Source organism: Petromyzon marinus, chromosome 24, assembly GCF_048934315.1.
Source record: "Petromyzon marinus isolate PM22_M1 ecotype Great Lakes invasive population chromosome 24, UKy_Petmar_22M1.pri1.0, whole genome shotgun sequence".
Taxonomy (NCBI): Eukaryota; Metazoa; Chordata; class Hyperoartia; order Petromyzontiformes; family Petromyzontidae; genus Petromyzon; species Petromyzon marinus.
The window spans coordinates 10,081,887-10,369,131 of record NC_133690.1 but is presented as its reverse complement, the minus strand read 5'-3'; the positions used below and the strand labels follow the sequence as shown (position 1 = coordinate 10,369,131).

At 47.1% G+C, this 287,245-nt stretch overlaps 5 protein-coding genes across 14 annotated transcripts; all 5 read right to left on the bottom strand.

Moving 5' to 3' along the window:
* Positions 1-4,703: 4,703 nt before the first annotated feature.
* Positions 4,704-46,434, bottom strand: LOC116945530 (importin-7-like). Its single transcript, XM_032959901.2, has 26 exons — positions 46,303-46,434; positions 37,118-37,199; positions 36,413-36,578; positions 35,309-35,467; positions 34,119-34,275; positions 32,006-32,095; positions 31,209-31,303; positions 29,085-29,169; positions 26,478-26,612; positions 25,527-25,626; positions 24,865-24,941; positions 24,375-24,491; positions 23,727-23,816; positions 22,613-22,778; positions 21,823-21,983; positions 21,003-21,131; positions 20,096-20,162; positions 18,141-18,266; positions 17,036-17,133; positions 16,348-16,443; positions 15,168-15,251; positions 14,000-14,136; positions 13,085-13,296; positions 11,290-11,520; positions 9,136-9,252; positions 4,704-7,812 (listed from the first exon to the last, which is right to left on the bottom strand). The coding sequence occupies exons 1-26, from the start codon at positions 46,384-46,386 to the stop codon at positions 7,715-7,717; spliced, it is 3,159 nt and encodes a 1,052-aa protein (XP_032815792.1). The 5' UTR covers positions 46,387-46,434; the 3' UTR covers positions 4,704-7,714.
* A 2,772-nt stretch (positions 46,435-49,206) lies between these two features.
* Positions 49,207-61,187, bottom strand: ASPDH (aspartate dehydrogenase domain containing). Of its 2 annotated transcripts, XM_076069400.1 has the most exons (8): positions 61,122-61,187; positions 59,460-59,538; positions 56,593-56,737; positions 54,906-54,990; positions 52,969-53,118; positions 51,484-51,725; positions 50,006-50,151; positions 49,207-49,381 (listed from the first exon to the last, which is right to left on the bottom strand). In XM_076069400.1, exons 2-8 carry the CDS (start codon positions 59,518-59,520, stop codon positions 49,344-49,346), a joined length of 867 nt encoding a protein of 288 aa, XP_075925515.1. In that variant the 5' UTR covers positions 59,521-59,538; positions 61,122-61,187; the 3' UTR covers positions 49,207-49,343. The 2 variants fall into 2 exon arrangements, with proteins under 2 accessions (XP_075925515.1, XP_075925513.1); XM_076069398.1 differs by lacking the exon at positions 61,122-61,187 and having other exon boundaries at positions 59,460-59,990.
* A 3,306-nt stretch (positions 61,188-64,493) lies between these two features.
* On the bottom strand, positions 64,494-133,632 carry LOC116945528 (USP6 N-terminal-like protein). 3 transcript variants are annotated; one of them, XM_032959898.2, is made up of 15 exons: positions 133,531-133,632; positions 123,364-123,464; positions 90,647-90,720; positions 87,771-87,856; positions 86,123-86,162; positions 85,167-85,247; positions 84,399-84,506; positions 83,357-83,466; positions 81,836-81,884; positions 79,343-79,463; positions 78,390-78,484; positions 77,514-77,579; positions 76,419-76,518; positions 76,077-76,229; positions 64,494-75,211 (listed from the first exon to the last, which is right to left on the bottom strand). In XM_032959898.2, the coding sequence occupies exons 2-15, from the start codon at positions 123,365-123,367 to the stop codon at positions 73,797-73,799; spliced, it is 2,502 nt and encodes an 833-aa protein (XP_032815789.2). In that variant the 5' UTR covers positions 123,368-123,464; positions 133,531-133,632; the 3' UTR covers positions 64,494-73,796. The 3 variants fall into 3 exon arrangements, with proteins under 3 accessions (XP_032815789.2, XP_032815790.2, XP_032815788.2); XM_032959899.2 differs by lacking the exon at positions 133,531-133,632 and adding an exon at positions 133,249-133,505; XM_032959897.2 differs by lacking the exons at positions 123,364-123,464; positions 133,531-133,632 and adding an exon at positions 96,084-96,704.
* A 6,314-nt stretch (positions 133,633-139,946) lies between these two features.
* LOC116945527 (choline kinase alpha-like) lies at positions 139,947-204,253 on the bottom strand. 2 transcript variants are annotated; one of them, XM_032959895.2, is made up of 12 exons: positions 203,360-204,253; positions 180,596-180,704; positions 172,729-172,782; positions 157,791-157,904; positions 156,971-157,104; positions 156,327-156,431; positions 155,645-155,703; positions 154,356-154,443; positions 149,459-149,567; positions 147,963-148,054; positions 147,469-147,550; positions 139,947-144,705 (listed from the first exon to the last, which is right to left on the bottom strand). In XM_032959895.2, the coding sequence occupies exons 1-12, from the start codon at positions 203,557-203,559 to the stop codon at positions 144,649-144,651; spliced, it is 1,203 nt and encodes a 400-aa protein (XP_032815786.1). In that variant the 5' UTR covers positions 203,560-204,253; the 3' UTR covers positions 139,947-144,648. The 2 variants fall into 2 exon arrangements, with proteins under 2 accessions (XP_032815786.1, XP_032815787.1); XM_032959896.2 differs by lacking the exon at positions 172,729-172,782.
* Positions 204,254-237,357: 33,104 nt separating this feature from the next.
* Positions 237,358-270,008, bottom strand: LOC116945526 (uncharacterized). Of its 6 annotated transcripts, none has more exons than XM_032959891.2 (10): positions 269,702-270,008; positions 261,525-261,687; positions 256,766-256,807; positions 255,457-255,607; positions 254,408-254,517; positions 252,868-253,034; positions 250,410-250,429; positions 249,975-250,111; positions 248,874-249,076; positions 237,358-247,351 (listed from the first exon to the last, which is right to left on the bottom strand). In XM_032959891.2, exons 1-10 carry the CDS (start codon positions 269,748-269,750, stop codon positions 245,406-245,408), a joined length of 2,988 nt encoding a protein of 995 aa, XP_032815782.2. In that variant the 5' UTR covers positions 269,751-270,008; the 3' UTR covers positions 237,358-245,405. The 6 variants fall into 6 exon arrangements, with proteins under 6 accessions (XP_032815782.2, XP_032815781.2, XP_032815783.2 ...); XM_032959890.2 differs by having other exon boundaries at positions 261,525-261,690; positions 269,702-270,007; XM_032959892.2 differs by having other exon boundaries at positions 261,525-261,690; positions 269,775-270,007.
* Between the last annotated feature and the right edge of the window lie 17,237 nt (positions 270,009-287,245).

The window sequence follows — 287,245 nt, the reverse complement described above, 5'->3', positions numbered from 1 at the left end:
GAAACACCGTGTTGTTCATGAGGTTTTTTGGGTTAGATCGTGTTGTTGTCGTTATGCAGGCCATGGAAAGGTGGAGTGACCGCTAGTGCTCGCAATTCACTCGCGTGTTTTGCAAACACAATCGCATTTGAAGGGGACACAGGATAACATTTGATTACTCCAATCCCCCATCAGTTCAAAAATAAATTTGCGTAGTATTGTTAATACTCTCTAAAGATCGCACGGTAGCAACGCAGACCTGAGTGAGGGTTATAAATGATCATGGTAAGCTGGAGATGAGTGGGGGAAGATCCCACCAACGTGGAATGGTGTGGTGCCCAGATCGCGAACGCAACAAATGAGACTTGCCCGTCAAATTAATGTATCAAGAACCACATTCCACTGCAGAAACATTCCCCTGTGTTACCAGTAAACAAACCGAAGCCCCCTTCTTGATCGTTTTTAAGTAGCTCTCTCCCCGATGATATCCAAATTCTGCGACAGGTGTCACGTCACGAGATGAAGAATCCATTCTGAACTCTCACAAAGCATTGCAAACCTCGTGTGTTGGAGAATGGCCTGCGGAAGCGGATTCACAGAACTATGTCCGAGATCACTTTAAGTGACATCTGAAGTACACACGAGTGGGTAGCATGCTTCCACCCACCCCTGCCAGAGTAATGCTCGTCACACGACAATAGTTATTATTCTCAGAGCTGGAAAAATTTGCCAAATTAAATGCAAACCCAAATTTTACGAGATGGATTTTTTGTGTGTACGGTCATTGGTGACTGGGCAGAAACCATCAATTCATTACACTTAAGGATTTACTTTAATTACGGGCAGCTGATTGGATTCGAACCCAGCTGTCAGGTGTCAGGTTCGGCACTCTGACCTTTGGGGCCTCCACAAAGCTCAAACTATGTTAGGGGCACGTGGCGAAATAACCAACCCTGTGGGTGGAGCCAGCAATTAATAAGCGATATCTTGAACAAAAATGGGTGCATGTTGAACACCCTACGTAGCCAACCGTGCTCATCAGAGATGCGGGGGAAGGACAACAAACTAAACACGCAAAGCAGTTCTAAAGAAATTACTTTTCAATATAGATTTAAAAGTGCAAAGTCCCAGTGGATTCCTAATATCGGAAGGAAGAGCGTTCCAGACGGCCGCAGAAGCGCGCGCATCTGAAAGCACTCGATGCAGTGACCGTCTTGTCCGTTCGATGGCCAGCCAAAAAATAAATTTCAGCAAGAAAAAACTGCTTCTCCCACTGGAGGACTTTTTAAACCGATGGCCAGCAGGTCAACAGAACAAACCGAAGTTCGGATCTCATTGATGTGTCCTTGTACCTGAACTGGGTTTTTTTTTTCAGTTCTTTAAATTCTGGTGGAGTGAGTCTGTGGAACTGGGATGTCGAATTGAGAAGAGTGAGAGCATGCCCATGGCCGTGGAGAGAAACCACAGTGGCACACGCGCCAATCCTAAATACCTGATTAACTGGTAGGCTCCTGAGTTAAAAAAAACTGTAAAACCTTTGACTGCAGGCCGAACCGACACTCAAGGGAAACATTGCGTAAACATAAAAAAAAACATTTACAAAGCGATATTATTCAATTTGAACAACAACAAAACTGAGAATGATAAAATTATTTTAAAAAATCGACAGCCTACCGGTCAATTTGGTGGAAATGACAAAGTAAAGTAGGCAGTTGTAGATGTTATAAGAAATAAAATGGATATGTTTGGGTACATTTTAAACCAAACACATTCAAATTCGGAAGTTTGTATCTGGATATCCTGTACACACAGGGCCAATATATCCAGGTCAAGAACGTTCACCACGTTTTCACCGACTAGGGCAAGTTCAGTTACACTGGTCGGTCAAGAATTTACTTGGCTCCATTCCCACCCCATGTAACGTTATGGGGTACGAAGTCCATGCTGTATGTAAAGATCCCCGCAGTCTGCTTCAAAGTGGACGTTAAAGATGCCCCAATGTCTATCACAAGAACGGACCGTTGTTTGCTGGCGTCAGGGTCCAAATTTGTCTAATTGGAAAGTTGAACCGCTAAATGACTCAGGTGCGACGATACATAGCAAGCATCGCCCCTTACTGGCAGACTAATGCCCCAGGTCACCCTTGGGTTTTTCATCTACACCAGTGTTTTGACAACCTTCCTGGTCCTGCGTGACCCACTTGTCACAATCTTGGCATTTTTTTCACAGACCGCCATGCGCCAATAATTTTTTTTTAAATTAACACGACTCTTAAATCGCAGTCGCGTCTGGAGCAATTCCACGGATCACTTCCCAAGGCGCGCAGATCAGAGGTTGGGAGCCACCGCTCAACGCAGTCCAAACATCGAACCACCGAACGGCAGTACAGGGTGACAGCAGAGAGCTTATTTAGAAGTGACAGTTTGATGGTGTGATCACAATGGCACACATTTCCTGACTCATGGACCCAGGGCACCTGTTCACGATGGTTTTGATCCGGGCAGCAGAGTGAAGAGTATTTAAGGCTCAAACATGCTACATACACGAGTCTCATCGTCCCCATCGTCAGCCGTGATCCATCTACCGCTCGATGAAGGCCTCCCCGAGTCATAACCATTCCCTCGGCGTCTCGTAAATGAAATAATTCCAATTCGCTCCTGCACAGGAGCCGATATCATCCCTCCCATCTCCACAGGGGGCAATCCTCTCGCGCGTGTGTTCACTTCCTTCGGCTGAGGCTCCATGGGCGAGCGTCGATCAACCACCCTCGTGTCTCGCTCGGCGGTGCGTCGCGTTTCCAAGGCCACGTTCTCGTCTTGGCAGCTATCGTTGTGATCCACGGGCTGCGTTCGCTCCTCGTTGGTTATTTCGGTAAAGTCACGTAGGTATAAAATTGTTTTTTTTTAAATAGATCACGACGTTTCGATCGCAAACAACAAGCGATCGTCTTCGGGTGAAAGAAACAGACTGCAGAGATTGTGAGACATTAGCATGTAGGGCACGTGAGAATGAGAGTGCATTCCGGACGGACGCGTTTCATCTTCCAAAAATGCTCGAAGACGTCGTGGTAAAAAAAATTGGAGGCTCGAAAGAGAGAGAGCGGGGGGGGGGGGGGAGGTTGATTGTAATCGATAAATGGTGGCTTTTGGGGATACAAACTGTGAAATGTGAAAATCAGGAGGGATTTTATGAAGATCTCGATATCCGAGGTATAAAACTATATTTTTCAGGTGAAGAGGAAATTCCAGATCACACTTAAAAGACGTGAACCTTAGCCTTCGTCATGTGATACGAGGGAAATCTCCTGAACCAGACAGAATAACTGCAGACATCATCATCATCATCAAAGAAGCGGGACCAGGTGTCGGAGCATGGCTCCTAGGGTTACCATGACCGTGACTTGTCTGCGGCGACTCCTCATCCAAGCAGTGAAACGAGAACTTGAAACCCCACGGCTCTTCCGAGCGGTCAAACAACCCCTTGACGTCACAATAGCAAGGCATGCGAACGCACGCATTACACTGCCCGACAGTGTTCCAGGAGCCGTGGGTAGAAACCTCGAACGCTGAATGTTACTTATATGATGCAGTGTGTTTCGCGTGTGGGACACCGTGCAGTTACGACCCCATGTCATTGCCGCACAGCTGCTGCTGCTGCTGCCACCAAGAAATAAAGATACACATATCTAACAATATAACGATATTCGTGATGGTACCTTTACAATCATTGCCGCTGCCCTTCTTGAACAGGGTGATATTTTCCACGTCGAAGGTCTACATCAAGAAAACCTTGTCGCCCACACCTGAAAGAACGCCCTGTGACGGGAGACGATACCAGAGCCACCCTGAGCAGACGGCTCTGCCGGGATGTTTCAGGTTCCTGGACTGTTTCCACGTTTCAGTGCATCCACCGCTGTCACGACTTACTCCATTGTCAGGGGGAGCATCTAAAGCATCCACTGTGGACCCTTGTTGGTAGTTTAATTTTGGACATGCCTGCTAATCCTGCTGCAGAAAGGAGCTCAGCGACGTGCTCTGCCCACGTTGCCTTTGAGTCATCAGGAGGCAAATTTATGTTGAACTTCTTACGCACCGTCCCTAGAAAAAGCGTGCTCATCGGAGGTGCGGGGGAAGGGCAACTAAACACAAAAAGCAGTTCTAAAGAAATGAATTTTAAACCCAGATTTAAAGTGCATAGCTCCAGTGGCTTCCTAATATTGGAAGGGCGTTCCAGACGGCCACAGGAGTGCACCCGAAAGCGCACAATGCGGTGACCGTCGAAGTTCGATGGTTAGCCAAAAAAGCCGCTGCGAGGATGACCTGAATGTGCGGTGGTTCGAGCTCCGTGAAGAGATCGGCAAAGTGTTGTAGTTAACTTGTGACAAGCACTTTTTGTACGAGTGCGACTTTACAATGCCCCGATAGGGAGGACCTCGAGTGCCATGCGGCGATGTATGTTGAACTCAATTTGCACCGTATGTAGCCAACCGTGCTCATCGGGGGTGCGGGGAATTGGAGGCGAGGGGATCGTGGTGATACGCTGCGGTATTTCCAAGGCAGACATCATTCCTAATGGCAACCCCCCCCAACCCCCCCCCCCCCGATGAAAGTTAATCCCTCCACGACCACTTGAACCACAGATCACAATCACTACAGGCCAACTCCTTTTGGAAGTGGGCGAATCATTTCCTTACACATTACAAATTAAAATGCCCACGAACTGCATTTGCACTGCATGTACTTTTATTCACTTTGCAAACGATTTGTAAAGGTGATTTGCATTGCATGTTCAAACGGACTGCAGCCGACGGGACATGAAAAATTCATTAACGGTGTTTTGCAATTGAGTAATTTAAAGAGTAAGAAATGTTAAAGACAACCTCGCTTCCATAACATGTTGAACACCTTCTGTGTGCCATAACATCTCTCCCAGCCAAAACAATCCAATATAAACTTTGATGGTAAGTGTACAGTATTACATTAATGTTCTTTTTTTGTTTACACTTCTTTAGCTTATAAAGTTATATTTCTAATATAACTTCGTGATCAATACATTCCGAACAAAAAAAAACCTCTGCTACAATGTTTACTGTTGCACCAGCACTTAAACCGTTGAGCAAAACATATATACCAGGAGGCAAAACGCACTGATAAATGACCAATTGACTGAATTGCACAGCATGTTACTCAGTAGCATTCAGATTCCTACTGCCAAATCCAGCCAGCCATGGTTACGTTGAAAAATGTTCCGTCTCCTACGGGATTTAAAAGTTAACATTTTAAGTGCTGGTAAATTTTCTCTGAAATATATATCGTTTTAAATACGCATGTGTGTGTGTGTACAACACCCCCAGTCATTCTGTTTACTTACAATTTACAAAACAATAAAATATTGCAATTTCTGAAGGAATTATTTGTCTTTTTAAATAACTGCGGCATCTGAACTCAACAAAATTTACGAAAAGGAAAAATCTTCAACTCGCCACGATCGGCGAATAGGAGAGAAAAAAAAACATTCACTAAGATTCATTTTTGCAAACCTAGTAAGTTTTCCAGAAATTGAGGTTGAAAAAAAACAGCTCATTGTCGACCTAGCTGTCAGTACAAATAAAAATAGTACAAAGCACTGTTAGTACAAAGGAAACAGTCCGGGAATAGTTATGCATATTTTTTACAGACCTAGATGCAAACCGGTTTAAGGGTCATTGAAGAACCGGGAACTCAATTCACAATTCCGCCACCACGACATGCCTGCCACCACCACGTGCCTGCCACCACCACGTGCCTGTCACCACCACGTGCCTGTCACCACCACGTGCCTGCCACCACCACGTGCCTGCCACCGCCACGTGCCTGCCACCACCACGTGCCTGCCACCACCACGTGCCTGCCACCACCACGTGCCTGCCACCGCCACGTGCCTGCCACCGCCACGTGCCTGTCACCGCCACGTGCCTGCCACCGCCACGTGCCTGCCACCGCCACGTGCCTGCCACCGCCACGCGCCTGCCACCGCCACGTGCCTGCCACCACGACGCACCTGCCACCACGACGTGCCTGACACTGGCGCGGGGAATTGCACCGTAAAGCTCCCTTCAACCTTCACCGAAGGCCACCTCGTGAATTTGGACTCGGTGGGAAAACCGATTGAGACTCGTCTCTGTGCGCAACACGCCTGTACCCATATTGCAGAGCGGTGCCCAGTTTCTCTCGACGGTGGCACGTCACACGACTATCGCCAGACGTATTTTCCCCAATGTGGGTTGAGGAACAGCGCGAGGTCAATGATAAGGCTTTGCTTTTATAGGGCGCCTGATTGAACACCGACAACTCAAAAAGCACCTTACACGATCATCTCATCTCTGATCATTCCAAAGCCCTGCTGGTAATTTATCCCAGGGAATTCGTCGGCAACGACGACAGAGCAGTCAACAGTTAATTGTTTTGAATTTGTACCACGACCTTGGCGGACATGGGCTGCTCAGTTTCGAATGTCACGGATATCTTCACCCTTTCCCGATCCTAGATGTCTGCAAGTTGCAGGGTGGGTCGCATTCACCGCTCAATCTCGGAACGCGCAAGCGATTCAGTCGATAATTTAATTTAGAAAGGCGTAGCGCCGCTGTTTTTAAAGACTTTGTACTCACCGATTGAAAACTGTTGCGACACAACCGCACTCTGAAAGTTGGCGCCAAACTGTGCCACATGCCCTCCCCCCCCGCATGGTCTTTTACTTCCGAATTCCGGTCCGATGACATTAATGTCATCAGACCAGAATGGGAAATAAAAATTTATGGCGTACACTTATGTCATCGCAATGGTAAAGGGTTAAACATCCACAGCGAAGGCGGGCCGTGTATAATTACGGTTGGTACACCCACAGGATTAAGCCGGGTGCGAAGGGGCAATCGCGCGACTCTCGGCGGATGCACTCCCCATCCGAGCAGCAATGGGCTCGACAAATTGTGTACGAGTACAGAGGACCGCCGCACAGGCCAGCCCTGAAAAATGAGTGAATGCTCGGGAGTGAAACGCAAGCAGCATGTAAATCGGGAACTCCATAGAGAACATTTCTCTGCATCATTCTAACAGTTCACCACAGCGGACAATCAACACTTTCAGATGTAACAGTCATTGTAACCTGGGCCTTTTGTTACAAATGGAGCAAACAAAAAATGGAGAGTTTAAGGTGAAATTCTGTTCATTTCATTTTGAACATTTTCTATTTTAATGCAACTGTTTTCCCATAACAAGCAACTAAAGCACACTATATCCCCCATTTGCAACGTGCGTGCCTCTGACATCTGTGTAAACTAAACAAACCATACCGTAAATATCGATATCCAGCTCTGATACAAGCCCTATCTCCGGAGCAGGGATGGGTTCGTGACAACTTTACACAATCAACAAGTCCTTGGCAACATGAACAATCACAGTCTTATTTCAAGAAAAATCCCTTTTCACATGTCCTGGCTTCCTCTAAGCACTCACAGCTGAATGAACGCCAAGTGAAGAGTTAAATATGAATTTACCTTTTTTTCCTGCCACAACTATTGTCCTTTAAATTCTTCCTTCATGCGGTATGCAATGTGAGTGTCGAAAATCCGGTTGTTGCGAATGGACCATAGGGCGAGTGTTGAGGCTTCTTTTCAACTTCCACGTTCAAAATTGTCAGTTTGTTGGGGGTCGGGGGGGGGGGTTGTTTGTATTATTTAAAGTTACGAATCCAAACAAATTCAGTTGGGAGCAGCGCCGGGCCCCCCAAAGTTAAAGGTAGTAGGCACGTTCAGATTATCAAACTTGTACCCACCAGCCTTTTCTATCTTCTTCGACTCTGCGTTCACACAAACGAAGGGGGTGAGAGGAGCCGGCACACATTGCCGATACGTCACAAGAGGGACCGAAACCGGAGCGGAGAAAGCCTAAATAGTAGATTCAACTTATAACGCGACACACAGTCTTCACTCGTTCTCGGAGAGAGACAACGACTCCGACGCACACGGAATCGCAAAGCAGGAAAGGCAGCCACGTGGTGAGCCGGCAGCAACAACTGTCCAAGCTCTGTAATCCTCTTGATATATTACGGTGTTATCAATCGATTAATAAGTGATGAAAAAATATGAATAGGCTTATACCCATTCTGGCAATAAAAAAAGGTGTTAAGACTTTCAAACACCGGATAGATACCCCTATTGCAAGGCATCAAATCTGCATTAACCACACATAGCTTGTGGCAAAATATGCCAACGTGCTTTGATAAAACATGCATTGGTTGGAGTCCCCTGTGTTTTTGCTGTACTTCTCCTGGCACCTCAATGACCGAGGGAAGGGAGTTTCGCAACATTTGTGTGCGCCACCAACAGTTGCCTCCACACCGATGGATTACAAGCCACGTGCAAACAAGGGTAGTAAGGCTGCTTCCTTTATCGCCCATGCCAGTGTTGTTCAATCATTTTAAGGCGGGGCGGGGGCACTTTCGCCAATAAGACGTCAGTGAGAGCCACTACACATTTGAAACCATTGGGGTTTGTTCAGCACGACTGTGGGGGGTCTTGTCACATTTTTGTACTGTCAGGGGCCGCACTGAAGGCCACCAGAAGGCCATTAGTGGTCCGTGGGCCTTGCAATGAAGAACACCGATCTATCCACTATGGCCCTACCTTAGCTGCCCTCCCTGTGCCTTCCAGAATGAACCCTGCCAGGACCTCGTGAGGAGGCAGATATTTCCGAAACTTTTCTTCTTTGGTTCTTTAACTCGGTTTTTTCCATATCCAGCCACCCCCCCTGCTCTTTCCGCGTTGCAGCACTCAGCGTGTAAACCGTCTGAATATGTTCGCCTATCCCACCTTCCATCTGATAAAGTATTTACGTCTCTGCTTAGCACAACTCTCCCAAACGTCATTGTTTTCCACTTTTGTGGAGCTTGATCAGATCTTCAAAATAATATTGTATTACATTTTTTAACAAAAATTGTTCTAAAAGTTTTTTGTAAAATCTTGGTAAAAGTGATATATCGCTCCTGCTATAAAGTGCAGGGATGAACCAACTGCTTCCACTTGGTAGGGTAAGGAGTGAGAGAGGAGGGATGGTGGAGTAAGGGGAGTGGGAGAGGAGGGAATGGTGATCCAAATGGTGGGGGAAACGACAGTGGGGATACCTGCAGCAGCCTGGCGCTGGTTGGCTGTCGTTAGCACGTCCAGGATGGCTTTTCGCTGCTCATCCGTGAGCCCAGTGGTCAGGGCCTGGTACCAGGCTGGGTCTTGGCTCTCGATGCCTGCGGGAGGGTAAAGCGGCCCATGGTGCACGGTTAGGAACGGAAAAGTGATGTAACAGAACTCATGAGGTTGCATCACCGATTTTCATCCACAACGTGTGGAGCAACTTCTCATTGGTCCGAATATAGAGGAGTTTGGCACGTGGCAATACATCTGGAAATACACCAAAATTATACGACTGCTTTTTTGCGTGAAATCATTCACAACCAGACTGAGAACAACAACTCGCTACACTTGAGAACATGGTTTTAATCACGGACGGCTGAATCCCAGGTTCAAACTCGCATGACATTTCAGTGGTGACTGCTCGGCGCTCCAACGCAGGATTCGCCTCCGGAGCCACCCGGCCTGTACATTTTTCTTGATTTTCTCGAGATTCTTTCCCACATGGGCACAAGTTTTGGCCAAACATCCCAAGTGTGATCCTCTACAAAGGGCACAAATTCACACCACGGCATGCTGAACAACAGACCCATTGAAATGATCTCGCAGTTGTGTCATCTTCCTGACACCACATAATGTCACTCTGAATCATTGTGAGCTCTCCAAACACATTCCTTTATCTCGTCATTAAGTCAACAACGCAGAAAAAGTCAAGCCAAAGAATAACTTTGCTCAATTGGACACTGGGGGCAGCACTGACCTCCGTCGGTAGCCCTCAGCAAAAGGTTAAAACTCCACATTCCCATGGCAAGAGCCTCTTTCCTCTGGCTTGGCTCAGACATGAGCACCACAGCACAAAACCTCATAATTTAGGCACCAAGATAAAAACTTAAATTTGACGTGACACACGTAGAGGATACGGAATAACATTTCAAAAGAACATAAAAAACCCCACTATATAGCGTATGTAGGTATGTGCAGAACTTTGTCAACCCACTTCAGGATGAAGGCCTTCCCAGACCTTGGCCAGTCATTGGGGGTTGATTGACCATACTTCACCGCGCTGGCGGGTTGGTGAAAGGGTGGGAAAGGCCACCAATGTCAGCCACAGGCGGGAATTTAAATCAGATCGCCGGCTTCAGACCGCAGAGCTCCAAACTGCGGCCACTATTCCACCCAACAATCATAATCACAATCACAATCTTTATTTAGACTGCAGAAATCCTATGAGCTATGGAAGCTCTTTTTCACATATGTCCAGTATGGGCGGGTCAGCAAGTTACAACAGCAAACAAAGGAATAAATGCAATCTCAAAACAAAGGTTTACCCCGTGTAGTCCGCACAGACTGATAGGGCAAGTGCTGCAAGCGCTGTTAACGAAAACATTTAGGTCAACGTGATGTAGAAGGTGGTATTAGGGGGGGCAAGGTACCCTTGCTTCTCCATGACTTGTGGTTTTTAAACACCAAATACTTGTTTAAGGCTGAGGCAACCTAGGGGAAAACCCCAGGAACGGTTGAGATATCATTGCGGTCCTGTGTGGAATCTATGAGAGGTGGTTGCTCCTGCTGCAGCCGAGTGTGTGGGTAGGTGGAGGCTGCTCGGGGTGGCTCAAGGGGCCCCGACCAGTACTATGCACCCGCTCTGCTCTGGGCCCCGTCGGGGGTCGGCGTGGACGCGGCGAGCGCCGGCAGGACGCCGGGAGCTCACCGCACCAGACGCGGACGGCACACCACACACACCAACCCCCCGGGGGCCGGCACGCAACAACTAAATATCGCACTTGCCGACTGGAAACCAGGACAGCAAAGGGTGTTCTGACCGGCACCATACCCAAAGCCTTGAAAATCATTTTACAGATACCCGTGAATAGAATTTTGGGGCAAGTGCCGTTGGAGGAGCACCTATGAAGTCCGACACGGCACACGAAGGGGCGGGTTTGGCCAGCAACACCACGCCCGGCCGCCTTCCTCTCCCCAGTGCCGACGTTTTTCAACCCCCCCCCCCCCCCCCCAAGTACATCACCACCGACGTTCTGATGTCAGTTTCCAGCCAGTCTACGTGCAACGCGCGATCCTATCGCGATCAAAGTCGAGTATTCCGCGGGAGCTACCGACGCGTGGGAACACGTCTGGAAAAGGTGGACGCTTACTCTGCAGGGTGACCTTGAACACCTGATACTCGTCCACCTCGCAGGTCTCCTCGTCCAGCGGCGTCGAGAAGCCCTCGAGCGCCGTCTCCTCCGTGCCGTCGTCGTCCCATTCGTCGTCGTCGTCGTCGTCGTCCTCGCAGGCCACGTCGTCACCGCTCGCCTTCTTGGTCAGCGTGTCCAGGAAGCGCTGGCCCGACTCGTCCACGTCATCCTCGTCGCTGCCCAGCTCCACTGCACAAAGACAAAGATCCGCCCACCGCCGGAGAGCCTTTAGCAGACCGTTTGGGGCAAGTGCCGTATGTGGAGCACCTACGAAGTCTGGCATGGCACGCGCAAAGGGGTCGAGCGGCCAGAAACACCACGCCAGGCCGCCTTTGTTTCCCCAAGTGCCGATGTTTTTGCACACCGCACCAAGGTACTAATTTTAAGGGCCGAGTCGACCTAGGGGAGGCCCAGGATCGGTTCAGATAATAGTCGATGGTGTTGCCCATAAACGGGAATCGAAGTCGGGTCGCTGGGTTCGTAGGGCAGCGTGCTGACTGCTACACTTCCGCACCAAGTACTCATCTAAGGCAGAGGGCAACCTCGGGGAAAACCCCAGGACTCGCTGAGATGTCACTGCTGTCCCGTGTGCAGTCAATGAGAGGTGGTTGCTGCTGCTGCTGCAGCTGAGTGTGTGGGTAGGTGGAGGCTGCTCGGGGTGGCTCAAGGGGCCCCGACCAGTACTATGCACCCGCTCTGCTCTGGGCCCCGTCGGGGGTCGGCGTGGACGCGGCGAGCGTCGGCAGGACGCCGGGAGCTCACCGCACCAGACACGGACGGCACACCGCACACACCAACCCCCAGGGGCCGGCACACAACGACAATGATCGCCCCCCCCCAACCCCCCCGCCCCCTGCAAAACATTACTGCCGTCAGTACGGCAAAATAAAGGCCAGCACCGTGCTCAGCTACCTTTGTCTCCTCAATGTTGATGTAAACGCCATTCTAAGGTAGGCACCAGAACCAGTTTGGATATCACTCGCCACTGATATTAGTCGGGAATCCAATTCACGTTACCGGGTTCACAGCACAGTACACCTCCACCACTCCATACAATGTAATCACGCGTCCACGTACACAATCATCGTTGGGAGCCTGTCTGAAGTGACACTGAAAATCAGTGACATCACTTGCTAATGAAGCGCCTGGCCAGGAATGAAGGCGTTGGTCACTCGGGTTTGGAGAGCAATAGTCGAACCACAACAGGGGGTTTCTCTGGCGACACGACGGCCACACTTGGAGCGGTCTAGCAAGACGCGGCCGTCTCGGCTCGCAGAGACGTAAAGAGATACAGCAGGTTGGCAGGTTTGGTGAGATCAAAGAAACAAGAGGGTGAGATGAGAGAGCTATGGACCAGAGATGTAGATTAGCGAGATGAAAGTGAGATAAACAAGAGAGAGATGACAAGAGTTGGAGACGGGAGGAACACAATAGTGGTCACATGTACAGACGTTGACAAAAATAAAAATTAAGTTGAATAACACTGCACTACACCACACCGATGTGTGTAGTCCAGTGTTACAAAAAGAACAACAATCCACCGTATAGGTTATTGGGGCAAGTGCTCTTCGTGAGTACCTATGAAGGTTATCCATGAATAAGCCGCCTTTGTCTCCCAAGCACTGTTGTTTACACACCTGTACCAGGTTGAGTGGAGCTAGGGGAGAGCCCAGGACTGGTTCTGACATCACTTTTCAATCATGCCGACAGTGCGATAACCACATGCAAACAGACGCACGCAAACTCTGCGCACCGTTGTCATCTTCCTCATCATTGTCGTCATCATCGTCGTCGTCGTCGCTGTCCTCATCCTCGGCACGCGAGGCGTACGCGCGCTTCAGACCCTGGAAGAGCATGAGCAGCGACGGCAGCAGCCGCGGGGCGGCCGCCATCACCATCTCTGGCCGCCGCTCCAGCTGCAGCAGCGAGCACAGCCCCAGCACGCTCAACTTGCGGTCGTGCAGCCTGGGGGAGGGAGGACGGGACGGTGGCGGAGCGCTGTCAGCATGCGTCTTCCTCGTGCTGCAAGGGAGTCAAAAGTGGGCCCCCTCCCTCCCTGTCCCCACCCCGACGTCCAATATCCTCCCCATCAGTTTAACACGTAGGCTTTCGCGACCAATGTTATTCATAATAAACGTTTTTGGGTTAGAACGCGTTATTTGTAAATGTGTCGTAGCCCTCCACCACCCGAAACGTCCAATCGGTAAAAAAGTGTCACGTTGACAAAAGACAAATAGTTCACTACTTTAGCCCACCGGTGTGTTGAAGAGTGAATCCACAACATTAAAAAAACGTATACGACGTTTCACTGGTAATTACATCCAGCATCATCGGGCAATTTTCCAGAATAGTACAAAGCCCTCACTTGCTCCCCCTGTTCGTAGTCCGGCGACTGGGACCCACCAGATCACGGGGCGCCACGGTGGCGAGATGTCAACTACCTTGGCTGGTTATACAGGAGGTCGTGGGGCTTGATCTCAACCCGTGAAGCGATGCATCAGGACACATCTCGCAGGCGAGCATTGTCGAGAGCGAGCTAGAGAGGCGGCACAGCGCGAACGTCTCAGCACGGGTTCCGAGTCGGACCCGGGTGGAAAAGCGACCACGTGGAAACGGGGAGCGCGTGGGGGGGGGGGGGGGGGGGGGGGGGGTTGCTGCAGTGCCGCACCCCAGGAAGCAGTCCGTGTCGTTGAGCCACTGGTTGAGGAAGTGCGCCGTGACGGGCAGGCTGCTGGCCGGGAAGTGCATGTTGTCTAGGGTGCTGAGCAGCAGCGTGGGGCTGCAGTAGAGGGCAGCAATCACCACCTACACACATACACAGATAAGCCACGGGGGGGGTGGGCACACGTCAGCATCGCCTATTGAACATTCCCCGCGTCTCCTCCGGGTTCAGCCTCGTCAATTAACACAAGAGAATTTGGAGCCGCATGAACACGTTTCGGGACGTTGTATCTGAACCCGTCAGATCTGGGCAGCTGGTTGTTATGGGCTGCAGGAGCTACGTGGCGGGTGGCAGAGAGAAATGCAGCAAAGAATATTTCGTTTTGTTTGGCTACATCAGGTGGTCGGCAACCTGCGGCCGCGGAGGTCGCATGCGGCTCTTTAATGACTGCTTAGTGACGTTACTTATTCAGGACCATCTCGTATTCACATGCATTGGCGGCTCTTGAAATGCAGAGTTTGTTTTGACCGAATTTGAAAAGAATGGCCCTTACATCATTAGACCTCCTTTGCCAGTACCAAAATATAATAATAGGGTTTTTCCCCTTTTTTATGGCAAAACTGAAACCTTTTTACAAGGATTCATGTCTGCATTAACCACAATACCTGCAGTAAAAATGCAAACAAAAAACATACTATGATAATATATGCATTGTCCTTGAAAATGATTGGTCCACACCAAGGGATGGCTTTCTTTTGAGCCTCGACCCAATTGGTGCTCGACCAGATGACGCCAAAAGGCGTCACACAGCTCAAAGACAACGCACTATCAAAGTAATGAGGGCTCGGGGTGAGCATCTACATCATTAGACCTCCTTTGCATATATTATCATAGTATGTTTTTTGTTTGAATTTTGACTGCAGGTATTGTGGTTAATGCAGTAACATGAATCCTTGTAAAAAGGTTTTAGTTTTGTTGCCAGAAAAAAAAGGGGAAAAACCCCTATTAAAATGGCCCTTGTTATTTTGTTTTTAGACTCCTGGGCGATACCATAATTTTACGTCGTGATCAACTTCATTTATAAGCAGGCGATAGCCCAATGAGAACACATCACAGCAAGCACTGTGCTGTAAACGCACTCGCGAATGAGTTTGCACCGTGGAGTACTTCTCACCTGGAGGCACATGGTGCGTAGCTCGCTCGTTTTCACTTCCCGCGTCAGCCTCTCGAGTGCCGCCTCCACAAACAGAGGCATGCACTGCACCCGCACATCCAGCGCACAAAGCACGCACACGCATAAGATCAACACCCCACCAACAGAAGACAATACACGTTTAAGGAGGGCATACAAACGAGACAATCTAATTTCTCTTGTAAATAAGCAAGTGCTTCACAGATGGAATGTGATCAAATCACCAGGAATGCGCCCCAGCTCATTAGCTCTCGGAAGGTAAGCAAGGGGCGAGCTCAAAAAGTGCCTGGATGGGTGACCACCACGCATAACAGGTTGTTACTCCCGCATCTATGCTCCCCGCATTCGCCTAACCGCAATGACCAGCATGGTGAGGTATGGTCAAATAACCCTCAACATCTACATGGTGCGGTGAAGCCCTCATCCAGCGGTGGATTGACAAAAGTTGCCATGCACGCACGTGTAAACAGTCAGGGACTGTTTTTGCTGTTGTTTTGCTGCCTCTGCCCAAGCTTCGGAAGTGGTGTACCTATGCAATCTGAACTTACATTCCTTACATTTGCACTCCTAATGTTTTTTTGTGTTGTTTGCTGTTGTACCTTTCTGACCGGCCCCTACTGGAAATCTGAGAAAAAGAGCTTCGTAGCTCATAGGATTTCTCCAGGATAAATAAAGATTCTGAAGCAACAGGCCCGAGAAGAGGCGTATATGAACAACACAACAATGGCGGGCAAGGGACCGGCAGTAGCGCAGGCAGAATGAGCGCAGACTGCACACGGCAAGCGCAGCGATGCGGTAGCGAGCGCAGGTGGGTGCCGCGGTGGCGAGATGTCAACTCCCTCGGTATGGGTTCGATTGCCGACACAGACGCCTGTTGTATATTTGGAGTCTGAATGTCTCCCTCCCCGTGGTCGCGTGGATTTTTCTCCGGGTCCTCCCGTTTTTCCCCTCCACATTTTAGAAACACGCGTGTATAGTACGTGGCCCCGGTAAATTTCCACGCGATAAGTCACTTTGTTGAGCCATCGTCTGTGATAGCCAGGTCACTTCTGAAAAAGACCTGTATAGATCAGTGGGTTATTACCCGGTAAAAAAAAAAGGAAAAACGTGCGTTTTTAATAGGTGGGTGACGAAACGGAGCGAGCGTCGGGGAGGCCCACACCTGCTCGATGCCACGGCCGTGGCACTGCAGGAGGATGACCTCGAGGAGCTTCGCGGCGTGGCATTCGGCGTCCTCCCCGGCGTCGCTCGTCAGGATCTGTCACAAGGCAAACGCGTAACGCAGAAACCGCGCGGGGTGGGGGGTCACATGGTACAAGCGCGATAACATGCGCTAAAGCACGGCGGCAAGCACTCATTAAGTACTCCTTTAAGGATGAGTCAAACTGGGGTGGGGGCGCTAAGGACCGTTGTAACTTTCTGACCCGCCTCTACTGAACATCTGTGAAAGAGCTGTGTACAGCTTATCGGATTCCTCCAGTATGAATAAGGATTCAGATTCTGATTGGTTCTGATGTCACTCAACACTGATGTTAGCCGTGGCTGGGGCTCACCCTTGAACAGAAAAGCAAAGAAAAAAGATCCCCCTCATAGACTTTAACACACTGTTGTTTTACACACCACACCAGGTGCTCATATGAGACCGAGTCGACCTCGGGGAGGACCAGGACCAGTTTAAATATTCAACCTTAGGTCACCGGGTTTGTATCGCAGTGCACTAAACCATACACTACCGCTCACCATCAATGTGATCATACACACGTAAACATGCACAAACGCACACAATCACAAATCAAATCTGCTGCACTCAACATTCAACTCATATGCTGGAACCCCCCCCCACTGCGCACCTTCTTGCACATGCTGTACATGACCTCCAAGTACTTGGGGTTGGCGAGCAGAGTGTCCGTGTCCACCGTCACATAGTTGTGCAGCACGGGCATCATCTCTGGAACACATCGCAGCCGCGAGGTTTGGTGCCGGCGAATACGAGACGGTTTAAATCAAACCTGGCTGTGGTGTTTCCATCCTACCTTCCGATGTTAGTAGTTATTTTCGACTCTCTGGTTTTACATTAACAGCTTAAATGTCTTTACATTAACAGGTTAAACGTCTCACTAACACAGCCACCGTTGCTCGTTTTCCTCGATGTGGCGGTGGCTCTGCGATCTTACATTGACATGCTACTCTCTCACAATACAATGGCCACCTCCGCAGCTTCGTCGTCGTGGAGGTAGCTCTCCGACCTTACATTGACATGCAAATCTCACTTTATCATCGCTCGCCCCGCCCACTTCGCTTAAAACCCTTGAACTAACCTCCCATTTCAAACCAGTCTGCCTCAGCAGCAGACCATGCTTTCCCACCTGATGATGGACGCTTGTGTTGCGCCCGAAATGTCGTGATTTATTTTATAACGTGACTTTACCGATAGAAGCAAAGAGTATGATTGTACAGATTATTATTTTTTCATTATCTATGTAGCAGCCTCTAGTGGTTGAACATATATTCCACAACCGTATTACAGACAACATATATACGAATTGGAAAACGTTATTACACAAGTGATTTGATGCATATAAAGTGAGCTTAAATAATTAATGTATATCGATGGGACCTTTGTATGGGACCAAAGATAATACATATATTATCAGACCACGTTTGTGTTTCATGTTTTGTGTGGTAAAACCTATTCTTATTTGTCATCACTTTTAAACTATTACGAACCATCAATAGACACTTTGGAAACGAAGTTTCACACAAGTGTCAGCCACAACCTCTGACGCACAGCCTCGGTTGAGTAAACATACGTTACACCTCTATCGCGCCATACGTAGCCAACCGTGCTAATTGGAGCCGCAAGTATAAAGGAGAACTCAGCTGGGATTGGGTTAAGCCTTCCCCACCCCTCCCCTTATGACGTGCTGGGAGGTTCCGAAGAGGAAACCCCAATACCTGTGAAGCAGTCATCCCCGTCTTGTTGAAAGACTTCGAACAGCATGGGCAGCAGCTGCCACATCTGGGGCGACACCACCTGGCACGTGAGGCTGTACGCCAGCGACAGCACCTCCTCGTAGAACTCTGCGCATCGCAATCACACGCGTAACACTGCGTCACCCGGCCGTTCGTCGCCGCTCAAACCGGCACGGCTCCCCCCTTCACCTCAACCGACATACGATGGTGTTCACGCATCTGTGGGTCTGCTCAGAACAATACCGGCTGAATGCATTACCTACTATAATCGCCCAGAAATGTCTGTCAGTCCCGCGTGTGACTTCACTCCACACGAGGCCCACACCCCCCCCCCCTCATTAATATTCCATTAGTGGGTGGATTTTTACACTAACGCGGAGGAAGGTCGAGCTGAATTAAATCGTTTATTAGGCAAAGTCGCTTCAAATATGACGTTTCTTTACAGAAAGTGACGGTAAAACATAAATCTACGCAGCACAGTGCTACATCCGTGCGTGACGTCACTGCAAAAGAGGCCCCCCGCCTCATTAGTATTCATGCCCGCGTGGAAATTTACACGAACGCACAAGAATGTCACACTCCACATGCCGCACCCCTCCCCTCATTAATAATCATGAGCGGGTGACGTCACTCCACATGCCGCACCCCTCCCCAATAACCATTTAGCGGGTGACGTCACTCCACATGGTGCAACCCCACCCCCCTCATTAATAATCATGAGCTGAACAACTTTTCTATTGAATATTTCAGATTTACTGCAATATACACTCGTCCTTGGACAGGCAAAAGGCTAGTTGCTGTATATTCACCCACCCGTAGCTCCTCTTCATCAACATCAGTCTCAATGCGTACTCGGGGGATATAGGAGAATGAATATTGGCAGATGAGCTCCGCGTGTTTTACGGTGGGCAGCAGAGGGCAGTCATTGCCGACCAGGTTGAGACCGCCACCGCGCTTGAGAAAGCATCTCATCGAAAGTGCTTGCCATTGTGCAAACCCAGTGTCTCAGTAGTGGTGCCAGCTCACTCCACAGACAAGGCATTAAAGCTCCCCGATCCACCTCACTATCAACATCATTCTGTCCAACTTAACGGAGTTGTTTCACAAGGCCTGCTGCTGCTGCAGCTGAGTGTGTGGGTAGGTGGAGGCTGCTCGGGGTGGGGTCAAGGGGCCCCGACCAGTACTATGCACCCGCTCTGCTCTGGGCCCCGTCGGGGGTCGGCGTGGACGCGGCGAGCGCCGGCAGGACGCCGGGAGCTCACCGCACCAGACACGGACGGCACACCGCACACACCAACCCCCAGGGGCCGTGGAGCATTAGACTTTCATGCTATCGAGGCCAGCACAGCACACAAGGGAGTGGCGTGACGAAGACCTTTGTTGTCTTCCCAGTGCTCGTCTTCACCAGTAAGTGGCGAATATGAATATGACGTGACCATGGGTCGAACACACTTGCCCATGTTGGATGTATGGGTGTGGTGGCGCCCAGCTGTGGCCCACAGTTTCAGAGGCGAGGGTTCGTGGATTCCTTCGAGACTTATGAAGTCACAAAGCCACTTTGCTATAAGGTTAGCAAGAGATGGCAGCGCAGCAAGTGGGTTCATGCCCCTGTCTGTGCATAACAGGGGTTTGGTAGCTTGGTGAGCCGAATGCAAATGGAAAGGGAATAGCACAAGAGATGACCTTAGAATGGGATGTCAGCCCCATTGGCCAAGATTTTGAGCAGCAGATGGCCATTACTGTACTTACATGCTCCCAGTCTATGCTTCCCACCTTCACCAATGTGCACTATCCAGAAGGGAGAAGTATGGTCAAATAACCCCCACCACCTGCACGGCATGGGAAGACACTCATCCAGCGGTGAACTGAGGTAAGTGCTGTACATGTGCAGCTCTTCCGTGCATGGGTCTGCTGTCTCTACGAATGCACAGCCTTACCACTGATGTGCTGCTGCATGACTGATCCAATCACGTGCAGGCAGATTCCCTCCAACTGCTGCGTGATCTGTGCGCAAAGGACCGGGGAAGAGTCGCAATACATGTATCAGCGACATGCCTGGGTGTAGGGCCAAATTATATCCGAACAGCATCAGGGACTGACTGACGGTGTGAAACGTGAAACGTGCTAATGATGCTCACTCTTTGGTTTTTTCGGTCAAGTCGTAAAAAATAAATAAAATAAATGAAAACTAAATTAAATCACGACGTTTCGGGTGCAACACAAGCGTCCTTCTTCAGGTGGGGACAACGTAGCACAAACGCTTAAGTGTGTCTTTTTAACCTACGTGACTTTACCGAAAAAACCAAAGAGTATGAATCCTTGCAGTTACGAAATCTTCAAATCTAGAATTAATGCTAATGATGGATGCATCCACAGTCTGGCTAGGCAGCTGTGGCAAAGCGCGCGGCTCGCAATCAAAAAGTTGCGAGTTCAACTCCAGGATTGGGAGCGACTCAGCCCATCATCCCCTCCAGGGATGACAAAAAAAAGCTTCCACTTTGAGTCACGGAAATTTAAGTTATTCAAGAGAGACACCACTGATCCCCACACCACAGACATGTTAACAAATGTTCACCAGCGGTACCACGAACACTAACAGCAATGAGCAGCTGTCGTTTAGCACGGAGATGTTGTCTCCTTAACAGTTAAATTATAGATTCGTCTTTTTTATTGCGACTGTCGCAATGCTTGCAGTGACATTATTTTTTATTGACGATCACTCATCCAAGTGTGAACCGGGCTCAACCAAGCTTGGCGTCGGCACTCGGCAGACACACGGCACAGCGGGAATGGCGGACGGTTAAACCGTCCGCTGCCGGCACCGCGTGCGCGCGCGTTCCGTACCTCCTTGTGGTCCTCCATCACGGTGAGGATGGTGTCGATGGTGTTGAGGATGCCCATGGCCGTGATGGCCTTCTCCTCATTGCCGTCGTCGTTGTTGTTGTTCGAGATGAGCTTGGTGAACGTCATCGCCTGGTGGGGAGCGAAGTGGAAGATAAAACGGTCAATCTCCAATCACGATTCACCACAAGGAGCACCATCATCACACAATGGCTCGCTGCAATGAAGCAGGTCCACTATCATATTTCATCACCATCAGAAAGCATCGCTAACACAGTTATCTACTATTGCCGGTATCAAAGTCCACTACTTCTTTAATCAAGGTACCCACTATCGAGTTCACCACCACCATTACCACAAGCGACTGCTGACAACTTTACTTCGATGAATCAAAAGGTTCGAGTCAAGAATTCATTATTATTTGGTCTCACGAGTGGACTCGTTTGCAGTCAGTTTTCAATGCATGGTCTCATTTGTTCCGTCTCAATATGCACCATCGATCTTGTTCGTAGTCGGCACTTTGTGTTTAGTTTATCTTGATTCTCATTTGCTTTATCTCATGTGTGCTTTGTTGTTTGTTCCGCCTTATTTTCCTGCATCTGTAATTCACAATTGTGTGTGCATTCCGACAATTAACCAAAGCAATGGCATCAAATTAGAATAACTATATATAGAAAAAATATATATTTTACTGGACGCACCACGAGTGCAAGAGTCATTACATGCCCACATCCAACGTTTTCCTCCTGTCAACGTGTCCCCCACCGCAGCAAGCCGCACCGTCAGCTCTACGAGCACCACGGTTCACTGGCTGCGTTCTCACCAGGTGTTGCGTCATCTCCACGGCGATGGGCGTCACCTCCTCGCTGTACTCGCAGATCATCTTTTGCACCACGTTGGTCAGGTCGTCGTTCTCTGTCTCGCGGATGATGTACAGCAGGGCCTGCATCACCGGCCCGATGAACGCCTTCAAGTAGTCCTTGGCTACACGGGGGATGCATAGACGACGGGCCAGACACGTGCGGGCGAGGTCACGGGACTAGGGTTAGAACACACGCAGACACAATAGGAGACCACAAGGTTCCCTGGTGTAGCCTATGCTCACAGCAGTTGGGCCAATGGCTGTTAGTTAATACTTATGAAGGCCAGCATGGCACACGAGGTGGGTGGCCAATACCATGCCTGTCCACCTTTGTCTCCCAGTGCTTATGTTTTTACACATCGCACCAGGTACCCATTTGAGGCCGAGTCGACCGTGGAGAGGTCCAGGTCTGGTTCAAATAATCGTCACCGGTGTTGGCCGCGAAAGTGAATCAAACTCGGGTCACCGGGTTCGTAGCGCAATGCGGTAACCACTACCCTACCGCTCCCCAAATATAAAGACAGGCATGTGCCTGTACACACTACAGACACAAGCACATGTGCAAACACAGGCATAGAATTACACATACATCTGTTAACATAATCACGTGCAGGTCTGGCCATTTTCGTAACACTAATCCCAAGGTTCGTGGGACAAGGATCTGTTTGGCATGATGCCAAGCAGAGTCTGGGCGCGTGCTGCACAGAAGGGGGAGGGGGGAGGGAGAAGAGGGGGCAGAACCAGATCTCACCTTTGTCCTGGCTGCAGACGAGCACCTGCAGGGCGATGGCGGCCTCCACCTTGACGGGCAGCTCGTTGTCCTCGATGAGGCACTTGCGCGTGAGCTCCAGGGCATTGCGCAGATTCAGCTCGCTGGTGAAGCGCACGTCGCTGAACGAGTGCAGCACCCAGCACGCCTGCGCCGCCAAACACGCGCACACACGCGCGTGTACATTCCTTGAACTTCTTTGGCGCCGTTTGCAGCCAACCGTGCTAATCGGAGGTGCGAGGGAAGGAGAATAAAACACAAAAAGCAGTGCCAACGCCGCACAGTTCCGCTTCGACGGCAGGGCACGCATTTTATTCACGTTGCACGGCAGCCTGTACCAACACCTGTAATGCATGGTGGCTGCCAAATTCTAATAATGCCCAGAGTTCAGCTCTCTTCTGCTCAGCTTCCGAGATCCGAGTTTGTACTTTTACGGATTTAAACAGAATGTTAAATACATTTGCAGCATAAAAGAGTGACCTCCGCACGGAGACTGATGGGGTAGACAAATAACCATTCCTCACCCGCCCATGATTCAATCACCACAACTCGGGATCTAAATTAGATTTATGAATCAATTCCCTTTTCTCTATTTTGTTTGTCCAGTTTGTCTCTCGTTCAATCTATCACAAATAGAAATAGCATTTCATTTCCATAATTTGTAAGTGGTTTATATTTATGCAACTACCTCGATGCATGTATCATCGTGAGCGCAGGATATTGTGCCTCATCAAAATATAAATTACCAACCGCCTACTGGTGGTGACATTGCAAGACGCCACTGCCGTTGGTGCAATAACACTAACAAGAGAACAAGCCCGATTCACAACACACAATAGCACTAACAAGAGAACAAGCCCGATTCACAACACGCAATAACACTAACAAGAGAACAAGCCCGATTCACAACACGCATAGAATTCATGCAGCGAGTTGCTAACCAAAGCCAGAGGTGAGGGACTGGTTGCTACCAGTCCCGGATGGAGGACTGGGAGAGCACTGAATACTTGCAGATGATGTCGCCGGGTCCTGGCCCGGGCAACCAAGCGTAGGCGGTGAAGCCATCGAATCGCTGTGGTCGGGTGCGAGAACTCACCCTAGCCCTCATGTATCCCAGCTCGCAGCTGAACAGCGGGAAGACAAAACTCTGCAGCATCATCTCCAGCTGCCCCTTGTACTGCTTCTTCTGTAGGCGGCACACACGTCCACACGCGTTTACACACACGTACACTCTCGCCAACGTCAGCACCACCACGCCCCCGACCGCCTTGGCCTCTCCAATGCTGATGTTAACACCACATCAGGCAAACAATTCAGGATTAAATGATCCACGCAAAGCGCAGGTCACACGTGCAGTTGCATGACGCAAGGACATTAGGAAGCCTCTGGAGCTATGCATTTTTAAGTTGTATAGATTTAAAAGTTAATTTCTTTAGACCTGATTTTCATGTTTAGTTTGTCGTCCTTCCCCCGCACGGTTGGCTACGTACAGTGCGAAAGAAGTTCAACATACATACCAGATCTCTCCACAAAGTGACCACGGCCGAATTTCCAGTCATCGTCGTCTAAATTAACCAATCACAACCAGTTGAGCGTATTAACTAACCATGTTAAAACAGGGCCTCACAGGAAAGAGCCACACAGTTCCGTTGATGACAGACGGCAACCAAACCCGACGCGGCCTTAGCCAGAGGCTCAGAAAGCCACATGGCGTTAGAGCGTCACATGGTACGCACACACCCACCTTGAGCAGGACCTCGGCGAGTGAGCCAATGATGTGCAGCGCACCGTCCTTCCTGCGCGGGTCACTCGCGGGGTTCGTCAGGAGCTGGTGGCAGAAGCCCATGGTCTTCTCGAGCACCTGGGAACGAGGGGACAGCAGCGGCCCAACGTTCAACCCGACGCCACCTCAGGACTTGGGCTGCTTAACTCTCTCCCATTACCATGAGGCACGTGGATGTCATTAGTTTTTTTTCTTCCGGTTCTGTTCCAATGACGTACACGTCAAATAAAATAACTTTATTGGTACTGAGGCTCCCACACAGCCATGAAGGGAGGGCGTGTGGCACAGAGAGTCCGGGGTCGTGTCGCTACAGTTCTCCGCGGTGAGTACTGTCTTTCAAAACATTGGCACTACGCCTAAATTAAATTAAACAAACGCCTGGGCAAGGCTACAGAGCAGGACGACTTCAACGAGACAAGAAACACGCTGTAGCTTTGTTTGCAATGCTCACCCCCTTCCGCTTGCTAGCGGCAGAGTACAGCAGAGTCTGGGCCGCGGTGGTCGGAGAAATGAAATCCTCAAAGACGTCTGGTGAGAACACAGCAGAGACGCCGCATGTCAATGTACATCGACAGATGTCCACATCGGCATCACGGGATGCACAGCAATCGGCATGACAGTGGTAGTATGTTAAGGAAGAACATGCAGGGACTACTATACACGGAGGCATAAAGGTTGAGATGCTAGGAATCCGTGGACTCCATCAACAATGCACACCGGTTTCATAGTTGAGAAATTTTCAACGGATAATGGCTTTTGAACAGAAACACCATGCCACCTGTAAACTCCAGATACAGAACCTACGTCTCATTATGGTGACTTAAAATTCGGACAGCACAAATTTCGCCGATTCCTAACAAGCTTGCACATGTGCTGAGAACACATTTAAGACAGTATTATCTCCATATAACAACCACTGCCGACTCCAAGAGAGTGCTGCTCAATACAGATCAACGCCACATGAACGATGAGACCATGTCAACCCCTTATGTGCATTTACGCCCGTGCCCTTTCAACCGAGTTAAGGCTGCCTAACGGTGTGGGTCAGCACCACCGTACCCCCACCTTGGGGTAATCAATAACAGCAGCGCACGGTCAAGAGTTGGGGCTCACCAAACTTCAAGCGGATGTACTCGTAAGGATCGTCATTCCAAAGCTCGTCGTCTTCGTCCGTGTAGCACATGAGCGGAAAGATCACCTCTTGCACCACCGTCTGCATGCACAGAGAAAACACAAGAATCCGTTCCATCAATCAGCTCAAAAGGAGACGAGCAAGTGGGGTTTGGCTGGGCGTAGTGGTGCACACTTGTTAACAAGCGCTGCGGAGTGTCACTTCACAGCTGGGCTGTGAAGTGACAACAGACCGAGACCTCATAGATCCATCTGCTGTGAGAACTACTGTGTGTTATCTCCTTATATTAGTGCATCTTCTCCAGTTTCCTCCCACACACAAAACGTTCCGTAATAGAGGAATTGTCCAAACATCCCAATGCTGAGACCCAACGAACCCCTTACCGGGAAAATCACGCATGCTACTGTCTTATGAAACACACATGGTCTTGCCCAGGGGTTGGAAACCTGCAGCTCCGGATCCACATGAGGCTTTTTTGCTTCCCCCTTGCGGCTCTTTGGCAGCCACATTGCGGGCAAGCCACTTTAAAAAAAAAACATAATTTAACGTGAAAATACTTGATTAAATATTGCAGGGAATGGGTCACTATGGAACGTCTTGGTGACAACAAAATGTAGTCAAACTGCATTGTTAAAAAATAACGAGGGGAGAAAACACTAAACAGACACAGTTTATTCCATCACTTATTTTGCATATTTAAGTCAGAATGTGTTTATTGTCTACTGTATATCTGCTGTGTCTGTGTACAAGTAGCTCTGCGTGTGATGCTGCTCTTGAACAATTTTGGTAAAGGACAAAAACTAAAAAAAATCCTTATTTGAAAGGTTGCCGACCCCTGCTCTAGCCCTATCGGCAGAGACGGTGTTGTGTAGAAGCGAAGGCGGTGGGAAAATGGAAGAATCAGAATCTTTCTTTAGACTGGACCAAGAGACCTGCATGTGGGCCTTGAGCGTTCTCCACGTGAGGGCGTGGGCCACGGCCTGCTTGAGGAAGTTGAGCGTCTGCTGCAGCACGCGCGGCGGCACGTACCGCTTCTGCACGTACTGCTCCAGTACCTTGAGCAGAACCTGCACGCGAACGCACACAAAGAGACGCAACAGATTCCCCGTATAACCACACTGTTCGGGGAAAGTGAGAGTCGCGAGCACCTCTTGAGGCAGGCATGAGGCACGAGTGGAGGGGACGGGTGGGGGGGTGTCACCAGCAGCACGCACAGCTGCCTCCGTCTCTTCAGTGCTAACGTTGACATACCACAACCAGGTACTCATTTAAAAAGATGTGTCCCTAAGTGTGGATAAAAAAGCCTATTGAAGTGACCACACCAGGTACTCGTATCAGGCCGAGTCAAACTAGGGGAAACCCCGGGACCAGTTGAGATATCACTGCTGTCCCCATGTGGAGTCTATGAGAGGTGGTTGCTCCTGCTGCAGCTGAGTGTGTGGGTAGGTGGAGGCTGCTCGGGGTGGCTCAAGGGGCCCCGACCAGTACTATGCACCCGCTCTGCTCTGGGCCCCGTCGGGGGTCGGCGTGGACGCGGCGAGCGTCGGCAGGACGCCGGGAGCTCACCGCACCAGACGCGGACGGCACACCGCACACACCAACCCCCAGGGGCCGGCACACAACGACAAAATATTACCCAAACTTGATTTGAAGCTTTCGTGACTGCAGGAATTACTCTTTGGTTCTTTCGGTAAAGTCACGTAGAAAGAAAAGAAAATAAATAATAGAGTACGACGTTTAGATTGCAACACTAGCAACCGTCATCAGGTAGAACTAAATTTGAGAGAGACAAAACACAGACACATGGAGACACACAGACAGACACACAAGCAGAGAGAGACACACATAGACACACATAAACACACAGAGAGAGACACACAGAGAGAGACACCCAACATAGACACACAGAGAGCCAATGCATGTGTCGAGGCCTTAACTTTTTTTTTCTCTCCCCCGGCCGCTTCGGGGTGGATTTCCACACCTCCCTGTGTGTCTCTGTTTGTCAAATATCACACTTAACTTATAATTTTAGCAATCTTTGGAGATCATAATCAACCAGGCTATGCGTTAACTGTGTGTTGCATTGCATCACATTTAAAAAAAAATTGCTAAATTTTGTTTTCTCAAACTGCCTATTTCTCTCTCTAAAATGTACCAGGCTCTCATTGGTCCAATCGCTCTTTCTCTCCATCGGTCGCTTCGGGGTGGATTTCCACACAACTCTCTAAAATGTACCAGTCTTTGTTGGGTCTTTCATTGACATGCTAATTTCTCTGCTCCAGCAGACCCACCTCTCTCTCTGCCACCCCCCCCTCTCTCTCTGAGGCCTCGACACAGAGTCATTGGATCTCTGTAGTGTCTATGTTGTGCGTCTCTCTCTGTGTCTCTGTGTTGTGTCTCTCTGCTTGTGTGTCTGTCTGTGTGTCTATGTTGTGTGTCTGTGTGTGTCTCCGTGTCTGTGTTTTGTCTCTCGCTCAAATTTAGTTCTACCTGATGACGGTTGCTTGTGTTGCAATCGAAACGTCGTCTTCTATTATTTAATTTATTTTCTTTCTACGTGACTTTACCAAAAAGAACAAAAGATTACCCCCCAACAACCATTACTCAGCACAGGTGCAAGTGCTGTTAAGCGAGCACTTGTCAAGGTAGGCACGACGCATGAGCAAATGCTGCAGCCAGCATTACGCCTGGTTGCATTTACTGCCCCAGTGATGATGTTCACGCTAGTCTAGACATTCATTTTTAGGCAGAGCCAGCCAATTTGGACGCAGACAACAGGTTCACATACCACTTGCCACCCATCTACATGGTGGAAAATCTAGCCAACGTCACTAAGATTGTAATGTTGTGCTCTCAGCACTTCACCGCTGCCGTTAATACACAGAGGCACGCACGATGCACAGACGCGCACACAAACAAATCATACACACATAAATAGACACGTTTTTTTGTCTGCTGAAGAAAGCTGAAGGCTTGGATGGCCAATCATGGGACAGAGCCATGTGTTCAGGGTTAACTTACTGATATGACTGGCAGCTGCACGATCTGCACTCCTGTGCCAACCTGCTGTATTTTAGCCACTCAGCTCATGGTTGAGAGCTTCACACATGTGCTCACACACAAAGGTTAAAGAAACATTTGGGGTCTCGCCTTAATATGTTATAGTTAATCGTTCCCCTTCCCCCTTTGCCCCTCCCCAAATAGATTTTCATGTCCCTACACGTGGTCCTCCACTTGGGTGGAGCAGTGTGTCCAATTTCCCCACAGCGCCGAATTTGGGTCGCTGTTCCCCTCCATTTGCGATCGGAGTATTGTACCGGGCTCACGTTGTGTTGCAATAAAAAACAGTCGTTCGGGGCATGTGCTATGAGCAGTAGCACACATACGGCTCATGACGGCAGGGCAAGTGCCACACTTCACCGCATACATAACCTTCTGACACTGCACCCCAAGCACGACGATTTATTGGTTCATGCCCCGCCTGAGTCAAGCACCCAGAAAACATGTGCATGCAGCTCCGCGGGCGCCCACACACAAACCTGCAGGATGCCGACAGCGTATGCCTTCAGGAAGAACTCTGCAAACTCTCCGTACTCCTTGGACACTGTGCCCGGACTGCCGTACCTGCAGGCGGAGAGGCACGGGGAGTGGTGACGGGAAGGAATCGCCACAAATGGAACTACACCATTCATTTCTTAAAACCACGGAACGTGTCACATTTAATGAAATAATTTAAGACGTAGTAGGCTTGCTGGGTTCATGTTAAGAGGAGGTGAGTACTGCCTCAAAGCTCGTGTGAGCAAGAAATGACTTTTGACTTGTGATGTAGTTGCAAAATTGTTTGTACAGCAGCATTAGGCATACGATACCAACAAAATGAACTAGTACTGCAAATCATGATGACACATTCTTTGAAATCTGCTTAACTGTACACGGTCCCATTTGCTAATTCCGTGCGGGAGTTCTACTATCCACTTTGCAGGAACTGGCTTCAATGGCGAGCACACGGACCTCTCTCAGTGACACATTCACGTGTATCAAAAACAAGAACTTCACAGCAGCAGCATTATGGCACTTATCACGTGTTTAGTCTATGAAGGTCGCAGCTGCTGCTGTGCACTGAGTGTGCACGGAGGCTGCTGGGGAGTAAACACACCCCAAGCAGGACTATGCACCCACTCCGCATCAGGCTCCACTGGTCAGTGTCAACACGGATGGTACACCGCGTACACTAACCTACAGAGGCCAGCACACAAGGATTGAGAACCCCTGTAGGTGCTAGTCCTGTTGGCAAACAAAGCTGTTACCGCCTATTAAGGCCGGTACGGCACAGCACACAAGGGCGTGGTGCAGTTGGGACCTTTGTCTTCCCAGTGTTCATGTTCACAAATAAGCAGATAAAATCTGTAATTATGTCTACATCTATATTTGACTGGAGGACCTTAGCCTCGTCAGCTCTAGCAATATCAATAAATTAAATACCATTTAAAAGCTTGTGATAGAAGCGTATATGATATACAGCTTTATATGCAGCCAACTAAGTATAGACGTTTCACGAGGGCTGCTACGACTGCTCCTGCTGCAGCTGAGTGTGTGGGTAGGTGGAGGCTGCTCGGGGTGGCTCAAGGGGCCCCGACCAGTACTATGCACCCGCTCTGCTCTGGGCCCCGTCGGGGGTCGGCGTGGACGCGGCGAGCGCCGGCAGGACGCCGGGAGCTCACCGCACCAGACACGGACGGCACACCGCACACACCAACCCCCAGGGGCCGGCACGCAACAATAGACCCCCCCCCCGCCCCCCGTAAAGCATTGGTCCTGTTACCGGACTCCTACTCAGGACGGTATGGCACAGCACACACAAGGCGTGGTGCTGCCAGGACCTTTCTCTTCCCAGTGGTCGTGTTCACCGAATAAGCGCCTAATCTGTATGATTATTTGCATCTCTTGTTTGTCTGGAGAATGGAGAACTTCTCCGAGACAACTCTGCTAAATGTAATGAGCGAGCATTCTTTTGAAAGCCTGAAATATGCAGTTTATCAGAGTTAAAGGTAACATTAACAAAATAAACCGCTAAATTAATGTGGCTTATTATCAGACCATATAAAAGCACCATTCACGATCTACTGAACCAACTGTCTCCCACACACGCGCACTACTGCTAAGTAAACCACTACAAAGCATGTGTTGTTTTGTTCTGATCACTTGAGGTTCGTGACCACACGACATTAAGAATAAAAGTCGGCAATGCTTTTGCGTACCCAGGACTGGGAAACACTGCAGTAGAAAGGATTTTTTGCTGTAACGCTGCATAGTACGCATGCGCCTGCATTGTTCACTTATTATTGGCAGGAACGCGACGTGAGCGTGGGCTGAACGTAAACTTTGATGTTGGCTGCATGGACGCAGTGGCGGCGGTGGCACTGTTTTGCCGCGGTGGCAAAAGGTCGGCGAATCGCTCAAAAAAAAGAGACTTATCAAAAACTCCCAAACCAAACCCCACTGTGTTGACAGGGCCAGGAGATGACGGTAAAACAAGTGGAGCTCATCGACCTGTCTGTGCGGACCGGTGGTAACTTAGCATAGCTGATGGCAAGCAGAGAAGCAGAAGCAGCAAAAGAGAGAGGCATTTCAGATGAGATGTCAGTACGAGGCTGCGCCCGTACCTTTCAAAGAGTCGGGCAAGGATGTGCATGGCCCACTTTTTACACTTCCAGCAGGCGAGCTCTGGCCGCTCATCCTCGTCGATGTTATGCGCCTCCTGGAGAGGCACGCACACGCTGACAATAACCCGACGACACTTTCTGCAGAGTATGAGCAACCGTCAAGAATAAGAATGCAATGTAATTGAAAGGTGTACCATTTGTACCAATAGAAATGAGGACACTGCCCTAATAATAACAAATAGGTTTTATGGCATCTGCCAAGTGTCCCACGATGGCACAAAAGGCACAAAATGTGAGGGTAAATATAATTGTGTCAAGGACAGTTCTGAATTCTTAATCAACAGATAACTTGCAGAGTGAACCACTCACAGATTAATAGCACAGGCCACCTGCTCTGCAAGACTGGCTGTTGAAGGATTGCAAGACTTTGGTAGTCATCTCTGACTCAATGAATAAAGGACAAATACAATATTTAAACATCGAGAGAGAAAGCTTAACATATGGATTAGAGGACATTCAAGCTTTTGAGAAAAGGAATTGGGCTTGGGCAGGACACGTTGCTTGAAGGGGTGATGATGACTGGTGGTCGAGAACAACGATAGTGTCAAAAAAGGGATGGAACACACACCGACCGAGAGAGATGGAGTGATGAAATAAACTCGTGTGCATGTGCTAGTTGCATTATTACATCATAGGATTGTGAGATGGCAATAGCTTGGGAAGGCCTTCATCCAGCAGCGGAACGAACAAGGCCGATGCTAAAATACAAACAAATCTAGCAACTTAGTCCAGCTCACCGGGGGAACATCACGGTCCACGACCGCTCGGAAGATCTCCATCCACTGCGTGAGCGTGTGTTGGTTGACCAGCTCCAGAGGAAGGGAGTACTGGTGGGGAAAATGCAACAATTGGATTTTAATAAAGCTCTGCATCTATCTGTTAATAGTAGGATACACACACACACATTGTAACACGTGCAACAGGGACAGTGATAATGTTGAGTTGTTAAAATAATTTCACTGGACTAATGACAGCTATTTATAAAAAAAAAACAATCTTCATGTGCTTATCGTATAGACGTACTCATAACTGATAGCTGGGTTGGACTTGCCATAGACTCTAGAGCATCACACTATACGGGCGGCGGAGTAAATTGGTTCGTATAGTTGTTTAGCACGAGACTTAAAGTGATTAACTACTCTAGACTGACCTTGCCCTATGAGTTAGACTGATTAAAAGTTCAGGGCCATACATTTTCGTGGAAGGTAAATAACAAGCAAAGTTATGCTTAAGTAACTTCTCATTTTCAGATTTATGCATTATATACGGTTCTAAAATGCGTGTACAGTTTACTTATTCAGGTTCCCTTGCCTAATAAAGTATCAAGTTTATTTTGAGTCACCAGGTAAGAACTCAGAGACAAAGATTGTCTCTCCTTCGCAAGAGTGACCTGGCGCACGAGACTGCCAGTAGGAGGCAATGCTTGCCATGCATAATCCCAAATGAGTATTTTCTGGGTAACTTTATAACCTGGAAAATTAGCATCCTGACACTCGCACCCAACGGCCTACTATTGCTTGCAAATAATGTTAAGAGGATCTTTACCGTCCACTATGAAGCAGACGGCACGTAGTAGTCGCATTGCGATTATTACACCCCACCGATTCGAACCGTGAACCTCTGCAACAAGCAGCAAATACACTACCGTTGGGCTATGATACAACGCCAAGCCAAAGGGGGAAGGCAATGGGGCTTGGGTGGGCATCCTATTCCTCTATTTTATTCTGCACAGGCAATGACCATCGCCGAGTTTAATTGCTTGGTAGTGCGCCAACATGTTGCATAACAGAAGCAACAAAGATCCAGTGTTTAAACATGGGATGTTGCGCAACACGTGAAGAATGCAATCGAAAAGTCGTTTCATTTCGGCCTGACGTATGGCCGGGTGACACTTTGACACATCAGTGTGGGAATTTCACTTACCGAACTAACCCACTCATGACGAGAAACACGTCCAGTTTAACAAAAATGGGCGTGCCTGTTCACCAACAAAGCACATGACTCTTAAAGCACGGCAGAAATTTATAGCAAGATATTATAACTGCAGTATTTCATAGTTGTTTTAAATCATCCTGGGTGTGACAAGTCCACTGTTGTAAGTCGCAAGTCACAAATCCCGAATCTTCATGGTTGCAGGATACTATGCCCAATTCCAATTAGTCGATCACCCTTCATACACTTACCAGGCATGCCTTCCAGTACCTTGCACGTGTTTGCCAAGTTGTATAAAAAAAATGTACTTGCAAGGAAATCATTGTCCTGCTTATAATAAAGCAAAGTGAACTGTAAACCAGTGATGTGAGAATCAAAACATAGTGTTTCCATGGGCAGAGATTAATGCCCTGGAACATGGAAAAAACCCAAGCGCACTGCACGCCAAGGTAGATAACCTAAACACATTTCTCATTCAAGCTCACTCATTGTATTTTCCCATTCATCTAAAAAAACCAGGGTTCTTCCAAGCATATTGTCTGGTGGGCCACAATAATATTAGGACTTTCGTGGGCCACGTGACAAACTGTCATACCATCCATACGTGCCCCCTAATCCGTGCTTCTTGCACCCCATTTCACGCAGCTGTCTCTTGTTTACCTCTTACATTTCATGAACCTTTATCTCTTGCCTGAACCTCCCATTTGTCTTTCATCTCACTCATGTATCTCCTGACACCGGGTCTCTGACAAGACTACTTATCTCCATTTGATCTCCTCCAATCTTAATTTCCTTGCGGCTCGGCAAAAAGTAACTGTCGGCGGGCCAACTCCAACAGCCTTCAACTGGCCAGAGACGTAGCTCACAGTGTCGCCAACTGCAGAAGCCCGTCCATCATACAATGCCGAGGACACGCACCTGCACGAGCGCATAGAAGATCTTCAGGATCTGCTTCTGGATGAGCAGGGACTGCTCTGACGAGTCGGCCAGCAGCTGCACAAAGCGCTGCTGTAGCACGGGCATGAAGAGCTGCATGGAAGCAAGCATTGGCATTCGCTCCTGCGTCTTCTTGTACCTGCCAGAGCAGCGGGAGAGCGCGAGGGGGACCCAATTAGAGAAGGCATCTTATGACCCCTCCACGCCATCGTCCTGGCGAGCAGCAGCAGCTCGAGGGAAGGGGTAAAAACCATTCCCTGCGTTTAAGCACTAAGGAGATAGTAGGTAGCCATATGACCAGGTACTGCAGGCAGTGCCGCGCGTGCAGCCGAGTGCGAGCTGAAGGAACTGCTTTCATTATAACTGCTTTGTAATAACAGGGTTTTTCCCTTTTTTTTCTGGCAACAAAACTGAAACCTTTTTACGAGGATTCATGTCTGCATTAACCACAATACCTGCAGTAAAAATGCAAACAAAAAACATACTATGATAATATATTCATTGTCCTGCATATATTATCATAGTATGTTTTTTGTTTGCATTTTGACTGCAGGTATTGTGGTTAATGCAGACATTAATCCTTGTAAAAAGATTTCAGTTTTCCTGCCAGAAAAAAGGGAAAAAACCCTATTATTACATTTTGGTACTGACAAAGGAGGTCTAATGATGTAAAGCTCACCCCGAGCAATCATTACTTTGATAGTGCATTGTTTTTGACCTGTACGCCTTTTGGCGTCATCTGGTCAAGCACCAATTGGGTCGAGGCTCAAAAGAAAGATGTCCCTTGGTGTGGACCAATCCGTTTCAAGGACAATGCATATATTATCATAGTATGTTTTTTGTTTGCATTTTGACTGCAGGTATTGTGGTTAATGCAGACGTGAATCCTAGTAAAATGGTTTCAGTTTTGTTGCCAGAAAAAAAAAGGGAAAAACCCTATTATTACATTGTGGTACTGGCAAAGGAGGTCTAATGATGTAACTGCTTTGTGTTTAATTTGTTGTCCTAACCCAGCACCTCCCATTAGCACGGTTGACTCCGTAAGGTACGAAAAGAAGCTCAACACACGTACATTTATTTCACAGCACGTGGAAATAACATCAGCGTGGGAAACGCACCGCTGCCTCGACCATCTGTGAGCGCTCGCGGCCTTCGGCAGTGTGCGTACTCACTCGTATAGCTTCACGAGCTGGTACAGACAGAGCAGGCTGCCCAGCCAGAAGCGGCTGTCATCGCCCTGCAGATAGAGGCTCATCTTGTCGATGACGCCGGGCCACCGGCTCGGGTAGTCGTTCTTGATCATGTGGTTGATGCACGTCGTGAGCTGCACCCTGCGAGACACCACGTGTACGTCACCGCGACGGTCAGCGGTGTAAAGCAGCATGGGAGAAGGCGGTGCGTGCAGCAAGCGTGAACATGAGTAGAGGCGGCACCGTATCAAAGGGGTTCATGTATCAATTGCGCACGACTGTAATGTGTTTATGTGAAACCTGAGCTCATTTCATAGCCACAATATTATACAAGTAATGCAAATAACGATGATTGGTGGCACAGTGGTGAGCGTGCTGCGCTATGAATCCGGCGACCCGCGTTTGAATCCTAGTCACAGCTAACATCAATGGTAAGCAATGTCAAAACTGGTCCTTGCCCATCTCCACTTCATCAACATGCTCTAACCAGCATGCAGTATGGTCGAAAACCCTCATGAGTGACATGGTATGGGGGGGGAGGCATTCATCCATTGGTGGACTGACAAAGGGCTGTAAAAGCAACCGCACTTCTGGGAAAGTCAACGCTCGTTGTGCAATGGATAGCCCGGCCTCTGCCACAGAAATGCAGAATTTACATCACAGGTTTCAAATATAGATGGGCACCATCCTAAAAAAATATGTGTTTAATAAAATTGCCGAAAGAAAACCTAACTTTGCAAAGTGTATCACAGCCAAGTAAAAGTGTCACTGCTCAAACAGGTACAAGGGTGGCACTCAATTGGTGACACCAAGCAAGAGGGCTGGTCCCCCCCACAGTACAACAACGACTCGTGTAATACATCACAGCGACAATCCGGCATACTCAAGACAGCACACGCCGTCGGTTCATTACCAGTGAAATGTACAGTGTACAGCTGCAAAGCAGACCGAATTATTTACCCATGGACTGACAGACTGTGACTTAGCATTATCCAATTACACCGTCAGGTTCAGAGCTCTAGTTTCAAGACCCCACATGGCTTGGTTGCATCAGCTCTGAGTGAAGTGCTCGTCGGAGGCGCTCACCGGATAATGTCGGGCGCGTGCAGGATGGCCTCCACGATGACCTCGCGGATCTTGGCGCGGTCGGCCTCGGGAAAGCAGAACGGTGCCACCTCGCCCGCCGCCACCGCCGCCGCCACATTGCGCTCCTCCCAGAACTGGCTGACGCTGTTCTTCAGGTAGATGGCGCCTGAGTGCGTCACAGACCGCAAAAAAAAAACGCCCGCCCGATTTAGTCACACTCAAGAGGACAGTTATGTTGGCGAACTCTTAATTAGGGCTGGGAAAAAAAAACAGATGACCCTAATTTTAAATTATATTTCCTTATTACCAAAGATTGGCCCAGGTTCATACCTACAATATAATAACCCTTTTCCAATGGCACATCCGAGCTGAGCCGGTGCAGGTCACTCACAGGACCGATGTTTTTCCACTGGCTGTTTTCCTCTGCTGAGCCAGAACAAACTGTCATGCGGTGTCCTAGCAAGACATCTGAATCTGGCTCAGGGCCAGCGGTGGAGCTAACAAAGCATTCACCGTGCGTGACTTCAGAAGCACGGCTCGGCTTTTGCAGTTGAAAAACAAGCTGGCACTGCACGGGGCTAGCTTAGCACGGCCCCAGCGTAGCTCGGACATACAGCAGACGAGAGGTAATAAAATATTCATTTTTGGGGGTTGCATATTTCTTAAAGAGTGCGGCTCACTGCGAGGGTTACTTGAGGCACTCACCTGCTTGCCGCACGGACAGATCAACGGCTTCCGACATGACGATCTGTAGCAGCATGGGAGCGAACTCGTTGATCTTACAGGCCTGTGGCGGGCACAAGAATGGCAAGGAATTAGGTTATGTTCGCAGCAGCCTTCATCCATTCCTACATTATTAATGAAGCAAAAAAGTTGTCATTTGTATTTAGTTTTTTTACTCTTGAGCAAATCTGGAAATGGGATTTCTTGTGAGAATGCGCAGTGCAATTGGTTTATTCAAGAAAGGCCCATTGAGCTAAGAAGCTCTTTTTTTACGGTAACCCAACTTTTAATGGCAACTTGATATTGGGACTTGTACAGAGCACATTGGCATGGTAAGACAAAGAATGGAAATTGAACAGGTTAAACCATTATTAACTTATCAAAGCATGCAGCCACCTCGGTACAGAATTTTCTACATGCCAACGTGTTCACAACTTTACGTGGCAAGTACCAAAATACTGAAATAGGAAACTGTTACGTTTGTAACACTAAAATTGAAAGAACACATCTGAGTAAGCATCAACTACAATGTGTCGCGAGACAAGGACCGTACGTCGATGTCCGTATGTCACATTTACTCGCATGACAAAGAGATGCACCAAAAAATGTAGACAGAAAATGCAGGCCTACACACACAACAAACGCCCTCCAATGAGTGCGGTGGAATTTGATGCAGCTGTTTGAACATAAAGAGTTTATCGCATGGCTCAGCTCAAAGAATGCTTGCGATGTCTCAGCGTTATGTGATAAATAATCGCAAACAAAAAAGCGCAATTATAAAATGGTGAATGCAATCAAGAAATGAGAAATTATGCATTATAAGTTAATTTACCCTAAATGAGAACGTATCCATTAGCTACCATGTCGGTTTTTTTAGTGGTTGTGCTGTACAAACCAATAACGCATTGGGAGAGCTTTACCCATTATCCGATTCCTGATCTATTCATGGGTTAGGCCTCGTAATGACAACCCTTATGTCATGAAGACCGGCCACCATTGACAGTCAAATTCAAACTATCAAGTAAACAAGTGGCTAACATGCCAATTATTGTTACAGGTCACTGGTAAGTTGAAAAATATTTAACCAAATGTAGCAAATTATCAGAATCTTTCATTTGACTGCAGGAGGAATCCGATGAGTTATGACATGATTTTTTTACACATGTCCAGTAGGGGAGGGGTAGCAAGTTTGAATAACAATCCAAAAAAAACAATTCAAACTTAGACTGTTGCATTTGAAACTACGTCAAACATCATTAGGACAAAATCCAGTCATTCATATTAGCTGTGCAACCTATATCGTTAAGGTTACCTATAATATATTACTATATTAAGAACATGCCATTAAAGCTCCACGTTGTCATGACAAGCAAACAAAACGACAGACCGTGAAAGGGCAGCAATTTAGTAATTACTTGTGAGCAGGAATCAATACAATTGACATTTATAAACCACTTAAATGTGATCACATCATGGAGAAAAAGGTATTTACTTTCAAGGAGAGGGGCTAACTTAGAGAAGATGCACCTCAAGCATCTCACGTCACGCATCTACTTAGAGAAGATGCACCTCAAGCATCTCACGTCACGCATCTACTTAGAGAAGATGCACCTCAAGCATCTCACGTCACGCATCTACTTAGAGAAGATGCACCTCAAGCATCTCACGTCACGCATCTACGAGCATGTTGTGATACTCGAAAATAAATTAAAAATACCCAGGATGTTGCAATTTCACAGATCGCGCGAGCAACAGCACAACCCGCAGATATTTACACGTGCCTTGTCGTTCACACTTAAGAGTCTGTACAATACGTTTACAGATTGTATTTCTAAGCCGTCATCAGCTGCCATGAGCTATCCCTTCCTGCACCAAGATCTCCCCAAATTGTGGCCATGCCTCGTAGCCTTTGCGATGCAGCAGTCCAGAGAACTGCATACGAGCTGCTTTCGTCGCTCCATCTCTGCAGGTAACGTCTTTCCCAAAGCCCACTGGTTAATACGCCAGCGGGATGTCTTAGTGCAAGTGTTCCCCTCTAGTAAAAAGTCTTTCCGTGATGCTGCTCCACTTTTCTGCAATACCCTTGCTGCTCATCTACAGCTCAGTTCCCCCCACTTTATATCCCTATTAGGACAAAACACAAGAGCAGACTTGCACGCAACTTTAGTCTGGCACCTCTTGCTCCCACATGTTTGCAGCGAGCTTTTTCGATTTGAGTGTTTATGTAACTGCAAGACGAAAATATAGACCTTACTTGCACCGGTACCTAAATTGTCTCTTGCGCCTCTTGCTGTAACACTTGCAGTTTTTTTTATATTTCATCGTTTCGTTTATGATTGTCAAACACCTCATTTGTTAGCTGTGCAATATTCCATGAGGACCCTGTCGAGTGCTCATTCTCTGCAATATTGGTGTTTGTTTTTTTGTTGCTGCTGTGCTCACGCACCACGACCAAGTAGGATCATCCGTGTAACAAATCAAATCAATTCGAATTCCAAATATAACTTCCCATGCAATTGGTCACTTTTAAGTTTTTCAGCTGGCAGCTAAATCACCACATTGTATGAACAGATATGCACACACAAAACCAACAGATGCAATAACACACAAAGACTGAGACACCTATAGGATTTTAAGGTTCAAGATGAATGTCTAAAATGTATAACTTGCAACAAGAGGCATGGCCAAACAAAAAGACCAACATGCTTCATGTTAATAAACAAAAAATACCAAAGCATACAATGGAGTCTCTGCAATAGACATATCCACATTGCAGCTCATCCATGAATTCTAAAAACAAAATGGGGACACAGGTTTGGGCCAAGTTGTTTAATGTATGTAGAACTATTTTTGCACCGTATATGTAGCCAACCATGCAAATCGACAACTTGGTCACCACAACGCGACTTGGGAATCAATGCAAGCCACCTACACACCTGCAAGGCAGCACTCGTGGAACCTACGCTGAACAAATTACCCAACTTCTGCACACACATCAGCCCGCCAGGGACACATGAATATTGGCTTTAGCTCACACTAATGAGGTAAACAAGACAAACAAAGACGCATTGTGGGATAAAAACGCTGAGTGGAGTGACCACAAATTTATTAGGTGCAGCGGAACATTCACACTACACCTCCCTCCCTCAATGAAGCGCCTCATTAAAATTCTGGTGCGAGTGGAGCTTAGAGCAGCGCAATGAATTGCATTGTGGTTAATACTTCATGTGCAAGATTGTCTCTCGTAGACAGAGCACTCGGCAAATAACTGTATTGACAATCACATATCACTAAGAACAAAGGAAGACGATGTGGGTGAAAATCAGCTGGTTAATGGTTTAAACAAGATAATTTATAGAACATATTTGAGCAGCTTAAATATTCAATAAATTAAAACGGTACCACCAGAAAGCCAATATGAATATATCATCATTTAACTTTACAACTGTCTTAATCCACCGATGCAGGTTTGTCAAGGCAGGTTGCAAACATATAGGAGCATAGAAGTACAGAATAACGGATTTTCCTGCACTGCCTTTTGCTGTCCCAAACGTAGTCTGCCAAGGGGCATCACCTGGTATATGAACATTATGGCGGTACCCCGGGGTACCATAGTACCCCAGCTCTCGCATAATGTCCGTGATGCAGTCATTTTTAGTCTGTTGATGGTCGGCGATGCGGCAATCGACTCATCTCGACGAGCTGTTCACGATGCACCGCTACGGTGCATACGAGCGTTCAGGGTTTCAGCGAAATCGTCCTAGCTGGGATTCGACATCGCGGAGTAGCACTGATTTCGGATTGATTGGTACTCCAGTCGTGGAGTTAAGTAACACCCCTGGAAAAAAGAGTGTCCCAGAAATAAAATATTTAATTTGCCTCGGCAATTTTGTATTATTTGGTACCCCGGGATAATTTCCAAGCAGCTTTAATAATTGACAAACCCGTGACTGCTTAAAGATCGCTCCATTTTATCAATATTTTTCAAGACTGTACACGCGTTACACATGGGGAACAGGGTGAACGCAATTATGTGCTTTTAAGAGGACATTACTCTCAAATAATTACAAGTAAAATATAAGCATAAGTACGTGAGTTGTAAATGTTGTGGGTTTACTCTCCAATACACCGTTTGCTGAACTAGTAACGAATTGGCATGTGTTGTTAACGTGACAAACCTTACTAATTAATTGGCTGTGTCAGTAGGTGGCGGGTTTAACGACACATTCATATTAAAGCGATCTAACCGAAAAACTCCATTAAGGATAAGTATAAGTAATTAATGCCAAAATGCTTTTTTCAGATAGTCAACATTTATAATGAAATACAGTACAGCAAAGAAGAGAACGTATTAATTCAGTCCGTAATTCCTGCTGTGACATGGATAGTAAACGTGGACAATGACAAAACTGGAACAAAGTACTCATGTTGACGAGCACAGAGAGACACGTTATTTATAAATGTGTCGCAACCCTCCACCACCCAACACAACAAATTAGTAAAAAATTGTGTCATGTTGACAAAAGACAAATAGTGCATTACTTTAGCCCACCGGTGTGTTAAAGAGTGGATCCACAACAATTACAATGAGTACGACGTTTCGCTGGAAATTACATCTAGCATCTTCGGGCGATTTGCCAGAATAGTGAAGCCATCCACCTGCTTCCGGTCTTAAATAGTGCAGGATGACGTCCTCATTGTTGCACCCCATCAGGATTCAAGATCAGAGGCGGAGGTGGGGGTGTATGCAATTATGTAATAGATCAGTAATCAGCCACTTAGAATGTGACACCTGTAAGGAATTGCAATGTGTTGTGTATTACTTCTAGGCTACTGCGCTGAGTCAATAGCTATCACAGCGATTGAAATTATTTGAATTCTTCTCAATTTGAATTGATTCGATAACTAATCTTGGTCAGTAATAATTAGTTCTGCATAACACTACGTTATCAAAATCAATTCGATGTCCTTTGTTGGCAAGCATGCTCTGCCACTGCTGACAGCTGTGTTTGGGAGAAGTTAATGTTCCTTTGGTGTTCTTTTAGTCTTACACTAATGTTACATCCCGTCTGTCCAATATAACACGTACCGCATAAGCAATTGATCCGATATACACCTTCTGTGGATAACTTCGGGAATTAATCTTTAGCACAAGACACTAGTTTTTGAATTTTCTGTACCGTAATGTTTTGCTTTTGCAAAACACGGGCTAATTTGTCAGTAACTCCCGAGCTATGCTATTTTGTTTTGATAATCTGATCACTTTCAGCAGTATTGTTGTTCGACCTTGATTTGGCATTCAATGCTCTGTTAATTTGAGCATTATTATAGCCATTCAGTTTCAGTGCTTCTTTAACATGTTTAACCTCTTTCCTTAAACTTTCACCGTCTGACACTGTCTTTGCCCGATGTACGAGCGTCTTGATGAGAAAGGATTTCTGTGCTGGGTGATGATGCGAATCTGCATTCAGATAGGCATCCATATGCATTCCCTTTTGGTAGACGCTGTGTGGTGTTATTTTGCCATTTTGACCACGTCCAAGCAAAATATCCAGGAAGGGGAGTGTGTCGTTCACCTCCATTTCCATGGTGAACTGAATGGCTAGGTTTTGCGCATTGAGAGCATTTATAAATTAATGAAGTATCTTTACCATGAGGCCAGACAACCAAAGTAGCATCGCCATATCTAAACCAAAAATATGGTTTTAATGTACTTGAGGCAAGTGCACTTGTTTCAAAGTTTTCCATGCACAGATTTTCTATAGCAGGAGACAAAGGAGAGCCCATTGCTGCTCCTTCCTTTTGTTTCAAGAAGTCACCTCTCCACAAGAAATAAGTGTTATTTAGACAATGGTCAGCTCGTTTTGGAATATCTTCTGGTAAACCCGTCTTTTTTACCAGTGTATCAAGTAATTTAAGTGACTCGTTAACTGGAACCTTAGTGAACAGAGAAATTATATCAAAACTTACCAGATTACCGTGAGGGTTAATTTTAATATCTTTAATCACATTGCCAAGATGTTCTGAATTTCTTGTAAATGAAGATGTCCTTCCGATGTAGGGTTGTATTTGTTAAGTAACATATTTGCTAATTTATATATGGCAGAGCCTATTGTACTTACTATGGGTCGTAATGGGATACCGATTTCATGAATTTTTGGTAGCTCAGACAATCTTGGTGGTTTTGAGGCCAGTGGCTTAATTTGGTATTGCTCAGTGTTGGGGATTAATGAATTTGCAATGATTGCAGAAGTCTTGCGTTCTAAAGTATTGGTTGGATCTCGTTTAATTTTAATATAGGTATCTTCCTCCAGTAAATCTTTAATTTTATTATCATAATCTGATCGGGACATCACTACAGCTAAGACATAAATTTAACCCGCTTAATGCGGAGTTTCTCCAATCTTCTGGTTTTGAGAAAAGTTTGTCACGTTGGCAAAAGACAAATAGTTCACTACTTCAGCCCACACAATTTTTTTACTGATTGGCACTATAGGGTGGTGGAGGGTTGCGACACATTTATAAATAACGCGATCTAACCCAAAAACTTTTATTACAAATAATATTGGTCGTGAAAGCCTACATATTAAACAGAGAGACACGTGTTGGGGGTTCCACTGACATACTGGCTTCATGAAAGTGGGTTTGGGCACGACATATCTGGACGCGATGGTGATCAATCAACGAGAATAGTGATGGAATGTAAGCAAAAGGTTGGACCTCAGAGCATGCCCAACGCAACGATGCAGCAATTAAATCGGTTGACGTGCATGCGCGAGATGGATTATAGCATCATACAACCTTGAGGGATGACGTAGAAATAAAAAACTTTATTTAGCAGTGGCTTAATCATAGCTGATGAAGATGAACTCTTACAGAGGTCAGGTAATGGGGGAGGGTGTAAAAGGGTAATCTGTGTACATTTTTAGAATACTGATGGTATTTAAAGACTCCTCCGGCTCTTAACACTGGTAATATCATACATTTTTCCCTTGCTGATCAGGTTATTTCAGCGAGATAAAACAAGACTGCTTAAACAAAAGGGTATGGCAGTTTAAAGTTTTCACAACTCTCAGTAGGTCGTGGGTTGTGTACAGCAATTCTACTCTTATTGTTTGTAAAACATTAACGTAGTGTAAAGGAAACGCTGGGGCATAATAATGCCCTGTGTATTGTATTAACACTGAAACATGATAGTTTAAAGAACATTTATGGGACATGCTAGACTGTTTTTAATTATGGAGTGCTTGGATTTTATGCCTTTTAGCTGTACAGCAACTACTCCATAAGCAGCCTTCAATTCCAGTTATTCCACTCAAACTGCGAGTCTTTCATTAGAAAGACAGCAGACTTAAAAATGTAAAATTAGGAAAAAATATATATATTCTGCAGCCTGCTACTATCACCATTACCAACGCATACAAAAGTTAGTTTTAACAATGCATATACTGTACAATTTTATAAGACAGTTTTGACAGGCTGATTTTCAGAACAGACTAACTGCCTATAGGCAGATGTTTCCAAGTTACAATGCGAGTGTTGATTCGTGATGAAAGCAAAGCACACGTTTTCTATACTGCTGCCAACTTTTTTCCCCAACTCATTTGTTCGACTAGACGGTACACACATTTAACAATGTAATAGAGCACCCTGGGCTTTTAAACCCTGGCACGAAGAGTCAGCACTGTGTTTTTTGCTTTTTTTTTGCAAGGGTGTCGAATTTTATTGAAGAGTTCAAGTATCTCCCTGCCCACCAAGGCAAGATGGTGGTGGTGCCAGCCTAATATCAGCGATGGACATTCGACGTTACTTTATTTTGTGGTGTGCAAATTACAAGTTGATAAAGCTCTCAATTACAGCAAAGTGGTCCCATCAATCAAGTCTCTTGATGGGACCACTTTCCCACTCTGCTCGGAGAAACGCGAGTCGAGTTGCCCTCTTTGTCTAAAACGTAAAACTCTTGAAAGTCTTCTTGGTTCTTTCGGTAAAGTCACGTAGAAGGGAAACAATAAAATAATAAAAATATAAAAAATAAAATTCTCACGACGTTTCGACTGCAACACAAGCAATTATCGTCAGGTGTGAAAACCACAAGAAAACTTGAAAAAAGTAGCAGGTTTTTTTCAAATTTTCTTGCTGTGGTTTTCACACCTGATGATGATTGCTTGTGTTGCAGTCGAAACGTCGTGAGAATTTTATTGTTTTATTATTTTATTGTTTCCCTTCTACGTGACTTTACCGAAAGGACCAAACATACGAATCCCTGCAGTCACGAAAGCTTTAAATCAAAACTCTTGAAAGTCTTCCGAAGATTGCCCGTTAAGTTGCTCTCTGCTCGCAGCACCACAGAGCCGACGGAAAGAAATGCAAACTATTAATAATGTATACGCGCGCAAATGGCAACTTTAACTAGTTTAAAAAAATACTTGATATTTGAATACGTATAAAATCTAAACCCCGAATTGTTCACTCAATATACAACGGGTTCTAAGACCCTGGGCCACTTGGTTAGAATGGTTGAGCATTAATTAGCGGGAAGTATGGGCGTCAGGAAGACACTTACATCGAGCAGCGCTTATATTAAGTATGGATAAATGCTATTGCGAATAACTAAAAAAGTATTATCATGGCCTCATAGCATTGTTATATAATCACGACCGATATACTCTTTAAAGCAATTGATTTAACACGAAATACCACGAATCCCTTCGTTGTAATGTACCCCGCGCGGCCACATGTTAAGCGGGCTCTCCTCCTTCCCAGCGAATGCACGGCGTCAATTACCCCACGCTACATGAAACCACTGCCCAGACAATAAGCCATCCCACGCCTCTCTCACTAATCGGACGCACATTACACGGCGAAATGTTTCACCGGGAGACGCAAAATAAACCACGAAACCCCGGGCAACATACACCACGTTTATAGGGCCTAACCGGCAGAGTAGACACGCTGCTCGCCTAGCGCCTCTGCCCAATCGAGGCGAGCCACCACGGGTAGCCTCGCCATGCGAGTAGGGGGGGGGGGTCGGTCGGTGTCCGGTGAAGCGGTTATCGGCGACTGCGGAATCCCGCGGTCGGTCGAGCGAAAAGCAACCTGCCGTGATGGTTTGTCAAGGTGTGGAATAGATAGGGGGGGGGAAACTTAAAGGCGAAAAAAACCCTTACATTGTCGAGCTCAGCCTCGGCCGCCGCGCGCTGGTTCGAGTCGATGGTGCCGCTCAAGGCCGCTACGATCTTCGCGGCCTCCATCACGGACGCGGCGGGGTCCCCGACTGCGCATGCGCGAAGATTCCGTTTCTTGGGTTTTTCCGCGCCCCCCACGTGTTTCGCCGGCCGGTCAGGCGGGCGTGCGGAGCACGTGGGTTGGGGCACTTCCGGTCGTCTCTTGCCGCACGTGGCCCGGGTGGTTATTCCACCCCCCCACCCACCACCATTGAGAACATTGAGAATTATCTTCTTTGGTTCTTTCGGTAAAGTCACGTAGAATGAGACTAAAATAATAAATTGATAAAATAAAATAACACAATAATATTCTCACGACGTTTCGGCCACAACACAAGCGGCCTTCATCAGATGAAGGGGACGAGACTGTCTGGAGGACAGCGCTGTCCTCCTAAAATAAAATAACACAATAATATTCTCACGACGTCTCGTCCCCTTCACCTGATGAAGGCCGCTTGTGTTGTGGCCGAAACGTCGTGAGAATATTATTGTGTTATTTTATTTTATCAATTTATTATTTTATTCTCATTCTACGTGACTTTACCGAAAGAACCAAAGAATATGAATCCTTGCTTTAAATCGAAATTGAGAATTATATTGAGGGGGGCTGGCCGACGTGGAGTGACGTCACGCGCGGGACGCACATTCATGGCTCATTATAGTAGTAAATGTAATTTTATTAACATATATATTTTAAAGTGATTTGTTTACATTTTCTAAACTTTGCACTCCTACCGTGTTTTTTTATATTGTTGTTTTGCTCTAACTGTATAAAAGTCAATCTTGATTTGAAGCTTCCATGACTGCAGGAATCCATAGTCTTTGGTTATTTCGGTAAAGTCACGTAGATAAAAAAAAATGAATGTATAAAAGTCACGTGTAAAAAGAGCATTGGCTAAATAAATTGTTATAACGTTCTGAACTGCCCCCACTAGACATCTGTTCAAAATAGGCTTCATAGCTTATCGGATTCCTCCAGTGTAAATGAGTATTCTGATACTGATTGCTTTTTGAAGGGTCATTGACCGAAAGGTCCACCGATTATGTATTTGATTTTCCTTTCAAGGCAGAGAAATTAGTTTAAGGTTTTTATTTGCTTGTGCACGCCTTGCTCAATGCACTCCCACTAAATATTGTAGTGCAATGAGAGAGTACTGTAGTGTATAGGCAAATTGCACAATGGTTTGTATTAAAAGTCTATTTTATTATTGGTGATCTTGTAGTTCATTGGTTTCCGAAATTGTGCCTCTGACCAAGTCGCATGGAGTGCGCCCGATATCGGAAGCCAAACATGGTAAAGCCTGGATAGTGATCAATAACCGCGACATGAACGCCCAGTTGGAAACCGAAGGAAGGGATTCCTTTACATTACTGTTGGAACGGAGTGGCTAGTGCTTTGGTTCTGGCGTCATTGCATTATGGCGTGTTACAGGATTATTCTTATGGGATTAAAAGCGTTTGAGTGCTCGATGATTTTTATCGGATTCGAAGTGCTTTCATTGCGAATGTCAAACGAATATAAAAACGTCCAACCAACTTTCATTTGACCATTAGGACGTGACTTTAATTGGTAACCCTGTAAAAAAAAAGAGCCTTACCCTAAATACTTAGGCATAGCATTAGCCAGAAGCATCACGTTGAAAAAGCAGATTGGAAAGGTGTGCAAAAAAACACAAAAAAGAGGATTCTGATTCGATAACTGACCGCAACAACATTGGCAGCCGCCGGCTGAACTGTACGTGTGGTCCAGTGTCGAGATGTTAATTACCTCGCCTGGTATGCAAGAGGTCGTGGGCTCGATCCCGACCCTGACACCTGTATATTTTAAGTTTGCGTGTTCTCCCCGTGGTCCCGTGGATTTTTTTACAGCTCCTCCGGTTTTTCACCCCACCTTTAGAAACATGCGTTAAGAGTATTTGGCTGCGATACATTTCCACATGACAAGCTACTTCGTTAAGCTATCATTTATGGTCATGTCACTTCCTAAAAAGAGCGATAGAACTCAGTGGGCCTTACCTGGTAAATAAATAAAAAGTCTCAGTCTGGGCATCAAGCACCGACACTGAAATCGCACCACCAGATCAACAGCATCCTTCGAACAATAACGGGCACACTGCCTTGCGTTCCCACCGAATGGCTACCCCGTTCTGGTCAACGTTATGCCAGTCAACTTCTCGCGGGATGCCGCGACATCAAACCAACTGGGAAAAATCCGAAGAAGTGTAGACCTTCCCGTTAAACCAGTGTTCTCTCATTTTCAGAGGGCCGCCACACCGCCCGCAAGGGGTCTTTTCACTCGTTGTGTATTGTCGTGGGCCACACGTCAGGGGCCGCACTAAAGGCCACCAGGGGCCACCAGGGGCCACCAGTGGCCTGCAGGCCTTGCAATGAAGACCGCTGCGTGAAACCAAGACCTGCCGGCACATTTAGAGCCACCCTCAAGGCCTTCTTCCCATGGGCTTCTCGTTGTTATGTAGCTCTCAAGTCAAGTTCGACTCCAGTCCGTGGTGTCAAACTCATTTCAATGAAAACACGCAGCAAACAAAAGGTCATGCTACCACAGCAACGAATGCATATTTATACTAAACTAATCTGTTCAATGGTATACCCACGACACAGTGACATGCGAGTAATGGGGGTTATTTGACCGTTATCACGCTGATCATTGCGGGTTGAAGGCGGAGAGTAAAGCCGTGGAAGCATAGAAGTACAATACAGCAGACCCTGCTGCATTACCCTCTACTGCCCACCACTTAGCCTCACAACAGCCTACAACATCGTCCAAGCATCTGGGCACAACCCTGCTTTGCTTCCGTAATGGGACAAGATTGGACACATTCCAGGTGATTTGATCATAGGCATTGCGTTTTATTACTATTCATAATTTTGTTCATCCAGCACGATTATTGTAGTAGTCGTACAGCTCAGGTGTGGTGGTTGCGATTTGTGGGGTCCAAGAGGTGGCAGCTGTGAGCTGCCAAGCCTCAGCAGAGACACACGCGGCCTCCGTGGCCTTTGGCTCCTACAACACACGCAGGGGAATCAAAGTAACGATATGTATGTACTTATTATGAACTTCTTTCGCACCGTACGTAGACAACTGTCCTAATCGGCGGTGCATCTAGCAGAGGAGAAGCTGGGTTATGTTTTGCATCCATTTGAGTAGCTGCTTGTAGACGAGCACCTTGAGTGAGACTTGTCATTTAGATTATACTGCACGTGGACTTAAACCATGGACCAAGATAAATGCAACTGAAGGTGTGTGAAGATATAATGCGCACGTTTCTCAATCATGAGGTCGTGAGTTCAAACCTTTCACCACCACCATTGTCATGGATATCATCATTGCTATTAACAAGCAGGCATCATCAGTCACATCATCATCAACAGTAGCAGCATCAATGTCACTGCATTGGGATGATAAAAAATTAGCACCACCTAGTGGGGTTGCACCGTTTGGTGGGTTGTCCTGTTGAGAAACGTATCTCTTGAAAAGGAATGTAGAATTTCCATCACTGGCTCAGGACCACCAACATAGATGAGCACCATTCAGTGCTCATTTGGGCATGGATTCACTCATTGTTTTTGTTTAAGCAGTATATCATCACACCGACAGCGTAAATTCCCAGCGGGTGATGAGACCTACCCAGCAAGCTGCTGAGGAACGAAGCGTAAGTTGCATTCCCAGTTACAGCGCCGGGCAGCGCGGGATTGCGCCGAGTGGTCGTCACACTAAAGGGAGGATCCCCCACGCCCCTCACCTCGATCTCCACGATGTGCCAGTCCGGCAGGCTGGGAACATGAACAAGAGTTATTCGAGATTGCGGTTTACAGAAGAAATCTCATTTGAACTCCTAGACTGCAGGCTACCGAAGTCATCCAGATTCACAATTGGTTTTTGGGTCAGATCGCTGCGTTAGTACAATGTGTGGTCTAAACCCTCCTCCACCTGACACGACCAATTAATAAAAGTTGCCGCGTGATGAACAAACGTGCCGCTTTATCACTGCTTCAGCAGCACCACCGGTGTGTTGGAGAGCAATTAATGACACTTACCAATTGAGTACGGACGTTTCATTGGTGATTACAACTGGCATCATCAGGCAGTTGCCAGAAATCTGAAAATGTTGTTCAAGTTGCGTCGAGCAGGGTTTACGACACGCATTTTACTTAAATGATCTAACCCAATAATCCAATATAAATCGTAATATTGGTCACGAAAGCCTACGTGATGAATCAAAGTCACCCGGATAGCCAGGCTTTAATGAAGGGTGTGATGATGTACACCTGTGATTCTCCACATCTGTAGCACAGATTGGTGGATCATCCATACATCTGTGGGTTGGTGAAGGCAGGGAGCATAGATTCCAGAGCGTAGTACAGTACAACAATGTATTTGCCGCACGGCCCTCTACTGCCCACAACGTAACCTCGCAGCCACTCGTAACACCTGTTTGATGCACACGGTGGTTACCCATAAAAGCACTATCCAGGTTGCCCCTGCTTAGCTTCTGAGAACTGATGAGTTGAGGAACACTCTGGGAAATCTGTACATTATATCACGTGACTTCTGTGTGGCCACCATGAATCCCTCTCCCTCTCCCACCCCTTGTGGAAAAAAACAGACGCTGCTCCGTGCAGCAGCGTCAAGACCCTCGTGTAGCCTCTTCCTCCCTCTCCTCATCTCTCCCTGACCCTTCGCACACATTTCCCATTCCTTTTCCATCCTTTTCCTCTTACTTCCACTTTCTTTCTCTTCTCCCCTTTCCCGTTCCGTTTATTTACCCGCGCATAATAATCCTCGTCCCTACTCCCTGTTCGCGCGGCGTGCCATGGTTACAACAGTCGCTAGTTCAGAATCAACGTGCGTTGGGAGTATTTGGCTGCTATACATTTCCACGTGATAAGACACTTGGTTGAGCTATCATTTGTCGCCAGGTCGCTTCTGAAAAAGAGCTGTGCAGCTCAGTGGGCCTTACCTGCTAAAATAAAAATTAGCTTAAGTATAGTTCAGTTTAAAACCGACCAAATACATGGCCGGTCGCGAAAAGACGAGCTGCGCTTGAGCGGCCGCTCGCTCGCACGCTCGCACGCACGCGCGCTCGCACGCACGTGCGCACGCACCTCGAATCGGCCACCAGTCGGCCGGTCACGCCGTCGAACCCCAGGTTGTGCGCGGCCATGGCGGCGGCCGCCATCGTGTTCACGTTGTTCGGGGCCAGAGGGCAGAGGTGTCGCACGGGGCCCTCGTACAAGACGCGGCGTCCAGCCCCTGCGCCTTCTGCCAGCGCCTGAGCGTTCGCCTGCCGAAGGGCACCCTCGAGCTTGAAGCTCGCCGGGTGTTTGGTCATCGTGACGGTCAGGGCCTGCGTCGGCAAAGCGGGCCGAAAGGGGGAGGTGGACAATCAGGCAAAGGTTAAAACGGTAAAGGTGCGGCCCCGTGACATTTTGCTCTCACCACTGCAAGCGGAAGGGGGCCTCCACTACAGGGAGCTCAAAAAGTGAGACACCATTCCCTCGTTATTCGCATTCCTAAAGAGGGACTGGTCCCCTCCATAGGAATGTGAAGTTGCCGCCACCACCACTGTATCTAGGCTACCAACAGCGGTGGGATATATGGCACTGTGGCTATTCTCTAGATCAGAGGTTGGCAACCCACGGTTCAGGAGCCGCATGCGGCTCTTTAAGGACTGCTTCGTGGCGATATTTATTAAGGGCCACTGTCTCGTATTCACCACACGAGTTGCGACTCTTTAAATATTTAGAGGTTTTTTTTTATAGAATTTGGAAAAAAAAACTGCTCTTGTTATTTTAGTTGCTGATCCCTGCCCTAGATCATGTGACCTAGCATACGATTGATAAATGTAGGTATGTTGTTCATGTCAGGTAATTCAAATTGCCGAGTATCAGGTGGCATACATACCGAGCGACATATTGAACGGTGGTAAGCAAACTTGCAATGAAGGCCACAAGGTGCCAAAATGCACAAACCACCTCTAACGCAGGGACACACAAATATATTTGACAATGATTACAGGCTACAACTCAATGCAAGCGCATGGCACAACAGCTCTCCACCCTGTCGCATGACACCTGATGGCGTACCAGAACTTATTTTGTTCCGAGCGGTAGGTGGCTATGCACGCTTGTAACTCAGCACTGTGGAGGCGTGGGTTGGTGGATCACACAAATGTTGTGAAACTCCATTCCCGCGGGTGTCGAGGAGCCACTCCTTGGCTCGCCAGGAGAACGCGGCAAAGCGAAATGTGGACTGCACCTGTTCTATCTGTATGGGATAGAGTGTTGCCCCCTCGCAAGTGTTTCTCCGGGTGCTCCGGTTTCCTAGCACGTGTAAAAACTCATTAACTGACCGATAACATCTTATTATCTTAATATAGAGATGACCGCAGAGCTTGGGCAACCGTTGGTAGTGCCGGCTCACCGCCTGGCTGGTGCCTTTCCCACTTTTCTGCGGCTCCTCGCGCCTCTTGGAGCCGTTCTCTCTCTCTTCGGTGGCGAGCAAGCACCGTGCGCATTACAAGCCGACGTAAAAAAATAAATGATTGTTAAATATCTTTTTTTTTCTTAAAAAGTTCAAGCGCTGCGGACCTTGAGCGTGCCTCGGTCGGCCATTTTCTGGATGTCGTCTCCTCCCCAGAAGGCCCCAGCGGGCACGTAGAGCGTGCGGCCGTGCGTGGCACTCGCCTCGCGCAGCCGTCTCTCCGTCGCCGCGTCGGCCAGGGCCGTCGGAGAGCCCACCTGGGCCGTAGCGGGAGAGACTTTGACGTCGTTACCAGCGCCGCCTCTGGATTAGCACTGTTGGCTACGTGCGGTTGCGAAAGAAGTTCAGCGTACATACGTACATCATCAACATCATCATCCTTAGCATGGTGGGCTACGTACGGTGCGAAAAAAGTTCAACGAACAACCATACAATCACCAATAGATAAGTTTTATTTTTATATTTTAGGTGATTTGTTTAACTTTCCTACACTTTGCACTCCAATCGTGTTTTTGTATTGTTTGTTGTTGTAACGTTCTGACCTACCCCGACTGGACGTCTGTGAAAAAGAGCTCTATAGCTCATCGGATTCCTCTAGCGTAAATACAGATTCTGATTCCGATCAGCGCGGTTGGCTACGTACGGTGCGAAAGAAGTTCAACGTACGTACATTCGTGCAAGGTTTGCTTTTGAAAAGGACACCAATACCCCGGTTTACGTCGGGGGATGCGTTCCTGAAAGGTGCGACGACAAACATTGAAACGTTGTGAATCCAATCTTGATTTGAAGCTTTCGTGACTGCAGAAATCCATACTCTTTGGTTCTTTCGGTAAAGTCACATAGGTAGAAACAAAAAATAACATATCACGACGTTTCGACCGCAACACAAGTGGTCGTCCTCAGGTGACCGCTTGAACCAGCAGTTCCACTGCTGGTTCAGCGGTTCCACTGCTGATTTATATGTTTTCCGCCTGAGGACGACCGCTTCTGTTGCGATCGAAATGTCGTGATCTATTATTTTTAGTTTTATTTAATTTTGCTACCTACGTGACTTTACCGGAAGAAACAAAGAGTTGATCATTGTTTTTTTTTTACCCTTTTATCTGGCAACAAAACTGACACCTCTTTTTTACAAGGAGTCACGTTTGCATTGACCGCAATACCTGCGGTCGGAATGCAAACAAAAAAACACAACTCTGATAATGTATTCACTGTCCTTGAAATTGATTGGTCCACACCCGAGACAGCTTTCCTTAGAGCCTCGTCTCACGTGGTGTTGGACCAGATGACGACAAAGAGTTGTGAATCCAAGCTACTTCCAGGGTGGTGATGGTGAAGGAGGCGAAGGCTGAAAGGCGACAGGACGACGAGAGAGGCCGGACGACGCTGCCAGCGATGTGAGTGTGAGTTGAGGCGACGCAAATCGGGTAGCGGTGTTAAAAATAAAGTGACGACGTGTTTGCGAAATTACATAAAAGGGGAAGACGTAAATAGGGGTATTGCTGTAATTCGTTTCTGAGTTTGTTGTTGGGGTTTATTTGTAACAGTTGCTGAGCACAAAATGAGGGTAATCATAAAATATACTTAGCTTACGCTACCAGCCGAGTAACAGTAATGATATCGCACACTGAAAGAGGCGTGATAATACAGGATTACAAATACCCGTCTTTAGTAGTATGAATAATACAATAAGAAATGTTTTATGCTAATAGCATCCGACAACGCTGCACATTAATTATAATATATGAGGACCAAATCCCATATACAGTCACTACCAAGCAAAATTAAAACCCTTACTATCGAGCAAAAAAAAAATTGCGCCACAATAAAAAGCACGAACAACAAAACTGTATCGCCACAAGGAAATGAGTCACATCCCATAACTTAAGTGCGAATGGTTAACTCCCCAACACCGGCTTCACTGACTCCACAAGAAAAGCGTTGTCGGTGCCACGCGCGCTCCTCACTTCTCCACCCCAGCTGCTGCTGCTGTTGCTGCTGTCTGAGGACTCCCTGCAAATGTGCGCCCATGACCCCAGCTCACCAAGTAGTCTGCGTGCTGCAGGAACATCTCCCCAAAGTCCCTGGAAATGTTTGGATGAGAAACCTCCACAATAAGATCTGCCCTCCTGTGCAAAAAGACAAAGACAAAGATCCCCCGTATAGCCTTAACAGACTGTTGGGGGCAAGTACTGTTAGCAAGCACCTGTGAAGGCCGGCGTGGCACACGATGGGGTGGGTAGTCAAGACCACGCCCGGCCGCCTTTGTCTCCCCAGTGGCGATGTTTAACACCACACCAGGTATTAATTGAGGCCGAGTTGACCTCGGGGAGGTTCAGATAATCGTCACTGGTGTTGGCCACAAGCGGGGAATCGAACTCAAGTCGCTGGGTTTGTAGCACCGTGCACTTAGCGCTACGCGCACACACACACACACAATGCCAGGGCGAGTGATATTAGCAAGCGACCCTTAAGGTCGCTACAGCAAACGATTGGGGAGAGGTCTCTGTAAACATGCCACGTTGAGCCAACGTCGGGCCAACGTTCGCAAGCGATTGGAACCGTTTGCTCAACGTTGGCACAACATTCAATTTACCGGGAAGTGGCAGTGGGTCACGCACAGTGCTATGATATTAACCCAGTGACCTGAGTTTGAGTTCCGGCCACTGCTAACATGGACAGCGAGTGATATCTGATCCCGTCATGGTCCTCCTCACTTCACCACCATGCACCCACAAGTATGGTGAAGTATGGTCAAAGGAACCCCCATGACCAACATGGGGAAGGCTTCATTAAGCCCCTCTGATTATCATACTTACATTAAGTAGTGGCCTGAAAGAGCGCTGTAAACTTTATTAAATAAGGACTCAAACTGCAAGAGGTAAATGCAGACACACCGCGCCCATCGTGGACTTCAATAGGCAAGCGTATGAACGTGCTTACTCAGGAACTAATGGTCGTGGGTGACACACACCTATGTATTGGTGCGAAGCATCGCTCAAGTTCCTCCGAGATTGATTTGGAATAAAATCTCAAAAGAATGTCGTGTTTTGTTTGCTCATATCGCCTATGGAAGAATCAGCCACTAGAATCCCATGCAAATGATTGGAAATGTTAACATGGTAATCGCCGATCGCAGAATCTCGATTCCTGTATAAATCGTCAAGGATGGAATCTATAAATTGCGTATGATTCCCACAGGGATCATCCAGGATTGATTTGAGGAATCACAAAAGGTCCCTGCAGGAATAATCCAGGGTGGACTTTTCAGAAGCAAAAAGGATTTTTGCAGAAAACATCCAGGACGTGATTCCTACATTACATCCTGGATGTGTTCTGCATTAATTAATTGATTCCTGCAGGAATTACCCGAGATGGAATCTAGAAATCACAAAATGTGAATACAGTAATCATCCCGGATGGAATTTAGAAAGCTTCGTAACTGGGTAAGATTCCTGCAGGAATCATCGAGGATAGAATTTCAGGAACTGCGTTGCAATTCCTCCAAGAATCTCCCAGCTCCCGTGGCAATACTGAGGGTTCACCACGTGTTGTGGAATTCATGGCCAGGGCCAACTCACCTCTGAGGGTTCACCACGTGTTGTGGAATTCATGGCCAGGGCCAACTCACCTCTGAGGGTTCACCACGTGTTGTGGAATTCATGGCCAGGGCCAACTCACCTCTGAGGGTTCACCACGTGTTGTGGAATTCATGGCCAGGGCCAACTCACCTCTCGGCAAATCGCTCCAAGTCACGCAGCTGCTGATCCGGCTCCACGTTGCCCTGCATGCGCTCAGCGCTCCGGTTCCACACGAAGGCAAGCTCCAGGCCATGTGCTCCACCTTCCCTCTGCAGCTCCCGCACCAGATACTCCCCTGTGGATGGGTACAGTTCTTTTGCAGATCCGCTGCTGGATGGGGGCATCCCCTCGCCATGCAGGTCGTGTGGGTTACTTGAAAATGCTTCACCGCGCTGGTCAGTGCGGGTTGGTTGAAGACAAGGAGCATAGATGTTGGAGCATAGTATAGTACAACAATGACTATTTACGCACTGCTCTTTGTTGACAACCTAGTCTCCCAGAAGGCTACAATGGATGTTTTGTGCATGGCAGCCACCGATCCGAGCACTATCCAGGCTCAAACCAGCTTAGCTAACGATATCTTACGAGATTTGGCGCATGCCGAGTGATTTAAACCAATTAACGAATCACCATCAGTCGATAATTATCGCTTATCGATACACGAACTGCACTTTTGTGAACGTCCACACAGAGTACAGTACAGCAATGGATATTTCTGCACTGGCCTTTGCGGACAACAGAAGCCCCGTAGAGCCGTCTCCAGCGGTGATGCCAGAAGATTCTCATGCCAGATGATTCTCATTGCAGCTAGAATGATGAGTAACTATGGCGTGGTGGGCTGATGGAATTAAATGGTCACTGCTTTGTGGGATTCATATTTGCTTCCTTACACACAAAGTGTTCGCCACAAATGAACCACAATGCATTGCTGATCTCTTCAAGGAACATAAACTATCCTCGCAGCAGCTGCTTTTGGCCGGCCATCGGACAAAGACGGGTCACCACATCGCACGCTTGGGGCCGTCTGGAACGTTCTTCCTTCCGATAATAGGAAGCTACCGGAGCGATGCACTTTTAAATCTAGATTGAACACTTATTTCTTTAAAACTGCTTTTGATGTTTAGTTTGTTGTCCTTCCCTCGCACCTCCGATTAGCACGGTTGGCTACGTACGGTGGGAAAGAAGTTCAACGTACACACATATACAAACTGCTTTGATGGCATGAGCTGGAAGTGCCCCAGCTGGACTAGAAAGGCCAACTTAGCCTTTTGCAAGTTGCCAATCACCACATTACATCTGGAGGTATCGTTTCAGAGCACTGGTGGACTATTTATCTTGTGGTGGTGGTGGTGCTGCTGCATCTGCTGCTTTGGCAGTGGCGCACATTCAGAGTTAACAAAACACAAAACTCAAAAACTATTGGCCAATAACACTGTGGCCTAAAAATGTATAAAACATTATGTGTTTGCTGTGAATGAAGGCCATTGCACAAAACGTTGCCAATTATATATTTTTTAATGTGTTGATTTTATATCCTTTGATTTTTATGTCGATTGGGTTCAGAAGGGCGGGGGAAATGAATGCCCCCTTCAGTACCTCAAGGCAAGTTAGTCAAGTAACCACTTCAATTGCAGCCAAATAATCTAAAAGCATATTTTTTTAATGTGGAGGAAAAAACCAGAGAATAATCCACGCGACCACGGGGAGAGAGACATGCAAACTCCAAATATACAGCAGGCATCAGGGTCAGGATGGAACCTACGACCTCCTGTATACCAGCCGAGGTAGTTAACATCTCGCCGCCGTGACGCTGATCAAGCTGCTGATGTGGCCCCTTGTGTTGCCTCCGAAACGTCATGATTTAATTTAGTTGTTTTCATTTATTTTATTTTACCTACGTGACTTTACCGAAAAAAACAAAGAGTATGAATCCTTGCACTCACCAAAGCTTCAAATCTAGGGTCGCTCAAATGTAGCAACCCTGCTTGGGGTGCAACCTGGACATCTGTGAAAAAAAGAGCTTCATAGCTCATCTGATTCCTCCCGTATACATAAATGTTCTGATTTTCATGTTGCCTGTACTACAGGTTGCGCGACCAAGGTGCATTGAAAATTTTGATACTCCGCCTGATGCTTCTGTTGTTGTGAAGTAACTCATGCAGCCAGCTATGGCTCTAGGATTTGGTGTTACATGTTATTTATGTAGTTTATTGTAAAAATTCGGTCACAGTCCCTATGATCACTGTTACGTTGCAATTATGGCTTTAATTTTTGGTGATTTCGAAAACGTTTTTTGGTTTGGACATGTTTGTTTTGTTGTAGTATGGAGTTAGACTGATGGCCTTAATCTAAGTTTTCTTGTGGTTGTTGTTGTTTGACTTGCATCCAACTGGGATTTTTTTTCTGGTGTACGGTGCTTTTTTCAGGAATATTTTGCTGTTTTTTTCATGGATTTTCTGTTTGCACAGTCACATAGTCACTTTAAGATATTTTTTCTTGTCCGTGTTATTGTTTTGTTTGTTTGTTGTGGTTGCACCCGATTCAAGAGCCGAATGGCTCACAGGGCTATGCCAAAATAAAGAAACTGAAACTGAAATCGCCCTCAAAATCACGCAACCTAATCAGCCATCGCCTGGCAACTGCTTTGTCCACGTGCGAGCGAGTAGCTGCGCAACAGTGAAACCACACGTCGGACGTGACGATAAATCGTAGCTCGCGAGTGTACGCTGTAAAAAAAAAAATCGCTGAAGAGATTCGTGACTTGAGGTCAACCGCTCGGGTCGCAGTGAAAGTCCACGTTGTTAGAATCGACGGCCGCATTCCTGTTGCATGCGGCTCGCGTTTGGCACTGGGCACCTCGTGTGGGAGAATTGTGAAGCGCAGGACACAGCAACCCCTGGGTGTGAACTCCTCTGCGAGGGCACGCTAAGAGTGGTGGTCAAGGCAAGAGACACTTCGAGGGAAGAGCGCGGTGGGAGGTGGGAGGTGAGAGGCGAGATGGTGGATGGGTACCTTACCAAGGTGGCCGTATCCCACGATGCCGACCCGGCGGCGGGACTTGGTTGCGGCTGAGCACATGTTGGTTTAGCGTGGGTCCTGATGGTGGATCCACACACGTGGAAGCCTCCGTCAGCGCTCGCTCTCTGTCGCGTCAGTTCTCTTACAGCCACGCAACTTCGCTACAGTTGTACGTATCCGTGTTTATGCCAGAGTATCGACGTCCTCCGATTAGCACGGTTGGCTACGTACGGCGCCAAAGAAGTTCAAGGTCTCCCCGCACATCTGCCTCTAGCCTCTGTGTCGCTTCATTCAACTCTGCTCCAGTCTCACTCTCTGCACGTGCCCCCTCTCTATGACTCTCTCTGTAAAGGCCTCTCTGCCCATTCACTCACAAGCTGCGACGTGTATTGAGACTTCCTCACGAATGTGTCTGGCCGCCAGTCAGCTCTCTGTCTCTGCTCTAATTCCAGACAAGATTAGTCGTCTGTATCTTCCTCTCACACAGTCCGCCTGTTACTTCTCACACAGCTATGTTGTCTGTAGCTGACTTTCACTAAAACAAAAACAGACTTCTCCCGTGCGTGTCTGTGTGTATCTCTCACACACCGCTCTGTCTCTATGTCTGTCTCTGTATGACTCTGTCTCTCATTCAGCCCAGACTTATTGTGGTTTGCTTCTTACACAGCTGTCTCCCCCTGTCTCGCAGCCCAGGATAGACGTTCTGGTCGTCCTCTCCCGCTCACAGCTCTTCAAGTGTCTCACTCCAGACAGACGTCTCACTGTGTGTCTCTCACAGATCTCTCTCCCACTCTCACTGTGTCTCTGTCTCTCTCGCGGATCTCTCTCACTGAGTGTGTCTCTGTCTCACAGATCTCTCTCCCACTCTCACTGTGTGTGTCTCTCACAGATCTCTCTCCCACTCTCACTGTGTCTCTGTGTCTCTCACAGATCTCTCTCCCACTCTCACTGTGTCTCTGTCTCTCTCGCGGATCTCTCTCACTGTGTGTGTCTCTCTCTCACAGATATCTCTCCCACTCTCACTGTGTGTCTCTCACAGATCTCTCACTGTGTGTCTCTCTCTCTCACAGATCTCTTTCCCACTCTCACTGTGTCTCTCTCTCACAGATCTCTCTCCCACTCTCACTGTGTCTCTGTCTCTCTCCCACTCTCACTGTGTGTCTCTGTCTCTCACAGATCTCTCTCCCACCCTCACTGTGGCTCTGTCTCTCTCGCAGATCTCTCTGCCACTCTCACTGTGTCTCTGTCTCTCTCACGGATCTCTCTCCCACTCTCACTGTGTCTCTGTCTCTCTCACGGATCTCTCTCACTGTGTGTCTCTCTCACAGATCTCTCTCCCACTCTCACTGTGTCTCTGTCTCTCTCACGGATCTCTCTCCCACTCTCACTGTGTCTCTGTCTCTCTAGCAGATCTCTCTCCCACTCTCACTGTCTCTCTCTTTCTCTCACAGTTCTCTCTCCCACTCTCAGTGTCTCTGTCTCCCTCGCAGATATCTCTCCCACTCTCACTGTGTCTCTGTCTCTCACGGATCTCTCTCTCACTGTCTCTGTCTCTCACGGATCTCTCTCCCACTCTCACTGTGTCTCTGTCTCCCTCGCAGATACCTCTCCCACTCTCACTGTGTCTCTGTCTCTCTCACGGATCTCTCTCCCACTCTCACTGTGTCTCTCTGTCTCTCCGGCGGCAGCTGCCCCAGGGCTGTAATTGCACAACTTGTGAACGCCCCCTGCACACACCACGAACTCTGACCTGGAACTGAAGTGCTTGCTAAGCTGTCACAGAGCAAGGCAAATGTTGGTTTGTCTGGGTCCTTGTATCGAATTCCCACCACGGTAAGGCGAGCCCTGCCAATGACATTCCAATTTTTTAATAGTCCCTTTGTCAATCCACTGCTCGATGAAGATCTCCCCAAACTGACTAACTTTTTATTCATTTTACCAAGTAAAGCCCACTGAGCTATATAGCCGTGTTGATCACGCGGGCGGAGTGGTGGGGGGGGGGGTTGACCATACTTCACCACCGTTGCTTTTCTTATGGGTTCGTGATGTTGCGGCAATGGTGAGTAATCGTCGGGTCAGACATATCACTCGCGCTACTGACGTTAGCCGTGGAGGGAAAGTGGCGTAGCCAGGTCAACCACAGCGCAGTTGCGTTCACCACCGCCCCACCGCTGCAGGTGGAACTTTAACGCATCGGTTAAACTTTCCTTCGAATTGACTTCATTCTTGATTGGGGGTGGGGGGGCAGTTGATCAAAATACAATGTCACAAGACGTAACAACATCGCATCCATCACGCGCAGTTGCGCAACGCGTTCACGCGACGCCCCGTTGCCGCTTCGAGGCCGATGCCTGACAACCACCACGGCGCCTGTGCCAGGCTAGGTGCACTTTGAGGCCAGGTGAAGCGTCGAAAACCTCGCCGATAGGTCTAGGGACAGACCCAGCAGGTGCCCTGGGTTGGCTGACTGAGATGACTGGCAGATGCACACCAGCTGTGCCCCCGACTTTTTCAACTCACTGTATTTTATCCGCCCGGCGCTCCGCTCGTTGTTGTGAGCGTCGCTCCTCTGCCCTGCGTTGTTGTTGGAGGGCGACTGCCTCCAACTGGTACCAGTCTTCGGCAAGTCCACTCAGCTCCACACCCTCCTGTAGCACCACATCAGCTCCATCTCTTCTCCAGTCCGTTCTGTGCACGTTTAGCCCCCCCCTCTACCCGGCCAAACAAAAGCTGCTTGGGCACGCGGTGGCTGGGCATGCGGGCTTCATGCCCCAATCAACGCAGCCTTGCCTGCCGGACGGATATGTCCCCATATATGCCACCTTTACCGACATGCATTAACCAGCGTTTTGTATAAGAGCCTGCACGACTGGCTCGCCGTGGGGAGGCTCTCATCCAACAGTGGATTTGCAAAAGGGCTCTCGGTGATCTTATGAGCAGTGTCCCATTGCTCATTTGAGCATGGAGACACTGATATGATACCACAAAATAATACAATAATATTGCGAGTGTTTATTCACACGTAAGTACGGGGGCCCACTGCGCGTTCACAAGCAACGCCCAATCCGCCAGACCACACAACGAGTGGCACTTATGTGGTTAAAATGACACGAGCAGCAGCACCTTCGGCGCGTCGTACAGAAACTTTACCGAGTGTTGCCAACAGACGGCACAAATCAAACGGGCAGGCGCATCGCAGCCAGACAACACGGGTACAAAAATTCACGGTTTGACATGAGCAACGTGGAGCTACACACCAAAACTTAACTTTCACCTGCGTCGATTATCCCGTGGCTTGATATGAACTCAGGTTTGACAAATTGAGGCCGAATGCCCAATCACGGGGGTACAGCGTGGCATCGATTAATTATCGGCTTACATGTTGCTGTGAGTCGTCCATCATGAGCTTATGGTACGAAGACAAAGATCGCAATTGCGGTTAGCCAGCAACTATTAAGGCCGGCACTGTGGCACACGATGGGATGGGTGGCCAGTAGCACGCCAAGCTGACCTAGGGGAGAGGCCCCGGGTGAGTTTAGAATTTTAGATAATCGTCACTGGTGTTGGCCGCGAACGGGAATTGAACTCAGGTTCGTAGTGGAGCGCGCTAACCACGATACGCATGCTTATGGTACCGTAACCAATTTCACGTGAAATCGTAACTGTCATACAAATGTAATGATCATCTCATTCTGGGGCTAATGGCTTAGAATGTCTCGAGTCACTCTTTACCAATACCGACTATAATCACCCAGGAATGTCTGTCCTTAACGCTCGTGACGTCACAAGCCCCCCTCATTAATATTCATGAGCAGGTGACGTCCTCCAAATGGACACCCCCCCCCCACATTAATAATCATGAGCGGGTGACGTCACTCAATATGCAATACTCCTCCCCCCTCACTAATAATCATGCGCAAGTGACGTCACATCCTCCACATGGACCCCCCCCCCTCATTAATAATCATGAACAGGTTACATCCTCCACATTGACCCCCCCCCCTCATTAATAATCATGAACAGATGACGTCCTCCACATTGACCCCCCCCCCCCCTCATTAATAATCATGAGCAGGTGACGTCCTTCAGATGGACACCCCCCCCTCCATTAATAAAAATTAGCGGCTGACGTCACTCCACATGGGGGGGGGGGGCGAGGCGCCTCCTCCCCCCTCCTCAGCATCAACTCGCAACCCTCACTACAAAGGCAGAACCCTCACGTGATCTCCGTGACGCTGTTGAGACATCAAAGTAAAAAGGACGTCATGATGAACAAGGGATTATAACCTTTAAATGAAATAGGTCTGTGTCACCGCGCCCTTACAAATTGCACACGCATTAATGCAATGAACAAGTTTCAGATTTACTGAAATACACCCATCCCTGGACGGGCAAAAGGCTAGTTCATTGACTCTTTTTTTTACTAATAAAATTGTTTACTGAATGATTTGTTGGATAATGTGTATTTATCATCTTCTTTGGTTCTTTCGGTAAAGTCACGTAGAATTATAATAAAATAATAAATTGATAAAATAAAATAACACAATAATATTCTCACGACGTTTCGGCCACAACACAAGCGGCCTTCATCAGGTGAAGGGGGCGAGACTGTCTGGTAGGACAACACTCCAGCGCTGTCCTACCAGACAGTCTCGCCCCCTTCACCTGATGAAGGCCGCTTGTGTTGTGGCCGAAACGTCGTGAGAATATTATTGTGTTATTTTATTTTATCAATTTATTATTTTATTATCATTCTACGTGACTTTACCGAAAGAACCAAAGAAGATGAATCATTGCAGTCACGAAAGCTTTAAATCGAAGTGTATTTATCAGTTTCCAAAATGTTCAGGGTATAAGATATTTACTTATATAAAATATACAAGCGGGTTGTTTACGATGCAGCGCAGACTCGTGTCGTTGTACGATATGTACAAATGCAGATTTTAAAATAAGCCTCACATTTGTTTCATATAATTATTAAGTAACTAATTCCCAAACGTTCACAAAAACTCATACATACACACACAAACCAAAACATTTCAAAGGTGTTTTTTTAATGTAAAGCCACATTGAAAATCCATCTCTAAGAAATATGTTCCTTCCTGTACAGACATTGGGGAGTATTGATAACTCGGTCCGACGCACATCGTCACTATCATCATCATCATCATCAAACCGGCATGCCCTGTTCGCCTTGGGGAGCAAAGGTTTGCTATGACAACGCTCACATTCCACTTACACACCTGGCAGTCAGTAACCGTTTAAACCGCTGAGACACAATGACTTGAGAAAAATGCACGCGGACATCACGAACTAAACCCGCCATCGAAAACAACTCGGGAGGAAGCCCTGTTCACATTGCACGCGTACAGATGCAAAGACCCACATTCAGCCTAAGAGACCGCCAAGTGCTAAAGAGCAGCACCGACTAACGGTGGCATGTAACACCAGTGAGGTGTCGTGGCCAGCGTCACTGCCCCGGCCATCTCATCTTCCCGGCAATTAGATTTTCACTCACTGCACCAGGTACTCTCAATCGCTTAAGGCTGTAGTCGACCCACAGGCTCAGATATACCTTTTCCACCGTCGTTACGGTCAGGGACACCAGGTACACCGGGGTTGTTACGCGAAGCGGCGAGAAAGCGTTCTGCCAGCACGCCACACACGCGGGACAGCGGTGGGAACGACTGGTCTACCAAGTCAATATGGACAACAAACATTCTAATCGATTCCCTTTAATATGGTCGATTACTCGGGCCCGCTTACGAAAAATGGCAGCAAGCCACAAGTCCTGCCGCCCAAAGGCAGAAAAAACCCCCGTGCAAGTCACGCCCAGCATGATGCGACTGACGCCAATGATCTTCACCAAACTCAAGAGCCCATAACCTCCCCTTCCAGCGGCACAAGTGGGAAGAACAGAGATTAGACTTCACCCCTCCCCCCCACCAGCTAACTTGCACGTTATCCGATCGGTCGAGTAAACGGACCGACAATCGGTAGAAGATGCGTCGATTATGTCAATAATGAAGATGGCCAAGCTCCTCATCGCATATCTGCACTGCACGCGAACGCCCTGATCGATAAGTGAACAGTCCCATAGGGGCGTCGTGGGTTGTGATGTCCCATGCTCGGTGAATGATCCAGACCCAGGTTGAACGTGGACCTCGTACATACACCGCCAATGAGACATTCACTTGCCTTGTCCAGCGATTAGACATTAACCAGAAACGTTTCGGATGCCCAACACACAACGTCTGAAGGTCATCCGGCTATAACAAACAAAAAAACATGTTGCGGATGGTTTTGGGAAAGCTGTGAATTTGTAGGACGACTTCAGCCCTTCGATTCAGCTAACGTGATTAGCACGACTTTGCGGACAATCAAGTGGTAGTCCTTTGGAGAAGCTGGCCACTGTCATAGGAATGTGGAATTTCCTCATCCAGCTAGGGTCATCATTTGTCCACAGATAAGACTCGGACTTCTTAACTATTTTGACGCTCATTTCTAAATTTCAAATGGAGAATTCAATCACAAATCAGAAATGTCTTAATTGCCTTTGTGAAATTGCATATCAGGATCAATGTGTTCCCTTCATTATGCACGTTGTTAATATATAAATATTTAAAATACGGTAATTTGTAAAAAAGCGGGCACGATTTGCCGGTTAAATAAGTAAAAACACCGATTCATTTTTCAAAGCAATTGTTTGGACTCATGGTAACTGCTAAAACCAATCCTACAACGCTATAAGTCATCATCCAAAAATGTGCAGACCCAAAATCATATTGACAAAAATTAATAAAACACATTTACAAACGTCTTCGGACTTTTTTTGTTACAAATTTTCTGACAATTTTTTTTGTCCTCGCAACACAAAAAACAAATAAAAAACACGGTACGGACAAAAAAACGAATTAACTTCGAAAGTTTTAAAAATGAAAAAAATTCCCAGTAGGTAACGGTGCAACTTTAAAACATGCTGCACACTGCTGAGGCTACGAAGCAAATACATTAACGAGTCCCAACGGAGAAATGCGTACAAATACGAGAGTATAAATACTGCGGCAATCTATCTACAAATACAAACGTCTAGGGCCGCGTTATGCTACGGAGAGCACCTGTACATGGGGGGGACCGGTTTGCTATGATATGGGACCCTTCCTTCAGCATGAACATGTTCACTGAAAGGCAACATTGAGAATCGACAACAAGAGACCGTCAATGTACATCGGTGCAAAAAAAGGCTTCTCTCTGTACAGCGACAGTAAACAAAACAAATAATACTAAACACTTGACACACCCCTAGGCTCTCATACGTACATTACAATGAAAAATAAACGTTTATTAAGACTTCTGTTACATCCTATCAAACATAATTACAGCAATCTGATTAAAAAAACGTATTTGCGTTGCATTCTTTTGGACGCCTCTAATTAATATATATCCGTAAGACCACGTGAATTTGTAGAACAGTTAAGAAAAATGGCTCATGGCTGTCGGGGTATTGTATTGTGCTGGACCCTTCTTACAATTCAATTGAGACGATGGGAAGTGGTGCTGGCATTATCCATATTTCCATCGGGTGCAAACAACACACGGGCAAAGCCACTGTTGAGACCGATTACCAGCCACACATAACACGACATGCGCGGGGCAACAATCACTCGATACTTTGACAGAGGAATTGAATTCAATCCGCAGAAGCGATTATGTTTCAAACAATAAATTACTCTGCAAACACATGTGAATTATCGCCATGTTCTACTATTAAGTTACTCCTGAAAAAAAATCAAGAAAAGCTAACGTGATGTTAAGGTAAAGAAAGTGTTAGCTTGTAAAACATCCAATTCGAAACACTTAATATTGTCTTAAATACTATCAATTATGGCGGTACTCTTAATAATAAAATCTACTATTTGCAATTTCAGTAATTATATTTTTAAAAATAACTGGCATTCACCTTTATATATGCTGATTAAATGGCATTTATCAGGGCCTGTGCTAATATTGTAATTTTTTGCTTTAAAAAAAGTATTTTATTGCTCAACACACATTAAATAACATTTCATTTTGCAATGGGATGCGGACTTCAAAGCGAGCCTCCTACAAACATCCTACAGCTTGAACGTGCCCCTAAAAGTAAGAAAAGAAATCCCCGGCAAGATCCTCCTGGTGAAAAAAAAGGGGGGGGGGGTACTAATGGTCTCCAGATTCCGTAAAGCTTCAATGGTTAGGTAAATGACATAATTAGGACTTTAATATTGTCCACGATCGCGACAGAGGGCCAGCCAGGAACCCTAACAGCCTGGCCTAAAACCATCTTTGACATCTGCAGGTAAAACAGGGAGGGGCTCCTGTGCTCAATCAATATGGGGGTACTCGGAGCCATCGTCAACAATGATCAGTTGTCCCACGTGTGCCCACGTGTTTGCTCCGAGGGCACTGATACCACTCCAGATGCAAAGAAGCACAAACTCCTGCCTCGGGAGCTGCATTGCACACTCTCTCAAGGGTTTGGGAACAAAAACGACATTGAATGAGTCCTGCTGTGTCTTGGTCCAGGACTATTCCCTGCCAGAAAGTACTTAAGTAATAATCATGCATCAACAGCGGGGGTCAGAGGGCAAGTTCTTTCTTGTAACAGATGCCAATGAAACACTGGTTTAATGTATTGAAATAAGAAACCCCGGCACTTACAGAGTAACGACCAGACAATAACAGTAACGCGATTGTGAAAGACGGATTTGAAACAAATTCCGTGCAATCTCCACCGTGTGTATAGCAATATTGCAGCAGGGTTTGTGCGTTAATTTGACAGACGCTGGGTTGCGACTTGTAATCCGGTGTTTTATCACTGGCACTTTTTATGCCTAATCTTGAGCTTTTTTATTATTTAATCGGCTATATCTTTTAAAAAAGATACATTTTATATTTCGAATAATGCGAGTTCTTATCTTTTTTTATTGTATTATTCATTTAGTTTTCTCTGTGTTACGTCTGTTACAAAAACGGTGTTTTTTATTGATGGAACCCCGACTTAAGAGCTTCTTACAGTGAGGGAAAAAAGTATTTCATCCCCTGCTGATTTTGTACGTTTGCCACTGACAAAGAAATGATCAGTCTATAATTTAAATGGTAGGTTTATTTGAACAACAAAACTGCCGAAAAAGGCATGTCAAAATTTTTATAAATTGATTTGCATTTTAATGAGGGAAATAAGTATTTGACCCCTCTGCAAAACATGACTTAGTTCTTGATGGTAAAACCGTTGTTGGCAATCACAGAGGTTGGCCACCAGGTTTGCACACATCTCAGGAAGGATTTTGTCTCACTCCTCTTTGCAGATCTTCTCCAAGTCATTAAGGTTTCGAGGCTAACGTTTGGCAACTTGAACCTTCCGCTCCCTCCACAGATTTTCTATGGGATTAAGGTCTGGAAACTGGCTAGGCCACTCCAGGACCTTAATGTGCTTCTTCTTGAGCCACTCCTTTGTTGCCTTGGCCATGTGTTTTGGGTCATTGTCATGCTGGAATACCCATCCACGACCCATGTTCAATGCCCTGGCTGAGGGAAGGAGGTTCTCACCCAAGATTTGACGGTACCTGGCCCCGTCGATCGTCCCTTTGATGCAGTGAAGTTGTCCTGTCCCCTTAGCAGAAAAACACCCCCAAAGGATGTTTCCACCTCCATGTTTGACGGTGGGGATGGTGTTCTTGGGCTCATAGGCAGCATTCCTCCTCCTCCAACACGGCGAGTTAAGTTGATGCCAAAGAGCTCCGTTTTGGTCTCATCTGACCACAACACTTTCACACAGTTGTCCTCTGAATCATTCAGATGTTCATTGGCAAACTTCATACGGGCATGTATACGTGCTTTCTTGAGCAGAGGGACCTTGCGGGCGCTGCAGGATTTCAGTCCTTCAAGGCATAGTGTGTTACCAATTGTTTTCATGGTGACTATGGTCCCAGCTGCCTTGAGATCATTGACAAGATCCTCCCGTGTGGTTCTGGGCTGATTCCTCACCGTTCTCATGATCATTGCAACTCCACGAGGTGAGATCTTGCATGGAGCTTCAGGCCGAGGAAGATTGACAGTTCTTTTGTGTTTCTTCCATTTGCGAATAATCGCACCAACTGTTGTCACCTTCTCACCAAGCTGCTTGGCAATGGTCTAGTAGCCCATTCCAGCCTTGTGTAGGTCTACAATCTTGTCCCTGACATCCTTGGAGAGCTCTTTGGTCTTGGCCATGGTGGAGAGTTTAGAATCTGATTGATTGCTTCTGTGGACAGGTGTCTTTTATACAAGTAACAAACTGAGATTAGGAGCACTCCCTTTAAGAGTGTGCTCCTAATCTCAGCTCGTTACCTGTATAAAAGACACCTGGGAGCCCGAAATCTTTCTAATTGAGAGGGGGTCAAATACTTATTTCCCTCATTAAAATGCAACTCAATTGATCAAATTTGACATGCGTTTTTCTGGATTTTTTTGTTGTTATTCTGTCTCTCACTGTTCAAATAAACCTACCATTAAAATTATAGACTGATCATTTCTTCGTCAGTGGGCAAACATACAAAATCAGCAGGGGATCAAATACTTTTTTCCCTCACTGTAGCTCACAAGGGTACTTCAAAATAAACTGAACTGAATCCCATATGAGGGATGACTCGGACAATCAGCCATCCGTGGTGCCACTTCAGTGGGAATTCAACATCGGCCCATACAATGGAGGAAATGGGGGGGGGGGAATTTCCACCGGTGGCTCAGACACTGCCAACGAAGATGACGACCGCCCAAGTGCTCGAGTTAAGAAACTGTTACCGGACTTGTCTGCACTGCGATGGGATTTGTTAGTTTTGAGCTGCCAATCGAATCAAACCACTGCTCTGCCTTGTGCTCACCGACAGACGCACGTGAGCACCCACAAATCAAGTGCCTTCATTTTTAGCAACACATCATTTCGAACTCAGAAAATAAAATAACAAAACGCTGAGAATAAAAAAAAAGATTTCTAATTAAATGTGCACAAATATACCCTTAGCTAGCAACAAAACTCGCACCTTTAAACGCGATCAACAGCACGGAAATTATTTTCCACTCATGTCGAATCCATGATTGCAATGATATAATTGTGATACAAGATTCATTTTGTCATGAGAGTGACAGTGCACTTGCAATGCCAGCATTGCTCAATGCCTCCCCATTTACAAAGGTGGCCCCCAATGAGAACACATTACCAACCTGTTACCGAGCTGCATATAGCACAAACTTAGCAGTGCTCTTCAAGTACCCATGCCCTCTTATTGCCAAAGGATTGTGGCGTTCAAACCTTTCACGGTGTGTCGCAACAAGTCTAAGTCCAAGTATTATTCACGCCGACTTGGCTGAGCGATGCTGTGGTTAGAGCATTCGACTCGCAATCCAAATAATGCGAGTTCAACATCTGGCCGGTTGGGGGGGGGGAGCAACTCAACTCATCATCTTTCTGGCGTCCACAAAAGTGAGAACCAGTTTGTGAACAGTGATTCGTGGGCACTCGGCAAAGAGAATGGCGCCCCCTCCACCATGGGAGTGTGGAGTTTCCGCCGCTGGCTCAGGGGACACCACCGGTGGCGATCGTCGCCCCAACGCTCGTTTAGTGGCGAGACTTTGGCTTCGACGCAACTTTTGCTGCCGGAGCTCACACCCTCCAATCATCCATCCACGCCCCCCCCATTGCTCCTCATGCATTTGCTGCATATTCCAGTCCTGAACGGTCACCAAATGCAACGGGTGCATGCGTCTCCCAGCAGAGTGTTTATCAATTTAATTACTCTAAACAGGCAGACGTGAAACGAATCAAGCGATGTTTAAAAAAATAGTTCCGATAAAACCGCACTCACGCCATACTGCCTGAGCGTAACACGATCCCACGCCTCCCGCTCGCCGAACAGCAGAAAAACAGACCGCTGCCGTCATCTCAACGGTGTCTCCCTCAAGTACAGGGGTGAGGTACCTTTTCCTTAATAACGGCCACATAAATAGAGCTTTTCAAATACCTTATTGGCGGGTCACACATTGGCACCTCTCAGTAGTCCACAGCTTTCACTCCAAGAGGCCCATGCAATCGACAGAAGTGACTGAGCGTGTAAAAAAAATTACAAACGCAGTGATGCCAGGTTGAAACTATTCCCATCTAGTACCCAATTCGTGTGGCTAAGATGCTTGCGTTGATGGGATGAATATCGTTCGCAAGCCGTTTACACGTGTAGTCCTCATGTGGCTGCGGGCCGTGTGAAAATAAGCCTAAGAACTGTCGGTTCTTTGCACTGGTGTGAAACACTACCTTGCTAACTGACTGGCATTTCACTCGTGTGGAACTCTGGACGATGTGGACCCCGTGCAAATGTTGACGGAAGCACAACAAGAAATCACGCGCATCGATCTCGCACCGACCGGAGTGGATACATTGCACCCGTGGCCGCGTCAGATTGGGAAGCGCTGTGAATAGAGCACAGCTCGTGCCACGGAGCCTGCCTCTCTGCTTTAGCGATCGCAAGTTGCCTTTTTTAGCCTGAATTGTGAAAGACCGACCCAATCATGACCGGCCAAAACTGACCACGTGTCTACGAAAAAAGGTATCCGGTAACAAAATGAAATTGTTGGGTCGAAATTCATCAATCGATATTTGTTAATGGACTTTTGCTTGGTTAGATAAAAAACGAAGCCTGAAACTGACAAAAAAACATTGTTGCCGTTTTCGCCGAATAAACGAATGAATACAAAAAATGTCCCAATTGTAACCGTGAACAATGAGAGAGAAGTAAAATGAGAGTTAAGAACAGAGCTTACATTTCGAGATCTATACAAGCATGGCTATTGTCTTCAAGAGGCATGAAATCCTCCATTCATCAATGCACGTATCAAATTACGTGCCTTCGGATTATGTAAGGTTTATGAAAATTACATTAAAACAACAAGCAACTGTTATCTTTAAGATCACAGATAAAATAAGACAATAACAAGAGAGAGAACTGACAAGATGAATGATAGAAGACGAACAAGACAAATATGGAATATTGGCACATGATCCTGAATTGATTATAATCAATTCATCCATCATCACATGGGGGTTGAGTTCAGTATGAATTTGTGTATGTTGAACTTCTTTCGCACCGTACGTAGCTAACTGTTCTAATCGGACGTTAGCACGGTTGGCTAATAATCATTTTACATGCCTATTAATGAAGCTGAAATGAAATGTATAAACATTTAGATTCTTTTAAATATAAAAATATTGCGTCGTTCATGCCGATTGCATCTTCAATTTCGCTGAGGAACCATAGACAAGCTGGAAGGCAGCAGTCAGGCAGTGAGCCGGTGATACCAACAATTGCCATATCTCTGCGGTCCTCCATATACTAAGATGTTTTCAGCCAATGGACACGTGGGAGGAAACTGGAGCACCTGGATAAAACCCACGCGTGTACGCCGATAGCCTAGATGGAGAGAGAGCGACGGGAACCTCGTGAAGTAATATGCAGCACAGCAATAAAAAAAAAGTACTTAAAAATAAAAAATAAACTCTGGTAACAATTTTACATGGGAGGACATGATCAGATCAAACAATGGGTGAGATTTTCCTGAGGAGATGCTGGTTGTCGTAACGTTCTTGTGTAACAGTTAGAATCGCTAAACACCTGACCGCACATCGCACTATTTACAGCCGTTTCAACGACAATTACAAAACAAATCCAAAATGAAAAAATAAAACGAAAGCGTAAAAATTATTCGAGTAGTCAGAGGTCCGATAAGTCGGTGTACGATGGCTCTCTCGATCCGTTATTCGAAATTCGCGAGCTACACGCTTGTAAAATCGCTCGGCTCGCAGAGACGATGCCGATTAAAGCTCATCTCTGTGTCGAGATACAAAAAAAAACGTGGTGCTGAACCCAACGCAAGTCAAATTTCTTTTGTCAGCTAAAAAAAATACACCCACCGGTGGGGTCGAGCAATAAAAACGTAAGCCATATGAAGATGTGGGGATGCCATTTGATGGTGCCACCCATTCAACATCGCCTCCTTCCTTAAGCCAGATCCTGCAGTTGCTGCACAGTCAGTGCACGGCCTCCAAGCTCCGACAGTCTCATTGCCACCATCCGGCTCGGTAGCCCCCGACGTCTACCCTCCGCCATCAAAACCTCCTCTTCCGAATTACACCCACAATGCCCGGCCCCCCCCGCCCCCCTCCTGCCGCATTCCATTCCCAACGTCCAAGTTGGCCAACCCCACCCCAACCTCGACTATAAAATCCAGGAGCAGCGCGGGACGGGAGTCACCAGGGGCGCCGCCACCGCTGCTCAGAGCACCGCCGTCTCCCTGATGTCGTCGGCGGTGAAGGGCGGGTATCGCGCGTGTCCCGGCGACCGCTGGCGCTCGGGCCCGACCGACACCGCCGCCGCCGCCGCCGCCGCCGCGTTCCGCACCAGCTCCGCCTGCCTCACGCAGCGCTGCTGCCCGTCAGGCCAGAGCAGCAGCTCGCCCTCGCTCGACGCGTGCGCGGGCGCGGGCGCCGTCGCCCAGTGCCGGGGCGCGGGAGCCACGACTTTGCCGCGCGTCACGGCCCAGCCGCCCCCCCGCGCGTGCCGTCCCTCGTCCAGACCCCCGTCCGCGCTGGCGCTGTGCCCGGCTGCGGGCGCCGCCGCCGCCGCCGCCGCCGCCGCAGCCCAAGCCACTCCGTCGGCACGGTCGAAGGAGCCGTCCGGCGCGAGGAGGTGCGCGCCGCCGCTGCCGTTGGGGGTCACGGCGCCGGCCACCGGCGGCCCGTGGTAACTCGCCGACACCGGAACCGTGTCCGTCCAGGCTCCGTACGGTGACCATGCAGGGCTAGAGTAGGCCGAGCGGCTCATTGATTGCGACGGCGCTCCCTGCTTCTGCTGCTGGTGCCGCTGCCGCTGATGCCGAGTTTCCGGTGGCGGAGAAGCGATGTAGTCTGTGCTCCCGTACACATGGGGGGGCGGCACCACCGGCAGGCGCTGCGGCCGAGCGAGCATCTCGCCGTTGGTGACGGCGCTGCCGCTGCTGCTGCTGGGGCTCGTGAGAAAGCGGTCATCTCGGAGGCCCCACGCGGCCACTGGGCCGTCAGTCTCGCGCTCGGACGACACGTTGTCATATAGCGAGTGCTGGGAGGCGCTGCGGCCCACGCTGTCCATGCGCATCACGGTGCCGGGTCGGACCGGGCCTCCTCCTCCTCCTCCCACCGGCACCACCAACGATGTTATTTTTGTCGACGTTGTTGCGACAGCCTCCGCTGCTGGTTTCCTCCACTTGGGAGTGGCTGCCAGCGCCGCCGCCCCCCCTTCGTCTCTATTTACGCGAGGACCAGGAGCGGCGTTCTGGTTTGAGTTTGCGTCTCTCGGAAGCTTCGGTGCATGCGTTTCTGTCGCTGGTCTCTCCATCGCACCCGATGCTGCTGCTGCTGCTGTTGGTGGTGCTGTTGACGCCACTGCCGCTACTGCTGCTGGGTTCTCAGCTCCTGTGGTCACACTTCTCACGTTCCCATCGAGTCTCCGCGGAGGCAAGAGCGCCGGTCGTTTTCCGTTCCCCTGCGGGGACGGAGTGCGTGCCGGCCCTGGCGCTGTGATCGTTGCAGCCTTTGTTGGTGTCAGCTGCTGCTGTCTGTTCTGTCCATTAGCGGCGCCATTTGCCTCGAGGATGGTGAGGCTGTCAGGTGGCATTTGCCCAAACGGACGCTGGGGGAACTCATCCTGTTTGCCTGTGTGGAGAGAGAGAGAGAGCAGTAGTCTACGGTCAGCGAGAAGCGAAACTATGGACGGACTGCATTGGCTGTCTGTTCATTTCAAAGGTCCATAATATACGCACGCACAAAACAGAAACCAATTTACAATAGTGTTGAAGGGAATGCATGCTTTCAACACAGTTAACAATAAAACGATCGTCCACAACATTCCTTGTGTTTTGTCTCTTGTCTCAACTTATGTTTGAAAACAAGTATCTCCCCACTCAAACGAGAATTCAGGGGGTGGCTCATTTCCATTAGTGGCACAACGCCAAGGGTGGAAATTCCACATTCTCAAGGCAGGAGGCCATTATCACCAATGAACGAATACTGTCAACGCATTTTTATCAATTATATTGTCGTATGGAGGCATTTATTGATCCATTCATCAACATCATTAATTATGCTTGCAATGCACGCATCAAATCATTAATTATGCTCACAATACACGCATCAAATCATGCATCTTCGGTATGTACAATTTATGCGAATCGCATTAAAATAATAAGCAACTGTTATCTTTAAGATCACAGATCACCACGTGAGACAAAAACACGAGAGATAGAGGAATCGCCAAGATGGCTAATAGAAGTGAGGCGGCACAAACAAGACAAAGATGGAATCTTGGCAGGTGATCCTGAATTGATTTATCCATCATCGCACGGGGGCTCAGTTCAGTACGAATAATCACGCGAACTCGCGCGCCCTCCGCTTGGGAGTCCACGACTCGAACCGCCGTGCGACTGTGCATGACGTGACACCTCCAACGATTAAAAGCGTCCACCGCGGCAGCGTGAGGCTCGACGCGGCGGAGAGGACGAGGGGGCGGGCGACTACCCACCTGGGGGCGGCTGGAGGAGTTTATTGCGCCGGAGCTCGGCCATGTTGTTGTGCAGCTGGTCGATGACAAAGTGGTCCTCGTAGAGGAAGTCCTCGGCCAGCGACTGCTGCAGGAAGCCCACGAGGCCCTCCATCTCCATCTTCATCAGCCGCTCTGCGCGTAAGGCAAAGCGGTAGAGGCACAGACGCGTGTAGAGCGCGCAAAGACAACGACCCCCTCCCCCATTTATAGCCTTCTGGAATGCTCTTCCTGTGTGTATGTTGAATTTCTTTCGCACCATACGTGGCCAAACGTGATAATCGGGGGTGCGGAGGTGGTGCACGTGGCAGGCAGAGCACTCACTCTTGTGCAGCTTGAGCGTGGTGTAGGCCATCGCGATGAGCAGCCGCTCTCCGTCCAGCATGTAGATGTCCCACAGCCGCAGCGTGAGCGTGAACGGGGTCTATAGGAGGGGTGGGGGCATTAGAAAAGTCACCGATCACGCATGGGCATGCACCGAGCACGGAGAAGTCACCGATCACGAGTGGGCACGCACCGAGCACGGGGAAGTCACCGATCACACCGGCATGCAAGGAGGAATGAGGGGGTACGACAGGGAGATGGTATGCCCTCCACTTAGCCTGGTTCGGCTCGTGTCAGAATCATCAAAATATGAATCTTTATTTCGAGACTGGAGAAATCCGATGAGCTATGAAGCTCTTATTCACAGGTGCCCAATATGGGCAGGTCAGCAAGTTAACCAGCTGACCGACACAGCAGCATCATCATGGACCTTGCAGATGTGCAAATCCCAAAATCCCACTGGGCTGAGGTGTGCAGTTGAAGGCAAAAAAATAAATCAAGTAGACCAAATCCACCTGTGCGGACATTTGAGTATTATTCCCTTGTGACTTAAAACTTTTGTGACAAGAGGAATTCATATTCTTGGTTCTTTCGGTAAAGTCACGTAGATATAAAATAAAATATTAATTAAAATTAATAAATAAATATATTTCAATGTTCTTTTATTATTTTATTTTTTAAATAATTTTCTATCTACGTGACTTTAGTGAAAGAACCAAGAATATGATTTCCCTTTTGAGTTTGGATGCTCCTTCAAAATAAAAATGGGTCATACATTAACACCTTGTGAAAATGTTATCAAAACAGGTGAATATAAAAGGTTTTCCATTCATAGATACCCCACTAAAATAATAGTGGGGCAACTATGCTGATGACTACATGATGATGGTGATGACTATTTTTGCATATGGAAATATGTTCCGGAGCTACATGCCAATTGGTAGATGATGACGATTATGCTACCGATTAATGATAATCATGCCGATGCTGCCCACGGATGACAGTAGTACCAACGTTTTATGATGATAACAATCGATCTCCAATGGATGATGATGATACAACTTACAATGTCACACTAGTTAAAAGCAAACGCACCCGGTCGAGGAAGCACTGGAAGAACCACTTTGTTGTGTAGAGGTTGGTGAAGATCTCCTGGCTATCCTGAGCCGACCGGGACAAGGGGAGACAGAACAGGAAGAACAGATGGCAGATTGGTCATATGGGGGGGGGGCGTCCATTTCATAACACAACACTGCCACTGGATTCAAGGAAGTTGCTGCCAATAAAACACCCACTCTTATTTTGTGACAAACCCAAGCTCTGGGCCAGAGAACAAAGAAAAGTTAGATGCATTACATTGACTGTTAAGAAAAGTAAGTGGGCTTAGGCAGGTAGGAGGAATGATGGTTAAGAATAAACTGGAGTGGCAGCCAATGGAGGGAACACGCCCGAGGAATTTCCGCGGAGATGGAGTGATGAAATCCGATCACTTGCGGAGCTAGAAGGATTCTTGCATTGTGGTCATGTGAGAGGTGGCGACGGCTTGAGGAGGCCTTCATCACATATGCTCCAAATTTAACAATGACGATAACCTTAACCCGCTAAATGCCAGCCCAGCATGCTGAATTGAATATTGGTGCAACTTGACTTTACTCTTTCACGAAACCTTGGGCAAACCTGGAGTCAATTACAATTGTTAATTGTCAAATGTGTAATTAATTACTGTTCAATCACAATATAATTGAACAGTAATTTTAGTTAATATTGCTTTCGGAAATGTAATTATAATTGACCCCAGGTCTAACCTTTGGGGAATAATGCACTTAGTGCAGTTGAACCAAATGAGGTGGCGGCCCACCTCCCACAAAGCCCTTTCTGCACCGCATCCTGCAGAGATTTAATAATGTTAATAATACAGAATTCCAGCAGATGGCGACGCCGACAAACAAAAAAACACAGGCAACCCCTCACCAGGTGCTTCTTCATCTTGGGGAGTAACCTCTTCATGATGAGGTCGTGGTGCTCTTGGAAGCGCATCAGCTTGGGGAAGCCCGGCACAAAGAATCCTGGGGAGCAGAGGACCGGGATGAGCACATGGTTATACACTGTCATGGCAATGTGGAATTTCCACTACTGGATCAGGATCAAAATTGGGAAGAGAACGACTTATTTTGATCTTAATATCATCTCAAGCGTGTGTCCAATGAGAATGGAATGGTATATTGATATTTTAATTTGATCATGTTGAATTACACATCACATTTTTAAGGGAGACACTTAATAAAATACAAAAACATTTAATATTTAACCGAGTAACATGGAAGATGTCTGTCTTAAAGATGAACATTCTTGTTAGCCTGCAACAACTACAACTGCAAATGCTATTTGTGAAAACCTATTGAAGTTGGCAAGGCACTTACATAAAGGAGGCGTCACCGACACCACAAAAAACGCTTGGCCGCCTTTATTTCCCCAGGCCGATGTTGTCGCACATTACTAGGGACTTATTTTAGGCTGTGTTGACTTAAGGGGAGGGCCCAGACTGGAGTCAAGATATTCCAACAGCAACTTATGATAGGAATGGCCCGGGAGTTTATCTTGAACCACTACTTTTCCACTAAACTTCCATTTGAAAGAGGGGAAAAACGGCTGTGGATGCAGGAGCGACCCAGGGCACTCGCCCCTGGCAGCAGAGCCAGACACGAGCACACACTTCTAAATCAAAACTGCACAGGTGAGCAGCGCGAGCGAATCGGCCGATTGACCACCCTGTGCCTTGTAGCCGTCGGCCATATGAAGACTTTGGTATGGGGCTTGTTGGGGTCAGAATGTTTGGCCACCGCTGCGATATACCCACGCACGCACGTATACTAAACAGACGCACGCAAACACCGTGCGCTCGAGTGTGGGAGAGGCATACTCACCGTGCATGGCGTGTTTATTGTCGGACAGCAAGCGCACGAGTGCCCAGAATGCATCCTCTTCGTTAAGGTACATGAGAAGCAGCGCAGCGATCTGGCTCATGCCCTGGCAGTAGCCCACCTCCTGATATGTGGTACACATGCACACACACGTTTTTTTTCTACATTCATACACAATTGTCCATGTACAGCCCTTTATGTCAATCGACTACATTCGGGCTTCACCACCATGCCATGCAGGTTGTGGGGGTTACTTATCCATACTTCACCGTGCTGGTCAGTGCAGGTGTGTGAAGGTGGGGCACAGACATTGGAATGTACTACAATGGATTTGCTGCACTGTTCTCTGCTGACAACACAGCCATGTAGCAGCCTACAACAACCGTTTCATGCATGATAGTTGCCCATCCAAGCACTATCCAGACTTATTCCTGCTTATCTTCCAACATCTGACATTCTGGGTGCCATGATCATAGACCATGTTTCAAGGTATGCATACACGTATATGCATACATATATATGCATACGCAGATACAACGTAGCTTGAAATGTTGGGAATCCAGCTCAGGTCTGGAGTCTGGAGTTCTTCCGCAATCACTTCTGATTTCAGCTGCCTCAATTTATGAAGCAACCTGGCCAATCAGGAGCTTCCTATGGCTCCTGACCCAGGAATGCTAGGTCACCAGGAAGTGATACGATCACAGGAAAGTGATCATGACTGGAGGCATAAGCACAGAGGACACTACACGTGTGTAATCCCAACTATGAAGAAGGCACAGGGGTGACCAGTACAAGAAATAAATATTCTTTGGTTCTTTCGGTAAAGTCACGTAGATAGAAAAAAAAAGTTTATAAAATGAAGACGATCGCTTGTGTTGTGATCGAAACGTCGTGGTTTTTTTAATATGTATTTTATTACCTTCATTATAATTATTTCTATCTTTGGAACTTTACTGAAAGAACCAACGAATATGAATGCCTGCAGTCACGAAAGTTTCAAGTCAAAATGTAAGAAATAAATATAAACATTTCTTATAAATCTAACTTTAGACTTGAAGATAACAAGTCACATTTAACACACTGATCATTTGAAATAGACAATGTACGGATATTTAAATTAAACTAACACAATATAAACTGAAAGCGCATGTAAAAAAAAGACCATCTATAAACCAGAGTGCAGTCCTCACACCCCATTATGTTAGTTAATTAATTACACAGAGTATGGTGTCAGTCTCTCCATAGGATGGCAACCGTTGACTCCAGTCAAAGTATTGCTCATTTTATTGACCCTCGAATCGCAGTGCCCACCTGGGCTGGATGATATTACATTGGTGGGTGGGCAAAAGAGACTGTGTTCTGTCAGCCAACACCACTCCATCTTTGGGCGTACGAAGAGGCAGGTTAAATCTTGATTTTGAAGCTTTCGTGACTGCAGGAATCCATACTCCTTGGTTCTTTCAAGAAAAAGTCACGTAGGTAGAAATGAAATAAAATAAATCACGACGTTTCGAACGCAACACAAGCGCCCGTCTTCAGGTGAAAATCGCGACAGCCGCGATGTCTGCTGTGAGCAGCACGATGTCTGTGGCGACAGCTGCGATGTCTGCTGTGAGCAGCACGATGTCTGTGGCGACAGCTGCGATGTCTGCTGTGAGCAGCACGATGTCTGTGGCGACAGCTGCGATGTCTGCTGTGAGCAGCACGATGTCTGTGGCGACAGCTGCGATGTCTGCTGTGAGCAGCACGATGTCTGTGGCGACAGCTGCGATGTCTGCTGTGAGCAGCACGATGTCTGTGGCGACAGCTGCGATGTCTCCTGCGAGCAGCACGATGTCTGTGGCGACAGCTGCGATGTCTGCTGTGAGCAGCACGATGTCTGTGGCGACAGCTGCGATGTCTGCTGTGAGCAGCACGATGTCTGTGGCGACAGCTGCGATGTCTGCTGTGAGCAGCACGATGTCTGTGGCGACAGCTGCGATGTCTCCTGCGAGCAGCACGATGTCTGTGGCGACAGCTGCGATGTCTGCTGTGAGCAGCACGATGTCTGTGGCGACAGCTGCGATGTCTGCTGTGAGCAGCACGATGTCTGTGGCGACAGCTGCGATGTCTGTTGTGAGCAGCACGATGTCTGTGGCGACAGCTGCGATGTCTGTTGTGAGCAGCACGATGTCTGTGGCGACAGCTGCGATGTCTGCTGTGAGCAGCACGATGTCTGTGGCGACAGCTGCGATGTCTGCTGTGAGCAGCACGATGTCTGTGGCGACAGCTGCGATGTCTGTTGTGAGCAGCACGATGTCTGTGGCGACAGCTGCGATGTCTGTTGTGAGCAGCACGATGTCTGTGGCGACAGCTGCGATGTCTCCTGCGAGCAGCACGATGTCTGCTCGCAGCAGACATCGCAGCTGTCGCGATTTTCACCTGAAGACGGGCGCTTGTGTTGCGTTCGAACCAAAGAAAAGAGGCCGGTTAAACTCACGATGACGCAGTTCTCACCGTGTTGTACATGGAGTACGCAGCCAGCACATGGAACAGGGCTTGTTGCCTGTGTGACAACAAAATGTAATGTCGGCATCGCAGTTACCGGTGAACTGAGACCTTAAGCGCGCACAAGCAGTCGTGCTTCATATGAAACGTAAAGACGGTGAAGCTAACAAAGATGTAAACGAACACCTACATTTCTTTTTATTTGACCAAATAAGGCCCACTGAGCTATGTAGCTCTTTATCAGAAGCGACCTGGCCACAAATGATAGCTGAACGAAGTGGCTTATCACGTGGAAATTTATAGCAGCCAAATACTCTAAATGCACATTGTTTCTAAACGTGCAGGGAAAAACCGGAGGACCCGGACAAAAACCCACGTGACCATGGGCAGAACATGCAAACTACAAATATACAGGCATCAGAGGATCGGGATCGAACCCACAACCTTCTGTATACCATGCGAGGTAGTTAACATCTCATAGCCACCATGGCGCCCATTTCGGTGCCAGGCCCTGTAAGTCAAATCGCTGAGGGCTTCCAGTGCGGAGGTAAAATGAGTGGTGATGCAAGTTTACAGAAGGACAGGTGTTTATGCCCCCAGGGTATTTCGGGTGTGGCATGTAGGTTCACAATGTAAGGACCGTGGACAATGTCGCTGGCAAAGCAAAAGAATGATCATTGTTGATTTACAACTTTAGCAGTACCCATTTTTGATCAACTTTAGAGGGATGATGTACCGTCTAAGTGTAAGACTTCAATCACCAACTTCCGATTGTGAGTCAAGAGCTCAAACAATACTGTTACCCTAACCCTCATAAGCCAGATTGAATGGAACAAAAGAATCATGATCACAAATAATTCGTTTTACGAATGCATTTCGCATTAATAGAATTTTAAAGTCTGGCAATAATGCATCGTATGCAAAAACTTCCCATGTTATACTGAGATCCGATTTGTGACTTTGATATTGAAATATTACAACAATAACAAATAATCAAGTATTTTATATCTCTTCCAGGTGAATGTCATGACCGTTTGGGACGGATTCCATCAAAGCAATGTGGAATTTCCACCGTTGGCTCAGGATCGCAAGGAAGACGAACACCGCCAAATACTCCCTTGAACAGGGGTACGCACAGCGGTACTTGACTTTGCAAAGCAAGGATTGCATCACTGGGCAATGGCTTGAGGGTGAAGGCCAAACAGTGTGTATGTTGAACTTATTTCGCACCGTATGTAGCCAACAGTGCTAATTGGAGGTGCGGGGGAACGACAACAAACGAGACACAAAAAGTAGTGCTCAAAAAATGACTTTCAATCTAGATTGAAAAGTGCATAGCTCCAGTGGCGTCTTAATATCGGAAGGAAGAACGTTCCAGACGGCCGCAGAAGCGCATCTGAAAGCACGCGATGCGTTCGATGGCGAAGCCAAAAGCCGCTGTGAGGATGCTGCGAGGATGACCGGAGTTCGTGTGATGGTTTATGTTAAGTGTGGAGGTAGAAGGTAGGAGGAGGCTGAGAGGTCACTGACTTGACCCCGTAGCGGTTGCGGAACATGATGTGGTTGCGGAAGGTGCGGTTCACGTCCAGGTCGATCTGGCGCACGTCGGGGGACGCCAAGCGCGCTCGCTGCTTCATTTGCTGCTCACAAACGCACACGAAGACAAAGATCCCCCGTGTAGCTTTTACCGACTGTTGGGGCAAGCGCTGTTAGCGAGCACCTATGCAGGCCAGGGGGCGGGGTGGCCAAAATCACGTCCAGCCGTCTTTGTCTCCCCAGTGCTGAGGTTTACATACCGCACTAGGTACTCATTTAAGGCCAAGTCAACCTAGGGGAGGCTCAGGGCCGGTTCAGATATTCGTCACTGACGTTGGCTGTGAGTGGTAATGGAACTCTGGTCAATGGGTTTGTGGCACAGTGGGTTAACCAATACGCTACCACTTTCCACACAAACGGACACCCTCCATCGGCTTAAGACTTACATAGTACAATACACAGACAGTGCAATCTCCATGAGACTGGGTCATTAAGGAGGGCTGGTTGGGATAAAAATATACCCGGATAATGCATGCATTGTTTACCAACTTAGAAAGGGGGTGAAGCTGTAGAATGCTTTGTCTGACTTCATTGCTTCTTAAAACAACCGATTTACTTGCGGACAAGTTCACCGTAAAGTGAGCACCGAGTCACAGACTCCCATGCACGTAAATATTTTTATTCATTTTTTCACAAGCATGGTGAATCCAAAAGCCAAACAATCCACGCACGGATAATCGAAAGTAACGTCCGTCGCATGTTATCCACGCTATATGTTTTATTCTTTGGTATTTAGCCAACTTAAGTGCTAAACCAAATGCAAAATGGCAATGTAATTGCTGACCGGGCTGAGACCATCAACTATGCTTGAGAACAGGTGATCGCCTGAACGTAAACTCAGCATCTCTGGCGGTTCTGGCTCAGTGCTGCGACTCCTGAGCCACCTCTGGTGACACCAATTAAAACTTCAGACTTCAGAGAGAGCAATCGGCGGCTACGGGGGGTGGGGGGGGGGAAGAGGGGCGCTGGGCCTGACCTCGTAGAGGCCGGAAAATTCCTCCTTGAGCGACGACAGCTCCAGCAGCAGCGACCAGATCTCCCCACGCAGCTGCAGCGGAAGTCCCTTGTACACGCGGCGTGCCATCTGCAGGGACCGCACGGCAGGGCGGGAGGGGAGGCGGGGAGCGACACAAGAGCATCAAGAATTCACGTGCGAGTGCTGTTAAGTGTTCTGGGCAGAGTAAGCACACGTGTACATGAGAGTTAAAATCCTTATCAGGGGGGGGGGCGTTTGACTCGGCCAATTATCCCTCAAGGGTCGATATATTAACTACCGCTTTGTGAGGAAGACAATAGTTGTTGTCCTATCGAGAGACTTGCACCCGCCATAGGAATGCAGAAATTACACCAAAGGCGCAGGGCTTATTTGTGTAGGAGAGCACTTTGACTCAACAACTGTAATCTAGTGGTTTGTAGGCGTGTGTTGGTGGATCACACGTTTGTGTGAAGCTCCCAAACCCGCAGATCTGCGAGGTGGCCAGGAGATGGCAGCACAGCAAGAGTGAGAGAGAGCCTGTCTTTGGGCACTGAATTCCTCCCACATGCAGAATACTTCTTATTAAGGAAATTACCAAACATCGTTTACGCGTGACCTTCCTGATGAATCCCGAGACTCAGCAAGCCTCTCGTTCAAAGAAATTATATTTAAAAACGACGCACTTTGCCGGTGACTGTGATATTGCAGGGGACGTGTGTGAGAGCGTGCTACGAGTTCTTGAAGGGCCAATGCAGCATGCCTGCGCACCTTTTCGGTGTTCTTGTATTTATCCCAGCTCTTGACCATCTTCAGCCACTTGGCGACCCTCTCCACCTCCGTCGCTTTGATCTGTGAACAACAAGGCGTATTCATAGGCAGCACAATTACCCGTGTATGTATAATCCAAGGCTGGGGAACCATTTCCTTACCCAGGGCCGAACAGAACTTTCAAATAACATTGGGAGGGCCACACATTAAAACGCACATTAGACGTTACCCAATAATAATAAAAAACATAATACGGGTTCGCCTTTGATGCATTTATGCGACGGAGGGCCTGCCCTCCTCTCACTAACGTGTTGATGTAAGCTCGCAGTTCTGAAGTGCACGCGTGGCTAAGTGCTGGGAGTGAGGGATAAAAATCGTTTGTGGGCCGTTTCACAGTGGTCACGGACCGTGCGAAATCAAGTAATTGACCAGATACAGACCGTGGGCCATCAGTTGCCCTCGCCTGATATTTGCAGAGGAGTCAGCTCGGTGGGCAGGCGGTCATCACGCTTACCAATGAGCCAGACGCAGGCTCGCGGAGGCTCCAGTTTATAGCCCATTATTCCTCCAGGGTTATGAATACGGGTGCCGCTTTGTGGGAAGTGACCTGCTATCATCTCCGTACAGCCACAGTCATCTGAACACGGAATTTCCACTGCTGGCACACGACCACCCAGCAGAGCTGCGCACTGGCCCGTGTTCGTTTGAACAGCAAGAGTCTTTGTAGTGCAAGTTGAAACGAGCAATTGTGTGAGTCACTAATACCACAGTCGAGCTCAAGAATGAAAGAGACTCCAAGCTCAGTGACTGGGCCCAGTCATGAGAATGTGGAATTTACACCACCGGCTCAGGGTTATCTGTGGAGATGAGCACCAGATAAAGGACACTTTGACAAGGATTTTCAAAGTAAGCCTTATTACAAGAAATATATTGAAGAGTGGTCAGGGAAACTATACCTTCCCTTCTTCCGCATCTGGAATTGGAAGTTCTTCTTCACTGAAATATGAATGGGTAGCAGAGGTTAAATTTTGTCCATATACAATGTATACAGATCTATTACATACAACTTCACTGATGTGAACTTTTGTGACAGATACTGAGATGGCACAAAGCACTACTGTCTGTACATAAACTGAAATCAACAAAACTCACCACCCTTCATTAATCACTCAACTGGAAGCAATCATCACCTGCTACTGTGAAATCTTGGCAGGAGCCTCCTTAAATGAGTCATGCGACTCAGTCGAGACTTTCTTGGGCACGCAAGCGTAATAAATAAAATAATAAAATACCAGCTTATTACAGAAAAATAGAGCGTACCATATATTTCAATTATGTCCATACTTCAGATTTCAGAGAGGGGGCATAAACATTCACCGTCTTAGAGTCCACGAGGTGATGTTGATCATATAAAATGTTTTTAGGCAACAGATGTAATGGTTTTCCATAGGAAGGCAATAAGTAGCAAACAAAACCCTTATACGTTCAACGTGGTTGGCACAAATTAAATCAAGTAAAGCAAACGCGTATCAACTCGTCAGGAAACAAGCAGCAACATGGGCAGCCGCGACATATGCCAACTCCCTCAACGTTCCATTTGTTTATTAAATCCGCTCTGTGTAGACCAGCTGCTGAGTCGGCGTGCACGCACACAGACAGGCACGCACCAGGAACAATACGAGCCACAGCGCTGCCATTAACCTGCCCTCGGCTCGCTAAGCGGGCCAATATCTTTTTGACTAGGGAAATCGCATTTAAGTGTCGGGTTCCGAGGGTTTTCCGGCAAACCTCCCGTGCAATAGAGGACACGGTTTTTATTCTACCTTCGCTTCACCCCCCTGCGGTCGACTGCTCCACAGTGGCCTCAATTAGCGGGCGTAAGCGCAACAAAACTACGGCGTCAGCTGCTGCATTGTGTGGCTGGAGGGGGGAGGGGGGGGGGCAGGGTGATGGGCAAGGGGGGGGGGCAGAGCCACCGGCGCTCTAATTGGAAAGGAAGTTTGGAGAGAAGAGAGCCGACGCAGACTCTTGCACCCGGTGTGCGGGCAGGGGCGGTGCGACGCGGTGGCCTCTGGCTCAGCACGCAGCCAACCTTGCCAGAAAATGAACGCGGGATTGACTTTCGCAAAGCAGGAAGAGCATTGCACGTCGCTTTAACGACGTGAACAAACGCTGACTTGGGTTTTTTTTTTCTACAGATTTCACCTGCCCTTCTCGCTTCAAGTTCACACTCTGGCTCGCCCAGTCAGCGCAATTAGAATTACATCAGCTGACTATAAGGATCTGGCACTATTATTATTATAATCATCGACAACGATCTATCCATTGTTGGATGGTCTCCCCACGCCATGTTGGTCATGGGAGTTGTCTGACCAAACTTCACCACACCGGTTAGTGCGGGTTGGTGAAGGAGTGGGGTGGCCAATTCCGGTTCAGATATCGTTTGCCGGCAATGTTAACCGTGGCCAGGAATCGAACACGGGTAGCTGTGTTCACAGCGCAGTGCACTGTCCACGACAATACTGCTCCATCCCCTGCGTGATTATGTAGAGAGAGGGATGTAAGGCACGGTGACAGACGCAGGCTCTGTGCAGAGACACTCACTGCAGGAAGCCAAAACGATCCGTGACCTTGTAGAGGCGGAAATCCGAATCTTCCCACGGGTCAATCTGCGCACCTTCATCTCGGCCCTGTGTTGTCGTAGCAACAATCGGTGAGAAAACAAGGCAACACAGTGTCAGAGGTCGGAGGAATAAGTAGTCAACTGTGCATAAGCTGGTTGGTGAGTAATGCACCAGCCAACATAGTCTGTAACTCACGAGAGCTTTGTCTGTCCCGTGACGTCCCGCCAATGAACCTTCAACACACTAACGTGATCTCAAAGTGCACTTTGACTGGCACAAATGCAGTGGTGATGTCATCGGCACTGAGCAACCAATGGCAGCGGTTGCTCCTTTTGTCGTTGTTAAAGAACTGAATGGTTACTCTTGTGCTCCACCAACCAAGGCCGTATGTTGAAGCCACCAGTGCGAGGTTCACCGATCTCCTCTGGTGCCTCCATGTTATAGAATTTCTCCCCCCAGTCACCCGTGCCACCGACTCTCCTAAAGCTTTCTTCCACTGCCGACGAATGACTGTCACTTGTCTAAAAGAAAAACGAATATTTACATCAATTTTGTCCCCGAGATACACGAGTCTAACTACTCTGTAAAACACCATCCTGATACATGGATGCATTTAGACGCTATGTATCTCCCAACGTTATTGTATTAAGCGGATTTATGCCACAATGGAGAACATGAGAAGGTAACAGGTGGTTCGCCGCCTATAACCCAGTGCTCTGTATGCATGCATGTTGAACTTCTTTCGCATCGCAACATACGTCACCAACCGTGCTAATCGGAGGTGCGGGGGGACGACAACAAACTAAACACAAAAAATCAGCTCTAAAGAAATTACTTTTCAATCTGGAAAACATATCCGCCTTGGTTTGATCGTGCGTATATTTTATGACTACAAAACTCCCAATGCAGTCATCTGTGAATCCAGCAGTGAGCTCCCCTTGTATGCACGGTACTTCTCCGGTTTCCATCCACGTGCAAAACTTGTGCTTGAAAAAAAACCGCATTTGGCCAAACATCCCAATGCAGGACCCACCTTGAACAGACCATTTGGAGACTCGGCGAAACATTGCTCATGGCATTATTATTACCACCAGAAGAGCAATGCAGAAGGGGGCGGCAGTGGGCAACCGGGCAAGAGCCAACGATCGAATAAGTGGCACGATGGTGAGCAGAAAGATGGCAACAGATGCATGGCCGACAGTGCAGCAGGTGCTGGAATAATTGGATGGCGAACGAGGCAAACGGGTGATGAAAAGTGGGGCAGAGGCAGGCCACCACAGACATAAACTGGGTCAATAAGAGATAATGTATTCCCGAGCGGATGTGTGTGAGCAGAGGTAAACATGATACCAGCAGAGGTCTCCTGTCAACAACGTGGATTATGGAACATTTCCTGTTGCATAATCCTCTTGTGACCCATCTATCAAGAGATGAGAACAGGCACGTGCTAGGTGGAAATGACACTGAAAGCCTGAGTAACACTGAGAAACAACTTAGCGTTTTATGGTGAACAATATTAACAGCCACCACGAAAAAAACATCATAAAAAATGTGCTGTAGGTGTTACATGAGAGAAGGGGTGGGGAATCTTTTTCTGCAAAGGGCCATTTGGATATTTACAACATCATTCGCGGGCCATACAAAATGATCAACTTAAAAATTAGCCTGTTATATTTGGTCAAACATTTAATGAACTCACCCCTAATGTGATGGCTGGAACAGACCAAACGATTTCGTGAGCCTTATACGGCCCGCGGGCCGGACGTTCCCCACCCCTGCATTAGAGGGCTCAAATGACCTTGCCGTAGCTGCATCGCAGTGGCATGGGGGTTTGTGGTTGCTGAGTGTAGGTGGCATGGAATGGATGGGTGGTGGTGACTGGGTGAAGGTGGCATGGTTGAAGGTGGTGTGGTGGTAGCTGGGTGGGATGCCTGCACTGTGGTCTGGCCAGGCCTCTCCACTCCGTGATGTCCCCGAACTTCCCCTGGGACTCTGTGGCTGCGTTGCTCAGCGTTGCTCAGTGTTGGGTCTATCTTAGCACCAAGTCTGATGCCGCTCATTCGCTGTCCTTTGACCTCTATTGTGTTCGGTGTTTTCCCTTCTATCTTTTCCGCTTTTATTTTCCTTGTGGACAATTTTAGTCGTTTTGTAAGGTGCTTAGGGATGCCACAGTAACTAAGTACCAAATAAAATGCTAATCATTAACCTGACAGATATTGAGATTATCACAACAAATGTTACATCTGGGGCTACAATAGCTAACTCGTCAATGATAATGTAACTTCCAAATGTATCAAAAAAGTACACTCATCCACGTACACCAAACTTACTAGTCTGCAGCATATTTTGAATAAAAGCCCATATAATTATCTGTAGTTAAGAGTGCACGACTCATGATTAGAAGGCTAAGTGAGTTCAAATTCCACCGGGGTGATGATCTAAGCTCATCATCCCTCCAGGGTCATTAAAACGAGTACCACTTTGTGGGAAGTCAACAGTCGTCATCCTCCATAGGTAACGGTTGGTACCATAGTAATGTGGAATTTCCACTGCTGGCTTCAGGCCCGCCATCGATGATGATCCCCGTTCAGTGCCTGTTTATGCAGCGATGGACTTATTAATATGAATTACTAAAATTACCGAGTTATATTATAGAAACGCGTATGCGTCACTGTAACACTGGTGCATCAGCTACTGCCCCCTGCCACAGGAATGTGGAATTCCCATCAATGGCTTACAATTGAGCAACACTCAATTGTTAGCTTGAGCGGGTCGAGACATTTTGGCGCTCAACTTCCATTACCCTATCTTGACTCTGACATGAACGATGGCTGGCTTTGACGTGCGCGTGCTTACCCGGTCATACTTTTCGATGATCTCAGCTCGCTCCTGGGAAAGTCTGAGAGCCGCGTCTTTCTCCGTCTCAGTGTCTGTGTGAGACACACGAAGGACGATCGGTCACGGGATGCGAGCACAAGAGGAATCAATGTGCACGCACGCAAGCATGCAGGCATGCTAGCACACCTTTCGCTTTGCCAAGGCTCTTCAACGTACATACGACAACCCCCTCCCCCCCCCCACCACCACCCCTCCCAACCCCATAATTTCTGCAGGATCTCGAGAAGCAGTCAAATTAAGTTGCTCCATAAATCCAAACTATAGTGTACTGTATACCTCTGGGGCGGTGTCATGGTGCATCGACGTCACACATCAAGAGAGGCACCCAAAACGCCATTCGTACCTCTCCACACACTCCGCGGATTAGAACTTCCTAAAATCACAATGCATTACATCGCACGACTAATTGGTGAAGCGCGCCTTTGAGGCAGCTCTCCGGAGGTGCGGTTGATGAATCACACATACATTACAGGGCCCCGTTCACATGTTTGCAAAAGTTCCTTTTCCTCCGATGTCTGGAAAGAATTTGCCGACGGCCCCATTATAAAGGTCGGGCGAGGCAAACGCGTTTGGCTGTTTGGTCCGGATGTGAATCCGGCTCTACATCACGCGAGTCTCCCACCCGCGCGATCCTTGAGAGAAAATTCGGAGAACTCTGAAAAAAAAAATCCACACGCGAGACGAAAACGCTCAGCAATTTGTAGAGGCTTTTCGAGAATTGTGGAGGAACCTGTTGTCTATACTTCCTCAACTGGCACCACCTCGTTAGCATGAGTTCTTGAGTCTCACACAACGCGACGATGACGTTAACGCATGGTCCATTAAACTTGTACCCCAAGCGCTGGAATGCATCGCAGGCGTTCATCACCGTCACCTCACTCGGATACAATTGGGATAGTGCCTTTGGGAGGGAGTGATAGGAACCATCAAAAGCCACCCCCCCCACACCCACCCTACCCACCACTTCCTCCTCGAGTGCAGCAGCAGACAACGAGGCATCTGGTAATGATCACGGCATCGGCAGCCTCAGCGACTCTCGTTTGACTAGGACACGCCACAAACACATACGGAGGCCTCCGATTGCCGAGGCTTCCGCCACATTTGTGGGTGCAGGCATTCCGCCTTCATATACATAAAAAAAAATAAGGATTCAATATGGGTCAAAGGCTTTCTCAATAACGGTGCCAAGATTCTGGATGGAGTTGGTCACTGATCTCAATATTCCAATGCTCCCGTCTATATCTGCATTGAAGGCATCGCTTGATGCCTACTACTGCTATACTTGTGGATGCCATTGGTAAAGCCATTTTTGGAATGACTTAAATCACCAAGGCAGATGCAATTGAAATTCTTGAGGTTATAAATGCCATATGCGAGTTCCTCTCACCAGTGTCATGCAAAATGTTATTTTGGATTGCTTACTAGATTTAAATTTTACATAGCTCAGGTTCATTATTATAATAGTATTATTTATCAGTCATGAAGTTGAAAATTAACAAAGGTCATCTCAAAATGATTTTAAACAAATGCAACTGTGAGACACTAATCTGGCAAATCCAAATGCTGTAGAAATAAACATTCCCTTTTCGGTAAACACAACACTTAGAAACATTAGTTACACAAGTATCGTACTTATATATATTAATAATGTAGATACATGTTAATTCAATTTGGAGTACGTGTACAGCCCTTTGCAAATCCACTGCTGGATATGGGCTTTCCGATACCATGTGAATATTGTGGGTTATGTAACGGTATTTCACTACGCGAATCAATGCAGACTGGTAAATGCGGGCAGCATAGACGAGGGGGCATAGAATTACTGTACAACAATTTATTTTTCTGAACCGACCTCTGCTGCCCAACATATAGTTCCACAGACTATAACAACCTGCTGTGCAATGATGGCCACCCAAAAACAAGCACTATCCAGGTTCAAAGCAGCTTAGCTTCTGACATATTACACGGTATCTGGCACATTCTGGGCGATTTGGGCATAGGCCAATTCGGAGTGCTGCTAACGAAAACAAGTAGTCAGGGATAGTGTTTATTTCCACCGGAAGCCATTAACCAGGGGTGGGAATTCCCCATCCTCCTTTGTGACGTGACCGTCTGCGTAAATGAGAAACAGCATCAAAATGTTCCCACTGAAGGTGGTGGCCATTTTATTGACTGAAGACACAACATGGGGCAGGCAACTCTCAATAACAATACAAACTCACAACCTTCATGAGGTGGCACAGTAAGCTGAGCGCTGTTAAAAAAATAACCACCCACATACCCGTGCTGACCCCAGTACGTGGTAACAGCGCTGATGATGATGATGACACAATGGCTGACGGTAAAGAATGTAGCACTGTATGCTTAGCACAGTGGCTTTGTTCGACACAACTGGTGACATCATACAACTTTACAGTAGACATTCCAAAGTGTCTGAGCCATGCCCCGACCCACAACAATGAGCGGAGTCATAAAACACTCATTGTAGTATAGGTGGTGGCACTGGTGACTCAGGGTTTCTGTACACATTGCACCACAGAAAGACAACACATGAAGGTGATTGAGTTAGACATTCCCAAGCGGATGATTTACAGCATTGCCATCCACAGTGCAAATGCAAAGGTGGAGCAGGTGGGGTATTGCAATGTGCTTGAACCCGGCAAACGCTGGGTTCGATTTCCAGCCACAAGTTAACATCAGTGGCGAGTGATATCTGATCCAGTCCCAGGTGGCTCCCTTTACCAGCCTGTACTTAAAAGCTTGGTGAGGTAGGGTCAAACAACACCCACGATCGACATTGATCTGGTCAACTCCGGTCATCCTCACAGCAGCGGCTTTTGGCCAACCATCGAATAAAGACGGTGGTCACCGTATCGCACACTTTCAGATGCGCTTCTGCGGCCGTCTGGAACGCTCTTCCTTCCGATATTAGGAAGCCACTGGAGCCATGCACTATTAAATACAGATTGCAAACGAATTTCCTTAGAACTGCTTTTTGTGTTTAGGTTGTTGTCCTTCCCCCCGCACCTCCGATTAGCACGGTTGGCTACGTATGGTGCGAAGCTCAACATCCATACACATGGCAGTGGGTTGACAAAGAGATGTACAGGTACGTGCTGGTCTAACATTCAACGGCTACCGAGTAACACAGTGAACAGGCTGGGTAGTGCTGTGGTCAGAGTACTTGACTTACAATGGAACAGTTCATGTTCCAGTCAGGTGTTGCTGACTCGGCCCACAATCATCACTTGCGGTGACTAAAATAGGTTTAGCTTTTTCTGGACGTCAAAGTGGTTGTCCTGTGGGTGGACTGGTGCCTGCCCTGGGAATGCATCGTTTCTACCACCGACTCACGACTGCCAAGATATGAGCGTAGTTCATTGCTCATTTAAGATCAGATTTCACTTTACGAATATAAAAAAGGTGCGGTCACAATACAACTGTTTCTCTAGGCCACCCGTTGTGACACTTCAATTGTATTTTTTACGAAGCCATATTAATCACACTTGCCATTGGCCCATGATTTTATTGCAAACACTAAACTGTGACTACCTATTTTTTCACTGTTATGTATTATTATTGCGATAACATTGCTATACACGACATTATCAGTGTCACATTCAAGGCCTCCCTTGCAAAACGGACATCTCAATTGTTTTGCACTTGACTTCAGATCAAGGAACCCACTGGCAAATGGACACCTGATCTGAATGGATAAGGCTGTCTGCCGTGAGTGAGGAAGAGAGCTAGCCTCCAGCACAGCAGACGTTAAAACCAGCTGTCTCATATGGCCTTCAATTTGCATCAACGGGAAGGAATGACGGAACGTTCCGTTAGAACGGAAATCACTTGTTTATTTGTTCTGTGCTCTAAATAGTAAAGTGCTTCCACATGGCCTGACTGGATTAACACAAAACACAAAAAAACACATCAGTCACAGCCCTGGGATCAAACTTACATCGAACTGTCACGTGTAATCATCGCAACTGTTCTATAATATGTAATGCAATGCGGCAGTATGTCAGTGACAAAAACATCCACCGCCTCTCCCCATTCATTGCACTTTTCTCTTCCCCTGCCCTCCAATCCAGCAACCAAGGCCTCCTGTTAAAACCTTCAGTCAATCCCGGTTCAAAGGGAGGTCACTCCTTCTCAGCTGTTGTTCCCGAGTTTGGAACAACCCCCCTCCCTCCTTGGCAGTCCGCAGTGCCGATTCCATCTATTGGTTCAAGTCCAGGCTTACGGTTCTACACGTCTCCCAAGGCAGATGAACACGTCCATTTGAATTTGCACTGGCACAGAGGTGAAGAATCTCTCTCACACTGAGCTTTCACTAACCTTTCCCTTCACCTAACATCGCGTGCTTTCAAGCGTACTTCTGCGGCCGTCTGAAATGCCCTAGGAAGCCACTGAAGCGACGGACTTTTAAATCTAGGATTGAAAACAAATTTCTTTAGAACTGCTTTTGTGTTTAGTTTGTTGTCCTTCCCCTGAAACTCCGAATAGCACGGTTGGCTACATACGGTGCAAAAGAAGTTCAACGTACATACATAACAAATTCCTCGTCTTCGCTATAACCTCATTATAAATGTCTTCCTTCCTCTACAGCATCTTGAGATGTGATGGCACTCGGGTTCTGTATCTATCCAAATTTTACTCCATTTGCAAATTTTTATTTATATTTCACCTGCGCTCACTTTTAGGTTGTTTTGAGTTAGAGATACTGATCAGGGAATGCGCTGTGAAGTTCTCTTCTAGACCTACCCAGCACAACGATGCCAAACTGAGACAGCAAGACAAAGGAATACACGATTGTTGGTTAAAACACGCTGTTTGGAACAGCTGTGGACAGCAAGTTTTATGAAAAACAAATTCAGCGAGCGGGTTTCATAGGCTCTACACTCAAAGTCGTGTAAAAGCATCCGCTTGCCCAAACCAGCACTTAGACAGTGCTCATCTCTGTTGTTGGCTCTGAGCCAGTGACGGAAATTCCACATTAGTATGGCGGCTCCCCGTCACAATCATTTGATCATGGAGGCCACTTTGACTTTTGAATGCGATGAGGTTTTTTTTGTTATGAAGAGCAATGCATAAACAGGAAGACATGTGCCACAGCTCGGTTGTGAGTTCTGGAAAATATATCTTAACAAGAGTGTAAACAAGAAAATCGTAAACACAATTAAATTGGGCGCAAAGCCTGCATCTGTAAACAAGCAAAAGGTAAACACATTTAAATAGACGCAAAGGCCGTAACTGAATCACTATCGGTAAAAAATACGGGAAAAAAATTAAAAAAACGAATATTCAGCGTTGACATGAAGTACTCAAACACACAGTGATCAAGAAACAATAGCCGCGCATGATGCAGAGAAACGGAATGAAGAGATATACCCACAGCATTTGTGCCTCATGATTTTAAGTTGCTTATTGCCCTTTCGTCGTCGTGGTCCTCATCCAAAAGTCAAGGCAGCTGCATGGTCCCCAGCCGCTTCACTTGTGCTGGCGATGCTCCCGTCCGTGACGTTTGGATGGCAACAGTAAATGCGCCACTGCCAAGAAAGCTTGATTCCGACACGCCGGTGCGCCAGCGTCAGCCAGAACGTAACAACACCTGCGAAGCTTCGGGCCCAAGCGAGCACGACTCGCCAATGTTGACGCGACCAAAACGAGCGGGTTTAAACTCGCCCCCAGTGGTAAAGACCGCCGTCGTTAAAATCTTGCCCAAAGTTCTCAATTCAACGGACACGCGCTCTTCAAGACCACATGTTATATCTCGGCCTTTTTTTCTCTCTCTCTCTCTCTGTCTCTCTCTTCTCTCGCCCACCAAAAACCGGCGGTGAAGTTTTTCTTTGAACACCACCAGCCTGCGGAGGCCGACAGCAGCTCGCTCTTTTTCGCACTCTCTCTCTCTCTCTCGCCTGCAGTGTGACAGAGGCTGGTGCGGCGCGGCGGCTGTGCGACGACGGCTCCTCCGAACTCGCTGCTGTGGTTAAACGACGTCAGGCGTGTGCTGAGCGCACGGGGGGGGGGGGGGGGGGCTGCCAGCGCAGACGTCACTCCTCGTCGCAACGACCGCGGGGGCGCGGGGGGGGGGGGCACTTTGTTTATAAAAAAAAATTATGCTGTGCACGTGCCAGATCTTGTTTTCTGCCCAAGGCCATAGACGGAAGATCTCGGTTAAATATGTCTGCATCCGCAAAACATAACCGTCACCATTCGGCGCTGATAATGACTGTGGACGGACATCGGAAAGTTAAATAAATATAATAAAGATTCCTTCTCAGTACAGTTGAACCAATGCTGTCATGCTTCCCAATACTGTTCATAAGACTTGCTGCGAGTGTTTAACCTCCTGCAGGCTTTCAATCGTTTATCTCGGTCCATTAAATCATTCCTGGCACAGCTTTCACCTTGCTCCCTGCCCACATCACCAGCAAGTGTGTTTACTTGCGTAACGAAAAAATGAGGTTCCTTTGGGGCTGACATCACCTGCGGTGCTTTTGCGGTGCCTGCGAGGGTGGCACGTCCCATTGCCATGTAGGGTCGCCCGAAACTGGCGTGGCGTTCGAAGCCGAGTCCCGTATTTACACGCGGGGCACCGCTAACATCGCTCGAGGCTTCCCTCTACCGAGATGACTATCGCAAGTGGGATCGCTCGTTGTGATAAGCCTCGTGCTCTTTTCAGACAATCCTTTTATGTACATTCATTCGATAAAGACATATTCACAAGGCGGGTTATATATCGCTTATGTCATCTCCCACGTTGAAAGTTTTTGGGTTTTGATGAACAGTTTTTGCCAGGAGCGATCCGGCAGTATCTTAAAGAGTTTGTGTTTTTTTGTTTGATCGTATCCCAGTTGGAGGTCGACTGAGCTAATCGTCCCCTCAATGCTCAATAGAACGCTAAACACTCTGTAGGAAGTAAAACCGTGGTCATATCAAGGACAGAAAGTCCACCCCCCCACGCAAGCGAACTTCTCACTACGACCAGTGGCTCGGGACGGCCGGAAGAGATTAGAACGAGCGCACTGCCCACTGAGGCAGAGGGACCACCAGCTTCAGGCAGCGTGTGATACAGCGAGGGAAAAAAGTATTTGATCCCCTGCTGATTTTGTACGTTTGCCCACTGACAAAGAAATTATCAGTCTAGAATTTTTATGGTAGGTTTATTTGAACAGTGAGAGACAGAATAACAACAAGAAAATCCGGAAAAACGCATGTCAAAAATGTTATACATTTATTTGCATTTTAATGAGGGAAATAAGTATTTGACCCCTATGCAAAACATGACTTAGTACTTGGTGGCAAAACCCTTGTTGGCAATCACAGAGGTCAGACGTTTCTTGTAGTTGGCCACCAGGTTTGCACACATCTCAGGAGGGATTTTGTCCCACTCTTTGCATATCTTCTCCAAGTCATTAAGGTTTCGAGGCTGACGTTTGGCAACTCGAACCTTCAGCTCCCTCCACAGATTTTCTATGGGATTAAGGTCTGGAGACTGGCTAGGCCACTCCAGGACCTTAATGTGCTTCTTCTTGAGCCACTCCTTTGTTGCCTTGGCCGTGTGTTGTGGGCCATTGTCATGCTGGAATACCCATCCACGACCCATTTTCAATGCCCTGGCTGAGGGAAGGAGGTTCTCACCCAAGATTTGACGGTACATGGCCCCGTCCATCGTCCCTTTGATGCAGTGAAGCTGTCCTGTCCCCTTAGCAGAAAAACATCCCCAAAGCATAATGTTTCCACCTCCATGTTTGACGGTGGGGATGGTGTTCTTGGGGTCATAGGCAGCATTCCTCCTCCTCCAAACACGGCGAGTTGAGTTGATGCCAAAGAGTCCATTTTGGTCTCATCTGACCACAACACTTTCACCTAGTTGTCCTCTGAATGATTCAGATGTTCATTGGCAAACTTCAGACGGGAATGTATATGTGCTTTCTAGAGCAGGGGGACCTTGCGGGCGCTGCAAGATTTCAGTCCTTCACGGCGTAGAGTGTTACCAATTGTTTTCTTGGTGACTATGGTCCCAGCTGCCTTGAGATCATTGACAAGATCCTCCCGTGTAGTTCTGAGCTGATTCCTCACCGTTCTCATGATCAATGCAACTCCACGAGGTGAGATCTTGCATGGAGCCCCAGGCCGAGGGAGATTGACAGTTCTTTCGTGCTTCTTCCATTTGCGAATAATTGCACTAACTGTTGTCACCTTCTCACCAAGCTGCTTGGCAATGGTCTTGTAGCCCATTCCAGCCTTGTGTAGGTCTACAATTTTGTCCCTGACATCCTTGGAGAGCTCTTTGGTCTTGGCCATGGTGGAGAGTTTGGAATCTGATTGATTGATTGCTTCTGAAGTTTGCCAATGAACATCTGAATGATTCAGAGGACAACTAGGTGAAAGTGTTGTGGTCAGATGAGACCAAAATGGAGCTCTTTGGCATCAACCTAACTCGCCGTGGTTTGAAGGAGGAGCAATGCTGCCAATGACCCCAAGAACACCATCCCCACCGTCAAACATGGAGGTGGAAACATTATGCTTTGGGGGTGTTTTTCTGCTAAGGGGACAGGACAACTTCACCGCATCAAAGGGACGATAGACGGGGCCATGTACCATCAAATCTTGGGTGAGAACCTCCTTCCCTCAGACAGGGCATTGAAAATGGGTCGTGGATGGGTATTCCAGCATGACAATGACCCAAAACACATGGCCAAGGCAACAAAGGAGTGGCTCAAGAAGAAGCACATTAAGGTCCTGGAGTGGCCTAGCCAGTCTCTATACCTTAACCCCATAGAAAATCTGTGGAGGGAGCTGAAGGTTCGAGTTGCCAAACGTCAGCCTCGAAACCTTAATGACTTGGAGAAGATCTGCAAAGAGGAGTGGGACAAAATCCCTCCTGAGATGTGTGCAAACCTGGTGGCCAACTACAAGAAACGTCTGACCTCTGTGACTGCCAACAAGGGTTTTGCCACCAAGTACTAAGTCATGTTTTGCAGAGGGGTCAAATACTTATTTCCCTCATTAAAATGCAAATCAATTTGTAACATTTTTGACATGCGTTTTTCTGCAATTTTTGTTGTTATTCTGTCTCTCACTGTTCAAATAAACCTACCATTAAAATTATAGATTGATATTTTTTTGTCAGTGGGCAAACGTACAAAATCAGCAGGGGATCAAATATTTTTTCCCTCACTGTATTTATAACATCATTCGCGGGCCATACAAAATTATCAACTTAAAAATTAGACTGTTATATTTGGTCAAACATTTAATTAACTCATCCTTAATGTGATGGCTGGAACTGCTTCTCTTTGGTGAGGCGTGTGATGATGTTAGCTGGTATTGATGATGTTGCTACTCGCAACTGCTTTTCCAGGTTTGCTCCTAGATTTATTGAATTTCGAGGCCTGCCTGCGGTTGCCTTGGCAGGGCCACACCAAATGATTTCGCGGGCCTTCTACGGCCTGCGGGCCGGACGTTCCTCACCCCTGCTTTAAAGACTTGCTTCCTGCCTCATAGCCCATGCCTACATGACACTCCACACGAGTCAGAAGGTTCATCTTCAGCAGCTACTAGGTCCGTGCACCTACTAAGTTGAAGGGTCCTGTGGTTACATTTTAAGAGCTCATGGTCTGCCCCAAATCGCGTGTGTGCAAAACATGGCAGATGCGGATACCTGATGCACAAATTGAAAATTTAAAACTCTCCAGTGTGCAACTGTGGTCATCCACAACAGATAGTACAACGTATAAGGACGCAATGCCCAATTCACAAATACGAAGGAGACATCACAGCGATGATACACTCCGCTGCTCCTGACGCGGTTATCTAGCTTGACCATCTGAATGTGAAATTGTAGTTGTTGCTCTGTATCTACATCAGCCGTACGGCAAAAGAAGATTGAAGGGCAGCACGTGGAGAATCATTAAAAAAAGGTCTGCGCTTTGCCGATTTATTTGGTCTTGAAAATTACACCTTCCCTGGCGTCATTCCCAAGAGCACGTTATTGCGTACCACTATAGTGTGTGTGTGTGCGAAAAGCGACCAAGTTCTTTCTCTCTCTTTACTTCAAATTCAGAAACTTGTCAAAATGTGTCCACGCTCAACAAACAATGAAGCATATTCTTGGTTCTTTCGGTAAAGTCACGTAGAAGGGAAACAATTAAAAATAAAAAAATAAAATTCTCACGACGTTTCGACTGCAACACAAGCAATCATCATCAGGTGTGAAAATCACAGCAAGAAATTTTAAAAAAGTGGCGGTTATTTTTAACGTTAGCACCACGGAGAGCGATTTAACAGTTTGTTCAGATGGACGAGTCCATCTCGTTTTATATTTTTATTATTTTATTGTTTCCCTTCTACGTGACTTTACCGAAAGAACCAAGAATATGAATCCCTGCAGTCACGAAAGCTTTAAATCAAAATGAGGAAGCACTTACGTCCACTGGCAGACTTGAGCCAGTGGTGTGAATTCCACATTCCCATGGTGGGGGGGGGGGAGGGGGTGCCAGTCTCTCCGTAAGGACGAGCACTGGAGACTTTTTACAAAGCGGTACTCATTTTTTATTAACTCAGAATAACGATGAGGATTTTACTCTTGAAGAACGTCATCCGTGGCTGAACATTTGCTGTGGCACACTAACCAAGGAATAACAACTGCTCTCAATACCATTCGTCATTCTAATAGTATAATAAATTATATAAAATCATCTGTAGGAAGTGCACAAACAGATTTTAAACGTAAATGGCCAGCCCTTTCTTTGTCAGTCTGCTGTCGGACAAATACCTCTCAATGCTCCATCGGACATGGGGTTTATTTGATCACACTTCACCACATTGGAAAATGCGAGTTGATAAAGAGGGGGGGGGGGGGGAGAGGCTAGGGCTGGGACTTGTTTTAGATATAAATTGTCATCCATGACTAGGTATCTATAATTTTCTGATCATGAGCATCGCTGAGCCCAGCTCTGTACCGCATTCTCTCGTTATTCACGAACTTGCCATACGCGAGTGTGCCTATCTGCGACTCACATCTGGAACTCTATACGAATGCATCGAGAGAGAGAAAAAGTGATGAGATAAGGTGATGAGAGAGATCGACATCGACAGATAACTTTGGAAAACTTTAGAAGCATCTGCAGACGCCGCATGTACCTTATTCGTGGGCCAACAACATCATCACCACCACCACCACTCAAAAGAATTGCTCATTCACGAGCATCTCCGGAATGTATCCCTCGCGAATAACGAGGGAATGCTGCGTCACACATGGGCGGTGGCGGCGCGGGACAGTGGAGAGGTGTTCTCGACGCAAGGCTAGCTCGCCCTGCGTCAACAAAGATCCACCGTATAGCGTTAACGGACTGTTGGGGCAAGTGCTGTTAGCGGGTACTTATGAAGGCTGGAATAGGCACACGAGGGGGTGGGTGGCCAGCACCACGCCCGGTCACCTTTGTCACCCCAGTGGCGATGTTTAAACACCGAATCAGGTACTCATTTACGACTGAGTCGATCTAGGGGAGGCCCAGAACTGGTGACTAAGCGTCACCAGTTTTGGGTTCATAGTGCAGCGCGCTAACCGCTACACATCCCGCTCCCCATACGGGCAGGTGCTCGCACTTGCAAGCCGCGCCCCATCGGGCACATCCTGTTTAGTCACCCGCGTCCACTCGCCGTCGGCAGAGTAGGAACAGGAACGCGACGTCTTCCGCATCTATCACCGTAGCGTGCAACAACTTTAGACTCAGAATCGGAGAGGTTTATTTAGACCGGAGGAGGAATCCGATGAGCCATGAAGCTCTTTATCACAGATGTCCAATAGAGGCACGGGGGTCAGTTACAACAACACATAATAAAACAAAAGGAGTGGAAAGTAAAAGAAAGGTACAAAAGTCACACAAAAACATATTTGCAGTCTTTTGACAATCCATTGGTGGATGAAGGCCTTCCCACACCGTGCCGAACATGGGGATGGTTTGAGCACACTTCGCCACGCTGCTCGGAGCGAGTTGGAAGGGTGGGGGCACAGCACCGGTTCACATATCACTCGGCACTGACATTAGCCTGAGCCGGGAATCGAACTTTGGTCGCTGGGTTCGTAGAGCAGTAGGCCATCCACTCCTGCACCACTCCTCCACCCTCAGGGTGTTCATAAAGACATCATCCATGGCTGTATAATTATGATTATAGAGCATTATGAGTTTATACTCTTTGGTTCTATTACCTACGTGACTTTACCGAATAGAACCAAAGAGTATGGATCCTTGCAGTCACGAAAGCTTCAAATCTAGAACATGAGTTTAGTTGATAAAACTATACAAAGGCAAAGATCCCCCACAGGCTGTTGGGGAAAGTGCTGTTAGTGAGCACCTATGAATGCCGGAATGGTACACGAGGAGGTGGGTGGCCAGCACCACGCCCAGCCACCTCTGTCTCTCCAGTGCTGATATTTACACACCGCACTAAGTAAACATTTAACCCAGAGTCAACCTGGGGAGGCCCAGGACTGGTTCAAGTATTCGCCACCGATGTTGACCGTAAACGAGAATGGAACTTGGGTTGCCGGGTTCATAGCGAAGTGTCCTAACCAATGCGCCACTGTACCCCAAAGACAAAGATCCCCCGTACAGCCTTTACACACCGTTAGGGCAAGTGCTGTTAGCGAGCACCTATGAAAGCCGGAACGGTACACGAGGGGGTGGGTGGCCAGCACCACACCCGACCGCCTTTGTCTCTCGAATGGCGATGTATACACACCACACCAGGTACTCATTTGAGGCTCAGTCAACCTAGGGGTGGCCCAGGACCGGTTCAGATAATCATCAACGGTGTTGGCCGTGAGCGGGAATCAAACTTGGCTCGCCGTGTTCATAGCGCAGCGCGCTGACGGCTACACCACCGCTCCCCACTGTACCCCACAACATGGACACTCGGTCGTGAAGATTTTATCGACTGAGTTATTTTATCTCTCTAAAGCTCCCCAAGTGCCCCATGGAATTAGCGGGACACATCACATTGAGATTCAAGAACGTCCCCGGGTGTATGTCAACATCTCTGGTGTGATGGTTTCCACTTTCTCCTGTTATGTGCTGCTGAATGTCACTCGAGCTTTTCAACTGAAGAAAAAAAGCGTAAATACACAAGTAATACGTTGACAACATTTCAACCACACAGTTCAAACTACTGCCTCATTATAAGTCGTCAATAATGGAACGTACCTTTCTGAACCTGTACTTATTACTGTTGTTTGTTTTAAGGGTGGCGTTGTCATTTTAATATTCGACTTGCATTTGGGCAGCTTATGGTTCAAATCCTTGCCAAAGCCTCAACCCGAGCTCATCTTCTTACATTATATGTAAGGGGGTTGGTAAATTAGGTACACTTGGTGGGACACGCCGACAACAAAAAACCCTCCGAGATACGTCTATTAAAATGTGCACGTTTGCCGTTAACCCAGGAGCAGTCCTCCCATAATTGTGACCACAGACACGACTGTCGCCCCAATGCTGCTGTACTAAGGGCCACATACAGACATATGGTGAGACGAAGGAATGCGATGCTGGGAGATAGAAGCCTACGGAGTGGGTAGCAGATGTAATCGCACGGTTACAGGGGTTCCTCGCGTGTGCTCTCATCAGTACAGACAGAGACGATTAACATCTTCCATTTAGCTGTACAGACCTTGAGAAAAAGAGTATTTTCGCGAGCAGCTATTAAGGACAACAGTATGTAAAAAAAAACGCCACTTTTTTCAAAATTTCTTGCTGTGGTTTTCACACCTGATGATGATTGCTTGTGTTGCAGTCGAAACGTCGTGAGAATTTTATTGTTTCATATTTTTATTATGTTTCCCTTCAACGTGACTTTACCCAAAGAACCAAGAATATGAATCCCTGCAGTCACGAAAGCTTTAAATCGAATTATGTATGTATGTATGTATGTCAAACTTCTTTCGCACCGTACATAGCCAACCGTGCTAATCGGAGGTGCGGGGGAAGGATGACAAACTAAACACAAAAAGCACATGAGGGAGTGGTGAAATTAGGATTGTAGCTTGCCAGCCTTGGTCTCCCATCTTCTGACATTCATACACACAGCACCAGGTACTCAATTTGCTCTGAGTCAACCGAGGGGAGGCAAGGACCAAATTCAGATACCATGTACGACTGGTGAGGGTACGTGAACGGCCAGGAAATGAACCTGGGTTATCAAGATTGCAGTTCAATGTGTGAAACACTATACTGTACGACTAGTTCCTACACACACACAAAAAACATCCCCTTTAGCTTTACAAACAAAAAGTTAAACTGTTTGTTGTTGGGTGATAACCTAAATACAGCCAGTAGGCACACAAGAGGTTGCATGCCCAGTACCTTGGTGCTGATGCTTAAGATGGGTTTTTACTTATGCTGAATCAACCTAAAGAAGCCTCAGGACAGATTCAGATACCACTCGTCACTGATGTTAGCCACAGTCAGGAACCAAACCAAGGTATATAGCGAAGTGCGGTAACCACAACACCACTGCTCCCCATACGCACACGCTCTCATGAATACACAAAACAAAGACAAAGATCCCCCATTTAGAATTAACAAGATGGTTGGAGAAAGTTATGTCGTCAATTACCGATTAAGGTAGGCGCGGTGCACGGGGTGTGGCCATCACCACACTTCCACACACACAAAAGCATAACCACACAAACTGTAAGAATAAAAACAGTTACACACACACACATACATGCACACAAACAGACACAGATCCCCCCAAATAGCCTTAAACAGACTGTTGGGGCAAGTGCTGTTCACGAGCACCTACGAAAGCCAGCATGGTGCACGAGGGGGTGAACGCCCGGCCGCCTTTGTCTCCCCAGCGGCGATATTTAAACACCGCACCAGGTACTCATTTTAGGCTGAGTCGACCAAGGGGAGGCCCGGGACCGGTTCAGATAATCGTCACTGGTGTTGGCCGTGAGCGGGAATCGAGCCCGTGTCGCCGGGTTCATAGCGCAGCGCGCTAACCGCGACACTATCGCTCCCGCACACATACACACACATATACACAAACATATACACACACACATACACACACACATACACGCACACATACACACACACATACACACACATACACACGCGTGGCGGGCGCACGCGCTCACCCCTGCAATGGGCCAGTGTTTGTTTAGTCTGGATACAATCTTCAATGCTTCCTGCGAGAATTGCTTGGGGGAATTCAGCTGTCAGGTTAGACAAGGAGGCACGTAGGATTGAAGTGTGTCAGACAGAACGGGTGAAAGGTGCCTGGAAGGCTTTCAATTTGAAACATAATCATCTCTTAAAGAATGCAATTAAGAGAACACATATTCTTGTTTTTTTCGGTAAAGTCACGTAGAAGGGAAACAATAAAAGAATAAAAATATAAAACAATAAAAATATTTTTTTTATTATTTCTTGCTGTGGTTTTCACACCTGATGATGATTGCTTGTGTTGCAGTCTAAACGTCGTGAGGATTTTATTGCTTTACATTTTTATTATTTTATTATTTCCCTTCTACGTGACTTTACCGAAAAAAACTAAGATTATGAATCCCTGCAGTCACGAAAGCAAAATTTAAGAGAACACACTTTCTGTCAAGAGCCTTCAAATATATTTCCCTGAACCAATAATTAATTAAATTTGGGAAAAAAAACGGTATGCCGTAGTGTCTTTTTAACAATAAGCACAAAGTATTTATCCAACGTTTAGGGACGTGTAAGTACAGAAGTCAACTTGGGCCCAAGGAGTGGCAGCCAAGGTTTGGAATGTGTCCAAAAGGCAGTCACACCGGGGAGATGGAGCCATTAAACCAACTCACATTCAGCTGCTGGGTGGACTGTTCCATCACAGGTTCATCAGGGATGGCGATGGCAGTGGATTGATCAGGACTGATGATGTAAATTTAGCAAACGAAAGCCTCACCGGAGTCCCAAGACTCTTTTTCAGGAGGCTCCTGCGCTCAGGATGCTTGGTTTCCTTAACCGGTTTTCTAAATGTGAGGGGAGTACTGAGGAAAGGCAAGCATACGCGAGGGGATAACACTCAAACAATCTACCCAGGTAAACCAGAAACCTACTTGCTTGTACTGTCTACAAGCAACCAAATATCCCTGAAGGTTGGTAGTCCCACACACAAAGTGTGGCCACCAACCCAGCCTCCAAAGAGCTGCATAAGATATATTTGGTAAAACCAAGGCTAAAGAGATTTGTCCAATGTTAAATTCCAGTCAACTAAGGTTTACATAAACTCAAATGTTAGTAGCTGAGAAAGCAGTTTACATTCAAAACTTGTCTTAGTTTTGCTTAGAGAGAGATGGCCACTGTTGCTCAGTAAACATAAACCTAAAAATACAAATAAGACGACAAATATATATAAATATGGTAAACACGGGCGTACTTTTGCCTAACCATCGAACAAAAATAGTTACTGCAACGCGCGCTTTCAGATGCACTTCTGCGGCCGTCTGGAACGATCTTCCTTCCAACATTAGGAAGCCACTGGAGCTATGCACTTTCAAATCTAAATTGAAAACTAATTTCTTAAGAACTGCTTTTTGTGTTCAGTTTGTTGTCCTTCCACCCCCACATCCGATGAGCACGGTTGGCTACATACGGTGCAAAATAAGGTCAACATACATACAAACTGTATATGCCATTGTGACAACAGCAGAGTTAATTACCGACAGCAAATGTACAGCCCTTGTGTTAACCTACTGCAGGATCAAGGCCTTCCCACACTGTGTGGGTGATGGGGGCTATATGACCAGACTTGATCACGCTTGGTCAGTGCGGGTTGGCACGACAGGGTACTTAATAATGAAAAAAAGGGAAGATGTTTAGCCCTTTCTGACAATAAAGCAGGTGTTATAAACACTCTGATACGTGCATTGTCCTTGTACTGTTCGCCTTTTGGTGTTCTCTAGTCTGATACTAATGAGACTAGGCCATAAATAAGAATGTCTCTGGGTGTAGGCCACTAAATTTCAAAGACAATGCCCATAATTATCAGAGAGCATGTTTGTTTGCATGTTCACCACAAGTACGTGGAGTTAATGCAGGTGGTTTTTTTGGCTATCAAGGATCAAATCTTATTTTTCATACTTTGATACTGGCAAAAAAGTCCCATGATATGTGGTGCTTAGACTTAGGAGCAGAGGGACAGTCCACCAATGGTTGTTACCGCACTGCCCTCTGCTGTTAACCACAAGGTTTATGAAAAAGGTGGTCAAATTAAAATCAAATAAAGTATTCAGAAACATAACACACGTGTATATCCAGCGCGTGGTGTATACATGTGCTCCATGTATACACCACTGCGACAAGTTCAAATTATGTTATTTATTATAATTATTACGCCTGTTTACCCAGGAAAGGCTCACCGAGTCAGTTTCATGACCCTTTTTCAGAAAAATCCTGCCAAGTTTAATGCATTAGGGAGGCGATGATTGCTGTGTATATTCACAATTGAGCATTTTTTAGATAATCAGCGAATAATTACTGATAGATTCCAAGCTACAGGGGATGAGCCCCATTATCGATCTAGCCTTCAGCTGCAGGTGGAGTCGCGAGTTTTCACGTGTTGTCTTTCTATTCACGCGTGCGTGGCCACCATACACACCTAGGTTTGTCCCGTATGGGGCACATGATGATGATGATAAGGACGATTTGGTCCAGTCTAGCCCTGGTGAAGTCCTCCACGACGCACGGCAGACCAAGAGACGCTCCGTGGCCTGTGTTTCACGGTGGGGGTTTGCAAGAGCATCCTCAACACACACACACCTTGTGCTCACTGGAGTGTTGAGTATATTCGCCATCTCAAAATTCTCGCATGAGAGAGCAAAACAAACCAAGGCGGAATGTAAACATGTGCAAAGTAATTAAAAACGGCAGGCAAAAGGGAAGGGGTAAAATTCATCCCAAGAGCAGATTAAACATGAGAAACAGCTGCTACATCCGTGCCGCAGATTAAAAAGTCCAAGTGCCACCATGCTCAAACGAGGGCGGGATGGCACTCATATCTCCACTGGCGGCCTTGGGCCCAGTGATGGAAATTCCACATTCCTAATGATGTGGGCCCAGTCTCTCCTGAGAAAAACCACGAACGACTTCCCAGAAAATGGCAACTCCTTTTATTGACCACAGGGAGGGGCCGCGTGGCTGAATAAACACGTACAGGCCTTTATAAAAAAACTACCGCTGGATGAAGGCCTACCGATGACGCCTTGTGGGCCTTTTGGGTTTTCTGAGCATACTTCACCACTCTGGTCAGTACGGGTTGGTGACGGCGGGGAGCAGATACATTGTAGTAATGAAGTACAACAGACTTTTATGCACTGGCCTGCTGCCCAACTACATACCGCCACAGCCTATGACACCTGTTACACATGCGTATCATCCATCAAAACAGTATCCAGGCTTAAAATCCTGCTTAGCATCTGATATCTGATAAGACAGGGTACATTCCGGATTGTTTAGGCATGGTTAAGTCCCACAAAGTACGGGACAAAATGTATCTGAAAATTATCCAAATGTTGGTGCCATCCAATTGTTCGTTGACAAACTAAGATTCGGGGTGGTCCAACGATCCCGGTAAACCCTGCGGCACTAGCGGCATGGCTAGGTGTCCCCAGCATGGATATCGGTGGGAGTTGTGTGCTATGACAGCCAGATTTTCCACCATCAGGCTAAAACCTCTGTATCAATAGTTCAACGTTAATGTGCCGTTTCATTGAGGGACTACCACCGTGTGGTATTATCTTGGTGCGGTCTGGGACTATTTTGTTGTTGTTTTTGCTATGTTTCCCAAAAGATTGATAAATCGGACTTTTATATATAAGTGATACATTAATTTCGTACACGGACCCCTGTACTTATAAACATTCGACTTAGGAACTTTCAGAGATTCGAACAAACCTCTCCATATGTCCAGTTGCCTGTTCGGACCGAGAGTCATTAGTTCAACCGCAGCACAACAGATGGCGGTGGTGGCATCTACATCTGCAGAACATGAAGAACCAGTGGCATCTGCATCTACAGAACATGAAGAACCAGTGGCATCAACATCTACAGGAGATTATAAAACTTTTAAAGCCATTCCCCGTGTTTAGTGTACATGCCGTACAACATGTTTGGAATCGACAGGAGTAAAGTTGTACTTACGAACAGACCTCTTGAACCAAACTCGTTTGTCAGTAGAGGAGTCCCTGTATTTATTTTTATTAAGTAACTCGCTTACCATTTCCCATATTTTGCACTCTCGTTTTTTTTTTGGTCTTGTTTGCTGTTGTAACTTGCCGACCCGCCCACACTGGTCATCGGTGATAAAGGGCTTCCATAAGTTCATCGGATTTCTTCTCCAGTCTCAATAAAGCTTCTGATAAAGATTCCGATTCCGACAAAATCATTTGGCGAGCATCCTGAGCGAATCCCTTGATGGGAGACGGCCATGGGGGGGACACGGACCGCAACGGTGATGGATGCTCACGGGAGCTTTACGTGGCGGCTGATTAGGGGGGGTCGATAAGATTAAGGGCTCAAGTACTTTGTGATTAACGGCGACAGGAAACGGGGATTCGTGCTGCTTTTTGGGCGTTCGCCTTTCTCAGTTCGCACGGGCAATGTCCTCGCCACCTCCTCGTCACGCTGGGCACAATACACTGCCGGGCAGGTGGCCGTGGGGCCAATGCTCACTGCGAGTCTACCTCGTCTTAATTTAAAAAAAAAACTGCAGAAACGATAATTTTCCACCAATGCTACCCTGATTGGACCGATAAGCGTCACGTCGCGAAATTAGCTTATCGATGGGAATCTCTCCAGCACGTGTACAGTGCCATTTGTGTCGCTGCACTGCCCCCTACTTCTCTCTACATAGCCCCCCACAGTAGTCTAAAACACCTGCTATGCCCATCCAAGCACTATCGATGTTATCTGCTTATCTACTGAGTTCGGGGCGCATTTCGGGTGATTTTAGTCATAGGTTCAACTTTAATACTTTTTAGACGAATTCCTTTTCAATTCTTGACGACTGTTATAACCCTTCCTCTTTCAGCCATTTGTAAACATTGGGCGAGCAGTCAAAACGTTGCAGCACATATCGGCAAGTTACTCAACGCGGGAATGGGTTCCGCTTTCGCTGCAGCTGTGTTGAACGCGCCGGATAAGTTGCTCCGTGAGCTACAAATGCCAGCCTTGTGGGGTGGGTGGCTTACGTGCATACAGCGCTCGATGATTAAGGCACAGCGCTCACTATAACAGTTTTTTCCCTCTCATGCTACAATTTCCATATCACAGAGGGCTACTTTCAATTTCTCTCAGGGGTGTGTGTGTGTGTGTGTTTAATACGTGCGTCTTTGTGTTCATGTAATTCAGCTACGGCCATTTAATCCGCATAATGGTGAAATTAACAATGGCACAGGAATGTGGGAATTCTAGCACTCGCTCAGGGTTGTCATAGGAGATGAGCCCCAACGCAGCTCTGACTTATGACTTCAAACTAAGTACAATTTATTCGGAATGAAATTATATAATGCAATGCATTTTGCAAATGAGTGAATTTCAAGTTGAACCTTATTTTTATATATGTTACGCGGATGATCCCGTTTAGTCAGTTGCCCGGCTATTTCATAAGGGAGATCCGTGGTGCTTGAGCAGAGCAGCAACAGCAAAAATAAAAGACGAAAAAAAAAACCATCCATATTGCAGGGGATGCATATATAGGCCTGTGGGTCTCGTGAGACAATTCTTTTGCACCTTACGAGGTCAGCTGTGAGGTTTTCAGTGTCTATAATGACTTAGTAGGCCAATTCTTGAGAGGCAATCCTTGCCACAGCCACTGAAAGTGAATGCGGTGGCAGCTGCAAAAGTGTTTGATTTTTCTTAACGTAGCTCTCTATTGGTCAAGGGGACGCATAAAGGAACAAATGTAACCATTGTTTTGTTATCCAAGCACCAGACAAAACAAAAACTGTATTTTTCATTTAAACCTCACTGCGTTCAATACTCTTTAGGCACGTCTTACTTTGGGTTAATACGATCATTCCAACTCTTACGAAACGCACTTGCTTTCCCCAAGTTGAAGTCACGCTAAAGGCAGGGCAGACGAGGACCCAATGCTACGCAATTACCCTTTACGTCATACTTGTGTGCATCCGAGGTACAATACACCAAAAACCTGTATTATGGATGATATTGGTCGCGAAAGCCTACGTGTTAAACTGGCCATATCCTTATTGGGTATTTTTACGTGCATGGGAGGAAAACCGAGTGCCCGGAGAAAACCCACGCGGAAAAGCGGACGTCATTAAACAAACGGTCACAAAAAACAACCCACTGACTGTACTCGCTGCCTCCTGGCCACCTCTAAACCCTGCCCGTAGGTGTGTGTGTGTGTGTGTCCAGCGCGCGATCGGCCACGCGTCGTCGCCCCAAAGCGCTGGCTTCATGACGAGTGGCAGTCAGCGCGCCAGCTGCTTCAACAATCTGCTCAACGCCCTCCCCCCCCCGCCCCCCTACCATGTCACCCTGGGGACTGGCAGAGAGGGGGGCCAGTGTTGCAGGGGAAGAGGGGAGGCAGAATTGGGGACCAAAACCTGCGATTAAAAAAACCTCTATTCTGCGACAGTGCACATAGGAGAGCTTTCACTAAAACGTACTTCCTATGCGTGGTTGTGTTTCGCGATACACCACCAGAAGATGTTTCGCGCAGCCTTAACAACAACGACTCACCGTGAATAAATTACGTGCGAAAACGTTTTTTTATTTCTTAATATTACTTGTGCACTTTTTGTTGATACTAGACTTTCGCTTTTTTTTTTACATTCAGCCCACTGCCCGAGCTCCCTTCCATCAATGTCAATTCAAGCGAGTTGGGAAAAAAAAGGTTGACGCGCCATTCCATCCGATGGTGCTAACTCCTACGAAACGCACTTGTTTTCCCAAAGTTGAAGCCACGCTAAAGGCAGGGCAGATGAGGACCCAATGTTAAGCAAAAACATTTACCCTTTACGTCATTCTTGTGTGGATCCGAGGTACAATACACCAAGTGTAAGAAGTCTTTCGGAAGACCAGCAAGGAAATTCACGATTCTTGTGACGTGCCCTCCTTCACATGTCGCAGTCGCACACACCCGTATATTTCCACTTCCGCAAAACGCACTTGGCACGAATACTTTTTTGTGTTAAGCGCATAGCCACAAAAGCACCATCGACCATCCACGCAGCTGCCGGACTCCATGATGTATCAAATTTGATTGGCTCCAATGGAACTTGCAAAACGTTTACATGTTTCAGGACTGTAACACTAATGCCAGCGATATTTCACGGTTTCAGTTTCACGCCAACCCCGCTTCCCCAAAGACTCCACACTTGTGTAGTGACATCGTTTGATGTCACTGTGTGAAGCGGGCCTAGGAGCGGCTCAGCGTGCGATGTACATCGCAGACACCACTGAAGGTGGATGCAGTACCGGCCCTAGCTGGGCTCGGGGAGCAATAACTGACAGTAATGGATGGCACCACGCTCTGCGTGCAGTGCCAGCCCTTACAGGATAGGGTGCGAGAGTGCGGGCCACGGAACGGGGTTGCAAGGGGCCATGGCACTCTGGTTGACCCCGGTGGGGTGATCACGTGTCAGGCCCGGGAACCCGCTCGGCGGTTCTCGAAGGAGGTCGTGGCCAGGGGCGGAGCGAGCCCCACCACAACAGCATATATAAGCCGGGTCCCCCCAGTGGAACCGGCTGCTGTTGTTATCCTGAAGAATCTACGTTCTATGTCCGAGAAGAGTCACCAACACGTGGACCTGGACCCAAGCTGAGGTCCTGTCCGTTGTAGCTACTCCCAGTGTAACTAGTAAAGTTCGCCTGTTGGTTACGTAGCTAGTTACCGTGTAATTAGTGTAGTTCGCCTGGTGGTTACGTAGCTAGTTACGGTGTAATTAGTGCAGTTATCCTGGTGGTCCACCACCGTAGGTTGTTATCTGGTAAAGGGGCAGTTACCCCTTTGTGTTGGTGTGTTGGTGTTAATAAATGTGTTGCCTCCAAAGAGTACGTCTGCGACTCAGTTGAATCCACTACACATGTTCCCACATTTCTTGGAATTTGCATTATTGTACGAAATATTCCAAACGCCTATCTCAAAACATTAGAGAAATGGAAGTATTGAGGAGAAAAGAAAATTCGGAAAGTGTGAGTTAAAGCTGTGACCTACAGAATAATTCACAGACTAACATCTTAAGTGTCCGATAATGCAGATAAGCATAGCAGCCAGTTGTTGGGTACTGCAATGGAAAATGCTAAAATTACTCAAATTGTTTATCAATATGACAAATGTGTACTGTTTCACCATTAATGAGAATCTACATTAAAGTATGCCATTGCTAATGAATTATAACACACTGAGCCAGCTAACAGTCGTAGAAAATTGATTCATTCTCATTGGGTACTTTTTAGTGTGTCAATTTTATCAGTGGAATATTTCCAACTTAAAGAAATGCATTCGGTAAAAAAGGCATCACATATTTATCATTTTAAGTGTCAGTTAAAGCCTCCGTGTATCTTGGGATGAACATTCTCTGACAACCTTAACACCCTCGCAATAACATCACAACATGAATAACAACAACTAAAGGCAGCGGTGCACTTTAGTAAATTAAAGTTATTATTACGCATGTTTACCTAGGAAAACCTCACTGAGCCTCTTGACTATTTTTCAGAAGGGCCCTGCCGAATGTTTGCACCAGGAGGTAATGATTGCGTGTAGTAATTGGAGGGTATTTTTTTTAAATTGGACCGTGACGCTGGCACGCAATGGCCTACTCCGAAACCTAGCATCGCACTGTCCCCCTTTGGAGCCATCACTGTCACCGAGTGGCGGCAGTTGTTTAAGTGTTCGTGTGCGCTTCGTTTAGTTCCCCTAACAGCAGCTATAACTACATCAGATTAAGAAAGCACAGTTGTATTCTTGAGTAATGTGATCATGGCGCAGCCGCTGTACTTTGTCAAACCTTAAGTACTAATTCAGTTTATACAGAAATGCACAAACGAGGAAACGTACTGGAGAGGTAGAGGCAGAGAATTCGTTTTTTAAGCTAAACTTCTGTAACGAGGGCTACTGTACTTACAAAAAAAAACACTTCCTCCGGAAACGATTCCTTGAATACAACATTATAAAATTAATTAACAGCCATACACACATTACACACAAGCGAGAAAGCCACCTGAAATGTTAACATTTCGCAGCTCAGCTTTTCCATCCCCTGCCACAGGAAAAAAAATCGACGGTCAGGGTGTGCTGTGCGTCACCACGGTATATGAAAACGACGCGGTGGGCAGCCTCACCACCCCACATTGTACAAAACAAAGACGAAGATCCCCCGTGTAGCCTTGACCGACTGTTGGGGCAAGTGCTGTTAGCGAGCAGCACCTATGAAAGCCAGCACGACACACGTGGGGGTGGGTGGCCAACACCATGCCCGGCCACCTTTGTCTCCGTAGTGCTGATGTTTAATACGCATCGCACCAGGTTGTCATTTAATGGCTAAGTCGACCACACACACACAATTGCAAACCCACACACACACGAATATAAAGGACTGCCATACAGATGAGGCAAGTGCTGTTCCCAAGCACCTAGGAAGGCTGGCACATAGCACAAGTGGGTAGTTTGTCCACTGCCACACCTACAAGGCCTGTCTTCACAGTGCTGATGTTTAACATCGAGCACGTATAAAACAGGTCCAGATATTCGTTGATGATGTTGCCGATGAGCGGGAATGGAAGTCAGGTAACCACGTGCATTTTCGCAGTGTGCTAACCACTACTGTTCCTCACACACACAGACATATATATCCAAATTTCAAACAATGGTGTTTTTACTGCACAGTAAATCATTACCGGGCTGAGACCATCAAGTCAATTCACTTGAGAACCCAGTTTAATCACGTGTCTGTGGATTCGAACTCGGGACACCGATGGTGCATGCTGACTCAGTGCTGTAACATCAAGACTCCCTGAGCCACCCTGCCACTGCCGCAGCCTTTCAGCGGTGACATTACACCCTGGCAAACAATTTCCGAAGGTGGCGAGATGTTAAATACCATGCCTGGTATACAGGAAGCCGTCGGATCAATCCTGACCCTGATGCCAGTACATTTGGCGTTTCCGCATTCTCCCCGTGGTCGTATGGAATTCTCCGGGTCCTCCGATTTTCCATCCACATTTAGAATCAACGTGCGTTTAGAGTATTTGGCTACAATACATTTCCACGTGATAAGCCACTTCGTTGAGCAATCATTTGTGGCCGGATAGCTTCTGAAAAAGAGCCATATTAGCCCAGTGGACCTTACCTGGTACAATTACATATTTTATAGTTTATCCTAGTGCTGCAGTAGTTCGTGTGCTACTCTACGCTCACAGCAACCCAAGTTAAATTCCCAGCCATGCCTAACATCAGTGGCAAGTGATATCCATACCGCTCTTGGGTCCCCCACCTTCCCCGATCAGTACTAAGACGGTAAAGTTTGGTTTAAAAAAAAACCCACAACCGGCATGGGGATTGAGGAAGCCTTCATCCAGCAGTGAATTGATAATGGGCTGTACATTTTATATATATAATTGGTTGCCCATGCTTTTGGTTGCGACAATGCAACAACGCAGGCTATTCGCTCGAAGGCTCATTTGAAGCGAGGCACAGTGACACACGGGGAGCGATCAACTTGGCTTTCTTTTCCCAACATTTACTTTTTGTTCTAACTCCAGCCGCGTGGTGCTGTGGGTGGAACGCCGCACTCGCAACCGGAAGGTCACAAAGTTAATATTATTTTGGGAGGGTGCTCGACTTGGCTCATTATCCCTTCTGGGTTCATAACAGGAGTAAATACGAGAATGTGCAATCTCCACCGCCCATATCTGCTGTCTGAGCACAGAGACATTTTGGTCAGGTTTATTTTTTTTTGGGCAAATGTGTGGAAACAAAATCTCAGATTCAACAACACACTTTACCAAGACGTTCACCCCTGGAGCAGCATCAGAGCGACCAAGGGAAGTAATGGTGGTGGGCAGACCATAATGATGAACGTAACTCAATTTCGGCAGACGCTCTGACCCAATTTGCCTGTGACTTGCTTGGGAAAGCGTGACGCTGGCTATAACAGGGAGCCATGGAAACAACAGTCAGAGTGAAAAGCAAACGCTGGAGGGCATGGGAACGTGAGGAGCCTTGGTTTGGCACAGCCACTGTTGGCCAATTCCCCTAAGTCAATATAACTCCGCAAATCTAAGCGAGACGAAAATATTGTACCATTAAAATGTATGCGGAGTTCGATTGCTGGATACTAATTGATTAGCTCTCCAACAAAACTAAGATTTAATTTATTATGCTTTAACGATCTGAAACCCTGCCTTGCCCCTTAAGATTCCTAAGCGGGTGCACTCTTTAAGATTGTTTCTTGTTTTGCATCAGGCTTTGATTTGCACCCTTGCCAAGCACAGTGGGGAGAAGGCAGAAAAGAGGACTTCAAAGGTGGTGAGTCGTTGCATGTGTGTGCATGCGTATGTACACGTGTGCGCACGTGTGTAAACGTGCATGTGTGTGTGCGTGTGTAAGAGTGTTTGTGGGGAGCGGTAGTGTAGCGGTTAGCACGCTGCGCTACGAACCTGGCGACCCGGGTTCGATTCCCGCTCACGGCCAACACCAGTGGCGATTATCAGAACCGGTCCTGGGCCTCCCCGAGAGCGACTCAGCCTCAAATGAGTACCTGGTGCGATGTGTAAACATCGCCACTAGGGAGACAAAGACGGCCGGGTGTAGTGTTGGCCACCCATCCCCTCGTGTACTGTGCCATCCTTCATAGGTGCTCGCAAATAGCACTTGTCCCAACAGTCTGTTAAGTCTACATGGGGGATCTTTGTCTTTGTGGGTACGGTAGAGCATCGGTTAGTGTGCCGCGCTACAAACCCGGTGAGTTCGAATCCCCCTCACGGCCAACACCAGTGACGCATATCTGAACCAGTCCTAAAGCTCCCCAAGGTTGCCTCAGCCATAAATGAGTTAACAGTGTGTAAACATAGCATCGAAGAGACAAAGAGGCAGCTGGGCGGAGCGCTGGCCACCCACCCCCTCGTTTGCCACCCCCAACATCCTGTGTAGACAACCCCTACCGTACCATGCTGGCCTTAACGAGTGCTCGATAACAGAAACTGCCCCAAAAATACATAAGGCTACATGGGTCCAGCATTGTGGTAAACGACTTCTCGACCCCCCTGGCTGTGATTTGAACTCCCAACCGTCCTATTTTGGAGTCACGTCCTCGCCAACGCGCCACCTGACCGGGTAATGAAACACTGCGGCAGCAAAACAAAACTGAATAAAAAAAACAATCCGGCTGAACGTGCCAACGCGTCGCGTTACGGCGAGGGTGCGCGGATTCCTTGCGCGCCCCCGCTGATTTGATATGGAAAGAATTCGCAGCTACAACTCACGGCACCCAACCACAGCCAACGCGCCAGCCCGCGGTACACATAAACACCGGCACAAACGCCCTACTATAAGGGAAAGGGCCAGGCAGACCGTGTGGCATTTGTGTCGACTGTGCTATGTCGTGGTGCACGCCTGGAGGGTAGCGGTTGGTGGATTAAGTAGAGATGGAGTCATCTGCTGGAGGAGCCACTCGGTTAGTGGCCGGGAATAAACTAGAGCCGACGGTGTTGAAGGCCTGGATTTTTGGCACAGGGGCTGGGTGTGTCTCTCCTGGGTGGGTCTTCACTCAGCTGGCAACCATTAAGAGCCTCGGTTTAAATCTAGATTCGAGTCGACCTGTGATTGAATCCATTTAGGTACTGACCGAAAAAAAACACTTTCACATTTTTATTGTACAGCTTTCAATGACAAACCTAAGCAACTTAACTTCAGCTGTGTTATGTCACGAACGACATGATTCGCGCAAGTCTTACTGCACTGCACTCTGCTCCCCTCGATGCACTCTCAACTCCAGCGTCCAAGGCGTTCTGTTGAAGCCGCAAGTCTGCCTTTTGCCCAGTGGGAAATCGCTCACTCTTCTTCTGCTCCCATAAACCTGGAACTCCCCTTCCCCCAGCCATCCGTGCTGTCGACTCCATGCCTACGTTCAAGTGCAGGCACAAGACCTTTCCTTTTATCCCCCCTCTGCATACTGCCGACCTCCTCGCTCTGTGAAATAGCCACGCCCACCGTTTCTGTATAGCAATTGGAGACGCGGTCATATTTGAACACCTATGTATATATATAAAACCAAATTTAATTACATTGTAAATTTGATCCTTCACCTTTACCGTAACCAATTAAAGGCAGTACACATACACACAGGTTTACAACCTGTGTGTATGTGCAGTTTGGGTGTGTGCGTAGTTTAATCCGATTTCCCCCCTCTGCTTGCCAGAGTGCTCAATCAACTGAATTTCCCAAGCAGTTAAACAAGAACACTACCCAGCAGACAAGTGGGATGCAGTCATGGTCAGCGATGATTATCTTTAAACAAAAACTGAAAGCAAAGAGAGAGAAATAAAGGAAAGACTTAAAAAACAAGATGACTATGAAAAGGAGGCGAGGACACCATTAAATCAATATTCGCATTTTCAGTTTTCCTGCACATCCTCATAAGTGAACGAGGCATTTTTTTTTTAATTGTAAATCCATGTGCCATGGGACAGCGGATAATTATACCGGTAGCGTGGACTTCTAAATGTTAATTCATTCTCTGAAACGATTCCTTTAATTGGCCTGTCATTGATAATAACAATAAGATGGCATGCAGATATGCGATGTGAGTGGGTGCACATACAATATGAGATGGCACACACGGGACCACACCGACCTCTCTTCACCCTACCCCACTGATCTATTTTTTTCAACATGGGTTTTCCAGTGTTGTGTTTTGGCCTGCTCCCCTCTGCCATCTGCCAATATTGACATTTATGAGTGTAGGTGCCCACATGTGCGCCTGAAACGTTACACGACTTAATAACTTGTGCAATCAAGTGCTTTGTTTTGCTTACGCAAGCCAACAGGGTTGTGTTTGTGGTGGCGTTATTAGAGATGTGTGGGGTGGAAATCAGTGCACAATGTGTTAAACGCGACAACAGTGATGTTCATCATAAAACAAACTCCCAAAACGCATGTAACACGTGTTTACTCACACTGAAAAAAATTACAAGCAGAATGTGCTTGTTTCCTCCCAATTATATTCCAATCGCTTTGCTGGGAATTGTGTCAAGATAAGTAGACGTGTTTAAATGTTTTGAACTCGTGAAGCTAGCAGTGGGACCACCTTGTTGTACGATATCAGCCCTGGATGATGATATCAACTGACTATTTTTGAAGTCGCTTTCGTTGGCCTCTTAATCCACACTCCGGGCACACCTTTAACAATGTATGGAAAAAAAACTGCAGTCATTGCCGAGTGAACGGGCACCATTTTTCTGAGCCTTAGATCCGAGCGATTCCCCCGGCTTTTAGCCCAGAATCAATCTCAGGGATGCTGGTTCGGTGCTGACAATGGGCGCAAGCGCCTTTGTCAACCGCAGCCAACCCCGCGCTTCATTAATTGCCGTCCTTTGTTAATCTGTTTAGCAGGATGCAAACCCATCAAGATCCACTGTCTCAGGAACACGGAGTCAAGCGGGTTGCATTTTCCATTTCCGTGCCTTTTTATGGTTACCACTGGCACATAACGGCCCACTCTTAGGGACGGAGTTCAAGGGAGTAAAAAAAAGCGTGTGTAAATTTACTCACTGGTAACTGTGCTGAAAAAAAAGTCCATCGAGTTGCCCTAAATGAAGTGTTACCTTTCGCAAAATCACATTAAATGAATGCATTTATTTTAATCTATAGCGGCACTATGAGTTTTTTTAAACTGCAGCGAAACTAAAATATCGTTTTTACCGGTATGTACAGAATGCGGGTCGCTATGTGGAACTTTAAACACACCTGCAATAACAGGCACGGAGAAATGCATTCACCATTCAGGGAGATCGCTCAGAACAGCACGAACAGCGAGCCACCCGCCACCCAAAGGCCACCCGCCCACCTAAAACCCAAGGTAGATTGTTACTGTAAGGGCATGTGCTCTTACAACTTACCAGTGTAAAAACTAACTAAAATTCCTTCAAGATTCAACCAGCTATGCATACGTGCATAACGAATGGAGGCTTTAGAAATTAGCAATACTCAATATGGTCAAGGCAATGAAATAAAGGAACATAGAAGCCAAAAACTAAATTTGCTCTTTTTACCTTGTAAATGCACACTCAGGCTGTGTGTTTCTGCCTGTCCGACATGAGTTGCAGCTTTGTTTATCTCATGAATTAAGCTTCAAACTCATGTTGGACAGCCCAAGTCACGCAGCCTAAGTATCTACAGGACAAAATCTCAAAGTTGTTTTGGGTTGTACCTTCCTTTTAATAAATTGAATGAGAGTTATAAATAAGTAGAAACTAAAGGTTGGTTGCATAACCTTACACAAGTTCTGCGACTAAGATGAGCATGGACACGCGAGTGGGTGGTTCAACAAGCAAACCCAACCAGCTTAAAATTTTGATTTAAAGCTTTCGTGACTGCATGGATTCATCGTCTTGGTTCTTTCGGTAAAGTCACGTAGAAGGGAAATAATAAAATAATATAAAAATAAAACATATTAAATAAAATTATCACGACGTTTCGGCCACAACACAAGCAGCCGTCTTCAGGTGAAGAAACAGAACTGTCGGGAAGACAGCGCTCCAATGAACACTGCTAAGCTTGGCAGCGTCTTTTAAGCTGGGTGGGAGGAGCAGAGCGCCTTGACAAAGGAGTTTACATATCAACAGAAGAATTTAGCATTGAAGTACCTAAGTTAATGTGATAGATTAGCACATTTTATTTTATTATTTCCCTTCTACGTGACTTTACCGAAAGAACCAAGAAGACCAGCCAGCTTTGTCTCTGCGGCGCTGGCGCTCGAACGCCTCGTCAGACACTCATATCAAGGCCGAGTTAACTTCGGGAATTGCCATAGCAGGGTGACATATCACTTCCCGGGCGACATGTTCCATGTCTGGGAATCGGACCCATAGTCCCACGCACGCACACACACACTCACTCATAGCCACACGCACGCACACACACACACCAACAAATACAAACAAGCACACAAGCGTGTGGCACATTGGCACACAAGACGCATTCACACGCACAAGTGGCGTTTACACAAATATTACAGCAAGCGCATAACCGTGCTCACCCACTCATACAAGAAAAAATACAAAGAACCCCGTGTAGCCTTAACAGACTGTTGGGGCAAGTGCTGTTAGCGACTGCCTATGAAAACCCGCACGGAACACGAGGGGGTGAGTGGCCAACACCTAGCCCGGCCGCCTTCGCATACCCATGCACGCACACACGGGCACATGTACGGAGGGTTCGATGGGTGAGTGTTGGCGGCTGGGTCATTTAGCCACCGTGCGTTTTAGGCCAATGCACGTGGCTCTGCTCAAACCGCGCACATATCACCACCAAGCCGACCGTAAAAAAAAAATGGTGGAAATGTGGATGATAAAAACTATTGTAACTCATTTCTAAAATTACATTTTTTTTAATTAAATTAACAAGTAATCAATGCCACTTTCAGAAGTCAAGATGATGTCCTAATGGTTTTATTTTACATTAGGACTCCCCCAGCCCCTGAGCATGACCAGGCTCAACACATTGTGTTTTCCTCTGCCCATGACTGACTATCTCTCTCTCTCTCTAACCCTCTAAAATAAATATGCACAGAATTATTTACATGTGTGTCCTGAGATGAAATTTGCATTTAGACACTATGCAAACAAACAAAAAACTGTACTGTATTATATACAAAGTAATGCCTATCCGATCGTACACAAAACCCAAGCCACAGCAAACAAACCAATTTCACGGGACACCCACTCATGTTATAACGATGCATCGAGCCACGCATTAACGATTCATACGCTCACGACACAAGCATCAAACAGATGGCGCGTGAGAGACTCGATGGTTTTACATTCATACATGTGGTATGTCACGGGTTCGCATGACCCACACCTCAGATTAGCACGGTTGGCAACATACGGTGCGAAACAAGTTCAACATACATACATACATACGACCCCTGCAGCCAAGAGTGGCCGATACATTCAACACAAACTTAAAGAAAAAATAATCTTGCATCTTGGATCAAACCGTGATCCTGACTCGTAACAACTGAGTAAAATGCCGGGGCAAAGGTGACTCATTACACCTCCAGTACCCACGTTTTACTCCACTACCAGCAATCAATTGATCAGCTAATTTTGGTCTTCACACACGGACTTGCCAATGCATAGCCAGAAGATCATAGCGCAACAGCCTCTGGCCCATGTCACAGATGTGTTCCAGGACAAGCAGTGCATTCACAACTCCACGTAGAAGCTGCTTTAAGTCTGCCTGTACTGTAGGTCCATCTGTACTCGAGGTCTGTGCTGTAGGTCCGCCTATGCTGTAGGTCCATCTGTGTTGTAGGCCCATCTTTCCTGTAGGTCCGTCTGTGCTATAGTTCTATCTGTTCTGTTGGCCTGCCAGTGTAGGTGTGCACTGTAGGTCTGTCCGTGGTGCAGGGCTGTCAAATATGTGACAGGACTCACTCATGCTTGTGGACTGGTCCAGTCGGCCCGGTGCAGCTGTGCGCGCTCATGCATCCGACACTGAGCATCCTCGACAGATAATCATGTCCCGGTCGCATGTCCTGTGCAAAGGGAGAGGAAGTCGGCATGTGAGTGGCTAGGAATCGTGACCCAGGGCGACGTGCATGCGGTGTAATAAGGGATAACTTCCACAAGTCATGTACATGCGCACACATGCACAAACGATGACGCACGTGTGCACAAGCATTCACACACTCACAGGCACACTTATTTGCAGTCAAAGATACACAATCAACAACAGCCACCACAGAGGATGTCACCACAGCTCTTGTTCCAGGCTAAGTGCACTTTGAGGCCACAATCAAACAAAAACACTGACAAAACAAATTCAAAAATCCCCGTATAGCTTTTATAGACTATTGGGGATATTGCTGTTAGCAAGCACCAATTAAGGCCGGAATGGCACACGAGGGGGTGGGTGGCCAGCACCACACCCAGCCGCCTTTGTCTCCCTAGTGGCGATATTTAACATGCCACATCCAGTCCTCATATAAGGAGGAGTCAACCTAGGGGTGATGTTGGCCATGGTGAAGTTGGCCATGGCCAGAAATCGAACTCAGGTCGCAGGTTTAGTAGGACAGTGTGCTAACCACTACAATACCTTTCCGCACACACCCACACACATAAACACACACAGGCACACAAGCAAATGCTTAGCAGTCTCAAAAGTGCATAAAACCATTTTAAAAACCACATAACGCAAAACATCGGGCTCCGATATCAACCTGAATGTGTTTCCACTTGGGTCTGTCGCTATACAAGCAAAGTGGTGCCATACCGATCGGCGTTCCCCCACCCCGTATGAAATGGCACGCTCCACGGCTAATGCGCCCCATATGCGGCTTATTGATATAAGTTTATACAAGAACGCGCTGTGCTGCCCATACAGGTGAGCAGCTGCCACACCTGATGTGCATTGGTATGCAGTCATGCCAGCACATTGCACCATTCTCCATGCGTGGTTAATATTCGGCACGTCATGATCGATCGATTCGGCGATTACAATTTCGATGCGTCAAATCGTACGTGCACGGATCAATTATTGCCCGAATCGTGTGAATTTTATGCAAACTCTACTTTAGGCAAATTATTGAAATGAATGAAGCAGAAAAAAATCGTGACAAAAGATACAAAGGTCACAGGGGACCTGTTGTGTGACAGTACATACAATACAATACATGAGACGGGCAACACAAACAACAGACAGAACACAAACGCGACGAAAGATAACCTATAATGTATTAAAATCATGGCCATGAATCGTGACAATTCATTTGATTGTGGTACAGGGAGGGGTATGGAGGGAGGGCAAATCTTTATGTGCTGCACTTCTATTGGCCATGGGCAGTGCCAGAAATTAGGCAGCCACGGTAAACGTTCAAAAATGATCCTAATAAACTACATTGGATGCCAGATTGAAGGTAATTATGTATAGTTTTAAAAAAAATATCTATCAAAATAGTGAGAAGTGCAAGACACATACAACACAATGAATGCACCATTGCCATCCCCAGCGTGGGTGGAAAAAGTTCCATCCCAGTACGTCCAACATCGTGGCACTTTACGACCAAATAATTTTAAGTTTGAAGGGAAGGGATGTGGTGAAGCCATGGAGGAGCTGGAATGGTCAAGACGATTCATTAATTAAATTTTGGCACTCGATTAAATTGCTGGGGGAGGAGAAAGATTTGTAATTGTGGAATGAGTCAAACACCGTTATCTCCACAGGCTTATTCCATTTTGGGTCACACACCAAGGTTGGCATGTTTTGCTCTTCCTTGTGAATGTAATCAAATTAGCAACTTCTTACCAGTGGCACACTACGGGAAGGGGGGGGTCAAAGTTATCATGTATGGGGTGGGAAGAAAACAATGGGGAGGCAAACAGAAAAGAGAATGGGAAATAAGAGAACAGGGATGCAAAAGGAATGGAAAAAATGGGACCAAAGGGTCAGGAAAGATGAGGACAGACAAGAAGGGGCAACACGAGGGCCTCAACGGTGCATGGAGCAGCATCTGTTTGCACAGGGGGTGGCACGCAAAAGCAAGGGAATCAGCGGGGGGGTGGCCACACAGAAATCACATGATTTACAGGAGGCTTGAGATGATTTAGCTATCCTGTGCAGATAACGGTTAGTGGTGCTGAATGTAGATTCGTTAAGAATGCTTTAGTTTGGGCCCTTGTGAGGCCCGGACATTCCAAGTGACGTGTACCATGCCAACGTGTGGACACGATGAGTGTAAGTCGATTTCATGGGGACCTTTCAAGTAGTGAGTAAAATATGACTTACTGTGTGGTGCGTTGAGTGTTTGCAAGGCAGACAGAACATTCCACATTGGGAAGACAAACCTCTGACATATTATGTTTCAACACTTAAATAATTTGAGTCAGCTCACATAAAAGTAACATAAGATTTTTACAAAGAGAACCCTTTTAATAATAATAGTAGTATTAGTAATAACGCCATAGATATTTTTATGCCTAGAGAAAAGACTTAAGTGAGTTTCAAGACTTTTAATGGTTGTCTTTTTCTCCTGTGATTTATATTTAAAATGTGCAATCAGCATCGTGACACCGACATGAATAAACTCCATTCATATCTCTGGCAGAACATGTAACATCACCCCATGTTACAGAACGGCTTCTGGAAGTTGATATTACAGAGCTACTCCTGAGAGCATTTTAAATGCCTGTTTGACCCACTAGGTGATGCACCTTCTTACAGAGCGTACTACAGGTGTGAATTTGATGGCAGTCAAACTAAAATGTTTCTCATTATCAGAGCTAAAAACATTCAGAACAAAAAGGATATATCCTCAACGAAACAATAGAAAAAATAACTTAATAACACTGTTGACTTTTTTAGTGCACTCATTGGCAACTGGGCTGTGACCACCAACCCGCTACACTTTGAGAACCTGGTTATATTCGAAACCAAAAACTCAATGGTGCTGGGCTCAGTGCACGGAGGTGTTAAGGGTCCTCTGAGCCACCCGCCCATTGGCACTTCTGCTTTTTGTTTTGGCGAACTAGCAGCCACAGCAATGTGACAAAACCCAAGCACATGAATTACCGCTGTGATATGAAATAAAGGGTGGTAACCCACACATATGACATGCACAATGCTTCTTACCTATGGCTTCATAAGGTGCGACAGTGTTATTGCATTGATAAATCGTTTGAAAACAACTAGCCTGTGTGAGATAACTTTCAGTGCTGTACTAAAAAAATTAATAAAAATACCACTTGCGCAATTAAGTGTGCTAAGAAACACACTAACGGGTATACAGCAACTCGCAAGCTTTTAGCTTGTAGGTTGTCACTTAGAAAGCAGACAGAAATGCTGCGAATACAAGCAGCAATTTAGATATATGGTAATGTGGATACGTTAAACACATTCCTGCGGAGGGAGCTGATAGGAACATTGGGTTGCTCGGTCAATGGCCAGGGTCAATGGCGGCGTGGTGCATTCCGCAAATATGCCCGACTGTGAGGGCGGGCACAAGCCGGCGTGAGTAGGTTAAACGTTGAGTTTATAAGGACACCACGGGGTGACCAGCCCCTCCCCACCCAGCCCCACCCCTCCCACCCCCCACCCAGCCCCACCCTCCCCACCCAGCCCCTCCCCACCCTCCCCTCCCCACCCAGCCCCACCCTCCCCACCCTCCCCTCCCCACCCAGCCCCACCCTCCCCACCCAGCCCCTCCCCACCCTCCCCTCCCCACCCAGCCCCACCCTCCCCACCCAGCCCCTCCCAGCCCCACCCTCCCCACTCAGCCCCACCCTCCCCACCCAGCCCCTCCCCTCCCAGCCCCACCCTCCCCACCCAGCCCTTCCCATTTTTGGATGCACGACGGACGGACAGACACAATAATCCCCTGTGGGCTGGTGTAACCAGGAGGTTCCTACCAGTAATAGTGTACGTGATGCTCATGCTGTAACTTGGTGCCATACCACCACACAACCACAACAGCCCCTTTGCGTAAACATGTGCCATGGGTTTACATCGGCATGCGTGAGTATAGGCGCGAGTATAGCTACGGCATTGTGAACCTTTGGCAGCACAACCAAATAATGTCAAAAATTCTTACAGAAAGGAATGGTGGAGCAAAGGGTTTTCCCACACCACAAGTGAACCGAACCTTTGACGTTTGTATTTTGGGGAGGTTAGAGTGGCTCGAATCACAAATCAGAAGGTTGAGAATTAAAATTATGGTTGCAAGTCAACACGGCCCAATAATAATTATAATACCCCCAGGGTTGCTCAAATGAGTGCCACTTTTGTGGGCGGGGAAGTGAATACAGTGAAACTCCTCCATACTCCTACTATCTGTGGCCCCAATACAGTAATTAAATAAAAAAAAGTATGAACCTCGGATGTATTCTTCCTATTTTCAGCATTTTTCATGGATAAGGGGCGTGACACAAGAAGTGGCAACAGACATCCTATTGTGCGGCTTCATCTACCTGCAAGTTACGCATAAGTGGTCCCTCGGAAGAGCTACATTCCTTCTATTCTACGGGTCTTTCACGGATAAGAGTGGAAATGCAGTTGGTGGAAAATTCATCCTATTACCCAAATTCACCCTCATATAATCGTACAGATATCAGGAGCAATTGTAACATGTAGAAATGAGAATTAGGATGCGCCGATATTCTTCCACACATCCAAAGGCTAAGAGTGTTTTCACCGTGGTGGTTATTCGCTGGAGAGACTGACCCCCGCCAAGGGAATGTGGAACTTCCATTCCTAGCTCTGGGCCGCCAACAGAGGTAAGCATTGGCCCAGAATAGCGCGTTTGAGCAGGGACATACACGCTTAACTTGTTTTGTATGCAGTAAACCTAAAATCAAGTGCTTTTGAAATCAAGGTTGGTAGATCATGCAAGGATCATGCGGTGTAAGACTGAACACTGCTGGGCTGTAAGAAGGCTGTGAGAGTGCAAGTACAGCAAGTGCGTTCCTGACCTGTCACAATTGTTGTGTTAGCTCACTCAAACACTAAATAAAGACCTTGTCATGCATCACTCCTGTAACGGAGTTTGGAGACTCATTGGGGTTTTCTCTTCCAGCTAAGTCAAATACTATGAAGATTATTTTGAGAACACAATGGTATACACTATTCCTAACAGCGGACCAAGCTGCCAAGGCATAACGTGGTTTTGTACTTTTTTTGTTCCCTAATTAGCTGGATACTTACATAATGCTGAGAATATAATTCCAAATGAGCTAAACATAGCTAAGAACAGCAACATTCTCCAACAGCTATCCTTTACAAAGCGGTGAAGAAACATTGTGCATTGCAGATATAATCAACGCCCACAGGTTTACAAACCAATTACTTGTCTTCCCAGATGAAATTTCAGAAATTAGTCAGCACTAACAGCATACTTTTTGAGACATGAATGTGCATCGTGCAACATCGTAAACTATGATTTATAATCCAATAACATTAGAGTTATATTATCAAAAGCTATAATTGAAACCACAAAAAAAGCATACCTGTGGCCAAAAGCGTTAAATTATTCTCCAACGATATGGATAGCCAATGCATCATCGTATGTCACACAGCGCTCTGAACTACCTAAGGATATACCGCTGAGATGAGCAACATTCTCCAATTAGCTACAGTTTAGCATGAAACCAAGTCAATGTATTCCTCGCAAACATTACTATCCTCCGAGCACCAGCCCTATTATCTACGATAATTGGCACTTTTCGTTGTCGGCCACTTGGCATTTTAAGATTTTGGGCCTGTGCTAAGGAGTTGCGGTTAAACATTTTATACTCACATTTACCCAGTAACGATGTTTGTTGTTTATCTTTTGACTCCGCATTTTTATTTGTTACACTAGAGTAGACCGTTGCTGTTTCGACGTGTTTACTTTGCCCAGGTCTCACTCGCAAAGATACTTTCTGGGCTCAATGGATTTGCACTCACTTTTAAAATAAAATAACTAAATTACAAATTGAATAATGGTGTTTAGCACACAAGGTATAACACGTTATGCTGAGCCCCTTTTAACAGTTTTCTCAGCTCCAATAATTTAAAAAAACGCGGTGGCGTTTCTCAAGGCAACTGGCAGCCAGCATAAAACTGACTCCATTTATATATAAAAAAAATCATTTTTATAATCTGTGTCCATCCAGCACAATTCTCTTCCATGCATCTAAATTTATCGCGTGCGAATTTCGACACGCAAAAGGTCTGATATTTATGAGGCCACCAGAGTAATACAACCTGAGAGTTTTATTGCTACACAGTGAGGACACTTTACCGGTGAGTAAATACAATCATCAGGGGTGGCTCAATCTCATGTTTATGTGAGCAGAGATCTTTCAAGGCAATCTAATTGAGTTAGCCGTTTAGCCTGCAGTATATTTAGCAACCTTGCTATTGGCCTCAATGCCTCCACTATCCATCTTGCCTTCCCTCCTGATCTTAATGCCAAGATCTGCGAATCTAAAAAGAGACATGGGCATCTTTGTCCATCCATTTCACACAGCAACAGTGTACATGACTGATACCTAAGTGGCATGCAGCATGTTATTGCTGTAATGCCACAGTGTGCGATTAATTTAAATAGGGGCTCTGTGTTAATGATATTTTCAGAGGGGGGTTTGTTAAAGTTGCGTGTGGGCAGGTGGATGTTCAACATTGGTTGCATGCTGTGGTGATGCAATTTACACTTGCTGGTGAGGTAACACTAGACTGTGGGCTAATAAATGACAGTGTACTGTATTTTAATAACAGCTCTCTATCCATAGTATACACAGGTGTCCCATGTGATATGGTTACCGAGTCTCAAGAGACTATCACTTGACCCGAAGCACATTTACACCAACCAACGCAAAGTAAGCACGCAATGCAAATCAACGGCAACAAAACACCAAATCCCAAACCCCCCCCCCCACTACTTTTGAAGTTTAAACTATTCGCCGAACGCACTGCACGTTCTCATAAACACGCGCAATCGTGCCAGTAAAGCAAGCATCACAACGGAGTGAATTGCCACACAATGCTAAATTTACAGCATATACACATCAAACGCGTGCAGGCGAGCGACACTTCAGCTTGAAAAGGTAGCCCACACATTTCCCAGCACACAGCTTGCCTGCTCAAATTACATTCTAAATGAGTATGGTGTACAGACCAAAAGTCTTAGGCCATATCTGCCTTCTTATTTTAACGCCTGTTCACCTTCCATGTGAGAAAGTTTATTTTTTTTCTGTCATGAAAGGTCTATCTATCTTGCTTACCCTAAAAGGAATTTGACTCAAGCTGTTTTGAACTACTGTATTCATGTCCAACATTGGACTTTTACCCAAAAATCACGAAGGCTAACATGCTGAGTGCTTGGACGAGTGATAACCGTGCATAACATAGCAGGTGATGTAGGCAGGCGTCAGTCAGTACGGTAAGATCCATTGCTGTACTGCACTATGCCATATAGTGCAGTAACCACGTTGAAAAACACTGCGCACAAGCTTCCAGACTTCACCAACTCGCACTGATGGTCGAATACTGTCCACGGACCGGCACGGCATTGGGAGGCTCTCGTTCAGCGGGTGGCCTCACCAAAAGGTCGACGACGTTCACGTGAAAAAAACACTGCAGTTAACATCAACGCACTGGACACTGCACGTGTTTGAACAACATTGTGAGAAGGCCCAAACATGTATCTCTTAACAAACGTCCGTCAAATGGCCTGTGTCGTGTCGGGCTATAAACGGGTGCCGTTTAAACCATTCCGAAGCTGGTGTTATTTATGGCAAATTGATTTTAAGAGGGCCGAATGCGCCACGGCCGCGAAATCACTAGCCAGGGCTCTTTAAAAGATGAGCAACAGTTAACAATGCACACACGGCAAGCACATGGGCTTTGGCATTTAATAAATCATCATCATCACAGCATTTACTGGCGGGGTGTGTGTAGTAGTAAGCCTTTTTGTTCGACTTTCCATCTCACTGCGTGATGAATAATTCAAAAATGTGCATGCACTGTTAAAAATAGTAAATGTCACACACACACACACGGCCTTCAGACCGTCTGAAGAGAATAAACTTAGCGAAACGCAAAACACCAACGGAACCAGAGAGGAAAATACTGTAATCCCATGTAAATACGAGAGCCTTTTGTTCACACTTTGACGACGTACAAGCTCCGTTGCGGTACCACACAGTACTCGTTAACAATACAGATCGCGTAAATATATAAATGCTATGTCAATGCTAAATTACTAGTTGCCTCTGTGGATGTGTAGGTTTTGACTTTAACATAGCCATTTCCGTGACCAGTCACAAGCTAATCCCTTGGCTATTTCAATGCTAAATTACTAGTTGCCTCTGTGGATGTGTAGGTTTTGACTTTAACATAGCCATTTCCGTGACCAGTCACAAGCTAATCCCTCAGCTATTTGATATGTAAACCCCCTTTGTCAAGGTGCCTCACGTCTCCCAACCAACTTAAAAGTCGCTACGAATCTTAACATCGTTCATTGAAGCTCTGTCGTCCCTGAAGACGGCCGCTTGCATTGTGGCCGAAACGTCGTGAGAATTTGATTGTGTTAGTTTATTATTTTATTCTCATTTTACGTGACTTTACGGAAAGAACCAAAGAAGATATAAATGCGTCGTTAAACCCGTCACCACCCGACACTTAGTAAGGTTTGTCACGTAAACAGCACATGCCAATTCGTTACTAATACGGCAACACCCGGTGTTTCGGAGAGCAACGCCACAACATTTACAATCTGAGTACGACGTTTCGCCAGTAGTTACAAGTAGCTTCATCAGGCGACAGCCAGATTTGTTATTGTATTTTTACTTTGCTCCCACGGTCCGTCGCTCCCCGATTTCACCAACACGCGGCGATCAATTGTGTCAAGTATGGTCAAAGAACCACCACGAGCTACAGGGTACAACGGGTGGGGGTAGGATGGAGGCCTCATCCAGCAGTGGAATGACAGAGAGGCATGGACATGTGCATGCAATTTGTCCTCAAAGCGGCAAAACGCTGCTATTCATATTACATTGAGAGCTCCTTTTGCTGTTGTACAGCTTAACTTTTTTTGTCTTTGTACTTTTTTTGCCTTTTATCTTGCACTCTGCTGGTTTCATCTCCACGGGCTTTTTTTGCATGTTTATCTTAAACATGCTATTTGACTTCAAATGTCCAATTACATGTTGTACCCGTACAATATTTATTTTATTCTAATGTAATTATTATTTGACGAAAAAAATACAGTTGCAAACCTCTCTGTGGCAAGTTGTAAAAACCACATTTAAACTTGGTTTGTTTAAATTAGTGTTTAATCTGGGAAAGAATAATCCATAAGAGGTGTTTATATCACCAGCCACTTTGCATTGTAACATTTACTGACAGCCACATAACGGTGAACCACATTAGTCGGCACAAAACCGTTTATCGCAGCTTGCAAACGCGTTTTACACCACACAAAGGCCAATTATCAAACTACAAAAAAAACTAGTACAATTTAAATTACTTAAGTTTGATAACCATAACGGCAGTCGGCACGAATCCCGTTATATTTCATTAACATGTGATCCGACAAGCCCGAGAGCTCGACCCCGTTAGGCCTACCTCGCCTACCGAGGGACCTCACCCGCGCTCGGCAGAACTCAATAGGCGACACCGAAGCGACAACTCCCCCCCACCCCCACCCCCCCTAGGCCTACATTCACTACCGGGGGACATCGCTCTAAACCGGTAGGAATCCCCAGGCGAGGCGGTGTCGGGTCCCGTGCTTAATGAAAACCACGGTTTAACCACAAACAACGTAGTTAACAGCGCGCGATACTTACAATTTAAATCTGCACGTCCGACGCGTATGATCATGCACGAATACCAATGTCTTCTCGTTTGAATGATTATTTTTTTTTAACAGCGGCAAGCGCTTATCTTGTTATCATCGTCGTCGCCGTTTACTGCCGACGCGAACAGTAAAAAAACAAACCACGAGCAGCGGCTGACGAGTGTCGCGTCTCGAAGGATTACCCCCGGGGGGAAGGGGGGTGGTGAACCTAACAGCCAGAGACTCGCGACGTAGAGGAGGAGGAGGGAGACGCAGGAAGGGAGGAGGTCACCTGCGGCGGAGAGGAGCGCGCCGAGCGGAGACGCCGCGCGAAGGCAGCGCCGGAGTCGCCGGGGGAGGCGCGAAGACGACGGCGGCGTTGGGAGGGGAGTTGGGGGTGGGGGGGGAGTTGGGGGTGGGGGAGGAGTTGGGGGTGGGGGGGAGTTGGGGGTGGGGGGGGGGAGTTGGGGGTGGGGGGGGGAGTTGGGGGTGGGGGGGGGAGTTGGGGGTGTGGGGGGGGAGTTGGGGGTGTGGGGGGGGAGTTGGGGGTGGGGAGGAGTTGGGGGTGTGGGGGGGGAGTTGGGTGTGGGGGGGGGAGTTGGGTGTGGGGGGGGGGAGTTGGGGGTGGGGGGGGAGTTGGGTGTGGGGGGGAGTTGGGGGTGGGGGGGGGAGTTGGGGGTGGGGGGGGGGGGAGTTGGGGGTGGGGGGGGGAGTTGGGGGTGGGGGGGGGAGTTGGGGGTGGGGGGGGAGTTGGGGGTGGGGGGGGGGAGTTGGGGGTGGGGGGGAGTTGGGGGTGGGGGGGGAGTTGGGGGTGGGGGGGGAGTTGGGGGTGGGGGGGGGGAGTTGGGGGTGGGGGGGGGTTGGGGGTGGGGGGGGAGTGGGTGTGGGGGGGAGAGGGGGGTGGGGGGGGAGTTGGGGGTGTGCGGGGGAGTTGGGGGTGGGGGGGGAGTTGGGGGTGGGGGGGAGTTGGGGGTGGGGGGTTGGGGGTGTGGGGGGGAGTTGGGGTGGGGGGGAGTTGGGGGTGGGGGGGAGTTGGGGGTGGGGGGAGTTGGGGGTGGGGGGGGAGTTGGGGGTGGGGGGGGGAGTTGGGGGTGGGGGGGGGGGAGTTGGGGGTGGGGGGGGGTTGGGGGTGGGGGGGAGTTGGGGGTGGGGGGGGAGTTGGGGGTGGGGGGAGTTGGGGGTGGGGGGGGAGTTGGGGGTGGGGGGGAGTTGGGGGTGGTGGGGGGAGTTAAAAGTGGGGGGAGTTGGGGGTGGGGGGGAGTTGGGGGATGGGGGGGGAGTTGGGGGTGGGGGGGGAGTTGGGGGTGGGGTGGTGGGGGGGAGTTGGGGGGTGGGGGGGGAGTTGGGGGTGGGGGGGAGTTGGGGGGGGGGGGGAGTTGGGGGGTGGGGGGGGAGTTGGGGGGTGGGGGGGAGGTGGGGGTGGGGGGGAGGTGGGGGTGGGGGGGAAGTTGGGGGTGGGGGGAGTTGGGGGTGGGGGGAGTTGGGGGTGGGGAGAGGTGGGGGGGGGGAGTTGGGGGTGGGGGGGGGAGTTGGGGGGTGGGGAGTTGGGGGGGTGGGGGGGGTTGGGAGGTGGGGTGGGGGGGGTGGGGGTGGGGGGGAGGTGGGGGTGGGGGGGGTGGGGGTGGGGGGAGGTGGGGGTTGAAGGGGAGTTGGGGGTGGGGGGGGAGTTGGGGGTGGGGGGTGGGGGGAGGTGGGGGTGGGGGGAGAGTTGGGGTGGGGGGCGCACTGAGCACAGCGCACGGAGTTACAGCGATCGTAGAGAGACACTGCGGGGTTGGTAGAGACAACGTGGGGCGCGTGGAGAGGCCACATGGCCCATGGATTTAATAGGTTCATAGAGACAACACATGACTGATGGAGTTAACTCACTCAAAGATCATAGAGGCAACATAGGACAAATACACGTAATTTACGACTAAAATGAGCCAATAATGTCTGTGTCCTGCGTGTGACGTCACTCCACGTCGAACAGCCCCCCTCATTAATAATCATGAACAGGTGACGTCCTCCACATTGACCCCCCCCCTCATTAATAATCTTAATAATCATGAACAGGTGACGTCCTCCACATGGACCCCCCCTCATTAATAATCATGAGCAGGTGACGTCCTCCACATTGACCCCCCCTCATTAATAATCATGAGCAGGTGACGTGCTCCAAATGGACACCCCCCCCGCCATTAATAAAAATTAGCGGGTGACGTCACTCCACATGGGGGGCGAGGCGCCTCCTCCCCCCCCCCCTTCGGCGTCAGCTCACAACCCTCACTACAAAGGCAGAACCCTCACGTCACGTGATCTCCGTGACGCTACTGAGACATCGAAGTAAAAAGGACGTCATGATGAACAATGGATTATAACTTTTAAATTAAATAGGTCTGTGTCACCGCGCCCTTACAAATTGCACACGAATTGATGGAATTCATATCACGTCGCGGTCTGCTTTTCGCTTGCAAGTTTCAGATTTACTGAAATACATCCGTCCTTGTGTGGGCAAAAGGCTCGCTAACATAAGACTCGTCGAGCCAACAAGAGACTCAAATAGTCAAAACATGACTCAGAGACAACATAGGACTCAGATAACATGTATGGCTCAGTCAACACATAGGACTCAAATAACATGTATGGTTCAGTAAACACATAGGACTCACAGAGACAACACGTGGTCCATAGTCAACAAAGGTTCATAGAGTGAACATAGGACTCAATAGAGAATTAATTAAAACCACTAGAATTATAAATTACATAACTACTTGCATGAGTAAAAGTGTGTAATAATAACTGTATTTGTACTTAGCCATATTAGCAATGGAATAACGAACATTAATAAACAGTATAAAGTATGCTGGATAAATGTTTGAATCAAATCCAGAATGTGTAAGTGCATGAGCCAAAGTATATTTTTTTCATGGAAGGCCTTAATTTAAACCGATATAAAAAATAGGATGCAGCCAATAACATGGAAATGGACTGAAGGCATGCATTTCTCGTCTCCAAGAATGCAATGAACATTGCCCTTTGAGAGTCTTGCTGAACACTTTTGCCAAAGTGTCAACATGACTTTGAACAAAAGTACACGGATGTGGTCTGCACAGAGGGCCCCATAAAAGTCAGCTAGTCATCTGCATTGGGACATTTATTCATCAAGTTCTGCACGGCAGTGTTTTGGCAACAATTGAGTAACTGCACCGTGGCTCCCATCATAGGGATATTGTGGGCATGTGCATACGTACAGCCGTTGGTCCATCCATTGCTGGATAAGGGTCTCCCCACTCCGTGGGGTTATTTAGTAACACTTCAAGCTGGAGAGTGTGGATTAGTCTTGGTGTAACAGTGCATGCATTGATTAACATTGATATGGATTTTTATTGATTGTTTTTATACTCGCAATAATAAGATTTAACAAGAATAAGGTTCAGTCCTTTGTCAATCCACTGCTGGATGAAGGTCTCCCCACCCTGTGCCGGTCATGGGTCATGGGGCACATTTGACCATACTTCATCACGCCGGTCAGTGCTGGTTAGTTGCTGAAAGGATGAACAGTACCTGTTCAGATATCACTCACCACTGATGTTAGCCGTGGCAGAGAATTAATCTCAAGATCACCGAGTTCATCGCGCAGTGCACGAACTGCTGCACCACTGCTCCATTCAAGCTCACAATACATGCGTCGAATCGTGTCAGGATCGATGTTTTAATTCGTATACATTGTAGGTCATGGATTTTCGTGACGCGTGCAGCTACTATATTTACCACAATGATTCTTGAATCACAATCCTGAATTGCTGGGCCTCGAATGGTTACACCCCTGTTGGACATTTCCTGAACTCCAGCATATTCAGCGCTGGACCAACGTTTAAACGTGTCAACTCGACATGTCTTAACCCTATATATTCTTGGTTCTTTCGGTAAAGTCACCTTGAAGGGAAACAATAAAATAATAAAATATATATTAAACAATATTATTTTATATATATTTTATTGTTTCCCTTCAACGTGACTTTACCGAAAGAACCAAGAATGTGAATCACTGCAGTCACGAAAGCTTTAAATAAAAATGTATGTCTTAACCCTGTGAGTTCAAGTGTCATCAAGAAGGAACAACTGTGTGTATGATGCTCCTTTCGCATATCCGTCCTCCCCCACGTAAAAAAAGCATTTTTACACATCACATTATCCACGCATTGGTTAAAGACCGATTTGTCCAACCAGGACCCATCCGTATGCCATTTAAACATGTGGCAGTTCAGCAGTATTGGTTTGTTGATGAGACCCTGAATGTCGAAACCAGCCCCGAGTTTTCTTGTATTGAAACCAATGCCGATTAAAAAAACACACACAAAAAGCTGTGTGGCTCATGGGATGTCAGTTTAACAGAGGCATTCGCTACCAATATCATCCATAACAGGTTTTATTTGGGTGAGATCGCATACATATGTCTCGTTAAACCTGCCACCACCCGACAGCCAATAAATAAGGTTTGTCACGCAAGCGGAACATGCAAATTCGTGACTCGTACAGCACACTGGTGTGTTGGAGTAAATACACAACATTTACAATCTGAGTACGACGCGTCGTCAGTAATTACAACCAGCATCAGGCGACAGACAGATTTGTGGAGAAATCCTCCTGTTTCGTTCCTTAAATAGAGGGATAGATGTGATGTTGTCACTTGCGAGCCATTCTTGTGCGAAGGTTAGAGGGGGGGGGGGGGGGGTAATGAATGCATTTAAATTACAATGGCTATCCAATTTAAAGCTTTCGTGACTGCAAGGATTCATCTTCTTTGGTTCTTTCGGTAAAGTCACGTAGAATGAGAATAAAATAATAAAATAAAACAATAAAATTCTCGCGACGTTTCGGCCATTCAGGAGCTAAAGGCCATGTCGAGGTCTGGTCGCCACCAGAAGGGTTTCAGGAGAGAGTTCGTGTCGTTTTGCTATTCCTCCTATATGGCCGAAAGTTTAGTCCCATGGCCACAATCGTACTACTGTGGCTTGTTCACCCCCCCCCCCCCCCCCATGTTCTATTGTAGTCAGTGGTACGCACATGTCTTCGCGGGGGAATGTCAAAGCCAGGAGGGTGCGATGTTTGCGTCTCGAAGGTGTTTATTTTGGACGTCCGCGTCAATCCCTTGTGCGTTCGCACGGCAGGGTTTCTCTTCTTGATCTGGGCGAGACTCTAGAAAGGTGACAGCAGCGCGATCCCCAGCAGAGGGATCGGGACTTGAGTCGGCAGTGGGGAAGACGGTGTCTCACCTTCTCGCGCTGGCTCTCCGTGTTTTGTGCTTTGGCGTCACCTTAAACAACTAATACCGTCATCATCGATGCAAAAGGGACGTCGTTAATTCGAATCTCACTCAATTCCTGTAGCACAGGATTTATCATCACGCCAACTCACCTTTTGCACTCCTAACCATCGACATGTCTGCCTTGCCCACATTTAACGAACTCACCCGTTCATATGTAAACCACTGCACGCTGTACTCGCACGATTAGTGGTTGAATTGGGGAAACATGGCACTGGGAATGGTACATTTTTGTAAATGATCGAAAATGTGGCTGTGTGCAATACGCAGTCACGGAATGACCAAGTGCACGGCATGATGGGAACACCGATCCAATAGGCACAATCGTGCCTGTTGTCGTCTAGAAATCATCTTGTGTATTATTACGAAAATTACCCCGTAGAATCGCAATTTAAAAGTATGAGTCGCATGCAATTTCACTGGAATTAAGTGCAATAGTTAGTACAATGTAATGCTGATCATTTTAAACAAATAACGGGACGTAGCAATGTTTTAATCTTCTGCAAATAGAATTGGAAAAAGATCTAGCCACATTGCTGTTTTTCTTTAAGGCATCGTTGTCTTTCTTCACGTTTTGCAGACTTGTTTTCATCATTCCACGAACGAATGAAGGCCAAACCCACACAGTACGGGTTAGCAGTGGTGGTTATTATTTGAACATCGCTCACCACGCTGGCCAATGCATATTTGGTGAAATAGGCAGGGAGCATTGAAGGCGTGACATTGTACGATGATAAAAAAAAAAAAACAAAAGGCCGCTTGTGTTGTGGCCGAAACGTCGTGAGAATATTATTGTGTTATTTTATTTTATCAATTTATTATTTTATTCTCATTCTACGTGACTTTACCGAAAGAACCAAAGAAGATGAATCATTGCAGTCACGAAAGCTTTAAATCTGGAATTGTGCGATGAGTTTTGCTGCATCGCCCTCTGCCGGACAACGCAACCCACAGCAGCCTACGCAATACGAACACACACTCGTTTCATGCACCGCGTTCGACCCCCATCAAAGAACTATGGCAGGCTCAAGTTTGCTTCGCTTCTGAGATCTAAGACTGGGCCGCCACATTTCGGGCAATTTGGTCACAGCTCAATAGAGCATATATCCAAGACATAGGTGTTTTTGGTTTATATCGCGTGAATGTCGCTAAATGCGTCACCACCCGGCACAGCCAATTACATAATTACCTAATTGGCTGTCGGGTAATGGTGGGTTTAATTACATTTATATTTACGCGACCTAACCCTAGAATATGTTTTTTTAATGAACAATATTGGTCGCTAAAGCTTACGTGTTAAAGAGCATATTTATTGCATATACACAACATAATGCATTACCAATACAGCTTAACCCCATAAACCAAAACAAAGACCGTAAAATGAAGGCAAAGACTGAACATTTGTTTTCCAGTTAATTCAGGTTTATTTCAAGAGTCCTAGATGTTGGGTTTACAAGTTATTTATCGAACTATAACAAGAAATCATAAAATGTGGGACATTCATCACGATTACAGATCCTGTTGTCTGTAGATCAGTTTAGACAAAAACTGTAGTAGGCTCAGTTAATTCACGAGTGAATCATTCAAGATACTGAACATCCAGATATATTGAACTATCCAGTGTTTTTTGGAAAATGTAGCTTTAAAAAATGAAGCCGGTTTTGACTGAAAAACTAAATAAACAAAAACGAAACGGACACAGAAGTCACCTACATATATGTGCAAGCACTTAAGCAAATATTCTCTTGCAATAAATGCACGTAAAGATTAACTTACCGAAAACAGCTCTGTGTACATGGCTATGGAGGAAAAACAAACGTGCACATTATTCGTAGTGTAGTTAAAATGTGTGAATGAACTATAAGCAACTGAGTTAGCACGAGCAAGTCCATCTTCTTGCTTGAATTAGAGAAATCCGAAGGAGTTATTCACTGGCAGCTGACTGCCAAAGACTATAATGGTGTGGAATCAAGAACATTAAGTGGACACACATGCAGACGGTCAACAGAACGCGAGCATTCGCCCACAAAATTTCTTGTTACCATTATCACACCGGCTTTCCAAATTCCATGAAATTCAAACCATGTCTGTTGCCTTTCAAATGATCAGCATGAAAATGTACACGGCATAAAATCGTTAAAGTCAAAATATAAACGTTGAAAATCAGTAAAGAAATGTACATTACAATTTCATTTTTTTTAATCAAGTGCCTCTCCCTGCCCAAAACGAGTGTGGGGAGCGGGTGCTCATTTTGTATTGGTTGCCCTAGGCCAGTGGTGTAAAACGTTGATGTGTGGTTGGGTGCAAACCCACTGCATAAGACAAGCACAGTTGACTTCCCACAAAGTGGTATATCGTTTATCCACCCCAGAACAATGATGGACCGAGTAAGCTCAAGACTCTCAACTCGATCTTTCGATTGCGAGGTGGACGCACTAACCATGGTACCAATACTTCAAGATTTGTCGCCGTGCTGAAATATACTTGAGAAACGTTGGGGAGAAATGTAATTAAAACGGTACAGGCGATTGCCGGCAACGTACAGGAGAAGAGCCAATCAATATTTCCTTTTCTAATTTCAGCCAATCATGTGATTGGTCATGCACTGAATCCAGAAAATCAGAATCATCCAAAGAGGCAAGGGGGGCTTGCAACGCAACAGCGAGTCGGTCAATTACAATCCATAATTCTCAGCGGCACCTGAACCGGTGACGTTTTTGGACACGTGTTACTAATCGAGTCCAGTTTTGTTGTACTCACTTAAATTATAGCAATCCTCAACACCGTGTGACCGACGCTCTCCGTTCACAAATTTCCAACTCAAACGCAGTTCGCTTCGGGTGGATGTGACATCACTCAACTTAATTTAAAAAAAAGACTAAATATTGGAACCATTAAACGGAAACAAAACTGTCCATCTGTAACTCACAGCATTTGGAGCATTTCAATAACCGAGCATAACAACCAAAGAGAAATAATTACAAAAACATATATTTTTTTAAAATGTAGTTATTGGTTCCGAGATTTCAATTACTTAAAAAAAGATGAACGTGAAAAAAAGTGAAGGTACTCTTTTGTACAAAGTGTCACATTAAAAATATATATGCATTCTCCATGCATGCAATAATAATAAAAAAAATCTGCACGTTCGGCGCAGCTTTTTCGCCCACATGATCCATAAAGCATACGAAAATACATACAAACTTTACACTTTTCTTTTTGCAATGCAAAACAGCTCAAGACACGCGCAAGCACGGAACAGCAGCAACAGCAGCAATTGCATTTTAAAGACCATAAGATCATATCACCATCGACCCTGAAGACCACAAACCAGCGAGCTCACAGATCGTACTATTATCAGCGATCATAAGATCAAGTGAGGTGTCCCCACAAAGGGACTGGCCACACAGTGCATTCCCATCGCTTTAGATATAGGAACAAATGCAAGCTCTGCCAGTGTAGGTGCCATACGCCCAGCTATGCACGGTACAAACACTCACATAGCAAGGTGCACTGCGGGCAGAGAGAATCACTTTAGAGTATTAGCAGTGGCGCAGCCTGCAGACATCTGTCTGCCTCCAGTCGGCCATAGCACCGCAGACCGCTCGACACCAACAGGTAAGAGGGTTTCTGCAGGAGAAACTTTACGTGTAGACGCGCAGGCACACACACGCAGCACGTCACAACAGCTGAAGCCGACGACCAGATCTGACGGACACACCAGTTTCCTTTCAAGCCAACGTGTCTCCTCTGCTCGAGTGAGCAATAGGGTGCAAGGTCATCTCCAATTGGTGGCTCCAAGCTAGTGGTGGAAATTCCACATTCCTACGGTGGGGGCCCATTCTTTCCATCGGACAACCACTGATGGGTTTTTCCACAAATAGGTATTTTTTTTATTAACCATGAAGACATTATGGGTTGAGCTGATCTCCATCCTCCCCCCAATTAGGATTTGAACCTTTTAAATGCGAGCGCTCAAACTATAGCAACACCAAGCCAAATGGTTGCCAAAATTGTTGCAAAACATGGGAATATTGCAATACAAATAAATCTGAATTTGCTTTTTCAAAAGATTAGTTTTACGTGGCTAGTATTATTTTGCCCCTCAATTGATTGTATTGTCTTCTATCCCCCCACCCCCCTTGTGTTTGTACCAGGACTCTCCCTTACAAGGCGATTTGTGTCTCAATTTGTCCTTAACTGCTTAAAAAGTAAACGTCAGCGCTTAGCACTTTGGTGCCAAGGCCACGAGAGTCCTCCAGGCATTGGACCAAACTGCCTGAAGCCTGCAGTTTATTACAAGCCTTGCTTCCACACAAGGATGGGTTGCCAGCTTCAAACAGAAAATGCCCCCCCCCCTCCTCCACTCTTTCGTTCAGTCACATCGGCGGAGCGTTTAGCCTTGTATTCAGTGCATGAGAAAATAAGGCAGTACAGCAAAATGGTTTGCCGACATCCCTTAGAGATGTTGTGATATCCCCCTTCAGTGAGTGGGGTATTTTCCAGGCACTTTGGTTTTCTCCCATGCACACAAATACTGAATAAGAAATTGGCCAAACACCCCGATGCAAAATATAATCCAGACTCAGTGACGTTTTCCTGGATTAGAACTTGGTTTAAAGGTGCAGCTCGACAAACTGCTTGCTCATGACACTGCTGGTGGAAAAGTCTCCATTAGAGGGCACTATAGAGCAGCCGTTCCTCGGTATTTTGGTCTCCTCCTCAAAGCTCCCCAGACGTCTTTGGAAGAGGTGGGCGTACCCACCACCTCATCCGACCACGTGCGATCCGCCAAACGACTACCCTGTGGGTGTTCCCCGTTTATAATGCTGGGTGGACAGGAGGGCAAGTGGGATTCAAGAAACTTGGACGAGTCTTAAACTCCCGCGCCAGGAGATGGGACTCTAACCGGCGACCACTGGATTGCAAGCCCAGTGTGCTCACGTTTACAACATGGTGGTAAAGGAATACCAATAACATGATTACATTTCTGGGATGGCAATTAACAAGGCACACATGTTGCTGCACAATGGATGTTTGCAAGAGTTACTTAAATTGTGCAATTTGCTAATTCCCAACAGAACACAGCACACACGCTGGTGCCAGAATGTATCCGTAGAGTCCGAGTAAAGTGCCTGGGCATTGAGTGCCAGGTTATCCGGCCTCTAAAAGCAGCACTTTACATTAACTGGAATCCACCTTCAAAGGCTTATAAATTACAAGTGTGTAATACAGGGTACTTCAGTGATGCGAAGAACACGACGACAGCCCGTGGATTCAAAGCCAATGTTCTCCCCCCCCTCCACCCACGCTCAAATGATGGGGCGATGCTCTTTTCCGTTAATGGGAACGAGCCAAAGTGTGAAATTCCAAATCCCCTACGATGGGAGGACCAGTCCCCTCTAGTAGAGCAACTACGGGGTCGCCTTTGACACACAAAAAAACTGTATAACTCAATGGGCTTTACTCTGTAAATAAACTTCGGACTTCCCTACGAAGATGTACTCATTTGGTTGAAACACCCCCCCCCATAGAGATGAAGGACCGAGTTGATGCGCTTGCAGCCAAAAGCTTATCTCGAGGTGGAGGGGAAAATACCTAACGTTTTTTTTCCTCCCCAACTTAGCTTGCGATGCATTTACAAAGCTTTTACCAACCGCGATTAAAAAAAAATACGTCACAGCATCATGAACAGGCGTAGCCAATGCGAAGCATAATACACAGGACCACGCAACAACAATGCAATCTGCTCCCGTGTGCGCAGGGTTAAGAATGGCACGGATGGGACTGGCTATAGCCGAGACAGACGGTTAAAAACAACGAACGTAAAGACAACACACGTTCAGCTTGGGCATTTTCAAGTTTTACATTAGAACAAGCGTTTCAGAGATCCATTTGAGACACTTCAGCAGCGCGCCTCAGGTTTCACTTTTTTGCGGGCGAAAAATTGGTCATTCCCTTATTCCAGCGTATGCTCCTCTCGCTCTCTCTCGCTCTCTCTCTCTCGACACAAACCGTTTTCTTTCTCTCCTCATCGGCGTCGGTTCGGTTCCGTGTTAATCACAAGGCGGGAAGTGGGCACGGTGCGGCGACCGTCGCTTCTCACACAAACTTCTTCTTTTGGGCGAAGTAAGTCTCGAACCTGGCGAGGGCATACTCCTGAAAGCAAGGGCAACAACAAGGGGGGTGAGTGGTTACGGTGTCACTTCGAAATCCGGGCCAAGTTCAGGGCTGCGTATCAATTTTCCTTTCAAATTTAGGCAGCTTCGTGTTTTTTTGGACGGCTCAACAATTCGCGTTACATTAAAACACAGTTTCTAAAAGTAAAGTACAAATATAACTCGCGTGGTCTGGACGTGTGTGCATAGTATACAGGAAGTTTACTGTACTGCTGAAGTTACTCTACGGTATTGCTCCACGGTACAGTATGACACTATTGTACAGGTAAAGTGTTAAACTGCAAAACAAAGCTGCTCATTTCTGATAAGTGGCGTTTCTGTGCCATATGGAGACGCAGCCAACAACAAGTGAGCACTGGTGGGGCCGCTGTTTCATTGCCGAGTTTTTGGGATTGCGACGATCTTCCATTATTTTTCCAGAATTTCTTCGTTCAACTTTTATGGCTCCTCCCCTCAAAAAACCCAAGATATATATGCGGGCGACGATATATCTGCTCGCAATAGTACAAGGAACAAACTGTGATAAAAAAAAAATATGTATATTTACCCAGGATAGCCACCCCCGAGTCTCAAGACTCAAGAGGAGGGTCCCACATTGATACGTTTGGGATGCCTGGCATTTGTCCGCATTTCAGCAAGATTTCGGAAAGAGTCCAGACCCCGCAATCCCTATTTTTATCCCGGTTTGCATAAATTCAGACGTGTTATTACACCTGTTCTATTACACACGAAATACCAAGTTCCCCGTCTGTGGGGGTCACAGGGGTTCAGATGGCATGATTGTGGTGGCCAACTCGTACGTTTAGTTTTATTATAAATCTGTCTGCATGTGCCATATACGGTAACAAGGTCACCCCCCTCTATAGTGCCTTGAGGTGCTTTTAAGTACGTGGATACTAAACAAATTCTAAATACTAATAATATTTTACCGAGCGTGGGAGGATACTGAAATATCCCGATAAAATTCACTATGAACACAACTTGATAAACACTCAAGAGATCCACAGGATGGGTTTATGTACCCATTTGCTCTATTACCATCACCTGGCCTCCTTGCAGGCCAGCGGGCTTTGGGAGTCACACGAGTGAATGTGATTCGCAACAACCCTTTCCCCGAAGCACTGGATTACTGGTGTGCCCGGCTAATAGCGGAAGCAACTCGATGAATTAAAGACTGGAGGCAATCTTCACCAGACGATCTGGAGCCCATTGATGATGACGTCTTTTAAGAGCGCAATATAATTACAAAAGTCCAATTCAAAATTAATTTCATCTGCATTTAAATCACAATAGCGAATGTGCACCAGTGGCATGGCAGGTTAAATTGTAAACATGTTAAATAGACAAAGTGAACCCCAATTCATATTCTACTGGACATCTGTGACAAGGAGCTTCATAGCTCATCCGATTCCTCCACTATAATCAAATATTCCGATTCTGATATTTGCATAAGCAATGTAATCACACACGCTGTTACTGAAAACTATCCGTATGACCCATTGATGTGGCATATACAATGGTTGCGTAACTTGCTTTCTGTTGTACTATCATTTGCTCTGCAATCGGCTCTCGCCGACATGCAGAGCAATGCACCCCATGATGTTTTTGTCGTCTACACAGAGCACCATCAAGTGCCGGGAGGGGGGGGGGGGGAAGAGCCACACACAGAAATCAGCAGACCAGGCTCACACTGGACCGGACACTGAGACAGGTAAAGCAACGTTCATGGGGGGGGGGTCGGCACTGGGGATGTGGTCAATGGAGCTTATACAACGCCTAAGTGAACGCTTGGGGCACCACGTGGGATTATGACTAATTAAACATTAGCCACGAGGTATTTCTGTGTCAAATGATTATTTCCGGTACGAAGGTGAAGAGAGACTAAAACTATAAACCTCACGTAAGAAGGAAAAGATGCACGAAGGGTTAAGAGACAGCAGCAAAGATAGTTTGTTGCTTATCTAGAGGCTCTTAAGTGCAGCATATATATTTGCAACTTTAGCTGTGGCTAAGACGATCTGCAGCTCACTCCGAGATGCAGAGAAAACCATGAAGCTCATAGCGAGCAGGGCTTCACGTTCTATGACCCTCACACGTATGTACGCGTGTGTATGTTGAACTTCTTTGGCACCGTATGTAGCCAACTGTTCGAATCGGAGGTGCGGCGGGGGGGGGGGGAACAACAAATTAAACACGACAACAAGCAGTTCTAAAGAAATGGGTTTTCAATCTAGATTTGTAAGTGCACAGCTCCAGTTGCTTCCTAAACCGAAAGGGAGATTATTCCGGACGGCTGCAGAAGCGTATCTGAAAGCGCGCGATGCGGTCACCCGTCGTTGTTCACAGTAATTGCTAATCGTTAAAATTAACTCTGCTCAGGGATAAATGGGTGGGAAGCAGCATGGACGCAGAGAAAATCAGCAGACCAGGCGACCGCAGATTAGACACCAACACGGTTAACAAGAAAAAGCTACACTTTATATAAACAATTATGTCAGTAAATAGTGCCATGCATGTTTGGTTGAATTCCGAGTGCTTTATGAACGCAGCCCAGAGGTCAGCTTGGTCTGGTGGAATGATTCAGTCCGCTTTAGCACCGGGGAGACAATCCCGGCAATGGCCCCACAACTGTGATCTCTTATAGAGCGACACTAACAGATGCTCGCTCACAGCAGTGTTCTGACATTCGATAAAAGGTTGAACCAATCTTTGTTTGTATGTGTGAGCAATGGTATAAACGCACCAAGTAACCAAACTCTATAGTGGATATCTTGGCTTGAATGATGGCCCAGAGACCCCAGAAGAAGTGGGACGCCAGGGCAAACCTGCGCACGGCAAACACAATCACAGCACCTTAAATAACAACATCGATGATCGATCTTCATATACCCAGCTGAGCCTCATAACACATTGTCAGGAGGATCCTGCAGAGGAGTCATTTGGCCAATTCCTTATTCAGTGTTTCTTACATGTGAGATGAAATTCGATAGCTGGACAGAATGAACATGTACGCGGAGAAAATATTTTAAACTATAAACTAAAACGAAGCTATTCTCATTTGACCAGATAAGGCCCACTCAGCTATTAGCTCTTTTTCAGAAGTGACCTGGCCACAAATTATGGCCATGTCTCCAACATGGCCATTGTAAGCACAACCTCCCCCCCCCCCGAAACCCCCACACCCCGCCCCCCCCCCCCCCACCCTCACAGCTCCGGTTCGATCGTGACGCCACGCACCGATTGACCTCCACCAGCATGGCCTCCTCCTTGTTGAGATCGATGTCGTCATCGTCACCGCACGCTGCCAGGTATTGGCGAATAAAGAGCAGCTGCAACAACATTGACACCCGGCACAATCATCATGCCGGCAGCCCAGGAAGAGGACGCCGATCGCGGAGCGATGAGATTTCCTCGTGGTGCAGGCGGAGGATATAGGGAGGCCTTCATCCAGCAGTAGATAGCTAATGACTGACGGTATTCATTTTAATTGAAACTGACAGCTCGAGTCGACATGTGGAATTCAAACTTGTGACCACATTGAGACTCGAGTGCTCGCCGCAGTGCAATGGCTTTGCACATTGTGAATGTTGATGATGTCATGTGGAAAAATCGTGACGTTTCACAGTAGAATGTTGAGTTCTGGCTTTGGGAGATGGAGGGAATTTTCCGTGATCAGTGGGAAATTCGTTCACTCGACATTCCATTGTGTAACGTTGTTCACAACAATGGCACCAAGGAGTATTTTATTGAGTCTCAACTTAAAGCGCAATTGTAACACTTGTAAAGCTCAGTGGACAAAATAATATGGGTTTGTGGGTTTCTCGTCTGCGTTTGTGGTCTCGTGGTCCGGTTTTATTGGGTTGCCAATTCAGGTTTGTTGATTCGTAGTCCAGATTTATGGGTTCAGTGCATAGGTGTGTGGGTTCTTAGTCTTAGTATCAGGATTCTCAGTCTGATTTCTGCGTGTAGGGTGTTCATGGTGCAGTGTGCTGGTCGACGTTGCATTCAAGTGCAGCGCACCATGAACAGTCTGATAAAGGTCTTGCTATAAAAAGAATTGGGCTAAATATGTATTTTATAATAAGATTTTTTTTATTATGCTACGTTATGTTTGCATGTGAAAACTCATTTCTTTAGATCTGCTTTTTATGTTTAGTTATTTGTCCTTCCCCCGTACCTTTTGATTAGCGCAGTTAGCTAACGAAGGTGTGAAAGAAGTTCAACTGACATGCATGTTAAGCGCTCTGTGACAATTTTATTACAAAGCACACTGTATTAAATAAAGTTTGATTGTATTTATCTATGTTGAACTTCTTTCGCACCATACGCAGCTAAATGGACGTGCTGGGGATGGATAAGAAATTAAACACAAAAAGCAGTTCCAAAGAAATTCGTTTTCAATCTACGTAAAAAAAATGCATATCTAACAGTGGGCTTCCGAATATCGGGAGGAAAAAGCGTTCCAGATGGCCACAGAAGCGAATCCGAACGCGCGAGGCAATGGCGGTGACCGTCTTTCTTCGACGGCTAGCCAAAAGCCGCTGCGAGGATGACCGGGGTCCGTGTGAGTGTCGATTGATTTAACGCAAACAAAGTGGCGTTTGGGTGACCGCGAATCCTGGTGTCGACTCAAAATCTATTTCATACGCACGACGAAGGCTGGCCAGCGGCCTCGGGCGAGCGACGCAGCCAACAAACACGTCACACCCCCCGCCTGCCCGCCCTTCTCTCACCTGCTGCTCGCGCGATGGGTAGTTCTCCACGTTGGTTTTGAAAAACGGCCAAGACGGCTGAGAGTAGTCGAACATCCACTCGCAAAAGTGGTTTCCGATGTCGAAGCCCCTGCAAGGCAAACGGGGAATCTCCGTCAAATGGGTTACCGTGCCGTGGAGGCGACTTGGGAGGGTTGAGCGAGAGCCGGCTCGACAGATGAACCCGGTGGCCTTCGCACCTCCCTGTCGCCCCCTATGTACCTAAGCAAAGTGCGGTGCAACACGCGGGCTATGCATGCGCGTGTATGCGTGTGTATGTACGTGTCAAAGTAGCTTGTAAGTTATACAAAACGTCGTTCAGAGTCTATGGCATTTAAAATTAACAAAATGTTATGTCAGTTACACAAAGTTACTTTTTTTGGTTTCTTAAAATAAGGAAAACAAAGAGGTACTACGTTAGACAATGGTCGAGTTAAATGACGTCAAAATTGTTTTCTTTTATTTTACAAACATTTCGTAGACATTGTTCGACGACGCAATATTCCAGTAAAATTTAAACAAATGTTGTGTTTACACTTTTTTATGGTCCGTTTACATATTTTAAGAAGCAAGCTGATAGAAATTATTACAAAGTAAAAACGAAAACAGTCAAAAGATTTAAGAGTAAAAAATTGTTTGTTTTTCCTTAACGTATTCTTTTCAATTCCTCTCAAGTAAGTGATTGCTAAGTAACCCGATATGTGCAAGAATTACGTCTTTAATGTTCCAATCTTTGCTTTTTCTTTGTAAGCAATGGGTTACAACTCACAGCATTACACAGCTGGGCACGCTGCTATTTGTGAGTGCTGTTGCATGGAGCTAAGGCTCAGATTTGACCACTCTACCACGAGGTTATTTGCGGGGTTAACGGGTATCGTGGCATCAAAAACTCCCAGGACGACAGAGGTGAGGGGCAGTAAGGTGGGGTGGGCGCAAGTCCAATTCTTTACAACAAAGCTCTGCTCGCTCAGAATCAAACGAGACGAGTGATAGGCAATACATCAACCCAATCAGCCACCCCCACTTGGCAAATGCAACAACCCCACGCGAAAGGGAAGATGTTGATCGATTGTCTCGCACACCCGAGCAAGCGAGTGAACTTTGAGAAGGTTGGAAACGTCCCTGGGGGAGGGGGGAGTTGTAATTTGGACCCTGGGTGAATGAGGCTGCCCCTGCCCCCCTTGCCGTGCAGCGGTGTCCAAGCGGTCGTCTCTTGACGAGTCACCGAGTTTTACCCAGAGGCCGTCTGGCTAAAGGAGCGCACATCAGTGGCTGAGGCCCTAAACAGACGCGGCTCTCCTCTTCGCTAATTGCTCCTCAAATGCGTAATTATCGCCCTTGCATCCTTTGTTAGGCCAGGTGGTGCTGTGGGCAGAGTGCCCGACTCACAATAACCAAGATCTTGAGTAAAAATCCCAGCCAGGGTTAACACAGGGCCCATCACCATCACTCAAAAGGTCTGTAAAATGAGCACTACTTTACGGAAAGCCAAAAGTCGTTGTTCTACAGACAGGATTGTGAAAAGTTTCACATTGCTGTGGAGACCACTAACAGAGATGAGTAACAGCGTATAAATAACTATCACATCAGTGGCATTAACTTCCTGTTTTTACCAAAGTCAGTGTGCAACAATGGCACAAGCAGTGAAATCCGATAGTCAAGTCCAACACAAGTACACGTGTGATTAATCTGCTTCCTCTATCCCTTAGTATCTCTGCGATTACCGAGGGCCTGTTAGCACACTGTTTAATACTAATATTATTTTGGCTTGTAATATCAATTGATGTATCATAATACATTTTTCACTTTATACTATTGGTTTAACTCAGTAAATGCTTAGGTTGTTTATACGTGGCTGCGTTGTTATTTATTGACGAATATTTCTCCATCATTCATTCTGTTACTCACCCCTCCCCCTCCCCCCATAACTGACGAAATCCATTCCTGCAATCTGTGCGCTACCAAGGTCAATCGTAATTTACCCATTATTGTTATTACTACGATTACCCTTGCAATAACATCAACCCTAAAGACCAAGTTGGGCTCGTCTCTCGCCTCGCAAGCTCAGGATTCCCACGCTCGGTTTCTCCGCTGTGTACCTAAGGCCAGCCAGGACCCTAGCGGATCCATAGCCAAGACGCGCCGTCACGGATGGGGGGGGGAGGGGCTACGAAGCGGGACCGGCTATGGCCATCGCTGCACGGCAGTGTGTGGGGTGGGAGGGATGGGGGGAGGGGAGGGTGTGGGAGTGTAGCCACAGGGCGGGTAGAATGAGCGCAGGAGCGCGGCTCGGAGCCCAGTAACCCGGCAAATGGTCTCCCGTGCGTGGTGTCATAAACAAGCGCACGTGGTGGCCCGCGTGGGGCCACCTGTCTATCGGCGAAGGCACTTACTCAACCCCCAGCCTCGTGCAGACCAGTAGGGGGCCCTCGGTTAGTGTTTTGACAACGCATCAAAACACAAACTGAAGACAGACACGAACACAGCACAATTTTGCAGAAGAACAACACATTTCCTTTCGGGTTTTCTTTCTCTCGCTCTCCATCTCCGTTTCTGCTTTTTTACGCGCTCGTTTTTTTTTTTGCTTCCGAATTAAAATTCGACGCCTCTCTCGTGCGGCCCTTTGTCAAATCAAAACTGGGGCCAGCAAAACTACGAACAAACATGCGCTGCGCATCGCTACCAAACGCACAAGTTAGTTCCATCGTTCATCTGCTCATTAAAACGGGTTTTTTTGTATTATGCATAAGACCAAAGAAAGGAGTACGGTTAATTTTTAAACAGGCAAAGCTCTTACATTGCTTTAAGAAGTGTGTACCGAGCTCCGCTCATCCCTAGAAGGGTTAAGATCAGGTTATGCGGGGAAAGTCTAACACAAAACGAATCTAAATCGCTTCCAAGAGCAACAAGGCAAAAGTTTTCCTCCTCCTGGGCTGATTCCCCCACCTAGTTTTGCTAGCGACCACACAGAACTTGCTAATCCAAACCCTGAGCAACATGAGTGTAAATCGACATCACATTCTGGGCTCTTCTGCTTCAATCAGACCAATTGAGATAAGAATGTCTGCCTTTGTACACAATTTACAACACGCTGAGAATTGATTGCCACGAGTCTCTGAAGTACAAAAAACTATTTAAAACATTCCTGAATTTTATTTCCAATTCGTTGAAGTATTGAATGTCTAACTTCCAGCAGTCACGGGCTCTGGGTAAATGAGCTGCTGCATTACATGGCAGGTATAGGAATGATAAATGTTAGCCCTATCGTGGCTGCCTGAAGAGCAAATACTCTTACCAATTGTTAGAGTTTTGTACTCAACAAATAATACTACCCATGAAAAGCACATATCCACTATGCAAAACTCATTTGCAGGGATTATTTGTTGTGCTACGATGAATGTGCACTGATAACAGCATTGTAAGTTCATTTGGATGTGCAACTATCTTTGTCGCACATTTCAAATGGAGCATGAAGGAAGCGTTTTAAGTTATGGAATGGATTCTGTACGCATCAGCCAATGGGGATCGGCTCATGCTCACGGCAAAGGCCAATGAGAGCAGAGTTTGGATTAGCAACCAGTATCGCCATCTCTCCATCGACAAAGACTAACATAACAGCGTCACTAACATTTCCTGCTCGCGTTAAAACAGCAACAAATGGCGGTGAGAGCACAGGAAAAATAACAACCTGCTCATTGTAAAAAAAATTCTAGTTGTATGTCGACTTTGTAAACTCAGAACGGGGATAACACTTGACAAGTTTTTAGCGCTATAACACAGCTGCTCTTAAAATAAAATGCAGAAAAATGCAGTAAATTGCATTCAATTTGTACAAGTCATTAAAAAGCATGTATAAAAAAACTAAACGTTATTCACTCTAAAAACTCATTACGTCAAACAATTCGACGAAATGCAAGAAAACTTACCTCCGCTGTGTTGCAGCAACATTTTAAGAAATATTTAAACAGTTAAAATCATGCTAGATGATCTGCATGTTTTACTAACCGACACAAGAGCCATGCATTGCTTTTACTAATACGATTATTACATTTGGTCCGGCAACAGTTTGTCGAATGGACATCACTGCCATTCTCCGGCCAAGAAAAATGTCTGCACCATTGTCCAAAGTGCCGAAGAGGGCTTTGCACGACTACATTGCACCACATGTCCTGCATCTTGCTAATAGTTTCATCCAAACCTTACAATTACTCAGTCAGTGCAAGTGCCACATTTAGATTGGTTGAGTAAGACGGGGAGTAGATATTGATGAATTAAAAAATAATATCCATATCAACGCACGTCCATGTCTACATATTTGCTGGACATACACATGTACCATTATGAACATGGGTAACTTATTATTTTATCGAAATCAAGTAAACGTGAAAAAAATCCCAAGAGATTTTAGACTTCCGCATTACCAAATAATTTAAACAGTCTTACCAAAATGCATCATCTTTTAAGAATTCGATTATACTCCATGAACTAAGGCATAATTCATGATATTCTATTTAAAAACTGCCATCATAAACATATTGGATACCATAACTTAATAGCCAATGATTTTTTTCACATTACTACTTGAAACAACCATTTAAAGAAGTTACAATTGTTTACTTTGAGATATTTAACGTACAAACTTCACACTTATTTCATTTGGAAAATGGAGTATTTTTGCTAAACAGCACATTTCACACTATTGAGCAACGATTTTTTTTTAACACACACACACACAAGTTCAATAACAGAAACACCATATCGTACAATAAAATATATCCATTCTAAATTAGATTTGAGATCTCTGCATCAATACGGCTAGGCCTAGCCGGCGAGGCCTAGCGGGCGAGGGTTCATTAGGAGAGCTCTCAGCGCTGCCCACCTGTAATTGTAGCTGCTGTACTCGAAGTCAATGATCATGAGGCGAGCGCTGGCAGTCGAGTCCTCCTCATTGAGCAGGAGAATATTCCCTAAGGGGACAGAGACAAAAACAAAGATCCCCCATATAGCCTTAGACTGTAGGGGAAAGTGCTGTTAGCGAGCACCTATAAAGGCCGGCATGGCACACGAGAGGGTGGCCCAGCACCACTCCCAGCCGCCTTTGTCACCCTAGTGGCGATGTTTACACATCGCACCGGGTACTCATTTGAGGCCGAGTCGACCTAGGGGAGGCCCAGAACCGGTTCAGATAATCGTCACTTGTGATGGCCCGCGAGCGGGAATCGAACCCGGGTCGCCAGGTTCGTAGCGCAGCGCGCCAACCGCTACACCACCGCTCCCACAGAGGGGACACAGACACGCATGGGTGCTGACGATGCGTGGAACACATGGGTAGGTAGGGGGAGAGGGGGGCGGCCCAGTCTCGGCATTGGACAATCACTGCTGACTTCCCATACAGCGGTACCTCCGTTCGTTTTAACATTCAAAATCGAGTTAGAAAGTCAAATTAATCTGTTCAAAAGCAAACGCTGAGGCGGTACACATCTCCACTTAGCCAGGGGGTTGGCTGCTCCGAGTCTGTGGTGCAAATTCCACATTGCCATGATAGGACCATTCTCTACATGGGACAATCACTATTGACTTTTCACAAAATGTTAAGGTTTTTTTTTATCGCTAAAGGGATGAAGGGCAGAATGGGACCCTGGACCTGGATTGAGACTTCTCGACTTTCCGACTCGGATACGGGGGGACTCTGCTGCAGTGTCAACCGACTGCATTGTCCATCCATGCTCACGCTTTTCACGAGCGCGGTCACCAACGGTATTTGCAGTTGGTAGTGACCGAGTGAATCGACACAGAATCAGAATCTCCTATTTTTAATTGATGAAAGAATCCGATGAGCTATGAAGTGCTTTTTTCACAGATGGTCCGGTATGGGCACGGGGTCAGCGAGTTACAACAGCAAACAAGACAAAAACAACGACTAGTGCCAAATAGAGAAAATGTTAAGCAAGTCACGAACTATAAATAAATAATGACGTATTTAATTATATCAGTCTGATTTAGCAAGATCGGCCAAGGCAGCAAAAACAAAAACAACCACACCAAGGAAAACACCACACAGCAGTAGTCCCTCAACAAATTGAGCACATTAACATTGAACTATCGATACGCAGGTCATGATCAAAGGTACACGCGATGCAATGCAAATGAATTGGCACGTGGTGTTACCTTCCTGACAATCATTGTGGCAAAACACGACTGGCGACAGCGTCTCTGCAAGTAGGGCCCTGCACGACGAGGAAAAATAGAATCCCAAAATTAGTTCAATTTCCTACCACATTGCACAACAAAACCAACGCTTTCCATCAGACTCCCAGCCACGGCGAACAACGTCGCCAGCGAGAGATGTCTGAACCATATCTGGCACCACCAAAGCCTGAGCAACGCACATTGGCGAGCATGGTGAAGTATGGTCAAACAAACCCCCACGACCGACGCAGTATATATTAAAAAAAAATACTCAATCCAGAAGTCGATTGACAAAGGGTTTTCAAATAAACATGTACTTTACATTAGCTTTTTGCAGCCAATATTTAAATTCACGATTGATTTTGGGCTAAGCCACGTAATAATCTGTACAAATGTTGTCGTGTAAACCCTCCACTGCCGGACACAACCAAACAATTCAACCCTCATCAGGGTGTGCAAGCGTTTGACAACGTGACAGTAGGTTTTGCTTCAGATCGCCGTTTAAGTTAAAGAATGCATTCTCATGACCAAACTTGGCAATATTCGACGAAGTGTGGTAACTCCAAACTGGCTTAAATTAAAGTTGTTATTGTTATTAGCCACAAGCCCTCTCAATCAGCGTGCCCTTGATGATGGTTCGCCTCCAGGTGGCCAGACTCACTTGAGGGAGTCCATCTCCTGCACGAGGTTGAAGGCCAGCAGTTTGTTGAACTTCCGGATCTGCACCTCTCGCGAGAAGTTCAGCGTCATAACTTGGTCGAGATACCTGCAGTGGACACAACGAGAGCGGTTCTCCCTTTGGCACATGCATGCAGGGCCTACTGGGATGTTACTGCTAAACATCGTAAGCTTAGGCCTATTGGGGAGACATTAAGGTCCCACACTACAGGGGGCGTGCATGTGTATGTTGAACTTCTTTCGCACCGTACATAGCCAATCGTGATAATCGGAGGTACGTGCGTGGGTGTGGGAAGGGTAGCGGTAGTGTAGCAATTACCGTTGTGCGCTCCGAACCTGGTGACCCGAGTTTGATTCCCGCTCATGGTTGACACCAGTGACGATTATTTATACCGGTCCTGGGCCTCCCCTAGGTCTACTCAGACTCAAATGAAAACCTGGTACGGTGTGTAAAAACATCACCACTGGGGAGACAAAGGTGGCCAGGCGTGGTGCTGGCCACCCAAACCCCTCGTGGTTACTGTGTCAGCCTTCAAAGGTGCTATTCATTAACAGCACTTGCCCCAACAACAACAGTCTGTTAACGCGACACGCGGGGGACCGTTGTCGCGTGCCTCGCCCGCTCACCGGGTCATGGTGTCAAACAGCCAGCGCGGCTCCTTGTTGAACGGCATCTGCATGAGATGGAAGTGGCCCATCTTGGTGGCGATCTGGGCCGACAGCTCGGGCACCCAGAGCTCCTCCGTGGCCAATTTCCGGCTCTAAAAATGAGACGGCGCGCGGGCGGGCGGGCGGGGGGGGGGAGAGAAACACCACCACGACGACGACGAGTCAACGTGAGTGTCCCTCAAAGTGTCGGGTGGTGGGGGGGGCAACACTCTCATCGCCATTGGTGGCACGGAGCCAGCACTGCAAAATCCACATCCTTAATCTGTTCAAAGGACAACCACCGCTGACTTTCCAGAATGTGGTACTTAATTGAATGATCGTGGAAGACTGATGGGTTGAGTTAATTCCCCCCCCCCCACAACCCACCAAACCAGGAATCAAATTTGCAACCCTTTGATTGGCAGTCAGACGATCGAACGAAAATGGCACCTGGCATGAATTGTGAAGATAAGACTGTCTCGTTGTGAAGATACCTCGACAGGTTTTCCTCGCTTTGTGGTAGATGCGTACCAAAAAAAAGGGGCACACAAAGCGAAACCGCACGAGTCCGCTGCCTGCCGAGTAGTGCATACAAGACACACACAATGTTGTTTCCACGGTCCTCAGATTGATTTAAAGAATAAAAAAAAAAATACTATTTGCTTCAAATTACAAATACATTTGACTCTGGCCGGACCAGCATTTCATTTGTATCAGAGGGCAGCCCTGCCAGTATGTGCTGCTGTATTATCCATGACCCCCGCTGGCATGCACTGCTGATAAAGAGGGCGGCCCCTACCGGGATGTACTGCTCCAGGCGGCCCTGGGGGAAGATGCCGTAGAGCTTGGGCCCCAGCGCTCGCTCGGCCAGGATGGCGAACATGACACTCTCCAGGACGATGGCCGTCGCGCTCTGTGCAGCCGCACACAAACACAAACACCCGTTAGGTCTCGCACACTGCCGGGCGCAAGTGCTGTTAGTGGAGCACCTTTAATGGAGGCTGGAATGACACACGAAGGGGTGGTGTATCCATCAAACCATGCCTGGTCACCTTTATCTACCCCCGCGGCTGATGTTTGCACGTAATTCCGAGTATTCACTTAAGGCCGAGTCAACCTAGCGGAAGTCCAGTGCAGGTTGCTGTTTCGAATTCTAAAAGCCAGTGCGTGGCCAAGTAGTGAATTTTGGTGTTTGGGATCGTAGCACAGTGTGCCAATCGCTGCACCATCACTCCCGTGTAAGATCAACTGAATTTCAAATCCCGTTTTGCTGATATATTAACTGGACAGCCATTTCACGTGCATCGCCACCAGGTGGCAGTCACTCGCAGCGCCACTCCCTTGAACATGCCAAGCGTGTGGCGCAAAACACGTGCAGAAAATGCGTCCGATTCACACGGGGGAAAGGATGACGGTTTTGTGCGAAACCTGCAAAGGCAGCCCCAGTCGGACAGGCAGCATTAGGGCTCAGCTGTAGCAAGTGAGGGGCTGAAAACCACAAACAGGGAGCTGTGAACGGCAACATTATAAGGCGAACAGAGTGGAAAAGGGCCTCGGCGAACCACCACCGGAGGGGTGGGGAAGGGGGGTTTGGAGTGAAGTCAAGTTTATTTTGTTTAAACCAGGAGGGGAGAACTCAAGAGATGAGCATCGTCTCAATTGCACGAGTATCCTGGGTCACCAAAAGGACAACAAATAAAAATACAAAATACAGCAATGACGCAAATAATGTAATGGGTTAGTATTCGGGTCAGTTAGAACTGAACTGAAAGGGATAATTCTCATGGCTGGTGGGATGCACTATACAATGTATGGATTTTGGACCCATTGTTATAATCACGGATTCAGACTAGGGTTTTTAAACGATAACCGGTAAACCGGTAACCCCCCCTCCTCCCCCATGCGGTTAGCAGTATTGCAAAACATTAACCCCAATTTGTTTGCAAGGCTTAATCATGCAGGAATTGGTGACGAGGCTGACACCATCAAGCTGGTTAGACTGCCGAGAGCTGGATTCAAACACAGGCTTCTCAGCAGCACTGGCTCAGTACTCCAGCCATGACCATTGCGAATCATCAAACTACGGGCTTGAACCTGGCAATTGCTGGCTCAGCACAGCCATACGGAGCCCCGTGACGAAAGAGAGAGAGAGAGACACAGAGGACAACCAGCCGCCTCGTCTACACGCGAGGCGTCGTCGTTCAAGAGACGCGGTCGCCTCTGGGATTTCAAGCCGAGTCGGGCGCGCGCTGGGAGGGAGAAACAGCGGGGAAAATGTCGCCTGGCAACTAGCAAACTGTGCTGACCCCGTTTCCACATTCACAGCCTAGACGCAGCTAGTTCATATTACCGCACCACCGCTTTTATTCCCTCGCACAAGCATCCAGCCTGTCGTACGTCATAAACGTTCTTGAAGGGAATATGTTGTGCCGGCTCCAAAAACCCTGTCAACGCAGTGTGTATATTGCAGAATGATCCTATCGTCATATTTTACAATTCAATATTTTCAGGAAGCTTCAGCATGCTGCAAACAGCTCATTTGGAAATACGATCCTCAAGACCTTTCCACTGACGGAGCACGTACATCTTACAGTGTGCCACGTGGAACGCCTTGTGTTCTTCCTCTTATTATGCCAAAGGTGCATGGGTCACCACACCGAGCCTACCCAGCGTGACCCACTGCATGCCCGACACACGCATAACAGCAGTCTAGGGATTCACACTAAACCTGCACGTGCGTCTCTCTAGGAGGCATCAGCTATACAGGTAGTTAGGTGGAAGTCAAGCCTGCTATTAAGACCAGCAAGAGTGCTGGTCCCAAGAAGCCTCAAGACGAGTCTCGTCTCCACGCGTTTTTGAAACAATGGATCGGTGACGTTGAACAGACAACACAGGTCAGAGAGGCTGTGTGCTCCGATTATATCATTTCTTCACGTAATTACTTACAAATGGCAGGATACACTGTGCCCTACCCTTTGGTCTGATATCCATTACAAAAACAGTGTTGATCGAGTCTCAATTGGCCGACCGCTCGACGGGCTGAATGGGATGTGCGTACAATAAAGATGAATGATTTCCCACTTGGACAATGAGATTAAGAATTTGTGACCTCTGCATTGCAAGTACTACTGTCTGTTGAAATGCCGACAACTCATTTGCACCTCTGCGAGCCCATTACGCAACACCCAACCTCAACTACCGAGACTATACGGTATTAGACTACAGAAATAAAAACCCTTCACCGGATTGGTCAAAATAGACCTCCGGTCTGGACCTCCACGTAAAAAAAAATCTCAATCTGTCGGCTGAACAAGCGCCTAGATGGTCAGAGTAGGCAGGCAGATGAACAATATTTTAATTCCCATATGGAAATAGAGTTTTTTTTTGTTACAGAATAAAGTGGTACAAAATGTACAATGAGGATCTATAGAAAAGTCGGTTTTCAAACACATTTCAATATATGCATCGGAAGCATAGTTAGAGATTCTCAAATAATGTCTGGCTGTTTTACAATGGTGTTTAACCTTTCACATACTTTCAAACGGAGAACGGTTGTCAGTAAGCATGCAGTGCAGCTTAATCAATTGTTGTACTGTGCTACAATTCGAAGTCAATACTCTTCACGTGCACCAAACTGCACGGAACAGCTGGTAAAATATGGTCCAATAACCCCCATGACCGTCCCCGATGTGAGGAGGACCTTATCCAGCAGTGGACTCACAAAAGGGCTGTATATGTACGTGATCATATAAAGCTCATATATATCCAACGTTTGGGCTTCGCCCAACGTTTCGCAATACATCTGCAATATAACAACATCCATAACCTTGCTTCAACACTATCAATTGCAAGATGACAAGCAACATACCTTTAATCAAAAAGCCCAGTTATCACATTACATCCTTCTGCCAAAACGTCGGTAGACCTCACAAGCAGCGCTATGGCTGGCTGGCATTGGGGCTGCAGGTTGAGCGTTTCTCTCCCAACAAGATATCCAGCGGTGCTCGTCTCTCTCCCTCTCTTTGACAGCTCTGAGCCAATGCCAGCAATTCGACATTCCTTTGGCAGAGGGTCAGTTTATTCATAGGACCACCATTCCCGTCTTCACAAAAGGACAACACCGCCGTTGACAAAAGCGACGCGGTAGGCAGCGCGGGTGGTGCATCCGAAAATCATCCCGCGTTAACCCGTACGTAGCACATGGGTCGCATCGCGTTGACCTCGGGCCAGCAAATCCTCCGACAAGTCGCGTGGCCTTCACGTGCACCTGGCGGTATGAAATCGGCTCGGGATTAGAACTCGCTCCCTTTCCGACTGCAAGTTGGAGTGCTCTCCAAGCACAGCGGTTGGACGATTTAAAACACTGCCCAGAGCGCAATCCGTCACAGTGCGCAGCGTGGGCCTGTGCTCTACACAATGACAGGGCCCACCCGATAGGCATGGACGTTTTCCATAGGGATTTCATCCATAGGAAGCATCTGTTACGATTCAGGATGCGCACGCGTGTGTGAATATTATCTGTGCGTGTGCGCGCGCGTGTGGGAACGTGGCAGCGGTTCATTCACTGCCCTGCGAAACTGGAGACCTGGGTTCTACGTCCAGTCACGCTCAATATCAGTGGGGAAACAGCACGTCAACCTATCCTGCTCCTCCTCCCCTCGAGGTTGACTCAAACGAGGGGTGTGTCAACATCAGTGCTGAAGACGGGCCACACCACCTCCTGCGTCAGGCTAGCCTGCACAGTTGCGTGCCAACGGCATTTGCCCCCCCAAGGGCTCTGCTTGTGCGATAATGTCTAAGTCGGTTGACCAATTTTGCACTGCGCTTCCAAGCAGCCCAGATTCAATCCCCGATGATGAAATATAACACCGGTAGCGACTCGTGTCCATACTTGATCAGAGCCTTCTCCAAGCAGACTCGACCTAAAATTACTACCTAGTGTGGTACGATCAACATCATCGGCATTGGTGAGACAAAGGCGAATGAGCATCATTTCTTTGCCACAACGGGCCCTGGTGTGCCGTGCCAACCTTGATAGGTGTTCGCTTCAACTATGGTCCGCTGTGGTCTACAAGGGTGAATGGGGGGGGCCCTTGTCATTGTGGGTGTGTTAGATGCACTTTACCCTAGCACTACAACCATAATGGCATGTGGCTGCTGCTATCGTTGACAATGCGAATGTATGAATGTGCGAATGAGTGGACGTGCAATGTGCGTGTCTGTGTGCGTGTCTGTGGGGAGCGGTAGTGTAGCGGTGAGCGCGCTGCGCTATGAACCCGGCAACCCGGGTTCGATTTCCCGCTCACGGCCAACACCAGTGACGATTATCTGAACCGGTCCTGGGCCTCCCCTAGGTCGACTCAGCCTCAAATGAGTACCTGGAGCGATGTGTTAACATCGCCACTAGGGAGACAAAGGCGGCCAGGCGTGGTGTAAGCCACCCACCCCCTCGTGTGCCATGCTGGCCTTTATAGGTTGCTCGATAACAGCACTTTCCCCTACAGTCTGCTAAGGCTATACTGGGGATCTTTGTCTTTGTGTGCGTGTTTTTGTAGAAGATGCCAAGAATTTGGCGCCACTTCCCCTCGCATGAGCACACGCATGAATAGAGAGCGTGTAAAAGAAAAAAAACTAAAAACCAACATGGTCCTGTGGAGGCGAGCCAGCAAGCAAAATGTCGAATGTTATCGCCTAGCCACGTAGTTCTGCAGGCCTGGCAAAGCCGACTCGGTTAGACAAACTGCTCGATTATGAACTAACCAGCCAGTACAAAACTGAGAGCTGGACTTTCACCGCGGTGCAATTCGTGGAATTTACAGTTCGCCTTGCTCGTGCGAAATCTTCAAATGCGGGGGGTGGGGGGGGAGCAGTGGCTGAGAATCTCGGCTGCAATTTTTATTGATCGCACATGCGGGTTGAGAGAAAACATCCGCATGCATGTACGTACGTAGAATTTTATTCTTGCCGTACGTAGCCAACCGTATTAAATCGGAGGTGTGGGGTAGTACGACTAAACACAATAATCAGCTCTAAAGAAATGAGTTTTCAATTTATATTTAAAAGTGCGGAGCTCCAGTGCTTCATATATTAGGAAGCAACATTCAGAGCGGGGATAGCTCAAGAAGCCGCTTTACAGACGGGCCACACCACCTCCTGCCCCGTTGACTTGCTGTACCGCTTCCCACCAGGACCAATGGAGATTCACTCACTGAAGATTGATCCCAGCACGGTCCCATCTAACGCCACCTCCAATTTGTAGGATTACAGGTGCGCACGGCAGCAATCCGTCCGTGTAGCAGGATGGAATGATCTCGAAGAGAGCTCCGTCGGTTATAATTTAACCCGGGACCAGCCTTGCAAATGAGAGGTGGTACTGAGGCAGAGGTGGAAATTTAATATTCTCATGGTTGTGGGAAATCCATTCTCAGGTTAGCCTCTGTAGAATTTCCTACACACATTTTGTTACTTGTTTTATCAAGAGTGGAGGGGATAATGGTGATATGCTCAGTCAATTTCCCATCAGAGATTTGAATTCAAGAAACCTTCCGATTCCAAGAAGCGTTCGAGGAAATGAGGGGATTGTTAAACGGCAACCGGTGAACCGGTAACCCCTTTCAGAATCGATTTACAGGTTGCAAAAGTCGCAGACCGGTCATCGATTCCAGTGGAATTTTAGACCGCATTGATTGGCGTCGCGCGCGAACGAACGTACAAACCGCACGGCAGCCCGAGTAGACGGGCCCTCGAGTCTCAGTTAAAAGATAAAAGTGCAGCTCTTGCTCGCTCACGCCACTGTTTGCGGAAGAACCTCCAATACAGGAAGCGCAGGGGATGTTTAGCCTACTATTCCACTTGTCTTCGTCCTCTTCTTCCGTATGGCTGCTGATGTAGATGCAGGAGCAACAACTAGGATTTCGTATTCAGGTGGTCAAGCCAGATAACCGCGTCAGGAGCAGCGGAGTTGTATCGTCGCCGTGATGTTTCCTTCGTATTTGTGGATCGGGCGTTGCATCGTTAAATGTAGTACACGTCTGTTCTCGATGACTCGTCACACTGGAAAATTTTCCATTTGTGTATCAGGTAGCTGCATCTGCCATGGTTTGTGCGGATGTGGTTTAGGTTGAACCATGAGCTTTCATGGACGATCAAAACAAGGAAACTTCTGCGTTGGGTCTTTAAAACCAGTCGCCGGTTCTTGTTTCAGCAGTTTTACTTAACTTGATTCCTCTGTTTGTCGTGGTCAAATCTTGTAATAAAAATTTCGTCCACTTCCCATTGTCCAATCAATTCCACATTTTGCACACGTACTCAGATCCGGTGACAATGCGTGCCTGTATCAAAATCGGCATCAATTAATCAATTAATTCGCTACTTTAAAGCAATTTACATTTTTTATGGACGCCTTATTATTTATATATCTTTGTGTAGGTAAAAAACGCCGAGGTCACTAAACTCTGGAATCGACTCGCCCAAGAAGCAGGCGCCACGTGTCTCAGGCGCGCCTGCTCCGTGTCAACGAGTTACCTAAGTAATCAATTAATTCAAGTAAGCGTTGGTGTGGGATCAGGCGCCGCATCATTGACATACTTCTCGACCGCGAGTAAAAACGAAGTTGTTAATAAAACCGTTGTTTAAAAAAAAAAAACTAAGGAGTTAATTTAGTATTTTATTCGGTTACCAGTGATGCAATTTTTTTTTTTACAACAAATGGCAAATATTTTCATTTCCACCAAACACAAATAGGAGCTGTACGTAAATAAACGCACTTATCAATTATGACTTTGAACTTAGGATATGGACTTTAAAAGCTGGGCTTTCGAGTCCTGATCATGGATATAGCAGCTATGCATAACTAGTTCGGGAGAGTTTTGCATCCAAAGGGCACAGCGAGTTCCCCAAGATCTCTCATCTACATTAATACCATATGACTAGCTGGCCTGCGGCTACATCTGCCACATTGCGGTGGCGAGATGTTAACTTCTTCGCCTGGTATAAAGGAGGTTTGTGGGTTCTGTATATTTGGAATTTGTTCTCGTCATGGTCATGTGTAATTTTTCTCCCAGTCCTCCGGTTTTTTCCTCCACATTTATTAACATGCGTTTAGAGTATTAATTGCTATAAATATCCACATGATAAAGCCACTTCTCAATGAGCTATCATTCGTGGCCAGGACACTATATAGCTCAGTGGGCCTAACCTTTGTGAAAAAAATAACGTTTAAAGTGGCACTAAAGCTATGCTCTCCCGCTACAGTTGTTCGATATTTTACTTAAATCAAAAGAGAAGTTAAACCTCTATTGGCTCCTTCCTCTTTAGGCCCCGTCCCTTCCTCCAGACAGAGGAGTTGGGGCTGTCTCTGGTCGTAGTGGAGGGTTGTGGAAGAGAGGGGGGTGGAAAGTGTGCGGTGCAGGAAGTAGTGGATATGGGGACAAGTGGGGGTAGGAGGTGGGGTGACTTAACGACGACCAACATCGCACTTAGAGCAGCAATAGAGGATCATACAGCCAAGTTAAGTATTAATTTACATACAATCGTATCGCCTGTGACAAAATGACCGTGGATGTGGCCAATCCCATTCAATCTCATAAGCAAAGCAGGTTTGAGCCCCAATATTGCTATGGCGGGTGACCACATGCACACTTGATTTGTCGCATGCAGCTTGCGGGGCTACGTTGTGGTCAGCAGAGGATGGGTGCAGCCAAATCCATTGTTCAATCAATCTGAGAATGAGCGACGCGCCATATTCAGAAAAGCTGAGATCAAAGGGTGGATCGCAGGGAAAAAAAATCTAACTGAATGAAACAGAAGGGAAAATAAAATGTTCTAGTCTGGTCTTAAAAGCACCGACTGTCATGGCTGACCGGACTTCATTTGGCATACTGCCGCTGTAAAGCTCTTATGCTGTCCTAAGCCGAGTGGACTTCACACACAGCAGTAGGTCCATACACCACGTCTCAGTGCAGTTTTCGTGGTGGTACGTATGAGTGAATGACATTGCTCAGGTAGGTTTGTTGATGGTTTTGTCTTTGCTATAAAAGAGAGCACTGCAACCGTGAACTCGATTGTCTTGCGCAGTGGTAACCCGGTGCAACTCCTGCAAACATTCTTGAAGAGCTCGCGAGAGGTGGGGCTAGTCAAACAACTCCGGCGTGGAAGGTGTTTTTGGAGACGCTGGAGACGTTTGCCAAGGCGATCGATTCACTCCGTACAACAGAAAGTTGAAAATCAAGACGAGTCAATCGACTACAAGCGATTGTATGTGACATCCGTATCTACCCAATATCTGATGTGATGTAAAGCTTGGGTATGATAAGTGCAAGACTGCACGAACTCACAGACACTCGGTTCAAAAGGTGAAATGTTTGTCATACCTATAAACTTGAGATTGCTGTTTTTTTTATGTAACTGCCCCACCACAACGGAAACTAAACTAAACCATTTTTATTTTACCAAGTAAGGCCCACTGAGCTATGTAGCTCTTTTTCAGGAACGACCTGGCCAGAATAAATAGCTCAACGAAGTGGCTTATCACGTGTAAATTTATAATAGTCAAATATTCTACACGCATATTTCTAAATGTGGAGGGGAAAACTGGAGGACCCGGAGGAAAATCCACACGACCACGGGGAGAGAGACATGCAGACTCCAAATATGTATACAGGCATCAGGGTCAGGATAGAACCCACGAACTTCTGCAAACCAGGCGAGGGAATTAACATCTCGCCATCCTAGCATCTATACGATCAACACGAACCTATTCACTTATATCCTTGGCTGATGAAGGTGGGATTTTCCATTTTGACAGGGTTGCCATTGAAAGAGCTTTTGTCAGCTCAATGGATCTTACCCCGAAATAAAACGAATAACTAACAAGAGTTAAATATTGCTGACAAACACACATTATGTGACAAAGTACACCTGGATGCGTGACAAACACACATTATGTAACAAAGTACACCTGGGTGCGGTTCCACGTGGCAATTACATTTTAACTCGCAAACTTACATGGCGAAAGCCAATGCCGAATTATGCCAGGAATTTTCTCACCGATCAAGCCCATTAAGCTAAAGCCGCCACAAAGCGTGACTAGGTGACAAGGCTTAGCGTGCCGCATTAGTTTCTGCAACTGCCGACGCAACACATTTTCATTTTCTAAATCTTGCAGTGGTGGACACGTTGCTTTCAAGTAAAGCCAATTATTTTAATTGTTATTATATACAGCAAGTATCTAGGCGGTGGCAATGTGGTTCTAGCGTATGACTGGCAATCAGAAGGTTGGGAGTTCAAATCCAAGTCAGGGAACCACTCAAGCCATCATCCACCTAAGGTCAACACAATAAGTACTTAATGGATGTGTAAACAATCGTTGTCCAATGGAGAGATTGGATGCTTCCACGTGAATGTAAATTTTTCCACCACTAGTTCTGGGAAACGAAACGCGAGTGTGCTTGTTTGAGTGGTGAGACACATCAACTATTTGACTGAATTACAGAGTAGCCAGCAAATTGAATGCAATATTGTTCGGCCAATTAGATACCTAGGAGCAAGTATTTATTAAACAATGCTCAACGTATCTTTCCAGTTTTTTTTTTCCCAAACGGGTCTTTGCATCACATATTTTAAACCATGTTGCTGTACATCGTACATGTTTACCATGTACAGAAATTAGCACTGTTGGCTCCCCAAATCCTCACCACGTATCCAACTTTATAATCTTAAAATGTTTTTAAACGCATTCGATTTCACCAAGCTCAGCACCGTCTACAGAGATGGGTAGACAATGAAGGCGCCGGGGTGCCTTGTGGCGGAGCCAGCATGGAGAATTTGGGAAACCCAGCTCCGGGTCATTTACGACCCATCATCATTTTCGCGGCTTAGGTTTAAGGTAGCTATTCCTGTACTCGCCATTCCAGTAGGACCAACATGACCTTGGCAATTCAACCACATATCCCATCTCCTCCTGCCCAAGTTTCCAAATAAGGTAGCAGGGCTTATTCTCTGGTGGGACAGAGACGAATATATTCAGTTAGTCACCTCTGTAAAAAGACAAATTGCAACAATGCAAGGTCATATTCTTTGGGTCTTTCAGTAAAGTCACGCAGATAGGTTACAAAAAAACTACGTTTCGATCGCAACAAGCGTTTTTTTCTTCTTGATGACGAACGCTTGCGTTGCGATGGAAACGTCGTAGTTTTTTGTTATTTTCTTTTAAACCATCTACGGGACTTTACCAAAAGACCCAAAGAATATTAATTCCTGCAGTCACGAAAGCTTAAAGTCAAGATTTAATGCAAGGTCACTTTAATTCACGAATAGATGTTTTTGTCCTTGTCACAGAGTATTAACCTACTAAATCTAGTGGTACAAGTTAACTAGAAATAATCAGTACTCGCACGATTCGATGCATATATATAAGGAAGCATAAGACTCGCATCAATGAATTCATCAATCGTTGCACAACTGCAGGGCACGTGGTGCCAATACAATGGTACACCGATGACAAGTTGTTGGAGCTGGAAGATCGTTTTTTAGGACTTGGCTCTCAACCCATGGACGTGATTTTAAATCATCCGAGCCAACGATGGTTTAAGAATGTAAAAGGTCACTCAACCGGATCATCCACAATTCTGTCTGCTCAAGCGAGAATTGGATGGCACTCGCTTCCTTTGGCAAGCCTTAAGCCAGTGGCAGAAACTGCTCAAATATGGCACCGGGGCCAGTCTCACCACTGGACGACTGTCGTTGCTTCATTTGAAGTGGCACTTGTTTATTTACTATTTTACGATTTTAATTTCACCAGGCAAAGCCCACTGAGTTACACAGCTCTTTTTCAGAAGCGACCTTGCCACAAATGATAGCTCAACGTGGAAATTCATATCAGCCAAATACTCGCAACGCATGTCGATTCTAAATGAGGGAAAAACCGCAGGACCCGAAAAAAACACACAACCACGGGGAGAGACATGCAAACTCCAAATATACAGGCGTCAAGGTCTGGATAGGTTGTTGTATTGTACTTATATGCTCCCCCACATCTATACTCTCCATCGTCAGTAAACGGCAATGAGCTACGTGGTGACGTATGGTCAAATTGCCTCCAAAACCCGCACGGCATGGGGAGGCCCTTGTCCAGCAGTGGACTGACAAAAGGGCTGTAGACATACATGCACACAGACTTATTCTGCAGACTGTAAGAGGCAGTGCTGTTACCAAGCACCTTTTACAGACTTGATGGCCCACAAGGTGTGGCCAGGACCACACCTTGTCCTACGCTATACCAGAAACGTATTTAAGGCAGAGGCAATTTAATGAAAAGCCATGGGCAGGTTCCGGTGCCACTTGCCATTACTGTATCAGTGATCAGGAATTGAACCCAGGTTGTGGATTTATTGAGCAGTGTGTAAATTACTGCGCTGGCACCACCACCACAAGACAACAATCCCCCTTATAACCTTAACAGACTATTGGGGCAAGTGCTGTGAGCGAGTAGCACCTATGAAGGCCGGCACGGCACACAGAGAGAGTGGGTGGCCAACACCACGGCCGGCCGCCTTTGTCTCCCCCAGTGGCGATGTTTACACCTTGCAGCGGGTACTCATTTGAGGCCGAGTCGATCTAGGGGAGGCCCAGAACCGGCTCACACACACGCTGAGAACAGCGATTCATGCAATAATCCCCTGAATTCGTGCATTTAACATATACAGCTGCTACAGATCATTTACTTTATTCTTGCTAATTATGTTTACATTTTTTAGCTCGACTTCACTATTTGTTTTCAAGGGAAATGCACTTTCGACTCAAACACCTACCCGCATGTCGACGGCCAATGCTTTCGGTGCAAATTCCCACAGCAAATGCAAGTGTTCTGCTGAAAGCCTAATTATTTAAACGCGCAGGAAAACGGCACCAAACCTCAATACTAATTTTCAGTAGGGCCTTGCCAAATAGTGGTTGACGGTCAGAATCAGAATCTTTATTTATATTGGGAGGAATCCAGTGAGCTATAAAATCTCTTGTTCACAGATGTCCAGGTGTATGCTGTGTGCAATCCCAACAAAGTAATTAGTAGTGGATTTTTTTTCTTCCATCATAGAGTTGTTTTGGCCACCACCAGTTAACAATGTGTGTTTATCATCTCCGAGAGGAAACCAGAAAATCCGGAGGAAACCCACGGAGAATAGGGGGGAGGACATACAAACTCCACAGATGAAAAGAAGCCCAAGCCAGGAATCGAACCCAGGTCACTTTTTGCTGGCGACGCACAAGTGTTATGACTGCACCACCTAACCGAATAAAGTTGCCATTTTATAAGAACTTGTGTAATATTTAACTTTGCACGCCAAGGCGTGCTAAATAGTTGGCCCAAGAACAAATGTAAACATTGCTGTCAACGAGACACTGCAGTCAGTGCTTGCACATACATTTGCATAGCCAATGAACCAGGGGAACAATATATATGGTTGGTTACTAGGTCAGTTTCTGTACTGCTACACCTCAATGGGTTTCCCCAACAATTTAAATACAAATGGATTTATATACTATATATTTGGTTCTTTCGGTAAAGTCACGTAGATAGAAAACAAAAAATCTAAATAAGCAAAAAAAACCCACGACGTTTCGATCGCAACACAAGCGGTCTTCGTCAGGTGGAGAGAAAACCTGAAGATGACCGCTTGTGTTGCGATCGAAACGTCGTGGGTTTTTTGCTTTTAATTTAGAATTTTGATTTTCGTTTCCTATCTACGTGACTTTACCGAAAGAACCAATAATATTAATTCCTGCAGTCACGAAAGTTTTAAGTCTAGATTTATATACTGTACAAGAGTTGGAGGACCCCAGCCGCTCTCAGACGTTGGTCAAGGCGTGTTATATGTTTTGTTTACCATACTTCACCATTCTGATTAGAACGGAGTGGAGCGCAGGACTATTGAATAGCACTTGTCACGGACGTTAGCTGTGGTCGGAAAATAGAACTTCGGTCTGTAGGTTAATAACGCAAGAAGCACTGCGATAACCACTACCATCGCTCCAGCCCAGTTTTTTTTTCATAGGCATGCGTAAAACTTGTTTGTTAACCTATGCCAGACATCCTCGGACTTGAGACTAATTTTCAAGGTGATGCGACCGATCCCTTGTGGAGCATGGAAAAGCAACCTAGAATAAGCCAGAGTCCCCAGAGAAAAGCCACACGTGGGAGGAGGGGAGCACACTCGAACCCGTTAATAGATGGCTCAAAAACCTACTTGCTGTACTGCCTACTATAGGTGTCTTCTTGCCTGGGAGGCAAGTATCCATCGTATACGATGGCCATAATCGTACCCACATTCAAATCGGTTCCAATATAAGATTACAATCCAACTTGCTGCACTGCTCCGACAGGCACCACCTCGTTGCCCTACAGGCAGGGTACTTCACGCACCTGGGGGCTCAATTAATTAAGGGTCAGCGTGACTCACTGCTTGAAACCGATCTCTTATCAATTTAAAATAGTTTTTTCTCCATCGCGTGGGATGTTTACAGACCATCGGTCGTGTGCCACCATGCATCGGTTTGTGTTGTGAGCATCCTTCTCCTCCACTGCCCCTATAGTCTGGCACTGCCTTCACCTCAGCGATCTACGCTGTCAACCGGGCATCACGGTGGCGAGATGTTAACTCTTGCCTGGTATGCAGGAGGTCGTGGGTTCAATCCCAACCCTGACACCTGTATATTTGGAGTTTGCATGGTCTCCCCGTGGTCGGGTGGATTTTTCTCCGGGTGCTCGGGTTTTTTCTCCTCCACATTTCGAAACGTGCATTTCAAGAATTTCGCTGCTGTAAATTTCCACACAAGCCATCTCGTTGAGCTATCATTTGTGGCCAGGTCGCTTCTGAAACAGAGCTATATAGCTCAGTGGGCCTTACCTAGTAAAAACATTTTTTGTTTAGCTTCAAATCCATGTTAAACATGTTAATTTTTCCTTCTGCCAATAACGGACTGCATCTGCCAATCAAATAACTATGCCCACAGCTTCTGTCGAGTGTCTCGAGATGCAGTCACATTTAAATGTAATGTGTGTAAAAAAGGGAAATATCCCCCGTATAGCCTTAACAGACTGTTGGGGCGAGTGCTGTTAGCGAGTGGCACCTATGAATGCCGGGGACACACCGCACGGGGGGGGGGGGGGGGGGGTGTGGCCAGCACCACACCCGGTCGTCTTTGTCTCCCGAGTGGAAATATTTACATACTGAACACACACATTGTATTATTACATCGCAGGGTTGTGAGAAATGGCGGCTTGGAGAGGCCTTCATCCAGAAATGAATTGACCATGGCTTATGGAGGCTTGTATTGTGGGGCGATGCTCATCACACCACGGGCAGCCCCCAGCCAGTGGTGAACTTTCCACATTGTTGTGCCAGGGAGCAGTCCACTACCGATTCTCACACAAAGTTGTACTTCATTTACCCACCCTGGAGTCAAGGTTCGCACAGCAGACCCCAGTTTGGGAATCGAACCCACGGTGGCACCCGGTCACAGATGACCATAAATACATGTAGATGTTAACAGACTGCATGTGTTAAAACGTGACTGGATGTACAATACAAACATCAGTGTGTATACAACATTTTTCTCATGTGAAGTTTACAAAAAAAAATTCAGCGGGCTCATCAAAGAGGAAATGAAAGTACGCAGATGACGAAGAGGCTCAAATAAATAAAAAGGACAGAGAAAATGACGGAGACATGTGTACTTACTTGGAAAGTGACACTTGTTGGGCTACTGTTGTTGGAACCATCATCGTGGCACATCTATTGACAAAGGGGTGAAACAAAGGTTGAAATTTTTTATGAACGCAGGAAACAAAAATAACAAAAAACACACATAGAAAAATGAACAAAACAAAGATGCAAACATGACACAGGAAACGAAACTTAAGGTGGCATATGTCTTTCGGGAAACTCCGTCATGGAATGTGAGATGAAATCTACTGCTGTGTGTGCCTGTGGGATCAAATCAACCGGATATGTGGCCCCATCTCGTCAGCCTCCCGGAAAGCCAAGCAAAGGGCCTAAGCCTGGGATAGCGCTTGAATGGGCAACCACCACGCATAAAGTAACTGCGCTATCAATGGCTGCGGCTGCTAGGCTACATTGCGAGCAGAGGGCAGGGAGCGTCAGAATCCACTGCGCTTTACCACACTCCCCATCTTCACCGACCGACACTAACCAGGCATGGCGAAGTATGGACAATTAACCTCGACAAAACGCATGGCGTGGGGGGGGGGGGGCTCATCCAGCAGTAGATTGATAAAAGAACAGTACAGCTACACGCAAGCATGGTCCTCGGACTCACCAACCCACATTGTTAAAAGAGAAAAGGGAAATTATATTCTGTAAATTATCAACACAATGACCCCTAGCTGGCACAGGGTCATTAAGAAAACAGCCCCACTGCCTATGCTACCGGTTGGGTCCTGGGGCATAGCAACTAACTCCTAATGGGAAGGTCATAAGATCAAATCCTGGTCGAGGTTAAAGCAACCAAATCACTTTTCTGGGGTGCGCAAAATAAGTATCACAACTTTTAGCGAAGCCGGGAGTGGTTAGTCCAGATGAGACGCGGTCTCCACCACAGGAATTTACATCGGTCACGGTTCGCCCACCAGAGATAAGCAAGAGCACTCACTGCACGTTGAAATGTTGCAAACGAGCGCAGTGCAAAAAGGGCACGTGCGTTGGACGGTCAATTGTCTAACGAGCAGTAAAAAGGTCAATTAAAAAATGTTTACCAAAGGGGGCTTCAGAGGAGGAGATGCTGGGACACCTAATTGTGCCGATGCAGACAAATATAAAGGGGCCGAAAAAAAACAAGCGGGCAATTAACGCTGCAGCGAGTCTGGTCCCTGCACCAGTGTGGCTGAAAGGTCACTCGCTGGCGCATCTGAGCCACGCCAGCAGGGAGGGGCTCTCGCAGTACGGGGGTAGTTTTACTATCTGCAGAGAGGAGCCGAAACCACACCATGCTATGCTGGTCTCGCAGACGTCTGAAGCTGGCTTGGGGCCAAGTCGGGCCACGGGGCGGGGATTCAACATTGCCTGCGACACGAGTGGCACGGCTAAGCTTCCGCAGTGGAAAAATCAAACCGGGGCGCTGGACTGGCTCATCGCAGCCGGCGGCGTGGCTCGTTTACACGGTGGGGACTACAGGTAACAGGTGGCCCCCATGTCCAAGCCTTGTGGGTGGATCTGAGCCACTGGATAAAACGCCACATTCATAGGATGACCCACTGTTGACTTCCGACAGGGTAGTGCTTATTTTATCAACCACGAAGCGATGATGGGCAGTGTCACTGCCTGATTAGAGATTTAGCTTAAGACCGTCCCCCAAATGTGAGTTGAGCTTTCCAGGGCAGGCAAACGTTGTCAAATACGAATGACGTAAAAAGCTTCCAATTCGACCGAACGTGAACTGTGTGTAAGTGCATTTAACAACGGACGACTTTTGGGCAAGATGATGCCAACAACAACAAAAAGTGAACAGATGAAAATAAAATAAAAAGAAACACAAGATTTAAAAAAACAGCACGAAGAAATCACGTTCACAAAAACAGAACAAAGAACACGGCTGTAGAAAGGGTAGCGATGCATGCTGATAAATTGACAAGGTAATACACCGGCGTGGGTAATAAAAAATTTTTTATTGCGTGTGATGTGGCCACGGACAGCCCAACACGTGGTCGATCTTTGCTTCAGTCACAAAACGACCTGCGCGATAAGCACCGCCGCCGTTCACGCTCGACATTCCCGCGTATCGTTTACCTTTGTAAGGACAAGGCCTCTCGCACGCCGAACGGGCGCCCCTTCCGCTGCCAACACGACAACCCACTCACCTTCTAAAGCAGGACACCGTGTCGTTTCGGGCCAGGTCGTGCCCCTTGATAATTACTTGTCCGTTTCGATTTTATTATTTCGATTTACTGATGCAAGTCATTCGTCTCCACATTCGTGCGCTCCAAAAATGTTTACTTTGGAAATGTCTGACCAGGTGGTGACATGGTTGGGGAACGTTTGTTTTGTAATGCAGAGGTTGAGAGCTCCGGTCAGTGGTTAGCCTGGTCGACATCAGCGGTTGCCCGATGGACAAACTGCTCTCTGCCATTGAAAAAGTGGAATTTCCACCACTGGCTCACGGCTTTCAAACAGTTAAGGGCATTATCTGATTGCGTGAGAGAGAAGCAAGTACATTTTATCTGGGCACACCTGTATTCCAGTGCTATGGATACAGTGTGTGAGTAACACTGATCGTCTTGGACGCGAGACTCAAAACCGCCGGGCTATAGGGCAATGATAACATAGCGTTTACATCAGTGTAGGATACAGGTGTGCAAATTACGCTTCAAAGATTTGCTCATATCAAATACAAGAGTGATGGCTTCAAAACAAAACCATTGCTTCCCCAATACGGGACAGTTTTTTTTTCTCGTCTCTGTGGAAAGTGTGGAAGCCTCTTCTATCATTAAAAAGAGAGGAATCAAGTTAAATAAAACCGTTTTAAAAAAGGCAGAAGTTGTGGGTATTTAGAGCCGGTGTATTCACACGAACGGCAGATGCCGCAGCTATTTACACAACACGAGGGAACTTCGCAGGGATGTGAGCAGGGCGACCCAAACAAAGTCTCTGAACCCCGGCCGACCCTTCCACGAATAAAGACAAGGGAGCCGCTTTCAAACCGATAGATGTTTCAGATTGATCTTACCACAACCAACGCCAGATTGAGCCGATAGCTACAATGGTGGGGGGGGGGGCGGTCTCTTACGACTCTGGCCAGTCTCGGCTGGAGAAATCCAGGCTCAGCCAGAGCCTGCGGAGCGCTTGGGTTGAGAACGAGTAGCACGAGCTTGAAACGAGAAATAGCAAAAAAATATATATGCAAGAAAGCACTTTGACCTACTGATAAACGCTGGCAAAAAAAAAGTGCAGCAAGTCAAATGAACGTTTGCCAACTTGGTGAGCGCAAAATTAGCGGTGCCAAGTTAGATTGTTTTTAACAACCACTGCTATCACCCACACGGTGTTGTAAGAGGGTTAATAAACAAGCTAGAGCCACCGGCAGCACGTGAGTGTTACAGCGACAATGTGTGGCATTGCAATGACAGTCGAGGGGACGTTAAATCTAAGAAGAGCAAATATCGCATGACATTAAGTCATTGCCACCCATTGATGATTGCGATAATTTTAACCAATTAAGCTACTGATCATTAATTAAATATAACTTACAGCCTACGTCAACCTATTGCTGAATGAAAGCCTCTCCAGGCCGTCAGTGATTGGAGGTGGGGGGGTTGTTTGACCATACCTCACCATACTGGGGAGTTGTCGGCTGGCAAAGGGGTAGCAGGCAGGACCGGTTCAGATAATCATTCGTGACTGGGCCCGTAGCGTGGGGTGCTATGTGTAAACTCACAAATGAAAAGGGACGTCCTGAAGGTGAGTCTTGAGACTTGGCAAGGCTTTCCTGGATAATTCTCAGTTACTAAAACGAAAATATTTCTTATTTTACCCGGTAAGGCCCACGGAGCTAAAAAGCTCTTTTCACAAGCGACCTGGTCACATATATTAACTTATCATGTGAAAAATGTACATCAGCCAAACACTCTAAATGCACGTTGATTCTCAATGTGGAGGGAAAAACCAGAGGAACCGAAGAAAAATCCACTCTAACACGGGGAAGACATGCAAAACTCCAAATATTACAGGTTTCAGGCAACGGGATCGAACCCACAACCTCCTGTATACCAGGCGACGTAGTCTCCTCTGCACTGATAACACACATGGGGGCGGTGCTCGCATTTATCGGTAGTGCCCCCCAAGCTAGTGGTGTGGATTCTACACCCCTCATGGTGGTTGCTAGCCAGTTAACCGGAATCCCTTCTGCGAATCGATCGCCGGCTCCGATAGTCAAGAACCGGTAATCATTTCCACGTGGAATTATAGTCGAAAGGAGGTAGGTACATACTTGCACTTTCTCCCCACCATGCGTGATCCTCTGATCGGCAAACTGTGGTGGTACCCATTCATACTGCTGCGTGGACAGAATTAGAAGGGGGAATTTAATAATTGTCCCCATTTGTTTTAACTCGTTGCAACAGGAGATTTAATTGAACCGGCGATCTTGTATGTCGAATGTGCTCACCATCACACCACGGTAGCTCCCTTAAATCCTCGATTAAGGAGGTTGAAGTGCTGTGTGTTGTTAGAAATTCCAATCTTCGCTGCAATCCAGTAACCAATTTCTTTATCATGCAATTCATGCAGTTACCGGTAATGCAAAAATAAGGATTCTACCCACTAAAATCCAACGTCAGTCTCTCCATGGGATGACCCACTGCTGACATTCCCACAAATTGTCACTTATTTTATGCACCTTGGCCATATCAACCACCATTCAGGATTCACAATTGTATCCTTCCAATTGAAAGACGGATGTTCTAACCCGTGCTGCCTCCCGGCATCATAAAAAATAATAATCGTCTAGATTTACTGTGTGTAAGTGGGGGGGGGGGGGGGGGAGGGGGGGGATCAGCAGGAAGTGATCATAAAGTGCAAGCCAACTGCATGATGTGGAACCCAACCTTTGGCACATGCTGTCAATCAGCGAGCGATCGAACCCAGCATTCAAACGAGAGGGCTTCACGCACCACGAGGTTAGGCAGACAAAGAAAAATTAGGTGCTTCGAAATAAAGCCACGTAAAAAAGAATCGCCGGCTCAAGTGAGAGAGGGGGGTGGTGTTCATCTTCGCAGGCAACTTCGGGCAAGTGGTGGAAATTCCACACGTCTATGGCAGGGGCCAATCTGAATATTAGTACTGCCAGCACAGCTGACTTTCTAAAAAGTTAAACTCATTTATTATCATTAACCATGGGATGATGGGTTGAGATTTTAACTTACCATATTCTAAGTTGAGCTTTAGCCACAGCGGACATTTTGAATGATGATCATAATTAGATCATAACGAATAAACCACGAACCAGTGATAAATTCAGTGACAATGTCATGATACACTTGGTGGCACTGTGGTGAGAGCTGGACTCAAAATCAGAAGGATGAGAGTTCACATCACATACATAGGTCAAATCAGTTATACTAATTTTATTTTAGCAGGTAAGACCCGCTGAGCTATGTAGCTCTTTTTCAGAAGTGACCTGGCCAGAAATTCTAGCTCAATGAAGTTGCTTATCACGTGGAAATGTATAGCAGCCAAAAACTCTAAAAGCATGTTCTAAATGTGGAGGAAAAAAAATGGAGGACCCGGAGAAAAACCCACTCGACCACAGGAATAACATGCAGACTCCAAATATAGAGGCGTCAGTGTCGGGATCAAAACCACGACCTCATCCTGTATAGCAGGCTAGTTTGTTAACATCTCACCACCACGGAGTTAATCATCTTGCCATCTATCGGAGACCAGGAAAATAAGTAGTGCTCCTTAGTTGGGAAAGACTGGTCTTATCGTGGAAATGTGGACTTGGTAATGTCGGTTTAGGGGCCAGCACCATTGCTCAATGCGCAGGAAGACGCTGCGTCTTGCTTGGAGCAAGTCCGCAGAGCCACGACAGCGACATCGCCAATGGGCGTTGTGCGCACGTTCCTGTAATTTTCGTGGAATATCCAAGGGGGTACAGAGGGCAGCCTCTGTTTGGGAAGCGCTCTGCCAACGGCGCAATTCCTGAGGTCGCGCATTTCCATCATGCTGTGCCACAAAACAACATTCCTGCCATTCCATTGCAAATGTATCATAGCCATCCAACCAGCCGCCATCCATTTAGCCAGCCTGCTGTGAAATTATTTACACCCAGAATTAAAAAAAATGTGGGCCAGGGTTGACAGGATTTTTCCACAGGGACTTTGACCTCCACCCCCTTCCTTGCCGCGGTGCTGGTGGAAGTAGTGGTAGATGGTGTAACAAAACACGTGTTATGTGTTTAAAAACACACAAAGTCCGCACGGAGTGATTGTCTAGTTGAAGCGCCGATTCTATCCTGCGCCGGCATAGCGCGTCCGCGTCAAAACATTGACGCCTCCAACTGGGGAAATGTTTGTTTACAGATTGTTTTTTCTCTCCCCTAATTCACGAAATGCAACAAGCTCACGCTTGCATGACCGAATGAGCGGGCGTGCCAGAAGTGAAACAGTGTGGCCAGTTATCGTCGCTCGCAGTTCATATGAGAAACAAACTGCATAACTGCGTTACGAGACAAACAACCCCTCTAGGGGATGATCCTGTGACTTCCAGTGCAACATGAATGGCACGAGTGTTCCTTCTCAAGGCCACAGCAATGCTCTTTCCAAGCTGTGTTCTTATTTCAGGCCGAGCCACCCTGGCGGAAGCCCATTCTACATTGTCTTTTGCGGGGGATTTTTTTTTTCTGATGATGATCAAGATTAAGGAGGTATCGATGATGATGATGATATCAATATCTACAATGAACCTATGCGACGCAATCTCCAATAAGAATTCAAAATTTTGCGGTGCTGTTGATGGTGTGGCAATGATGCTTCAAGTGTCGATGGTGATGAAGATAAGAGTTTTAAGATGATGGTTGATGAATGACGCTTGTGGAGATGATGATGCTGCTGCTATGAGACATTCAATAAAATTACAAAACTGTCCACTGCACACAGGATGATGATGCTGCAGATGAAGATGAAAACGATTATTTTGATGGCAAATGCTACGATTAAATAAACGCCCTAATCAAGCGATTTGTTCACTTCACACAACAGGTGACAATGACGACGATCGTGAAGAAAATCCCAGTAACGACAATTATAAAGAATGACCCAAACACACGCCCCCATTCCAACAGCGTTTATTCCCAACCCTAACCCCTCACCTCCTGCACCCTTCATGCTCCGTGCTTCCATGTCCCGCATCAGAAATGCAAACAAAACTCATCACCTGGTTAAACGATCGCCCAGGGCTTTTGTAGTTGTTGTTTTCCCAACAACTTTATCCCGATTGTGCTATGGGCACCGTGGAATGAGACGCAGTATCTATTCGGATTCCTCGCCAGTGGAACCTTTCGTGTTAAGAGAATGACGGCCTGCAGAAGTGGATGCCACAGAGCTACCCCTCTGCAACCCCTTCAAGTGCAGGGCAGCACTTTCAGACCCACTCCACCACATGAGAGCAATGATCGTTGAGTGAAACGCAAGGCGTTTGTTTTATTCTGAGAGTCGGAATTTAGCCAAAGCGCAGAACCAATTTGAAAGTGATGGCTTTGTTTATTTTGTGTGCGCAGTCAGTGGTGACCAGGCCGAGACCATCCAATCAGTACACTGGTGAACCAGGCTCAAATCACAGGAGGCCCGAAAACTGGATTCGAACGCAGCATCTCCAACGGCCGTCTGGAATGCTCCTCCTTCCGATATTAGGAAGCCACTGCATGAATGAAAACGTATTACTACCTTTAGAACTGCCTTTTGTGTTTTTGTTTGTTGTTCTTCCCCCGCACCTCCGATTAGCACGGTTGGCTATGAATGGTGCGAAATAAGTTCACCAGACACACATCACCAAGTGTCGTTCCCGGCCCTCCCACCCCGCCACCTCCGCACCTCACCTGTAGGATGGCGCCGTAGAGACGCAGCAGCACCTGGCGTGGCTCCTCGTGAACGCTCTCCACGTCATCCGGAAGGGCGCACAGGTACAGCCGGTTGCTGAGGCCGCCGCTGCCGACGAGAGGAGACGACACACGGGTTCGAGTCAAGACGCGGGGGTTGGCGGTGGCCGTGCGCGTGCGTGTACGACTCTACATCCAAGTTATTATCCTCCAAAATGTTTTTTTCTACTTTGACAGGCATGTGTAACTTCTTTCACACTGTACGTAGCCAACCGTGCTAATCGGAGGTGCGGGAGTCGTTGCAAGGGGTAGATTTTCCTGCAGAATTCTTGCAACAGGCGGTGCGCACACCCAGTGCGAGGAGACGATTAAGGGCACAGAACCGCTTCCGAAACCTCTTCAATAGCTTCCCTCCCCCCTTACCTATGGCATGCCTTCAGACCCACAGAGTACGCTTGTCGGAGGTCCAACGCAGTGAGCTGTATTAAACCTTAAAAACGTAACTTTGTACGTATTTTTTTTTAGGTGTGCAGTGCTAAATCTCGAGAACCTGGTTTAATGTCAAGATGGCTAAAAGCAGGATTTCGAACCCAGGATAATAGCGGTGACAGCTCAGTAATTATCCTCCGAAGCAACCGGCCACTTCATCACGTGTTGCTGCTGGGTAAAGCCAAGCCAAGAGTGAAAAACTCTACTTCCTTGGCGAGGTAGCGCTTATCACCACTGGCAACAAGAAGCCAGTTGTGAAAATTCCACATTTCCATGGCAGGGGCCAGTATGTGCAAACAGCAATCACTGCTGGTGATAGACGATTAACACATAGGTGGTGCTTGCTTTAAATTGATAAAAACGCGACCCATTCATAAACGGTCCACCTCACTGCAGGAAGCGAACTCCCGGCACATTTGTGTGTGTATATATAAACGGGCCGAGTTCTCGTAGTTCCGCAAGCACGACCCCGGCCAGATCTTCACCACTGCCAGGCCTGTCCGTGCAGTGCTGTGTGGGCGTTCTCACTCCGCACCCCCCGCGTTCCTCCTCCTCCAACCTCCCCAAGCAAGAGCTTTGTTTTCATCACTGCGGCCAATAGCGGCGAGGGACGTCCTCCACCCCGCTATCCACTGCCCCGTAGAAGCAGCAGCACGTGTTGCTCTCTGCTGGTAAACAGATCTCACGTGGCCGCCCCAGCAGCCTGCTTCTCGGAGTGGGAGAGAGGGCGGAGGGCGGTCCCAATGGGGCAGCCGCTTCTTACCAGAGCCAGCCCCGCAGCTACCCAGGTCTGCATGTAGCCTGTGATGAAGTGCAAGTACATATGGGGAGCGGTTGGTGCAAGTGGTTAGCACACTGCGCAACGAACCCGGCGACCCGAGTTTAATTCCCGCTCACAGCAAGTGACGATTATCTGAAACGTGTCTGGGCCTACCCTAGGTCAACTCAGCGTCAAATGAGTACCTGGTGTGTAAAAACATCACCACTCGGGAGAAAAAGGCGGACGGACGGGCGTGGTGCTAACTACTAGGGCTGAACGATTTGGGGAAAATATCTAATTGCGATTTTTCTGACAGATATTGCGATTGCGATTTGATTTGCGATTAAATTTTTTAAAAGTCAAGTTTCAGTTCAATATTCACTGTGTAATAGATTTAAAACATGTGATGGAGCTTTACCACATACCATAAAAATATGAACTGCTTTAAATATTCTAATTCAAGGATGAGAACTTAAAAGATTTAATTGCTTCCAACATGTATTTATTCAAATGCTTTAATTTAAATAGAACAATCAAACATAGAACAATTAAGTTAAATAAAGTTATAATAAAAAAACAATTCCAATAAGTAATAGGACTCTTCAAATCGCAAAAAATCGCAGCCTTTGCGATTTGCTAATCGCATCGTTTCAAATTGAGATTTCGATTTGAAATCGATTAATCGTTCAGCCCTACTGGCTACCCACCCCCTCGTGTGCCGTTACGTGCCTCCATTAGGTGCTCGCTAACAGCACTTGCCAACATTCTGTTAAGGCTATACGGGGATCTTTGTCTTTATTGTATGCATGCTCAACTTCTTTCGCACCATACGTAGCCAACCGTGTTAAGCGCAGAGGTGCGGTGTTGCAAAAAGCATGTGACATCATTCACAAGCACCAGCGTGCTATATATCTCATCGTTATTATTAAATCGTGGTCAATCCACTGCTGGATGAAGGCCTCCTCAAGCCACTACCACCTTGCACGATGCAATAATCCATCCAGCGCACGTACAGATTTCATTTCTCCATTTCCCGTTCTCTCTAGATTAGAGGACACACTTTCACACTTTCCTGCCCTGTATTTTAAAGCAAACTGTGGGGGTAACATACTATAACTGTTTTTCTGTCCCTGATCAGAGTCAAATAAATGTGGCAACAGGTTGCACAGTGCTTTTATCTTCCAACACATTGTGCACACCTAATGACCGCGAATGAAATCATTAAAATTGGACCGCGCACAAATCTGTTTCAATGTACGCGCTTACCAACTGCAACGATGCTTATTTCACATCTAACTCAATGTCCCACGCATGCTCGAATACTGTGGCCTATTAACCCTTAAATTAAGGACATTGCATTCGTATGCACGCGTGCCCTTTGGACAGTCTGCGCACATTAACTCGGTTTGTGATATTTAGTTGCGATTTGGTGCATTGTGGATTTAACGGCACCCCGAGTGTGGCTGGAGGGGGCACGTGAGCGCTTCACAAAGCATGAAAAGAAAAACATTGGCGCCTATGCGTGCGAGTCCAGTAGAATCGATTAATAACTACACGCATCGTCGCACCCCAAATTAAAAACAAATACCAAGCCATGGATATAAATACCACGTAGTATTTTGCTACTAAATACAAGTAGACCGTTTACAAATGAAAGCAGAATTTGATAAGCACTTGACACAGTAAGCCACCACCTCGTGCGAGACGGTTTGAATGTCGGGGTCTAAGTTACATGAACTGCAGTGACACGAGAGTTAAAATAGTTGTCCACTGTGAATGGCCGTCAAGACTGATGAGCTCCACATGGTACTTTTTAGGGCAAATGGAGTCGTGCAAATGGGAAAAATAACGTTAAAAATAGCGTTAAGATTACGAATTTGAGGAGCAAGACAGCATCCTCATATTGAGAAAAAGAAAAGACGTTTTGCTTTGTCAAGGATCCTAGCAAAAAAAAACATTAGCACAGCAGAAAAAATACCACTTTGTAAATTAAAAATAATAAATATAAATAACCAGAAGTCAGAGCTAATAACCACCCCCCCCCCCTATTTGTGCCCCAGTCCTGAGACCTTAGGTCCCTCAGGTGGACGAACGCCTGTGAATGAGGAATCCCGAGAGAGCCAGTGTTTTTGCCCAAGCAAGCAAAAACCATCGGTTCCGCCAATAAAACATTTTCCATCCAAATCAAAATCGTTTTCGTCTTTAAAAAAATGTATTTTGGCCATATCTGAGCAAGCGGTGGAAATGACAGCATTGCCGTTGTAGGTGCCAGGTCGAGGAGGCAACAGTGGTTTTGTGCAGTTGACCGCTCACGTGAGTGACGCGAGACATCTAAACCGATCCTCCCCTCTACCAAGCCGTACTGATCATCAGCATGGCGAATGGTCACACAGCCCTCCACGAGCGACGTGGCTTTGAGAGGGGTTCATCCGACAATGCATTGACAAGAGGCTACGTATGTTGAACTTTTTTCGCACCGTACGTAGTCAACCGTGCTAAACCGGAGGTGCGGGGAAGGACAACAAGCTTAAAACATAAAGGAAATGTGAATCTGGATTGAGATGCTCACGGAATCGCGGTTTGTGTTTCAATAGTCGTGACGATGTCAAACGACACGGGGATATGAACATTATTTTAATAATGATAAAAATATATACTGGAAAGTGCTCATCTCGCCGTAAGAAGGGCGTCGTTGTTGACTTCCTAAAAGTGGTGTTTAGTTATTACCGTATTCTCTGGAATTATAAGACGCTCTGGAAAACAGGACAAAGCCTACATTTGTACCCGTTGTTAATAGGGTTATACAAATCTAGTCACACTAACACTATAAAACTATTTTTTTCTTTTACCATGTAAGGCCCACTGAGCTGTATAGCAATTTTTCACAAGCAACCTAGCCACAAATCATAGCTCAATTAAGAGACTTTTATCATAATGTGGAAATTTATAGCAGCCAAATACTATAAATACACGTTTCTAAAAGGTGGAGGGGGAAACCGGAGGACCCGGAGAAAAATCCACGTGAGCACGGGGAGAGACAGGCAAACTCCAAATATAGAGGTGTCAGGGTCAGGATCGAACCCACGACCTCCTGTATACTAGGCGAGGAAGTTAACATCTCGCCACCGTGGCACACACATACATTACAAAACTACCAGATTTTATCCTGCTAGTCATACAGTGACTTTTGCCTACATTATAAATGTCATAAAACCATATTGGTTGCAAGTCAAAAGTCAAATCGTCTCCCTGCGCCAAAGAGTAATCTTCATCTAAATCGTCGGAGTCAAAAACTCTACGTTACTACGTTAGGAACCAATCTCTCCATTAAAACAACCGCTGTTAAAGAGCAGTACTCCCACGAGCGTGATCTCACAGGAAGGAGAGGCAGTCAACCACCGATCAGGACAGGACATTGCCATTTCGAGTTGAGTGCTCTCACCAAAGCAGCTTGAGAGCACCTTCGGATCAAGTGCATTCAATCCTGAGGCTCAGCTGGAAAGCAAATGGGGGACTATGCCATTGTTCCAGAATTAGCAGCTAACCGCAGACCCCAAAAACAATGACCTGGATTGAACCGCGTCAGAATACCGCATGACAAATGCGGTTATCCCCTACTCCGATGGACAATTAAGAATAGCCCAAGGCGCGACTGCAGTCACCAATAAGAAACCATGGTGTAAAACAGCATCACACCACTGTTCACCAGGTCACTCCTCAATCGTCAACCTCGAGATAAACATACAAGAGCAGTGTTCTTCATCGCAAGGCCCACGGGCCACTTGCGGCCCCTGGTGGCCTTTAGTGCGGCCCCCCGACAACACACAAACATCGTGCTGTCAAAGCCAATGGTTTCAAATGTGTGGCAGCCCTCACATTGATGATGTCTTATCGGCAAAAGTGCCCCCCCCCCCTCTGAAAATTAGTGAAGAACATCGAATTAGACTTTACGGATCAACTCCCCGCCAAAGGAATGAAGATGACCACAGCACCGGCGTATACTGGGGATCTCCACGGTAGAACGTTGAGGCTTTCGTGAAAGGGGCAGTGGCCAGTGCCATTGACCCAGGGGAGATCAGGGAACAAACGCGTGGGTGCGTGGAAATTTACCGACAGCCAAGGCCCGCGTGCCTAACCCTGCGCACGGCAGCTGTAGCTGCCCAAAGCCAACCATTTGGAGCGGCCTCGTGTCTGTGGTTGAGAGAAGGCTTTCAAGTGTGGACAACATGACTCGCATAATCGCGTATTCTAATAATCTAGGCTGCCTGGCAGTGTGGTGGTCAACACGCTTGCCATCGAGTCAATTTGCATTGGAGGGGGGGGGGGGGGGCGGTGACGGTTGCAATCCCACAAGTGGATATTAAGGACCCCCCCCCCGCCTCCCCTGCGCATTCAAAATTGGAAAGCGCAAGCCAACGTGTGCCGCTCTCGTGCTTTAACATTCATTTCTGGGATCCCAATGCAATGTGGGCAACAAGATGATTCAGCCGTGCACCCACCCACACATGGTTTAGACCGGAATTGCCACAGACCAGCACAGCCAATTCAACCCATCAGCCTATGGGGGCCTTCCGGAGTGGTGGTTTCCGACCAGCACTTGTTAAAACGGGCAAACCCTCCTGTTTTGACTTTCTGCGTGCCATCGGCAAGGGGTCGGGTTGAGGTTATAGACATGATACCTCCAACAAACACTGTGGACTGGTCAGTGCAGCAATGGTAAAAGCAAGTTTACTACGCGTCTCAGAGCGTTGTTGGTAATGCAGCCATAAACCGACAATTCTTTAGTTTCTTGGCAGTGAAACAACATCCTCTTCTTATTATTAGTTTCTGCATAATCCACCACGACAGCACAATTTGCCTTCATTTTCAGTGGGTCTTTTTCTGAAAACAATTTTTTTTTGCATCCCTCCGACCGCGAGTCTATTAAAAGTCTCACGAGCAGTACCGAATGGGTATCTAATATTTAACCCACATCAAACAGCCTTCCCTGCTCAAATGAGTACGGGCCAGTAATTATCACCGCCACCTTCAGCACTACGCAAGGTGGTGGAACTCTCACGTTGCTATGACTGGAGATAGTCTATCTCTTAGCACAATCACTGCATTACCTTTCAACAAAGTGACAGGGAAAGATGGTCCGAGGAGTCGACCATCTTTCCCTGGCGAGATTTTAATTCCCTCGCCTGGTATGCAGGAGGTCGTGGGTTTAATCCCGACCATGATGCCTGTATGTTTATAGAGTTTGCATGTTCTCCTCGTGGTTACATGTATTTTTCTCCGAGTCCTCCGGTTTTTCCCTCCACCTTTCAACAAAGTGGCAGGGAAGGATGGCGAGTGGAGTTGACTGCGACCTGTAATTATTTTGCCACCGAAACTTGTACTTTAGAGTATTTGGCTGCTTTACATTTCAACGTGATAAGCCATTTTGTTGAGCTATCATTTGTGGCCAGGTTGCTTCTGAAAGAGAGCTATTACAGCTCACTGGGCGTTACCTGGTAAAATAAAAATGTTTCGTTTTATTCAAAACCTGCCAATGGAAAGTTGAACACTATTACACAGGGTTGCAATGGTCCACATACAGTAGTGGAGTCTGGGTCTGCAAACATTGGCACTAGTTTTTTTTTTTCCCACAGGGTGGCCCAAAGAGTGGGGGGGGGGGGGATTATGGGGCCTCGTGAGGAGGGGCAGGAGACTGAGCGCCAAGGGGCTCGCGGGAAACCCATAAAGCGACTACGATGTTATTGCCGTCTCGATGTCGCGCTGGTTCAATGCCACTCAAAAGTCCCTGCTGCCAAACGGGATGTAGATTCAATTCTCATGCAATAACAATCTGATGAATAAATTAAAACGCGGACGTTTTTGCATGCAAACGTCAACGGGGACGAGATCGGTGCTGGAAACAAGGAGTCTCTCCTTGGCCATGAATGCACCTTTCCAAAGCAAATCACATTATCTAGGAACAAACAATAATAATTTACAACCCTCCATGAGAATGATGTCCTGTTGGTGAATGGCCTTGCAGGTCTGTAGAACTAACTTCATCATTGGTGACCAGGTTGACATGACACTTAGACTACACACTTGAGAAGCTGGTTTAATCATGGGCAGATGAGACCCTACATCTTCGAAGCTGCCTCAGTGCTCCGACAGCCGTACCTGCGAATAGCACGGTTGGCTACGTACGGTGCGAAAAAAGTTCAACATACGTACATTTGGCAGCCGACAGTCACTCAGCCGCCTCCATGTTGAGAAGATTTTAATTTCATTTAAAAAAAGGCATCCACATACATGAGCGCCGGGTGGCTCAGGGGCCGGAGAACAGAGTTGGCAGCGCCGAGATCCTAGGTTCAAATTCAAGCTGCTGCCAATGTTTTAACTGGGTTCTCTCAAGCGTAGAGAGAGTTTATGGTCTCATTCCAGTCACCAATGATGAATGCACAAAAAACACTCCTGTAACACTAAAATTAGATATATATTTATTATCCCAAAAATTCCAGCTTTGAGAATTATGAATGGAATGTTGTTTCAATGTCATACTAGGAAATACGCTACAGCACAGTTCACAGGAATGGGCAAGCACCCTTGAACTGGATGGGGTCACTTGTAGGATCTCAGAAGTAGTTGTGATATCACCTTGCTGTAACACATTGAACAAACGGTGCCCTGCAAGGCTTACAGACACGTTGTCATGACCCAATTCGTTGCACACTCGCAATAAAACTAGGAAAATGGCAGCCAGGGAGATTTAAATGCACATTCATTTCACAGTGTAGGCGAGTGCCAACAATACCAACACTGGCAGTCCATCGTTGAGCAGTGGATAGAGAATAGCAGTCATTGCCAATACCGCACGGCAAGGCACTGGAGTGCGCGTGCACGATTGTTCAATTCGTGGAGTATGCAAGGCTTTCCGGAGAAGTGGCACCGGGCAGTAAAAACGCAACTTTGGAGCAGAAGAATCTAACAAATAAATAATCATGAAAAAAGATACTTCGATTTAGGGCTCACTAGACAATCATTAAGCAGTCTCAGTGATTTGTTGATCCAATTCGTGGGGAAATGTGTCAAGTCCCATACTTTTCAAGAGAGGCCGTGTTTATGCGGTGCAACGGTCAAGATTGTTGCGGTCAGGCGCTGCGATCGACCACGAAGTTATGGGTGCGGAAGTGACACCGTCCACACGCAATGCTGACAGGCGCACTGTTAATGCAGCTTTTTGCAGAACCTGCGCACAAAGCTATTATCCTGGAATTGTTCGAGTAGTGCCGGACGCTTTATTTGCCAGTCTCCACTGCCCCTTTTCCACTGGTACATCAGAGCAGCGGCAGCACGGAGTCCTCGCGGTTAAGGGTGGCTTCCCACCGGCTACTTGTCATGCCGAGCCATAAACAAATCGTGACGTGCACTGGCCTCGTAAGCCGTCTGAATCCAGCTCTGGGTCAAACAGGGTGAGGGACAAGGATAAAGACGCATCCATCTTGTGCGACGACAACGTCGGCGGCACAGCTTGACTTCTGCAGTGGGAAAAAATATCTGCCACATTGAGCTAGCTTGGCACAGCCCCGGTGAGGGTTGGTTGTACAGTGTAAGAGAGTAGGTGCACAAGATGACAACTGTTCTGTGTGTATTATGGTTGTTGAACTTCTTTTGCACCGTACGTAACCAACTTGGCCAAATCGGAGGTGCCCTTGCCTCCTCCCCATCAAACGATTCTCATTTTATTGGCCACCACCAGGATTTGAATCCCGCAAATTTCCAAATTGCAAGTCGAGCACTCTAATCAGACCGCCCCCCGGCTGGCATTTATACGTGGCAAGTGCCTCCTCTGGGCTGGTTCAGCCTAAAAAAGGATACATAAGACTAGTTAGGGCTTCAACTAAGGCAGTGGTTCTTCACCTTTACTGTAGCCCTTTGGTTCTCAGAAAAAGCATCTCCCACCCCCAGAGGGTGCGTGCACCCCAGGTTAAGAACGACTGAACTAAGTCAACATGGCCTATAATGTGAACCCGATTCACCCAAACGCTCCAAACGTTGGAATTCAGAATCCTTGCCAATTGTTCCACCCACCCCCACCCCCTGATATGACATGTCTTAGCAAAAACTGATTATTTATTGTATTATTTCACACAAGTTTAATTTTTTTGAAACTCCATACAGAGTGCCCCGTAAAAAAAATCCTGAATGTTATTCATAAATCATACAAAAACAGTCATTGCCGGAACACTCCACTACAATTAAAATGCAATTGTGCATTTATCATTAGGGAATTGGGGCTGAGACGGGGCACGTAAATAGCTTTTCTTGCAAATGGAATCACTTAATCTTTAATATACACTGTAAGACAGCAAGTGATGGATGGTGCAGTCCCGTTCATGCCCTGTGATATGAACATGGCGCAGGGCGACGTTCTCGTGACAGGATTGCATGCACCAAAACGTCAAGGCGTCTGCAATGAAGCCGAAATTCCAACAGATTATAGCCATCCACCACAGTTGACAGTAGCTGGAGAGGATTAAAGGGAGAGCATCTGTGAAAGAGAGCTTCATTGCTCATCGGATTCCTTTTCCAGTCTCAATAAAGAATGCGATTCTGAGTAGAGATTCTGATTCCGAACCGTCGAACCCTGCCCTCCCCCCCCCATGCAAACCGACTCGGTGGCGAGCATGCCGACCGTTGGGTTATACCAAGTCGCTCTGAGATTACTGTTACAAAAATAAACAGCAACAAATCGCGCAGAACTACGTTGCGTAATGCACGTCCTGCGGGAAAACCACACGCTCGTGTAATTAGCCCTGTGCCGCGGGCTACAGTGCTCACTCAATCCATGACCGTACCGGGTGCAAATTCAACCCCACCCGTCCTGGGTCGCTGAAAAAGTAAGAGTGCTCTGCTGTGGGAAGTCAAAACAACTAAGAATGCCCATTTGCAGGCCAGTGCTGCGTACACATTGTGCCACGTTGGGGACAAGTTGGCACTGGGGTTCCCCTTGGCTAGACTTTAGCAGGGCATTGGGATGGTCGAGTTCGCGACGAAAGGCGTTTGAGTTGCCAAGGCATTAAAAGGCGGAATATAAATAAAAGTATATACTTGTCACAAAACTTGCACTCTGCCATTGAAATGTGGAATGTTCACCACTTATCGGGGGCCACCAACAGACACGATCACGACACAAATTCCTCACTGTAGCAGGGAGATATTTTGACTTTAGGGTCTCAAGCAAAACCTCCTGGGTGAGATAAACCTCACCACCGATTCCATTGCATCACCACCACAAGCTACAAAAATATAGATGGGTGGTTTATTTTTTTTAACACATGGCTGAGTAGCAGTGGGCACAGTGCCAGATCCTGCAGCACTGTAAATATTCTCTTTTCCTCTTACGTGTCAATGTTAGTTACACTGAGCACAAAAGTCACAACAGTGCCACCTGCGCAAGCAACTGTTAGTTAATTGTCGTACAATTTGACGATGCAACTTGCTTTGCCAACCCAACATGTCAGGGCAGCGCGTTTTTGATGCACGGAAGCATGTATATTGACCAGATCTATGTACCTAATGTTGCTTGTTTTGCAGAACATAATGCATGGAATGTTTAACACGTAAACTTTCGCGACCAATATTATCCATAATAAAGTTTTTTTTGAGTCAGATCGCCTAAATTTCAATGTCTCTAAACCCGCCAACACCCGACACAGCCAATAAGTAGGTTTGCCACTTAAACAAAACGTGCAAATTAGTTACTACTTCGTCACACCGGTGTGCTGAAGAGTAAACCAACTACAACATTTACAATTCGAGTACTGTGGCATTTCGCTGGCGATTACAACAACCGGCTTCATCAGGCGATCTCCGGAATTGTGAAGAGGTCCTCCAGGTTCGGTCTTAATGCGTTGAATGCGCACCACGCCCTCAGGGCCACCAGCTCAGAGGAGCACCTCCGCATTCTGGATGGCGGATAGGTGCCCCCAAGTCGATGAGCAGCAGATCGCCCCACTGCTGGTATTAAACATTATTCTTTCACCGATTTAAAGACACCCAGCTTTTTGTGCAGCAACTTGGCGATACGTTTTTGTGGACACCAACTACAGCGAGGGTTAATGGGTAGGGGCAGGTGGGTATATAGATCGGTACACAGACATTTGAATAACTAAATCGGTTGGCACATGGACAGACAGGTGGGTAGGTAGGCAGGTAGGCGATGAGGTAGGTGGGAAAGTGGCTTCGTGGGTAGGTAGGTAGGTAGGCAGCCAGGTAGTTGGGCACACGTGTAGGCATATATTTAAATATGTACAAAGGTAGGTAGGTTATTGATTACGGAAACTGTTCAGTATGTCGATAGGAAGGTGAATAGGTATGTGTATGCAGGCACGAACAAAATACTCACAGCCTTTATCAAAAATATATTTTACCTGGCAAAAATAGTTGGCTAACAGCGAGAGGTTATGGTCAGTACAGGGCAGCAAAATCCATTCTTACTCTTTGGTTCTTTCAGTAAAGTTACGTAGGTATAAAACCTTTTAAAGCAGTCTGCCTCAGCAGCAGACCATGCTTTCCCACCTGATGACGGACGGTTGTGTTGCGCCCGAAACGTCGTGATTTATTTTATTTTATACCTGCGTTACTTTACCGAAAAAGCCAAAGAGTCACGAAAGCTTCAAATCAAGATTAAATTATCCATTCTTGTACTGGACTTCTATGCTCTCACATCTGTTGTCGTCACATTCGCCATCAGCCCACACAGAGAGCAGCGTGATGAAGTATGGTCAAATAACCACCACAACCTGCACGGCGCAGAAAGGGTGTCATCCAGCAGTCGACTGAGGATACGTGCAGAGCAATAGCCATCCCTTCTGAAATGGTAGGTAGACAGGGCGGCAGTTAAGTAGAACCACTTCGTCGGTAGCCCGGCGAGTAAGTAGTCAAACCACCGGCTTGGCTTGCAGGTAGTCAGATCAGTATGGGCGTGCAGAAGAGACCAGACCACATCCCCAAAGGCGTTTGTTCGCGGGAGCGTGTGAACGGAGCAGAGCCTGGCATTCCCGTCAACGGGCCTGGCACGGCACGCCGTATCGTGCCAAAAAGGTGCTTTTGCCTTTCACTCGCATAGGATTGACATCAGCCGACAAGCCCACTCTCCCCCTCCTGCTTTGAACCCAGGTGGGCGCTGTGTTCGGGGCATGCGGCCCAAATGGTTTCTGTAGCCCCATCAGTTCGTGGAAATACTAAAGAAATTCATTTTAAAGTTTTAATTAAAAGAGACACCTGTGACGATGACAAGCACGAGAATGCACATTGTCGCCGTGTGCAAACAGGTGCCCCTGTGAAGTAGTAACGGAGTGGCACGTTGTGTTAACGTGACAAACCTCACCAATTGGCTGTGTCAGACGGTGGGGCGGATTTAACGACATTCATATTTACGCGATCCAACCCAAGGTGCCCCTGTGAAGTAGTAACGGAGTGGCACGTTGTGTTAACGTGACAAACCTCACCAATTGGCTGTGTCAGACGGTGGGGCGAATTTAACGACACATTGATTTTTACGCGATCCAACCCAAGGTGCCCCAGTGAAGTCGTAACGGAGCGGCACGTTGTGTTAACGTGACAAACCTCACGGTGCCCGTGACACCGTTGGAACCTCGGGAAAAAACTCGAAGAGGCCTCTCCTCGTCGCCGCGCCGTAGCGGATCCCAAAAATACGTTAAGATTTGACCGAGATTTCAACAACAAAAACAACAACAAAACCGCTGAGATTGCGACGCAGCGCTGCGAGTGAAAAGTCCGGCTCTCTCTCTATTCACAATGCTGCTCTCGCCGACATATTTCCGACTTGCGCTTAAGTTCCAGTTCAGTGATTTTTGTTTAAACCGTTTTTTTTGTTTGTTCATTTCCTTCTTTTCTTGGCTGGCTTCTTGCTCAGAAGTTGGGAAAGTTGTGAAAAAAAAACTTTTTTTAAAAACACATTACAAAGACAAAGACCTCCTGTATAGGCTTAACAGACTGTTGGGGCAAGTGCTGTTAGCCAGCACCTATTAAGGCTGGAAGGGCACACGAGGAGGTGGGTAGCCAGCACCACGTCTAGCTGCCTTCGTCTCCAAGTGGCGATGTTTTTACGCACCACACCAGGTATTCATTTGAGGCTGGGTCGACCTAGGGGAGGCCCAGGACTGGTTCAGATAATCATCAATGGTGTTGGCTGTGAGCGGGAATCGAACTCGGGTGGCCGTGTTCGTAGTGCAGTGCACTAACCGCTACACTACCGCTCCCACACACACACACTCGTGATTATCACCATCTGGGCCAGGTTATGCTGTGGTTGCCGTGGTTGGTGTGCTTAGCTCACGAGCGGAAGGTTGTAGATTCAAACCCTGATTGGGGATCAACGCCACGTGATCATCAACCCTGCAGGGCTGATAAAAGAAGCACCACTTTATAGGAACTCAACATTGGTCATCTCATTAGGGACTCACCAATTGAGAAGAGAAAGTGAGCACTACCCAATGCTCATTAAAATAAACTCTCAAATGAATAGCTGTATATGTTTTACCCTGGAATGTGAACCAATAACTTCCCAAAACAATGAAATAAATATTTAATTCACCAAGTAATATATATTTAAAAACTAGCTTTACTACCCGGCTTCGCCCGAGACTTGGATTCTTGTCTTGGATTAATACACGGCCTACGTGGAGGGTGGGAGGGGATGCGTGACGTCAGCAGGCACACTGCGTGATGCTGCTGCATGTGGGTGACATCGCAGATGTGACGTCACCGCTCACTTGCCGTGCAAAATATCCATTATTGCGCCCCCCCCCCCCCCCAAATACAAAAGTCTATTTTTATACTTTGTGCATTGTGTACAGTCTGGAAGCTACCCAGATGCCAAATTTCAAGTTTGTTGCATGTTGATAAGTATGCTAAACATTTCGAACAGACACACATTCACAAATTTCCCTTTTATATATTATCAAATTGATACACGTACAGCCTTTTGTCAATCCACTGCTGGATGTGGGCCTCAACACTGTGGGGGTTATCTGACCACACTTTACCACGCTGGTCAATGCGGGCAGGTGAAGGCGGGGAGACATGGGAGCATACAAGTAGAGTCCAATAATACATAACTTGTGCCCTGCCCTCTGCTACTCACAATGTAGTCAAGAATCAACTTCCCCCATCTGGCTTGAAACAAAAAAAAAGACAGTACTGTATTTTATCAAAACCTCAAATCGCACACAGCTGTAGTTCTCGCATGCATCAATCCTAACTCGACACATGTCAGGTATCTCCCGCAAGAGACCAATTACGATGCACTGCACACCATCTAGGATGACACAATCTGGCACCGACTTTATTGCCGAGTCCTGCGAAACAAATTAAGTCTTGTAAAATAAAAAAAATCCTGAAATCATATTCAACCTTGGACAGACCTTGCAAATGCATCTGCAGGCATGAACACGAACCCATGTACCCTTTCACAGTTATGAAGTTAACTAGATCAGACAGTCCCCCTGCGCGGAATGCTTCATAGAGACGATGACGGGGCAGGGGGTGTCGGGCGTCCAAAGCAATTGTATTTATACGTGCGATTAACGACTGCAGTCACTTCAAAAGAGGTCTCCAAACTCCTATAAGCCCTGCCAACATTCTCCTAGTCTCAAGCCGGGTCGTTATGACCCAGATAGAATGTGGACACAGCCCTCAACTGTGTAAAAACCAGAGGAAACCACCGCGCACATGTAAAACACACTTATCACACCTTACCTGCTGATTACGCCCGCGTACAGGTTACTCCTCGGCCCAATTTCCTCATGCTAGCACGACGGGCGAAGTGTTAGTTTATCATGTTTCCTGGGGTTAATAAAGAAAAAGTACGACCTTGTGGGAAGCCAACGGCGGTCATCACATCTATAAAGTGCCCCATGCCATGAAAAATGTGGAATTTCCACTATTGGCTCAGGGCAGCCAACAGAGGGCACGTGTAGGAGTTCACCCCCCACAGGAATACAATGAAACGTCACAATCCAGAGATTTGATTTCAGGACATTCATTCTTTAACCCTTGTTTCTCCATCTTGTTTGCATTTCTCGTTTCTTCTTTGTCTTTTCTACAGTTTTATCTGCACGGTTAGTCCGAATGTAAACGTTTGCGTATAATTTGCATACCATTGTAACAATCGGCACATAAACTCGGGGTCTGAAGCGTGCACCACGAGCGTTAAGAAAAACCGAGCCTGCGGACACTTGGCCACGAACAATAGACTGTCTGGCAAAGTGGCACTCCGGTTACGACTCGACTCGCAGTTGGAAATTTTAAATTCCAGGTCGATAGGGTCGGCTCGGCCAATGATCCATCCCCCCAGGGTCAGTGAAAACATAACAGCAAAAAAAAATGTTCTTTTAAGTCAAAAATTGGCCTTACTCTGGAAGACAACTCTGCCACGATAATTGGGAATTTCCACCACCGACTCCATTGCTCTTTTGAGCAGTGACACACTTGACCATATTATTGGGTTGGCCGTCTACTGCGTGGCACTTGAGCCGTAGAGTAACATGAATGTCCGAGGGTAGTTAAACTATAAAAAAAACAAAGACTTCCTTTTAAGAGTACCACCACATTATTTTTGTTGGATAATAATACGTATTATTACCATTACCTATTTTTGTTTAATGTATTTAACCTTTGCCAATGAGGTGGTGTAAATTTTGATTTAAAGCTTTCGTGACTGCAGGGATTCATATTCTTGGCTCTTTCGGTAAAGTCAGGTAGAAGGGAAACAATAAAATAATAAAAATATAAAACAATAAAATTCTCACGACGTTTCGACTGCAACACAAGCAATCATCATCAACTGATGATTATTGCAATAATCATCATCACCTAATCATCATCACCTGATGATTATTGCAATAATCATCATCACCTAATGATGATTACTTGTGTTGCAGTCGAAACGTCGTGAGAATGTTATTGTTTTATATTTTTATTATTTTATTGTTTCCCTTCTACGTGTCTTTACCGAAAGAACCAAGAAAAATGAGGTGGTGCTTTGTTTAAGCGATTATGCTGATCTAGCAAACAAGGCACTGCAAGGAAGTAAATGGACATTCCACTGGCACAAGGCCATCCCGTGGAGATTCACGACATAGCCACGAAATAAAATAGATTAATAAAACATTGGTCGGGCGCTGCACGCCAGTTTTGTAGGTCGTTTACACTCCCAAGACAGCGCCAGCATAGCTCACTTGCAGCCAAGCTACAATGTATTAGGGCTTTTTTTTTTACAAACAGTATATACAATGGAATGATTCAGTCAGTAATTCTTCATCTACCCTGGATAGCTTTAACCAAGTCTTTGTATTTATCTATATATATAAAATGGAAATTTGTGAATATGTGTCTGGGTAGTTTCCAAGCTGTACACCATGCAAAAATTATAAAAATAGACTTTTGTATATTTTTTTTTGGGGGGGGGGGCGTAATAATGGATATATATTGCACGGCAAGTGAGCTGTGACGTCACATCTGTGATGTCACCCGCATGCGGAAGCGTTACGCAATGTGCCTGCTGATGTCACGCATCCCCCCGCCAACCGTCCGCGAGTAAAGTGCCATACAAATGTGTTGCCATTCTAAGGCGTTCTTCGCGCAGCATTGGTTATTATTTGAGTTGTTTACTGCCGTACGCACCCTGAAAGTTGTGTGTGTGTGTCTGCAGTAAGTGCGTATGTACCTATGGACGCGCGTGCGTGTGTGTGTGTGGGGGGAGCGGTGGTGTAGTGGTTAGCGCGCTGCGCTATGAACCCAGCGACCCGAGATCGATTCCCGCTCACGGCCACCACCGGTGACGATTATTTGAACCGGTTCTGGGCCTCCCCCTAGATCGACTCAGCCTCAAACGAGTAACTGGTGTGGTGTGTGAACATCGCCACTGGGGAGACAAAGGCGGCCGGGCGTGGTGAATCCAAGTCCCGGGCGAAGCCGGGTAGTAAAGCTAGTATATATACACACTTTTAAGAGTCGTGCTGGGGATAATTGCCCAAACAATTGGGGATATTCTGCTCGTGCAATTAAATCAGTCGTTACAGAAATGCCCACGTTGCAATACGAGCTGATAATACTCAACAATGAAAATGGGCCAGCAACATCGCTGCTGTATTTTCAATGCTTTCCAAACGAGGTTGAAATCGTCGATTCATTAGATCGGTCTATCCTTCTACCGGGAACATGGCGTCACAATAACGATCGCACAGATAACCGAATGCAAGTAAAATACTACCCGAGTACACGGGGTAAAATGGAAAAAGCAATAAAAAACCAGCGACGATAATGGGTCATCCTGCGATGGCATCGTATTGTTTCTTCCTCGTTAATTTTTATAGTCATCACCTCACAGCAGATTCGATCTCCCACATGTTGGTCGATCTCTGCATAAATCACCAACCCCGCTGGATTATGCTCTCGTCAAAACCTTTATTTTATGATTATGATACTGAATAATCAAAATTGTAATGGCTCCATGTATGGAGAACTTCTTTAGAACCGTACGTAGCCAACCGTGCTAATTGGAGGTGATGGGGTAGGACAACAAACTCAACACAAAACGCAGTTCTAATTAAATAAATTTTCAATCTAGAATGCTCTGCCCCCCAACAGGGGGCCATGCTGCCTTGGACCCCAGGTCCTGGGTTTGAATCGAGCCCGTGAGCAGAAATTAATGATAAACGAACAGCCTCAGACCGTCAAGTGTCGATGCCTCCTTGCCTTTGAAGGTGTATGATGATGATGATGAAATAAACCACCTCCACCATTTTAATGTCACAATCGGGGAGCACGATTCAATTCACAAAGTCCGGTTTATTTGTCACTGTAGTGCACACACAAATCTAGAGTGGTATGAATATTTTATCTGAAGTGGAATGTAAAAAAACCGCTCCCCAGACATACAGTATATTAATGTGAAAAGGAACGGATTCTCACACGCACGATTTGATGCAGCGTACTGTAAACGAAATAATCCATTTGAAAAGGGGGCTCAGGGGTCAGATGACTTGGCGAGGAACGACTCAAATCCCGGTTTCAAATAATGGGCAGCCACCCATGTTTAAAATGGGTTCTCAAGGAGAGCGAGTTCACGGTCTGAGCACAGTCACCAATGGCTGCTCGCAATAAAAAAAAACACCCCAGCACAATAAAATTGATTGTGGACTTCACTTGGCCAAATTTCACCGTTTCTTTCAACGCTTTGCAACCAAGGTCGAAAGAGCCAACGAATTAGCTCCGTCCGTCTTCCGATAGCGGAGGGTCACTATAACTATGGTAGCGGTCACGCAACTAGAATACAAATGTAGTATGAAGTGTTGTTTCTGCTAGGGCCTTGTCCAGGCAGACTGATCCAAGGGTTACCCAATACCCAGAATTTTTTTTTAATTGCCTTTTCGGCCAAAGCATTAGAGAAAATCCATGCATATATGTATTCCTTGTTTAATATTACTTGGACTGAACTCTGTAGCAGGGTACAAGGAAGAGTCCTTTCCCAATTTTGTGGATAAAATGTCACTTGAAGGCACCTCAAACACAGCATATTTGTGATGTCTACATCTGGTAGCCGTTATCCAACAACGAGAGATGCACTGCTCATAGAGAGCTCTACATGAATATGGACGTTTACTGGTGTTAAAAGATTTGCTTTTCATCAATACTTTACACGTCATCAGCAGTAACAAGACTTGATGTAATAGAGCTGCGGTGACTGTGCGGAGCTCATTACAAAAGAGACAGACAAACCAGTTTTAAATAATTCACACACGCGGCTTTTTTTCCTTTATATAACAAGGTGCTGCTCGACAGGGCTGCACGATGGCAACCTTCCAGGCCGTGTCCTTCATCACAACCAAAGACAATAAAACGAACATGAGTGGTATGAGGACGATGTTCTTGCCAGCGCTCAAAATGGCTTTTTTTTTCATAGGTTTCTGGGAAATGTTTCCGCAAAGGCGTACTTAAAATCTCCCACACCTTTTTGCGCAGTGAAAATAAAATCCCGACGCGGGAACGCCCGAAGAAAATCCCACGTGCACGAGCGGGATAACGCAGCAGTTAGAACACTCGGAACAAATATCGGCTCAGATGGGTCACTCGACCCACTTTCGGTGTGCTGCAGTCTCCAGGACACCCCCACAGCCCCGTGGACCGGACATTTCCCGGGACAGGATGAAAACTCTACATGCGATTCAACAACCTCGACAAAGTTGCTGCGTCACAGGCATGGGCCACCTGACCCGAGGGAAAGAATTACACACGCGCACTCCCTCTTGCATGCGCCATGGAATCCATCCACAGAAATTCCGATCATGTGCACATTAATTCAATTCATTATCCATGTTCAAACCACAGATACCAGGAATCAAGCCGCAAATTCAACTTATTATCCACATTACTACACGGGCGAGAGGAAGCCCTGTTATGCTGTTGCTGCTGCTCCCATTTTCGTTAAGAAAGTAGTGCAATGATGAATATCATCAAGGATGATGCCGATCCTCCTCGTGTTCTTGCATCATAATGGGAGTCGTTGCAGGTGCTAAATTTATCCTATTATCCACAACAAACCATAGATAAGAGTCGCCACTCAGAAGTGGTGAACAAAAACTATTGTCTGCACTCATTTGCTTATGAGTCACGAGACGTGCTCTCCTTAGAAGCACCAAATTCACCCCATTATCCATAGGTTGTAATGGAAAAGGTCAATTCCATCACCCTATTATCTGCAAACGGCCATGCAAGACATCCAGTCATTTCTGGGGATAAATAAATGTAAACGACTTGATTTGCCAATAGCATCACCCAATTAAAACACAAGTCTCAATCAACTATGAAGGAACAAATTGCTCACGATTGGGTTAGTTGGTTCTCCAGTCATGTTTAGGGGCTCTGTGTATCAGGTTAGGATGGGTCATCAGCATGTGGTGGGGGCAAGCCCCATGTGCGAAGGGAACAAACAATTCCACGAAATCCCAAGCCTGGTCCCTCGGCAGACGGTCAGGAATGTGGCAAGTCCTCACTTAACCCCAGTGAGAGTGTTCCCACTCGTTCATCAACAACGCAGTCTCCTGTGGGCTCTGCTCTCAATGGACTTGGTGCTCAGAGAGTGGGGGGGCGGTTCCCATTGGAGGTGAGGCCATTTATTTTACAAACTCACACTTGAATCCGAGATAAGAAATCCATCGCTGCAGACAAAAATAAATGAGGTCATTATCAACAACACTGAAGAACGAAATGCTAGCATGGCCAGGCGCCCTTGATGCCAGCCAACACCCTCCACCATTTCTCGCTTCCGCCTGCCAAACCCTGAAATATACAAGGTCATGCTTTTTTTACAATATCCCACCACCTGACTTTAGGTCGTCCCCTTGGTCACTTAACTCGCGAGTCCCACTCCCAGTGCCTGCCTCAGTAACCTCTAACCTCTTACATTATGTACACATGGCTCAATCAAACCCCCCCCCCCCTGCTCCTTATTACAGCGAGATTGCTTTGTTTTGTTCTTACATTCAGCGGTGTGTGACAACCTCAACGAAATTCTTAGCTTCCTTTACAATGCCTTCAGTAATTCAGGAAAAAAAATTCCAATGCTGCGGTGAAGGGCATTAGTGAGAGCATCATCGAGCCCAACTATATTGCATTGCACGACTTTCTTAACGGACACAGTGCAGCAATTTCAACATTAGAATATCTCTTAATTGTAGAGTGTTGAGGAGATTCAGTTTCCAATTAATTCAATAGATTTATTTTTGTCAGGCAAACGCTATTTGTTATATAATAATCTTTTCTTGGATCTGATAATATATTTGTGGCCAACAGTAGAAGAAGCTTTTATAAACCCACCTTACTCAACAAATTGGTTGACATCAAATGTTCAAGATTGTTATGTAGGTAAGGAAACCCAAAGTAAAATTAGTGTTTTTGGTTTGGTCTTGATTTGATCCAGCCTATACCCCACCAATATCTGAATTCCTGCCCATATGATACTGACCACACCCACACGATAGAGCTCCACCCACACCTCATCCTCGGACCGCTCATTATGTAATTTGACCTTAAGCACCACCCACTCTGCTCAAAACTGCCCACGCTGCCCGGTACACATGCCCCACCCACAACACCAGGGACCTGCCCAAATTACCTCTCTGACTCCATCCACAAAGCGATTTAAACCTCATTAGTTTATCACCCACCCAGACTTGGCCAGACTGGTTCCATCACAAATCTCCGCTCAAATCAAACACGACCAAGGCTGCCTATAAAAACATATCTCACATTGCCTTAGCATATATCAAACCCTCCCCCTCTTGCCCCTCCAATGCCTCTAGGCCCCACCAATTCAACTCAAGCCCTACACACACACACAACTTCTCCAGTGCCCCTCCTCCACCCCACCACAGTATTTTGGCCGAGCCTACTCATCCACATATCACCTTCTTCTACACCATCCTCTTAGGCATGCCCACTTGGCCTTGGTCATGTCCACGTGGCTCTCTGTTACCGCCCATTGAACCTTTGACCAAATCCCTTACCAAAGATGTGCCCTGGTCCTATTCAAACCTCCCTTTGCCCCTTCCTACGCAACTCTGGTAACTGCCTGGTCATGCCTGTAACTACACCGACATTCTTTAAGCTTCGTTGCTTGCTGTACTTTATTTGTTTTGCTTTTCTAATTTTGGTGACCCAGGTCACTCTTGCAAATGAAGACTATCCTGTTCTCTTGAGTTTTCACCCGGATAGACAAATAAACCTGGCCTAATCAGTCACGTAGTCGAGCCCACTCACCACAGTTCCAACCCACATGCGCATTGAACGATGCTCAACCAATAGCCATGGACACCCAACTCAAAGCCGCCTCTTGCCGCCCAATCCCACACATCTGGCTCCCATCACTCAGCACCAGGCCCAATTCAAACCTCCCCTTAGCCCCTTCCATAACCTCTACTGACCCTGCCCACAAGCTCCTTGCCCCCAACCCACTGGCACCTTTCACCTCCCATGCCCTCACCATTAGACCCAGTTTAAACCTCTAGCCCCTCCCACACACCTCTCCTTGCCAAGCCCACTCAGTATTGGCCCAGGCCACATTGCTTCTTGCCCCGCCCCCCACACCACCCACTCAGCAACTCAATCCTCGTTAGCACCTCCGTGCAACCAACCCATTGAGCACACGGGTCAAGTCCTTGGCTCCTCCCCACACGTTGGCACTGGCCACGCCCGTGGCTCTTTGGTCCCGCCCATTTTTAAAAGGTTTACCAAAACTTTGCCCATATTCAGCACCCTGGACCTGCCTACACGCCCCCTTAACATCCCCACACCCTCCTCTTGAACTACCCATCCTCCCCCCCCGCCTCTTAACTCAAATTGATTTTATCCATCTCCCACCTCCTTGCTCCTCCCACATCCTAAACCCCGCCCATTACCTCTTCTTGGCCCGCCCACATCACTGTCCCACTCGGCCCGAGGCCCCGCCCCACCTGATGACGGAGAGCCGCAGGCTGTGCTCGGGGAGGCGTTTCCAGGCTCCCGGGAGGAACTCGCGGCACCAGAGCCACGCTTGGCCGTGCGTGGACGAGTCCACTCCGTCCGCCCTGCGGTGGGGGCCGCCCTTGCACTCTGCCTCGTCGGCGTCCTTGGGCTGGCAGTCGTAGGGGCATACCTCCACCTTGGTCTTCATGGCTCAGTTGAGATTGTTTTTTTATTTGTTTAACAAATTAAAAGCGTTTAGGCGTTACGGTTCAATTAGGTTAAAACAATGTGGTTTTAGGAAATCCCTCCGCAACTCCCCCCCCCACCCACCCCACCTCGGTGCGTTGATCGCGCGAGTTGGTAGCGCCTGTAATTTAATATTAAATGCAGGGCGTGATGTGCGATTATAATTGCGTATAAATTCTAATTACACTGAAAAACGCGAGCGTAGCCGAGCACGGTAAATATTTTAAAATAGCGACAAATACAAACGCAGATGTAAATATTCCCGACAAGACCCGAGAACGCTGCGACAGCGCTAACAAAAAAACCCACCGATCGCGGCCTTGGAAAAAAAAATGTATGGATGGGGGAAAAAAAATCACAAATCCTCAACACTCGCGAGGTGTAGATAGCGTGGTGGGGTTTGTTTTAAAAAAAAAAAACGCTTGTTAAATTGCATGCAGTCAAATGGTTTAAAAAAAAAAAATTTAACACGTAGATTCCCGAGTGCCCGGGCGGGGGTGGTCGTGTGGGGGAACGTTCTAGAGACGACGCACGTAACGCAAAAGCAACGGAGTCGTCGTCGTCGGCGAAGCTGAAGACGGCGGAGGCTGAGGCTGAGCCTGCTGCTGCTGCGCGCTTCCTGCTCTCGGTACTGCGCACTGAGGCGCTCTGCCGGCGGGCGGCTGCAATTTATAGTCGCGGTGCGCCCGGCGACGTCACGGCGCGCGCGATGACGCAATAGCCCCCCCCCCTCCCCAACCAACCAACCAACCCCCTCCCCCCCCCCCATCGCAGAAAGAATTCGAATGAAATTTTGATTTGAAGCTTTCGTGACTGCAGTTAATTCATATTCTTAGCTCTTTCGGTAGAGTCACGTTGAAGGGAAACAATAAAATAATAAAATATATATATAAAACATTTTATTGTATTGTTTCCCTTCAACGTGACTTTACCGAAAGAGCTAAGAATAAGAATTAGAATGGTTTATTTGAGACTGGAAGAAATCCCGATGAGCTACAAAGCTCCTGTGTTTTTTTTTCTCTCTCAACACGTGCACCACAGCTGGTCAACCCCGTACGGTTTAGCCCGTATTCTTGTACAGGGAAATTGAGTTTTCAGGTACGTACGGCGTTAGGCCGTTTCAATGCGAGCAGACAAAAATGTCGTCTGCGTTTGTGTTTCTCTCCCTTGCGATGGGACTTTGTAGGATGAACGTTGAGATTTATAAAGCCACGGGGTGACCAATAAGGTCTGAATTGGTCTGTAATAAGGTGGGGCACTGATGAGGGGTTGACAAGTAGGCATGTCCAGTGTTGGGGGCATGATGGACGAGCCTAGCAAGTAAAAACAACAAACCAATATAAAATAATAATAAGAAGAAAAATATAAAAATGGTTCGCAAGTCACTAAAAAATATATACAAATAAATAAAGTGTAAAAGTAAAAATTACATAAGAATGAGTCGCTCCCGAGTGTGAATAACCCAGGCATCCCCCTTCTCTCCCCAGCCATATCTGTCCCTTCACTTACAAAAAACACATCAACAAATGTCCACATCCCATCAGCCACAGCGGCCTTGCTTCTGGAATCGCATAAGTTCAGCAGCATTGGTTGAACTCAAACACGGCTCTCGACCCGTTTCGACATTCAATGTCTCATCGGCAGCAGCAGAGTCAGGCTTGCTTACTTGCTTGAATCGGTTTTTATAAAAAAAAAAAACTCAACACATTCGCCAATAATACTGGTCTCAAGAGTACAAAATATATATTAAGCGCACATTTTGAGCAGTTACCCGTCACAAGACGTGCTTCGTCGCCTATTCAGTTCACAGTATTATTCACAAATGTGTTGTGTCTGTGTTGTTTATTTTGCTTGTGCACCACCGCCAACGCAGCAGCATCATCAAATTAAAGTGTTGTTCAACTCTGCTTAAATCAATGCTGGTGCATTTCCAGCTTCTCACAGACAGCGGCCCGTCTGTGAGATTATTACGTGTGAATATCAGAGAGATAAGATATCGGCACTTGAAATGGATTGCTACAGAAGGATACTTCATCTAAGCTTGGACCCAGGGGCGGAGCCAGGATTTTGACTTTGGGGGGGCTGATTTCAATATTCTGAGATATCTCAGTGTGTTTATGTTTTCCAATGGGCGCCACAAATGTATAAAACAAATTGTATTGGATTTGAACGCGAAGTTTATTAATAGGTCGGAGCCGCTGATGTGGCTAATAAGTTCGATAAGTTCGAAAGGCTGCCGCTCAAGCAGCCTACAGGGCAGCACAAGGTGACAGCCAGCATTTTGCAGCAGCCGGATATCCGGTTATCCCAATTACCGACTTTCCCAAAATATCAGGGGGGGGGCTGAGCCCCCCCCCCCCCAGCCCCCCCTGTGGCTCCGCCCCTTCTTGGACCCAAAGAGTGACCAACGTATAAGTAAGAAAAATGTAACACACAGAAGAAGAAGACCTGATGATGCAGGCAGTGATGAGAAGGAAACTGGCACGATTTGGACACATTTGGAACTGGAAATAGAGAAAGACCTAACAGAGAACGGCTTGACGATGACATCATAAGAGATTGGTGCTAGAGTAAATGTGGCACTACTTGGGCATATTGGCACAAGACAGAGGAAAGCGGAAACAAATCATGAATTGTGCAGTGGACATCTTCCGAGCTATCTGCCCGTGGATCGTGATGATGATGATGATGAATGTCATTTGCATTTTTAATGTCATTTGCATTTTGAATGTCATTTGCATTTTACCAAAAAACCGATTGATAAAAAAAGCCTGGCTAAAATCGGTGAACCATATAGAAACGTCTAACAATGAACGTGAGGTGAGGAACTCGGTGCGTGACGCAGCCATGTCATCCGAACACCTTTATGAGTCGCTCATCTGCCCTGTCATGTGGGCTATAAGCCTAGCATTTCATAAAGGAGCTTATTGCATCGGTTAAGCATTATTCCCAATTTAAACATTAGCACCGGTTGTGTTTGCCGTATTTTCCGGTAAACAAATCGGCGTGCAATCATCAGGTGAAGAAAATATCCCATTTCAGGACAGAGGGGATGTCCACAGGTCACGTTTTTGAACTTGCTGGAAGGTTACAGCGAACGACAAAGTCGTCTGCATTGGACAACAGGAGCTAATCCACAACGCTGCTCATTCTGTTTAGCGTTTAACAGAGTTGTTAAAGCTTTATTTGACTGTGTAAGGGTACCATATCCCTCCCGACTGGGCGGTGTGTGTCTCCAGTCTTAATAAACAGTTCACGCCGCAGGGTTGCGCGAGAGACGCAGTGCATACATTCGCAGGTAAATGTAGACACTTGTTTAATTTAACACTCTTCCATCATCCTAATGGCTCTCTTGGCAGTCACATCGGGCCAGATGGCACAGCTCGCTAGAGAGCTCATCTCGCAATCGGAAGCTTACAAGGTTCAAATTCCACCCTGAGGTCAACTTTACTCATCCTCGTCGTTAGCCATGGTCAATTCACTGCTGGATGGAGGCTTCACCAAGCCGCTGCAATATCTTCACAGTGCTGCGATATCACAATCCACCTACCACCTGCCCAGGAGCTGATTTCAATTTTCCATCTCCACGGCGTCTGTACTCTCTAAATTTTATAAAATGAGCGGCACTTTTTTTTTTACAACGTCAACAGCAGTTTTGTAATGGGAATAACGATCCCCGTCATAGATATGTGGAATGTCCACCACTGGCTCGTAACTGTCAATGGAAATGATCACTGCTCATGAAGCAATTGAACGTGGGGGGGAGGCGTGATTTTGCTTTGTTGATCCACAAAAGTGCATAGTGAAGGGTCAACAATCACTTTCATATCTCGAAAAGGGTTTCTGCAAACAAAGTATTTAACCAAGGCAACAGGGCTCAACACATTTCTGATGAAGCGTTTTGGCAAAACATCGACGGCAAAAAAAGATATCGACTTACAAGTGAATTGACGTTGCCCAATCCTAACACGGAAACACATTTGGCCTCATGAGAGCCGAGCCTTTTTTGCTGTGAGTTTTGTGGGCGTTTTAAAGCGTCGCTACAAATGACCGTTGTAACTTATACTCACCGACATGCGTTCAGCTGAAAAATATGATGATCCAGATTAATACGTAGCAAGGGGCCATTGCCACTGTTGTTCTGGAGGCAATTATATATTCAAAGACTCAATATTGGCTGTCTGACACAAACATAAATATTCCCCATGTCGCCTACACATGTTGTTGCGCCAAGTGCTGTTGTTGTTAATGATGACTTATTTTAACTATTTTAACTATTTTTTATTATACCAGGTAAGTCCCACTGAGCTATAGAGCTCTTTTTGAGGAAGCCAGCTGGCCACAAGTGATAGCTCAAAGAAGTGGCTTATCACGTGCAAATTTATGGCAGCCAAATAGTCTAAATGCATGTTTCTAAATGTGGAGGGAATGTGGAGTGAAAAACCAGAGAACCCGGAGAAAAATCCACACAACCATGGAGAGAACATGCAAACTCCAACTATACAGGCATCTGGCTCGAACCCACAACCTCCTCCATACCAGGCGAGGTAGTTAACGTCTCATCACCGTGGCACCCCACCTGTGAAAGCCAGCACGGCGCTCGAGGGGGTGGCGTGGCAAAGAGCACCATGCCTGACCACATTTGCCTCACCAGCCCTAATGTTGCCACTCTGTACTATGTGCGGTACTAATTTTTAAGGCTCAGGTGTGACCGAGGAGAGGGCCAAGATGGGTTCAGATATCAACTCGCCACTGGTAATAGCATGACCTGGAATTGAACTCGAGTTGGCGGGTTCGTAGCACACTGTGCTAACCACTGCGCCACCGCTGCATATGTCTGACAAGATACACGCACAGCAGGCACATAGCCCTGCAGTACAGCCCAGTAGCTTAGAGGAGGGGGGGGGGGGTGCTGAAGGGGTCCCCACCCCGCTGAAGCCTCAGGGTCATTCCACACGATTTCCTGCTCATGTAATTCGTGACGTCTGCAGAATTAAATTGTGCATGTTCTCTGATCTGTGGGTTTCTCTTTCTGTCTATCAGTGTACTTCCCCATACGCATCCCTTCATTGTCCACTCTACAGTTTTCGTTCCATGTTTTCAATGAGAGTCAGTGTTTTTTGGATCGATAATGTCATGGTATGAAATATGCAAAAGGGGCTTATTCTGTTTATACAGATAACAAATAGCAATATTTGTAACTAATCATCTCAATGGGTTCCTCTCCGGTTAAACAAGGGCGTTTTATTGAACTTCACTCTAACTCCATGTCGCACTCGCCTGAACAGTTATTAATAGATTCGTTATTAATAAATTCGTGGAAACGCAGCTTTGTGCAATAGACATATATACCATGTTTGGCGCATGAGTTACCAGTCATGCCTCATAATAAATAAGTAAATGCCACCAATTCTCAATCCACCAATGGATAAAGGCATCTCCGTGCCTTGTCGGTCGTCGACGTTTTTTGACCATACTTCATCATTCTGGTCAGTGTGGGTTGAAGAAGGGGAGCGGAGATCACTTGCCACTGATGTCAGCTGTGGCCGGGAATCACTAACCACGATACCACCACTCCACCCCAAAAGCAATTAACTGGTCATCAAAGTATGGTCATCACTTTCAACATATATTTCAACATATATTGGTGGTCATCACCACAGTGGCGAGATATTAAACATTAATATATCGACTGGTAGTCAGGACGTGGGTTCAATCCCGACCCTGATGATGCTTGTAAATTTGGAGTTTGCATGTTCTCCTCATGGTTTCGTGGATTTTTTTCCAGGTCCTCTGGTTTATCCTTCCACTTTTAGAAAAATGCGCTGGGAGTATTTGGCTGCAATACATTTCCACATGATAAGCCACTAAATTGATTTCTCATTTGTGGCCAGGTCGCTTCTGGAAAAGAGCTATATAAAAACAAAGTTTCTCGGTTATATTCGAAATCCACTGCTGGATGTTAATATCCTATGTTAGTGGCAACTGCCACTAACGCCATTCCCGCCATGTGCGCCTGCTTAAAATTTATGAGAACGGAGTCAACCTTTGCCAACTTGTTCTAAATGCATATCAATAATAATAATAAATTATATTTCCAATACATCTAATAATTGCCTCCAGAAAGAAACGAAACTAATTGAAAGTCCAATGTCATGACTCACCAGGGCCCCCATGAGAACGCTCACACACAAAAAAAAACTCGCATTAGATCTCCCGGTAATCGGCGCAACACAATGTTTTCTTGGTTCAAGTTCACGATCGCAGTGGACTCCGGCCACCATCATCAGCGAAAATTTCACCCCCTGGTGCAGAAGTTGGCCACGTGTGGTGAGGTGTCGTCGGGTTGGTCGGAGAGCCCAAAGTCCACACCGCACAGTAATCGCAACGCAACACGAGCAGTCGGCTCCATCCCTGCTGCTCTGCTGCTGCGTCCAAGGCACGATGCATGGTGACTGGTAACCCACGGTGCCGGAGAGAAGGAGGCTCCGTGCGTGTGGTCGGCAGCGATGGTCGGGAAACGATAGTGCAGCGGTCAGCGCGCTGTGCTACCGACCCAGCAACGCGGGTTCGATTCTCGCTCATGACCTAAACCAATGCGGATTTTCTGAACCAGTCCTGGGCCTCCCCTAGGTCGACTCAGCCTGAAATTAGTACTTGGAGCGGTGTGTAAACATCGCCACCGGGGAGACAAAGTCGGTCAGGCGTGGTGCTGGCCATCCACCCCCTCGTGTACCGTGCCGGCTTTCATAGGTGCTCGCTAACAGCACTTGCCCCAAAAGTATTTGGAAGATCTTTGTCTTTGGTAGCGATGGTTACCGTGATTCTCCGAATAGACGATCGAAGAATTCGGATCGCTGCGAGGATCATTTGTTTCCCCGGTGTGGACCAGGAATTGAGAGGTGGCACAACAAGAACGCTGATCCATTGCCACCCAATAAATGTGTGTGAACCAGTAGAACCTTTAGGATTGGATGCAAGACGATGATCAAAATAATGCATTACTTCTAAAAATGTCATGGAATCTCAGAAGTACTTCTGTTTTACTCTTATCTGCGGACCATTCTATAACACGGGGGAGTAACACTGCTCTCTGTGCGAGGGTTCCATGTGAATTGTTTGTCGCGTAACATTACATACATAATAGAGGTTTTTTTTGGGTTAGATCGCGTAAATGTATAAATGTGTCGTTAAAACCCGCCACCACCTGACACAGCCAACTAGCAAGGTTTATCACGTAAACAGAACGTGGCCAATTCGTCACTAGTACTGCACACCGGTGTGTTGGAGAGCCAAGCCACAACATTTACAATCTGAGTTCGACGTTTCGCCAGTAATTACAACTAGCTTCATCAGGCGACAGCCAGATTTGTGGAAGAGTCTTCCTGTTTTTGTTACTTATATAAAGGCGTAGATGTGGTGACCATGAAGGACTCCCCAAGCTGCCACGAACCCATCTCGCGCGATGCCCTCAATCACGCGACGGCAAGTTGCAGCAGCCTCGCACTTTTCACCGCTGCTAAATATACACTCTCTCTGTGGCCAAACTTGCTAATTTTTTGATGAGAACAAAGTCTGGGCGAATCCTACATTGCAAATTTACAATGCAGCGTTTTTAATTACCCTTTCCCAGGTGCGGTCAAATGTATTGCACGTGAAAGGTGAGATTCGACGATTGTTCTGCGGTTGCCTTCAGTTTTCTCCCACCCTGGCAGCCAAGAGGATTTGTGAAACACAGAGAGGAAACACAAAGCCTTGCCATTGATGCCATGGAAGCATTCTGTTCACGCAAGTACATTTCATCAAATGGCGTCTTCTTTTTCTCACTGTCTATCGTCGGATATCTTGGTGAGGAACTGCAGTTTCAGCGGTTCGTGCATTGTACTCTGAAACCGGTGACATGAGTTTGATTCCTGGCCATGGCTAACATCAGTGATAAATTGGGTGTCTGAACTAGTTCTGGGTAACACATCCCCTTCCCCAACCCGGGTACTGACCAGCATGTTGAAGTATGGTCAAACAACCCCCGTGATTGACATAGACCTTTAGCCAGCAGTGGATTGAAAATGGCGATTAGTTATTATGATTATATATTTAAACGTATTTGTTTTGATATATTCTGAGTTCTGTTTCTCTCCCCCCACCCTCCCCCCCATAGCTAAACAAACATAGAATGTAATTGGTGTTGGCCAAACATCCCAATGCTGATAAGTCAGTTTGGGTTTACACAGCAGCAGCAGCAGCAACAAGGCCCCCTACCCCCAAACTGTGAGAAACTTGGCAGGGCCCTCCTGAAAACAAGACTTTTGAGGCACAGCGAGGCTTCTCTGCTTAATCAAGTGTTATGATGATAGGAACAATACAATTGAGTGGGCCGTGTGTGCAGGCAGTCGGTAACAAGTTTGGACTTAAAAATGTAAATCATTTTGTTTTTACCTTGGCCAACCCCTGGGAGCAAAAGTGACGATTTGGGTCCCCCTTGACAACCACCATGAGTTATGTTTTCAGCAACAGTCTAAAAGAACAAAAACATTTAAAACGCGTTTTTTGTTTGTGAAAATGTTTCCATTTACGTTTAATTTTTATTTAATTAGCGCATTAATGGGGCTCCCACCTGGCCGATTGCCGCACCCCCTGAGCTGATAATGTAGTTCCTATGCCACTGTGTGCAGGCATTGGAAGCGGCACCCAGTGGAGTAGACCAATAGCCAGATGGTGATGACGATGAGTCCCCTAAGAGTGGCCCTTGGAGGATGGGTGTGGACTCTGCAAGAGGCCGCGTGCCATCGAGCGCAAGGAATCGTCTTCTCTTTTGCACGTTGGCCGGGAGTTGATCAGCAAACATGTTCATATTAAGGTTGGTAAGTGAGCAAGTGGACGGCTTCATGGGGAAGCCCGGTGAACATATGTTGCTGGCAACTGTTGACAAACGCCAGTAAACGTGCTGTGCTGTTGCTGCTGCTCATCTCCTCCACGCTTCGGAGACCCCGACCGACAAGCTCGTCGTACGGAACGTCCATAAGAGGGAGGGATGGTGGAATGAGTCAACCCCACAATGGTCGGATAGATATAATTATCTCATTTACTACTATTATGAGACAAGAGTGTCTGTGTGTCCTGCGCGTGACGTCACTCCACGTCGGCCAGCCCCCCCTAATTAATAATCATGAATAGGTGACGTTCTCCAAATGGACACCCCCACCCCCCCCCCATTAATAAAAATTAGCGGCTGACGTCACTCCACATGGGGGGGGGGGGGGGCGAGGCGCCTCCTCCCCCCTCCTCAGCGTCAACTCACAACCCTCACTACAAAGGCAGAACCCTAACGTCACGCGATCTCTGTAACGCTGTTGAGACATAGAAGTAAAAAGGACGTCATGATGAACAAGGGATTATAACCTTTAAATTAAATAGGTCTGTGTCACCGCGCCCTTACACATTTCACACGATGCAATGAATATCACGTCGCGGTCTGCTTTTTGCTTACAAGTTTCAGATTTACTGCAATACACCCGTCCTTGGATGGGCTCGTATATTATAATAGACACCGGAGGTGGTAACTGTGGCACTAAAGGCCACTAAAAGCCAGAAGAAGCTGTGAAGACATGACAAGGTGTGTATTTGTTTTTGCCCACTGAGCTATACAGCTCTTTTTTCAGAAGCGACCTGGCCACAAACGATACCTCAACAAAGTGGCTTGTCACGTGGAAATGTATAGCAGCCAAATACTCCAAACGCGTGTTGATTCCAAATATACAGCAGACGTCTGGGTCGGGATCGAACCGACGACCTCATGTATACCAGGCGAGGTTGTTAATATCTCACCACCGTGGCACCCCTGCATCAGTAGCATTTACCGTAAGAGCAGACATAACTTGGATGCACTCTAAGAATGTCGTCGTCTCTCCACATAGAAACATACACAAGTATGTCGCAACCCATCAGCCGCACGGCCTTCTAGGAGTGCAGAATTTCAGGAGCAAACCTGACGCTGCTGATGAGACACTGCATGCTGAAAACCCGATCCAGAGTTTGCTTGTCTTGAAACGATGTGTAAACATTGCAACGAGGGAGACAAAGGCGGCCGTGCGTGGTGCTGGCCACCCGCCCCCTCGCGTGCCTGCATAGGTGCTCGCTAACAGCACTTGCCCCAACAGTCTGTTAAGGCTTTACGGGGGATCTGTGTCTTTGTGCCGTCATCAAACAAACAAACAACCTTTACAAGATTCGAACAGCTGGCATTCTTCCATAGAAACATGGAATTTCCGCCATTATCTCAGACCCACCAACGGAGGTCGGGACTGCTCCTTGAGCGATTGAGCAGGGAGACAGCTGACTCTTTTGAAAATATTCTCAAGCCATTTTAATCGCATGCTCTAGTGTGGAGCCCGAGCCTCACATTAAAATACCAACATGGGAAGCCGTGAAAAAAGAGCTTCATAGCTCATTGGATTCTTCCTCCGGTCGAAATAAAGATTCTGATTCTGGAGCTGGGATATCCGATTGTTTAGGTATCGATTACCGATTACCAAAAATTATCACTTCTGTTCCAATGTGTGGCCCTACAAGCCCCGCCCCTTAACCTCGCAATGTAGTGAGGGACGGGGGGGGGTCCAGCCTTCGGGAGGCAAGGAGTGGGGAGTGTTTGCTATTATCAAAAGACCCGCGTAATAAAATCGCACTTAATTAAAAAAAAACACAATTTTATCGGTTACATCTTCAGTCAATTGTTGGACAACTCGTCCGAGCTCGACTGTAGTAGTAGTGTCGTGGAGTGCTCGAATTATTCAAAAATGTTGAGTCTTTTCCCACGGTAACTAATTTACCAAATTCCCCAAAGGCCTGCCACAGTAACACGTCTTCCGTTGTTAATTCAGAGGGGTTCTGCCTCAGGCAAATGTCTAAATGGCAGTGCTACCAATATGTAAGGCATTTACCCCGCAATGCCACACTCAGTCTGAAGGCTCATTCTAAAAGACGGTCATGGCTTACGACACTTGACCACATTTTTAACATGTTTGTTTTTTTGCTTGAAGAAAACACACATTCAAGTGAAGAACACTCTTGCCGCTACACAATTATGGCCAGAATCCCACTCGCGGTGCTGTCCATCTGCCTGCCTTATCGTTTCCCCTTGCTGATGGGCATCTGGTGCAAGTGAAGGTTTATTCTCTTTGCAATCCACCAACCCCGATTCGTCGCGTGTAACAATCGAGTCGCCTTCCTTGCCTCGAGTTCTTTTTTTATTCTTATACATTTATAATTTTAAGTGCGTGCAATCAAATTTAGTTTTTTACTTCGTCCTTTCACATTTGTACCATCGCGATTTGTTGTTAAATTTACAGCACTCTGCATTTGTAAAATGTAAACGGTTTATTTATCTAAATATCGCTTTCTTAAAATGTTCCTAATGTCACCCAGGCCGCCTTTGAAAAAAAAAAGGCGATGCTTGCGTCATGTTTGCTATTGGATTGAGGTCATATTCAGGTAAAAGACATTGATAAAACAACAGCAACAAAATAATAATCGTTATTTGCGTTGGCTCCCCTCAAATAAACTTTCGCAAGAGCTGTGTGGAAGTCGCCAAATGATCCCCCTCCCCCCCATCCTCCTCGCGTTCCTGTGCCATCTCACGCTTAGCTGAAACGAGTTGTGGGCGTGCGCTCATCGCCCAAGAATTACATTCGGTGGTTCATGTTTCTCACCCAGGACACCGCCTGCATAGGCAGGCCCGCGACAGGGGGGGGGTGGGGGCAACGCGGGTGTGCAAGTGCACATCCTGCAGGGACTCGGGAACTTCCGTGGCAAGGGGTTGGTGTTTCACGGAGATTTGCGAAACTCCCCCACAACCCGCTGAGGTCCGCGAGGTGGCCTAAAGACGGAGGCACTGCCCAATTGGGGATACCACTTAAGACTCTTTTTAACACTTAACACTCTTTTAAGTGTGTGTTGTGTTCAGTTTGTTGTTCTTCCCACGCAAATCTCCCATTAGCACTGTTGCCTACGCGTACGATGCGAAAGAAGTTCAACATACATACATATAGCCCCAATTTCAATGCCTTGACTAAAACCCACACGTACAGTGAGGGAAAAAAAAGTATTTGATCCCCTGCTGATTTTGTACGTTTGCCCACTGACAAATAAATGATCAGGCTATAATTTTAATGGTAGGTTTATGTGAACAGTGAGAGACAGAATAACAGCAAAATAATCCAGAAAAACGCATGTCAAAAATGTTATAAATTGATTTGTATTTTAATGAGGGAAATAAGTATTTGACCCCCTCTCAATCAGAAATATTTCTGGCTCCCAGGTGTCTTTTATACAGGTAACGAGCTGAGATTAGGAGCACACTCTTTAAGAGGAGCACACTCTTTAAGAGAGCACACTCTTTAAGAGCACACTCTTTAAGAGAGCACACTCTTTAAGAGAGTGTGCTCCTAATCTTTAAGAGTGTGCTGCTAATCTCAGCTCGTTACCTGTATGAAAGAGTGTGCTCCTAATCTCACCTCTTTGAGACAGCCTTCTTTAGACCCTAGTCTCACCAGTGTCTCTGGTGTAGGTCAATCAGTTTCAAAGACAATGCCTCTTATCGGAGTTTGCATGTTCACCACAAGTAGGTGTGGTTAATGCACATTTTTAATTCCTTGAAAAAGTTGTCTATTTGGTGTTTGAACATCTTAACACCTGCTTTATTGCAAAAAAGGGTAACGCCTATGCTTATTTTTTCATCTTGTCGAAGGTGTTTGCCGCACATGAGATTGAAGTTCGTCTACCAAAGAGATTAAGTGGATGAGATATAAAGTAAATATATACGTTCTGTTTGCATAACAGCTTTGGGGGGAGGGCGGAGGGACGTGTTTATCCTGCACACTTTAATCCCAAGGGAAGGTGCCCTTAGCCCTAGCGTTTCGTTTATGGCGGCATGCGTACGTCACGCACCACCAGCGAAAGGCGGCCCACTGTTCACAGACACAGGCAGATCCCCGTTTAGCGCGATCCCCGTAGAACGTCGATTCGCTTCTCGGGTCACTTCTCCAGGAGCGCGCACCCTCGATACGCTAAGCGAGGTCTGCCTGTATTTGAACATTGTCAACAACAACAAAAAATAACTCATGCGCGTGGTACAAATCAATGTGGGACTTCACTTCGAAGCGGACGTTGAATTCGCGCTTAACTCGTGACCCTCTTTCAAGAGGGCTCTGCCAAGTGTTCGTGGCATGATGTGCGGGAGGCGACTATTGCTATGTATAGTCCAAATGAGTAATTTGCGGTCTAATAAAACATTTTTTTTGTCAAATGCGGACCGTGACGCCCGGGCACAATGGGCCTACTCTTGTCAATGACGTCAGAGGCATCTTCAGCGTGGCGACAATGAGGCACGTGACGTGCATCGTCATGACTCATACGATGCACGCCACGTGCATGTAGGGCGGCCACTCGATATCGAACTGTGAACCTCTGCAACCAAAGAAATAAGCCGGCGGTAGCGCTGCCCCGCTGGGGCCATGTTAACCTGTATACATTATTATAAGCAGGCGCTTTAACAACAATTATGCAATTGTACAGAATATGAGGGTGGTTGGAATAAAGAGTAAGGGTTATTAAATGCGGTGGTGTAGTTATAGTGACAGGGGGACAAGGCGGGAGTGGTTAAGGAGGGGTAGGAGTGGTGATAGGGGTTGGGTTTGTGATAGGGTAGTGATAGGGTTAGGCCTGGTCGTCTTTGGGAGGCGGGGGCAGGGAGTAGCAGTGGCAGGATGACGATGGGCTAGGGAAGAAGAGATGGGTGTTACTCTTTGGTTCTTTCGGTAAAGTCACGTAGAAAGAAAATATTAAATAACAGAATACGACGTTTCGATTGCAACACGAGCAACCGTCATCAGGTAGAACTAAATCGGAGAGAGAGACACAACACAGACACGGAGACACACAGACACACAAGCAGCGAGAGACAACACAGAAACTCACAGAGAGAGACGCACAACATAGATACACAGAGAGAGACGCACACCATAGACACACACAGAGAGACACACAACATAAGACACACAGAGACCCAATGCCTCTGTGTCGAGGCCTTAAATAGAGAAAGAGGCGGGTGGGTTGTTTTCAGGGAAGAATGGAAGCAGGTTGTTTGGGTGAAGGTGACTGTTTCATGTGCAGTGAGAGTTGGTTCCAGTGGATGGGAGCAAGAAGGGAGAAGGAACGCAAACGTGACTGGGCGCAGGAGTGAGAGGGGCACAGCGAGGGGCAGCGCCCGGACTTCGCAGGGCCGCGGCGTTCCTCCTACGACTCCTGCCCGGCGAATTCCACATCGGCGGCACAATCCGCGACAGATGCCACCGTTGGGCGAGCGTGGCAGCTCGCCCTTCGCTTCGAGAGCGCGAACCGGCGCGCTTCGCGTAGCGAACGCGAGCGGCCGCTTGAACTCTGCGGCTAACTGAGACCACGTGCGAGGAGAGAGAGCGCGCGCGCGCGTGCGTCCGACACCGATTAGTCGCCTCGCTCCACCTTTTTAGCCCGCTACAAGGTCACGCAAACATGTTTGTGCCGGGCACCCAACCTGGACCGCACCAGTGACTCACGCGGGCACGCCTTTGTGCCTCGCCCGTCTGCCCTCGATGGTTGCGCTCTTCTTGATCAAATGTAATCCGCTGTTATTCAACAAGGGCATTGGCCCGTTACACAAGCGAAAAAAGCCACACACACACAAAGCAAAGGACTTTGAGCGGCAACACACGGTGGAATATCAAAGCTTACGGTGTTGTGCTGAGTGGTTGTGAATGTTCTGTGAGCAAGACAATCGCACCCCAGTATGATTAACTGTGTCTCTTCCGATATTAAGGAAGCCACTGGAGCTATGCACTTTTAAATCTATAAAACGCATTTCTTTAGAACAGCTGTTTGTGTTTAGTTTGTTTTCCTTCCCCTGCACATCCGAATAGCACGGTTGGCTACACGTACGGGACAAAATACGTTCGTGGTGTTACTCGTAACACGGCGATTGAACTGTGGCATTAGGTGCGGCTGCCTAGCAGGTGACGAGTGATATAACAATGTGAGTTTTAAGATCACGTGGCTTGCAATGCTGGAGGCAGTGTTTGATAGCTCAGGCTACGCGTGATTCATGAAGGCGAAATAAAAAAAAAATTCTGAGTAGGCGGTGTGCACACGAGGAACCAAAGCCCTCTGTGACACCGCACACGGCACCTGAGCCGATTTCAACCGAGGCGATTCGATAAAACGAAACCCACAGCAAATTTACTAAACACAAATCTCAGCGCGAATTAATCCTAAACCGTGACAAAGGATTGCATTGTTGGTGCAGGCAGTGCAAGGGTAAGTTGTGGCTTCTCGGGAATGTTGCACTATAAAAGACTTCTCTATCTAAGCCATTAGAATCTAAGCATCATTTGGAGCACACCAATGTGACTGCTCTTCCTGCTATGTGTCCGCCTTGTGAACGCCGCGGTGGCGAGATGTTAGCTATCTCGCCTGGTGTATATTTGGTGTCTGGGTGTCTCTCTCCCCGTGATCGCGTGGATTTTTCTCCGGGTCCTCCGGTTTCCCCCTCCACATTTCAAAATACACGTTTAGAGTATTTGGCTTCTATACATTTACACGTGATAAGCCACTTCGTTGAGCTATCGTTTGTGGCCAGGTTGCTTCTGAAAAAAGAGCTATATAGCTCAGTAGAACTCGCCTGGTAAAATAAGAAAAAAATGTTCAGGCCAGTTTATCTCCCACATGACTCACTCTGTCACACACTCACGCCCCTGAGCGCTACTTAACAGAAGTAGTGTGTACGAAGCTGTTGTTTCTATAAAGCCGCATACTTTTAATGCTCATCACCATCATCATCAGCCGTGATCAATCCACTGCTGGATGAATGACTTAAGCGAAACTAAAAACGAAACTTTTTATTTGATTTTACCAGGTAAGGCCCACAGAGCTATGTATAGATCTTTTTTCAGAAGCTACCTGCCCACAGGTAGCTCCTCTCGCTGTCCGTGTTGGTATTGAGATGGGAATCAGCGCCCACGTCTCCAGCACCCACGTCTCCAGCACCGCAGGGCGATGCGACGAGACTCCTCGACGCCCGAACAGCACCAGTGGCCGCGCTGTTTCAATCAATGGACACAACGTTGTGTTGTAAAAGCACGCAGGCCTCTGTGCGTGAGGCAATACAAAAACCACGCAAGCAGCTCCTAAAGAGGCGTATCGTTGTCTTGTTCTTAGCTCTTTCGGTAAAGTCACGTTGAAGGGAAACAATAAAACAATAAATTATATATAAAACAATAAAAAAAATTCTCACGACGTTTCGACCATAACACAAACGGTCGTCATCAGGTGTGAAAAAACCAACGGCAAGAAACATTTGAAAGAAGTGGCGGTTTGTATTGATCAACTTGTAAACGTTTTATTTATTTATTTAAAAAACGTCAGCGCCATGCGCAGCAATTTGGCAGTTTATTTAGATGGACGAGTCCATCTATGTTCTGAAAAGAAGGGGGGGGGGGAGACGAAAAATGTATGTATGCTGTCTGAAAGCCACCGTAAGCGTGAACAATCAATTAAGACCTGAAATGGTTTATCAAATCCTTCCAATGATTGCTAAGCCAGAATCCATCTTCTCGGTTGAAATTGTCTTTGTGCTTGTATATGTGGATAGCCTCATGAACAAATCTCTCATGGTAGCCAGATGGCTTACAAAGAACCTCTGTCTTGGAAAAGTCAATATCATGTGAGCCTACTGAATTATAACAATGATCTGCCACGGCCGAGGTGTTGGTCCTACCGTGTTTAATGTCTGCTTTGTGTTCACGAATGCGGTCCGAGACATGGCGTTTGGTTTCTCCAATGTAACTACTACCACAGAGGCAACTTAGTTTGTAGACACCAGGGTACTGTATGTCCGGAATCACATCTTTTACAGACGGAACCAGATCACGGATTTTATGTAATGTGTTGAAACGGACCTGGATCTTGTGTTTATTCAAGATTTTGGAGATCTTTTTTGTGATCCCCGCAATGTAGGGTAAAGTGATGGTTTTGAAAGGCTCCTCAAGAGGGTCCTTCTTCATGGTTTGAGTGATAGCTTTTCGGATTCTATAGTCGGAGTAACCATTAGTCGGAGTAACCATTAGTCTTGTCTTGAGGTCAGTGGCTCTCAAAGGGGGGATAGGGGCGGGGGTGTCCTCCTACCCCCAGGACCCCTGGGGGTACGCGGCAATGTCCCAGGGGATACGCGAGGCGATTTACAAATGCGTGAAATTATATCTGACGAGAGAGTCATTGGTGAATGATCACGTATGAATCTGCACATATAATACAACCACGATAACATTTTTATCCATATGAATCGACTGGCGGTAGCTCGGGTCACCGCAAAATGTTGGTGGGCCGGGCAAAGTTTAAGGTTTTGTTTTTTCTGGGAGCATCGCTGGTACGACCACCCTGTCCTGCCGGAGGGCGACGCTGGGAGCGAAGATGATGTCGACGATGTCGATCCCGCCAGCACGACCATGACCGCCGGCCGTACCAAGCGAGCGCCTGGTGCGCCATTGCCTCCAAGTGGTCTCACTTCCAAAGACAAGGGGGGTGGCCGCCCCCGTAAGAAGCAGAACGTGCTGGGGAATGACCAGACCAGCATCCTGATGTACTTTCAAAACAAGCAATAAGCAGCCGTTGCCACGCACAAATCTTCAGCAGTCCCCCTTGTTTATGGGTGTTTTGCGTGTGTTTTTTTATATCCATATTTGGCGTGCGTATCGGACTCAGTGACATCTCCCGTCTTCATAAGCCTTCTGGTTTCGGAGTTATGGAGGTTTTGGCACCCCCGGGTCACGATGGTGACCCGGGTCACCGCCATTCGAATCCTATGGCAACCTAAAATGACATACAATGCCTTCATAAACGCATTGATCGTAAAAAAAATGTGGCTTCCCAGAGTAACCCGCGAGCGTGAACACATCGCGCCATGCAGGCAGAGCGTTCTATAACATTTGTTTTTATTCCCTTGCAGTTTCTATAGCGTGAGGATACCTCACAAAATGGACAATTGGTTAGAATTGTGCCTTAACTCGTAAATGTATCCCTTCTAAACCATGTTGGCTCAGGCAAAGGGGGTGTGGTTGGGGGGGGGCATACTTGGTTGAGACTAAATTCAACAAGGGGGGGGGGGATACGGGCGCCAAAAGAGGTCGAGAAGCATTGTGTTTGGGTCACCATCGAAATAAATTCCAGCGAATGTGGGCGACTGAGAGCGGCATCTGTGACGCGGAGATCGACAACCGTGGGCCCGTTTCGTCCTCATTGGGACCCATCAGCACCAATGCTGCCCGCTGTAGAGTCTGCCTATGGAAGTGACGTGATATATATGTGTGTGTGTGGAGTCCCCCACGTCTACACCACGGCGCCTGTGAGCGCTGCTATGTGCTTGCTTTTGGACTTTTACGACGAGATATTTTTACGCCGTTCCGGAGAGATCACACGCGCGGCCCTAAAGGGGCCGTTCATAAATGACGTCACGCGATTTTGGACGATTTTTTGACCGCCCCTCCCCCCCCTTCTTCACACGGCGTCACAGAAAGTCAGACTCCCCCCCTCAAATATGACGTCACAAAGCTCTGCCCCCCTCCCCAAAAATAAAATATGCTTCTAATAGCTTTAAACTATTGTCATTGTAGTGCGTATTTAATGTGGCGCTGCACTCTGATGTTGTAGGAGAAAACATTTATTAAAAAAGTATATTTAATTAAGTTAGAACGTGCTGTCTATATTTATTCAAAGTTGCGCATTTTGATGTGACGTCACATTTCTCAACCCCTTCCCCCCCCTCTCGTCGCACATCGTCACAAATATCTGACCCCCCCCCCCTCCCCCCCTAGGTGCGTGACGTCATTTATGGACGGCCCCTAAAGGATTGTCACATGAGCCATCATTGCTGTAATCGCCTTACAGCAATGATGGCCGAGCGCTCTCGTGCTACCGTTACCTTGACCCACATTCCAACCGCCACGACGCTCACTCGTTGCCTCGCAGTGCCACGGCGAAACCTCTCCACCGTGGCGGATTCACGTGGCCTGTGATACAGCGCTGGGTTCGGTGGATGGCCGCGCGAATGTTGCGGAAAATCCCTCCAGTGGGCGCCGAACGAGATGAACTACCCTGGCTTGCCACGAGAAGGCGGTACAGCGAAGTGTGGACTAATCCCCATCTGTTCCAACTGCCTTGCCGCGGGTGTCGATGTGTTTGTTGCATTACCCTGGCTTGTGAGGAGAAGGCAGGACAGCAGGCGTGGACCAATATCATCCTATCACTTATGTATGATGGGATAGCGTGATGCCCCCTCGCATGCGTGGGTATTCTCTGGGTGCTTCGGCTTCCTCCTGTATCAATAACCACTCATTGACCGAAAACACAAATATACAGGGTGCTTCAAAAAAATGCTTACACTCATATGGGACTATCGTTTTAATGGGAAAAAGAACGGATAATACACTGTAACATGATAGCACATGTATGTGAATAGCTTCAAAAGTCAAAGAGTCTCCACTTGTTCGCCATCATTGTCAACACGTGCCTGGAATCATCTCCAGGTGGTCTCCAGAGCCGAAGGCACATTTCCTTGTGGTCTTGTTGCAAATTCTCCAAAGTGTTAACATGTTTTTGAAGCACGCTGTATTTCGACTGGACTGCAGAGCTTGGGCAGTTGTGGGTAGCGCCGGCTCACCCCCCTGGCTGCCGCCTATCATCTCACCTGTAGTCCTTCAGCGATTGTAAGAGATGCCCTCTGCATGAACGATGACGGAACGATATAAACTAAACCAAAACAAGTGAGATGGGCGCTGCCTTAAGTCACTTCTGCTTAAATACAGGCTTTGATTCGCATAGCTGCTGGAGGATTGCCTGCCAATAATGACGTGCGCAATTATAATACCGCGGTGTAAGGGGTTAGTGCACTGGACTTGCAATCCAGAGGTCACCAGTTCGATTCGATCTCCTGGCACGGCAGTTGAAACAATGGGCAAGTTTCTTAACCCCCCCCCCCCCCGCCTGTCTCTATCTGCCTAGCAGTACAAATGGGTTAACCACAGTTATCGCGTGTGGTGGTGGGGTAAAGTGTGGGCACCACCGTGGCGAGATGTTAACTACCTCGCCTGGTATACAGGAGGTCGTGGGTTCGATCTCCACCCTGACGCCTGCTCTATATTTGGAGCTTGCATGTCTCTCTCCCATGGTCGCGTGGATTTTTCTCCGGGCCCTCTGGGTTTTCCCTCGGCATTTAGAAACATGCGTTTAGAGTATTTGGCTGTTATCAATTTCCACATAAGCCACCTCGTTGAGCTATCATTCGTGGCCAGGTCGCTTCTGAAAAACCCTATACAGCTCAGTGGGCCTTACCTGGTAAAATAAAAAAAATAGTTTAGTAATAGCTTTCAAGACGCCTGGCTAGCGTAGAAATGTAGGGCCAAGCACCCTCTAGCAGGGGCTCTCTATAGCTCTCTCTCTATCGGAGGCCCTTCTGCCAGCGGTGACGTGACCAAGCAAATTACGGGGCTGCACCTTCGCCCTTCTCTGGTCTGTTCTTGCGTGTGGAGCATTACGTTCATGGGCTAAATGCCAATGTCCGAGGTCTGCTTGCCACGAGAGGGCTTCAGGAGATAAGTTCGCGACGTTCTTTGACCTTTCTGCGTTTAAGGAGTGTAGACCACAGTGGTTTGACGATATACGGCCCGTAATTTGGGTTGCATGGCCACAATAACAGCAACATGGCCATAAAAACAACAACAGAGGCGGGTCTTAAAGAGGAAGGGGCTGGGCACATGCAAAGGTGGAACTTCCCCCGTTGATTTAAGGTAATACAATTATATAATCAATTACGTCCGGCAGACAGTATAGCTTTAGTGCCGGCAGATGTGGCCATAGGCCACGGCGTTTCATCCAAATGTACCGGGAAAACCGCAGTCTCTTAGAACAGTGGTTCTCAATCTTGTTTTGTCTACCGTAATAATAAGAATTCAAATGTATTATGCGGATTCCATCCTAGGATCCTAAATGCGCAATGCATGGAAATCAGTAAACAAAAACAGAACCAGGGCAACCGACCAAACGACAGAGGGAAGGCCACATTTAGGCCTCGGCAAGGTAAGGTAATTTACCCATTTTACCGGGTAAAAAGGGTAAAAGTGTTGACATGCCAAGGGGTAAGGAAAAGGGTAGGGTAAAGAGTAGGGTAAAGGTAGCGCAAAGTTTTACCCGGTAAACACCTTGTTTACCACTCGCTAAAAGCTCCGTAGCGCAGTCCGTGGCCTCTATTTGAAATTGGAATCATCGAGAGTATTCTATATGAATACAGCGCTCTACCGAGTATTTACCTGTTACAAACCTTCTTCACGTGTAGTAGTACCCCAGTAATTACCCTGTATGGGGTAAGGGTAAAAGGTAGAGTAAAGGTAGGCTCGTTGTTTTGACCTTTTACCTTACCTTGCCGAGGCCTAGCCACATTAAAGAGATGAGTTTTAAAAGCAGACATATACCGTACCACCGCCTTGAAGAATTTCGTTTCAAACGAGTATACCCCCCACCACACCCCCTTGCGTGACCCAACGCGGCTCTGAGGAAATAAATGCGACGAATAATGAACGTTAATATTTGAACCCAATAGTCCATTTAGTGAGGTATCCTAACTGGCTTGTCACACGCGTGGGGTTATGTGTTCGCGCTCGCTGGTCACTCTTGGGAACCCGCATTGTTCACGATCAGTGCGTTTAGAAAGGGCTTGTATACCGTTCTAGGTTGCCATATTGAGTTACATTTTATCGTGGCTATTTTTACATACGGCAGATTCATGCGGGAGTATTCACCAACGACTCTCTCGTATGATACAATTGCACACATTTATAAATCGCCTCACGTAACCCGCTGGGGTCATTGCCACGTCAACCCCAGGGTCCGCGTACCCCCTCGGTTGAGAACCCCTGTCTCTCAGGCGAGAGTCAATGGGTGCGGGGGGAGCCGACGTCCGGCCCCACCGCCCTTGCCGGGCAGGTGGGGCGCAACGTTTGCACTCCAACCATTCCACTCACTCCACTCACTCATCCACTCACTCCACTCCCCTACACTCACTCCCTCCTCCACTCACTCACTCCACTCACTCACTCCACTCCTCCACTCACTCACTCACTCCCCTTCCACTCACTCCACTCAACTCCTCCTCCACTCACTCACTCACTTCACTCCACTCACTCCACTCCACTCACTCCACTCACTCCCCCTCCACTCCCTCCTCCACTCCCCCCTCCACTCACTCCCTCCACTCACTCACTCCACTCCCCCTGCCCACTCACTCCACTCACTCCCCCCTCCACTCACTCCATTCACTTCACTCCACTCACTCCACTCACTCCCCCTCCACTCCCTCCTCCACTCCCCCCCTCCACTCACTCCCTCCACTCACTCACTCCACTCCCCCTGCCCACTCACTCCCCCTCCACTCACTCCTCCACTCCCCCTCCACTCACTCCACTCACTCCCCCACTCCTCCACCCCCCCCCTCCACTCCCCCCCTCCACTCCCCCCATCCACTCCCCCACTCACTCACTCCCTCACTCCACTCACTCCCCCACTCCACTCACCTCCCCCTCCACTCCCCCCTCCACTCCCCCCCCTCCACTCCCCCCCCTCCACTCCCTCCCCCCCCCACTCACTCTCCCCTCCACTCACTCCACCCTCCCCTCCACTCACTCTCACCCTCCCTCCACTCACTCTCACCTCCCCTCCACTCACTCTCCCCCTCCCCACCTCTCCCCTCCACTCACTCTCCCCCTCCACTCACTCTCCCCTCCACTCACTCTCCCCCCCCCTCACTCCCCCCCCCCCACTCACCCTCCCCTCCACTCCCTCTCACCCTCCCCTCCACTCACTCTCACTCTCCCCTCCACTCACTTCTCTCCCCTCCACCCACTCTCCCCTCCACTCACTCTCTCCCCTCCACTCACTCTCCCCTCCACTCACTCCCCTCTCACTCACTCTCCCCTCCACTCACTCTCACTCTCCCCCCTCCACTCACTCTCCCCTCCCACTCACTCTCACTCTCCCCTCCACTCACTCTCACCCTCCCCTCCACTCACTCTCCCCTCACTCTCCCTCCACTCACTCTCCCCTCCACTCACTCTCCCCTCCACTCACTCTCCCCGTCCACTCACTCTCACTCTCCCCTTCACTCACTCTCACTCTCCCCCCTCCACTCACCCCCCCTCCACTCACTCTCACCCTCCCCTCCACTCACTCTCACCCTCCCCTCCACTCACTCTCACTCTCCCCTCCACTCACTCTCCCCTCCACTCACTCTCCCCCCTCCACCCACTCTCCCCTCCACTCACTCTCTCCCCTCCACTCACTCTCCCCTCCACTCACTCTCACCCCTCCACTCACTCTCTCCCCCCCCACTCACCCTCCCCTCCACTCTCTCACCCTCACTCACTCTCCCCTCCACTCACTCCCCCCACTCACTCTCCCTCCACTCACTCTCCCCCCTCCCACTCACTCCCCCCCCACTCACCCTCCCCTCCACCACTCTCAACCCTCCCCTCCACTCACTCTCACTCTCTCCCTCCACTCACTCTCTCCCCTCCACCCACTCTCCCCTCCACTCACTCTCTCCCTCCACTCACTCTCCCCTCCACTCACTCTCACTCTCCCCTCCACTCACTCTCCCCTCCCCCTCCACTCACTCTCCCCTCCACTCACTCTCACTCTCCCTCCACTCACTCTCACCCTCCCCTCCACTCACTCTCCCCTCCACTCACTCTCCCCTCCACTCACTCTCACTCTCCCCTCCACTCACTCTCACTCTCCCCCCTCCACTCACCCCCCCCTCCACTCACTCTCACTCTCCCCTCCACTCACTCTCACCCTCCCCTCCACTCACTCTCCCCTCACTCTCCCCCCTCCACTCACTCTCCCCCTCCACTCACTCTCCCCCCTCCACTCACTCTCCCCTCCACTCACTCTCCCCCCTCCACTCACCCTCACCCTCCCCCTCCACTCACCCTCCCCTCCACTCACTCTCACTCTCCCCTCCACTCACTCTCACTCTCCCCTCCACTCACTCTCACTCTCCCCTCCACTCACTCTCACCTCCCCTCCACTCACTCACTTCTCCACTCACTCTCACCCCCCCCTCCACTCACTCCCCCCTCCACTCACTCCCCCCCTCCACTCACTCTCCCTCCACTCACTCTCACTCTCTCCCTCCACTCACTCTCACTCTCCCCTCCACTCTCACTCCCCCCTCCACTCACTCCCCCACACTCACTCATCACTCTCCCCTCCACTCACTCTCACTCTCCCCTCCACTCTCACTCTCCCCTCCACTCACTCTCCCCTCCACTCACTCTCACTCTCCCCTCCACTCACTCTCCCCTCCACTCACTCTCACCCTCCACTCACTCTCACTCTCCCCTCCACTCTCACGCCCCCCTCCCTCCTCCCCCCCTCCACTCTCTCTCCCCCCCCTCCACTCACTCCCCCCTCCCCACTCCACCCCCCCCTCCACTCACTCCCCCCCCCTCCACTCACTCCCCCCCTCCCACTCACTCCCCCCCCTCCACTCACTCTCCCCCCTCCACTCACTCCCCCCCTCCACTCACTCTCCCCTCCACTCACTCTCACCCTCCCCTCCACTCACCCTCCACTCACTCCCCCCCTCCACTCACTCTCCCCCCTCCACTCACTCCCCCCCTCCACTCACTCTCCCCTCCACTCACTCTCACTCCCCCTCCACTCACTCCCCCCTCCACTCACTCTCCCCCTCCACTCACTCCCCCCTCCACTCACTCTCCCCCCCCACTCACTCCCCTCCACTCACTCTCCCCCTCCACTCACTCTCCCCTCCACTCACTCTCCCCCCTCCACTCCCCTCACCCTCCCCTCCACTCACCCTCCCCTCCACTCACTCTCACTCTCCCCTCCACTCACTCTCACTCTCCCCTCCACTCACTCTCACTCTCCCCTCCACTCACTCTCTTCTCCACTCACGCTCACTCCCCCCTCCACTCACTCCCCCCCTCCACTCACTCCCCCCCTCCACTCACTCCCCCCCTCCACTCACTCCCCCCTCCACTCACTCTCCCCCTCCACTCACTCCCCCGCTCCACGCACTCTCCCCTCCACTCACTCTCCCTCCACTCACCCCCTCGCCACTCACTCCCCCCCTCCACTCACTCTCCCCTCCACTCACTCTCCCCCTCCACTCACTCCCCCCCTCCACTCACTCTCCCTCCACTCACTCTCACTCCCCCCTCCACTCACTCCCCCCCCTCCACTCACTCTCCCCCTCCACTCACTCTCACTCTCCCCCTCCACTCACTCTCCCCTCACCACCTCACCCCCTCCACTCACCCTCACCCTCCCCTCCACTCACCCTCCCCTCCACTCACACTCCCCTCCACTCACTCCCCCCCTCCACTCACTCTCCCCCCTCCACTCACTCTCAACTCTCCCCCCTCCACTCACTCTCCCCTCCACTCACTCTCCCCCTCCAATCACCCTCACCCTCCCCTCCACTCACCCTCCCTCCACTCACTCTCACTCTCCCCCTCCACTCACCCCCCCCCTCCACCCCCCCCTCCACTCACTCCCCCCCTCCACTCACTCCCCCCCTCCACTCACTCTCCCCCTCCACTCACTCTCCCCTCCACTCACTCTCCCCCTCCACTCACTCTCCCCTCCACTCACTCTCCCCCTCCACTCACTCCCCCTCCACTCACTCTCCCCCTCCACTCACTCTCCCCCTCCACTCACTCTCCCCCTCCACTCACTCCCCCCCTCCACTCACTCCCCCTCCACTCACTCTCCCCTCCACTCACCCTCACCCTCCCCTCCACTCACCCTCCCCTCCACTCACTCTCCTCTCCCCTCCACTCACTCCCCCCTCCACTCACTCCCCCTCCACTCACTCCCCCCCTCCACTCACTCCCTCCCCTCCACTCACTCCCCCCTCCACTCACTCCCCCCCTCCAGTCACTCTCCCCCTCCACTCACCCTCCCCCTCCACTCACTCCCCCCTCCACTCACTCCCCCCCTCCACTCACTCCCCCCCTCCACTCACTCCCCCCCTCCACTCACTCTCCCCCTCCACTCACCCTCCCCCTCCACTCACTCCCCCCCTCCACTCACTCCCCCCCTCCACTCACTCCCCCCCTCCACTCACTCCCCCCCTCCACTCACTCCCCCCCTCCACTCACCCTCCCCTCCACTCACTCTCCCCCTCCACTCACTCCCCCCTCCACTCACTCTCACCCTCCACTCACCCTCCCCTCCACTCACTCTCCCCCTCCACTCACTCTCCCCCTCCACTCACTCTCCCCCCTCCACTCACTCTCCCCCTCCACTCACTCCCCCCTCCACTCACTCCCCCCTCCACTCACTCTCCCCCTCCACTCACTCCCCCTCCACTCACTCCCCCCTCCACTCACTCTCCCCCTCCACTCACTCTCCCCCCTCCACTCACTCTCCCTCCACTCACTCTCCCCCCTCCACTCACTCTCCCCTCCACTCACTCCCCCCTCCACTCACTCTCCCCCCTCCACTCACTCTCCCCCTCCCACTCACTCTCACTCTCCCCCCTCCACTCACTCTCCCCTCCACTCACTCTCCCCCCTCCACTCACCCTCACCCTCCCCTCCACTCACCCTCCCCTCCACTCACTCTCACTCTCCCCTCCACTCACTCCCCCCTCCACTCACTCCCCCCCTCCACTCACTCCCCCCCTCCACTCACTCTCCCCCTCCACTCACCCTCCCCTCCACTCACTCTCCCCCTCCACTCACTCTCCCCCTCCACTCACTCTCCCCCCTCCACTCACTCTCCCCCTCCACTCACTCCCCCCTCCACTCACTCCCCCCTCCACTCACTCTCCCCCCTCCACTCACTCCCCCCTCCACTCACTCCCCCCTCCACTCACTCTCCCCCCTCCACTCACTCTCCCCCTCCACTCACTCCCCCCCTCCACTCACTCCCCCCCTCCACTCACTCTCCCCCTCCACTCACTCCCCCCCTCCACTCACTCCCCCTCCACTCACTCCCCCCTCCACTCACTCTCCCCCTCCACTCACTCCCCCCTCCACTCACTCCCCCTCCACTCACTCTCCCCTCCACTCACTCTCCCCTCCCCCCCTCCTTCACTCTCCCCCTCCACTCACTCCCCCCCTCCACTCACTCCCCCTCCACTCACTCTCCCCTCCACTCACTCCCCCCCTCCACTCACTCCCCCCCTCCACTCACTCCCCCCCTCCACTCACTCCCCCCCTCCACTCACTCTCCCCCTCCACTCACTCTCCCCCTCCACTCACTCCCCCTCCACTCACTCTTCCCCTCCACTCACTCTCCCCCTCCACTCACTCTCCCCCTCCACTCACTCTCCCCCTCCACTCACTCCCCCCCTCCACTCACTCCCCCCCTCCACTCACTCTCCCCCCTCCACTCACTCCCCCCTCCACTCACTCTCCCCCTCCACTCACTCCCCCCCTCCACTCACTCCCCCCTCCACTCACTCCCCCCTCCACTCACTCTCCCCCTCCACTCACTCCCCCCTCCACTCACTCCCCCTCCACTCACTCTCCCCTCCACTCACTCTCCCCCTCCACTCACTCTCCCCCCTCCACTCACTCTCCCCCCTCCACTCACTCTCCCCTCCACTCACTCTCCCCTCCACTCACGCTCCCCTCCACTCACTCTCCCCCTCCACTCACTCTCCCCTCCACTCACTCCCCCCCTCCACTCACTCTCCCCTCCACTCACTCTCCCCCTTCACTCACTCCCCCCTCCACTCACTCTCCCCTCCACTCACTCTCCCCCTCCACTCACTCTCCCCCTCCACTCACTCTCCCCCTCCACTCACTCTCCCCCCTCCACTCACTCTCCCCCTCCACTCACTCTCCCCCTCCACTCACTCTCCCCTCCACTCACCCTCCACTCACTCTCCCCTCCACTCACTCTCCCCCTCCACTCACTCTCCCCTCCACTCACTCTCCCCTCCACTCACTCCCCCCTCCACTCACTCTCCCCTCCACTCACTCTCCCCCTCCACTCACTCCCCCCCTCCACTCACTCTCCCCTCCACTCACTCTCCCCCTCCACTCACTCTCACCCTCCCCTCCACTCACTCCCCCCCTCCGCTCACTCTCCCCTCCACTCACTCTCCCCCTCCACTCACTCTCCCCCTCCACTCACTCTCCCCCTCCACTCACTCTCCCCCCTCCACTCCCCCCTCCACCGCGTCGATCGGCCCCCGCCGATCGGGTGATCAGCCCCTCCCCCCCGCGTGAGCGCCCCCTCTGAGGGACATCGCTAAATCGCTGGCTCACCGCCGCACGGGGTTACTCCACACACACGCACACACACGCGCCTCACACACACTCACACGCACACACGCGCCTCACACACACTCACACGCACACACTCACACGCACACACACGCACGCACACACACACACACACGCGCACACACTCAAATTACCAACACCGAGTCGAGGTTCCATCCACACACAAATCACACTGCACCGATACTCTGTACTAAAGTTTATTAACGACGCAAATACACGCTACCTGGAGGGGGAATATTTCGCGTGAAGAGCTTAGCCTGACTCTGCCTACGCACCCAGTCACTCAAACATCCCACCACGTACCTCGTAGCTGTACTCACGGCGTCGCACGGATGCTGCGAGAGTCGGAGGGAGAAGGACGAGAGAAAACCTCCCCTATCACTGCCTCGTAGTAGCACTCGCTGGCATCACACGGATGCTGCGAGTGGCCCGAGGAGGCAGGACGGCATGGAGTGGGTCTTGACGGACCGGAGGTTGTAGACAAGAGCCCGAAAATCGTCCTGGGCCACTCTTTTTATTAATCAAACTTCAAAGGCCCAGGGTGGCATTGTACCACGCAGCCAATCGTGCGTTTACCTGTGGTGACCCACCCCCCCGTTACCGCGTCTTCCCTCTGATCCGCGGCGGCGGTCGCAGGCTATCCATCGTCCCTCGTTGCCCATTGTCTGGAAGGGCGCTTGCACTTTTCCTGCTTAATTTTTCCGCCCTCCGTCCCCCCCCCCCCCCCCCCAATATTGTGAGTAACTCACTGCGGTTGGCCCAGGGAACCTTTTATTTTTGCGCCCATACAATTTTACCACCAATTTTAGGTGCATCGCAATGTAACCTGTCCTGCGAGGCGGGGGTCGGCCAATCTCGTGGCACTGGGAAACCGTGGGACTTCCCTTCTAGGGGACCTTCGGATTAAAACCCGATGTGCCAGGCAATCCCCCGGCAGGACACTACTACTGCGTGTGGGTGCGCTGCGTGCGGGTTTTGTGTTTAGTGTGGGGGGCCGGCAGGGCATCGCGGCGCTTGCGGAGTTGCTCCGCGGTCGTGGCACCACAGGTGCACTAACACCCCATGCACCTCGCCACACCTCCCCCGAACCCTGCAGGACCAATGGGCCGATGGACTAAGCGATGTTTGTGTTTATATGCGGTGACAGTACAGAGTTTTTTTTGCTAATACCGTGTTTGATTGTAGCAACGCACAGCGTGTTGATGCGCGCGAGCGTGCTTTTTTTTATTGAACCGAGTCTCACGGTTTAACAGCGAGAGGACTCTGGCCAATGACGGCAACATTTGTTTAACAAGCCTAACTCAGGATGGCAACAAACAAAAATACCCCCCACCGATCAAGAGTGTTGCTTGCTTGGAGAAAAAGAAACGTGGCTTGATAATGCTGGTCTCGAGGGGCAAAATGGGCTAATGCAGGGATGGGCATCCTGCAGCTTCGGAGAGCCGCATGTGACTCATTCACGGAATGCTTTCGTGACGGTATTTGTTAAGGGCCACCACCGCCTCGTATTGAGACGCATTACGGCTCTTTAAAATATGAGCGTTTTTTTGTTTGTTTACCGAATTAGAAATAATGGCCCTTCTTGTTGTTTTGATAGCCAACCCCTGGGCAAACGGGACTTGAAGCATATATATTTTTTATTTGTGTGGAGATGCAGAACAGAGTTCTGATTATACGGTATTTGCTTCTCAAATCTGTCCACTTTTGGATACCAGTGTATAGCCCGTGCAATGCTAACCTCACCACCCTGCATGATCTTTCCACATGCAGTGTAACGTCATTACTTTTCTCACCCAACCCCCTTTGTCTTACGTGAGGCAAAACACTTCGCACGTGTATTTAAGGCTTTTTTAATTTACAGATTGTTATTAATTTATAAGATCGACCAATCTGTTTTAGTATCGTTGCATATTTTAGCCGATGTTAGCCTTGAAATGGGTGGCATGACATCATGTGTACATTCCGCAAACATGAGTCACACGCAAAAATAATGAATCAATGTGGTCAAAACAACACTGACACGATCATATGATGCTGTTGTTTTTGCTATGTTTACTTTGCCAGTTCGCACAAATGGTATTCCCTAAACGATCTGAATGAGAATTATGTATTCATTGCTATGGCATGTTAACTCTACATCCACAAATCTTCACACTTTCGGTGACAACACTGTTACAAGTGGTATCTGAATGTCACTTTAAAATCGCAGGTTCAATCAGCCTAAAATGAGGACCTGACATGGGGTTTTAAACGTCAGCACTGGTGAGACAAAGGCGGTTGTGTTCTGTCATTGCGTTTGAAAATATATTCCGGAACTAAATTTCAATGTCGAGGTCTGATAGCCACGAGAAGGTTCTAGGAGATCATTCATGTTTTGCTCTCCTTCCTCTATTGAAGGAGCGCAGACTACAGTGGTTTTACTATATGGTCCTAAGTTTGGGTTGCATGGCCACAGTCGCACTGTGGCTTGAACGCATCGGCCTGTTGATGTTCTGATGCGTTTGATGGTTGCACCACCCGGTGTCTCTAAACAAAGACATGTCAAAGCAATGGGGGTGTTCATGCAAGACGTCCGCGTTGTACCACTCTGTTCGCAGGCGTTCTCCTGGAACTGGGTGAGAATCTCTGATGGTGGCAGAGTGATCACAGAAGGGGGATCGGGACTTGAGTCGGTGTCGAGGTGCACAGTTGAGGTCTTGGTTGATGGGTAGGTGGCTGTCGTTGGCAAGAAAACGTGTCAATCTCGGCGCAGTTCGCATGTCTCTGCGGATATATAATTGCAGAATGTTTACCAGAATAGCAAGCCAGGGGCTTTCTGTTCTGGTAAACAAGCCAGGGGCTTGCTGTCGGTTTTCAGTGTGTTCAGGTTATGATGCGCATTGCATTTTTTTAATAATGCATCTAGCAGTGTTGTGTCCAAGCTCATAGACCAGGCTGGAGTGCAGTGACTCTGTCACCGAGTATATCAGTGACAGGGCGGCAGCTTCCAGCGCATCAGCTGAGGCACTCCACAATCATTCTTGCACGTTTCTGTAGCAGGGCGAATCTTGATCTTTTCACACATTTCTAACCCCCATATAATATCTTGGCGTTGAGTCATAGCCCACTAGGCTACCACAGGACACGTGAAATGTGGGATATGTTGCATGGTTTTTCAGGTGGAAGGTACCTGTGGTTTTATAAGGATTGTCAGCCTCCAGCGACAAATATTCCTCCAATAAATATAGATCAGCTGTTAAGCGTATTGGCAATGGTCTGTTCCATGACCTCCTGTCAGCGGGCCTTCGACACTTCACGTGGCCTCAAAGTGCACCTAGCCTGACACAAGCATCGTGGTGACGTCACCGCCACTGAGTGTTGAACGGCGATTGTTGTTGTTCTCGACGTTTGTGTCCAGTTCAGCGACGACCATCTCATCCGCATATTATTAACTTGGAAGATGATATGCATGGCAGGTCATTTATGTTAGAGTGACGGTGCTCGTACCGGGCCTTGAGGGAGGCCATTGTTCATAATTATTTTGAGGTTGTGTTTACCAGCGAGGTGGACCGTGAAAGTACAAGTCAGGTTGGAGTGATGTTGGCCACACCACCGTCTAATGTGCCGTTCCAGCCTTGGTCGCTACAGCACACGAAAACAATCGTTGATCACAATCGACATTGATCACCGTCTCAGTAGCGAGGGATGATCTTTGAGAATCAGGATGAAAATTGAAAACATTGCTAGGACATACACGACATTATAGAGGCCTGCAATGCGATAACATCTCTACCACACAAAGAGGACGAGAAGTTCAACATGCCTGAACATGACACTTCGTACAGAGCATCACATTCTAGCGCTGTGCCGGAGCACTGAGCTTGGTCCATGCGAAAGCAGTACATCTCACCACAGTCAAGAAATGTGTAAGTACGCAGAGGTCTCTCCCGCCATGTCAACCTTTTGCCCATCATCCTTTGGGGGCATTGTTTGTTTGGCGGCAATTGTAGAAATCAGCAAATGTTCCCTACCCAACACAATAGAATTGGCCACACATTATAAAAACAAGACCCCCCCCCCCCTCCCCTTTGTCTATGGGTGTTGAGACTCAGAGCTTTCCTGGGCAAATTACCATTTTGCAACGTGACTGCGTTATTTCGCTCACCGTTTCAGGCCCGACGGTCATACTTTCCGATGGACCTTTTGGAGGAAGTTCAGTCGACACGAAGTGACACGTCAGCTAAAAAGAGGCCATGGAGAATTGTATTGAGTGAACGTCACGGAAAAAAAACACCACTCGTGATTTGCAAGTCAATAACTGTTTATTAACTATAATAATAGGGTTTATTAATAATTTTAAAATTTTTACAAGGTGAAGCCCACTGAGCTCTATAGCTATTTTTCAGACGCGAACTGGCCACAAATGATAGCTCAACGAAGTGGCTTATCCTGTGGAAATTGATAGCAGCCAAATACTCTGAATTACGTGTTTCTAAATGTGGAGGGAAAAATCGGAGGACCCGGAGAAAGATCCACGCGACCACGGGGAGACACGCAAACTCAAAATATACAGGTGTCAGAATAAAAACCCACAGCCTCCTGTATATCAGGCGAGGGAGTTAACATCTTGCCACCGTATCGCCCCTAACACGGACCCCTCCCTTGAGTCTACATTTATTTAATCCATAAATGTAATTTGTATTTACTTGAAGTATGGCTCGGCTTACATTCAACGTTTTCATTTTGTGGGAAAAAGTATGAATTGGAAATGTTATTTTTTCAATGTTATATATGAATGAATGTTCTTAACTCCCGTTTGTCAGTTGAATGTAACTACAAAATGTTCCATAATTATATATTTTTTCCACAAACCTACAAAACAAATTGTGTTTGACGATTGTCACACCGCTATTAACACGAAGGTGTAATTCTATTTGATAACCGATTGAAATCTGCGTGCAGATGTCTTCTTGGGAGTAGTTTTAAGTTTATTTGCCAGGCAAAAAGCAGCTTCACATAGCTGTTTAAACACGAGCAGATTGGAGGTGCCCACAACTGTGCCAAATCACATAGTGAGCGTAACTGTGGAAAATGGATAATTTGTGTGTGCGTTGAACTTCTTTCGCACCGTACGTAGCCAACCGTGCTAATCGGAGGTACGGACGAATAAATAATATATTTATGATATAATGATGAACTCATCGATGACTGGAGAGCACTTGAATGATATCGACGGCTTTGCACCATGTTTTCCACAGCACACGCAGATGGTTTCCTCATTCCCCCAAGCAAAGAAAAGTCCTCAAAAACTAAAGTGCTGTTACATAACGCGTGGATTAAAAACTTTCTTGAGAATGTCCGTGCAATCAATTGCAGGTGACAGCGCATAAGATCGCATAACAACTTTAATTATCAAACGCACCAACAGATTACACTTCCACACTGCTAAATAACTTCTTTGTACACCACCTACAAGCAATTCCTTAAAAAATACCGACAAAATGAGAACTCTTGTTACCGTTACGCTGTACATCAAGTAAAAAAAACCCACCCCAACCATCGATTGAAATGATGCTCATTCCCCCCCCCCCCCACCACCAACCGGGGCCTGCGTGCCAAATGCTTTTCGGACAAGAGGGAGAAAAAACGTGAGAGGGAGAAAAAACGTGAGAGGGAGAAAAAACGTGAGAGGGAAAAAAAACCTCTGCAATGAGAGCGGCACAGAGGGAACGTGGCAAGCCCAACTCAGCAAGGGTGCGGGCACACGCACACACAAATCATGCTGCAGAGCCAATGCGGAGGTTGTTGTGGTTTGCGCTGGACAACTTTGTTCGGTGCGTCTTTGGGTTGTTACCGCGTGTTGGTTCGGAATGACGTCTTATTGACGCTTCCTTTCACTGGAAGTGAATTCCAGTTCCTGAATTCCAGTACCGAAAAAGAAGCTCCCACCAGCACGCGGAGCGAAACGTCGGACACCGTTCCCAAAACAACACGCGGCGGCAACAACTCGAAGACGCATCATCAGAGAGCGACGCTGAAGGACGCGCGAGGGGCCATGGTGTGTGCCGTGCTCGGCAGACTCGATGCATTCCACGAGTGACTGAAAGAACCGGAACTAAGCTCGTGGCAATTAAAGTCGTGCGGATGATTGCTGCGAGAAGAGAAATAAATAGGAACCGGCTTCCCGATCTGGATAAAGCAAATGAAATTCACGAAGCTGAAGAGGGAAATGTTTACATTTGAATTACAGTTGCAACTAATCTACAATTGTTGATCGAACTCTGCCAAAGGCAAATAAATTATCCATGATTAATTCCTTCGTGAGCAGCTAAACACCCTTTGCCCCAAATTCCATTTTTTTACATTAATTTAATGAATAGTCGTTACCACATTTTTCATAAGATTTGCAAGGTTGTTACAATTCAGCATAATTGGCTGAAACTCCAAGAACCAATAATGCAGTTACTCCGTGAAATGCCTGCGGCTTCGCTGTTAATTAGGGGTGGAACGATTCAATACGTTTTTTTCTGGTTCACGAGTGGGATTAAATTACAAAACATAGAATGAAACCGGTGATTGTAGTGAGTGCTGGTGGTTGGAGGGTGTAAACTCATTACATGCAACATACACAAACACAGTGCAATTCTCACACGTGCGATTAACTGCAGCTCTTGTGAACTTAAGGGGTGACATCGATGCAGAAATTGTTTGTATCTCGCTGAAAATGAAGGCACACTGCTGTTTATTTACAACAGCAACACGCTGCTATTTAAAAAGGGAAATTATTATTTTTTTAAAAGATTTGTGCAGAAAATATTTGAAATTAAAGTTGAAAACTCGTACACGATCACTCGTGTGCAAAATGCATTGACGGATCTATTGTTTAACAGTTCAAGTAAGTTAATTTATTTTTTTCTTTAGGTCAACGGTAGGAACAGATCAGGACCGGGGGAAAAAAACATTGCAAACGTGACGGCACTCTCCGAGACAAACCAGGCAGTGCATATAGAAGCCACAACTACAAATGTGAGTGTGATGCAACACTGACAGTCAATGCGAAACGATAACAAGACTGAGAAAAAAATCCCCTGAACCAGTGATGACCTTGAATTATGACAATAGAATCGTAGGGGGCATGGGCAGAGATAACACAGGAGTAAACTCGGTTCACTCACCAGCCACATCTGCTCACAAGTGCTTGGGGATCCCCAAAAGATATTGATTGACCATGTGCTCGGAACTAAGTTTAAACTACAATTAAAGTCAGTTGAGATAAAATTTGCAATTTTTTCAGAATGAACCGCAGAGTTGTATTGCAAGAGACATGTTTAATGTTTGCTGCCCCTGATGTTGAAACACTTCAATGTTAGCTGGAAGTCTGGCCTCAATCAAAATAAAAAAAAATCAAACTGGGTTTTTGCTCACATGCGAATATCGTTTTCAAGTCAGAAGCGCAAACACTGAACATCACCCCACTCAATTTCAAACAGCTCGGGTGGCAATTTCAACAGAACAGAGGAGTCGTTGGCATAGCCTCATGGAAACCTGCCCTGCAGACAACGCACATTGAAAAATACGAGCCACGACCTCTAAAGCCTTGGCCATGCTCTTTTAGTTTTTCTCTGTACATTTTATATTATTAAAGGAATTAAAGTGAATCTATGACAAGTAGGTAGTTTGAAGATTATATTCTTGGGACGTGCATGCAAGGTTCTAGAACCAATTATGTACACCTCATTATACAAGCTGTGGCATAAGCAAGTGGGTACTCATGCTCACTGTTAAAACAAGTATTGATAAAACCAAGTAACATAGGTTGCAATGATTGTCTCCGATAAAGTATTACATTGACGTTTCAGTCGTGGCCTTATCTACAGACATGTTTTTGAATTGTATTTTTGTTACGTCACAATATTAAAACTGCTAATTATACAAAATATAGAAATGTTTTATATGTACAGCGATGCACACTCATATACAGATCAACGCAGTAATGCCTGGATTATCCAGCAACAAAAACTTAACATACTTCGGGGTGCTTATTGTGCGTTCATCAGCAGAAACATGCTACGGTAAAGCAAAGCAGGAGATGCAACAATTTTGCATATTTATGGACGTAAGAATCAATTTGTAGGAATGCAATTCAAAGTGTCCACCTCAACGCCGTTTGGCTTCAGCAGTCATCAAAGCACAACGAACACTGAAGCACATACCAAAGCATGCCTTTACGACAGCTAATAAAAAAAACGTGTGAACTATTAATGCGTTTTATTTTTGGATCAAGTGAAATTTAAGTGTTTTTACACGTTGGCGTTTCATTCTGTAATTGCATTTGTACTATGGACAAAATTACGTTCATTGTATATGGTGTCGTAAATTATGGTATTTGTCGGTGTCTTCTGCCACGATAGACTTGCAATTTATAGACATTTTGCCAAGTGGCCATTTATTACTCTCTGAATCGAATGCTACTTGCAAACAACCGAAAACCCCCAGTGTTGACTTTGTCCGATACCATGGTAGGGTATTGCAGAGGGGCAGAGCTTCCGATGGCAAGACTGCAAGTCAAAACCATGGCCAAGAGCCGAATCAAACCATCATCCCTCCGCAGCCGATGAGTACCAACTGCATAGAATCGACAGGGCTCGGCCTACGAGCACCACCCCAAGTTAGTTTGAATGAGGCAGTGTTCTTTACTCATTCTAAGAGGGGGGGGGGGGGGGCACTTTATCCGATAAGACATCATCAGTGTGAGGGCCGCCAGACGTTTGAATTCATTGGGATTTGACAGCACGATGATGGCGGGCGGGGGGGGTGTTGTCACTCGTTGGGGGCCGCACTAAAGGCCACCAGTGGCCTGCGCGGGCTTTGCAATGGACACTGGAATAGGGCCACTTTTGCGTGACGTCTCTGCTTGCTCTGAGCCATGTTTTTACATAAGCGTTCAGAAAGTGTCAATTTCATATTTTCACGTTGACCTTGACCTTCTTTCGCACCGTACGTCACCAACCATGCTATTCGGAGGTTGCATAATCAATGACAGGATGAGCTATGGACACAAGGCAAAACAACAATATAATGTATGTTTTGCTCTCACACACGTCAAAAGTGAAGTGCCTTCTTGCTCAACAGACTAATGGCATGGACCTCATCTCTGATTTGATGACATTGAGCCTGGGTAGAAATGCCACATAACCCTGGCAGGGGCCAGAGGATGACCACTGTTAACTACCCTCATTTAATATAATGGGCTGAGTCTCCCCCCCCACCCCCCAAACTAAAATTAATCTGTAATTTCGAATACAAGTCGAGTGGTCCAACCACAGCGCCACCCTAGACATGCAGCCATGAGAAAGGCAGGAGGAGAGGTACTGTGTGGTTATGACACGCGAGCTGCGACACTGAAGAACTGAATAGCGGGAGCATTCAGCCTTAAGCGGTCATGTTTGTTCGTACAACCAAATGTGTGGCCGCACCTCTAACACGTTGCAGCCATGCACCATCATCGCTATTAAAACCCGAACCCAAAGCAGGCTCGTATCCAAGGAGATGCAAAATACAGCCCCTAAGTAGATCTACATTTTATATTTAAACTTTTTGGACACTTTAGCGCTTAAGTCAACTTGCATGATGCACTGAATGCCTTGGCATTCCAGAGTGGCTGCTTTACACAGGCGATCTCTATTCGTATCCCACCGTTCACTCCATGTTATTTTCCTAATCGCTGTGGAGATGACATAGGCAAGACTTGGGTCACTGAAAAAAAATCCATGGTCATCTATGATAAATTTTTTTTTATATAATTATGACTCGCTCTCAGGAGGATGCTGCTTTGGATGTTTGGCTTATTTCTCGAGTATTTTTGTGCGTGGGAGGAAACTGGAGTGCATAAACAAACCCACTGTGTACAAGGAGATAATTAAAATGGAGATTGGTCAGAAATCTACTTCCTGCATTGTCTTCTGTCTTCTGAGGGCACCCGCTGAGCACATCTAATACAACCGAGGGCTCCATCTGCGTGCGATTCATCCACCCTGCCTCAAAACCACTTGACTACCTAAATGCATCACCGTTACCACAGCAGAGTCCAGACACTGCTAATGAGCAAGGCATTCGTTACGATGGAAGCATAACGCGAAACACCCCTGGTTCACACCAATATCGGTGGTGGCGGTATGCAAAGTTCCCGCAATAGATTTGCGACTTCAGCAGCATTGATACAGCCCTAAGACTCATTCACAAACTCCTGCCAGTCACCTCGTCGCATGGCTCCGGAGTGTGTAAAAAAAAACAGAGGGCCTCTCGAGCAAAACAGAAGTTTCCAAGGTGTAATTATGCAGCGGGATTAAGCGCATTACTGTAATCTGAGAAAGCCGTAAGTGTAACGATTGTGCCACCACGCTGAGCAGGCCCTTTGCAGGTTGGAACAAGCACGGCCTTCACAACAAATGCGTTATTTAACAAACTTGACGACGCCACATTGTCCTTTGCATTCCTTTACGTTCCGAATTACCGACTGGAGCAACTTTGAATTGGCATGTCGCTGTGGTAAACAATGCTGTCGTACATGTATTATCAGTGCTTATGTATTAACAGAGAAGGTTTGATGGCGATGTATAACATTTGGTTTCACCTCCGATTGAATGTAGACTTTTTCACGTGATTGGTCAAAGTGCTACACCTGTCAATGTGGGTTCACTAACATGCGTTCTCTGTGCCCTGCTGCACTGCACTATGATATAATCTAATTTATAGAGTGCCTTCACCAAAGGGAGCTTGTTAATTATTATTTATATGGCAGGGGCATAACAAAAATTGAGGAATGAGAACATTTGGTAATTGCACGATTCTTATAGTTCAAGGCTATTTTGAAGGTCCAATGTTTCACAGTTGGCATTAGTTTCACAGTACAGGGCAATGCTTCTCAGTGTAATCCCAATTGAATGATTTGCAGGTAATTTTTTTAATGTAAAATTTGGACCTTAACCCACGGCACACAATGGGCCTACTCTTTTCGAATGATGTCACGCGTTAATACGCCTGCAGTCAGGTACCCTTTTGCCAGTATCAAGATATTGAACGTTGCAAATAAACCATAATGACAGCTGGAGTATCACACAGTCAAAACCACAACAATAACGGTGTTGGTAAGAGGCTCGATTTGTAGAGTCAATGTACAGAGCCCATTGCTGCTACACAAAAGATTAAGCCATACATAATTTTACCTTTTCATTTGGCTGGGCACACTTTAGTATAACAAACAAAAAAAGGCAATCCATAAGCAAAAGGACCAAAATATACTCACATGATGAGGATAGTCCTGGAAAAAGTTGACACTCATTTTAATATACCCCACACTAACCTCACTGGAACCAAATAGAAACCTTTCGCAAGGAATCAAGTCAGCATTAACCACACGTACTTGTGGTGAACATGCAAACTGTGATAATATATGCAGTTGCCTCGGTTCTGACACTGGTGAGACTAGGCCCTAAAGAAGGCTGTCTCTCTGGTGTAGGCCAATCAGTTTCAAAGACAATACATAGAGTATCAGAACATGTTTGTTTGCATATTAACCACAAGTACGTGTGGTTAGTGCGAACTTGATTCCTTGCAAAAGGTTTATATTAGGTGTTTGAACATCTTAACACCTTTTTAAACCCACTTTTGCCAGTTTTTATTGCATCTCCCCACAGCCGCATAATTCACTCTGTTCATTCGCTCAATCCACCTAATCTGGATGAAACTCAACTTTCTGGAAAATTAGATTTTGTGCTATCAATATTTTCCAGGACACTTCTTACATTAACAATTGGCTAATCCTTCTGCACGGATAGTGGATTGCTGCAAGTTGTAACTCGTCAAACGTCAAAGCACCTCTCATTTGAACGCATGCACAGTAACCACTCACACCGCGTTGCCATTGTGGAAAGGCTTACAACAGCCTTGGTGGGCACTCACAAGATCAACCCTGCGCACCGACAAAAACAAAAAAAACCCATTTAAATTAACAATCGTAACATCATTAAACCAGTAACCAAATACGGGTATATGGCCACCATGGCCAACTCTCTTTCAAGTAAAATCAAAGCAAGTAAAAATTCTGTTCAAACTTCTGTTTTAATTATTTTGGTTCACGTGCAAGGGGCGTTTGAAAATGCTGTAAAAGATCAAATCCAAATTGGCAATCAACTGAAATAAAGTTGCTCTGCTTAACGCGAAGAGTGCACCGACAGAGGTGATGGCACTCCTTGTATGGTCTGAACTCAATGCAAGTCAAATACTTTGGGGGCCCACGGGGACACTATACAGGTCACTTTTATGCTATAAAGAAATGAAATGGCACCGAAAATTATTGACCATTTTTGCATCTACATCCACAACGTGATTAACTGCTGCTTAAAAATGATGAGCTTATTTGTCTCAGTTTTGTCATAACCACGTAGCACCAAAAGTGCTGTAGTTTCACATTAGGTGTGCCTTTGTTAAAATGACTGACCAGCAATCGGGTTACGGAGTTTAAATTCTAGTTTGATCAACTCGGTCACCCATTATCCCTCCCCAGTCAATAAAAGGAGCACCACTTTGGGAGCAGTCAACATTGGTTGTCCTAAGCACAAACATGTCAATGTAGAATTGCTATTACTGCCACATGTTTGCAGACAAAGATGAGGGGGAAAAAAGTAAATTGTTGACTCAAGATGTTTTTTTAAAACGTTGTGTGGCTTCAAGCACGTGACCTTTTTGAGAAATAAAAAAGTGACATTTCCGAGCAGGGTTGTGAAGGGCACTAGCCATTAAGACAAGGCTTTCTAAGAACTCTGCATGTCTTTTAAAAAGCTGACTGATCAATGTGCCTTGAAATAGGACAATCCTGACTTCAAATGCTTGTGATATGGAGGTGACCTTTCAATTAGATTCAAAGAGCGACCAATTCAGCAATAACAAACAATAAAACACAACACGTTTTGAAAATACACACCATCCTCCATCTGTGCCATGCCCACACGACTCTCATTGGGCCACCGACCCTCTATTTTTCACAAACAAAAGCAAAGTGTCTCCTGCAGGGCTTGAATAAACCGAGCCGGTCATAGTGCAAGTTTTGCCAGCCCTGTGTGAACGGAGCCCAACTCAGCCAATGGATTGTGTGACAATGACTTGCTGAAAATGTGTGGAACAGGGGTTGTTTAGAAAATAAAGTGGAAATTACTGAGAAGTTAATAGTAAGTGTCCTATTAATATGATATATGTGTTTACTGCAGTAAGATTTTGCAGCGACCATGATCAATGTGGTCAGCTTCATCCCAAAACACGGTGACGACACGTAGCTCAGCCATATTCACAGACGCTTAACAATGTCTGCAAACAGAAAGCAGCATCTATTATTGAACAAGTCCTCACGTCTCCATCTCTCCCTCCCACCGCTGCTATCCTAAATCCCCGCCTGGCAGCGTGCCATAATGTCAATGTCAATGGACTCCTTGCCCAGGATGAGGCGCAGCCGCTTGGGCTGTGAGAACGGCAGGAACGCAGGCACGTCCACCCCAGCGGTTCCCCTCTTCTGCAAGGATCCACCCCGCCTGTGAGCCTGTGCCTCCACCGTCGCTGCCGCCTGCCCGCCGGCGCTCACGGGAGCGGCGATGGTGGCGTCCGCTTCCGGCACGTCATTGCGCGTGGAGCTGCGCTTGCGGATCTTGCGCTTCTGCAGCCGCAGCCGAAGCTGTGTGGGGCCCGTCGGTCCGATCGACTTGTACACCAACAACTTTTTGCAGCCACGGCCTCGTTTGCCGTAGCTGGCAGCGCTGTGCAGGCCTCCGCTGAGCCGCACAATGCGCACTTTGGGTAACTGTGCCCGGACGACCGTGCTAGAGTCAATGCCCTCCAGGTGCTGGGTGGTAGCGGCGGTGGCAGTGGTGGTGGTAGCGGTGGAGACGACGCCATCGCTCTTCACCAGCACCGCCTGGTACTCGTCCGCGCTGTGCCGCTTCTTGGAGTTTCCTCGCCTCTCTGGGGCGATGCTACCCATCTGTAATTCTGCTGAAGCCGATGGCGAGGGAGTGGGAGATTTAGCGGTGCCGAGGCTGCCCCTCCTGCCGCCGCCGCCGCTCGCGTTTCGTTTCAGGGGCGAGAGCCGCAAAAGCTTTCCGTCTCCCTGCACCGGTCTCCCCGAAGAGCGCTTCCTCCGCCTGGCGTCGCCGCCATCGACGTCGCCGTCGCCGCCACCGCCACCATCGCCGTCCGGTCTCGGCGTGCTTCGGCCGACACTCGAGCGTGGGGTGGCCGCCCCCGCGCCGGCCACAATTTTGAGGAGATCCGAGTCGAAGTCCCGGTCGCCCTCCAGCATCCAGTTCTCGATGTCGGCCACCAGATTGCTGGAAAAGGGGGCCGCAGCTACGGCGGCGGCGCTGCTGCCGGGCGGCTCCCAGGCGACATTCCGGGAGCCCGAGCCGGGCCCCGCGGGGGGGATGCGCAGCAGCGGGAAGCGCTTGGGCGGTGGGGTCACGGAGGTGCCGTACGCTTCGCCCGCCCTCGCCTTGCATTCGCGTGCATTCGAGACCGCCGGCTCAGCGGGCAGCGCACCTGCTCGCCCGCCGGCGCCAAAGCCCGTGCTGGTGCCGCATGCCGGCGACGGGGGCAAGCAGCCCCCGGCCGCGTCGCTTGCCTCGGTCGCCTGCAACGGCGCCTTGCACAGGCTGAGCGCGTCGGCAGCGTCGGCCAGCACCTCGCTGCACCCGGCCAGAGCCCCACACGCCGGCGAAGGCACGGGACGGCCGTCGTCGGCGCCGTTGCCGTGGCCGCCGGGCTCCTTGACGCGAGCCGGCCCCGTAGCGGGGTCGCACGCCCGCCGCCCGCCGCGGCACAGCCGCTCCACGGCCGGGTCTTTAATCAGCACCACCTTGGGCTGTCGCAGGAGCGCCTGCTGCAGCAGCGCCTTCAGCCGAGCGGTGCCGACCGTCGCCAGCCCGTTCAGGCCGTTCCTCGGCCGCTCCCTGCCGTCGCTTCCGCCCCCACCGCCCCCGCCACCCGAGAGCCAGCGCTTGAGCGAACGCGGGGGCACGGCGGGGCCGGCAGGCGACGCCGTGGCGAGCAGTACGCACGGGAAGAACTCGTCGCACGGTGCCGCGGGGGCGCGCAGGCCGGCGGGGGAGCGGTACGGTGGCGCCGGTCGCCCGTCGCGAGGCACGAGCCGGCTCGGTTGACGCAGCCGAATGGCGGTCGCCAGCAGCTCCACAGCGTCGAAGGTCAAGTGTTCTCCGGAGGGGAGGAACGCCAGTCGGCCGCCGTGGTGGCTGCTGTAGGCCGTGCGTGGCGGCCTGTTCGCCGATGCCCGCGCTTTACGTGTCGTCTTCTTGGGCGTGTACGCATTCTTGGCATTGGCTGCGGGTTGAGAGGGAGAGAAGATGGGGCAAGACCAGTGGTTAAGCTTCTCTCTTAAGGATGTTGCGTCACCGGGGTTAAGCTGCAAGAATAATGTACAGCCCCTTTGGGTCAATTCCCTGCCGTATGGAGGTGTCCCCACACTCCATTGGTATTGGGGGATTGTTTGGCCGGACCATTGGGAGGTCGCAGAGAGTCCCAGGAACAGCTCAGATAAAACTTGCCATTGGTCAGAAATCAAAGAGGTCTACTCAACCTAATAATTCCTAATCTTCCCCTAGCTCCTGAGGTGTGCATCTCCTCCATACTTGTGCACTACATGCAATGAAACACAGGCAAGTTTAGAAACTTGTATGGTTATCATATACTTGTGCTGCCACTGCTGTAATCCTGTTAGCAAATGCTTTCTTAGCAGGGGTTCTTATCACTGGGTAAGGAATTTGGAGTGATTAAGGATCTGTAATGGTAAGTACTGTATCCATACAGTAGAACTCTCTTAGCTTCCACCGCATTCATTACTATAGTTTTAATCAGCGGTATATGGGGTTGTTGTTGCTGCTTTGACTCTCAGGACATTGCTCACTATGATAAGGGGACCATGGGTCTTGTATAGCAGCTGAAAATAGTTTTTTTTACCACCAATCATGAGGAACTTGCTGATTTTGGTATTTAGCAGTTTTAGAAAAAGTAAATTCAGGCTCTGGCACGCACTGTTATAAAACTTAGAGGTTTGCAGATTTCTATTACTTAGCCGTGTTGACAGAAGTTATTAGAATAAAAAAACATGAACATTGTGTAATGGTTAAAATAACACCAAGTAAACATGGCAATACTATAAATGTTTTTAGGCAAATGCCCAATTTTTGTATTGGAAGAGACCAAATTAAGCGGTGGCTAGTGACTGAGACATGCAGACATTGGGGACACGTGGAAAACATTTTTCAAATTAGGAAGCACGTCAATATAAACGGTCAACATTTTCAAGTGCATTTACTGAGCCTGAAATAAAAGTGTTACGTACATGTCAAAAAAATTTGAAAAAATTGTAATTTTGCAAATGTTATTATTTTTATTACGATGAACATCCCCCACACTGTCCAGCATCAAGCATAGTGAAATAACCCACACGAGTTTAACACGTAGGCTTTCGCGACCAATATTATTCATAATAAAGGTTTTTGGGTTAGATCGCGTTTATTTACAAAAGTCTTTTGTCAACGTGACACTTTTTTTGCTGATTGGCCGTGTCGGGTGGTGGAGGGTTACGACACATTTATAAATAAACGCGATCTAACCCAAAAACCTTTATTATGAATAACCCACACGAGCCGTACACAGCGTGGGGGGAGGCCCTCATCCAGCAGTGGATGGACACAGGCGCCGTACATGTACCGAAAGCTTCAGAAGAATACGCGGTACGATAACAAGAACGGAAAGTGATTGGCGATTGCGCGCGCGCACGACTGATGTTCACGAGCCAAAATTGGTGGCCGCTCGTTATTGACGGGAGAGAACGGCGTACAGAGAAGGCGGCGCGCGCTGCGCTGGGTGTCGGTGCCGCCGGACATCCTGGAATATCTCCCGGCAGAATCCCTGCCGCCCACACAGCTCTTCTTGAGGCGGTGCAGCCGCTTGTCGGTCTCGCGCAGGCGGTAGGCGCTGTTGAGGCCGCTCGACGGTGCCTCCGATGAGCCGTCCTTAGGCTTGAAGGCGCCCTGGCTTCGCCTGCAAACGCGCAGAGCGGCCACACGCGGAGCGCGGCTGTCAGCTTCGCGTGGAACGTCCCCACCCCCCTTCTGTTGGGCTCAGCTCTCAGCAAGGTGGAGGAGGGTGTGTGTTGCTTAGCCAAGTGGCTGCTAGAATTGGCAGGTGGATACAGAGCTCCATTACGCATGTTCCAGTGTCCACTTGTGTTTTTTTGTGTGATCACTGATTTATGACAAAGCTATGCATTTTAGAATTAAAAAAAACTGCCAGATTCACATGTTCAGGGGAAACAACCTGCAGCTCCGGAGCCATATGCAGCTCTTTAAAGACCACTTCTTGAGGTTGATTATTAAGGACTGTCTTGTATTCACATTCATTGTGGCTTTAGAAATTTCAAATTGTTTTACCGAATTTGAAAAAAATTTATCTTGTTATTTTGGTTGCCCGACCCCTGCACATGTTGATGAGAAGGCCACAACACATTGCTTTAGTGATTTGCCGCCTTGTTGATTTTGTACAGTGATAACAAATATTACACAACATGTTAATCTGACCTAAGTTGTGTTTTCCTGCTCACTTTAGTAATGGTAGCGCTCATTACGATTGGCTGTTCTGAGCCAGTGGTGGTAATTCCATATTACTACAATGGGAACTATTCTCTCCAATATCGTCGATCTTGACCAGTTGAATATGAAATTGTAGTTTTTGCTCTGCATCTACTTCAGCCATAAGAACGAAAATATACGAATAACTTTTTTGCCACCTGACCAATGAACCTTTAACTTATTACATATGAAGAAATGTTTTTTTTCCGTCCTATTCAAAGGGCCAACCAGCCTGACATAACTGTGGATAATCCAGCGTTGCTAATGAAGCAATGCACACATGCGTGGTACCGCGTGGCACCGCGCCTTACCTCTCGCACGTGTGACACTCGCACAGCTCGTTGTTCTCCCCGAAGAAGCCGTCACCGTAGTAGCACGTGATCTCCTCTCCGGGCTCCACATCACGCAGCACTTGCACGCACGCCGCGTCACGTCCCGTCGACACAAACTGAGGGCGCAGCGCAGCGCAGCAACAACGACAGACACTTGCTTCGATAACAACGATCATCTCATATTCTGTGGGTCTTTCGATGAAGCCACGTAGATAGAACAAATAATAAAGATAACAATATCACGTTTCGATCGTAACACAAGCAATCGTCGTCGGGTGAAAAATATACAGCGGAAGAGCTGCTGAGAATTTAAATATGGCGCTTAAAACGATGCAAGTTACCAAATCGCTTAAATCGCTGCAAACTTTGTTCAAGTCGAGAAGGGAAATTGAAAAATGTACTCTATATACTCACTTTGCAACTTGGCCTGCAATCTGCAGCGCACAGCAGAATCGTGGCAGTATAAAACATGGAGAGAAACAGGAAAGATTGGTTAGCTTCCATTACACATCATTACCGTCGGTCACAGATAAATGTCGGAGGGTTCAGAGAAAAAGTGTGCATCTGATACGGGAGTGGTGCAACAACAAAGCATGTCAGTATAGGTGACACCAACCAGGCAGCTAACTGCAACTCGTTGTGCATAACAGAAAGTCTTAATTGCTACCACAGCACCTTTTAAGCAAGAGCCAAATAAAATTACCGATGAGAAGTGAAAGCTGATGGTTAAGAACAATTGATTTGGGGTTACACTCGACAACGCCAAGCGAAAGCAGTAAATAATACACCCATGCATGCACATAAATAATTATATTTAATCAATGTTACGAACAAGAAATGACTTCACAACCGGTGCGCTTTAATAGTGTTGGGGCTGCCACAAACTTCTAAGCCTATATGAATCACATGTACATCCCAAGGATTCAATGGCAGTGCTTACAACTCAAGAGCCCAACTGATCTAAACCTGTAAAAGGTAGGGGAAGCAGTGTCCCAAGCTGGCCTACATGGGGCTTGTTTGTGCTGTTGGATAAAACTGATGAGCAATGTGCAGCCAACCCTGTCATATTAATCCTGACCAAGCAAAATCGAAAAGTCAATACCAATTAACATCATTTACACATTCATCCAGCAGACCCTGTGAGTAAGGCCACATGCGTGGCTGGCTTTAATTCAAACGCGTGTGCAGTTCGGACAGTAGTATACATGCAATACATCCCCACGCGTGTCTAGGGATTCGGCACAAGGCTCAATTTCACTGGCCACTCAAAAGTCAACTCAAGGTAGTGTTGATATTTTCAAAAGTTATTTTAACAATCGATGTCGAACATGGACAGGAACAGAGCGTTGCTGAAAATAAACGTGAATGCACGCCGTATGGAAAATTGTAACGACTCTGTGGCCCAGAACAATGCATAGATTTTCGGCTGTGCGAGCTAGCTTCTGTAAATCATGCAGATGACCTTCTTCTCCGAGAAAATAAATGTTTCATTGCCATTGCTGCTAGCGTCGCCACAACGAGGCTATGTCACTCCGACACATTAAAGTGGAAAACAGAAAGCTCGGGCAGACAAGGACAATCTTATTAAAATAATAAATTTCATGCACACTAATCTGATTGTCATCACACAGCTTCATGGCTGTTTATCTTCTTTGAAATAGGAAGAGGGTGTGCATAGAGCTATGGGAACACGTCCCAATTTTTAAGCTTCAGATTTTAGTTCCACGTGAAAGGGTGCCACAATCCCAGCCAATGGAACACGAGGCTTTTAGGACTTAAGCTAAAGTGTATCCCCTGCTCAAGCAGGCAATGAGCCAGGTCTCATCTACAGTGGTGGAAATAAGCTGGTGATGAAAATTCCGCATTCCGATCGTGGGGGACTAATCTCAAAACAGGGCAAGCCACTGTTTACCTTCCCAGTAAGTTCAACGTATTTTATCGACCCTGGAGGAATGATGGGCCAGGTCAATCCCTGACGAGGATTTTGACACGTCCCTGATTGAGAGTTGAGTGCTCTAAGCACAGATACACCTGGGCCTGATTTAAAAATTACTATTAGGGTTTTCTTCCGCTGTATATTTCCCCCAGCTACCATCCAAAGCGACTTCAGAATTGTACAAGCTCTGCGAGGTTGCATTCCATTAAGTTACGGGAGTATTTTTTAAAATATAAATGTCCTATTTTAAGTCATGCGTCTTCAGTAACTGGTCAATTTTCAAAACAGATTTGTTTCTCTGTAATAGCCAGTTGGTTTTACTGTAACGTGATTTATCTGTTGTTTTCACATTAGCATTATTATTAGAGCTGATGTCCCTGATGGAAGATTGTTATATGCAGATGTATTATTTCTCCATCGATGCAGAGTAAAACCAATACATTTGAAAACACATCAAGGAAAAAAACGCATTTTATCCCAGTCATATGAGTATCAACTGTTTTACTTATTATGGACATATATAATAATCTTATTGACTTTAATATTATTTTGTTTTATCAAGTAAACATAACTGAAATATTGCCATCGAGGTCATCTGGATCAGAAACAAAAAACAATGACAAAAGAATTGGAACAAAAGTTCAAAAGTGCGCAAAAAAGAGCACGCAGAGGGTGCATGCCAGGAATCATACTTAGGAGACGTAAAGTAGAACACATGGATCAGAGAGTAATAAAGGCAACCACAAGTATGTAAACAAAAATAACATTGACCTGAACATCAAATTGCATTGTTAAGACAAGCAACTGGGCTTTGTAAAGACATGTAGCTGGAAGGGACGATGACTTATAGTCGAAACCAACAAGTGACGTGACCGCCGGGAGGAAGAAATGAACGCCCCAGTCCGCTCCCCCCGAGGGAGAAAGCGCCACACACACCGTGATTGATGAAGGCGGCTGGGCCCAGCCAGAGCTGTGCGCAGTTCTTGCGCGTCGAGTACATGACGCTGAAGTCGTTCTCGCCGTGCCGTAGGAGCAGCGCCTCCTCCTCGGGCGTCATCTCCGCGATGCAGCCGACCAGCAGCTCCATTTTCTCGTTTTTCTTCCTGCGAGCGGAGACGAAGAACCCGGCATGCGGTTAAGACCAAGTTCGTCGCAAGGGACAAGCGCTGTTAGCGAGCCCCAAGGCCAACATGGCTGTGACCCAGCACCGGCCAGTTGCTTTAATCTCCGTGCTGATGCTCACACTGGGGAGATTAAAAGGCAAGCTAATGAAAAGCAAACTACAGGTTAAGATACTACGTAAGTCACTGATATGCGTTTCCCAAAAACATGTATATGTCCGGACCTTTGGTAAATCCACTGCTGGTGGAGGACACCCCCAGGACCCAAATAGCTGATAATTGACAAAAGGGCATATGCACTTATCGACCACATTCAAAACATAATTCTTGGTTCCATGGCACTAAAACGGTGCTCCACTTAATCATTAATTGCACGAGCAATTTATTTAAATGCTGCCTCGTTAAGTGGAACACAATGCTTTCGGTTGCTTAACAGGAAATATCGCTGTTGGCATCAATCAACAGTCAGAACCAAACGTTCAGAGATCAACGTTCACACAACGTGCAGCACGGGATATTTTTTCACTGCGCAAGCTATCGAGCACATGTTAATCTCACCAAATAAAAGTTGCTGTGTATGTGAGTGTTGAAAAAAAAGGCTTCAATACAGAATTCGACACCACAGACACTCAATATACCTTTGTAAGAGCCACTCATTTTGGCAGTCTTAGTAGCACAGAATGCTTTTGCCAAGCACTGGCAGATTTTATTGCCAATGGAGTAACACCACAAATGCGCTATTCAAAAACATGTGTTACCACCCCACCCGAGAGAACGAGGTAGTGCTTCTCATCGCCATTTCTGACCTTAAATAGGCGGAGGGAATTACACATTCATACGGCAGGGGCCAGTCACACAATACTGGACATCTCGTGTTGGCTTTTCACAAAGTGATGCTTGCTTCATGAACTCCATAGGTAAGCAGCACTGCGTTTATTTAATTATTGCATTCGAATGCATTTACAGCATAAAAATAATCAATAATTATGAATGTATGTAGAACTTTCCTCGCACCACATGTAGCCAGCCATGGCAATCGGAGGTGTGGGGGGAAGGACAACAAACTAAACACAAAAGCAGCTCGAAAGAAACACATTTTCAATCTAAATTTACAAGTGCATAGCTCCAGTGGTTTCCTAATATCAGAATTATACAATTAATCTAGCAATGACACGGCTACACAATGGCTTGCTCTTGTATAATTAGCACTAAATGCTGCTCTATTTTGAGGATGGACAGACACCCTTCCCTGTTGATTTGTTATCCGGTGCAAACAGTGATGATTGCGAGAGGGTGTTGTGTGTGTGTGCGATGTGCGAAGCCTGCAAGCAAAGACCCTCCGCGGTTGAACGAACCATTCTCGCGTAGCCACCACCTTGGCGCCATTTTTCTCCGACGAGTATCGCGTGCACTGCTGGATCTCAAAGCCGCTCTCCGCCGTGAATATGCGGAGGTAGCGGAGAACCTGCAGTTGGCAAAGAGGAGAGCGCTTACTTAAGTGGCACTGTCAAGATGAGGAACGCTCCCCGTTTGCTCACAGGACTCGTAGATGTAAACGTTACGGGCAGTCCCACCTTCCCAGTAGGGAATAGGCAGAATGAATGCATTTGTATAGTTTGAGGCCAGATTTGGCCAGTCAAGTGTTTCAGCCCTCTCTCTGCTCTGAAGAAAAGCCTCCGTATTAAGGTAATGCTGAAGCAGTACCTTAATATGCATTTGTAAATGTGCCAAAGTGATTTCTCACTCAATTGAGCATTGAAGTGAATCTCATCTCCCATTTAAAATCCTGAGCCATTGGAAGAAAAATCGTCATTTTAACCTATTCATAGGGCAATCACTGTTGACTTTTCCACAAAGCGGTACCGACTTTATCGAGCCCAGGGGGATGGTGGCCCGAGTGAACCCCCAACAAGGATTTTAACTTGCGACTTTCCCATAGTTGCCAGTGACCTGAGGCTGTGTGACTGTAAGCCTTGTAACACACACGGCTCAGCTCACATGGCTTCGTTACGAAAGACCTTCAATGAGCAGGCACGGTCTTTTATGTACGCAAGTATGTTGAATTTCCTCTGCACCGTATGTAGTCAACCATGCTAATCTGCTGGACCCATTTTATACCTTTGGGGTTAGGGATTTAGTTGGCTAGATTGGGGAACATTAAGAGGGCACATCATACATTAAAATGTTTAGGCCTAGTGACCACCACAGCGAGTGGTCCTAGGCTGGACTGCAACGCTGTTCATGGGAACCGCTGGCAAGGCACGGACCGCCGCCTCCCCAACTCCCAGCTCTGGGAACTCGCTATAAAGACCGCGTTCGATCCGGGCTAGGATCGGTCCGAGGAGGATCGGGCCCCCTGCTCCGGGGAGCAGGCTGCGTGCATGCGTAGTCCCGCATGCCGTACGTGCTCCTTGAAGATGCTCTTGTGCAGCAGGTGGTTTCGCGGCCACTCCCGGGCGCTGAGCGCGCGGTAAGCTTTCTCCACGTCACCGTCCACACGCAGCTGCTCCGCCACCTTGCGCAGCTCCTCGCGGCGGCCCTTCACCGGCCGGAACCTGCCTCGCACCACACACACAAAGGTCAGCTTAATTCGGACATCGGTATGGCATACTAAGGTTGGCAGCCAGGAAGACGTGTGTATTCATATTACAAAGTGACAAAGATAGCCCTAATCCCATGTAGTATGCACAGGCTGTAAACGAGCACCTAAGTGCTATGGGTTATAACCATGCCGGACCGGCTTTGTCTCCCTCGTGGGGACGTTCATGCACCGTAACAGGTACTCATTGCAGGCCGAGTCGACCTAGGGGAGGGAGCCCCAGGAACAGTTTAGATTCACCATTGAGGTTAGCCATGCACGGGAATTGAACTCGGGTCGCCGGGTTCAGAGTGCAGTGCGCTATCGACTACACTACCACTCCCCAACACACATGTACATACATGAGGATAAAGATCACCACCAAGTTTTTCCGTACAGCCGTTATACACTACTGGGCACTCTTTGGGCAATCATCAAATGCAATCTTTAACACATTTACTGCATGCAACGTTGGGAACTTGTAGGAAAACAACATAGCGTGATGGCGGTATGTCGAAAATAGTGCAGCGACTATTGCCAGTAAATATTAATGCCAGTGAAAAGTGTCTTTGTGAGTTATGGTTTTTATAAGGCATCTACGAAGGCAGGCATGGCATATGGGGGGTGGGGGAGGTTAGCGTGGGGAGGACTCATGTCCACAGAGTGTGCCATTGCCTCCCCCGTGCTGATGTTCACACACAGCACCAGGTACTCATTTAAGTTTAAAAAGAATAAAGAGGCTAAATAAAGGTTCAGTTTCCACTTGTCGTTGACGTGCATTATGATACACGTGCATACAAGCATCAAACATTGGAAAATATATCCTCAAGCGCACACCAACAACGAAATAGCAGAAATGTACCCCATGGTCAGCCTTCAGAATAATCAATTAAACTTGGCACAAGAAACTGGATTTGCCTCAGAAAACCAAAGATGGCAAATAGGTTGGCAAGCTACTTGATGTATAATATGTAATGTAGAGGGGCTACATCTAAAACACACACACCTAAGGGGGAGGTCAATAACAGGTGATTTAAATGCACCTATAAAGCACATAAAAGCTAATGTGAGCACTCACATTGAAAGGGGTACAAGCCAATAAAAACAAGATGGCTCTTTCCTCATAGATACATACCTAGGTTGCGTGTCCCGGAGAGCGTGACACGAGTTTGATGCTCTGTTAATGAGAGAAAAAAAGAGATTTAAAAAGTTACAGCGAGGCAAACCACTGCAGCACTCTAATGATGTATTAAAGTGACAGGGAATTCACTCGAGTGCTATAATGGCATGCTCAACTGTCACTTTAAAGTAGGCCTGTAACCAGTCATGAATTGTCACAATTTCAAGTCGCAAGTCAATTTGACAATCGATTTTGACTCATTTTTTACATCTCCTTTGTATTGTTTCTCATTTGTACAGTTGGGTTTAAATGTAACTTTAGCATGCATGATAATTGTGTGCAATTTGCATAAATAGTTGATAGATCTTATATGTATAATTCAGTCCATGTATCATCAGTGAAAGAACACATTTTAAGGGACAAATTGTTATGCCAATCTATGTATTTTTTGCATAAACAAAACCTAAATCTTGTGCCAGACAGCCCAGGACAAACAACCTACTAGAAAGGGTATTTTTGTATTTCAGGTTGCAAGTTTGTTTCGTGGAATTGTGGTTTAAATAGATAATTGCCACCCAGCCTGTGCTCGGGTTAAAAATGCCTGTGATGGAAGGGGAATTTACAAAACATGACAAGATAATGCCAGCCAGCACTTCGGCTGGAGACACCACAGTGCTATGTACCCGAAAAACTGCGGGCGGCCAATGCGACATTTCTGTCACGTACACTCAATGACGATAGCACATGCTATGTCTCCATGGGTTACACATATACAGTGAGGGAAAAAAGTATTTGATCCCCTGCTGATTCTGTACGTTTGCCCACTGACAAAGAAATGATCATTCTATAATTTTAATGGTAGGATTATTTGAAGTGAGAGAGACAGAATAACAAGAAAATCCAGAAAAACGCATGTCAAAAATGTTATAAATTGATTTGCATTTTAATGAGGGAAATAAGTATTTCACCCCCTCATAATCAGAAAGATTTCTGGCTCCCAGGTGTCTTTTATACAGGTAACGAGCTGAGATTAGGAGCACTCTTAAAGGGAGTGCGCTCCTAATCTCAGCTTGTTACCTGTATACAAGACACCTGTCCACAGAAGCAATCAATCAGATTCCAAACTCTCCACCATGGCCAAGACCAAAGAACTCTCCAAGGATGTCAGGGACAAGATTGTAGAACCTACACAAGGCTGGAATGGGCTACAAGATCATTGCCAAGCAGCTTGGTGAGAAGGTGACAACAGTTGGTGCGATTATTCGCAAATGGAAGAAACACAAAAGAACTGTCAATCTCCCTCGGCCTGGGGCCCCATGCAAGATCTCACCTCGTGGAGTTGCAATGATCATGAGAACGGTGAGGCATCAGCCCAGAACTACACGGGAGGATCTTGTCAATGATCTCAAGGCAGCTGGGACCATAGTCACCAAGAAAGCAATTGGTAACACACTACGCCGTGAAGGACTGAAATCCTGCAGCACCCGCAAGGTCCCCCTGCTCAAGAAAGCACATATACACGCTCGTCTGAAGTTTGCCAATGAACATCTGAATGATTCAGAGGACAACTGGGTGAAAGTGTTGTGGTAAGATGAGACCAAAATGGAGCTCTTTGGCATCAACTCAACTCGCCGTGTTTGGAAGAGGAGGAATGCTGCCTATGACCCCAAGAACACCATCCCCACCGTCAAACATGGAGGTGGAAGCATTATGCTTTGGGGGTGTTTTTTCTGCTAAGGGGACAGGACAACTTCACCGCATCAAAGGGACGATGGACAGGGCCATGTACCGTCAAATCTTGGGTGAGAACCTCCTTCCCTCAGCCAGGGCATTGAAAATGGGTCGTGGATGGGTATTCCAGCATGAAAATGACCAAAAACACACGGCCAAGGCAACAAAGGAGTGACGCAAGACGAAGCACAGTAAGGTCCTGGAGTTGGCTAACCAGTCTCCAGACCTTAATCCTATAGAAAATATGTGGAGGGAGCTGAAGGTTCCAGTTGCCAAACGTCAGCCTCAAAACCTTAATGACTTGGAGAAGATCTGCAAAGAGGAGTGGGACAAAATCCCTCCTGAGATGTGTGCAAACCTGGTGGCCAACTACAAGAAACGTCTGACCTCTGTGATTGCCAACAAGAGTTTTGCCACCAAGCACTAAGTCATGTTTTGCAGAGGGGTCAAATACTTATTTCCCTCATTAAAATGCAAATCAATTTAACATTTTTGACATGCGTTTTTTCTGGATTTTTTTGTTGTTATTCTGTCTCTCACTGTTCAAATAAACCTACCATTAAAATTATAGACTGATCAGTTCTTTGTCAGTGGGCAAACGTACAAAATCAGCAGGTGATCAAATACTTTTTTTCCCTCACTGTAGACAAATAGTGCAACACTGCAGTTGTGGGAGAGGAGGGGTGAGGCGGTATTTTTATGCACAAATGTAAACAATAGCATACTTTTTATTATGACTACCCCCAGTTTTGAATAAACTTAGACAATAGGGTGAATGTATTGGTTGTGTGACCACTTCTGAGTGAATTCTCCGAGCTACAAAAAAACTATGAAAAATCAGAAGAATCGGTTTGTGGATCAGGAGATTTGTAGTTTAAGCAAATTGATCTGGAGCTCCAGTACTCTTAGCTCCATTCACTAAGAGTACTTTAACTGCAAAGGCAGCATTCACTTATTCACAGCAATGTCAGGTAGCCTCCTTGCCAATAGCGGTATGAGACCTTCGATTTGTTTGAAGAGCAGAAAGTTATCAGTGATGATATACCTGCATGAAGGTATATGAACGTATGAAGGTTTAACTTTTAATATTAATACAGATACCGGACTTTTTTTGCCTAAAATAAGCACAAATAAAAACAATCCTAAAGAACACATGAATTAAGTTTAATACGCTTTATGTATTATTTTTCCAAGACCAACATTTGAATGAATAATTATACAATGTACATGGCTTATTGTTTTAATATTGTGAGTTCAACTTTTATAGCTATACACGGATAACATTGATATCCGTCTGTAAACTGTGAAAGGATGTGTGTAATAAAGGTACTTCCTAAGAAGAGCCAAGTGCCCGTTGATAAGACGATTTAGCATGGGCACAAACTCCATATGACACTGACACTGTGAGGATAGCACAAACATTAATTGTCTGCAGAATTTGCCTGCCAGGCACTGATGACATTTCTGATATAAATAGAATCCTATCTCAGTGAGCACCACTGCTGCCGGGAACGTGCGAAATTCACAATCGCAGAAGTGAACGATGGCTGTCGTATTAACTTGACCTGGAGTGCATGGATTTGCGCTGTGCACACACAGACAGATACTTTCACGAATAGTCACGCTCTCATATGCATATATGCACTCACCGCTCACAGGCTTTTTGAAAAGTTTACTAATGCACCGAATCACACAAAAGCCTTGACAGACTGCAGGAGCAAGTGCTATTAACGAGCACCTGTGAAGGAGGGCCACGGCACAGGAGGGGGTGGGTGGCCAGCACCAGGCCTGGATGCCTTTGTGTCCTCGGTGATGATGTTTACACATCCCATCAGTTACTCATTTGAGGCCGAGTCGACTTAGGGAAGGCCCAGGACCAGTTCAGATATTCGTTGAAAATGTTGGCCACGAGCGGGAATCGAACTCGGGATGCTGGGTTCATAGTGCAGCGCGTGAATCGCTACACTACTGCTCCCCACATACATACAAAGATCCTCCGTATAGATTACACAGACTGTGGGGGAAAGTGATGTTTGCAAGTGCTGAATAGGGCAAAATAAGACACGAGGTTGGCAGGGTAGTGTGGCCAGTTCCCATGCCCAACTGCCCATCTCCCCCCGGTTCTCACTTCACCATGCTTCCGTTATAGGTAAAGTCAACTTAAATTTGACCAGTGCAGGCTCATATAATTTCTGGTCACTGATGATGTGCAGGGTCGGGAGTTGAACCAATTTGTCGTGCAGTACGTGCGCGACTGTACCACCACGTCAACGTCGACAATTTGCATTTTTCAACAAGTCGGTGATGGCATGTGGGACCTTGTGCACAGCAGACATTCTTTTTGTGAGCTATTTTTTTGCGTGTTTAGTTTGTGCCCTTCCCCCGCAACTCCCAGTAAGCACGATTGGCTACGTACAATGCGAAAGAAGTTCAACAAACATACATAATTATAGAAACTAAGGTAAGTTTAGGATTCTTCGAGTTCCGTGTTAATGCCCGAGAATCAGAGACAGTTTTAACGTTGAATTAGTTCTGGGGTATCACCTAGAACACAAACACACACAAACACTTTCATACAATAAAGACAAAGATACCCTGTGCAGCCTACACAAACTGTAGGGACAGGTACTGTTATTGAGCACCTATGAACGTCAGCATGGCACCTAAGGGGGTGGCGCGGCCAGAACCATGCCCGCATACCTTTGTCTACACCAATGCTGATGTTTAATACACAATGCGCATGGATATACTTTCAAGCCTGAATCGACCGAGAGGAGGACCAGAACCGGTTCAGATAGTTTTCGCCCATGTTGGCAGCAGTTTGCTTATCATGGTGCAACAGCTCCCCATAACTCACACACATAACAATCGCCGCTCACCACTCAGTGACGGGGTGACGTCACCATAGCATTTGTGCATATGTTATAGGTGCTCTTTGAGACGACGTGAAGTGTCGACGGCATGCTGCAAGGTCACGCAAGAGAACCAGGTGACATGGGTTGAACACACACACACACACATGCGTACACATTTACACACGCACCGTGTGTTCATCTTGTGCGTCTGGAAGCCCAGGTACTGGTCGAGCACAAGCGAGGTGGCCAGGTCGTCAGTCTCGCAGAGCTCCTTGGCCGACATGCCAGTGCTGGGAGTCAGTCGGGAGCCGTGGCCCTCTGAGCACATCCTGTCCCACGCGCCGGACCCCACTGCTGTCACCACACATAGGCACATGAGCATGAACACACACACACGTTGTTTTATGGATGGACAGGCATGTGTGCACATGGAAACAAGCCGACAACTATAGACTGATACACCTACACAACACAAATGGCCATATTTTGAGCAATGCAAAAACAAAGATACAAAGATCCCCCATATAGCCTTAACAGACTGTAGGGGCAAGTGCTGTTAGCGAGCACCTATGAAGGCCGGAACGGTACACGAGGGGGTGGGTGGCCAGCACCACGCCCGACCGCCTTTGTCTCCCTAGTGGCAATGTTTACACACCGCACCAGGTACTCATTTTAGGCTGAGTCGACCTAGGGGAGGCCCGGGACCGGTTCAGATAATCGTCACTGGTGTTGGCCGTGAGCGGGAATCGAACCCGGGTCGCCAGGTTCATAGCGTAGCGCGCTAACCGCTACACTATCGCTCCCACACACACACACATACAACTAACACGTCAAGACACAGACACGCACACACATACATGCAAAATACTAAGATTCCCCGTGTACCCTACAGAGACAGATGGAGCAAAATTCTGTTAGCAAGCACCTATAAAGACCGGTATGGTGCGAGAGGGTGTGGTGTACCTTCCACCATCCATTCCTAGCTGCTATTGTCTCCCCTGTGCGTATATTTACACACACTGCACACGGTACTCATGTTAAAGTGTGATTTGACCTTTGGGAGGCCCAGGACAACTGCCCCCAAACATAAACGAGCACACACATATATACATTTAAAGAGCTGCCAATAGCGTATTGATTCACACACACAGTAATAATAGCTCAAATTTATATTGTGCCTTTGAATAAAAGTATTACTAGACCTTGTACAGAACAATTAACATTATTGGAAAACAGAATTCAAAAGGAATAACAGATAAAGATCCACCTCTGAGCTACAAGTTGGATCTATGAAAGTTTAGCTTATCAAGAACCCTTGAGTAGTCTGATGCACTGATTCATCAATTAATTAAAATAAATTATTTTGCTCATAATACAATTGATATTTTTTAAATATATAAAAATGTAATGCGGTTGCAGTTAGACAAATTAAGCAAACGCCGTTCAAATTAGGCGATAACAATTATACGAGACGTTTTTTTTTAGGGAAATGCAAACCCAAGACAATTCATTGAATTGTGTGTGTGTGAGTGAACTGGCAGACGCATAGTGGCTGCGCTGGAGAGAGTGCGGCAAGCTCGCCAGAGCAAGGGGAGGAGCCTGCAACTTAACAGTCATCTGTGTGCTAAAGGCGCCACCTACCGCTCGCTTATTGCACAGCAGCATCCACTCAAGTCGCGCATTCTCATCATCTGTGTAAATAAAGACGTGAATCTGTATGGAGGTCTCAAAAAAACCCATAGGGTACTTTCCGACAAGGCAGAAAGCTGAAATATAATAGTACGTATGTAGCTTTAAGGACACAAACAACAGGTACAATCTGGAAATCCGAGATTTTCATTCTAAGGCACCAAAATCTCGATTTTAAGTGCCCCATAAACATGAACCATCATTCAATATTTTCGTTTGAGATATTTCGGATTCCAACGGTTTTGAACGAAAAAAATACACATTTTATTACGTTAAAATCTGAATAATTCGAAAACGGTAAACGATAAGAGCTTCTCCTCCGAGTATTAAGTTCATAAATTTGTGTTCTTTCTAATAAAATATAACGGAATCTTTTAATCGAGCGGTTTCCGATGGGTACGTATTTAAATATAACAAGCTGAATCGAGTCGCCAACAATAGTTTTTTTGCGGAAAAATACAAATTTTTGTAGTTGTTAGTGTCTGATCGTAGATAAAAGAAAATCATAGGTTAATTCTTAAATTGAAAACTTTTGTCTGGCAAAGCCAGGCTTTATGAACTAGTTTGACTATACACATATCATGCAAACGGGCGGTCAGCCACAAAGTAATGATGAGCTGAGAGACTCAACCCACTGAGCTTCAAGCCAGGCTACAGATTGCAGTACAGCAAGTGGGTTCCTGATTCATCGGTGAAAGACATTAAAGGCCGTATCTTCTCGTATGTGTGACTTCGAGGGGCTGTGGTTTCCTCCCACATTAAAAAGGACTCATTAAAGGAATTGGACAAACCACCTCGAGCCAATCGTAAATTCTCCATTGTTGAAAAATATTCGTGCCGCTGTGGAAAGTCAACAGTGGATGTATTATTGGGAGACTGGTCATGTGAATGTGGAATATCTTCAGCCCTAGCTCAAGGCTGACCAACAGGAGATGAACATAGCCCGGTTACTGCTTTGGCCAGGGAGACTCATCCAAGTGTTTGCGTCTCATTTAACAGCATATGTTGAAATGTTCCCGTATTTAAATGCTTTATAAACTCAAATAACCGCAAGGATTCCAGCATATTTTGATCACTTAAATCACGGAAACAGCATCTCAAAGCACTTAAAAACACAAACAGGAAATACAAAAAAGAGGAAATGTCTCGAGAACTTACAAAATAAGTAGCAACAAATACAGATAATCGTGCAGCGAAATCTTCACAAACCCACAGACACCCAACATATGGTAAAAAGAACAATCACAAGTCCAGCAAACCAATGAAATCCAAGGTAGATGTCTGGTCCAAGTCACCAATTAACCTCCAGCAATAATTTTTCCAGCCACAAATTAAAGAATGTTGGGTCTTTAGATTGACAAGCTATAAGCAGACTCGACCATACCTATGCCAAATTCCAGCAATTATTGAATACCTCTTTAAAACGCAATGTGATACTCTTTACAACCATGCGTTCTCCAAGTTCCCCCTAACATCCAATATCTGTTTACAGATGTGTTAACATGTGTGTGGAAATATTAAAGAAATGTCTGCATGTACTGCCTCTATCTGCAAAAGTTTTGCGTCAACATTCCACTTGGGAGCTATACAATTCTTCTGAATACCCGACGGACTGTAATGCCAATAAAACACTTTCCAGCGTAAACACACCCTTACATTCACCATCAATATACGAAGTATTCCGGGCGCTAATACGGTGGTCCACGGGCATCATTAAGCAAAGCCGCGGTTACACAGCTTGACTCGCAATGGGAAGGCTGCGAGCTAAAATTTCTATAGGACACCTCCCGGGGTCCATAAAATAATTACAGATTTGTGGGAAGTCAACATTTAGTTGTCTTATGCAGAGGCTGAATCCTAGCACAGTGTCATGACATTTCCACCGCTTGGTTCTAAGGCTGCATACCAAGATAAAATGCCACTGCAAAGCTCATATGACCAGAGACAATTCGACTTTTGACCAGGTCACGTGTGTACCAAGTGGTGTGTAAAAAAAACACACAACTGCTTCATTTAACAACCTTCTCTTCAACACACATGTCCATTTAAAGGTCACTAATTTTATAACCCTCCAATTGTTAAACACTACAGGGTTGATTCCACAGCCCTTCATTGCCCTGAACAATAGACAGAATTGATTCATGCGTACAGCGGACGTTTACGCCGCCGCAATAAGCCGCGACGTTTTCAAGAAAGACTCGCTACACGCCTTTTCAGAAGGATCCTGCGATATTATGTTTTTGCCAATTCCTTCATTGGGTGATTTGCGTATGGAAGAAAACTGGAGAACCCAAGAGAGCAGTTCTCATGACGCATTAAGGCTGTACACACAACACAAGCAATGCATTTAAACAAAACACTCCACTGTTGATATTCAAACTGTGGTAAAGCAGCGTCAACTTAGCCATGTCATTTGAAATACGAACTCATAGCAGTGAGCAAAAGGAGGCATTACAATTAGCCAGCTAATGACCACTTCAGATGTTACTACAGTACCAGCTCAGCAAGTGAATCACATAAAGAATGGGAAGGCAAGTTGAAATGTAACATTACCGATTTATCAATAGAAAGTGTATTATGCATCTAATTGGGCATGTAGGAAAGAATATGAATGAATTGAATATTTTAACTGATTAACAAACACTGCACCAACTAAATCTGCTACATTTACTTTCATGGACAAATAAAAATCGATTGTTAATGAGAAATGCAATTTTGAACTGTGACAATTCACGATATTTGCACAGTGAATCGTTACTCGCCTGAAAGGCTGCAATGTTAATATCTGGACAATAACTGGAATAAAAAAAACTCTTCCTTAGCCATTTAAACTGTCGGGGCAAGCGCTATATTTTATAATACTCTACGTGATGTCCTACACACCACATTAAATGTGTGCGTGGTTTGCAGCATAAAATGCACGCCCACATTGCTGTCTGTATGAGGACCATGCTGTTAAAATGAATTAAATATGCTGGCGTGCAAGATTAAATATTCTGCTAGTGAATGTTTGGGAACGCAGGGGGTGTTGGACCCCTTATGCTTAGCAATTTGTCAAGAGTGGTGGTATCAATGATTCTGTTGACGTCATTTCAATCGCAGAAAGTGTGCAGGAATGCTTGCATGCTTTATCAAAGTGTGACCTCTGCAGGCTAAAAAAAAACGTTAAAGACCCTGTGATGTGGTGTTTGCAAAAAACGGCCGTGTTGTCAGTCATAGCAATATTCAAAATATTTTAAATTCACATGTAACTTAATAACATAGAAACACAAATTTAAAAAGATTCGTTTGAAAATTGTGCAATTTTATTAAGTGTATAAAAGTACAGCACCATTAATTTGTTTATTGCTGTCCTATGTAAACAAGGGCAGTTGGCGAATCATCATTTCTGACGAGTTGCCATTAGTTTAAAAACCATTACGAGTGTAGTTGGTGGTTTATGAAATTACAGTGTAATATACTTCTTACATGACCTCCTAATCCAAACATTCACTTTGCATCACAAATCACAGAAAAGGATAATGACTGGGAAAAAAATAAAATTATGGTTACATTCGAAAGTGAAAAAAGTTCACGAGTTTCCTGGGAAAATAAAAACATTATTTAACTGTAGTTATATATATCATAAAGCAATAAGGAAACTAATAATAGAATATGTTTACAACAATGCACACGATATGTTTAAAGACAAATACCATTTGCAAACAACAATGTGTATAATTAATTTGGATCCCGTGAAGCTGGTAGACAAGCAGGCTCCCAGTGAAAACATCCTCATTCCTCAAGGGTCAGTACAATGAGTGCTACGCTGAGGCTGCGTCACTTGATGCAGGGAGTTGAACTGTGGATATGCTGTGAACAGACTTCTCCCTCCCATATGAATGTGAAATCTCCACCACAAGCTCAAGGTTACAAAATGTTTTTGCGCATAAAGACACCGACAAATCGCACAAGGTGCACATTTACAAAGTAGTATAGTTAAAGCTTATTTTGCTAAGAGGACATAACTCACTTTGTCAGTACTGGCCACCATGCTGTGGAGAGACTGGCCACCACCATTATACTGTGGAATTTACACCAATGAGTGTGGGCTGCCAATGCAGAAGAATGCCACCACATTGTTTATTCACAAGAAGACTCTTATTCTTAGCTCTTTCGGTAAAGTCACGTTGAAGGGAAACAATAAAATATATATAAAACAATAAAAAATTCAACATGACTTTACCGAAAGAGCTAAGAATATGAATTACTGCAGTCACGAAAGCTTTAAATCAAGAAGACTCTTGATTAAGAATTTGACCCCAAGCATCAGTCAAAAACAAAATACTAATTAACTTTTTATTTATTTTACTAGGAAAGGCCTACTGAGATTTTTCAGAAACGACCTCGCCACAAATGATACCACAACGAAGTGGCTTATTACGTGGAAATATATAGTAGCCAAATACTCTGAATCGCACGTTTCTAAATATGGAGGGAAAAAAAAACCAAGAGAACTGAGAGAAAAATCCACACGACCACGGGGAGACAACATGTAAACTCCAAATAAACCGCATGCGTGAGGATCGGGATCGAACCCACCACCTCCTCGTATGCCAGGCGAAGTAGTTCACATCTCGCCACACACGTGGCTGGGGTAAACAACTAGACCACGGAGCAACTTCAAGGAGGAGAAACCCCCCCCCCCCCAACAAAAGCACCACCTGCACAATGAGCTCTGGGGACAAATTGGCCGCGTTAATCTAATCCCCCACAAGGTGAAGAAGGCGTGTCCCGTTCACTGCGCTTACTGCAGGGCGGTGTTGTCCGCCTGGGACGCATGGGACGACGCAAACAGAACGTGCCTCACATGACAACAGAGCCACGTGGGCAAGGTGCAGTACCCCGGGCAGACAGCAGGTAGCGCCATACACATCACACATTCAACATGATGCTATAAAAGGCTGCTAGATACACCATACACGCATTGTACTAGGCACTTTATGCACACAAAAGAACACACAAATTACATGGTATACACTGCACACTGAAAACACAAAATACACACAATCAACACTATTCTCGGTGTAAACGATACACATTTTATACGCGCACTGCATTATGCACACATTATATAACGTATTATAACTATATTATTAAATATATTAGTAGCTCAGCAGCTTCAAGACGCTATAAAGACTGCGCATGCTATATGCACTCAAAATGCACAACATATAAAATCAGAATATAGAATTCAACACAATGCACTCCATTCACGTCCATTATACACAGCTCGTCATATATTTCGTGGTCATACACCGCGTGCACCAATCAAACACCGAAGAGCACATGAGCAGGGTGAGCACAAATACGCGAGGATCTTCACTGTGACTAAGCAAGTTGGAGCCGGCTAGCCTTGAGAAAAAAGTACATCACTGAGGTGTTGGGCCATCTCAGATGGAGCACGTAACGTCTATCGGAAAATGTGGGTGGCGTAGGGTCATAGCGAGGGGTTGAGGTTGGGCGACAGGAATCCTGTGGGAATGCAATTAACTGGATGAACGGTGATTGTGGCGAAGATTAAATACAAAGACGGTGCGCCTGTAACGTATTTTTGCAATTCTGAATCTGAATTGGGCAGGTGTGAAGAAGTTCACGACACGCAACATGCATCACATGCACTGAACACACAAAAATTACACGCGATGCACAACAGCGCGCAAATACATTAACACAATACACGCATAAAAACACACATTAAATACATTACACTGCACAGACGCACAGCGCACTCTACATACATACATAACCCACTCACACCAGAATATAGTCATGTAAAATACACGCAGAATCAAAATATGTATTTATACTGGAGGAATCCGAGGAGCGAAAAAGCGCCTTTTCACACAACAAAACACCCCCCAAACGTTTTCCATAAACAAACATAATACACACTACAGAGCACATATACAGACTTTACGAAACACACTACAAGTATACATTATGCAAGCATAATATTCACCAACACAACATACTGCAGTACAAGTTACTCCATACACAGACGTAAAATACGCAATACACAGCGTATCCAAGTGAAACCAGAAAATAAACACACACAATTACACACCACAAACCACACTACATAGATTTCAAAATCACACAGTTACTCCATACACAATATAGTATACGATACACACACGATATACAAACACTACCACAACGCACTCCACACGTAAACACCACGAATAGCAACGCAACTGCACGATACCCACTGCATGGCATTGAAAGCGATACCAATCCTCCTTAATGCCAACCCTCGTTAATGCCGCCCCTTAACGCTGCCTAAAATGAATGCACGATCATCCAAGAGGCGATGCATTTCACAAAAAAAAACATTGAAGAAGCACAAACTATAAAACCCGTCACCTCCTGAGAGCAACACCAGCTGCGGCCTAACACCAGCTTGGAGCCTACTAACTTTCCTAATTCCAATACGGGCGGGAGCGACGCGCAACCTCGCTGCGGCGACCAGGCTGGAAGGCCTCCCCCACCCCCACACCCCCCGCTCCTCGAGACGCAACCTCGAGCCAAGCTCATCCTCGCACCACACCCGCGTGCACCGCCGTAGTCTCAAGCTCGCTCGGACGCAGATTCGCGAAGCACCGGGGAGGGGAATCGCGGGGAGCGAGGGCCCGACCTGCGAGTAGGCGAGGGGAGGCGCGAGAAGCCGAGGCCTGACGCAACATGGCGGCGCCCCGCTCGCTCACTACCTTTCGCTCCGATACTTGAAAATAGTCCCGGCTTCGGGCGCCTTTACGGGCCGTTGGGAGCGAATCTACTCGTTGCCAGCGCGCCGCTTTTGCACGAGCGTGAGCCGCTCGCGTCGGCCGGCGCTATTTCGAGGCGTTTGGCGTGCGATTTCGACGCCGTCGGACGCTGTGTAGTGAGTGAAGTGGCTTGTGGCGTCGGAGGGATACGGTTAGGTGGTTATCGTCTGCGGCCGCTAGCCCCGCCCCGTTCCCCCCGAAGCCCCGCGCCCCGTCCCCCGAAGCCCCACGCCCCGTCCCCCGAAGCCCCGCCCCCGTCCCCGAAGCCCCGCCCTCCCCATTATAGCCCCACCCCTTACCTCTTAAAAAGAGAAGCGCTCAGCACATTCGTCAATGACGCCACCGCCTTCGCAAAGACGATGGCCATGGACTCCTCTACTTACGAACGTTCAACTTACGAACTTTCAGAGACGCGAACAAACCTGTCCGTTATGTCCAGTCGTAAGTTCAACCGTCGCGCAATAGATGGCGATGGTGGCATCTACATCTTTCAGTTTCATGTATTTGGTATAGCCCTGTGAGACATTTGGCTCTTGAATCGGGTGCACCCGCAACAAACAAAAACATGAACAAGAAAACATCTTAAAGTGACTTTGTGTGACTGTGCAAACAGAAAGTCCAGGAAAAAAAACAGCAAAATATTCCTGAAAAAGCACCGCACACCAACGATGTGTGCAAAAATCCCAGTGGGATGAAGTCAAAAAACAACAACAACAACCACAAGACAACTTAGATTAAAGCCATCAGTTTAACTCCGTACTACAACAAACAAACATGGCCAAACCAAAAAAAGTTTTCGACATCACCAAAATAAAGCCATAAAAGCAGAACGTGAAGAAGCAGCGGCATCTACATCTGCAGAACGTGAAGACAGGTGGGATCAACATCTACAGGAGATTATACAACTTTTAAAGCTATTCCACGTGTTTAGTGTACATGCCGTAGAACATGTTTGGAATCGACAGGAGTAAAGTTGGACGTACGAATAAATCGTCTGACGAACAAACCTCTGGAACCTAACTCGATCATAAGTAGAGGAGTCTCTGTATCTGTTTTTTCCCCAGTAAAAATAAAAGTAATTGTTACACAAACTCATTGAGCCCAACGACCTTCTGGGAGGGCATAATTTCAGCAGTATTGATTCAGTCCAAGCAAACTTCTTACCTATTAATTATTAGCCCTGCTTGTGTCTCTTGTGGCCCCACCCTAATCATATTGTAGTGTAGTAGAACGACACGACTGTATTGGCTTGGTATGGGGGCTGTAGGCGGGGGTCACGGGGGTCGTGTCGGGCCGTGACACTCTGCGTGAACCCAACAGGACACGTGACCGGATAAAGGGGGGCCAGGGGCCCCAGGGGGGTCACGTGGTTAGGGTTCGGGCCTTCCCGAAGGATCGAGAAGGGGGGCGTGGCCTTGGGCGGAGCCGGCCACGCCCCCCTTCCCGTGGTTATAAGCGTGGTGTGGACGGAGAGCTGGGGGCTGTTCTGTGCTGTTCTGCTGGGTCAAGTCTGGGATGAAGCCACCATCTACGATCCTCGGTCTCCGGTCCAGACATGTAGTATCCCCGTGTGTTAGCTAAGTTACCACCCTATGTCGTTATCCTGTTAATATTAAGAGTTGCCCATTGTGTGCGCCTGAATTTAACTCACTACAATATTAATAAGTAGACAATACACCTCCTGCACGTACTGTTATCTGTCCCTCTATACTCAAAATAAAAGCATTATTACACATCTCATCAACTACTTTGCCTTCGAAGAGTGCATTATCTCAGCAGCATTGATTCAGGCCCAACGCGGGGCTTACGGCGTGATAGCTGGAAACATTTTTTTTACATAAACCCCACCGTTTGAGAGCCAAATCCCTCGCAAGCATGCGTGCGCAGACAGACAAACAAAAAATGTATTTTATAGGTAAGATTAGTAACACTGTGTAACAATTATTTTTTGTTCCTGGGTAGTGTTATTTCCTAATTGTACAGAAAATGGCTATTATTCCCCACAAACTTGGCTTTTGTGACCAGGACAGTGATATTTCTAAAGTTACGTATTTTCCAGAACATTCCAGATAGATTCAGTGCTGAGTAAATTTGGAGTAACTTCTAGAACATTCTAGAACTTTCCAGTAAGATAAATAGTATATATACAGGTGCCTTAAAACCACCAGTTCAGTTTAGTTCCAGCTGCGTAAGTGGATACAAATCTGCATTTTTCTGAGATGGCATCAAGAGGCTGCAAGCATCCGGCAGACGCATTTTGCTATGTCTGCAGCCAATTTATCAAGACAAAAGCGAAAAAGTACTCTGTGGAAGCATCTGCTACGATGTGTGAGGTCGACAAGGCATATTTCGGCATGCCTGTCGGGGATCAAGACAAACCTTGGGCACCCCATTTCACCTGCGAGCAATGCAAAACAACTCTGGAAGGTAAGATGAACAATTGTTGCTCGGAATTTTATGTTATAAAATTTGTTTAAAAAATTTTAATTGTAAAAGTTTTTAATTTTAAATGTTTTACAATTGTCAATGTTATCGAAAATATATATCATATATGGAAAATGTTGCGAGAATCTCTTACACATTAGCCATGGGTGAAATAAATGTATTTTTGTAGGATGATACAGAGGGGAAAAGAGAGCCATGAAATTCGCTATCCCAAGAATTTGGCGAACCCATTGACCGCTCGAGCAACTGCTACTTCTGCATGGTGGACCCTTCCAAATGTCGGACTTGCAAGAATGCACCTGCTACCACGTATCCGGACCTTCCTTCATCCATCGCCCCGGTGCCACACTGCCATGAGCTCCCTGTACCTACTCCTCCGGAGAGAAAGCATCCGTCTTTCGATGAGAGCAGCAAGTCGGAGAGCGAGGAAGACGTTGTAGATCCAGATGACAATTTCAGAAGTGGAGCTGAATAGAGAAACCCATACTACCCCAACCAAAACGACCTCAACGACTTGATCAGGGATCTTGGTCTCACCAAGTCCAATGCCGAGCTTTTGACATCGAGGCTCAAGCAATGGAACTTGTTGGATGAAAGTGTGCAAGTCGCGGATCAGAGGAAGCGTCACCAACCTTTTTGCAGCTTCTTCACCCGTCAAGATGGGCTCTGCTTCTGCCACAATGTGACCAGTCTGTTCGAGGGAATCGGAATCGCCTGTAACCAGAATGAGTGGCGCCTCTTCATTGACAGCTCATCCAGGAGCCTCAAAGCCGTGCTGATCCATAATGGTAAAAAATACCGTCTCTTCCCCTGGCTCACTCGGTGCACCTCAAAGAAGATTACAACAGCATCAAGACCTTGCTGGACGCCTTGAAGTATGATGAGTACGGCTGGGAGGTCATCGGAGACTTCAAAATGGTGGGATTCCTGATGGGTCTCCAAGGCAGTTTTACCAAGTTTACCTGCTATCTTTGCCTTTGGGACAGCTTGGACACCAAGGCGCACTACCACAGGCGTGACTGGCCACAGCGGACCGAGTTATCTGTGGGGAGGAACAACGTCAAGTGGGAGCCACTGGTGGACCCCCGGAAGGTGCTGATGCCACCACTGCACATCAAATTGGGCCTTATGAAACAATTTGTCAGAGCTGTAGATAAGGAGTTGGCAGCCTTTAAGTACCTTCAAGACTTCTTCCCTAAGCTGTCTGAGGCAAATGTCAAAGCCGGTGTCTTCGTCGGACCACAGATGAAGAAGATCCTGGAGTGCAATGAATTTCCCAAGAAGCTCGCTAGTAAGGAGAAAGCGGCTTGGGACAGCTTTGTCGCAGTGGTTCGTGGCTTCCTGGGCAATCACAAGGTTGAAAACGATGTAAAGCTGGTTGAGACTGGTGAAGAACTACGACACAATGGGCTGTAGGATGTCCCTCAAAGTCCATATCCTTGATGCTCATCTTTATAAATTCAAGGAGAACATGGGAGCGTACTCGGAGGAGCAAGGCGAGCGCTTCCACCAGGACATACTGGACTTTGAACGCCGCTACCAAGGACACTATAACGAGAACATGATGGGAGACTATATTTGGGGGCTGGTTCGTGAAAGTTATATACAGTATAATCGTAAATCTCGAAAAACTACTCACTTATACATCTTTCGTCGTCATTGTTGTATTACTTTAGTAGAAATACATGTTAATTTTTATTCATGTTGTTTTTTCTGACTTTATGTGAACGAAAAGACACAAATTCGCCCGTTTTCTCATTGAAAATAGGTACATTTCAAAATATCACTGTCCTGGTCACAAAAGCAAAGTTTGTGGGGAATAATAGCCATTTTTTAGGCATAAGCAAATACGAAATTACACTAACTACCCAGGAACAAAAAATTGTGTTACATAGTGACAATCAGTTAATTATTATGTGTTTCCTCTATAAGGAATTGTAATTGCAAGATGTATTACTTAATAATACGCTTCCACGTATTAAACTGATATGGACACTATTTTGATGCAAAACTACATTCCCTAATCCATGTAGTCATAATTATATTCTCCACAATGACACGGATGGAAGTACCTGGGAACAGAACGAGAACTTAGGACCAATGGCAATTCCAAAAATGTGCACACTCTTCGGCAGCGCCATGTGTTGAGGCAGTGGATTCTCAAACCGGAATCGCGACTGAGCTGTGGATGTTGTTGCTCCACCTTCTGTGCGATGCATCATTGCTGCCCCCTTAGTCACCCGGATTACACCACACTCCGGCCATTTGGTTCACAGGCAAGAAACTCTGCCAGCAGCAGCAACGGAAGCATCGCGGTCACAGAGATATGGCCCAGGTGGCACTCGCTGTAAGGGGCCGTCCATAAATGACGTCACGCGATTTTGGACGATTTTTGACCCCCCCCCCTCGTCACACGACGTCACAAAAAGTCAGACCCCCCTTCAAATATGACGTCATAAAGCTCTGCCTCCTCCCCCCCCAAAAAAACATATTTCCATCTAAAAAAAAACATGCTTCAAATCGCTTTAAATTATTGTCATTGTAGTGCGTATTTAATGTGGCGCTGCACTCTGATGTTGTAGGAGAAAACATTTATTAAAACGTCTATTTAATTAAGTAGAACGTATTGTCTATATATTCTTGGATCTTTCGGTTAAGTCACGTTGAAGGGAAACAATACATAATAAAAATATAAAAAATAAAATTTTCACGATGTTTCGTGAGAAGTCATCATCAGGTTTTTTTCACACCTGATGATGACTGCTTGTGTTGCAGTCGAAACGTCGTGAGAATTTTATTGTTTTATATATTTTATTATTTTATTGTTTCCCTTCAGCGTGACTTTACCGAAAGAATAAAAAATATGAATCACTGCAGTCGCGAAAGCTTTAAATCAAAATGTATTGTCTATATTTATTTAAAGTTGAGCATTTTGATGTGACGTCACATTTCTCACCCCCCCCCCCCTCGTCACACCTCGTCACACATTGTCAGAAATGTCTGACTCCCCCCCCCCCTAGGTGCGTGACGTCATTTATGGACGGTCCCTAAGGTGAGCACTCGCCTCTTTAATTGTACGGAAGCGAGTTCGATCCTGGTCGTGGGTCGACTCAGCTCATTATCAATCCGGAGTCAATAAAATGGGTACCAATTTGCAACAAATAATAAATACAGAGTGCTTCAAAAAATGTTAACACGTATATGGGGCTATCGTTTTCAATGGAAAAAGAACGGATAATACACTGTTACATGAAAAGAAATGCATGTTAATAGCTTAAAAAATCAGTCTCCATTTGTTCGCCATCATTGTCAACACATGCCTGGAATCTTCTCCAGAACCCGGAGGCACATTTCTCGTGGTATTGTTGAAAATTCTCAGAAGTGTTAACATCATTTTTGAAGCACCCTGCGTTTATAATTGCAATCATCCACAAGTGAGGACGGCTGCTGTCATTTAAGTGTGGGATGATGTCACTGGTTCAGTGCTGCCCGTGCAGATCAGCGTCACCCATTGCTATTTGGAGCAGGGGACACTGACCGTGTGATGCACTGCACAAGGTGTAAGGACGCCGCCACACGACAATGATTGACCTTTAATGCCATTCACCCACCTCATTCTTCCAAGAGCACGTGGCTCTCTCGGCACCACACCGCAACAGATGCCCGTCGTGTAAAAGCAGGCTCCTAGGGGGGCAATATTGCAGCAGCGAATATGAACGACCGTGCCTGACGAATGAGAAGCAATCGACAGCTGTGTCTCTGTTTCCATGCTACCTCTTTTGTTCGTCGCCAACTTTATCTCAATGTTGAGTCGATGGCCACACGTGCAGTTTATTTTTTTGTTGGAACTGGTGGGGTCTGCATAAGGATGAGAGGCCATTTGCACATGCAAATGGAACATCTTTGCGACTGAACTATGGCGCAGTTAGAGCCGGTAATGTGACAGACAACCCGAAAGTTTACTTAAAACATGCGCTCCTCGTGCAGGAGCATGTTGTTATTGTTGTTATTGTTGTGGCGGTGGAGGCGATTTAGCAGGACCCACTGAGCAGTTTTATCCGAGTTACAGTGCCGCTGCGCCAATATTTACTTATCCCGTGCCTCTCCAAGTTCATGGGCCTGTTGCCAAAGTGTTTCCATCCCCCAAGCATTTTGAAACAATGAAATTCCGGGGCGGGTTGGTTGGGGGTAAGTTGGGCCCTTCAAGCTGAGCGATGGTTTGCCTGGCTAACGAAACAGCGCAGCGCACGTCTGTATACACAGCGGAGCGGAGAGCCGGGCGGCTAAAACGCAGCAAATTGGCACAGGAGGTGGCACAGCTGCAGGGGCATCTGCCGGTCATCTCAGTCAGCCAACCCACAGCACCTGCAAGGTCTGTCCCGTGACCTCGTGCCAGCGAGAACTTCGACACTTCACGTGGCCTCGAAGTGCACGTGGCCTGGCACGGGCACCGTGGTGAACGTAACCGCCACTTAGTGGCGAATGGCTGTTGTTGCTGTTTGTATGTTGGACTTCTTTCGCACCATACGTAGCCAACCGTGCTAATTGGAGGTTATCTACAACATTATTTGGCTCCTCTGCCACCCCTTGTTGAATTTTGTTTCAACCGAGTAGCCCCTTGGCCTGAGCCAACATGGTTCTGAGAAATAAATGTATGAGTAATGAACATCAATATTTAACAAATGTCAATTTTGTGAGGTATCCTAACTTAGCGAGTAGCAGCAAGCGAATACAAAAAGACAAATTCAACGGTCGCTCTGCACGTCATTTATTATTGCTCGCTGGTTACTCTTGGAAACCCGCATTGTTTACGATCAATGCGTTTAGAAAGATATTTTATACCGTTCGAGGTTACCATATGGATTTAAATGTTATCGTAGTTATTTTATATCGACGTATTCATACGTGACTGTTCACCAAATGACTCTCGTGTATTACACGATATCACGCGTTTATAAATCACCTCACGTACCCCCCTGGGACATTGCCACCTACCCCCGGTTGAGAACCAACTGCTCTATAGTGACCAAGAGTTTATCACGATCAATTACGTCGAGGTCACCGCACACCGTCACTTCGTTCCTTCTGACAGATCTTGCAAGCTGGTGCACAGCATATGTACAAGATCCCCACAATCTGGAGCACAGCATATGTACAAGATCACCACAATCTGGTGCACAGCATATGTACAAGATCCCCACAATCTGGAGCACAGCATATGTACAAGATCCCCACAATCTGAAACACAGCATATGTACAAGATCCCCACAATCTGGTGCACAGCATATGTACAAGATCACCACAATCTGGGGCACAGGATATGTACAAGATCACCACAATCTGGGGCACAGGATATGTACAAGATCACCACAATCTGGTGCACAGGATATGTACAAGATCACAATCTGGGGCACAGGATATGTACAAGATCACCACAATCTAATGCACAGCATATGTACAAGATCACCACAAACTGGTGCACAGCATATGTACAAGATCCCCACAATCTGGCTGTAGATCTTCTACCCTTTGATCAGCTCTAATTACGATGTGGCTCGACGAACGTTAAGTGTCACATCGAGTTGTGTCGATACCTATTTTGTGAAGATGCTGACCCTTGGCTTGGAAATTTTTAATTTCTGCCACTGGCTAAGGGCCATCAACAGACATTATAAAGTATCAGGATATCTGTGGGAGTGCGTGTTAGTGGACAACAGTGCAGCAACATCTATTATTTTTTCTACCTACGTGACTTTACCGAAAGAACCAAAGAGTATGTTGTAGTATACTCCTATGCATCTACGTCTATGCTCCCCACCTTCACCAGTCCACAATGATCAGTGTGGTGACGTGACACCCATGATCCACACAGAGTAGGGAAGTCCTCGTCCAGTAGGGGATTAAAAGAAGGCTGTACAAGTGTAGTGGCATCGGTGGAGGCCACTGCATGAGGCATAAGCCGGCCTGTGTGAGGCCCGTTGCGCGCCGCTCACACCAGCCACATGCAGTGCCAGCCTCTGGCGATTTGGGGGCGAGCGCCAGGAGGGCGCAGGGGATCACCGGGGAACCGTGGCCTGGTGACCGGAGGTACCGGCCAAGAGGCCTCAAGGAGGGGGCTGGGGGGACCACGGGACCAGGTCCCTCTCGAAGGCTCGAGAAGGGAGGCGTGGCCAGGGGCGGAGGAAGCCCCGGGACTGGGAATATGAGCCGGACCCCTGAACGGGTCCGGCAGCTGTTGCAAGACTGAAGACAGAAGCCGTCACCCAGAGAAGACCTGCCCGACTACAGGACCCAGACCCAAGCCAGGGTCCGGTCCGTGATAGCCACCCCGTGTGAGCTAGGGTTAGCTAGGGTGAGCTAGGGTTAGCTAGCCCGTGTGAGCTAGGGTTAGCTAGGGTGAGCTAGGGTTAGCTAGCCCGTGTGAGCTAGGGTTAGCTAGGGTTAGCTAGCCAGTGTGAGCTAGGGTGAGCTAGGGTTAGCTAGGGTTAGCTAGCCCGTGAGAGCTAGGGTTAGCTAGGGTTAGCTAGCCCGTGTGAGCTAGGGTTAGCTAGCCCGTGTGAGCTAGGGTTAGCTAGCCCGTGTGAGCTAGGGTTAGCTAGCCCGGGTGAGCTAGGGTTAGCTAGCCCGTGTGAGCTAGGGTTAGCTAGCCCGTGTGAGCTAGGGTTAGCTAGCCCGTGTGAGCTAGGGTTAGCTAGCCCGTGTGAGCTAGGGTTAGCTAGCCCGTGTGAGCTAGGGTTAGCTAGCCCGTGTGAGCTAGGGTTAGCTAGGGTGAGCTAGGGTTAGCTAGCCCGTGTGAGCTAGGGTTAGCTAGCCCGTGTGAGCTAGGGTTAGCTAGGGTTAGCAAGCCCGTGTGAGCTAGGGTTAGCTAGCCCGTGTGAGCTAGGGTTAGCTAGGGTGATCTAGGGCGAGCTAGCCCGTGAGCTAGGGTGAGCTAGGGTTAGCTAGCCCGTGTGAGCTAGGGTTAGCTAGTGTGAGCTAGGGTTAGTTAGCCCGTGTGAGCTAGGGTGAGCGAGGGTTAGCTAACCCGTGTGAGCTAGGGTGAGCTAGGGTGAGCTAGCCCGGAGGAGATACCTTCCGAGGGTAGCTGGTGAAGGGGCAGTTATACCCCTTCGTGTTTTAGGGCTTATTGTAAATAAACGTCTTGCCTTCAAGAAGTCTCTGCCTCCCTCGTGTGAACCACTCACTACACATGTACATGCCAACTGTAAAAAGATAAAAATACAATTGTAAAACGTTAAACGCCACACAGGGTGTGTACCCAAAAACAAAAAGGATAATAATAAAATACCAACGATACCATTTTATTTTGTACACCTGTTAATGCAAAGCTGCTTCACATACGGAACTCGTTTGAACCTCCACAAGTCTCTAAAAAATGCATTCCATAGCAACCATTACAAACATGTAAACATTACAGTAAAAAATATTTGAAACTGGACAAAAATAGCAAAGGGTAAATGTAACATGTGATGTGGTCTCTCCGTGACACCGGTAACAGCAAACATGCTTTCGATCTCTTAGCTACTACAGGGCACAATCAACAACACTGCCAGTTACTGAGATTCTGTGATCTTTGCTCCACAAAGTGCAGTTTGAGCAAAACAAACCAGATAGAAAATCAATTAAATGGATTAAAAAAACATCTAAAAGAACCCAATCTTTATCAAGACCGGGACAATATATTTACACCTGATGTATATATATTTTTAAGAACTATGAATTGTACTACCAAGTAGGTTGTCGTGGTTGTGCTGCATAACTCTGATGTTTCCCGATGCGTTTCACTCCACGTGTCAGGGACCTTCAGTTCCTGAAGCTGCCAGCACGTGGATAAAATAATCGAATATCGTGCCGAGCAACATGCGGAAACAACCCAAAAACGCATTGGAGATCTATGAATTTAGGTCGTTGGCTGTAACTATGCGGATTTTTTTTCACATATGCTAGTTCTCCTACTTATAATTGGAAATTCAATAAGCGACTTTATAAACGCTGGCCAAGGTTTCAGTTGGCGGATTGCCACCTTGTGACCGTGCCAATGCTTCAAAGCACCGCTATCCAAAGATGTCATTTGACCTGCGACCGTCACAAAATGCACGGCATGTTTTCAAATTTAGCCAAAGATTATTCTGGGAAGGGCACTTGCCAGGAATAAAGACTTCCAGTTTTGGCCGGGAAACTAGGAGATTTTAAGAATTCACAGAACCAAAAAAAGCGAGTTTGTCCATGCTCAAACAAGCAATGGGGATGGCATTCAACACCAGTGATGGCCCTAAGCCAGCAGTGGAAATTCCACATTTGCACGGTGGGGCTCAGTGTCTAAAAGACAACCATTCCTGACTTCCCACTAAACGATACTTACTTGTATTAAATCCAGAGCAATGATGGGGTTGAGTCAACCACCGACCTGCATAAACTCACAAGGCGAGCATTCTAACCACAGCATCAGACACGATACAGATACATACACGGACCTTATTGATAACCCGGTGTGAGACCATCAAGACAAACGGTCTATTTTATAAGGGCGAGAATATATAAAAATGACAAAACATATTCTACAGATGTATTAATAACCTCGAAATTGACAGTAAATATTAACGGTAAATGTAACAGTGTTAAACCAATAACACAAGTCTAGTTATGTTTTTGTTCGTTTCATATACAGTATGTATTTTTGCAAACCGGGACAAAGCCACCTGCCATCTTATTTGGAAACTGATTCCAATTACATTTGGCCAGACTGACAGATGATGTTGGATTACAGAGACAATAACAGCACATGCATTTAAACAGAATCGACTCATTTCACACATACATGCGCAAGCTGACATTTTTACTTTCATAATGTATTTGGTTGGCGTTGTTGCAGTACAACGCCATCAATTTTGGCAAGTTGGCACTGAACACTACCCTGCCTAGGCTTTTCTTGTGGTGAGAAATTACCCTCTTCTGCAAAATACTTCGACAAAATTGCACACATACCATGCACCTAACTCAGTAGCATGCCCGGAGAATTAACAGTGGGGAATCTTTGTGCAATTCAGATTAACAGTATTTAGATAAGCATTGCTCAGATTGATAGGATTTAGATTAACGTTGTTCAGAATAGAGTTGAGCTTATTAGCAGTGCTGTCACGAGCATCATTCACAATATTACTCTTCAGATTACTGGTGTTCAGAAAAGCTTTCCAAAGAGTTTCCGGGTTATTCCGTGTTGTTGGCCTGATGCCCGACGTTTCGTTCCACATGCTGGGAACTTCTTCAGGAATGGAATATTTACTTCATATATTTTTACAGAGACTGAATATTCACTAAATATTCAGTTTCGCAAGATCCCAGCACGTGGAGTGAAATGTTGGGACATCATGGCGAACAAACAACGTAGGGAACCAAAAAGCACATTGCAGAGCTATACCACCTATGCAGTTGTTCCGGTGAAAGTTGTTCCGGTGAAAGTTGTTCCAGTGAAAGTTGTTCAGATTAAAGTTACTCAGATGAGCCATCGTTCAGAACATTGGTGTTACGAGATCGGCATTGTTCAGAGCACAGGGTCGGACAAACATTGTCCCGAGTAGCGTTGCGAAAATTAGCAGTGTTCAGATGAGCGGGGTTCTGAACAGCGGTGTTAATATTTGCGTTCCATCAAGCAGCGTTGTACTGTACAGCACGCCATTAAAAAAAATAAACATTAAAAAAATCAGAGCCGTTAAATCTTACTTTAATAAAAATGTGACAAAAGAGGACATATTAACACGTGTGGTTGAACAACTCGGTGTAACGCGGACAAGCAGAAAACAGACTACACTCGTGTAAATGCGATACAAAACTCTATTTGTATTTACTCGTAACACTACGAAGAGTGAAATAGCTCCTTCAGAGACATCATGGTTACTAAAACCGATCAGGTGTGATAGCACAATTCTATAATTCAAGTGATCTACAAGTGGGTTTGGTGGACCATGTTAGGATCATGTGCACAATACACCCATCTGCTGGGCACAAGGAAGGGGTACAGCAAATAGGTTTGCTGATCGAGCTGCGTGGCTTTGCCGAGTGTTTGCTCCCTCCTCGTAAGTGTGGGTATGTTGAGACCTCTTGGCTTCCACCCAACACAGTGGAATTATAATCATAAGGACATTGGCCAAATATTCCAGAGAGGAAAAAAAAGTCTCGAGGCTCTCAGTAAGGATTTCAGACAGCGACAAGTAATGAGATGTTTCCATCGTTATCTTATATGGCCGTGTCTATCATTGTTATAATATTTTATCAGGAATACAGTTTATGAAATTGTAACAGTTTTGTGTTTAATGACTTTCTCTGCTCCACGAACAATAAAAAACATGACTGAAATACAAAATAAATAAGCACACATTTTAAATTTGTAAACAATGGCTGTCTAAATATATTTAAACCCCAAAAATTGTAAAACAAAAAAAAGTAACTTTTTCAAGATGAGATGAACATACAGCAACTACGTTAAATATACCTTCACAATATCCATCACGTTAATCACAGCGACAAACCTTCATATGCATAAAGTGATATCGATACACCTCCAATTCGTCCATCAACAAAAAAAACGGCCTTTTTGTCTATCGAAGAATGAAGAATACCTTTCTCTTCTTTATCAATGTTCACGAGTGATGGCCGCTAATGCTCCAATACCCAGAATCTTAGGCAGACACATATTTACAACTGATGGAGTGAATGAAGCTTTCCGATCTGTGTGGTTGTTACCGCGTGTCGTTCGGCACCGTGTCAAACGTTTTGCCCCCAAATGCTGGGAGCTTAATCAGGAGCTGAATACGAAGATCCCAACACCTAGAACTGAACCGGAAGTTCTCGGCAAGTGGAGTGAAACGTCGGACATCGCGCCGAACAACACGCGGGTACAACTCGAGCATATTAAACGATCACAGGTGTTAATCATGGTACAAGCACTTGTGCATTAGTCTTCATCGCAGTCTCAATACAAGTTGGCATTGCTACGCCGAGCTGAGTATTTTACGTTAAGATGCGCGGTATTCAAATGCTGTTTCACACAAGGCAGTGTTTTTCTTCTACCAGTGGTGCAAACTGTGGGCTGGACACAAAGTGTCTTTCTGATTATTTTTCTCTCGGAACTTTGGTTTCCTCTCACATGCGAAACATATACAGACCGGAGACCCAGACCCAACATGGTGTTCCTGGTTAGATAAAAGCCATGATTATAAATGGCCGGGTGTAGCTGTGGTCCAAGTGCTAAACTCACCATCGGAATCTTGCAAGTTCATGGGTTCAGCGGACTCAGCTGAACCCATGATCCTTCCAGGGACGATAATATGAGGACGACGTTGTGGGCAGTCAATTGTGGATAATCGGGCCCGCCGCCCCTTGCATTGACATGTGGAATTTCCACTGCCGACTGGGGACCACCAGCAGAAATGAGTGCTGCGACTATAGGTCTTCCATTCGAACAGAAACACGCAGGCCACCATTTCAAGAATAAGAGTCACCCCTTGTGTGAAAGTGCGTTCACAGAGTCTCGAGTCTCTATAAACAAACCCCCCTTTGGTCTGGTGAACTGATGAAAGGCACACAGTGCTATGGCACAATCACTCGGAATCGGCTAAATATGGTCTCCCCGCTGTGTGCAGTTTAAGGGCTCGCTAGAAAAGACGATGCGTGGTTTATGTAATTTTTACGCGGGTTAATTTATTTGGGGCGTCGTTTTCCCAAAGCTGCGCTTTCCCTCTGACATGTTTTCGGGTCGCGCACCTGCACGTGAGTTTTGTTCGGCAAGATGTCCCGATGTTTCGTTCCGCGTGCTGGGAGCTTCGTCAGGAACGTCCGATATAGTGCCGAATAACACACGGTACAATCCGAAAATGCCATCGGAGAGCTTAGATAGCACAACTGCGAAAAAAACACTCCAAAGTCAAGCTGTTGTACTGTTATTACCGTTATCACTGATCCGGTCGAGCAACACATTGCTTGAAGGTAAAAACAAATGTAATAATTTAATTTTAATACTAAATCATTTAAATGCTATTCTTACTATAGTTTTTAAATGCACATTTGAAATGTTTACTTGTGCAGTGGCTTTCTTTATTTAATTAAAATGCACTGCGATTATTTCGCTAATTTACCATTACATTTTAAAAACACGTCAGCCATAAAACGAGCATGCAAACTTTTAAATACAACTGAGAAAATACAACAGCTTCCATTGTGATCTAGACTTCAATTCGCAACGTGTAAACAACCGGCGGGCTCCCACCAAAGTTGCTCAAACACAACCACCGTTACACAAGAACGCAAAGCGTGCCCAGTCGCTGTCCACGAGAGACAGTGGCATTTCATCACATGTCTGCAATGAGCGATCGCCCAAACCCTGTGTCAAGTGCGCTGTCTTTCTTTTACTTATTATAAGTAGCTTACAAAAAGCCCAGGCAGAATTCATACTTGGGGTGCACGAGCGTAAAAGCTACTACTGCGCTTTGCAAAATGTGGGTACTTGAAACATTTGTATTTATTGTGGCCTTGTCAATTGTTTATATAAAATAAATTCTATTCATCTGCAATGTTATTCCAATTGTGCTCTTGGCTCATGGGACGAGATGAAGAAAATTCCTTTTTAAGGATTCTCACGGACGAGCGAATGAGCGGTGTAAAGTTATTGTCTATCAGATAACGACCCTAGAAGATGATTTTACGGCAACTATTTTTGGAGCCACTTCACGAAACTTCTTATCCGCACTGGGTGCCGCATCCCTTAATATGCCCTGCAAAGAGTGATGATGATATGGCAATCCGACCTCAGTTTAAATGCTGAATTAAGTAAAACAATTGTGAGCAGCCCTGTGGAAGGTGATATCACTGATCCACTTCTGGGATCCCTTCAAGTGACCTCTCACTCACACACTCGGGGCACACTTTTTCATGCCCCCTTCTATTTGTAGCTGATCATTTTCACGGCAATCAAACTTAAGTTTTGTTTGTTGATTCTCTGAAAAAAAACCGATTCAAAGATGTTTCCACTGCAGTAATTGTTGACTGGTCTGAGACTGCCACCTCACTGCTGCACAAGGGTACCTGATTTAATCGCATATGGCTGAAACTCGGACTTGAACCCAGGATCTCTGCAGTGCTGGATAATAGTTCTAACACAATTTTAATTGACAATTTAGACACCCAGCCACATCACTGAGCCTGCCAACTGCTGCTCATGAGCGAGTATGGATGGTATCATCCACGTTTCATATGGAAGCTGTACTGCAGGTATGCCTGATAACTTAAATCAAACAGCATTAAGTAAAACAAAAATCCCTCCCTTAAACCCGATTCCAGTACAGCTTTGTTGTAAATGAATCACACAACAGAAGCGCATTGCAATTTGGTGTTTCATAATCTACTACAAATACAAAATGATATATATGGCATGGGAAATAATTGCTTGTCCAGAATAGCAACATTTAAACCAGAGCCAAGTTTGGGAAGTAACATATGACTCACCATATATATCCCAGACTATTTCAACATTCTATTTTTACAAATAATTGTGGACCTTTTTTTGGGAGGGCAACATCTTATTTTGACACCAATGTACTGCACTGTAACACATGCGTACATACTTAAAAAAAATAGCTTTTTGCAATGTGGTCCAATAAATTGAAGAATGCTGACATTTGTGAACAACTTATTTAGTACGTCGAACCACCGTAATCGCACTCCTTCGTAACTTACCACCGCACGCAGTCGGCAATGATACACATCGATCGTGGGGTGGCGGCGGACTGTGTGTGAGTTAACTTTCAACTAAACCGAATACCAAAATACCGAGTCGTGGAACGAGAATGTGGAATTTCCCCCACTAGGTTAGAAATGCGAACGTAGAAGTGCCCAAAACTGTACTGAGAGGGGGGGACATGAAAACCCCAAAAAAATTCCTAATATAAGATCGTGAACCGCAAGTCTTGTGCGAACGTGCTACGCTTTTAAATCCCGGTTCGCAAACGTACACACGGCCACCCGCTTCGCGTGTACATTTCACGTAATATATACACAATAAAATCTACACAAGATGCAGAGGTTGCTAAGCTGAAATGCACAATGCACTGTAACTTCATCAATCTCACCTAAAATAAACATCCAAAAGTAAGAATCAGTGCAAAGTCAGTAAATAAGTACGTGTGTCTAGAAAAACCCACCACTTTTTCAAATGCTACACAATTATAGTAAATGTATGCTAAAAAGATACTTCTTATTAGGTTAAAGTTTAATTTGTCCTCGTTAAAATGTAAACTGCTCCGAATTTAAGGACAGCCGATATGACTTCGTGAAACTTGAAAATTTGGCCTCGGGAAAAAAACATCGGGAACGATGAACTGTAACCGTCATATTTAAATGTGTGCCTTATAGATGAATAACAATTGCGGTAAAAAAAAGCCTAATCTGCACTGTCGGCTAATGTGTGGGGGGTATTTGTGCGCCATCTAGCACCTACATCTTATGCGCATTTTCAACAAAACATTCAAAGTTTTTCAACACGAGCGAAAAAAAATGTTATGCTTGCATAAACAGCAGTTTTTTTTTAAATCGCCGTTTCTATAAAAAAATCGAACGCGGGTTGCGCAAAAATAAAATGACACTAGTCTTTTAGTATCCTGCCCACCGATTCGCCGACTGAACCTGGCATTGCCTTACGCGGACGTCGGTGGAGCGAAGCTTGAGGCTGATCGTGGCTTTTTATCCAGTTGTGTGGGATTGAGGCTGGCGAGAACACGTGCAAATTGTGTCACGTATTTTTTTGTTTTACACCTGAAAAGCGCCAGCGAACGGGTCCGCTTCCCGTGCCCATTCGCAAAACGAACGTCAGCCCGACGATCATTTCTGCACTCGTGTCAACCGCCCGTCTCATTCACAGGCGGAGAAGGGACGGGTCGGCAGTGGGCGCGGGGAGGCAGAGTGTGAAAATAAACGTGAGC

Excerpts from the sequence above, each read along its gene's own strand:
- ASPDH (XM_076069400.1), bottom strand. The coding sequence starts at position 59,520 with ATGTGCTCAGCCGCAACCAAGTCCCGCCGCCGGGTCGGCATCGTGGGA. Across the intron at positions 56,738-59,459 it reads CGTGGGATACGGCCACCTTG|GGGAGTATCTGGTGCGGGAG; the intron begins GTAAGGTACCCA and ends ACCCATCCACAG. Across the intron at positions 54,991-56,592 it reads TTGGAGCGATTTGCCGAGAG|GAGGGCAGATCTTATTGTGG; the intron begins GTGAGTTGGCCC and ends CTTTTTGCACAG.
- LOC116945527 (XM_032959895.2), bottom strand. The coding sequence starts at position 203,559 with ATGAAGACCAAGGTGGAGGTATGCCCCTACGACTGCCAGCCCAAGGAC. Across the intron at positions 172,783-180,595 it reads TCTACGGCGCCATCCTACAG|ATGTGCCACGATGATGGTTC; the intron begins GTGAGGTGCGGA and ends CTTTGTCAATAG. Across the intron at positions 157,105-157,790 it reads GCCTGGAGCAGTACATCCCG|AGCCGGAAATTGGCCACGGA; the intron begins GTAGGGGCCGCC and ends TCTCATTTTTAG.
- LOC116945526 (XM_032959890.2), bottom strand. The coding sequence starts at position 269,750 with ATGTTGCGTCAGGCCTCGGCTTCTCGCGCCTCCCCTCGCCTACTCGCA. Across the intron at positions 261,691-269,701 it reads CTCCCCTCGCCTACTCGCAG|CAGTGGGGTCCGGCGCGTGG; the intron begins GTCGGGCCCTCG and ends GTGTGGTGACAG. Across the intron at positions 250,430-252,867 it reads AGCCGCCTTCATCAATCACG|ATTGCAGGCCAAGTTGCAAA; the intron begins GTGTGTGTGGCG and ends TGTGCGCTGCAG.
- LOC116945528 (XM_032959897.2), bottom strand. Across the intron at positions 85,248-86,122 it reads CAGATGCGGAAGAAGGGAAG|ATCAAAGCGACGGAGGTGGA; the intron begins GTATAGTTTCCC and ends TGTTGTTCACAG. Across the intron at positions 79,464-81,835 it reads CGTACTCCATGTACAACACG|GAGGTGGGCTACTGCCAGGG; the intron begins GTGAGAACTGCG and ends ACCACATATCAG.
- LOC116945530 (XM_032959901.2), bottom strand. The coding sequence starts at position 46,386 with ATGGAGGCCGCGAAGATCGTAGCGGCCTTGAGCGGCACCATCGACTCG. Across the intron at positions 35,468-36,412 it reads CACGCGCCCGACATTATCCG|GGTGCAGCTCACGACGTGCA; the intron begins GTGAGCGCCTCC and ends GGTGTCTCGCAG. Across the intron at positions 24,942-25,526 it reads GTACATCCGCTTGAAGTTTG|ACGTCTTTGAGGATTTCATT; the intron begins GTGAGCCCCAAC and ends TGTTCTCACCAG.